The following is a 239967-nucleotide window of genomic DNA, read 5'->3' on the forward strand; positions in this document are numbered from 1 at the left end:
ATATTGTTTGGAAACTTCAAAAATCTTCTTGAGATTAAAACAACTATTTATTAAAACTAGTGATTCATTTTCCTAACTCTAATTTAAAAAGTGAATTTAATATTTAGAAACTTGTGGAAATGTTCTAAAAGCTCTCGAAAATGTTCCACACTATTTAAGGGTTTCTCCAAGTTTTTTACATATTTTTTAATTTTTAGAAATTACTTGAAACACTCAAGAAACTTCTACGGTCTAGAACAGAGGAGCAAATTACAAAATTCATAACTATTGAAAATTTTCTATAGTTTACTTAACAATTTATCTTAATTTTAATATCCCTCAGAATAACTAAAAAATGTCTATAAATCACACAGATTGTTGAAAATTGTATATCATTTTTTAAAGTATTGCTCGTGTACAATATTTGTCCTTATTCACATAGTTCTCGGAAAACTCTCAAAATTTCTGTGAATTTCTCAAATCATCCAAGTTTACTGCATTTTTTCACCTTTTTCCTAGTAGTTATTTGTAAACATCTCTGGAGATTAAAAGCTTATTGACGATGTTCGTGAGCCTCTCTAAATTACTGGAACTATCCAGAATCATTTACAAAATTTAACAACTTGTCCGAGTTTCGTATTTAGAGTTTTTTTTATAAACTTCTAGAAATTTTTTAAATTGTTAAGAAGCTTCTATAGATTTCTGGAACTGCCCACATATCATTAGAATTTTTTAAACATTTTATGTAGGTGGTATTTATAAATCTCTCTTGGTTTTAGAACATTTAAAAGATGTTCAAAAATCAAGAAAGTTCTCTGAATATCAGGTAAGGTATAGACTTTTAGAGTATTTCGAGAAATATGTAAACTTTTTGCTTTAGTTTTTGAAAGCTTCACTAAAGTTTCAATTCAATAAATATTCAAAGATTTGTTGATGTGCTTTAGAAACTTCACAATTATTCGCACTAGTTGCACATTTTTAATAAAGTTGAAAAAGCATATTTACTTTTATACTACACACAATCTCCTATGCTGTCGAACAAAAAAAAAAAATAACATTCTAGACTTATGATTTTAATAAGCTCCCTATATCAAGGGGGTATTAACATCCGAAATTATGAAGCCTTAACTGTTTTTTCCAGGCGGTTTAGTCGAAAACGTGTTTATATTTAATCAAAGCCATTTTGGCTTTGAAAGCAACCGTTTAGAGGTTTATTTGGGGAATTATCCTCAAAGGATTTTACACTTAGGCAGTCAGCTGTGTATGCAATAAATGCATACTCCTCACAAAGGAGCTTTTTAGTGCTTCGCATTATACTTTAAAGGGTAATTAACATCCAGTTTTAAGCCTGCACCTTAATGCGGCTTTCTCGAAGGTAAAGCTGGATGAGTTCGAGTTTGGCTGGAGGATGAGTTTTTAATAGGGTTGATGAAATAAAGTTACGTCTTCAGATACTTGCTATTAAAATACAAGGCAATTCGAAAATGTGGTACCAAACTCGAGTATGTTATAGACAACATGACAGTAGAAAAATTTTGCATATAAACCTCTAGTCGAAAATTAACCGTTTTATCTCCGAAACAATTTTTATCCAAAAATGTAATGTTTTCTCGTTGACACTAGAAGTCATCAATATTTAAGTAAATTTTATTCAAGGCAATGCAAAAATAATAAATTTATAATAATGACTCAAAATGGCGACCCCTCATCTCGTTACATAAATTTGCCTGTTGAATCATGGAATCGCGCACCCTTTGTAGCATATGCGAATTTTACTGCACGAAAAGACAGGCTACCATCACTCCCCCTAACAGTTCCTCGTGGATGGCTACAGGGGTTTTGTAGGCCACGAAGTTGATGTAACCCCAGACGAAAAAATCCAACGGAGTTAAATCGGGACTTCGCGTAGGCCAACTGATAAGTTCTCCTTTTCCGATCCATGACCCGAGAAATTGTAGGTTTAGGTAATCCTGCACATGACGGGCAAAATGTGCTGGTGCTCCGTCATGATGGAACGACATTTTATACTGTATCTCGATAAAAACGTTTTAATAAACGTCTTTAATAAAAATCACATAAATATCGATGTCTTAGTGTCAACGAGAAAATATTACATATTTTGACAAAAATTGTTCCAAAGTTAAAATGGCTCATTTTCAACTAGGAATTTATATACGCAAATTTTCTATCGCAATGTCTTCTATAATCTCCTCAATTTTGGCACCACTTTTATGAAACACTCTGTATATCTCGAAGATACCATTTCAATTTCTTTTCCATTGAACTATGGAAAGCAGTATATTTTGCACAAGAGCTTTGGAAATGGGGCGACACACTTTTGCCAGGAATAAATTAATTTTGACAGAGGGTTTAAAGTGGGAAAAACGCAATGCTCAGGGAAAATTTTATTATGGGCTTGCAAATATTTGGCAAAATTTGAATTCGGCATCCGACGTTGAATAAATATGATTGATGGGGCATTTCTCGATTATTACCGATAAATAATGTTCTGTATTCGCCTGGCAAATATGGTGAAATTGCTTCTTGCGGCAATTAATTGTGAAAGAATTATCCAGAATATTGAAATGAACTCGCGTGCAGCAGAGCGATCCATTTCCAGCTTATTTGCAAAGTAGCCGCTTTATGCCGAGCTTTATTATAAACTTCATGGCTAACAATACAATTCGAAACCCGCCTTTCAGCTTCGGATTTAATCATGAATTGAAATCTGTAAATTAGATAAATTTTTACTGCTGAAAGTGCAATTAAACTCTTGTGCCGCCGTTGCCAAACAATGGCAATAATTTACCCGCATGCTTACACTGGATTTTATGGAAGCGGTAATCTACAATTCAAAATGGAAATGCTCACAAAAGTACTGTAACGTTATTTTTAATTACTCATTTAGATTGGATTTAAAATTTTCAATATTAAAGTTAAAGGGTTTTTACCACGTGAAAAATATCTCTGAGAAATCTGTCGGATCTAAAAAAGGAACCCCATATTAATTCTCTAGATCACAAAAATTTTATAGCTTTTCCAGTTTAACTGCAGTTATGTCGTCCCAAAACTTATCAAACTTTAATCCCTTACTATTATTTGTTCCGGCTATTAAACGTTAAGTAATGTGGGAGTTTTAAGTTTCAGTTATTCCGCTGAGTCCAAGAAACGAGATTCAACAGCACCTCCATTACACTCTCATTTTCAGATATCATCCCATATTTGGATTTCATGACAATCTCATCTCGCTTGCAATTAATTAGGCCCCAAAAACTAAATTAATATGGCTCGAAACTAATTAAACAATAAAGCCGGTGCGCTGGTGTGACCCGACCGCAACTTCATATAGATGACCGCTTTATAAATTATTACAATCCAATTATCCCTATACATAACGAGAGCATAGTAACGTTGATTCCCTTTTCGTCTAGACGCCCTCAAGGGACTTAAAAATCTACAGTTTTATTATAGCAAAAGAGACTAGTATTTTGCCATTCCCTGTATTATATTATTTTGCCCTAGACCTGTATCTATGTAGCATATTTGCACTGCGATCTTTCTCATATAGGGTGTGCTAATTTAATCCTTAATTAATAGGCACCTGGTCCGACTTGGACCTGAGAGTAATAAAATTACATATTCACGCTAATGAGCATCCCGTATGAATAGGAAAACTGGAAGTTGAAATTTTAATTTATTAGGATCAATTACAAGTGGATGGAACATTTCGTATAATTGAGTTTTGCACCCCATTATCGCCAACAAAACTGTTCATTTCGACTGTGCTTTCAGCACTGATTTAATATTAATGGAGCCATACTTACACAAAGGTAATAATCAGAAATGTAATTCCGTTGTTAATTAATATTTGCATAATTATGTTTGGGAGAATTAGGTAACTTTATAAGGCGAGATAAAAATGGTATCGTAGTATGAGGCCCTTGTTTTATTTTAACAACATTTTCATTTCAATCCCTTAATTTTTCCTCACTTGAGCCAACATTTCTTCTGAAAAACAAAAAGCAACTAAAATATGTATGATAAGATTAGAAAAAATCAGAATCTTCAGAACTTCTTTGAAAATTATCGATTCTCCTTAAACATCCCTAGTCGAATTCCATTTTCGATAATAGAAATCGATGTCAGAATGCCAAAATACGTTCTGTGCTCAGAACTGGACCCATTCAAAAACAACAAACCAATCGCTTGAAGTGCTGAACTAGAGATTCATAGTTGCAGGAGATTAAATGCGAACATTACAGAAACTTTGTTAGTAAGTCAAGGACTACTTAAATGCCTTTAATGAGAGCATAGGAGAATACATAAAGAAAATGTTCAAAAATTAGTTTTAAATAAATAGCGCTTAATCCGTTGAGTGGAATTGAACACGATTGTGTTATCCTTCGGATGTTGCCAGATTACATCATAATAATGAAATTATAGAAAATGATTTGTGGACAAAATGTAAAACAATTAAAACGAACATTAAAAATCTCAATTAAACGAGATATATAAAAATAAGATAATCGAAAACAATTATTATCTATATATTATTACCATATATTTGTCCCTCAACCTCGATCAATTTGGCACTGCGAAATCTACTTCCTAACTCAATCCGACAACATTGCTAACCTCAAAATAACTATGCGCCAATCTAACCTAAAAAATATAGAACAATAATTTTAATAAATGTTTCGCAAGAAATCCTCAATTAAAATCCCTGAAAACTCCTCTAATAATGATCGCAAACGATAAATTCACTTTATACGTATACGACGGAGACTATGGCTTGCCCTCCTTAAATGTAGAGTGCACGAAAACCCTCCTTTTCTTCTTAATTGCCAAAGTTCCAGTGCAAATCAAAACTTTGAACAACTTAAAACTGTGTATGTTTCACAGTGGCTCCTATTTTGTGCACAAAAACGTCTGCCTTAAGTCATTCCACGAGAGTGTTTTATATCTCAACACCTTGAACTATAACTTGGATATGAACCTATCGCCAAAGCAGCGAAGTGAATCTCTGGCATTGAAGACTTTAGTGCAAGCAAAACTGAGGACTGTCTTGGAGTATGTGCTTTGGCTGGAGCATAGAAACTGTGAAGAATTTACTCAATTGTGGTATGCGAAAGCCCTACCATTCCCCTTCAACAACATTCTTATTAAACGGTTGAAAGAAAATGCTTTAGATTTAATCGAAAGCCAATATTCTAGTGACTACTATTCCTTGGAAACCATAAAAGATAACATTACAATGTTAGTCACTGAATGCTTATCATCACTATCAGCCCGGTTAAGCAACTTAAACTATTTCTATGGAGACAGCCCTACATCCCTAGACATAATTGTTTATAGCTACTTAGCCCCTTTAATGAAACTTCCATTTCCTTCAAACAGTATTAACAGCCTGGTGGCTCTGTGGCCTAACTTGGTGAATTTTGTCAAGAGGATTGATGTTAAATACCTGCCTGATCTGCCTAAAGAGCCAAAATATATTAAAAATGAAGATAAAACCAAGACGAGTGATGATGAAGTTTCTTATGTTGCCATTTCGATATTGACAATTAGTGCTGTTACTCTGATGTTTGGATTTGCTATGAGCAAAGGATTTATATCAACGAAATTGTATTAGGAAGGTTTTTGATGTTCTAAATTTGTTTATTGTGTGAATGAACCAACATTTATAAAAAATATATATTAGTAAAATGTGGTTGTGTTGTTGCATTTTAACCTTTGGAAAAGAGAAAAGTTGCATTTTCATTAGTACAAGCAAATTAAGAAAATAAATTAGATAATTGAGTTTTTAGGTCAGGTGAGTTCTAGGTATTTCTAGGAATGTACACATCTTCAAAATAAAAGTGATAATTTCAGAGAAATAACTCAAGTAAGGTTGCTTTTAATGAAAAAAAGGAAATTTGCCATAAGTAACTTTAAGTCTGAATGGTCGTAAAGTAGTAATTTCCAACTGGTTTTAGGTTTGCAGTCAAAAACTATTTCTGATATTATGAATGTTTCATCTCAAAATTGTGAGAGTTAACTAGATATATACCATAATAGGGAAGTGACACTTTGCAGTACAAGTTTTTTGCCAACAAATCGGTTTTTATAAGATCCCCTATTTGTCAAAATATTTGAGAAAATTAAAAAAAATGAAATTCCATATTACATTCAATTGGTTGCTCACTGACACTTCTTCCAGTCTTTTTCCACTTATATCAACCTTAAAATCTTATCAATTTTCTTCCTTTTGAATTTTTCCTTTTTAATCAATAAGAATCCAAATTGAAACATGTACAAAAGCCACTTCGTCCCCGACCATTTTCATAATGCGATTTATTGGCCCCGCATACAAACGAGACAGTTTCTTTGTCGCTAGTAGTTGCACAGTGCAAGAGGAAATAGCCCGGAGGAGTAACGGAAACTCGAAAAGGCCAAGAAATTGTGAAACGCGTAACTTCAAAGGGCGTTTTAAGGGAGGATTTCGATTGCTCTTTCAATGACACTATTTAAGGTCCATTTTTCTCTCATCAAACTCGCCCAGTTTGCATTTACCTTCCACCTTTAACAGGATTTGCGACCTTACTAATTTGAGAGATTAAAGTCGGATTAGGGCCTCGGAAGGTGTATTAAATGGATTTGGAGCCTCATACCCGGCTCTATGATCTTTATCTGTTTACGGCCGATGGAAAATGCGACAGTTAACGGACACGTGTAATAAGATAGCTTACAAACGAATAAAGATAGAGTACATCCCTTGACATTAATGAGTCGTGTGAAAGACTGCCTGGAAGGCAGTGATATATGGCATCTGGATGGGTTAGCAATTAATCAGATTTAAGCTGAAGTTCAAATTAATATTGATTATTCAAATTAAAAAATCCAATTTTTCGGCCACTTACATATTTATTAAAAAACCGAAATATTTAATGTTGTACTCATTTTTTTATCAACCTTAACCAAAATTCCGGCTTAAATATTCCGAATTATCAGACCTCCCTCCTAAATAAATAATTTCTCCCTTCGGTGGGAAATACAATGAGGCAACCACTACAACAATTGTTGCAGAATAATAATTTATTCTATGTGAGAGTTCATTAGTTAGTAATTGTCAGTCAATAACAAATAAGTTACAGCAAAACTTCATTTATACCAATGAATTGTGTATGAGTGTAATTACGGTCGCGTGCTTCGAGGTTTTGTATATTAATAGGACATAAATGTGAAACCACATGATGCTTGAAAGGAAAACTGTATGAGAGGATATGGATTAAAATCAATAAATTTACTTCTTGTAATTGAATAGAAGATTTATTTTCAGCGAGAAATAATGTAATTTTGGAATTTGTGGCGATTACACAGAAATAAGTGCAATTACAAAGTGTAAATTTATTACAGATAGATAGAGAGTAAAACTGAGCATAAGTTGCCATAAAATTAAGCAGTAATTGGAGGACTTCAATAAAAAAATAGATTTGGTTTTGAAATGTGAATTCAAGCAACATGTGGAATGAATGAATGAAAAACTTACCTATTTTTGCATACACTAACTAAAACCCCTTTCTGCAGATAGATAAGCGCGCCTGATTCATCAGTGCCCCTTCCCTACGAAAAATTGAAGTACAATTTTAAATTACATTTAACTGTGATTCATCTTTCAGAACTATCAAAGTTCTTCAAATTCTAGGGGGTACCCATGCAGTATCATGACCATCAGAACTTTAAATAACGCAAATTCTCCGAGATTATATATGTACATACCACACAGATAGCACAGAAACTTACGCTATAACCAAAACGAAGGAAAAGTATTACTTATTACTTACTGGGTGGCAAAGACAACATTCTCGTTTTCACATCCCCACACTCAAAGAGGATACAGTTTTTCCAGAGAGGTGTTAGGACAACATGAATGCAATAAAGTTGTAATTGCGTTTTGTGGTTCTTGGATGCACGACATAACATTTCTGACGATCCAGTTGACTGATTAAATGGCTGGACCCGCTGAGCAACTCATTGGGGCTGATTTGGCCCCAATAATCTTTCGTATACGGAATCTTTTGTATACGGGAGGAAGATAAATTCCCGCAGGGGCTCCTAGCGGCAGAAACTAAATTAGATTGGACACTTGTGACATAACGATAGTTGTCAATTGTTTTAACAAATTCATCAGTTTTAATCCATGGGAGGCAGATGTGTTCGGCATTCCAAAACTTACGTGATAGAATTCAAAGGAAGAGGTAGTTGTGAAAGAATTATTATTAGAGAAAATTAGAATAAATAGAGGAGATTTATTGTAGTCGCTATCAATAACTGTGATAATGCCAAGAAGTAACTTAATACAGCTATTAAGACTTGTACCTTATGAAATCTAAGTCGACGTGGCAACATCGCGATGCACCGTAGATTGTTTAATTATTACTATGTTTTTGTTTTGTCTAGGTTTAACAGTAAGTATGGAGGCAGATGCCTTTTTTTAGGCATTTACCTAGCACCATCCGCCTGTCACGTGGCTCGTCGCTCGCCTCGTCTCATCATTGCTCGTTTTCCTTTACAGGGTGTTCCGGAAAACGTGGGCATGTTTTCGGATACATATACAGGGTGTCAAAATAACATGACACGTCCCTATTAAAAAAATATCTACAGACTCTCCCTACCAAGTTATAGACCCCTAAAAGACGCCCCTGAAAATCGGTTTTTATCAAGTAACTTTTAAAGTACTTGATATAATTTGATCATTTTTTAATATGATAGATACTAGTTAAGGCCCCTTAAAATAGTGTCTTTGAAACTCATTTTGTTCTTTGAGTTCGCCAGGGGCCAACCAGCTTGTACACATTAATACTCATATTTTTAACACCCTGTATAATAAAGACACAAAAAAATATGTTTGGATAACTTGAAGCTTAAATTAAAAAAAAAAGACACTCTTGTTTGTCATCGATAATATAAACCGTTTTCCAAAAAACGGCCATTATTTAAATTAATTTTTAATTAAATTAAACCTTTTCGAAATCGAAATGAAGAATTGATAATTTAACTGTTTAATTAAAAGCTTCAGAAGTAGGTTCAACATGGACTCCTCGTAGTCTAATACATTCTCGTGCACGACGAATTGACGATTGTTATACCCGCCACAAAATCCCAGCATTGTTTCTTATTTGATCGGGATGAAACATAATTCTTTGCAACAATTCCTCCCTAGCCTATATCTTGGTAGGGAGGGTCTATAGAATTTTTTTTAAATAGGAACTTGTCATGTTATTTTGACACCCTGTATATATATCCGAAAGCATGCCCACATTTTCTGGGACACCCTGTATATTGTTGTAACACGTATTATTATTCAACACCAAGAGACCTTAACTATAGTTAGAAAGCTTGTTGGTTATTTCTTATAGGAAACAATGCTTCTGAGACTGCGAACTCGGGATGGTCGGAACGTAATTGTCCAGTCTATAGCTAGTTTGGCGGCCATTTTGTAAATTCCGGAATTCCGGTAGGGTCCTCGAAATACAATAATTTTGGCCTTTCGAGCCGAAACTACCTCATTTTTGGTCCTACGAGACGAATCTTACAGGGATGGTCATTTCGAACTGGATGTACAACAGCAACTTTATTTAAATTTAAACCAGATGAACGAGAATAGTGCAAGAAACGAGATTGAAACGGCTTTTGCAAGGTATAACATACCATCACGGAGATATTCAGAGTGCGATAGCTCTCAACGAAGTAATAAAAAAATGTTGATAGATCCGTGGTTGAAAATGCACCATTTTTGATATACAGGGAGGCAATATTCCGCATTTTTTAATATTTTGTATTATTCCCACGTATGCCTTAAATGAAATTTTTGGAATTTTGTACATATATTTTCTTAAGAAACTCTACAACAAAATATCAAATTAATCGGTAACCATATACAGGGTATTATGGTCTTCTGGGTCATGTATTATTTCATGCTTTGTATCTTTTTTGGAACACCCTGTATGAATTCTGACACTAAATTTAAATTCCTTCTTCAAATCTGTAGCTTTTTGGTCTGTTGTAGTATTTTCGTAGAATTTGCAAAAATATCTATCGATGCAAATTAAGAATGTAAAAAAAATAAGAAAAAAAATCATCCGCCTCAGTTATTAACTATCTGAAACAATTCGTAACATTTAATCAAATTCTTAAAAATGAACATTAATCTAAAGGAAAGCAAAATTATAAAAACTAAAGACCCAAAATATGAGAAAAAATGTGAAACTTCGTCACCCTGTATATCGATAACGGTGCGTTTTTGACCACGGGTCTATTAGCTTTTTTTATTACTTTGCAGAGGACTATCGCTTCCTGAATATATCCACGATGATATATTAAACCCTGTATATCGGAACATTTTTTGCCTCACCGTCCAGTACTGAAGACACTCAACTACAGCTCCTTGTCGGATAGTCCATCTTTAAATCAATGTTTAGAAAAAGGCTTGAATTTGATAGAATCGATGCCCGTTTTGTTGCTGAAATTTAGAGAGTACAAGCTCGGTGTAATCGCTGATATAAAGAAAGCTTTCCCTCAAATTGGATTAAACAAACACGATCGAGTTTTTTCAAATTTCCTTGGATTGGTCAAAGTGGACACGTCGTTTTTCAACATCGAAGACTAGCTACTTGCAAGTCATTTTTTGCCAGGGGCAACAATAGATTTTTACTTAGAGCGATGCTTAGAACCGACTTGATGGCCACCAGATATTCCATTGACACAATTAAAAAATGAAGAAAATGCCTTTAAATGGACAACTGGGTAGCAAGTTCACTAGATAAAGATGATTTGGAAAAATTTGTCAGAACTTCTACAGCAGAAATGGCTGATGGAAAATATGAAATTAGAGGGTGGGAGTGCAGTAATAAACCTCCGTTTGAGAATTATAACGTTGCAATTCTTGGATTAACTTAGTACCCAGAAGAAGATCAATTACAAATAAATAAAGACTTGCAGGGAGTTGAGTCAAATGAATGGACATTGCACAAAAGCTGTTTGACCCAATGAAATTTAGCTGTCCTACTACATTAATTTCAAAATCATCCCTACCACAATTCTGGAAAAAGAAAACGTCTTTAGACGAACTTGCAGGCAGTTTTCATAAGTGTATTTTTGTGCCCAACGGATGGCAGACATAAGAATTCCACGTTAGAGTGATCGTGAAAGCTTTAATGTAGAAGATCACAGCAGTCATGTGTTTCCTAATGCTTCACAAAATACGTATACATACGTGTTCTACAGAATCCTACACCTGATTTAAAGAACTGTTAACGCCGTCTATATTTTTATCCGAGCAAGATCGCCTGCCGAGAATTTACATTTTCGAAAATAGATATCAGGGACGTACTCAAAACTAATCAGATTGATAAGACTTTGTTACATAACGTTCAACATAAACTAAGAGAAGAGTTGCGTGCTCCATTTAAATGAAAATATTTAAGTTAACTTATTCCCCATTACGAATAATGCTTAAATGATGAGGTAAATGAATAAGTAACGATTACACTAAGCGCATCGATTAATACATATATGGATGGTGTAGCTGAAGTCACACAAGTGTCCAATAAAGTCTATTTGAGACAAGATTTTAGACTTGGTTAAAGAACTCTGAAGAGCCTTTGGACGCTACTGAGCACTATAAGCCGGAAGATTGAGCAGAGCTTTCAGAGGTATGAGAGCCATGTTTGGCTTTTACCAACCTTTACAGCTGTATCTTCGACAACTGAAAAGCGTGGATCGATAGATGAAACTGTTGTTTCGGAAGTGGGTCGCTACAGTGAATGTAGCTAAAGTTATCTCAGGTAAAGATGGTCAGGTTAAGTTAGTTCGCATAAAGTCTGTACGACGCAAACTTTTAAACCTGTTCAGACAACTCCAGAGGACCTTTGGTAAGTATTGAGCAGCATGAACTAGAAGATGCAGCAGTCTCCAGAGGTGCCATTAGAGAATCATGTTCGTCCTTTGCCCCTCTCTACAACTGTATTTCCGACCACTGAAGACTGGATCGATAGGTGAAACTAGTTGTTCGGGAGTAGGTCATTATATCCAAACAAAGCACAAGTTCAATCTAAACAGTTAATTACACATAGTAATCGTAATGATCGCATATCAAAAAGACATTTTTAAATATTATAATTTCATTGGCGTATTTTAATTTAGTAAATTGTCTCGAGCAATTCCTACTTTTGTTTATAAGAACTGCCTATCGCAGATTAACCTTCAGGTGGGAGCATGTTAGATAGAATATAATAATTAGCCTATGCCAGGAACAATGAATAAAGGTTTTCGCTACCTTTAATTGGGGACGTTCCTGACGAGTTTACGCATTAATACGCCCATAGCAGGGCTTTCTTTATCCAACAATCAGAAAGGACAGATTGGGATTCCGAAAAATTCGACTTTCATTAATGAGTTTGGCATGAGAGTTGAAGATAGGTCTAATTAGGGATTTCTACATTTTACAACGAGTTCGACTTGAGACTTGGAGAAGAAACAGAAAAGCGAGGAAATTGTCTCATTAAGACTTGGGAATTTGCCACAAAACACTTCGTAGCAATTTCAATTACCAGAAGTCACCATTTTGATGTGCTTCATTATCTTCCTTTTCAATCGATCGACGGGCAAAAAGTTCGCTTCATTCTCACGAATTTATACGTCGCTGCTTAAATGTAACGGAAAATTAGAGTCAGTTCAGTTTTTGTGCGCCAATAATTTGTCGAGGAACCAGTAGGCATGATAAGCCAATTTTAAGTCCTTTCGAGAAAAATTTCGAATTAATTTCTTTTGCCATGGAGCTTAACAAAACGAGAATTTATATTTTAGATAATAAATATCAGGGCCGTACTCAAGACTTGCAGATTTGCTTTGTCATTTTTACAAGACGCTTGAGTCGCAGGAGAGCCTTAATGAAATTTTACAGAATATAGTTCCCTAAAAACGCAAAATGCATAATTAATTCTGTACGTTTATAAACTGTAAAAAATGTGTCGCGCAAAATTAATCTGTCTGCTGATAATTATATGCCGTTTAAATGTGGTCGCAATCTTTCCTTATCAATGTCTTATATATAATTAAAATAACTTTTTTGTAATGATAAGTAATAAACAATGGTTCGTGAAAATTATGTATGAGCTTTTAGCATCATCCCTGCAAAACCTCTCGAATGCTCTTCTCTATTCCCCATCAGGTGAGATGACCAAAAGCGACCTCCTAATGGTCAGAATTCTCACCATCTCCCATTCAAATATCCAACAAAATACCTTTTACAAACTAGTTTAGTGAAGACCGTGTTAACGGAAGATTCAATTCAATAATAAAGTAAATTAAGAACATTTTTTTGCTTCTGGTTTGGCTAAAGATAACCGCATTATTCACTTTACTTTCGCCTCGACGCCTAAAGCGAGACGAACTAAAGTTCTTGCTCATCAAAGTCCATCAAATTGGTAGAACTATTAAAGGTTTTGAAATGTGTGAGTATTCGAGTGTTTTGGACGCGTGTGCTAATTTTTACGCCCGAGGCCTACTACAGATAGCAGATGGAAAAATGGGGCCTCAATAGAAGGAGTTCTAGTTATAGAGTAAGTAGAGACAATTTGGTCTTTATAGAGGTGCTTTTAGTTTATTAGGGGCAGATTAGGAATACCCACACAAGACAGATTCGAAAATGTTTAGTGACTCAACATTCTCAACGAAAACTATTAATTTACTTCCTTAAGTATCGTCATTCTATGATTATTGCTTTTCTAATTCAGTAGTTCTTTTCTTAATATAATGCATCGCTCGATGGACATGTGTGCCGGTTCTAAGCAATGTTGTTAATAAGCCTACACCATGGTTAAGCATTTACAGTGAAATGAGTACTTAAGTCAATAATTTCTTCGAATAACGATGTGCCGATTTAGTTACTAAACCGAAAGAAAATCACGATGAGAGAAAGTATCTTTGAAAGAATCTCTAATTATTGACGTTCAGTTAAATCGAGATTTCAGATTAATTTCTATTTTGATTAATTTCTTTTTAATATGGCATAATTTACATACAAATTTTAGACTATTGTTAAATAAAGATTTTGAAAGGCAACAATAGCGTCTATCTGTTCACGATGATGAGGATCATAATTTTTATGATTTTATGGAGTTAAAGCTTATTATTAGTTACATCCTACAAGGGGTTGCTTTGTTTCCATGCTAACTCAAAGGGCTTATTGGACATTCGTCCTAAACATTTCCTTCACCATTGAATCAAGATTCTATAAGCATACAAGATTTTAAATATGTTTAATATTTTAAAAGTATCATTTGATTAAAACTGTGCATAAAAACAATTACTTTTTCAAGAGACGATAGATTTCTATGAATTGATAAAACCCACCGTAGATATTCCTGATTTAGAGTCTCCTTATGTAGAGAAAGCAGCCTTTGTATCCCATTCTAGTAGTACTGCAGGCTTACCTAAAGGTATAAGGCTGACACATGGCAATACCGTTACAAATCTTACTCCAAAGTTCCTATTCTAGTATAGAATTTTTCTTACTAATAACTAGAACTTACTAATGCAAATTTTCAAGAAGTAACCCAGAGGGTGTTTTCCCAATGTCCCACATCTGTGGCTTCATAGCCATTACAATTAAATGAATGATCAAAGGGTGGAAACCAGAGACAATTTCGATTTCGTTATGGAACTTTCATGGAAGTTCTAAAGAACTACCCATTAGTTAGCATTATGTTTGTTGCCCCCCTAATGAATCTATTCCCAACTTATCATACAGCTTTAACATGAGTTATGTAGCCATCTGTATCATCATGGAGCCATCTGCCTCATCATATGGTCGTCGTCATGCCATCTCATTTTACTATCTCGTCTTACTTATTATTTTATGAAAAAACGCCTAGCATCACAGATAAGTGAATCCCATTAAAACTTGGGGATAAGAAAAGCATAAAACAGCCCTTAACTAGTGAATTGTATCATTCTTGTTCGCAACTTTCCGTGAGCACTTATACCGTGAGGCTCATCGTTTGTGCATTAATTCTAAAGTGAAATAAACGCTTCCTTGAAGGCTTCAGCTGAAGAGAAGTTCAAAGAGAAAGCTGAGTATCTTTCAAGGGTATAATTGGGAGTTTACGACTGCTGGTATAACTGACTCATGAATGATTGTAAGTGGTCCATAGGTAAGATAAGAACAATTTGATAATTGAACTCGTAATTTCAGCTACTCAATTTTTCAAAACACAAGTTTAAATTATTTAGTACCATAAATATTTTGGACCTTCACCAATAAGCATCCAAAAAAACGTGGTGATGTTATCCTCCATAAAATTAGTTTAATTGCTGAAGATCTCAACCACTGAGCTTAGTGAAGGCCTAATAATTGTAATCCTAAAATATTGAAAATTTGTTTAAAATTATTCAATATTTTCATGTGTGAAAAATTATTCCGTTTTTGTACGTATGAAAAATTATTCAGTATTTCTACATGTAAAAAATTATTCAACGTTTGTGTGGTCTGATTTACTTTTGTTTTTTTTGAAGGATTTCTATTTTTTGCTACGGTGCCTCATGTTTTTAAATGGAGATACGGAACAGCGGCCTTCATTTTCTTGCCTTAGTTTCACCAAAAATACAAAAGTTGAAAGAATATTTGAAATTTTCAAAAATGATTTTAATTAATATAACAAAAAATCCAAAAAATTGCATCTTCAACTTACAATTACAAGAACAGAACATTTCAATCTACAATAATTGTAGGTTTAATCTTGTATCCCAGTTCCTCTTCTAACATCATTCTTTTTTCCAGATTAGCCAGGATGCATCTTATATTACGACTAATAGTAATAATGAGCTTCTTGGTGGAACTAATGAAAAAATGCTATAGCCTCACATGCACTGAAATAAACTCTTACAACAGCTGTACCCGCATCGACTCTTCCACTATATTACTATATAGCCCCAACCAATATAACAAGAAAATCGCCCTTTCGATATTCGAGAAAACTGGAGAAATAATCATAAGATGCCTGAACCAATCTGATTTGCAATACGTAGAAGATGTTCCAGATTTAAATTTGTCCAGATACATAAAAATTTCAATTGAAGATTGTGGCTTTAAGGATAGTCCTAAAGGGGCTATTGAGAAGTTGCATATGAGAGAATTGAAACATTTAATTTTAACTGCGACAGATTACATAGAGTTCTCTCAAATGAATGTTTTCGATGAGTACCAGATAGGTAGTCAACCGAGTCTGGAGACCTTAGAGATCTCCTCGATACCTTTGATTTTTAAAAGGAATTTTTTAAGAAGAACCCCTAATTTGAGGAATCTGAGTCTGAATTCTGTGGATTTTAACGAAACTACCATGCATTTTGATGACGTCCCCAATTTAGAGAAATTGGCTCTGATGGACAACTCTATAAATCTTATCCCTGAAGGATGCTTCAGAAACCTCTCATCTCTTTCTAGGTTGTATATACAAAATAACAAAATTACTTTACTGAATAGAGCAACATTTGAAGGATTAAAATCTCTCAAAACGTTAAATCTGGATAACAATTATGTTGAAAAAGTGGCAAGTGACTCATTCTTAGAGCTTAAGGTTTTGACTGCGATTGGATTGGCTTGGAACAAGATCACCTTCCTCGATAAGGATTTATTTAACCAAAACTCCGCCCTTACATTCATCGGGCTTAACGGTAACCCTTTAAAAACCATCCCTGAAACTTTATTCTGGAGTTCCCCGCAATTGAAAGGCTTAAATTTGCAACACCTCAAGTTGACCTCATTTCCAGAAGATCTGTTTAAGCACTCAAAACTCCTGAGTGAACTTAATATGTCTGGAGCTGGTAATTTCTCTTCCAAAGGCCTTCCAGAGGGCACGTTCTCACATCTGCCCAAGCTGAGAGTTATCAACTTGAGCTGGAATGGTCTAAGGACCGTTAACATGAGCTTATTCCAGAATCTCTCGAATGAAACTAACCTGGACCTCAGTAACAATGGAATAACTGAGTTTCCAGATATATTATGTTTGGAAATTCGCAAGCTGACTTTGTCAAGCAACAGCATCAAAACTTTAAAAGTAAACTGTTGATAGTTGTGTTGATTTTAAGGTAATTAAGTATTTTTAGCTGGAATCCATTGTTGATTCGAGAATACTAGAGATTGATTTAAGCCATAATAAGATAGAGAGAATTGATTTCTCAGGAATCTCTGAAGATTCTCTAAATAAAGTGTATGTAAACTTGAAGAGTAATCCAATTGCAAACGACTGCTATAATATGGACTTATATCGCTACGTTAATAAAACAATACATTCAGTTATTTTAAGTAACATAGATCCAGAGTTTAAAGATGCGATTGATTGTCCCGTATGGGAAAATTGCCCCAAAGCCTGCAATTGCTCTTATAGTGAGCAGAAAGGAGAGCTCTCGGTAGATTGTTCCTCAAGAAATCTAACTTCGTTTTCTATGAAAGATGACACGTTTTTGAAGCTGATAGATTCAAAATTGCTGAGTAAATCTCTGGAGCAGTCTTACAAAGCGAATTTCTGGAGTTTCGTGAAGAAAGAGTTTGGGGTGAAACTGAACTTGTCGGGGAATCGATTGACTGAAATTGATTCGATTTCTCCTAACATAAAGGTAAGTTTTTAAGACTTTAAAATCGTTATTAGTTTATAATTTCCACAATATAGTTTTGGTTTTCTTACAACTCTCTAACAATCACATACTTGAGATTCTAAACTACAGTTGAATGGTAGCAAACTGATCTCGAATTAACATCTCAAGAATCAAAAAGATGTACATTATGTTGTTCCTTCGAGGAAATATTCAGAATAGAACCGTCTGGGTCTTTCCAGATTATCATTCGCTCAGAAAAAAAGTTCTTTCTAACGAAAATTTGAATTTCTTAGCCATGATTTTATATTTGCATGGTGATCATAGTTGAGAACTTCAGTCCCCTCAAAAACAGTATCGAGGAATTCAGTAAAGATTTTCCATTATAAAAATTCAGTGACATGAAATAATTTCTTAATTATTTTTTCATTTCATCATCATTCTTTGTACGCCACTGTCTTGTTACTTAGTTCAAATGATCTAAATTGAGAGATTCACTTAAAGATATTCTCTTATAAAAATTCAGTGGTATAGCACGTTTTTTTTTCGAGCTGCTGTTCTTGAAAGGGTTTCCTAAAGAGTTCCTGATTTGTGTTTCAATTCGTTCTATTCCAGTTTATGTGTTTCGAGACGTTTGCCGGAATTCGGGATTTATAAAATGGTCCGCTAAACTAACCATGAACTGGATATTCACGTTCGGACTACTCTGAGTTTGCAGTCTTAGAGACACTATTTCGTGCAAAAAAAAGTAACAACGTCTCTTACCATAGTTTTTATTAGAATCGATGAATAATGTACGTGGTAAAAAAACAATATTGATGAAATCGAATAATTCACGTAAATGAAGAAACAAAACGAGTGTGGTGCATTTAATGTGGATGGAGCTGTTGTACTCATCAGGTTGTACTTAGTACAAGTTACTTGTCTTTTTATTTTAATTGCCGACGGATGGATTATAATATTTCTACGTATAATGTAATCCAGGGTGTTTTCACCATAGGAAAGCAAACCACCATTCGTATTTATTCATATTACTATTTTTTAGAGTAGTAATATTTTGTCAGTAATTTGTTTTTGATTATCGATATAAAATTAATATCCATTTTTTTATCACTTAAAAATAATTATTTAAATTCATTATAATAAAAAAAATACAAATACAACCTCCGAACCATTTTGGACATGAGTAAAGGGCAACCTTCGAGTTTAGTGGCGCTAGCTAAAAATATCCCTCATACCCAAAAAGACTCAAAATTGAACATTTGGGCAGGGATTTTAAGTGATCACCTCGTTGAACCATTTTTCATTCCTGGAAACTTAAATGGAGAAAACTATCTACAAATTCTACAAGACGCCGTATCTCCCAAGATAATTGTAATACTTGAACAAAATTCCCACCTCTTAGAACAAGAATTAGTCTTTCAACAGGATAGAGCGCCTCCACACTACACTTCTGCTCTCCGACAATTTCTAGATGAGGAATTACCTGGAAGATGGACTGGCAGAAGAAGTCTAGTGGAGTGGCCCGCGAGATTCCCACACCTTAATCTCGTGGATTTTTTTTAGAGATATATGAAGATCAAAATCTATGAAACATAATTTGATTCCCTCAAGCAGTTACGTGTTCGAATCATCAAAAATTGCAGATTAATAATACCAAAAATGTTAGATAATGTTGGAAACGTGCGACAATGTTTTGAAGATCAGCTATATATGTGCATGGAAGTCAATGGAGGTCACTTTCAACATTTCTTATGATCAAATAAATAAAATATTAATAAAATTGGTTAAAATCCAGTTATTTGGTTTTTGTTAAATTTCTACAAGACTGACACGCAAAAATAAAGAATAAAATCTTGACCATGTAGAGAATAAAATTACCTTTCAAACGAAGTATAACATAACCCCTCTTTCAATTTGAAAATTTCAAAGGGGGGTTTCCAAGGGTAGAGGGATAACATTTCAATAATACCTTTTTCATCAAATGATGTCTCCCTTCCTATCAAAGTTGAATTGTTTAAGCGGTTTTCTTTTAACAAACGACAGAAAAGATATTCAAGGTGGACACCCTGTATAAGATTCTTATTATCGTCTCTGTTTATTAGTTACCACTGTATACTATAATACGAAACTAATTTAAATTTTAGTTTAGAAACAATCATTTGATAAATTCCCAACCAATAATAAATATTTATTTCATATTTAAATAGAGCCTGGACCTCAGCAATAACCAAATAAGACTCCTACACTCTTCCAGCCTCATTCAATCTCTCGTCCACTCTAAAACTTTGGACCAACTCTATCTTGGACGCAACCCTTGGGAGTGCAACTGCATCTCTGCGGAACTGCGAGAGTTTTTATTTGAGAACCATAAAACGGTACATAAATCTTATTCTTTAAGACTTCAAAGTAAATTTCTCCCTAAAATTTCCAGGTAAATACCAGCGAAATCGTCTGCAAGGGCAGTAATGATATCCAACTGATCTCTATAGCTGTCTGTGAGTTACCACATAATTTGAGCTTAATGCTACCACCCTTCCTGGGGGTAATTCTTTGTTTAACCTCAATTTTCGCCTTCTATTACCGCTATCACGAGAACATTAAAACCTACCTCTTCAGTAGAAACATGTGCCTCTCTTGGATCACTGAAGAAGAACTAGATAGAGACAAAGATTATGATGTTTTCATCAGCTACTGTCAGAAAGATGAGGAATTCGTCAAAGATCATTTACTGCCAGGGTTGGAAAGTGGAGAAAAGACTTACAAAGTGTGCATCCATGAGAGGGATTGGGCTCCTGGAGAATTTATTTCCAGGCAAATATTCAAAAGTGTGAGACAATCCAGGAGGACTTTGGTGGTGCTTACAGACAGCTTTTTGGATAGCCATTGGGGGAAAATGGAATTTCTCACTGCTTACAGTGAGGCTCTGCGTGAGGGCAGAACTAGAGTGATTGTAGTCATTTATGGGGAATTGAATATGGACAATATGGGGAACGAGTTCAAAAGTTACTTGATGACCAATACCTATATCAGCTGGGGGGAAAAACACTTTTGGAGGAAGCTCAGATATGCCTTGCCACATTCTAATAAAAAAGCTAGAAAATTAGAGTGCTTGGAAGATGTGGCAATAAATGAACATCTCAGGACACCTTCTCTTATATTGGACCCTTCTTTGCTAAAGAGCGAATTTTGCACAGTTGATATTGGGGAGACTGGACCAAATCATGAAGCGTAAGGTTTTTCTAACGAAAAGTGACAATCAATGCAGGAGCAACACTGCTTTGCAGCGAACTGATGGAGTGATTTCAACAAGTCTATTCCTATTTTGCAGTATTATTGCTGAAATTAAGTAATTTTCAATGAAATTATTCTGATATAATATATTTACGAATTACCCTAACCACCCTTTTTTACAATTAACTATTAATTAAAAAATTAATTATAATGTGTAGTTTTTAAGTATTTTTGTTTTGCCAAGATATTAAGAAATATTAGTTATATGTTCTATAATTAATATACAGGGTATTTCAGAATTCCACAGGACTATTTGAGATATATGTTTTCTAGTACAAAATAAAGAAAAAACTTTATATAAGTATATGTCCGATCTCGATGTAGATAGCAGTCGAGAGAGTCGATAGCAAAGTTACAGGGTGTTAAAAGTTCAGAAAAAATTAGGTTTTTATTGTATTATGCCTGTGTTACTACAGATAGAGCTTTCGAATTCTATATGCATATTGGGTAATAGGTGTTGCTTAATATGAAAGTAGATTGCCTCCAAATACGATATAGAGTAGTGTGTTTTCTGAGGTCATGGTCCATAAAACCCTTTAGAAAAGTTTGTTCATACGTTACTGGTGAATTTTAATATTTTTCTTAAGTTCTTTAATCTATTACCTAAATTTTATCTCTCTTGATTTTTGATTGAATTCTATTCAGTTTTCTCATAAATGAATTAGTTTATAACTACAATAAAATCTACAAAGTATAGGGTTATCGGTTTTTTTCGAAATTTCATAATTTTTTTACAGCATTTTTTAAAAACCAAACGAATTTCACAATATTATACGGTTAGTCGATCTTTCATATTCGACAAATTACGTATTTGTAGGACCATATACTGTGAAATGCATTTAGTTTTTAAAAAATTATGTAAATAAATCAAAGAATCATGAAATTCTAACAAAAAATCCGATAACCCCGGGATTCGTGGATTTGATTACATGTATTTATAAATTAATTAATAAGAAAACCAAACAGAATTCAACCAAAAATCAAGAGAGATCAAATTTAGGTAATACATTAAAGAACTTAAGAAAAATATTAAAATTCACCAGTGGCGTATAAGCAATTTTTTCTAAAGGATTTTATGAACCAAGACCTCAGAAAATTCACTATCTTGTACAAAAGTTGGAGGCAATCTATTCTCGTGTTAAGCAGCATCTACTGCCTAATATGCATACAAAATTTGAAAGCTCTATCTGTAGTAGATCAAGCATAATAAAATAAAAATGTAATTTTTTCTTAACTTTTAACACACTGTAACTCCAGTACCGATCGAGATCGGATATATGCTTATATGATCTTTTTTCTTTATTTTGTATTAGAAGAAACATACATCAACTAGTGCCGTGCCATTGAAAAACATCCTGTATAAATGATATAGTAGTATAGTTAACAAAGTTATTAATATAAAAATATTCAAATTAGACACTGAAATGTGCTATTGCGAATGGTTCAAGATCCAAATGAGGTAGGTAAGAAGTTTTTGAGATATAACGGGGAAAATGTGCTTTTTTGTGGACGGATCTGCTAGATGATACGCTATTAATTCATATAAATTTCTAGAAAAAATGGGACAAAAATATGCTGTTTCGAATAATTCAGGAAGTACTAATGTATGAAGATGAGAAAAGAGCGATTGTGTTTAGAATCCGCATAGGCAAAAGTAATCCATTTTCGTTTTATCGGGTAAAGAAATATATGTATATACAGGGTATCCCAGGATATGTGAGCAATCTATCTGATTCATAGAGAATGCATCAAAATAATATGACAAGTTCTTATAAAAGTTTTTTTTACAGACTCTTTCTACGAAGATGCAAACTCCTAGAGGATAATTCTGGAAATCAGATTTTCTTGAGTTTTAAAGTACCTTTAGGGGGTACATATGCTTATTTTTTGATTGAACTTTTTTGTAATATAAAAATTTAACACCAAAATCTACAAATATCCGATTAGTCTTGATTTATTCCTATATCTAGTTTATTAGACCTCGTATTGTGCAACAATACCTAAATAACACATTCAAATAAAACTCAATTGGCATTAATGGGACTGTGCAGTGACCAGCAAAGTCCCCTGACTTAACTCCCATGGACTTCTTCTTTTATATTACGAGGGCCGTTTGATAAGTCAGTAACTTTTTGAATAAAAGATATTTTTTTCGGCCAAAAAACGTTTTATTTCTCAACATAGTTTCCTTTTAACTCAATACATTTAGCTCAGCGTTTTTCCAATTTTTTCCCTTCCAAATAATAGGTTTTATCAAAGTCCTCAAAATAGGCGTTTGTTTCAGTGATGACCTGTTCATTCGACCCAAATCTTTTACCGCCCAGCCATTTCTTCAGGTTTGGATACAGGAAATAGTCGCAGGGAGTTAAATCTGGATAATATGCTGGGTGGGATAGCAGTTCGTAGCCTAATTTACGAATTTTTGCCATGGCGACTAGACATGTGTGCACCCATGTATTGTTTTGATGGAAGAGCACTTTTTTTTCGCCAAATGAAATCGTTTTTGCTTCAATTCGATATCGAATCTGTCCAAAAGCTCTGAATAATATTCACCAGTGATCGTTTTACCATTTTCAAGGTAATCGATATGAATAACACTGCGTGCATCCAAAAAAACTGTGGCCATCACCTTATTGGCCGACAGACCCATCTTGGCCTTCTTTGATGCACGTTCACCTGGAAAAACCCATTGTTTCGATTGTTCCTTGATCTCTGGTGTGTTGTGATGGATCCACGTTTCGTCAACAGTTACGAAACGACGCAAAAACTCGATCGAATTGCGGCTGAACATCGCTAAACACTCTTTTGAAATGGTCACACGGTAGCGCTTATGGTCGAGTGTGAGCAATCGCGGCACCCATCGCGCGGATAGCTTTTTCATATCCAAATATTCATATAAAATATGATGTATCCGCTCAGTTGAAATATCTACAGCCTCAGCTACCTCACGCGCTTTCATTCTCCGATCGTCCAATATCGTTCCATGGATTTTATCGACAATTCCTGGCGTGAGGACCTCTTTTGGACGACCTGAACGTTCTGCGTCACTTGTGCTGATATGACCACAACAAAACTTAGTAAACTAGTTCTGATTGAAATTGATGGTGCAGAGTCCTCATAGTATTTATCAAACCTTTCCTTGGTTTCGGTGATGGTTTTTTTACGTAAAAAATAATACTTGATCAGTACACGAAATTCACTTTTTTCCATTTTCGTCGAAATTCACGAGGTCGTTTGCTTTCAATGGCTGTTAAACACAAACTAAATGAAGTAGCTTGTTCAAAATTTGACAGTAATCTACTAACAGATGACAGTTGACGGGAGTGATGTTGCACAGAAATTCAACAAGTCACTGTCCTATCAAACAGCCCTCGTACTTTCCATTTTCATAAAATAGGTATAGGGGCGTTAAGATTGAGACACCTTGTACATATATTCTTTACAAGATTGCTCTTTAGAGGATACGGCATTAACTTCTTTGAATGTCGAGAAAAATAGAGCAAATCCTGATCTTTTCTTTGGTATAAAGAACAGTGGCGTAATATGATTAGTTTTGAAGACGTATTTTTTCAATATAAGTGTGTGTAAATTTTCAAACATTTATTAAATTTTATCGCATTGATTTCCTAAAGCTTATGGAGAAAAATAAAGTGAAACTTACTCTTTTTAGTGTTTATAAAGGCAATAAAGAAGAAGGAATCATTGACGAGATACAGTGTTTTAAACGAACCTTGTGTTTGTTTTTAGATTATTTAAACGACTATAAATATTTTCTTTGCAAGTCTGTCAATCAGAGGCTAAAGCACTGATTTCTTTGAATTTCGAGAGAAAAATAGAGCAAATCCCAGTCTTTATCCTGGTATAAGTGCAGTGTCGTACGATAACCCATTTTGAAAATACCATTAGCAAAATCGAGTACGATATGTGTTACAAAGTGTTTTAAACATACTTTATTTGACAAGTTGTCCATTAAGGGATAAGTCGATGGCCTCTATGAGTTTTTAGTCAAAGAGTAGTGACGTAGAACAAAATATCTTATTGTCAAACGCGGGAAGGTGCGCCTGCACAATCATTTTTTCAAAAATTAACAGAAAAAAAGGACTCTATATGCTGATGGAAAATCATCATCTAGACTTTCACCAACACGAAGTTATCACGCTATCATAGATAAAGAGAAAAACATGAAATTACACCACACAAAAACCTGAGCACCAAATACAGATCTGACATCATGACGCACCGATACAAAGTTTAGCAGGAAAGCTCGCATTACACAGTATCTGCTAGTACCGAGAGAGACAGCTTTAATCTCTCTCGCTTTAATTAGACAGAGAAGGGCTGACACCAGGTACTGCCTAGATAGTTCCAAATAGAAAACAACGAATTCCTGCGAGGCCAAACCGGACTATAATGGTTTAATACACGATGTTTGCTATGCCTTTAACGCTGTTTTTCTCGGTTTGCAATTATTTTCGGATCGTGGTTTTTTAGCAGCTGTGAATCGCGTTAGTGAATATTGTGAGTTGTGAAGGATGAGGAGATGGGCAGTTTGAGTACTATGCTGCATAAGGGAAAAATTAACAATATGGTCCATTTTTCAATGTAAACAGTAGTGGAAGTTAAAAAGAGAGATGGTATGGAAATTTATGTTTAGCATAAGGCGTTTTTTGGGTGTTGGGATGGCCTGGTGGTTCTGATTTTAAGGCGAATGAACGCATTTTATTTACTGCTTTAGCAGTTTTATTGTGCTTGATAACTCAACTTCAATAAAATTATCTGCAGCACAACAGGTCATATATTGACCTCTTTGAACACCCGATGATGATTCCAGAATTAATTCAGATCCACAAAGAATGGATTTTTCGCCCTCTGGAATTCGTTGAAATTACCACAAGAGCAAAGTTTGGGCTTTAACGCTTTACTGATTAAGATTGATCGAATTATTTGGTTATTTGTACAGTAAGGAAGTTTGTTAGCTCATCGTAATTATTTGATTAATCACGTGTAAAAATGTGTTTACGGTGATAATACTAATACAGGTTCTGCCTTGTTTTATCAGTTATATGCGTCATTGCTTCATGTATCCTTGAAAATGATAAATTCTGACGCTTTTGATCGTAATGTAATATTCTCACATTACACCACAGAGATTTAAATTTTAATAAAAACTATACTGATAAAAAAATATCTTTGATAAGGCAGTTGAGAAAAGAAAAGTACCCGATAGCTGGAAACGTTTCAGATTCACAGCTGTGTTCCCCAAAATAATTTCTGCCAACAAAAATCACCACTTTTAAGACGAGTTTGTTATAACGCAGTGACTGCACGTGTGCTATTCTATACTTACAGAAGATCAACAATTTACGCGAACGTCTTAAAATCGATAAAAATTATCCAGATTTTCAGGCAAAAGATCCAAAAAAGCCTTCTTCAAAATCCATTCAAGTCTGTCCAGGAATAATCCACTGCCTTCAGGACCGTCAGGATCTGTGCTCATATAAGTTCTTCTTTGGAAACATCTTTTCCCAGCAATGAGGTTAATATCGGGCGGTACAGGCGATTTTTGTGCCGACCCGAACAACTTCGGGATATTTGAAGAATGTTTAAATCTATCCAGATTCTATGTTTTTTCAAAGTCACTTCAAGAAGCAATTCTCGTTTGCTCCCTGGAAATTTTATACGATGTTTATTTCTCCCCTGATTTCCGTTGACACGGTAATTAGTAGGCATCTGGTACCTCAAATTGGTAAATTCTTTCTTTGTTTCACACTCGGGACTGAAAACAATAAATTGGACTAATTGAGGGTACCAAACACATTCCACCCATTCATCGAAATAGCCTTATCTAATTTGTTTAACAGCTGGATGTTCTGTTGGTCAGATACTTTACATACATTTTCACATGCACCTTTTCAAAGTCTGCTTGATACGGTCCTGGTTTCTGCAAAATCTCAGATTTTCAAACGTTCTTCTAAAGCGGCGTAGCCTCTATACTGCAACACTTTTTTAGGAGCATTGAGGATATTTTGGTCTCTCTGCAAGCCTTGTTCAGGACGCCACTGGTGCTTACATGATTACTTGTAAATCACCTAAAAATAATAGAGAACATTTACGGTTGTATATTGTGTAAAGGGTAGTTACGTCTTCCAAGAATTTGTAAAAAATATGTTTAAAATGTTGTTGGGTTATTTTGCATTTTTACTCCTTTTTAAACTCTGCTCGGTTCGATCCTAATTTCTACGAAATATCAGATTTATTCCTAGAGTTAAAAAAAATTCACATGTTGCACCCTCTCTTTTAAAGTCAGTGGCGCAGTTTCTTGTATGTGGGACTGGATATTTTTATAAAAATAATAAATAATATTCACGAAAACCAGTGGTGGTGCATTGTCTATTAAAACTTTAAAACTGTGACAAATTTGTTATTTAAAAAAATAAAAAATAATTTAAGTTTTAGGTTCCTTGGGGGGCTTTACATGGGTTTTTTATTCCTTTTTAAACGCGATTAGAGATTTAGAGAAACCATCGTAATATGATTTTACCTTGCTGAAGAACTGATTCCAGGACCTAGAATAGCATCAGAGTCTTGTCAATAGTAGTAAAAATTCAAAAATGGGAACACAGCGTTACTTGTAATACTCGTATGAGAATACGTATGACAGATATACTTTTGTTACGTCATATATCATCAATACAACGTTGCCTATACGACTGTTATTTTCCGAGCTATGTCCTAGAATAGGAGTCAATGTTCCAAAGGGTGGAGGTAAAAACGGATTTTGTCAATTATGCAGACTTCGAGAACTTAATTGACTCTCATGACTAAAAATATACTGAATCAAGACTATATTCTTGAGATTGTCGGTCAAATTGTCAAGTATTTACTTGTTTGCCTAGACATTTGTGTGATTGCGAACAAGCAATTTAAATCCTGTTATAATGGGCCCATTTACAGTTCCATCTGGTTCTTATTATTCCAAAGATATTCTTACCATGACCATTTTTATGTGCACTCTACGTGATCAACAATACAATTCAAAAATTATTAGCAATGGTAAGTTTCGTGTTCTTGATTAATACCACAATTGGTATGCATAATACCTTAGTTCGACCATGCTTGAGTGTTTTAACAGTACCTGGCGAAGAAAAAATTTTACCATTGTAACTGTATCTGTTATAGAAAGCCACCAAATTAGTCAGTTGATGAAACTGCTTTCCATGAGGAAAAAAAGCAGCATAGAAATCGGGGTAAAGCTTAAAACAATGAAATTTCAATCGCTGTCCGTGTATATCTAATCAAACCAACCGGGACGAATTGGAGTAATCCAAGCGAATAATCAGCGGAATTAGGTTTTCTATAAACAGATAGGTACGTTTACCTTTATGTTGTTTCATCGAATTTACATTATGTTATAAGCTTATCAATACCGAGCTGATACCATTACAGAATGATCATAAACATTTTTAAAACCTTCTAAAGACTAGAAGCTTTGAACGCGCCCACAATCAAATTTTTTCAAATACGCACCTAAAAATCCGAAATAAATAGTAAGTCTGCCAACGTTTAATTACGAGGCTCGACTAATGCAATACAGGGTCTGCGATTGGAAACGAAAACGAAATTCGGCGTTGTCGAACTTACTTGCAAATCATCCATATTACCGGAACTACGCGTGGTTTTGATTGGGCCAAGACTGGAGACAAAAGAGAAACTAGACTTTTTGCGAAAATTTACATAGTTGCCAAATTTCCTAAAATGAACTGAATTTCATTTTTTTGGTTGTTCGAAGTTATGGCTTGAGGGTATTTGTGGACGAACCTGAACTTTAAAGTGGGAATTACTGATGGCATTTTTAACTGCGAATAGAAATTATTTTGCAGAAGCATTCTGAGGGGGATCTAAACAGGATCCTTCAATACGAAACACATTATCCACGTCGCAATTTCCCTCTCAAAAAATAAAGAACGAAGTACCAGCGATTTGAACTTGGATGAACCTGAACTAAGCTGATATAACTGAAGTGGCACAATCTAACGTTTTACACTCAAAACCGATAAACTCCTTCAATGAAGCTACTGAAATAACACGTTTATTAAGCGTTAAATTCCCATTCTTGTGGTCGCAGTAATGAGCAGTCGTAAATTTACAATTATCACTATACTATATCCCTAATGCCACTATGTTGTCGACCGGCTTTTAAGAAGGGGTTTCCCCATAGCGTAATTAATAAGAACATTAACCTTTGGCAATTACATTGTTTGTTTTCTCAATAAGGCTGTTCTCACTTATTTGCAGTTATGCATTTCACAGGCAGAAACTAGCAGATGAACCTCCAGTTTTTTCGTGATAATGGGGCTCACTTATTACCTCTTTAACACGTGAAATTCTGTGTAAGGTCTGAACTTAAGATTGCCATAGTCGAACGAAAACAACAATAGTAAGATACTTATTCTTTTTTACATATAGACTCTCCAATGACCTCTAAACAAGATTTTAACGTTATAAATTGATGGGAATTTCCAAGACCTGCACCTATCGTAGCCGGAGATTAAGGGTCCCAAAACACCTGGGGCTTTGCAAAAAAGTAGAATAAGTGCATTAAAATTGGGGTACTGACCGTGGACAGTTATGCCTGAAACGTGCCATAACAAAGGAACATTTTCATTTAAATTTGACCTCCTGGAGAAAAGTGTAGACAGAAGACCCTTATTAGTACCTGCAGACCGGAGCCCTTTAAAGAGCGTCTGAGATGCGTTTCTTAGCTTTTCTCTATCAGTTTCCAAAGAAACTGCAAGCTCCTTCTTGCTGAGTTCTCAGTAGCGCGTTTAACAGTGTTGTGTCCTGAAGTGAGTGTTGGGAATAGGTAATTCACAGTCTATAATTTAATTATTGAACGTCATAATGGTTATTTTTAATTATTGCATGCAAAGTAACGGTTTTTCTCAAGCCTCAGAGGCCATCAGTACAATCAATAGCTAATTGAAGATATTTCCTTGAATTTCTTTCAGATAGTTATTTATTGCTCTTATGTATGCATCGTGCATTAATAATTAGCTTAAACTAATCGAGTACTTCCTTAGTCGTTTCTCTTAAATTATTTTAGCTACTTAAGAGTTGGAATCGCACTGGTGCGCATAACTTCTAGCCTTTACCTAGTTATGTTAGACGCACAGCATGATTGTTGTTTATTATGTTTATTAACGTGTCCGGACCTAAAACTTGTTCCACCAGTTTGGAATTGAATCGACAAACATGTGTTTTAATATTCGTTTACTAAAGCGGTTGAATGTGATGTAAGATCTATTTTTTCAAGCAAGTTTATTCACATTGTATGCTACAAACCATTTTTTGCACCTACCTGTGCTCTTACAATAAGCAGTTTGTCCCCGGATGTTGTTGCAGAGAGGAGAAAGTTTCTTATTTTTCATTTTACGAGAAAAACGTATTCTTCGTATGAAGGTTTTTGCCCGCTTCAAAATCAGTTCTCACTGTTTCAATTTCCCCTTTCACTGCAAAGAAATATCGAAAAATATTGAATCGGAATTTTTTCTAAGTCCTAAACATCGAATCTCGTTTTCACGGCAATCGTAAACAAGACTAAAATTAAATGACAATTTTGCGGAAAGAGCGACGAATTTGGTGCTATGGCAAAGGAGATAAAGCAATTCGTCGAGTTATGAAGGAATTTAATCAAAAGTTTCCGCATATTTACAACTCAAACTGTGATGTATAAATGTTGATCAATGTTAATTACTTTGAGTAATTAAAGATTAAAAAAAACTGCGGACATGAAACTTTTTAAGAGAACTTCATTCTCTATTAACATTCCGTGGACTACCGGCCACGTCGCTCTCTCAGCGTTATTACTTGATCTGAATCGGTTACGCCAACCTCAATTTGGATCTTCTTTCTTCATCTGTCTATTCAGCATATCGCGTCAACGTTATATTGCTTATGTTGAAATGCGACGTTATCACGCTAAATATCCAACCAGGCACACCTACACAAGAAGTGTCAATAACTATTATTTAAACTACAAAACAATCAATAAATTCTTAACTACTGGCTCCGTATTATACGAAAAGAAGGGTCCACAGTACATAATGGACATTTTTAGTTTTAGAGATTTTTGAAAAATTCAGAAACAAGGCTCTTATTAAATTTTGAAACTACCTAGATGAAGAATGTTGGATTTCTGGTATAAATCCTATTATTAAATTTCTAATTTTTCTCGAAGAATGGTTCCTCACTCCTCATGCAAACAATTTCGCAATTCCTCTGTTTGTGGTTGTTGTATTCTCACCCGTCTTCCAAGCATGTCCCACAAGTGTTCTAGTGGATTCATGCCAGGACTTCTTGCAGGCCAGTTCACAGTTCCAATTTCAGCTTCATGCAGGTACTCTTGAGCAACTCCGGCAACGTGAGGTCGTGCATTAATAGAAACTGAGGGTCCACAAATGGGGCAAAACGCGTCAAAAGCCGGTTAAGGATATCTATAATAAACCTGATAGCAGTTAGAGAACCACGACCGTTCGTCGCTAGTTCCGTAGAGGCGTTTAGGGTCATGCCATCTCAAACCATCACGAAACCTCTACCGAAATTTATTCTTGATGAGAAATTGTAGGGTGCAAACCGTTTACCTATCCTCCTCCATATCTTTTCACGTCCATCTGGAGATCTTAGTCCAATTTAAATGTTCTCGAGTAAATCTTTACCTTTGAACGCGATGTTTCCTGGTGAGTAAGGGTATATTAGCGGAAGGGGAGTTATCAATCCATAATCATTGAGTCTTCTTCTTATTGTACACTCAGAAACTCAAATGTTTCTGAAGTTTTTTAGAAAAAAATTCAAATTAGGACCAGTAGCGTACCAATTCCGAAAAAGACGTAACCACAAAAAACGGTTATCTCTTGCAGAAGTTGCTCTCGGGCAGCCTTATTCTCTCCTGCAGGAATAACTACCAATCTCTTGGTTGCAATTTCTCTTTAGCCAAACCTTTCTTCCATCACAGCTATTACTTTAATTGCTTCTTCATCACTTAACTGTCTTCTCTGAGCCATGATATAATAATAAAATATTTGTGGAAATTGTCACAATACCTTGTTACTGACAGAAATAAATTCCACATTTTTGTAATAAAATAATTCGCTATTATTTGAAATGCAAATAAACAGCAATCTGTTTTCACGTTAATATATTCTTTTTTATTCCAATTTAAAAAGCGAAAATTATAATTAACAGCAATTTTTAATCTTTTCAATCAATGTCATAAACAACAATATAACTTTTTTCGATTTTCGATATAACAGAGGGAAAAAATTGGAAATATCAAATGATCTTTTAAATTTGTCCGATGTATGTTACAACATTTTCTAAATGAAAGTTTGGACAATCTACCAATTAATTATCGCGCGATGTATTACTTTCAACAAGATGGTTTTCCTGCCCGTTATACGCGAAAAGTTGTGAAATGGTTGTATCAGCAATTTGAAGAAAATTGGATCGGTCGAAATGGTCGTTTTATGGCCGTCGAGAAGCCCTGATTTGACTATTGCAGATTTTTACGTTTGGGGAGGTTTAAAACAAATAGTTTTATGCGAATGATCTTTCTCCAAATTGATAACATTTGAAGGAGGGGATTAGAGATGCTGTGGCGTCTCGAAGAAATCTGAAGAAATTATAATAAACTGCGTCTAAGACTTGAGTTGTGCTTTCAAAAAGGTGGTGAATGAAATGTTTATTTGTTCTTCTGTTTTTTGTTGAATTATTATATTAAAAACTTAATAAACAAAATTCTTGATTACAGTTGCCATAAAAACGAGAATTAATTTTTGGGACTTAGAAAAATTTTCAATTAAATGGGCTTATTTTCCTGAATTTATTTAAAGAGATATTCAAAAACAAATGTCACTTGATTATTACCATTTTATTTAAATAAATTTATTTCATATATTAAAATTGATTGGAAACAACTATTACGTGAGCAGAAGAAACTGCAACGAAGACAAACCTATGTTAAAAACGATACATGGGAGAGAGATATATGCACTTTTTAAGAGGGTATTTTCGTCATATCTACTACTTTTTTTGGTGGTTGTTATACGTCATTGTCCTTATAAGAGCAAAAAGTAATAAAAGACAAGATAAAAAATCCAGGGCTGCATAAAAAATTAAGTTGATGATGGAGGCTCAAAGACGAAACGTCGGATTTCAAACTTCACAATACCATTTTGTAAGGGAAAAAAGTGGTAATGTGACATTTCTTTAGAAATATCTCTTCAAATAAAGTCAGAAAATAATAAAAATAATATAGCAAAATGTCGGTTTTTTTTCTGTATATCTCCGGAAGTAATTGAAATGTTTCCGGGTTCGAAATGATATTTTCTTAGGCACTAAATTGTGCAACCCCAAATTAAGCACCCTCGTATCTTTCATACTTTCCGAGATCCCAATGGTACGCCTCGAATTTGAACCACCCTGTACATATACAATGCAACTAAAATACGACTTGATCGTTGCATTTCTGTATGGGGATCTCTAATTGACACTCAAATAAGCGTGAATCTAGTTAAATCAATTCAATCATATTAGCGGTACGGTATAATCTGACGGAAATCGATTTAAATCACTTTGAGTCCTACATTAAGTCTCTATAGCTCCAATTAACTGATGAAAATCTGTTTAATTTCCTCTAGGAAAATAGAAGAATTCTAAAATTATATCCCCTACACCATTAATCAAATCGAGATTTCCTCCAGATTTCACAGTTCTTGGTTTAAAAGTGTTTATGTCAAATCTCATGATTAATTTCATCTGAATTTTAACAGTTTTGCGATCATCGTCTATTTCTTCCTTTAAAAGTATTGTTTCAAGTAATAAATTACTTCCATTGGAGGTCTTTCAAGACCTTTCATATATATCTTGAAGTGTGGTTTCTTTACACTTCAAAAGTCTGTAATTCGGGGTTAGACTGGGCCCAATTGGTTCAGATTGGCCCAGGTTTTTGTCCATTGCTCAATACTTCAACAGATTCAAGATAAGAAATTCCGACAGGTGTTGTATTGCGAAGAAAGTGATAGTGCAGATCATACATTCTGTGAAGGTGAAAAATGGACGGGAAATCGGCAATTAACGAAAAATGCGATGGAGAAAGCCGTGACACCCGAAAACATCGTAAATATAATGTTGGAAAGCAGGTAGCACTAGGAAATAGTAGAAAAATGGATTAGAGACGTGCATAATCAGAAAGAAAGAGAATAAAAGACCGTAGGAAAAAGCGTCTTACGACAGAGAATGACCAACTGCAGAAGGATGAAAATGACCCCCCCCCCCCCCCCCCTCTCGGCCCCAAGGTAGTTCTATTCAGCAGTTTCGGATGGAGTCCAGGGGGAGAGTGAGAAGGGTAGTTTAGTGGGTACTGGAAACCAGAAATCCCACTTTCGGAGGCTGATTAACGTTGAACTATCAGGAAGTACGCAACATATTCCACCAACCCGCTATATACATACAAAAAAAAGGTTTTTCTCCTTTATTCTCTACCTTCAAGGATATTATCCTAGACATCATGGGAACAGATTTTTTTAGAATCACTCAATATTTTCATCCAAATCTTGACGAATGTTTCCATAAACTTAAAAAATTCTTTTCGTTTCTTCAGCAGGTTTCAGTTTTTTTTTTGTGTAGACCTTCAGTAGGGACAGTTATGTTTTTCATTGATATATTCCATATTTCATGTTGGTGTGGTCCATTATGGCTTTGATATGTCCTGTGAAGTATGTGGATCTCTCTAAATAGGTTTGGTATTGCCGATATAATACTTGCGTAGGACGTCGGAGCCCGAAAAGCTTCACTGCCTGTATCAAACATCTTACTTTGCAAATTTGGATTTTCTTTTCTTAATGACCCGTTTGGAGACATTAGTCGTGTTAGAAACAATATTAAGACTTACTTGAATATACCCTGATCTTCTGTTTAACAATAAGGAGTATTAAGTGAAATGTTAATTCCCTGAAGAAATAGAATAATAAATGAAGACCTGGGCTAATCTGACCTAATTGGACCTAACTTAGGCCCTTGTTGAAAACTTGGAATGTGAAGAAATCACATTCGAAAATATACATAAAAGACATAGAACGAGTTCTAATGGAAGTAATTTGTTACATGAAACAGTACTCCTGAAGAAAGAACTAGAAGATGACTGTAAAACTGCTAATATTCGGATGAAATGAATCTTGAAATTTGACTAAAACATTTTTATACCAAGAACTGTGAATTGAGGAAGTCGATGGTTAATTGATGGTGTAGGGGGATATGATTTCAGAATTCTTGTTTTGCCCAAGAAGAAACTTCATCAATCAATGGGAGCTTTGGAGATTTAACGCAAGACTTAAAGTGATTTAACTTGACTTCCATTACGTTATGTCGTACTACTAATGCGATTTAATTGACTTAACTCGATTTAAGCTTATTAAAGTGCTGATTCAAGATTTCCATTCAGAAATGCAGCTATCGAGTTATATTTTGGTCGCGTTGTATACAGGGTGTTTCAGAATTCCACTGCACTATTCGAGGGATGTATTCTTTAGTACGAAACAAAGAAAAAAATTAATATAAGCATGTGCCCGATTTCCATGTTTAATGAAGTTACAGGGTGTTAAAAGTCAAGAAAAAATTAGGTTATTATTTTATTGTGCTTTATCTATTGCAAATAGAGCTTTCAAATTTTAACATATTCGCATATTATGCAACAGATCCTGCTTAATACAAAAGTATATTGTCTCTAACTACCATACTGAGTACTATATTTTTTGAGGTCTTGGTTCATATAATCTTTTAGAAAAGTTTACTCATACGCCATTGGTGAATTGTAACACTTATCTTAAGTTCTCTATTAACCTAAATTTTATCTTTCTTAATTTTTGGTCGAATTTTGTTCAGTTTCCTCATATATTAATTAATTTATAAATTCAATCAAATCTACAAATCCCGGGGTTTTCGGATTTTTTTTTCAAAGTTTCGAAATTCCATAATTCTTTGATTCTTTTTACACCAGTTTTTAAAAAACAAACGAATTTCACAGTATTATACGGTGATCATTGATGTTAAACAAATTATATGTATATTCATGCAACAGGATACTGTGAAATCCGTTCAGATTTAAAAAAATAGTGCAAAAGAAATCAAAGAATCATGGAATTCCGCAAAAAAAACAAAAACATTGGGGTGCGTACATTTCATTGAACTTATAAATTAATTAGTTTATGAGAAAATTAAATAGAATTCAACCAAAAATCAAGAGACATCAAAATCAGGTAATAAATTGAAGAACTTAAGAAAAATATTAAAATTGATCAGAGGCATACGAGAAAACTTTTCTAAAGGATTTTATGGATTAAGAAGTCAGATAAATATCCTGTTTGGTAATTAAAGATAATCTACTCTAGTATTAAGCAGCACATATTAATTAATACGTAGATAAAATTTTAAAGCTCTATCTGCAGTAGATCAAGCACAATAAAATAAAAATCTAATTTTTTCTTAATTTTTAACATCCTGTAACTCTGCTGCCCATCAAAATTGAACACATGCTTATATGATCTTTTTTCTGTTTCGTATTAGAATATAATATAATACATACCTCAAATAGTGTCGTGCAATTCTGACACATACTATACAGGGTGTTACTAAATTATTGTGCCAAATTGATATGGAAGGTAGATTACATCATTTTATTCCAGAAATTCTATATAAATATGTGTCCAAAAATGCTTAATAAAAAAGATACAGGGCGTTTTATGATAGTTTGGAAAAACATATTTCTATTATTTTTTTCCAAAGGGCTTTTGTGATTTTATTGAAAGTTGGTACACAAGATGTGGCCGATGGGTGCAACAACTATTGATGAGTACATTATTTTTAGTTGTTATGGTAACCAAAGAACAGAGGTGGCCTAGAAATAAAATGAGCAGATTACAGTGTCTCATACTTAATCATTTTTCTCGAAAACAGAGTACGTTATCGGTTTTAAACCAGAGTACCTTTTTTGTGTATTTTTAAACAAACTTTAAGAAAAACTGACCAAATATGCATTTTGTCCACGCGCAAAAAAAAATATCGAAAACATTTCAAGGCCACCCCTGTTATTTGGTTACCATAGCAACTAAAAATAATGTACTCATCAATAGTTGTTGCACCCATCGGCCACATCTTGTGTACCAACTTTCAATAAAATCACAAAAGCCCTTTGGAAAAAAATAATAGAAATATGTTTTTCCAAACTATCATAAAACGCCCTGTATCTTTTTTATTAAGCATTTTTGGACACACATTTATATAGAATTTCTGGCATAAAATGATGTAATCTACCTTCCATATCAATTTGGCACCATAATTTAGAAACACCCTGTATATTGCACTAGCAAGGGTAGATTTAAAAAAATACAGCACACGATGTGAACAACTTTGTTTGAAAAAATATTTTCCATCACATTTACAGGCTTAAAACGCGAATCTTAAAAGACACACATGTAACTTATTAAGGATTCAAATAATTTCATTTTTAGAGAGAGGCGTTAGGCCGTGATAATTACCTTCATTAACATAATCACTTACCTTTCCCAAAACATGTATTTTTTGCTTGATTCATAATTACCTGAACCTATTACCTTTCGATCATTCGCTTTAGTTTTATCCGGTCACTTGTGCAACAGTTGTAATCAGCCTTGATCGTCTTCAAATGTAATTAATTTCCCTACATTAATCATTTTTAAAGGTTTAAAATTTACGGAGAAATTTCATGCTTTCACGTTAGTAGTTCCCTGGACCATCGGTCTTCTTTTCTTAACCTCCTTTCTCTCAGCTCCTCTCCTCCAACTCTACTCTCTTTCAACTTTAATGTTCGATAATGCTGTGCTTATAAAATTCACAGAAAAAATCGACAAAGTGTAGAGCAATCTCAAGTGTCATTGATCGAGTGTGTGGATCTTTAATAAATTAATCGTAAAGTGTAATGAAATTCTGGAAATCGTACACAAAAAACAGCATTCGCCTCAAAGCAGATGTCCTCGAACACCTTTGAGTTCCAAGGCGCGTGAGGGTTCCGAGTAACAACAAAGCAGATCGTTTGCCGAAACTGATTATAGAACAGGACCCTACAGGCCTGAACTACAATTGTCCTAGATTTATTCAAAAGCCGAAGAAACGGCGCTTTTTTTCAGAGACTTGGTTCAAATTCAAGCACTTACATTCCTCTTCAATCACTTAAACCTAAACCTACTACTAGCAAATACAGCACTTCCTGAAATCCTAAAACTTACCAATACTTTCCTTCATTTCCAGAGAAGCACCAAGATGGCTCTCAACATGATTTGGGCAATTCTCTTCATCATTGCCTGCCTGTGCCAGACAACCTTCACCATTGATTGCAAAGATGTGGACACCACTAAATGTGATTGTTTCGAGTATGACACAACTGATGTTCAGTGTCCTAAAACATCTTCCAGAATAACCATATCCATTAGCAAGTCACACCACGTTACCATACAATGCGATGATGAATCAGGCTCATACTTGGATGTAAATTTGCTTCCAGATATGAACTTATCTGACTCCAAATATTTCAAAATCGACTACTGCTATCTGAACACGAGTTTCCATGACATTTTGAAGAAATTTCATATTCAGAATTTGAGTGTTTTGACCTTTGAGGGTTTATATAATAGCGACAATAATTTTACTGTCACCAAAGAAAGTTTGGAGTCTCTGCAAAGCTTGGAACGACTCACTTTATCTCACCGCAACCTCCACCTGGAGAAAGATTTTTTGGCTAACACTCCTAATTTATTGGTCCTGTCTATACCCAGAAACTCCACGGGGGAAATGGATAGATATTTCGACTATGTGCCCAAATTGAGACTACTGGATATGACCTCGAACTATATCACTTCAATACCAAACAGAGTTTTCCAGGAGTTGTCGAACTTGACTAAGCTAATGCTGTTTGGAAACAACATCAGCAGCATATCCCGAAGCAAGCTCTCAGGACTCACTAACCTGATGCTTCTGGAATTGAGCTGGAATCAATTAGAGGAAGTTCCTGAGGATACTTTCGCAGATCTCGGAAGTTTGGTCAATATAAGTTTGAGGGGAAATCACATTAGAAGACTTTACAGTAACACATTTATCAATAATAGTTTGCTGCAAAACATCAGACTGGGAAATAACAGTGGCGTTGTGATGGAAGACGGTATATTTGCCAATCTAACAGCTCTTGTTACCGTGGAATTAAGTGGAAATAAACTGGAAGCAATTCCAGAAAGTTTGTTTGAGGATTGTGGGGATCTGAGGGAAGTTGACTTGAGTGGAAACTCGCTCTCAACTTTGCCAGGGGGGGTATTTAGAAACTTAAAGAAAATGATCAAGCTGAACCTGTCGCAAAACAAATTGGCGTATCTTCCAGACGATATTTTTGGAAATCTGGAAAATTTGAAAGAGTTAAAGATGTACGGAAACCAACTGAACACAATCAGCGATAATCTCTTGGGAAACCTGGATAGATTGGAGAGTTTATATTTGCAAAAGAACGAGATCTCAGAAATTCGTTTAAATGCATTTTCAGCCTTGAAACGCTTAAAATATTTGGATATGTCAAGAAACAAGTGGAACAACTCTTACTTCCTTCCAATAACTCCATTGGGATCTCTCATTAACGTGGAAATAATGCTCTTAAACCATAATCGACTGACTGATGTCCCACAACTTCTTACTGCATTGTACTTAACCACCTTAAATATCAGCCACAATTTGATTACTAACATTTCGGTAAGTCTCTCTCAACTCCCTTTGAAAACGTTTGCAGTGAAATGTATCTTTTAGATTCGTGATTTTGCCCATTCTAATGGAATTGAACAAACAATAGATGTCAGCCACAATAAAATCCAAGAAATAGACTTCCGATGGGCAGAGTACTTGTTGCGTGAAAATCTGCATGATACCAAACAACAAAGTATTGTTTTGGATATACGAAACAATCCCATTTTGTGCGATTGTTCCAACTACGACCTCATCGTCTACAACAACGAAACAGAGCTTAAGACCTTCATCGACATTAAGCAAGATGGGCTTGTTTGTTTCAATGATAAAAAGACCAAAGTCTTAGATTTAGCTCCTAACGATGTGGAATGTTCTGTAACGGATGGGTGTCCTAAATCGTGCAAATGTTCTTATAAATCTATGATGAAAGCTGTGGTTGTGGATTGCTCTTTCAGAAACTTCACCACATATCCAGAGCTAAATTTTCTCACTCCCTACAAGCAAACTTATCTACTCTTAAGTGGAAACAAGCTCACTCAAAGCCCTTCCGGAAATGAAGGGAACTACCACAATATAACCTTGTTGGATTTATCCGGGAATACTATCGCGGAGTTGAAGTGGATTCCTCCTCACATAAAAGTGAGTTTAACTGGTTTCTTATTAACAATAGATGTTAAAGGATGATTTTTAGGAGTTGAATTTGGATGGAAATTCTTTTAAAAACTTCAACAAGGAGATAGTAACGAGGCTGAAGAACGCCACTACGCTTGAAAAGCTGCATATCAAAGGGAATCCATGGGTGTGCAACTGCAAGTCTCAGTATTTGCAAGAATACCTCAGGAATAATTTCCGAAAGGTAAGAAGGAATTAATAAGTTTCTCCGGTTTTTAGATGGAAATCAATTCTACAGGGTCCTTCAGAATTACTATAAGAACATTTCAAAAATTCTTCGTTATTAACAAAATCTTCTTTTATACAATTCCAGGTTAACCCATCAGACGTGACCTGCACCAACGTAAAAAGCGAACTCCTCAAACTCTCAGATCTCTGCAAAGTCTCCCTCTACCTCTCAATCCTCCTCCCTGCGATCCTGTCGTGTCTCCTCTTGCTCTCAGTCAGTCTCCTTCTCTACTACCGCTACCAAACCGAAATCAAGGTCTACCTCTACGCCAAAAATCTATGCCTTTGGTTTGTTACCGAAGAGGAACTGGACAAAGGCAAAACTTATGATGTGTTCATTAGCTATGCTCATCAAGACGAGAAGTTCGTTGAAGAACACCTTCTTCCAGAGCTAGAACGCAAGGACCATCCATACAAAGTCTGCATCCACATTAGGGACTGGATACCTGGACAATTTATCGCGGAACAAGTGGTCAATAGTGTCCGAGATTCTCGTAGAACATTGGTGGTGCTTTCGAACAATTTTGTAGATAGTGTTTGGGGTAAATTAGAATTTAGGACTGCGCATACTGAAGCTATTGCTGAAGGTAGAGCCAGAGTGGTAGTGGTGTTGTTCGGGGATTTAGATGAGGGTAAATTAGATAATGAGTTGAAGAGCTACTTGAAGACGAATACTTATGTGAAATGGGGAGACAAGTATTTCTGGAATAAGCTGAAGTATGCCTTGCCTCACTCCAGAGGAAATTTTTATGAGGCCAACAAAAAGCATGCTAAAGTCATGCTTAAGATTGATGACAAGTTCGATTTGATCAAGACCCCTCCTAGTCCTAGCAATACCAGCACTCCAGTTATTCTAGATCCAGCGTTTCTGGAATCGAAGGAGTTAACAATTAACCTAGGAAAACAAATTGAAGGCGAATACCCATTGCTTGTTAAGGCAGTTTAGGTTGTTCCTTTTTTATATAATTTTTGAGTGCCAAATCTGTGATGTTCAAATTTATAATTTAAAGATGAAAACGTCTCTGATGGAACGCACAATCTGGAAACAGTTGTGAGACTACTCTTTTTCGATTAAGAGACAATAAGTTTTCTGCTCAATTATGCTTTTGCTTTGCGCAATTCCATTGGTTTTAAAGGTGCCATATTGGCATTTTTTACTAATGGCGATGTTAGTAGTCATCCGTGCCGTTTGAATTTTTCTAGCGATTGTAATAAGTTGAAGAGCGCATGACTGTGTTAAGAACAAAATAACTTAAGGTAGTTTTAGCTAAGATTTTTATTAAATATTTTTAAAAATCTAAGACTTCACATCGTGTGGCAACGCTATTTGTGTACACGGCAATTCCAGGTGTAACTTTAAAGTAAAAGTTAAGCGTGAAATGATCATTTTCTTAGATGATGAATTTGAGTGAGTAATTTGAATTTCCAGTTTGTTTCAGCCTAAGTACTTTAACTTATACATCTTAGCCCGAGGTACGGTATCGAACCCTTTTTGATGACTCAATGCCCGATATCTTAATTGATTTGACAATGCCAGATATCGCCGGATTTCGGATAACTATGACGCTGTTCTTAAAAAAATAAATAATCGCCAATTACAATTTCATGTTTTCCTAATTCGCTAAATTTCTTTGATTTTTTAGATTATTTGTAAATAAGCTATAGTGTGGCCCAAAGTTTCTTCGTTGCTGAGTATTTTCAAAAAACTGAAAACTTTCGTTATTGACTTATTTTCGGTATTATACCCAAGAATGGACGTTTTCGGTTTTACATGTACGCCCAATTTGAGCCACATGTAAACTATTTATAGTTCCATCCAGCAACGTTGTCTACTCATTCCTATTTTTAAGTCTTTCTGGCAAATACAACGATCATTTTAAAAAAAAACCTAGATGCGAGGTTGCATTTTTTTAATTCCACACTTTCTAGATTTTCGTAGGCAATAAAATTTGTTTAATATCTGAAGATTTATACTCCGAAAATGACGGATATGTCTGGTTGCGTCTGACAACGTTGTATACCTACATAACCACGCCTTTTTGTCAAGTATGACTGTCATTTTAAAAACAATTGGTAGACGCGACGTTGCAATTGTTGCAATTTCTAGATATTTAAAAACTAAAAACATTTAAACTTCCATAGGCACTTTGAAAGTAAAAGATACTTGTATCTAGTTTCACATATCGTTCATTAAAAAAAACAAAAAAAACAGAAGACGTTGCAATTTTTCCAATTCTTCAGATTTTTGTTTTCTATCAATATTAAGACTTCCTTAATATCTGAAGGTTCATTCTCTCACAGACATATCTAATGATGTTCAGTTTAAAGAACTAACGAAAGACGCGATATCTTATTAATATAAATTATCTTATTTTTCTCTTCAAGCTTAAATATACAAGAAAACAAAGATAGGCGCAAATTTTTATAAACATTAAAACTTACATTACTTAACTGAAAATGAAGGACATATCTGGTCCCATCTGGGAAAGTTGTTTACATAAATGTTTAAGCATTTATATCGATTATGACGTTCATTTTAAGAAACAAATGATAGGCGCTGTGTTGCCATTTCATGTTTGTCTAACCATTTTAATTATTACAGTTCCTATGGATTATTCGCAGAGTCAGGCACTGAAGGAGTTTCAGGAACACAAAAAGTCTCCTACTTAAATGTCTCTGCATTTTCTGTCAAGTGTTTGACATTTATCTTCAACATTAAAAACAAATGATAGATGCAACATTATCATTTTTAATTACAATCGTACAATTTTGCTACTTTTAAATGGGCTTCAAGGAGTTGCTCAATAAAACAGAACAAACCTCGAACATTTAATAATTGATAAGAAAATACATTAATATTAAACACATTAATATCTACATCAGTCTTAAAGAAATATACAAGATCTGTAGATGTACTGAATTGTGATTATTGCAAGTTGATGTTCTTTTAGAGTCAAATTATGAACGTTGTGCTAAATTTATCAGGGGGTTATATTTTGACACGTTCCTGATAAAATTTGCTGTTTTAGTTTAAGTTTCTTCATAACAATTATTGTAAATTTTGCATATTATTGTGTATATTGTCTGTTTGTAAATAATTTATAAAGAATCTTTATAAAACAAATTTTTGCGTAAATTACGGTTTTTTATTTTCCTTATTTTAGCTTTCGAGACCATATGAATTGTGGCATAGACAAATCCTAGATATTTCCTTCCAGGTTTGTCCCATGATAACTAACCCTCAACACTGGGCGGCGTTTCCATAGGAACGTAGCGCCAGAAAATCGACAGATTTTCCACTATGGAGGGCAGGCGTCAACTTCAGCGTCGGCGCTTCAGTTAGTCGAAAGAAAATTCATCCAAGAGAAATGCTAAATTATTTACCTTGCTATTGAATCAGTTTATAAAGATTTAATTTTAAACGAAGGTCCCAAATGAGCATGAATGAAGACTAATTGTGCTAATTTTCCGGTAAGATTAGATTATGAAATTGTTAATGTGGAAATGTTGATTTTGTCATGTTTGGGCATGTTTATTGGCTTTTGTAATAAGTAAGGAATTTGACGCACTGTTGGGATATAGAGAATCTCTATTATATTGAACATTAGTATCTAAAGGGGTGCAGTTCACAGTTAAAAATATCTTTAATTTTCTGCATGGAAAATTCTAATTAAACATACCTTCTATATTTCAATTCCCGAAAACTTCAAGAAAATTAAAAAATTTCACATAAAAAAATCCCTAAATGCATTTCACTTCTACAATGAGGTAAAACATAATATGACATATGTATGAAGCATAGAATCCATTATTCACATTAATAAAAATGCTAAAATCACCCAATCAAAGTGAAGTTGATGCCACCTTACTTATTGATAATGACTTTCTTCACGCACTTATAATGAAATGTATCACTTTTAAGGCGGTTGAAATGAATAATTTTTAGATAACTATAGCACTATTGATGCTCTCATTCATCCCATGGCCAGGACCGACCATATTCAAGATTCCATGTCGAAAAGACAACGCCAGATTAGTGAGAAAGATAGTGCAAAGTAAATGGATTCCAGTTCTGAATAAGTACAAGGTAAATATTGGTTGATTTTTGCCGATATTCAATACCTATTATAAGTCAAGGGGAAATAAAGGTTTTTTGTATTTTAAATCAAATGCTTAGTGTTGTGTCGTTTTTAAACAATGCAATTCGATACTATTCAGAATCGTCAATTTTTTTAAGGTAATTTTGCCTTTGGACTGTCCATTTCACCCCAAAAGAGACATATTTGGCCCTCAAGAGGCGATGAAGAAGCAGCACCGGCCATCTCAGTGGACTTGTGGCATATGTGGGAAATCGTTTTTCGAAGAAAAATTCCTAGACTTACATTTTGATAATCGTCATAAAGATCATATAAACATGGTAGATAAACATGACTAGATACTACGTCATTTTGAACAGAACGAGCTGCGAACTGAATTACATAGACATAGCCAAGCTGGGGGGTTGGGGGGGCTCTAACCCTTCTTCCATTTATCCCAAATACTTAATTTTTCCTTAATTTGATATTGTATTGAATAAGTTAAATTTTTTTATTAAGGCCAGTAATTTTTTATCTGTTAAACCACTGGCACCCTCTCCCCCTTCATACTTCTAGCTTTGCTTATGTTATAAAGCCGTTCAGTCGCAGTTCTACATGATGTAGTCAAAACGACGTGAATACTAATTTTGCCCAAGTTTCTCTATAAGGAAACAACTTACATCATCTAATTTTCAGGCTGAAGACGCTGTATGTTTAGCGGACTATTGCGATATTATGAGATGCGACGTTATCAATATAGTAGAATTAAAAAGTATGAGTTCCAATCAGAAAAATACAGACATAGAGGTTTGGAGGGAGGCTTCTTCTTACTCCAAAGCTTTAACTGCGCCTGGCCTCAGAGGTGTCACTAAATATACTATGAAAAATGGGAATTTTGCCAAATTTCGCAGAGGCAAAGAGCAAAGCGAAGAATGGTGTGAATCTGCAGTTGCCCCCAAGGCTGCGAAAACAAAAGGTAGGAAAAAATGTCACACGTTCAAATCATCAATCATCAAAACTTTAATAATTAAAAAGACAGCAGTGCATCAGCCAAAGATTTGCACCAACAAAACAGTAGCTCGAACAACGTTTGCCAAACCGATCTTGTGGATTCAGCCTTTCCATCACACAACGAACTCCAGCAGAGACTAAACAATATCAGGAAATTAAAGGCCAATTGCAAGCCTGAAGAACTGCAGAAGATTAAAACTAAATGTGAAATTCTAGTTAGAGATTGCATTGCCGGGTTGTTAGTGCAGCTGAGCGATAATGATTTCAAAGATATTGAAGGTAAAATACCTAGGCTTAATAATAAAGAAAAATATTGAAAATATTCCCAGATGAGTTAAACCGATCTGTATGTTGGTATTTGACATGCGATCGCTACTGGGAAGATTCCCAATCCGATTTGAGGTCATTCCCATGGGGTCTTTTATGCATGATTGTAATGGTCCTTTCCTTGGGGGTGTGCCTTTGCTACTATATCGTTTGGGTGGTATTTGAGTGAGTACTTTAACATAAAAAACTATTTTGTTACTAAATATGAATTAGATTATTTTGCACTACAAAATATCACAATAGTGTTTTTAGTGCCGACGATATGAGCGTGACAAGTGCCAGTATAACTGATCGATCTACCCCATCTCCAGCACGCCTATTGCGATCAGATGCGTCTACCGATGGCCATCAGCTGTATTCAGAAGACTACATTGGGGTAGAGAAGGACAGTGACTACATTTATGTTACCTATCCACCTGATCTAAAGAGAAGACTTTTAGAAAGGTATAAACTTAGTTTAAAAACCATTATATATTGTTCATTGTTCTACTTTGCAGTTGCTATAATCGGACGACTCGGTTATGAGGGCAGTAGCATTCCAGAAATTGATGTATTATGATTTCATGAGGAGATTGTCAATAGAATTTCTCTTAATATTTTCACTGCATTTTCATTAGATGCATAAATTAATCTCGTTGATTTACACGAAATATTCGGAATGTTTGATACACTTTCGTTTTTGTTAAGGGTAAACAAGTTTAATGGAATTTTATAGGCGTAACCAGTTTTCAAAGAGCCTTCATTGAAGGTAGATTACCATTAAAAAATTGGTCATGACTCCATAACTTTAACGTGCGTCAATAAATAAACGATAATCATAAAAAATCCTTGCAACAGGTGATAGACCGAAAACGTAAAGCATTAATAAGTCATTTGGTGATTACCATCAGATATCTACCTGACAAAGAGGTAAATACCTCTGATATTTCAACGATTACTTGAGGTTTTTTAACGATCACCTTTTACAATCATCGTACCATCAGTATCGTCATAATATGAAATTTAAATAAATCTCTTGACATATTTCTGAACTGCGGTAAGTTTGACTGATTTTAGTATATTTGCTTTCAACGTAAACACTATATCATTACAGTAACATATAAACGCTACCACAATTTGCCAATTAATAGTCCACCACAAAGTCGCCACACGATTCCATAATTTTCTTAGAAACATAAGAATATTAACATAAACAAATATGATAAATTTACAACATACATAAAAAGAAGCAGTAAATCATACGTTGCGCCAGTGCCGAGATAGACCCTGTTTCCTGTTTTACTGAGCGTCTTCACTACTGGCCAAAACATTAACAAATCACTTAAATCGCCAATTTTCATTTTAAGTACTTATTTTTCAAAATGATTATTACTTTCTTTCGGAATCAGAATAAAACATATCTTTTTGGTCACAGTGCCGTCTATCGCAAATCGAAAAAGTTCCCGACAAACCCCACGTGATTTTCGTCGTAGAATCTGATTCTTCAATAAAAAATAGGGATTGCCATTTAAGATTTCCAAGTTACCCCCGCCCCATCCCCAGGTGATACGATTGGGAAGTCGTGTTTGGTGTCATTCAATGGGTCCCTTCGAGACATACAAATCTCATTTGGAACTTTTTTCAATACGATGCATAATTTTCGAGACATTCCGATTTGTCAAATTAAAGGGACCACCTAGTATACTATAGATATTGTCACGGAATTTCTGAAAATTAAGAATATTGCTCAAACTTACCGGAATCCGCCTCAAAACTCTCCCAAGAACTCCAAATTTTACTGAGCCATCCAATACTATATAGTACAGCAACACACTGTCCGTTAATCTGAAAATAAAATTGATGAAATGGGGACAATGCTCGACACAATATTTCGAGTCTGGATTACACGAAAATGGACACTTCTGAATATTTAATTCTTTTAGAAAATTTCCATTCATAGATGTTTTCGAAAACGATAACTTGGATCGGATTGATCAATTGGTTAACTATCAATTCGAGGTCTATTTGATTGGTTGAAAATTAGCTGATAGGAATGAATCCGATCCAAACAACGTTTCTAAATGGGCTTATTTTAATTGAAATACATTGTGTGTTGTACAGAAAAATTCAGGTTTTATGACAAAGCTGAGCTTCTTATGATATCTGTAATAGGAAAGTTATAAAATTGCCTAAGTGAAATTTTGAAAATTGAACTTTTAAAATTAGCCACTTCTTTGCAAAAGATATTAGTCATATGTAAATTAGGTATTTTTGGGAATATTTTCAGGTTTTTCACTTTTCATTTTCCGGAGATAGAGGACGGAACATTACGAACTGTACGAAAGTTAACAGAACACCAATAACTTAGCTCGATCTGTAAAATATAAAATGGATTATTAAACTATTCCTCTCGACGAACTGTGCTAACTATCCAACTAATTTTGACATTAAAATTTATCAAAAATGTTGTAATTTTTTCTTACCTTGATTCGGGGAATTGGTCACAATTTTATGCTACAAATAACCTATATGATTCACTTAAATACACGAAACATAATCCAAGATATTATGCTCTTTTCATAAACATTTCCCCAATATTCTACCCTTTCAAACAACGGAACTTTTCGCGTCTATAACGGTTTTTAGATACACAAAGTTCCAAACCTTGAGAGTTTTTAATAAAACAGGATCTGGCCAAATATTGGTTTGTGTTAATATAGAATTGAAGTTTGGTCCTAATTTTATTGGACCAATTACTCTAGATTTCTTCTGCAAAAACGATTTTCCTACCGTTATATAGCTTCGATTCTGGAAAAAATTCATGTATAAAAAAAGGAACTTTCAAAGATAAAATGTGTTAGGAGTATTAGAAAGTACAAATAACCAAAGTTATATTAGAACCAACAGTGAGGAAAACACAGCCAAGCAAATGGTGTAGAGAAACTTAGACAGGTTAAAAAATTATTATGAAAAAAGTTAAAAAGCAACAGGAGCATAAACAGGTATTAAAAATAAAAACCTCATTTCACTATTATACTTCTATTACATCCATTTTATTACTATTTGAATCAAAAGGCAATGAGGGAGCAATTTCAATATGTATAAAATATGTATCGCCTATATAGGGCACAGTGTGTCCCATTTGTATAAATTAGTCTGATTACATCTAAACGAATAGAAATAGACGAAAAATGCATGTCACCTTAATTTTTTAGGTACATCTCACGTTTTCAAACGTACAAGGCATCTCAAGATAGTATGGTAGTCCAAAATTATATTTTTTAAATGACATGACATCTAAATTGTTTTTGCCTTGTATTCTATATGGCTGATTCTGAGCAGTTCCTATAATATTCCTAAATAACGAACCATAAAGCCATCAGGACCCGATGACTACAACATTCAGTTACAGGTCAATCACCGACTTTAATGTATGTACAGTTCGGGATTGACTTGAACAGATCTTTAAAACATTTTTCGCTTTTCGTTTTCTTTAATCGTTCAAACGAAATTAAACTATTTCTTACAATGGAACATCTGTATAACACCAACGTGTACAACCCAGTACAATTCGCGAATTGTAAATAATAAATCAGTAAATTGAGCATGGTTCACACCTGCGTGAATCATCAGAGTCAGTTGACTAGCGCCAATGCTTTTGCGTATGTAAACACGTAAATGTGTAAACCTTGTTGCTCAACTCTAAAAATTGTAAATTAAATTAATTTTAGATTATCAAATTTCTTATACAAGACAATGAATACTCGAAATACGTCGAAATTCTTGTATTAAGCCTGGTTTATGAATTCATGTAAGGTATTGTTAACGTATCGTTAAGAAGCTAAACACATTGATATGCATGGTGCGTATGAATAGTGCCGTATGTTTTCTAAACATACGGTACAAACTTGAAGGGATATTCCTTAGGTTACAATCGAAAAAAATCGTATAAATATAGTGTTGAAGTTTAAAAAAAAAAATATTTTTTGAAATAAATATCTTTTTTAATGCTTAGGACAATTTAAAGAAAATGTTTACCGTTAAATAACAATCTCATGGTATGTCTTTTAAATATACGAGTATCAGAGATCATCCAGCAATTTCAAGGGCGTGGTCACGAAACTGGTCTGTCAAAATTTTATACAAAATTGGTAAATCCCAGTAGATGTTTGCACTCCTCATAATTATTTCGACCAAAGCACCTTAAAATGCAACTTTTCGATTCCTTAATATTCTTCCTATCTCATTTCGTTTTTAAGAGTAAATACGATACGATACACTTAAAGCCTGGTTTATAGATTTACGTATAAGGTATATAGGGTTTGGTTGTTAGCTTGGAATGTTGGGATAGCCTGCTTTCCCAATCCTCGATTTTCGGGCAAGTGGGACACGTTCAGGAAGAAGAAAGAAGTACAAAAAAAATTAAACCAGGCTTACACTGCAAGTTGTGTAAAAAATTGCAATAGGTACAAAATACTGAACAAGAAATTCGGTAATCCAAAACTAGCTTTACCCAACATTCATACCGAAAATTACACCGTTTAAAATTACTTCAGTCAGCGACAAATAAGCGCAGAAATAACTACGTTATAGCCTACGAAATATTTATTGGCCATGACGTCACAGGTTTTCATCTTTGTTAACCTATTCAAAGACTTCAAGTGAGACGCAATGTGTCACCTCATGGGCAATGCTTATTTCCTAGACTACAGTACTCCTGTTCGTCGTTAAACGACATAAATGGCCACAACAAAACATTAACGGCCGTGTCTCAGCTCAGATGGGAGCTGTGGTTGAAGATGTCTTGATCTCGATCTCGTCTAATTACCACCTACAAAATGAGAGGGTTAATAAAATAACATAACATAACATAAAAGAAAAATGAATAACCAAACCAAAAGTTTGCAATCTGGAATTTTCAGGTTATGTGATTTATGTGGTTTTGTTTTATTTTCAAGGTAGTTGTAGAAAAATAGATTTTCTCTTATGGGCGCGATATTCAATTTCTAAATTTTTCTTCTTAACCTTGCAGTAAAGAGTCATCTAGTTTTAATCATTGTGAATTCTGTCTGTTAAAAACGATATATGGACTGCTTTATACATCTTCATCTTGGACACCCGGTATTCGTTGGTAAAAATAACCTCAAAACCATGGAAACACTGCTCTATCCAGATAACGTCAATTGTAGGCAACAACAAAAAAATCACACCTGTTGGGAGGAGGCAGAATGGGTGGAGCTGGGCCTCTCATAGAGAGGATACGGCTGTTGGCGACTGGGGGTAGATCGAGCCCCTGTGTCTGCGCATTGGCGCAGCAGCCCGTTATTCGAGTAGGCCACTGCTGGAGAGTTTCTACATAATAAAGTACACAGATATAGACGAATTCCTAAAATCCTCGTATGCACTTAATTTAATTTTCGTTAACTAAAATAAAACATTTGCGAATATAAAAAATTTGCGTAGAAAGATTGTTTCTTTTTGTATTGAAAAACAAACACCCTGTATATAGAGGAAGTTTTTCTATAAAAAAAATCCAACATATAGAATTTTACATGTCAGTTTTTAACCTCACGTTCCTCCCTAGGTTTTATCCCCCTAACCCTTATATTGACTGAATATCAATGCTAAAACAAGGAATTAACACTAATAAACTCAATATGAGTCCATAATTCATGGCTACTTCAATTCATTAAATTGCAGGCCCAAGTCAGCATACATTTCTTTATCTACAAAATATTTATAATATTTAGGCCCAAATTATCAATGTACTGTCAACTTCAATCAAATTTCCAGAGGAACGTTGGAATAAAACCCGAGTATTATGGCAACTACTTTAATGCGAAAGTTAACGGCAAAATGTCGTTATATTTTACTGACATTCAGTAAACAGAAAGAAAACCAATTCTTATTTGAACAAGTTTTCCCAATTGAAAATATTCAATTTTATTATGTAAAATTTAATGTCAAATATACTCAAACTTTTAACTTCTTACCTCACATTAGGACTGGGTTGCCCGCTTCCCATGGTGTCCCGATGCGGATTATTCGCGTAAGCATCTTGCGGCAATCCATTCTCAACAGGTACTGAAAGTGAACCCTGAGGGTATCGGTCGTAAGACCCACCACTGTGTCTAGACGACCTAGACATACCTTCCGAATGGCCCATTGACACATTGGGATGAATATTATTTACTGAAAAAGGTGTCAGTACTATTTTGGCGCTCAAGAGAATTTGAGATTTCATCTTATGCAAAACTGCCATGGCAAACACCAATTTAACAACATCGAAACGCATTTTTTTTTGTTTTTTTAGGCACCAAATTAGAAGCCCACACACGCAGCACTTTTCTACTGCTTTGGAAGAGACATGAAGCAAATTTTCCTTGCCATAAATTAATAGTGCTGGTACCAAATCCACAATAAAGTGGAAATTGTAATACGCAAACGGATTTTTCGCGTATTTCAGGAGCGTTCACGAAGTGTCATAAATATTAAGAACACTGCTACCAGATCTGAAACTAAGTTGAAAAGATACAAACATTTTCCTATTTTGTGTAGGACATAGGGACAAAAATGTCCCGATGCCATCAATTTGAAAATATATAAAATCAGCTTTTTAAATTTTTTTTACAAGAATATTTTTAAGGTAAAACGACCTTTTGAATTAATTTAATGCAGTTTTAATAATGTTAGATTATTGTATCGTCAGATAAAGGTTGAAGAGAACGAAAGTTTAAAGTTCGTTTTAGATTATCCCACTTCTTGCATACTATCTTATACACAAATTTAAAAATCTACAACAAGCATTAGACATTTACCAGTGTGTGACGAATGCGTCGCCGAAGTCGCCGAAGCACCTGTCAGTGAAACGGTCAATCTAGCATTGATAGCCATTAATTGATCTCTCCTTTGAATCAGCGAACTAAGATGTTCTTCTAGGCGGAGATTCTCTCCGCGAAGTTCATGGAGACAACTGAGAAGGGACGCAACTGAAAAGCAAAGAGTGTTGTGAGATTATATATATTCTTAAGACAGATCCAGATTTCTCCAATTAAATCTGTTTTGTTCAATATTATACGCATAAATCTCACTGGAACTTACTATCAAAATGTTGAGCTTGCTCCATAAGGAATTGTGATCCATGATCCCATTGTCTCTCCAAGAGCTGATCAAAAGTAGCTGGTATTGAAATGCCACCTAACACTGAAGACAAACCACTGCCCACGGAGGCGGTGCTTGAGCCCGAACTACTAGCCCTCACCTAAAATATTCAGTTTCTAAACAAGTGATTCACAAGAAATTACCAAAAAATACAACTTTTTGGATTAAAGTTGACCAACAATTTTTTGGCAACAACAAAATTGAAAATAACCAAAAATGTCTCAGTATGCATGGGCCAAGTCTTTCATATAAAAAAAACCTCTTACCGACAGTAGAACCCTTCTATGTAGCTGGGGTCCAACCAAATTATTGGGAGCCGAATCACAGGAATAAATGCTGTGAGCTTCCAATTCATTACTCAAATGGTCAGTCATTTTTTGATGCATATTTGAGGTAGGATTTAATTGATTTCCTAACATGTGCGGAGCTGACGCAATTCCGTTCTGAAATCTAAATACAACATGATAAGACAATGAAATAAATTAGAAGAGGATTAATTCTCACATTTTTATTTCTTTTTTCTCGTCTTTGGACAGACCCTGAATGACGTTAATGCCCGCAGGCGCACTTTTTCGATTTTTGGTGCGACTTCGTCCAGTGTCATTTGAGGCTCCTTGGCCTTCTGAACTTGGACTACTAGGGGGTGAATCTTTCATTTTATCCTATAAGGAAAATATCATACATACATTTATGTACCACACTTTTCTTGACGTTTTTTTGAAAAAAAAATCCACAATTTTACCAACATTAACACAAACTAAAACACTTTTTGGCTGCAATTTTCTTGCTTCTCAATGTAATGCATATAAATTCTTACTTGTGATACAGCAGCAAAAGCACCAGGTTGCTGCAACTGTATAGTGGTAACGAGCGGAGGAGGAGGAGAGTGTTGAGAGCGATTAGACCTTTTGGGCATCGTGGCGGGGAGGGATACGCTACTTTGTACTTGCGGAAGCCCGTTTCCGATGCTATTCCGCTTTTTGGCACGACTACTACGTTCCGCCTTTTCGTTCGATTGAGATCTACAAATTTTAGTTTGTGTTAACTTAAAATCAGCTATATTATCTAAAAAAATATCCAAAATTACGAAAAGAAATATGCAATAAATCTTAGTTAAGAAAGACGGACGATTGTGAATATAGTACAGGGCTAAGAAGGGAAGACTTTTTCATTCGTTGTTAAATTAGCATTTTGCAACATAGCATTTTTAGAATTAACGTTTTGCTGTTGAAACAAACATGTAAATATATAAAGTTATTCAGTAGTGATATACAGGGTATAACATTTAATCACCCCCCGTGTGGGCGGGATTGAACATTTCTTTATAGGATGCATAGTATTTCAGATATTTCCATATTCCAGGTTAATTCAAGTTGTTGTTTATTTTAATTTATATAATATTACACACTGTATATGTATGTGTGTGTGTGTGTGGTTACCTGGTTCTCTTAACAGGTACTTGTTGAATTGATGGTGGTGTATCCACCTCCAACTCCATATCGACTTCCGTGTTGATGGAGTCGAGCTGATTTTCATAAGTAATCTTCAATCCGCCATCTCTATCGGGGCCGGCAAGGCTCTGATTACTACTACTCGAAGGCATTGTAGAATAATCTTTCAAAATGTAAACAATAGTTACTATTGGTAGTGACAAAACTAATATCGATCAATGAAATCGTTAATGGATCGCAAGAACTAATTGGAACTGACAGTAATTAAGTCTAAACGGGTATTAGAAACAACGAAATGTGACTGAATGTCAGATTTCGATGTTATCGAAAATATTCGGTTATATAAAATGATATCTTTTATTCGCTAGTAACGTTTACGATCAACTATACGGGAGATTTAGATATTCAACATCTTTCGTGCGGTTTAGGTCGGCATCGCTTCAAATCGAAGCTTTGACAAGCTGTGTCATCAACGAAGGATGGAGATACAATTTCCGACGAATATTGGGAACAATGGAGCTCGTCTTGTTTAACCGTTGGTGTGACATATTCCGAATGCAACAGATTGTAGTGATTCTTTTAATTTTGTCGCTATTTTACATTTATATTTATATGCATAGATAAGGTTTAATGGTTTGGTTATAGCAAATTATTTGCCTATTTTACTAACATGTGCAAAATGGAAATCCGCACAGAGAAAAAAAAATTCAAAGTGTACCAATTCACTGTTAAGTAACACAAAAGTGATAATAGGTTTCTCTTACCAGGTGGCAATGCAGCTGGTGTGGATCTTCCTGCAACAGTCGATACTCCAGATTTCTTCTCGGTTGCCGCTACAACAAACGGGGTTCCCACCAAAGAATTGGCAGCATTAACGCCCAAATGTTGGCTCGGAGTAATGCTGGTACTAGCTAGAGGTACCGAAACCACCAGAGAAGGGTGAGGTGTGTGGTGTTGCAGTGATTGCGCCTATAAGTGAGTAAGTTCGGTAATAGCATCCCGAACGCTCTGGTTATCAGTAGATATATCACTTTAACTTATTAAAAATGATGACGAAAAGAAAAACAAAGGCGTACTTAGTATGCTATAAACCATTTACCATGTGAGCAGGAACACCATAAAAACTACCACTGGTTTTCAGAAATGACTAACGATACCTACCGTTTCAAAGAAATTAAATAATACTACGACATTCATTGTCCTTCATTTCATTCTTCCCAATTTAATCAATTTCGTAACTCGGTAATTTTGTGTTATGTGTTAATTTCCACAACCCTGTATATACGAATATTACATTATTTTTAGAAAATCAAATGTTTCTACATTTCATCCATCTTCACTGGGTGGCCCATATAAGATGATCCTCTATTATCTATCTCAAAAAGAAAGAGATTTAAAAAAAACGGAAATTCAAAAGAAAACGGTTTTCAAAATACCATACTTAATTTTAATGAAACCAATATTGATTGTAACAGAAAAGTCGTAGTCTTGTTGGTTTCATAGATGCAGTGTTTTTTGAAACTTCTGCATTTTAGGACACCCCTTCTTTTTTCTTTATCCAACATCTCAGAAAGGTAAAAATTGGTTTGCAATAGATTTTGTGTTGAATCACTAATTGGTTACATTTTATTCTACAAGGACCACATTTACTACACTTATGATTTTTCCAGAATTTTTTTTACATTTTTTAAAAACCAAACATATTCATAACAAAAAAATACTGAATCACATTATGGGTCAACCTGTATATACAAAAATAATCTTACCTGGCTAGTAGACTGTATAATAGATGAGGTTGGCACACCCACTGATACTGCTTCAGTTTGAATCGTAGAGGCAGTTGAAGATGTAGTAGTAGTTGAGGTAGTGGGGGAAGAAGTAATCCTTGTAGTTGATATGGAGGTTAGGGCGACTACTGGCTGATTTGAAATGATCAACTGCGTATTTTCCAGCTTGGCCTGACAAAAGTGAAAAGTTCAAATGTTAAAAACAGCTTAAATGGCTGAAGAGCGCTTAAAATGCACACGCTTTATACACAACAAAGCAATGAAAATGATATTTAAATAAACTGCAACAGTCGTGTCAAAACGGTACACGCGTTAAAAATGGACTTGGAAAAGAACACAGACAAACTGCATAGTCAATGGGATGTAGGCAAGCCGAGAATACTTTTGTCCACCTTGACGAATCCAAAGCATCATGTTTACTAAGACAAAATATATTAGACACTTAGCAGAAGTCCTCACTGATGAAATATCTGAAGACAACAAAAGTGGCTTTTGCCCAACTCAAAACATGATATCGTTCTGTGTTTGAACAAATTTTGAAATTTCATCAAATACTACAGAAAGTTAAGAAAAAGATAAAAATAAGTTCGAAATTTTTTTTCAAAAACGACACTTACCTTTTTCAGTTTATCAATTGAATTATCACCGACACTAACACAGTTCTTTCTGTCCGTCTGCGCAACAGTATTCACCACGTTACTAGCACCCAACAAATCAGATCCGGGCAACGCACTAACCACTACACTAATTTCAGTCTGAATGGGCGTAGCTGTCCTACTTGAGCTTCCCTTCCGTTTCTTACCAATTTTCGGGTCTTTGTCTTTCGATTCCTTGTCAGATTCAGACACTGAATCGCCACTCCTAATATCCTTTTTGTCGGATTTATTATCCGGAGACGGAGACGGGGAAGGTTGAATATCGTCGGATTTGGTTTTTGCAAGTCGTCTTTCACTGGGGCTGCAAAGAATGATTTTAAAAATAAGTATTATGCTAAATGCCTTAGAGAAAGTTTCCATACCCTTTATTATTGCTATGCCCACTTTTCGGTTGTGACACCGATGATTTATTGGGAATTGGCGGTTTCACAAGATTAGGCTTTACTCCTTGCGCAGATCTCCTCTTTCCCACTGCCTGTGAAGGACTACCCTTCAATGGACTACCACTCTCTGACTCTTTCTCGGAATTAGAGTCAGAATTGTGAGTGTCGCTTATCGGTTTATAAGGCGGGATGGTTTTCACGTTACCCCCCTTTTTCTAAAATTGAACTTGAAAACCGCTATGAATTTACTGGCTAGGAGTCATACCAATTTACTATAATGATGCTGACAATATCCACAATACTTGACGTTATCTAAATAGTTGCCTGCTTCTTCACACAGAAGACCCAAACTCTGAGCACAAGTTACGTGGAACTGCTGCCTACATCCAACTCTGTTGCATTGCATACATGCACCAACAGTCGCATTGGCGGGTTTACCTTTCTCTTCGCAAATATAGCATAACTAAGAACAAAGTTTAAAAAATGCTTATGTAGGGCAGATTAAACTTTAGACTGATTTACTGCAATATTTTTTTACTCTAATTTTTTTAAACTCTAAAGCCTTCAAAAAATATTTACTTTAAACAAATCACAAACTTAGTAAAACTGTAAGTCACAAATTTCAATCAGAGAAAATTTTTAATTTAGAAAAACAGTAACTTGCTTACTTTTGAAGATGAACTAAAAAACAGGAATATTTACCCCATGTAACTCAATTTCATTCAAGGACAATTACTACACAAAGTACTTAAATAAATACACAAAAATGAAATACATTTTATACACAGAACAACTTACCTTATTAAACCTCTCTGGAGGAATCAAATGCAATTGAATTGGTTCCATTGTGGAAACATTTCCAAATCGCACCTCAGGGATGTACAATGCACAGACCACATGGGCCCATCCTTGATTATCAGTACGCTTGAGGGCGCCATATCTACTAGGACACAATTCACACTTCTGTAAAAAATAAAAAGAAGTGCATACATACAATCCTTTCTTGTCAGGTATGATGGGAAAATATAGATTGAAACATTTTGAGACTGAAAAATGGCTTTCACTTCTTATTTTTTCTTCAAAAACAGGTTCATGCACTAAATTTTATTTTACATTTTGCCACCTTGTTTCTCATTTGGAGTTTTTGATGTAAACTTGAAAAATCTCATAAAAAACAAAACATAAATCAAATGAGACTAAATTTAAATTAACATTTTTAATTAAAAAATCAAACTTACTACTTTAGTGGGTCTTTCCTGACTCTCACATTTGCAGCAATACCATGGACCTGTCGGAACTGTCACTATTCCATAACAAGCTTGAAACAAAATTAGTGCATTATTTAATAAATATTTAATGATGAAAATGATAGAAATTTAATATTTAAAAAAAGAGTATTTGACTTAATATCAAGAATAAGCTAGAGATGTAATTAGTAAAAAGATAAATCCAATATAAATCACAATGGTTAAGAAAAGAAGTAATTCTTATTATATTACATCCTCAATAATGCCTAAATAACAGATATATATAAGTACATTCAATATTCCTTTGGTAGAAATTGCCTATTTAACTTTTTAAAAATGTTCAAGACCAATGAAATGGCTTGCGTTTACTTAAAACAATAATACACTATAATTCTTATGCTCATGGGGATGCATCATTAACAATAATGGTCAAAATCAACAATGGGTTTTAAAACATTATAAATTACGATGTTACCTTGATGCACAGCAACATTACAAGATTGTCCGTCACAATACACTAAGGGATTCTCTGGCCAGCCTCTATCATCAGAACAAACACAACACCCTCCTACCATTTCCCTCATACTGCAGTACACACTGATTTGCTGAACTAGCGATTAGCGATGCACTGCCAATCCTTCCCCGGACCACCATCCCAGGTCTTCCTTCATAGCTTCAGCATATAAATTTTAAAGCACTGAAAAAAAACTTGAAGTTGTTCTTCATATTCTTGAAGTGTGTGCATGTAGAACATCGATTGGAAAATTGATAAAAAGAAATTTCAATATTTAAATAAATAACAAGTAGAGTTTTTTTAAGATAGTTTTATGATTTTATTTGTATGGCGACAAGCAAGTATCTGAATCACTTGAGGAATTTAAAGTTCTGAGCCCTCAATGCACTCAATGCATAAGACCCCAAAAGTGTGCTTATCCTTGAAGAATGTATGGGGTCGACCCCACACCATATTAGATCATCTAAATATACCACAGAAATTAATTAATACTTTATTTGTAAATAACGCTTAAATGCTAATAAAACAGGCAGTAATATACTCACTGCAATACAACAATTTATTACATTTATAAAGAAAACAAGAAACCATTTTGTTTTGCCTCTTGCCTTGCCTGCGCAAAACGCTTTGAAGTTGTGCGTGCGCACTTTGTGCAACATGCTTTTGACATTTGAGCGGGATTTGAACAGTGTTGCCTCATTACCTCGGAGTGGAGTGTGGTTCTTCGTCACGTAGCAGACGAACATATATTAGAGATTCATCAAGAACATACTGTAACTACGTATTGATATTTATCATTTATTTTAAAATTAAAAGCATTTATTCACTCTAACTCTCTAACAAGTTTATCAAAATTTAAAAAAATTAAAAAGTAGATACACAACATTACCTAGGGAGTTATTTTAGAGTATTTTGAATCCTTCCCATGTATCAATTGTCAAAGTCAAATTGTAAACTGTCATGGCGAAAATTCTTCATGGCATCTTCAATGTGGAGTGATTATTTGTGATTGTGATTGTGAATTTCAATTTTCTCTTCATTATTAATTATTGTTGATTGCAGTGTTTTTTGAAGCCCCAAATCACAATTACTTCAGAATAATTCATAATTTTTAGTATTTTAACTGATAGGAATATTTAAACATTTGTATCATCCGAAATATCACCACTTTGTTGGACCCCAAAACGCGATTTTCTGTGGTTTGAGTTTGAAGGGCAAAGTGAGCCGGAAAAGGTAAGAAACAAATCCAAACATTACGCTATTTTGAGCATACAGTAGTGTAAAAAATAGGGCGTGAGTGAAACATTTGGGAGTCTTAGCATATTTTCATATTTATTTAATTTGCAGTCATTTTTTGTGCCCAATTTATTTCAGTCAATGAGCTTATCAGAATGACATCACTTGATAGGTACAGGATATCGAGAGGCATTAGCTTAAAGTATAGGGTTCTCAGATAAAAAGCAAGGTGCTTTCGTTACAAAATCTTTATTTAAACTTAGAGAATCAAAAATCTTATGTGATAGTTTTAATAAGTACCTAAAAAAAGTCATTTGAATTTACAGTAAACCTGTAAGGTATGTCACAATGTATAATAAGCCCTCATAACACTGCATTTTTGAGTCCATTTATTATCCAAAAGTAGGTCTAAAGTTATTAATGATTCAATTTGAACCTAAAAGTTGCTGAATGATTTTCAAAGCTTTCCAGCGAGTCCAAAAAAATGGAGATTTACTAAAATTTTAGTAATTTAACCAGGGTGGTATTATTTTACAGGATGACCATTTTTCATGTGTTTTACATGGTATAGAGCATGTAAAAAATATGATATATGATAGAAAAAAAGTAACATAAATATTATGACCCCAATTTTTGAGCTTAATTTATTTATCTAAAAAGAATCAGTTGAATATGTCACTGGGTTCTACATAAAGAACTGTATAAGGATCATTTCCAGTTTCTTGTTAACATACCTAATACTTGAAATCAAGGAAGCACAGAAAATAGACAATTTTCAAAAATCTCCCATGTATCAGTAACAAATGAAAATAGGCCAACTCTATTTTGATCAATAGACTAAGCTCATAAATAGAAATTTTTACACCTATCTTCTTTTTTTTATCTCTCATCATTTACCCTATATCCATAGACCAATAAAACATGGCAACTCCATATAATTGCCATCAAATGTTTGCTAAGTACAATAAATTTCAGGTAAGAGTGTGAAATGGTAGACAAATGCATTAAGTGTTGCAAATGTAAAGGATACTTGCTAACATACATATATTAGTTCAACATATTCATAGAATGAACATGTTACTGAGTAAATGTCGACTAAAAGTATTAAATATTTTAAATTGTTTAAAATGAATGTTTGAATCACAAATCTTGGTGTGCATAGTATATATTCGGCCAGTGGTTACACCTTTGCCTTTATGAAATCAATACCTAGGTCATCACAGATCAAAACTCTTCAATTTTACTGCTTCCATTATGCTTTTTTTATGAAGTTTTATCACTTATTTTCTCTTTAGAGTTAAGTAAAACTGAAACACCATTAAAAAAGTTTCCAAAAACTCCCATATATCTGTATTTCTGTGGGGTAATTTTGAGTAATTTATAGTAAGTAACAAATAAGTAATGGTATAATAAAAAAATAAGTAATAAATAAGTAAAAAAAAATTTATAGTAAAATTAGAAATAGGGTGTTTGGTATTCAGGGATCTTTGGAAAGAAAAGGAATTATCTCGTGATAAAAATACAGTGTATGTAATTCTTTTAAGAGAATATAGTAAAATTTTCCTGCATTATAATACTCGTTTTTAGTTAATATTTAATTAAATTTTGTTAGCTTTCAGACAAGATAAGTATCATACTTGGATACCCCTTACAAAATTTGCATTTTATTTCCAGATGGTTCGTAAAACAACACGGGCAGCAGCTTTGAAAGCCAGCGAGAAAACGCGAAGAGAATTACCTAGAAGATCACGTAGAAGAAAAAGCAGTTCAAAGAGCCAAAGCTCAGACGACGAAGTCGTGGCTGCACTAATTGAAAAGAAGGTAACTGAATTAAAACAAGCCTCATCGGATTCCGAATTCGACAAAGAGTCAAAAAAACCTCTGAAAAAACGTACGAGGTCTAGTGCCGCAACCAACGCCAAGCGGAAAAAAGCTGACACTGCACTTTCCGGCAAGAAATCGGAAGTTAAGCTACCAGATGCGGATGAGGTAAAAGATGGTAACAATGCGGAAGGTAAGTCTAAGTGTGTAGATAGGGCCCATAGCGACAACACCTGTACAGAAAGTGAGAATCGAAATATACAGGTGACAGATGAGTCACCAAACCATGTCAATCCTACTGATGAACTGTCGAAAAATGGGACGGAAATTAAAGAGATTGAAGTTGAGGAGTCTGAAAACATTGTTGCGGAAGTGTCATGCGATAGCCAATCAGAAGTAACTATTGAGGTAGTGCCTGTGTCGGAAACGATTGTTGAAGCAATTTCTGAAGAAACGATAATTCCTGCAAACGCAATAGATGTCGCCAGTACTTCCACAAGTGAAACTCGGTCACTGGAGGAAAATACAGAATCTATGGATACACTACAATCTTCTGAACAACCCAAGAAAGAAAGCAAATCAAAGAAAATCAGACTCAATAGATTGACACGTGCAAGTGTCAGAGAAAGTTTGAATGAAGCCGAGAAAGAAGCAGAAGAGATTGCAAAGAAAGTCTCGCTAAAAAGACCTGAAGTTGTTAAAGTTGAGGAACCAGCTCAAAAAGAAGAAAACCATGATTCCTCCCCAATCAAAAAGGAAACAGAGAAAGACGAAGAAGAACAACGGAGTTCCAGCTATGAGTCAAAAAATAATAGGATCGTTGATGATTCTAAACAAACTAGGAAAAAAATTACGTTAAAGCGACGTACTACTGACGAGGAGCCTGCGAAAGAGACCATAATTGCCTCCGCGGGAATTACTCCATCGGTAGAACGGGAGGAATTGGTTAAAGAAGACTATGTGGTCATTGATAAACGAATTAGAAGGTCAACTGAGAACTCGGAAAGGGAAAATGAGGGTAAGTGTCAAATATGAGTTTGAAACTAAAATACTAAAAATATATTTGGGCCACTCGGTATTGACGTCATTGGTTCCAATTAAGGGCAACTTTAAGAGATTCCCCTTTTCATTATGGCGTAAAATAGACGGAGGTAATTGAGAATTTCATACCTATAGTTGGATAGCTCTAAAGACCGGCTTAATTAGTAATTTTTTGGTATTTTCAATTTAAGACAAAAATAAAATTTGAGGAAATAGAGGTAGAATAATTCTAAAAACTTATTTTGTGTCTTTTATACTCCTATATCTTTTTTGAAATGACAAGATTTTTTAAATCTATTATGCCGGATATGACACTAATCTTCTGCTTTATGAAATCAAGAGTGTTTCTACTCCAATCACTTGAATCAGGTTTCTGGTTTTTCTTTTAATATAAGTACCCTAAAAATGACCATCGCTCTCACTCTTACCACAGTTGCATGTATTTCAGAAAAACCGAAAAAGCCCACAAAACCAGTAAAACTGAAGAGGCGCCTTTCTCAAACAACCGAGGAACCTTCACCTCCAATCAGTGAAGATGGATCAAAAAAGTGTAGATGGAAACGTTCAGAATGCTTATTTCTCGACACTGTCCAGTTCCATGACATCAAAGAAATTTGCCCCTCTGTGGAATTCTTAGAAGAAACCGAAGTTGATTTAGAAATCACTGTTAAAGAAAAGAGGTCAGACAAATCCAGACGTCTAACATTTAAAGAATTAGAAGATGAGGAAATGGAAAATATTGAGGCGGAATTAAATGCAGAGCAAGAACTGGAAGTCGACCAAAACCAAAGCAACCAGAATGTTATTGCCATTAATCGGAAGATCAGTATCGTTGAAGATACTGGGAATAAATTGAACCCACCACCGAGCCCTGCTAAGAACCCTGTTTCTGCAGTTTTATTTATAACTAACTTGGTGAGGCCTTTTACGGTAAAACAGCTGAAGGAGCTTTTGGAAAGGACAGGGAAGATTGAAGAGGATGGATTTTGGACGGACAAGATCAAGTCGAAATGTTTTGTTTGCTATGAAACAGTTGGGTAAGTGCTTGTTTAGTAATTATTTGCTTTTACTTGATTATCCCTGATCTCCAACTCATTCCCAGACTTCATTCAACTTCTCCTTTGAGTCTTGTTTGTCTGCTTTAAATTATTAGGACGGTTTTGATTTGGATTCTTTAGTGTGTACACTGCAGTAGGATAATTTTACATTTATAGTTTTCGAGGGAACATTATCAGTTTGAGATTGAGAAAGTTTGAGGGTTTCTGACTTATATATTTTAATGTATTCACTTCTTTACTTTACAGAAATTTTAGAATTTGTTACATCTACGGATCTTTACAAACCTTTCATTTCGTCGCTTTCCGGGTAATTCCCAAACTTGATAATTATTCGAGAAAATTCTATGACTTCTTGTGTTCTTTAGCCCTCCAACTTCTCTAAATGTTTTCGTGCAGCATCGCCTCGTAAGGAGTTTGTCTTCTTTATACGTTTTCAATATTCGCATTTTATATTGTATTTTTCTGTTTCCAGAGAAGCGGAATCAACGAGGAACGCCCTTCACGGAGTGCACTGGCCCGTTGGCAACGGGAAGAAGCTGATCATCGATTACGCCACGCGGGAGGACATGGAGAAAGCAAGAAACCCGCCGGTTGCGATTCTGCAGAGCGAGAAATCACCAGAGAAGGAGAATAAGGTACCAAATTAATTCGTGATCTCATCGGACTTGCGAATTTACAATCATAAACTTTATTGTTACAGAGACCCAGTCAGGATGTAAAAGAAGGGGGGAGGAGAGACTCAGTTAGTATGAAACGAGAATGGAACTTGGGAAAAGAGGAGGAGAGGCGCAAAGTGTCAGAATCAACGAGTGTTGATAGAGAGGGACGGAAACACAGATCCTATACCCCAGAAGGTAAGTCAAATGTTGAAGCATCCGCTTTGTTTTAGTTTGATTTTTTTCCAGCCCAGAATACGCGATTTAAAGTAGAAGAACCGGTGGAGCAGAAAGCGATGGATGATTTGTTTCTCAAAACCAAAGCAACTCCAAGCATCTATTGGCAGCCTCTCTCTCCCGAAGAAGTAAAATCTCAACATTAACATAACTTGACATATAAAAATGACCCATTTCATGCTAGATATCTCGTAAACAACAACAACGCCAAGCTCGCCTAGAAGAAAACAAACGTCGCCTCGAAGAAATTCGCTCATCTCGACCCTCAATTCGAGACCGCAGAGATCGAACCTTCCGAAGACGTTAATTTTCCCCAGGGTGTGACTAATTCGTATTCATTTTTTCTCTTGCAGATCCTTTTCGAGAGGGTTTCGTTTGAATGCGGCGCGAAAGAGCATGATTGTGTTTATTTTATGTTTATTGGACTTTTGTTTGAATTGTATAGCAGTTGGTTTCGGGAACTCAAAAATCGAGAGAGAAATTATAATTTTTTGGGTATTTTCTGTTATTTTCATTTTCAAAATTTTAACGGTATTCGAGGAAACACTGTGAGTAGTCAACAACGGTGCCACATTAGCAAATGCATAAAAATGTTTTCCAGTCACTTTATTACTATTCTCTCTTTCTCTCTCTCTTTCTCTATCTCTCTCTGTCTCTCTTCACTTTCGTTGTAGAAGACATTTTTCAATTATAGTAGCTGTTTTTCAGACGTTTCAGGTCCTACAAGAAAGTTACTATCAAAACTGACTATTGCCGTCACTTGGACATCTTTGATATGACAATATAGTGGTGAAGACAGAGAATGGCAATGCCAAAGTTTGCCACAGGTTGGACAAATACACAAATGTGGCATTGTATGATTATTTCATTCCAAATTATCAATATAACCTTGCGATTGCGCCCTTTATTAATATATTATACTCCGTTGAACTTTTGATTCAAAACAATTAAGTATGAGAAGATCTAGTAAAATTTCCTCTGGACGATTTTTTTCGGTTGTGACGTGAATGAATGCGGATGAGTATAAGTGATGTAATCCAGCTTTTTATAGGATTTCCAGTAATCATCTGATCCGAGCATTTTCGCCGAAGGGATTTATGGGCCGATCTAGACGGAGCAACACTTTTGGGTGTATTTTAACATGTACTTTGGTCCACTGTGCGCAATTTGCATAGTTGTATTTCTGAAACTAATGCGTTTCAGTACGCTGTTCGATAGAAAGTAGTAAAATGTATTATCGGAGCACTAAATAAATTATTGGTTAGAAAGTAAAGGGAATTTTTATATAACAATGTGAGCTCTAGGGATTTTAGCGAAGAAGATTCGATTGATAAATACGACAATAATTGTCGGTTATTAACGCTTAAGGCGAAATTACACCTGTTAAATAACTAAAGCATACTTCTAATAGTAATGATAAATCGTAGGAAAGGGGTGAAGGAACATTTAGTTACCTATTCATTCCCCGATTGATTCTCTTCCAGTCCATACATGACCTATCCGCAAAACGGCACATAATCTTTACAAAGCAGTGTTCATAACTTTTTCAGAAAAAATATTAAAAGTACCACCTGTATTCTGAAAATTGCTTGTCTGATGTCTAGAAAACTACGAATTTGACTACACTGCGGTAGATGAACATGTCTATAGTTGCGTCCGGATTTTTTTGCTGATCTCTACTATATCTGATAAATTTATTTTTATCAATCAAATATATCGAATCTTGATTTACTTAAATGAAAGCTAAATTTTTTTTAGCAGATTATTCTGCGCTGTGGAAGGATATTTGAATTGTGGTCAGACAATAGTGTTACTGGGGTTCTTTTTTAATTTAATCCCAGCGGCAGCTTTATTTAAATTTCACTTTATGTTTTAATGACATATTATTATACACTACATTTTATTAAGTGATGTGTATGGTAATCATTTTAAATTTATAATCACTATCTAGAATATTTTTTTGTCATCAATTATTATAATTTAAAATTTGACTTGAATTGATATGTTTATGTGTAAAATTTTATCCTAATTTTGAGACACCCTGTATAGGCATTTTTTCAATTATTAAAACAAATTAGTCAATAAAGTATTTAATAAATAATAAAATAGTATTTTAACATTAGCACAAGGTCCACAGTTCCATAAGGGTAAGAAAAAATGTGCACCAACAATCGGCCTCACTGTACTCCAAATATGACAGCAACTGGAAATTAACTTATAGCTTATGTATTATATTACTTCAACATCTTACTATTACAGAACTATGAATTGATCATAACTAAACTCCTATATGAAAGCATTACTGGAATCTGAAAGACCGAGGGAACTAATGGTACCCAAATATGTTATAAATTTAAAGCTTGATAAGTTCTCCTCACTCTGTAGGGTTTTGCACGACTATTAATATAAACTCTTTGTCCGGGGCTACCATGATTTCATGCTTCTTAGACCGAATCCTCAAAAACATAAGGTCATTGGATGGATCCAAGTCTCGAACTACACTTCTTGCTTTATCTGCCAGAGAACTAATCAGGCCCGCATATTGCACTGTGGTGGTATTGTCAAGGGTTGTTTTGATGGGAATGCCTTCGGAATTTACCACGATGGTCCCTACCACACCTTTATGGGACTGGATCCTTTTCATAGTTTCCTCTACTTCATTAGACATGATTGCAGAAAAGTGGAGGGATTACTGTAGACTTCAGTATTGGGGCAATTTTCTTTAATGGCGAAATCTTTTGAATAAACTCAAATCAATTTGTTTACAATTTTTTTTTTTTCAAAAAGTAAATTACAAATTGAGGGACTACAATTTGACAGGTGATTCGATTTGTCAAAAAAATTTGACTCACGTTCTATGATTTGACACAATAGAAGAAGTGCGAGTATATTATGTAAGTGACTGTTCAATAAGGCCTCAGGTGCATGGTGTGTCACAATTTCAAGTTCTTACGCCTCAACGCCTTGCGCCTCTGTGAAATTGTGATATGATGGGTTTTCATGTTACTATATACATCCATTAGTAAAAACGTATCTTTTACTCACCCCCACGTACTAGCAGGTACACGGCATAGTACACACAACTCGTAAATTTCTGAACTGCCGTAGATGTAGATTATGTCGACTAAAAATATGTCTTGCACGTTTGAAGCGAATTGAATATTTTTCCCTTTGAATCAAAGAAAAACTATAATTTTATTATCGATCAACTCGATATTTACAAACTTATCTTAAATTTTCCTATCATCCAATCTCGATATCGATGCTCACTGGAACCAACCCGACGACCTGATTTCAATCACACTTGCACAGTTGAATTGGCAGAATTTTCGGATTAAATACTGGCGAAGTTTGTGATGTTTCGTGATTACTATGATTGATTCATTATTGATTGTAAAATTCAGTCACCGAATGTGTCTGTCGTAGTTCGCACAACATTCGTTTATGTAGTCGATTGTCTAATAAGTGCTGATTTAAAACTTCCTATTCCTAGAATAACCCACATCTAATCTCCAGCAGAAAGTTCTTTGTATCCAATCTGCGCCTGAGAAAATCAGAATCATGGTAGAAGTAGTAGAAGACATTATCATGGACTCTGATGAAAACGAAGACATTCTTCCCAAAAGCACTGAAGAGTAAGTTTTAGTCCCTAAAGCGAATTTCATTGCCTTGGCCTTATGGTGTACCCCTCGCATCTAAAATGATCATTTCAAGTGAACTGTAGTGCATTTGCTCCATTATGGGACAATGGGTACGTGGAGAATATATTTTGGAAGATAATTAAGCACTGAGAGGTATTGTCAGAATCTGCAAGCTTTCTAGCGAAAGCAGTAGCAGTAGTGCAGTGCAGAAAAATTCAACTATGATCACTATCAGCTTAATGCCCCTTAGTAAGGATTATAGCTCTTTTCGACTTACATTTCTTGATTTTATATACAATTGCTCCATAAATACTCTGTAAAGTCAGATATTAGAGTTCAATCAACTGCACTTGTATCTCAAACCCACCCTCACTGCATCAGGTTTAATGCACCTTTTCTTTTGATGGTCGTCTCAACGAACAATAAGTCAATAGGGTAGTAAATAGATTTATTGCAACAATTTCCTGATCATAAGACATGTTTGAACAGAAAAGTCTTAGTTTCAGCATTATCAAAACAATAATAGGAAAAATTAATTTAAAATGATTAAAGATGCTTAGCTTGATAACACAACAGTCAAATGCAACAAATGAGGTACCAAAATGAAGAGAATGAAAAGCCCTTTAAAATGATGTAACACTTAATCTCTTTTACCATTTAAGATATTTGAGAGGGTGGCGCTGGAGTGTAAAGGGTTGAAAGAGGCACAGTGAATTCTACATAAAAATTGTTTGCCCTCAATAACAAAATCGACGTGTTCCGGCGATTTAAAAAAAATTTATCCCATTTCGAGATGACAGGGGTGAAAAATTTTCAAATTGACATTCTGCATAGTGTTAGAAGTATTCAGCCAACATGGTCTCATGGGGCACGCCAATTTTAACATTAAGTGTATTGTCTAGCATATTTACAAGTTTTAATTTTAAAGCCTACTGTTTAAATAGTTCTCAAAGACACACTATACAACGCACCATATCAAATTCCTTCGTCAAATTGAAACTATATTTTAATATGCTCCTAATATCTTAAGCCAGCAAAATGTGTCCTAGGCACATCTTATTTTTTTTAATGTAGATTCAAGAATTTTAAGATTATCATATAACATTCATACCATGTAGTTAACTTATTGATCTCTTTTTTTTCCTTTTTCCTATTTCAAACCGAGAAAATCTTTTTTTCAACTCAGAACTGCAGATTTGAAAAAAGAAAATGGCAACCAACTCTTCAAAATCAAACAGTACCGCTCCGCACTTCCCCTTTACACTGAGGCCATCAATTTATGTCCTAATACACCTGCATATTACGGCAACCGAGCCGCCTGTTACATGATGCTAAACCGATATCAGGAGGCCCTTGAAGATGCCCGTAAAAGCATTCAATTGGATCCCACTTTCATCAAGGGGTAAGATAAATTAGTTTTAGGCGAGATTTTAAAATCATTGGTGGTTTTTAAGGAAATATCAATTATGCCCTGATTGTTGATGTTCCATCAAGTTTAGCAGGAATTTTATGTGATTTTTCAAATACACTCCGTTCAAAAATTGTACAGGGTTAGCCACACAACCTGTTCATTAGAAAATTTTTGACTTTCCACTATCATAGCTCAGTGAAAATTGATTTCAGGCTAGAATCGACCATTTTGAATTCAAATGTATTTTCAAAATAGCGGCACTTCCGGTTATATCGGAAATAGCCTCCAACTTTATTAGTTTAGATGGAACCCCGTAATTTGTTTATTGTTTTCGGATTTCCTAACGTTCCCGAAAAGCCACAAATTCAACCTCTATACCTGTATACAGTGCCACCAAAATATCCCTTGCTCCCCTATTGCAGTTATACTCGCATTGCTAAATGTGGCATCGCCCTTGGGGATGTAGTAACAGCCAAAAATGCCACCATACAGGCGGAACAACTGCAAGCTGGCTGTGTCTCCAATGAAATTAAGTCAATTGAGAAAATAAAACAATTTGAGGCGGATGCCAATAAAGCGTATGCAGGAAAAGATTTCCGGAAAGTAGTTTACTGCATGGATAGATGTCTGGACGAAGCGACAGCTTGTGAAAAATTTAAACTAAAAAAGGCGGAAGCTTTGGCATTTTTGGGCAGGTAGGTTATTTGGTTAAATAACGTTTTACAATCTCTAAAAAACGTTTAAATTATGATGAGTTGCCTCCGTAATAAAAAAAAGTGTGATGACGTTATAAGCAGCTACGACTGTGATTGGGCAGCACCTACAAGAGGTGTGTGTAAGAGTTACAATGATATATATGTCAGTTGTGTCATGTCATCATTGTCCTTTTAGTTAGCAATCCGCGTTAATGTGTTTATCTCCCATTTTCTCACACACATATAGTATCATTACACTCAACAGCTATATTGTTTCATTTATCTTTGATCAACTAATGTAAAAAGTAGGCTGTTTCGTTTTACACAATGTCATTACCGACCGCAGTCACATTGAATAATTATTAACATAATAATATTTCCAATTTTGCTACATAGATTGTTTTTAATGATCGCGGGAATTTCATAATTGTCAGATTAGCAGTATTTTTTAACAAATAATTCAGAAAATATTTATATTGCTTGGAATGGGATATTCTCAGCGATTTTCTTAAGCTCTATTTCAATGCATCGAGGCTCATTTCCCGCATTTCACACGCCATGTGTATGTAGAGAAACTATTCAAAAGCGTCACTTTTAGGTACCAGGAATCACAAGAAATTGCCAATGACATTTTACACTTCAAGAAGGGCAGCGCTGATGCCATTTACGTCCGTGGTTTATGTCTCTATTACGAAGACAACATTGATAAAGCTTTCAGTCATTTTCAGCAGGTAAGTAAGTCTATGCAATAGAGTATTATAGTCCTGGTGTTGTCGAGTCGTGTGTCAAATATTATTCAAGGTGGATGTAAAACTCAAAGCGAGTAAAAAATCATAACCTAAAATGCATTTTTTTTTGTTAAAGTTAATGACAGAATTCTTTGTTTCATATTTTGTCCACTAGACGTCGTAATCACTTTTGAAATTTTGAAAATAACAACGGCTGAGGAAAAATGTCACTGTCACTGCTTCGTGATGTATAATAATGTTTCCTGTCGCCACTATTATGAATAAATATCATTTTTCCTACGTGTTTGCAGGGTTATTAAAAGGTTTGCAAATAGCTTAATGCCTCAAGAAATATCAGAGCCAAATTTACAAAATTGCCTGTACTAGGAAAAGGAATAAATTGAATGGTGGTGTGGGAGATACTGCGTAGACACTAAAACTTTTTTGTTTAAAATTTGATGATACCCTGGTTTTTATTAAATTTTAGTTCCCTCAACCCTCTTGATGTTTTAATTTTTTAGTATCTTATTTACATTCTTTATTAATATGAATAAAAATAGAAAAAGTTGCCTTAGTATTTTAACATAAAAATAGCACTAAAATTGCCCACTCAGGTCCTCCGACTTGCTCCCGACCACGACAAAGCCATGGAACAATACAAGAGAGCCAAACATCTAAAGAAGATGAAAGAACAGGGCAACGAAGCTTTTAAGAACTGCAAATTCGCGGAATCGATCAATCTCTATACAGAAGCACTGCAAATCGATCCATTAAACCGGAAAACAAATTCAAAGCTATATTTTAACCGGTAAATGTTAATAAAATCTGACTATTCAGGTAGTAATGTGACGTCATTTTTTTCCACTTTTCTGGAGAAATGACATGGTAATGGCACATTAATGACGGTCCAATGTCACAGACCAATCACCCAATTATGTCGTAAGTTTACTTGAGTATAATGTCACATATTTAATTATTGCCGAGTAAAATCAGGGGTGAATTACCTCTTCCAAAAGTTACTTATACAGCGAAATTGCAATAGCAAACTCTTGCCTCACGCACTTCAAAATCATTTTAAAAAGTTAACGATAATGCCAATGATAGTTATTTTTAAAAATCCCGCAGTAAATGATACAGGCGATTTCTTATGATCTTTTTTAATCTATTGTATAAAAAATTAGGTTAATGTCATACGCCTTAATATCTAAGTATATGGTGTCAACACTTTTTGGTCAAATGACGTCTAGTTACCAAAAAGACTTATAAATGACGTAATTAAAACGTCAACTTGCTGCCTGGGTACTAACACAGTACACTGTTAAGCAATGAAAATGGTAAAAAAATACTGTCGGAGCTTTTAATTAAAAGTTTATATTCACTCTCCTCAATAGGAATTTTAACTTAACTCATATTTCAGAGCTACCGCTTATTCGAGACTAATTAAAATAAAGGAAGCTATAGCGGACTGCTCATCTGCTTTAATATTAGATGAGACATACCTAAAGGCCCTTTTAAGAAGAGCAAAGTGTTACTCAGATATTGGAGAGTTCGAAGAAGCGGTTAAGTATGTGATCTCTATGTTTTTTAATATTTTTTACCATGAAGTATCTTCTTTATTTTCAATCAAGAGAATTGTTTCAGGGACTACGAAAAAGCATGCAAATTGGATAAAAGTCGAGAGAACAAAAGACTTTTACAAGAGGCTAAATTGGCGCTCAAGAAGAGCAAAAGGAAGGATTACTACAAGATTCTTGGCATTGAAAAGAACGCCAGTGACGACGAAATTAAGAAAGCTTACAGGTATTTGTGAATGTTAATTTTGCAAATGTATATCTGATGTTTATCGTTTTTAGGAAGCGAGCCCTAGTCCATCATCCCGATCGACACGTAAACGCCACTGAATCAGAAAGAAAAGATCAGGAGAAGAAATTCAAAGAGCTCGGCGAGGCCTACGGTATCCTTTCAGATCCAAAGAAAAAGGCTCGGTACGACAGTGGACAGGATATGGATGATATGGATGGCGGCATGTCCGGTATTAATCGTTAACCCCCGTTAAATTTATTTTTCTTTGCAATATATTTTTTTTAGATGTAGATCCCACGCAGGTTTTCCAAACGTTCTTTGGCCGCGGAGGTAGTTATGGTGCGGAATTCCCGTTCGGTGGAGGATCTCCGGGATCATTTTCTTTCCAATTTAGTTAAGCAAACATAGATCCTTTCGATGCACACTATATATCTCTTTAGTTGTTTCGCACATTCCACCTGTTCCCATTTAGCTTTGACCTAGATAATTATACAAGTAGTTTTCCACTTTGACTCATTAATTAACTATTATATTATTAAAGAATATAGAAATATATAAAAAATTCGTAGCATATTATTAGATTTATATTTGCGTTTACCTAAACCCTCAAATTTTCTGGAAGTAACAACACTAAACCACAATGCATGAGTTTGAAATGTCTTCCCAGATATACGATAGTCTTGGATGATTTAAATAGCGTCAGATTGGATAGACTGGCGGGCATCTTCCGACACTAGTGAAAGAAATAATCGTTCTAGAGATGTGTTTCGGTGTTCCAGTATTGACTGATTCGCTACGATACCGCAAAATCAATATGTTCCAATAGCAAGGCTGCTATATTAACTATTGGTGCTGATGAGGTACACTCCAAACTAGAGTTTGATTAGTATTACAAGCATTAACTGAATCAATCCTTGATCAATATAGCAACAAGAAGGTTTTAAGATGAAGGGAGGATAAATCAATGTTGTTTGACTAAATCGCATCCACAATATTGTCAATACTGGCCCATATGTTCGAATTACTACACGAAAAAAAGCACTTTTCAGTTGACTAGTTTTCTTTGACGTGATTTCATTTTATAATAAATGTCATGACCTTTCTAATAAAGAAAATTCAATTTTTTTCAAAGTCATTTAGTTTTCTGTAATCGTGGGAAAACTGCATCTCTGAATCCCAACAAAGTTCCAAAAATATAACTTTGTAGCTGACCAGGTTTCTTCCACAAGGTCTAATTTGATAGAAAATCGCATGGTAGTTATGAAACCTTAAAAAAAGGTAACACTATGTGAAAATTGATATTTCCGTAAAATTTTATGTATTTTTACAATCCGAATGTATCGCTAGTGAAACTCACCCTATATTTGGTGAAAAGCGTTGGTGGATTTTTCGCCTATATCAGAAAATTTCGGTTACATTATTATTATTACTATTACATTACTTCGTTATACTAACTAGATTCTTACTGTTCTTGCTAAATTGTTGTTTATTACCATTCTTGTTAAACTAGATTTTTATGATCCCTGAAGGTGTAATCGTTGCGGTAAGAAATATTGTTAAAATAATTCTCTGGTTTTCATCAGTTTTCCTTAAGGAATGCCAAATTTCATTGGTCCTTCATATACACCCTCATTACAGCCTTGTTTACCTCCTATATGGTCATTTCCACTGAAGTAATAACGCCTCGAATTCAAAACATTACCAAGTCTGCAGAAGAAGATAAAAATTATGGAAAAATTTCAAAGCTTTCGAGTTCTTAAGCTAAGCCTAAAATCTACTCAAATACAACTCTATTTTACAGGTGCTTATAGAGTCCAGATAGCGACCCCTCTATGCCATCATATACAGGCTGTTCCACAATAATCGACAATACTTAAAATATGTATTCTCCAATACAAAATAAAGAAAAAAAATCATATAAGCATATGTCTGATCTCCATCAGTAACGGAATTATAGAATGTTTAAAAGTTAAGAAATAAATAAGTTTTTATTTTATTGTGCTTGATCTACTGAAGATAGAGTCTAATTTTTCTTAACTTTTAGCACCCTGTAACTCCACTACTAATCGAGATTGGACACACGCTTATATGAACTTTCTTCTTATAGTGCCATGCAATTCTGAAACACCCTGTAGAGTATTTGTTTCTTTGAGAACAGGCGAAAAAATTCTGAGCACAGAAAAAGGTGTAGAAGTTACTGTCGAATTAAAATTTTGATGAATTTGAAGTCCGTTCCTGTAGTAGAAATTCGATTCCCCAGATAGACTTTCACCTGAAATTCTATATAAGTAGGTTCAGTTAACAAGAAGCCGAATAGCTGCAGTTTCAAGTATCTTTTGAGACATGCAGACGAATGAATCAACTCCCCTTTTATCTAGACATGAGGTCAGAAAAGGGCTCTCGGTGTTTTTTTCCATTATTTGTGTGGTCGATGTCTTTGGAGTGTTCCCAGTGGTGACATTACCAAAGCCAATCCTAGATTGCGGTAAATTTGCTTAAATTTGCCTTGCAAATCGATCTTTTATATTATTTTAAGGTTATTACGGTATTGCGATAATAAGCCTGGTTTGTGTAACTCAAATCTACACAGCAGGATTGCTGGGAAAATGCTGGAATTTGGCAGAAGAAATGGATTCGAGCATAACCAGGAAAAACCGCTACCCTTATTCTGCTCTGGCAGAAATTACTTTTGGGAAATCTTGGTCTTGGTTTGTGAATTTTCTGGTTGATATCACAGTTTTTGGGGCAGGTATCCCGAATTTGATTGTGGGTAAGTAAAATGGGTGCAGAAAAGGGATAAAAGTACCGGTGAATGCACGAAACAAGGATGATTTTAAGAGTATTCGAGGAGTTTTGAATTTAGGCGCTCTAAAAATTTGTGAGATGTTGGAAACTACCATTGAAACGTTCCTGAGACTGCTGAGATGATCGCTCGAGGCTCTGCAAACATGGATTAGAAGTTTGAGACAACCTTATGTCTCCTGAAATGCTCTTAAAGTTTAATTCAAGTTCTCATAGATTTTTCATATTTTGTAAATCCTTGAAATTGTCTCTATTTAAGTTTATGAGAAATTGAAATAACGCTTGAGACACTATTAAAGCGTTCACAAGATTGCTGAAGCCAACAGGAGGTTTCTAGATGTCGATTGAGGTGATCTGAAGAGTTTTGAAGTCCTCTTAAGATTCTTAAAGATTTGAAAAACTGGGATGCTCTCATACGTTTTAAGATTGTCAGCTTTCTTGATATCCACTTTTCTAAAGCGCACCCAAAGAGCTTTGTGACATTATTGAAGCTTCTGAGCCACTTCGAGGCTTCAGACATGCGGGATGACTGAGAAATTCTTAACATTTTTGAGAGACCTTTGAGTGTCTCAAAACTCTTGTCGGATATTATCGAAACCATTTCAAAGCCGCGAGAGATATTCTCGTGACTCCTCTAGCTCAAACTTTTGTAAAGAAGCTCACAGAGAGTACTCTGAATTCTACTGAAGTTGTGAAATTCGTTACCTTAGCACTTGTCGAATTCTAAAAATATTTTATGAATAACTGAAGCTCCTGAGGTCATTTCCTCAGTTACGTTTTAAAACAAGTCGGTTTTAAGTGTTATTTGAGGAGCAAGCTGTAAGGCACCTAAACCGTTCTGATGCCTTACTTGAAGATGTTGCTTAGCCAACTTGTGATTTAGTCTTAAACGTTTAGAAACGCTACTTAATGATTTTGAAACTCTTTGGGGGTTCTTCAAAATGATTGACTTGAGGTTATTAAAAAAGCTTGAAAACCTTAAACATGACACGAACCTACATTTAATGAATGAGCAAAAAATTTTTCTAATTTTTGAAAAATTGTTACTGACCCAAAGGAATCAAAATTTGGTTGCTCTTTTATTCCAAGAGATGGCCCTGCATGTCCTGAATAACCTGTCAAATTGGAGATTTAGTTCCACTCAGCCCAGAGGCGTACGTGACTTGACCCTGAATCTTATGAATAAACAGGAATATTAGGTTTAAATATTGCTAAATTTAGAAAAATTGTAAAAGGAATTTAAATTTAGTTACAGTGTTATTCTCAAAGGTGGGTCTGTATGTCTTTAATAAGTAGTCAAATTTATGCTTTAACTAAACTCGGCCCAGGGGAGTACGTGAATTTAGAAATGTCTACGTTAGAACTCTCATAAGATGCTTCATCGGATCTCTAAAGACATTTCCTCCATTTTCGATTTGAGAAAAATTGCAGTTTTCTCTCACATTATGACAATAACATATTATATGGAAGTTTTCAGCCGCTCAGAACCTCCAGTTACTCGGACTAAGAATCAGCGACGGCACCTTCAACATTTCTTTCTGCTATTGGATCATTATTTTGGGGGTCTTACTGTGCCCAGTCTTATGGCTTGGCAGTCCAAAAGATATGAAGTTTGTCATGTGGGAACCAGAAAAATTCACGTTAACCTTAAAATCCATTTCCAGGCTTCTTTGCACCATTTCCGTCTTTATAGTAACCTCGGTGTATGTCCTGACATGCGCATGTCTTCTGTTTACCACTAGCACGGAAACTGCAGAAGAACCGGAGGAGAACTTCGATAGCAATTTAGAATTGTGGAAACTTGTCATGGGGGCTTACGGAATTGTCGCGTTTCAATTCGATATTCACCCTATAATTCTGACCATTCAAATGGACATGGAAGACCGAACAAAGCTCTCATCGGTCATTTTTGGGGGATTTTTAAGTAATGTTAAAACTCACTTTATTACACAGAAATGCCAAAAGCTTTTTTTAGCAACTTTATTTATGTCTGGCACTACAACCCTTATAGCAGCCCTTAAGTATGGAAGTTCGATAAAACCAAGTTTACTGGAAACCCTACCTACTTCGACGCCTCTACACTTCGCAGCTGCTCTTGTAGCCATTCAGCTATGCCTCACTTCAGCAGTCAGTAACAGCACTCTTTACCAACATATGGAGGATTGTCTCAATATTTCCAGAGGTGACTGACTTGTTGCGAATGAGGCAATTTGAGAATCGAAACAATTTCAGAATTCAATCACAAGCGCTGCATTCTGAGGACAATTTTAACAGTGCTGGCGATAGTGATAGCCGAGTCAGTTCCCAGGTTCGACCTTGTGATGTCGATGATTGGTGGAACTCTCACTGGGCCTTTGGTGTTCATTTTACCTCCGATTTTCTACATGAGAATCAGCTATATGCATCGGAGTTTCAGTGAAAGATTGCAAAGAGAGGAGTTTTCGAATGCCATTTTGAATAACCACGAGGAGGAATATTCTAGGTAGAAAGGGGGGTTGCTTTAGTGGGGAGTCTTAATTTTTTTTTTAGAGATTTGGCTAAATATTATGAACAAAGATTCAAAGAAGAACTGGAAGACCGGAGGTGGGACTGGTTGTGTTGGGTCTGCAGTAAAAAGATCGAATTGTTGTTGTGCGGAGCTATAGTTGTTTTTAGTTTCATGGCGACTTTAGTCACCACTTATTTGAACATGACCGATGCCATTCTGTCTTATTCGAATTTTTCAAAGCCATGCATCTACAACGTCTCAAATGCCTTGCTGTATTTGTGAGTAACATGCAAGAACAATCACTCAGGAATATGTTTATTGCGAAAACATCCCCTATTACTACATAATAAAAACAATAAATAATAATCTAAAAGTAAAATTAATCATTAACCGATCATCACATCACCGATCTTTACGATCAACATTCTTATAATTTAAACCACAACACCTCAGTTTATAAGTCAAAGAACAGAATTCCGCCCCCCATGGCCGTTACAGGCCGCTTTCTTGGGGCTAAAACTCTATTAATCGTGTGCAGAACCCCATTAACGGCCATGGTGTCACAGCTCGTGATTGCAGCTCTATTGACTCGAATTTGGTTTCCTAGTCTACCGATTTCCACTTTTTGGTCGCCCAAGGTGGGGACGAAGCTGTTGAAGCCCCATGTGTGGGGTCCAACTCCCGAGCAGCAGAGAACCTCTGAAAGTAGATCGTGCAGTTCGGATTCTGTGCTTTGATCGAAGTTTTCAGTTTTAGAGTTTGATCTGAAGTTAGTTTTGGTTGATTCAACACGTTGAAAAAATGAAATCAAAAAACGAAAGTAAAAAAATTTGGGTGATTTCTATGCAGATTTGAATAAGGATCCATGAGGAATGGCGTACAAAACAATAACCAACAAGCTTAAGGTTGCTTAAAATCTTAAAATGAAGAAGAACCAATGAAACAAATAGAAATACTCTTTCCACAGCATAGCGTTGTAAAGTGGCCTAAAACCATTGTAGACACTAAAGATCTCCAGGAAGAGAAAGTAATCCAGGCGACTTAGAGATTCATACCAAAGAAGGCACCAGGCCCGGATGTTTCAACGTCAGAGATCATCAAGCTTATTAGAAAACTTTGAGCATGGGACAAAACTTGTAAATTGGTACGTCAAAATTGGGACATTCCCAAAAATCTGGAAAGTCGCTAAATCTTAATCCCGAAACCAAAGAACAATAGAGAAGAAATTGGAAGAAAAACAAGAAACAAGCCTAAAATAGCAGTGATTTTGATGGGGACGATCCAGCCATTAAAATATGTGAATCACACGAAACTATGCTGACTAGTAATTCTTGAGTCCAGAACATGTTTACTTTTGCCTTGCGGAGGAAATCCTGCAAGCAGAAATCGAAAAGAAACTTCGCCTGCACCTACGAGGGCACTCCCAGCAGTACTGATCTAACACTTAAAGAAAAAAAAAAAGGAAAATATTACGTTATTTCTCAATATAGTCTTTTTTGAAATTAACACACTTTTTCCAGCGATGTTCTATGACTTCTATATCCTATTTATAGTAAAAAACTTCAAATGTTTCAAAATAGGCATCAACCTCAGACTCCACTCCTTCATTATTGGCAAATATTTTTCCATCGAGCCAGTTTTTCAAGTTTGGAAATAGAAAATAATCTGAGGGGGCTAAATCTGGCGAATAACGGGGGGAGGGGGGGAAAGTAGGAAAAAGTTTGAAACCAAATTGATTGCTTCTAGCCATCGCGATGACGGTGATGAAGTGTAGACTGGTGCGCTGCCTTGGTGAAACAAGACTGTTTTTCGCCAAATACGGTTGCTTTTTCCTAATATCTTCGCTCAAACGCTGCAATCAATTTGCATAATATTCAAGAGCAAGAGAATGTGAGAAACAGATTGACCGGGTTGAAAAATGGGAGGAAAAAAATAGAGAATGAATGGGTTGCAATGAATCAAGCTGAAGAATTTCATTAAAAGGGTCTTCAAATCTCGAAAATGAAAGTTGATTGCAACCTCACTAACAATTTTGATTTTTAACTCTGAACTTACCACTCAAAACATGATTCTTCAAAATCTCATTCGCCTTCTCCTTGTTCTCCTTAAGCATCGTTCTATGTTTTTCCTCTAAAGCTGCAAAGGCCTCATCACTAGGGGCCAGGAAGGTGATAGATCTGTTGTTTTCTTGCAGAATTTTTTCCACCTGAGGCGCAAGTGTGTAAAATATCTGGCTTAATAACATGAAGTTTTACCTCTGTTCCCTTCAACAAATCCCTTAAAGTGGAGTATTTCTTATCGGTTTCGATAATCTGTATAATATTGCTGCTGGGAGGCACCAAGACCTGGCTCACTTCATGCACAGTCGATCCGCAGGTTTTTTCATCAAATCCAATCAATCGGGCGCAGTTGATCGTGGCTCTGTTGATGACATTTGTGAAGAGTGGCAGCTGCAATCAACTAAGCGATATACTTCTTGTATCACAAATCTTGAGAGACTCACAGTGGAATATAAATTAACCCTTAACTCCTTTCCTTGGTCATTGGTGGGGATCATCATATTATTAGACATGTCGCTGGATTCCACTTGGTTGTCAGCCACATGATACCTCACCAACTCCTTCAGTTTCTCTTGATCAGTCCCCATTTCCTCAATCAGTTTCTTGGTGTCTGGATTATCAAAAGCAGCATCTACAGGCACGAACACCGTTGCGTTATCAAAGTTATTCAGTTCGTCAGTGAGGCCGGCTTTCTGGACCAAATCCTGGAATTTTGAGTAATTGTGGGCCTTGAGGACACTTCCGATGTACTGGCCTGAAACCAACCAAAAATCATTATGAACCAAATACTTATGGTAGTTATTTGGAGACTAACCCGATTCAGGTATAATTAAAGTATCGATTAAATGAACAACACCGTTTGTTCCGATAATGTCTGTTTGCGTGATTTTAGCTTTGCCTTCGAAAATGAGCTCGTCTTCCAGAGTCCTTTCCATGTTCAAGATAGTCCCTTCGACATTGTGAGTTGTAGCGTTTCCTATTATAGCTGAAGAGCACACTGTATGGGCCACGATGTGATGCTTCAAGATGTCTAGAAATTCATGATAAATTTATAACAAGAGGGGCGTACTGATGGGAATTCTTACTGGACGCGCAACCACCTCCATTCAAGATTTTCTGCCTCTGGATCTCATCCAATTTGCTGAAGGCCTCGTCAGTGGCAGCGAAGATGGTGTAATGACCAGTGGGTTTGAATTTTTTAGGAATGTCAGTATTGTCTAGGGCTGGAAATTATAAATTTACGTTTGTGGGACATGGCAAGATTGCGCTACTAGATCTTCTCTAAAAACCTTTTCTGAAACTGCTCAACTTGGGGTTGTTCTTAATAATATCCTCAACGCTTTCGCTTGTAACCAAAACCACTCTATCCAAAATATGGACAATTCCATTGTTAGCCAAGACATTGCCTCTTTTCACCCTTGCACAGTTAGCGGTCATCATCTTCTCATAAGTGTGTGTGGGGTAAATGTTGATCCTTATCGTAGATTTCTGATCGTCTTTACTGCAAAAGATATTTTACATTAAATTTTTCGTACATAAAAGGCCAATGTTCAAAGAACAACCTTCAGGTATTCATTAAGTGGATGGAAAATTTGGAATTTTCCCTTTTTTATTTGGCTTTCTTCATTGCTCATATTGTTTATGAGATAATTTACTCAATAAATTAATACACGTTGAAAATTGGGAATGAATGAGTGCTGATTTTCCGGGAGGTCATATTTCTATAATAAAGACAAAGTTCCGATTTACGTTCAATTCCTTCTAATATGGTAAATATTAAGGATGTGTGAGGACTACCTTTTCGTTCCTCATTAAAAATCGATTAATTTTATCCGGAAAACAGGAGACAGATGTAGATTATATCAATAATCTTATTGATAAAAAAGTGCAAAAAATATTTTTCTTAGTAATATCTCAATTTACAGACATTTTCAATGTTGACGAAAAACACATTTCTACACAGGGTTGGTCTGTATATTTAGACAACGCTTACTTTTTTTTTATAAAAAAAAGAAACATTTTAAATGCAAAAATTGTAGGATTTATCCTAAATCACCAGAAAATGTTACGTAACACAACAGATGAATATTGTGAAGTTAAAAAAGGACACAAAGCCGGTAAATTTATAATGGAAATTTCAAAATTCATAATTGCTGAATGCGCCCGCCGTTATGTTCAACATATTTTCTGTAAACTCAGGACATTCATTTAATGAATCGATACTTGTTTGGATCGTTTCTCTTAAATCCTCCAAATTTTGACTTTTCTTTATAGACTTAATCCGTTAGATAGCCCCATAGAAAATAATCTGAAGGGGTTAGATCATGGCTATTTTGAGGCTAGTTAATGGTCCCATAGGTTAGAATACACTCGTTGAAATTGTTTGTTGTGATGTAACAGCCAAGTGAATAATAATTACTAATGACGTTCTGTCCATTTGTTTATTAATGGCAACAGCGATTTGGAAAAATGATATAATCCCGATTTGGAAATGCAAATACCGTGAAAACGGCTAAACCAAGTGTCAACACGTTATGTATTTTTGAGATTGGAAAATAAAGGTCTATTCAATTTTTATAAAAATATACAGGGTATTTCATTGTAAACTTATAGGATTTGTGTCCTTTTTTAACTTTACAATATTCATTTGTTGTGTTACGTAACATATTCCGGCGATTTAGGATAAACCCTACAACCTTTACATTTAAAGTTTTTTTCTTTTCTATAATAAAAGCAGTAGGTATTGTCTAAATATACGGACCAACCCCGTACATCCAATGCCACAGTTAGGTCTGGAAAGTGCATAAGAGAAATTAATTTTATGGGTACGTTTAGACTCAGTAAAACTTCCACGACACAAAATGTACCAAAGTTTGAGTATAGTAAAATACCTTTGAAGTATTTGCTCATTTTCCAAATCAGCAAGCTCAACAAACCCATCCACAGTATGACTCAAGACCAAATCTTTCGAAGTCAAAGCATTCTTAATTGCCCTGCGTCTCCTTGCTGGATCTACAGTATTCTACAAAAACCCCACGTAAATTGACCTCAAATACTAACTAAACTTTCACATCTTCATAACTTACAATATCATTAAGCTTGTCACTATAGTCGTGAACAGCATCGTCATTAGGAGCGAAAATGGTGAAATTGCCAGATTCGAAAGTGCTGTCCAGAGATGTAGATTTAATCATCCCCCTGAAGTCATCCAGTTTCAGGTCATCTAGAGTTTGAAGGACAGGTTTAAGGTCGACCTGTGGGGTATAAAACAATATTGAAATTGGAATTATATAAGTGATTGTTATGCTTAAATGGGCGATTATTAGAGTAATTTTTTTGAATAATATTAGTTAGTACGAAGGCAGAGAAATACGTCGGAAAAGAGCTTCAGAAGAAGAAGTATAGACTTCGAATCTCTATTCGAAGGATAATTTTTTCAATAATATTTTTGTGAAATTGAAAATTGCATTAAGAAACGAGGCATACCTGTTTGGTACATCCGTCGGACGTTCTCTTGAACCCGTAGCAACACTTGTAGCGGACCGTGAAGGTTTTCACTACGCCATGGTTGTTGATTCTAAAAAAAGTAAATAGCAAGTAAGTATTTAAACGCATATTTATCCATTGATGGAAAAATTGACTTTAAGTGTTTTATATAAATATTGACTTACTTCCAGCACCTACATGACAAAGAGAAAAAAAGAGGCTGCAAATCATCACATTTTGCCATCAAATTTTGCAACGTAACGTAAGGGGTAACTAAGTTCGGCAATTGGAAAATAATGGACAGATTAAACTCCTGTTTAAGGCAATTAAAGACCACATATTGATGCTTAAAATGTCCGGAAATGAACGTTCTACATTCTTCTATTTGGGAGTTTAATTCTCAGATTTAGTCAAATCCTCGAGTTAAGTTTTAACTTCTGGATATGGCTTGAATTGAATCCAGAAAAATCCGCAGATTCAGCGCGGATGTCAAGGAGTTAAAGCTCATATGTTGGTGCTTAAAATGTCCAAAAATTCACGTTCCTAATTGTTCTATTTGAAAGTTTTATTTTCAAATTTTGTCAAATCTTCGAGTTAAATTTCAACTTCTGAAAGTGACTTGAATTGCATCTAGAAAATCTAGGAAAATCAGTAGATTCGCTTTAGATTTCAAAGTGTTAAAGCCCATTTTCCCCAAGCCCATGTTGGTGCATAAAATACCTAGAAATTAATGTTCTTTGTTGCTTTATTTAAAAATTTCAATTCTCAAACTTGAATCAAGTTGTCGAGTATTTACTTCTAGAGATAACTACAGTTTATTCAGGCCAACAATTTCAGAGAAATAGAAGGCCATGTTTTACGCAATTGGAGAACGAATATTAATACTTAAAATACTATACAGTGTGTTTCTGAGGAAATGGTAAAAATTTTAATGGGTGAATCTTGAGCCATATTCAAGACGAAAAATTCGTATAAAGATATGTCCAAAAATGCTTCGTCTTCGATCTACAGTGTTAAAAAACACTTTTTGTTTTTTTTTATCGAAACATGCCGAAAATTTGTACATATCATACGCCGAAGTGTTTCCTACAAACGGAAATTTTCAGACTTTGATTTCATATGCAGGGTGATGCAGATTGATGGGTCTTGAGCTCTCATTTATCACATTTTTTTTCTGTTAATACTTTGGTTCTTTTAGATAAATTTCTGAAATCCGCGATAAGTTTTCTCACTTTTCAGTCTCTTTCAAAATTCCGCTTTAATTGATGGTAAAGGTAATATTCGAGTTAATAGCCAAGGGTGTTCACATCAATCAATTTAAATAATAAAGTAATATGTACTTAGTAATACTTTCCATCACCTCGTATCTGAAATCAAAGTCCGAAAATTTCCGTTTGTAGGAAACACTCGGCGTATGATACGTGCAAATTTTCAGCAAGTTTCGGTTAAAAAATAAACAAGTAATTAAAAAAAAACGAAAAACTGTTTTTTAACACCCTGTAGATCGAAGACGAAGCACTTTTGGACACATCTTTACATGAATTTTTCGTCTCAAATTTGGCCCAGGATTCGCCCATTAAAATTTTTATCATCTATTTAGAAACACCCTGTATATGCATAACTTCATTTTCGAATTAATTTGAGAAGAACTTTAGTCTGTTTATAAAAATATCCTTAGACTTTTCTGATGTCCATATTTCGAAGATTGAATTTATAAATCTGATTGGGCCCTCGAACTTCTTGCTGAGCCTCAGTTCATAGGCACAGAGCATATACCGTTGGGCAACGTCAAAGAATTTAATTGCATCTTAACTCTAAATGGACGTTAAAACCCACCACGAAATATAATTTCTTTTACGTTACCAAATCTGATACTTCCCTTTCTTTTGCAACAAAATCGCCTTGATCCCCATGATCAATCACATCACCATTATTCCCATTTCGCTTCTTTTTTAATCAACATCTACAGTTAAATTTAGCAAATAATATCAATTTAAATAACGGGATTTTAAGGTTGTTAATTTGCTCTCAAAGGCCGTAACTCTGAAAGCGTGAAATTAAAATTTAATATCCGATTGATGATTAATTAGATTACTTTAAACAGCGATTTGGCCATTGCGATAGCTGTAGGCCCGAAATCTCCTTTATTTTCAACGTAGAAGTAACTGACTGTTGAAATTTATTATCACTTTTTAAGCAGTTAGGTTTCTTATGAAGCAACGTTACTCAATGTACACAAGAAGCACCGTGGCTAATGCAAAATGAACAGAATTCCGTACGTTTCTTTGCTATACCGGGTGATTCAAAAAGGTGGCTCGCCCTTATAACTTTTTCACTTTTAAACTTAGAAAGTTGAAATTTGGAGTAAGCTATATAAGCATAGAGTCAATTGATTGCCATTAATGACGTTTATCTAGCACTTCCGGTTTAATCGGAAATGAACTCTACCTTCAATTTTTAAATGTAATACCCTGTACATTTTTTCTTTTTTGGAATTTGGAGGCCATTTTTAGCCTAAAAATATGTCGTTTTAAAGAAAAAAATTGTTTGTGGTTTTTTCATGTAGAGCTGCGCCACAGAGGTATATGTATTAGGCAAAATTTTTAAGTCAGAATTATGAGGAAAAACACTAATTTGTCAATTTATTGAGTACTTTTTCTTTTATAAGCAATTTAAATGCCGAAAAACAGTTTTCCCATTTATCTTCCGTTTTTCAAATGGCAACATGCTGACTCATTGCGATTTTCTAAAAGATTATTTTTCCTTGAACTGTTTTTTTTAATTGTATTTTTTTCTAAATTAATGATTTTAATGAATTAACGGTTCATTTCTAAATGAACATACGTTGTGTTTGGCATCAAAACATTCAGGAAAAAATTATCTTTTTTATAGGGCATCCCATTTGAAAATCGAAAGTTAAGGCCATTTCCGGTTAAACCGGAAGTGCTAGATAAACGTCATTAATGTCAATCAATCGGCTCTATTCTCATATGGCTTCCCTCCAAATTTCAACTTTCTAAGTTTAAAAACAAAAACGTTATAAAAGTGATCCACCTTCTTGAATCACCCGGTAAATGGCATAATTAGGCACTTACCGGAGGTTGTAGTAAGTGAGATTTTTCTGATTTTAAATGCTTTAAAATAAAAGAGGAAAACGAATGCGAAATACACAAGTTGTTTAGCCACATACCTGGTGACGCACTCGTACTTATTCTCAGTTTCGAAACAATTTGACAGTCGGATCGAGGTAGAAAAGAAGTTGGGCTCCCTGCTGCTAACTTCGGTGCTGGTTTCGGTCTTGTTTTTGGCCTCCTCAGAATCTTGTTTGTCTTCGTCCTTTTCGTCGTCAGTGCTTTCCTCTCGCTCTATGCAGACGTTCTTACTGAAATTATCAAAGGGCATTCATGTTTATGATTTTCTAGGTTTGGAACGGCTTTTTTTTTATTAATATGTGGTATTTTTAGTAATTCATATTGCTGCAGGAACGCTTAATAGTTTTAAACGCAGTTTCAGATGAATGAAAAGCGACGGTCTGTTATGTTTTACAGACGACCTAATCACATTCAACTGAAGATTGCTCGAAGAATTGAAGACTTCTATAGGAAGAGGTTATGAAGAAACACTTCGGTCTTAATGAACGAAAGCATTTTTCTGGAACAATGACCAGTAGATTGAATTTTAACAAATCAATTGCTTTGTTACTAGAGCGAGAAAAGTGCACCATTAATATCGCTTTTATTGATTTTATGGAAATTTTCAGTAATCATAGGTAATATGTGAACATATAAGTCATATACAGGATGATTCATCAACAATGGGACGACCAAAAGCTGCAGATATTACATCTCAAATGGTGGCGGTTGGCGAAAATATGACTTATTTGAAATTTGATAGTTTCGGATATACAGGGTGTAAATGAAATAGGGGCACATATTTTAGGGACTGATTTTACATTCGAAAATCTGAAGAAACGTTGGTATAAACATGGGACTGCAAAAACCTCCTAAGAGAGCTACGGCCCTTCGAAGGTGGCTCTCAAGAAATGCGAAATAGCGTGGGGAACCAGAGAGGGAGCTACGTTTACTTAACATATTTCTGTATCCTTTAACTTGTATGCTAATTTGCCATCAGAATATGATTTTTTGTCTAAAATTACACAGAAAAGGAATTTTTAATAAATTATCGTAGGACGAACAGTTTCAGAGGCATGCTGCTTTAAAGGAAATATTGCAAGGTGGGAAAGTGAAATTGTCTAACAAAACAAAACTTATTTTCTTGATAGAAGATATGAAACGATAACAAAGATTAAAAAATCAGATTCAAAATCAATAAAAAAAATAAATTAAAAAACTACCAAATTTCACTTTTTCACTGTCGGGGATGGTTGCAACCCAACCTCTCCAAGACTCCGATGCAACTTAGTGGTATCTACTTCCGCGGCTGGTTCTAGGTTTTGTGTACCACCGAAGGACCACTCTCGTTTTTCTCAGTCCGAGAAAAACTGAATTGATTCCCTTGTAATTTGCTTTATTAAATATATTTCTTTGATAATTAGTATATAGTGTTTGTAAGAGTGGAACTTAGTTTTATTTTATGTTGTCAGTTCTTGTGTGACCGTCCGTGATGAGAGCTTGATGGAGACTGCTCTTTGTTGAGTTCCTGATGGAAAACTTCTCACGGTTTCTTTATTCCCACTGGCTCAGCTTCATCCCTCTGAGGGGGGTGGAACCGTCTTAGCCGACAAAGGAGGATGAAAGGACAATACCCCAATTGATGGTCAATCCAATCTTTTCCTTGCCGCATGGTAGATGTAATAAAGTGCGCCTAATGGGTTTATTAGATCCACACAATCTGGGAACTGACCTTTGTCGACCTTTAATTATGCTATCCGAATTCCAACATCTTGCAAACACCAGATGAGTCTTAAATTAAAGCCCAATTCCGGCAAACAATAGAGATAAAAGACCTCTTGGGAATTCCAGGTTGTAAACCATTTTGGAATGGTCGCCCCGGTTTACGATCAGCCTTCAGGCCTACTTTTTTGCTGAAATTGGGAATTCCCAAAAAGTCTGAATTGTTTTTAGACACTCACTTTGCAATGTTTCCTTTACGGCGACACGTCTCCGAAACGGTTTGTCCTACGATCATTTATCAAAAATACTTCTTCTATTTAATTTTAGACAAGAAATCATATTCTGATGTCAAATTATCATAAAAGTCAAAGGATACAGAAATATGTTAAGTAAACGTAGCTTCCTTTCTGATTCCACATGCCATTTCGCATTTCTTGGGAGCCACCCTCGAAGGGCCGTAACTCTCGTAGAAGGCACTTGCGGACCCATGTTTATACCAACGTTTGTTCATATTTTCGAATGTAAAATCAGTCCCTAAAATATATACCCCTATTTCATTTACACCCTGTATATCCGAAACTATCAATTTTCGGATAAGGCATGTTTTCTTGAACCGTCACCGTTTGATATGTAATATCTCCGGCTTCCGGTTGCCTCATTGTTAATGAATCACCCTGTGTAAATATATATGAACATATACAAGGTGTTTTGAAATAAGAGTTCAGGAATGAAGGAAGTGATTCCTTGGCCCATTCCAATACAAAAGTTCCCATTAACATGGGTGTGCAATCGCACCGTTTTCGAGATACAGGGCGTCAAAAAAAAAGAATTCCGGTGTCGCTGTCTTTGTTGTTGTTGTTACAGATTTCTGTTCATGGAAATGTAATGTTGCAAATGTTATTTAGTAACTGGTAACAACTGGTATATTCGAGGCCAATTAATAACGTAGATGAACTACAGCAGCGAATAGAAAATGAGTACCAAACATTTAGATAAAATTCAGGGTTGTTCGAAAGAATAAGAGCTTCTTTTCGGCGAAGATATGAATTCTGTGTACGAATGGCAGGTGGACATGTAGAGTCTTATTCCTTATCTCTATAGTCTATATTTAATTTAAATAAAAAGAAAAGTTAAAACTGTTTTTGATCGTGTTTTTTTTGACACCCTGTATCTAGTGCGTTTGCGAACCCATGTTAATAGGACCTTTTTTGATTAGAATGAGCCAAGGAATCACACCTTCATTCCTGAATCCTTTTTCTAAAACACCCAGTACATATGAGTATTTATAATGTCGCGACTATGGCGGCATTCGTTCGGTAAGGGCTAACATTAAAAAGTAATGAAGCAATAAAACATAGGGTGTCCGGTTTGAACGACCCGGATTAGGTCTCAAAGGACTTTGAGTGGACTCCGTAGAGCGACCGCCCCCTTCTGAATCCGTTGCTTCTCATTACATAAACATAACAATGTTTGAGTCATTCTTCAACATCCAGGCAGTGACTGAATATTTAATGAAATTAGACCGAGAGTTAATTGGTTTACGAACACTTAACAATAATAACAACCACCAAGAGCGCCTAATGACTGTGTTAATGCGCGACATTGCTCCTCATTTGCTAATTAACACACATTCACCGTCAACTACTGCCGATTAGAAATTAATCGATAATTTGTTGTAATCGGCGAAAAAGGACGAAATAATGATTCATCAAGCAGAAGTGCCATAGAAAACCCATGTGCTAATAAGTCCGTTGATCTCTGTGGGCGTTAGGGGAAAAACTCGGAAAACAGACTTTATAATGACTTATATTCACACATATAATTATCGCACACATTCTAAAAGTTAATTAGTTGCAGTGCCAGCGTAAGATGTGTGTCATTTTACACCTGGTAGTCAGCAATTGCAATTAGCACGCCTAGGCAATAGCAAACAGGCTGGTTAATGAACTTTGAGCCCGAAGTACAGTTGTGAAAGCACCTATGCACGGTTTTTATTTGCCGATTTTTGTCCGATCTTTGAAAACCCGAAGCACCCACTTTATCGGTTAATTAAGCCGGCCTAAGTCGCTTCAAATAAAATCGAAATAAAATTTCGCTACTAGGTCAAAGCCATGGGAGCAAAGCAAAAATTTGCAAGACCGTCCCCAGTGTTTTGACCGGACTATATTAATATTCAGCGCAAACAAAGCCCACATGGAATATGAAAGCAGATTTCTTCAAGTTCAATCACCTAAAAGGCCTACTTTTCCCCTATTGTAAAGTTTGTTTGTAAATAATTTCCATTTATCATAACCAGAGAAAGTCCGCCGCAGAAACAATGGCTTACCCCTTCCACCATCTGCTGCCGCTCTCCATCCCGAAGAGACCGCCGATGCCAATCCCACCTGCAGGTCTGTCCAGACCGGGAAGGCCTGGAAGAGGTGGGAAGTCGAATTCCGGTCCGAACGGGCTGGAGAAAGAGGGAAATCCTCCAGAGTTTGCATCTACGTTTATAATTCCTCCAGGAAGTAAGGGATTAATAGGAGGATGCTTGGGCACCAGGGTCTCTTTTTTGGGGTTCAATACAGGGGTGTCTGAAGGTTTTTCTGTGGACCCAGATTCCGGGGCAGCTGAAATTTCGCGTTTTTGAGCACATGCGAAATACTGTTTTCTTACTAAGTACCAGTAACAGGCTTGTCCTCAGTGCCTTGAGGACTGGGGTCTTGGAAGTCCGGAGAAAGAGGTTCGCGGTCTCTTTCCACGCTTTCGGAGGAGGACGCCGCGTTTCTTCCACTGAAAATTGAAGGTTGGTCCCATTCCAGGAACGAGAGGTCGCTGAAATTCCAAACAAGACGATTTAATACTGTTCGTTTTAAATCTACAATTATGTAAATTCGTGCACTTCATTGTCTTGCTTCCAAGAAAAATATGAGTCAGCCGCTACATCAAATACAGTCGTGCAGCTATGTTGATTATTTTCAATTGAGAGGTGTGGCTAGAGGTAAAACTATAATAGTTTTGGATAGGGGGCCATTTTGAGGCTTAAAGTGCTCCCGTATTTGACTTAAGAAACGGAGAAAAAGAGGCACTACAATTTCTTGTATGAGATGAAAATTGAAGATTCAGATTTACAATCCTCATCAAGACGTGCAGGTTAAAATGAGTATCTGTCCAAAGCCATTTTGATTTTCAAAACAATATCAGCCCCCTTTTATCTCAATTCTTCTTTTCTCTTAGAATTATAATAGAAATTTGTAACAACGGCAACGTTGCCTTATATAAGAAACAGCGGAAAGTGGAAAACAAGATGGCGATGGTCTTAAGAATTTGTCAAGGTTTCCCGGACGTTACAGTGACAAAATCAGGTTTTTGTTTTGCCATTATTACGCTTTTTAACAATGTTTTTCTGGGCCTTTTGGCACATGAAATTTCCTTATAAATGAGGTGCCATAAGTCAGGTTTAATAAGAAGAAGATCACCAGAAAATGAAGTGAAAGGCAACATGGAGACAAAATTTTCCAAATATTCCGCACCGCTACAGTCACACAATTGAAGTAATTTTTACGATAATTTTGGCGTTTTTTGACGGCGTTCCTCAAGCTAATAATAAAGGAAATGCCTGCTTAAGCGAATTACTCATAGAAAGTCCTCGAAATAATATAAACCAAACGTTATTTTCCCCCAAAATCCAATCTGAAACTACAGTTTGATAGCAAAGAAATTTAATTTTAGCTTGACATGAAATCAGTGGTTGATAATTTCTTGTGATCAGAAGGCCATAAAAACCACTAAATCCCTCTTTTTAACCACCTTAAGGCAAAAGTTCCTTGCATTACTAGCAAGGTAAAGCAGACTTTAGCAACATGCTTTCAACATCATGAGAGTTGTCGAAGTCCAATTATTTCGCATATTGGCACCGATGCAGATGTGATCCTTTGGGGCCCGTATTAGGGGTTGGAACCATTTTAATGGTACATCAGGAGGGGGAAATTATTTGATTTAGTTCAGGTTAATAAACACTCATATATCTTGAAGGCTAGTGGTTCTAGATGTTGGGGAAATACATGAAAAACATGTCCCTATGTGCTAAATTTCTTAGTTATTTATGAAGGGGGTTCACCGAGAAGATTATAAATGAGATATATGGATAGCACCACTTTTTTCTCTTAGAATCACCACATTTGATTGGCAATAATCTGGGTTTAATCTTCAGAAAAAAGTTCAAGCGATTTACATGAATAGCGATAGAGAGGTTTGGAGGAACCCAGCCAAAGAGAATACGGTGAATATATGCTGCAAAAAGCAAAAGGTAAAGGAAATTTAAGAGTGCAAAATGTCAATGAAGTCCTTAAAATAGGAATTTGTGGCTTAATAGAAACCGTCAAATCTCTGATCATTTGATAAAAACTTCTTTATACAGGGTGTTTGAGAATTGCACGGCATTATTTCAGGTATGTTTTCTGTAGCACAAAATAAAGAAAAAAAATCATATAAGCATGTGTTCGATCTCGATCGGTAACGGAGTTACAGGGTGTGAAAAACATTTTTTTAATAGGTTTTTATTTTATTGTGTTTGATCTGCTGCAAATAGAGCTTTCAAATTTTATATGCGTATTAGGTAATAGATGTTGCTTAATACGAGAGTAGGTTGTCTCCAACTACTATAGTAGGTAGTGTGTTTTCTGAGGATAAAATACTTTAACTGAGCAGAATTCGATTAAAAATCAAGAGAGAAAAAATTTAAGTAGCAGATTGAAGAACTTGAGAAAATTATTAAAATTGTCCAGTGATGTACGAACAAATTTTACTAAAGGATTTTATGGACCAAGACCTTAGAAAATACACTACCTTGTATAGTAGTTGGAGACAGTGTACTTTCGTATTAAGCAGCACTTATTACCTAATACGCATATAAAATTTGAAAGCTCTATCTGCAGTAGATCAAACACAATAAAATAAAAACTTAATTTTATCTTAATTGGAAACACCGTGGAACTCCATTAACGATCGAGATTAAACATGCTTATTTGATTTTTTTTTACTTTGTACTAGAGAATACATACCTCAGAGTGCCAAGCAATTCTGAAACAACCTGCATAGCTTCATAACGTAATATTGCTTAACCTGTTCTGTAAAAGGAAGGAAACACTTTAGTGAAATGTAAAAGCCTATAACAGAAATTTTAGCAGAGGAATGAGAAATGTAAGAAGAAAACTGCCAAAGGTAAAACATTCTAAATTTCAACGGTAAAAATCTCGACAACGGACATCTGAACACATTAATCAAATATATAGCACGTTTCATGTTTATATCTGTATCTTCCAGCAACTGAACCATCTTTCAGAGGTTTTTATCTGAGAGGAGACTCAAGACTTACCTAAGAGATCATTGATTTCTTTTTCCAGAAACTCCGAATTTGCATTCTATAGTATAAAATCAAGTAGAATCGATACGATGAGAAGGACCAATATTAACTACAATCCTGATGATATCCCTATGTCTTTCTCTGGTGATTAGTAGAAAGAGACATATAGGAAAATTCCATGGAACAAAACAATTATAAATTCCTGGAAAAAACACATTTGAGCATCGAATCTTCCAAAATTTCTGGAAGAGGAACATCTGAACAGCAACAATGAGTTTATGAAAGTTCTATATTTTGACCTTTCTCTTCAGTCGGAGCACAGAAAAATTTCCAGATTTCAGTTCCAGGTGATGTAGGGCTGGATAAAAGAGCCATAGTTTTCTAACACATGAATCTTCAAATTTTCGGTCTATCTGTGAGTTAAAACCAAAACCCTTAATGATGAGCATCCGAAAACCTATGGCGAAATCCACATTATGACTTTTTTCAGCTGCATTTAGTTTTGTCTACCCTGTTTGACAAAATGGAGGAAATGACGTCTCCATGATTTTGTATGTCGCATAGGCATTGATTGCACTGGTCCATAACGCATCTCTAGCGTTAAAGTTACATCAGAAAGACACTAATACATAGAGATCTTCCGCCAAAAAAATGGGACCAATTTTAAGGGAATACCTACAATTGTTTTTTTTACGTCTAGTTCTTTTAGATCATAGATCTAGATTCTTTTTCATAATAATTGAAAATTTTTAAGATTATTTTTGGTTCAAAATAAGTGACAAGTAAAGATTACTTAATTAATGGTTTGGCAAACATCTTTTTTATTTCAAAATGTCCCCCCTACAAACAGGTAAGGTATAATATTCAAGACAAAATGGCACCAGATTTAATCGTTCCAATAATTGATCTCTCCAAAATAGTATTAAAAAAATATGAGTTTTTTAGTATTTTAAATAACATTTTCTAGCACTGTTTCTTTCAGCATTATTGCTGGCTTTTTCGGTCTGAAAATTTCTTCAAAATGAATTTTCATAAATTGGTTTAAAGAATATTGAAGATAAAAGCACTCTTTTTTAAACATTATGCTGATATTTTCAAGTTTGAAATTTAATCCAAAAACCTAGATCTGGAAAGTCGATCTGTTTCTTCTCTCCAAAATATTAAAAAACGCTAAATTTTTGTGGAAAATAAGCAGTTTGTGGCATTGTTCTGTCGACCACGATGATGTTTCCGGGATTAAACTTTCTTTCAAAACTAGATATGTGAAAAATCAACATTGTAAAGTTCTAAGAACAAAATGGCGTTTTGCTTTTTTTGGAAAATTGGTCATTTTGATTATTGCCTGATATTCGCTTTTCTTATTATGGCATTTGTTCTAAAATTAATCTACAATAGATATAAATAATTCCATAGTAATGATGAAACAAAGTTTTCATTATGCACCCCTTTGTTTTCATTTATGTGCTTCATTTTGTAAGAAATCTTGTCTGTTCTTCCATTTAATCCATTTTTTATGTTTTTAAATATTTAGATCGTAAACTTAAACCATTTCACGAATCCTTCTATGGACGAATTTTCCAAAGCGGTAACCGTTGGGTCTTGGTAGACAACACGTTACGATGTGATGCTTGATGGCATTCTTCTTAAGATTCAACTGACCAGTGTTTTGTACGTTGAGTAAAGGTTTTTTGTAAGATATTATCAGACACAGTAAAAAAAACGTAAGTAAATAAAACGAACAGTGACTACTTTACTGGACTCCATTAAAACTATCTTTCAGGCGAAATTGCCGGTATTTTGATTTTTCCAACACAGTCAATCAAACAAAAACCTTTTTTTTGTAATCATAATAAAACAAAAAAAATTGATATGCTTATCTATAGTACATTTTCTTTAAAATCGATGTATTGTTTTAGGCAGAAAAGGATTTTGTCCGGCAAAATGACAATTTCCTTCCACCACGTGAATATCATAATAGAGGTGATCCACAGGTATTAGTATTAAACTTCGACAGTATAATTTTTTTGAAAAAATAACTTAGACAATTAGCGAAGTCTCAAAAGGCAGGCTCAGTAAAGACACCTTTTCAAAAATATCTAAAGTCCTGATCGCTTGAATTTAACATAGGTATGAGGCGGAAGGCTGCAATTGGATAATTTAACAGTGGTTTATTGTTTTTTTAAGATAATAAACCGCAATTTTTATTTTTTGGTCCATTAGCCAAACAAAAATAAAACAATCTTTTTGCCGTCCTGCAGTTAGTTGGAATCTTGAAGAGAAGCTTTAAAGCAATTTTACCTAAAATAAGATACTGAGCAATCTCGATCGTTTCTATCAGTTGACATACAATTCTGCTATTCAGAACCGAGAAGGAACCTCTTATCGCACGTTTATATAAAGGGGATCCATTTATGTTTTGAGCGGTTTACTTTCTGAATAATAGAGCCAATTTTTCTCAACCCAAATGCAGTTTGTATATCCATTACAGTGGAGATGATAGGTATCTTTGTACTGTCCCAATTCATAAAAGATAATAACTTCTAAATGTCCACAGCAAAGATAAAAACTGTCCCTGTATAATAAGATTTAACTTGAACTTATTTGTTTGCGTTGTTCCGGTCAATGATAATGGCGTTCTAGAAGCGGCCACGGAGGATTTGTGACAATTTCCATGTTGCAATGACTAATGATAATTAACATAAATTAACTAACTTACGAACAATTTTCCATTATCAACTATTTCACGGTCGAATAGCTTTAATTGATGATGAATTAGTGGAAAAAAAACAATTATTGTTGGCGGAATACTCTTTGTGGGCGCTATTTCTTTGGTTGCACTAAAGTATAGATAAAAAGAGAAGAGAATTTTCGAAAACAGCAAAGATAAGTGAAGGGTAAAGGATTTGTTTGGTTTACTCACTTGAAATAATCACCCCTAATGCCCAAGACTAAAATACACAATACAAATGCTTGCCGGAGCATTTTGAACTTGAACGTCTCGGTATGCTTTCTGGCTCACTGTGTACGCTCGCTTTCACAGAACTAACTATAGAAGAATCGCAGAAGGTTCCGCAATTTATAAACGTACGACACTGGGTCGTGGGGGGAGATTGTGTTTCTTTACAGTGGCGTATAGCCAAGCAGTTGTTTACAATCCAGAACTCTGCGTGATATTTTATTTAAATTTTTGATATGCATTTTTTTTATATGGAAACTAAAAACGATTCGTTCACGCAGCGATATTCACGCATTCGTTTTCGCGTTATCAGAAATTAATATTTCTAAAGTGTAAAAATCACGATAATAGAACGGCAACATGTCAGAATATCATGTTTTGCCATGCAATGCCCTTCGAAAGAACTTCTCTATTCAGTATGCCCGACAAGCTGAAGGTGAAGAAATGTTCATCAACTTAGTAAATTGGAGAAGCTGGTTTATTATATAGAGTGCCCGAAAATAGCGTCAAAATATTTTGGAAAGTGATTCTAAAGATTAAAATAATTAAAAAAGTTCTTCTAAACATACCCCAAAGGTTGTTTCTTAAAAGGACTAAAACCCCTTCAAGAGGCAACTCTGAAGATGATATTTATGCAATATTTTCGAAAAGGTTTGGGCTAAAGTCGTGAAATTTGGTACACTTTAATATATTGGAATGGAAGAACTTTGTTTATGTTAATAATTGCAAATTTAAGTCAAAGGCATCACATACAGGAGATCTCCTACGTAAATGTAGCCCTAACTTTCTTGTTTGTTACACATCTTTATTTTTGGAATCAAATTACCGAATCGCGAATATTTTTAAGTAAAAAAGCTCTTCTTATTTCATCTCGTTAGGTTAGACCGTTCTCCAGAAAAATGAATTTTTATAAACCGATGCATGATTACATGGACATCGAAATGCATCTTAATAAATATAGTAGGCATCCTTGTAATAAAAATATTTTTTTATTAGCCAGCAATAACAAAACTAATAATATTATTAAGGATTTATCATTTATTCACAACAAACAAAAAAGTTAGGGAAATATTTACATAGAAGACCTCCTGCATGTGACACACCTGACTAAAATCTGCAATTATTAACACAAAACAGTTTTCCCATTCGGACTTATTAAAGTATACGGAATTTCATAATTGTGTCGCAAACCGTTTCGAAAATATTGCGAAAAACCATCTTCAGAATTCCCCCTTTAAGAAGCAATTTTTGGAATATGTTTATAAGAACTTTTTTATTATTTTAATCTCTCGAATCACCTCCCAAAATATTTCGACGTTATTTCCGATCACCCTGTGTAGGAAAATTCCTTCTTGGATGCCTCGATTAGTTCTCTTGATGTCTAGACCGCTTAAGTACGGTAATGAGTTTTTTTGGGGCGTGGTTCCAGGCTCAATACAAAGAAGCAGAGCCACAAAACGTCGCCAAAACCCACAGAGCATCAAAATCACCGTCTTCGATCTTTGGTTTAAGGGTTTTGGTTAAGCCTTTATATCGACGAAAGCGCTTGCAGACCACTGGTCTACGGAAAACTCACCACCTTATCCGGTAAGTAGTAAGTGTCCGGTAAGTTTTCCATAACTTCTTTTGAATTTTTTTAGATTGATTTCTCATATCGACCAAATCTTGTGCTACTTCTCATCCCTCAGCATCGACGAAATCGACTGAATTGGTGCAGGGAATGTTTAGATTCTGTTTGGGATGCATGACGATCAAGCAAGAGTGAGAAAGCAAAGGGGTGGAAGACACGATCTCCAATTTTCAATAGAGACACGTGTGCACCAGACCTTTGTATTCATAGTAGCACGTCCCCTTTTATCTTCATAAGAGACAATATGACCGTCCAACGATATATACAAGAAGCATTACAACATCTTCTACTCTATGTCAGGACCCTTCTTAATCCAATTTTCCACCAAGACAACGTATATGTGATCAGACTTGCGTTGGACTACTTTCAAACAAAATGAGATCATTGTGTTACCTTGATCACCCAGATCTCCAGTTGTTTCGCCCATCGAAGACGTCTGGGACATTGCAGGTAAAAAAATGTACTATTTACCCCATCCCGCACATACAATTGCCGCCCTTTATGATCCTGATACCCAATTACATTAAGTGGAATTTCCCTCTGATCTCGATAAGAAATGTTAATTTCAAGAAATGATTTTGTAAAAGTGAAAGATGAAGACGAATACGGAAACATCCTTAATCTAGCGATGTTATCGAAAATAAAACGAATATGATGAGGAACTTTCTCGATAACGTTTATGTACCTACGCGGTGCCGGTCATCAGAACTTTCAAGACCGGTACCATTTCAACAATAAAATAAATTGTAAAAATCCCATTGAAATTCTACAGGTGAACCCCAAATCAAATCAATCATTAATTCAATCTTCTACCGCGTCTCTTAAATATGGAATAATTATTTTAAATTATCAAATTATCATTTTTATCATAACAGAAGGAAATTATCATTTCTCTTCAAAGATGAGAATTGACAACGCTACGATCGTTTTTTGTCAAGCTGATGTTTTTGTATAGTCAAACACTACTAGAGGCATTGTCAACTTTTGAAGCCATGTTGCCAGAAGCTCAAAACCAAACTTAGTATACGTAAAGATTATAAGTTTGTTGGTGATTCGTTGCTTTGCTATTTTCGTATGAAAGCAGCAACGATTCGATAAGGATAATTATTAAATAACAATCTGATTTGCAATTGTCCCAATTTTTATTGAAACTCGAGAAATGACAACACTGCCAACTTATTTCTGTAAACTGTCTCGAGCGTTTTGCATAGCCAAACGCCACTCAAGGTGCTGTCAATTGCTGAAGCCATGTTGCCAAACTTAGAATTTTACCCTTAAATACTAGAAATTTACCTACAAAAATTTTATACAAAATTCAAAAAATTATCCATATTAAGCCTGCATAACATCCCCATGAGATTCGGAGTTTTGGGATTAGCTTGATGCCTACTTTCCCGATAAGATCCAACAAAACAACGTTCTAGAATAGTAATAATGTTTATCGCTACGACTCTAAATAACAATGGCTATCAACAAAGTGTGTTGTGTCGCGATTATTTAATTTAAAAACATTGGCTAAAATTGACCCAGAGGTGGTACTGCCAGCCATATTGTGAAACGTTCGGGAAAATAACAATTATTATCGTCGTTCAACACAGAAACAGTTAAAGCTTTACTCAGAATGCGATGATTCATGACAACTCATTATATTTACTCCAGTAGTTTCCTGCAAAGATAATTTTTAAACAACAATATAACGTCTTAGCTGCAACCTCACGCTGGATTGCGGATTCATTTGGAATCCTCGTGAATTTTTCAGCTAAAGTGTGGTGAATTCGTGTAATAGTCACTAAGGTGTTTATAGTTAAGTTGCACTTTACCGCAGCAGAAAATTCTTGTACAATTTTCCAAGTTTGGAGCCCAATAAAGTAAATCTTCTTCTATCCCCTCCTCATGGAAATTACTTTCACGTAATAATTAGACACATCTTCTATTGTTACGAAACATTCCGTGGGTTTATAGAAACTGTGGCAAACTTATGTTTTCTTATGGTAAGACGATGTTTTCTTCACTCCAACACACCATGTAATGAGTTTCTCTTCATTGACTCTTACAAAGCCATACTCTAATAATACAAATACAGGATGTTCCACATCGTCATTAGATGTTTTGACAAAACCGAATAGTAAAGTTACAAAAATTTAGTGATTTGGTAGGGACCTTGGGGCGACCTCATATAATATATTTCGACTAATGTTACACTTCCGGTTGTACCGGAAGTCGATACCGATTAATTATTTTAAATGGAACACCCTGTATATTATTGAATTTTTTTAATTATGCGTTCAATTTTAATACAAGTTTATTAATACGTTGGCTTTCTTAGAATTGATCGTTTTCAAGTAATAAGCAATTAAATATTGAAAGTGACTGATGCAGATGTCTGCAGAGTTGCAAATTGTTAACAAACGGATCGATATTGTGTAACTTTTTTGCCACAATTCTGTAGAAAATCCATGTTTTAGTATCTTGTCAAGTTTTGCCTCATATTTTCTATAGGGTGTCCATAAAAATAGAGCCAATTTGGATATTAAAAAGTGGCAAAAATTTTAAATGGAACCCTATTACTATTTTGGCGTATTATGAAATTATGTCGAAAAAGAACCTATATTCACTTTTAATTACCCATAGTAAAGTTACATAGTTTTTAAGTAATTTCGTTTTATAAGTTAACGCAAGGATAGTATATTCCCAATTCTAAGCTGTAATGCTAATATAATAAGACATATGTGACCATAGGTAATATTTATACATTTGAACATACACGTTAATTGATATATAAAATTTGAATAAACAGTTCAGAAATAAAAGGTCACATTTGAAAAACTAAAGTTGAACTTCTTTGGTATGTTATAGGGTAAGAAATAAAAGTTCAAGGTCGCCAAAAAGTGACAACAACTTACCCATGAAACTTTTACTTGTAACGTTTTTTGATTAAAAAAATTCTTTAAAAAGTTACTGCCATTATTCCATATACACTAACGCACCCTGTATATGTCAGACATTGACCAAATGGTGGAGGTGCAATGAAGTTGTTAAAACTCAAATTCTTTCATCATATAAATTTTAGTGGTTCGTATTGTCGATGTCTCCAGCTACATAGAAATAACTAAACTAACCCTACGCCTTCAAAACCTTCATTTATGCAATATTGTGACCTGTTCATCACAGATAACGCCATGATCTCACATATTCCAAATTTCTTTGGCCATCAATTTCTAGGATTATTATGCAGGATATTTGAATAAAGCAGAGCTTCATTTTTTTTTTGAGATCATGGAAACGATGATAAATACAGGGTAGCTCAAATTAAAAAAATATGCACGTTGGTCTGGACTATTAAAATCTCGTCTTTCAAATAATCATTGGTTTGAATTAACTTTGACTGATCTAAAAGGCAATAATTACCTACAGTTAAGGTTCTTCTAAACTATGTTGATTAGTTATGCATATTTTAAGGGAGATTTTGGATACATTATCAACTGAGAATTAACGGATTGTTGTAGAGTCTGTCCCAGGTAAGGATGAACAGCACGGGGATCTGGGAAAGGGTAATAGATAGAAAACTGCGTAAATTAGGAAAAAGTTGCGCAATTTAAAGCAAATTAATATTTTGTTTTTATATTCGCTAAATTCCGAATGGTTGCGAAGATATCCGGAAAAAACGAATTTGGCAGTTTTGATTTTTTGTAAATAACTCTTATACCATTGCTATAAGTCAAAATCATAGTCGATTTATCAAAAAACGTTTTAATGGCCACAACTCATAAAGTTTCTGAGAAAAGTTCCAAATGTAATACATGGCTGAAAACGAAATTTTATGGCAATTTTAAAAATGTAAATATTCGATATTGCATCTATGTGAAAGTGGAAAGTTTAACAATTTGTCTCTGATAGTAAGGACTTAACAATGCAACTGGCAAAACTTTCATTCCTCTAACTGTAATCGTCTAATAGTTATTTGCAAAAAATTAAAACCTCCAAATTCGTTTTTTTCCGGATATCTTCGTAACCATTCGGAATTTAGCCAGTATAAAAACAGATTGTTAATTTGCTTTAAATTGCGCAACTTTTTCCTAATCTAAGCGATTTTGTATCTATTAGCGTTTCCTAGATCCCCATGTGATTCATTCTTATCCGGGACAGACTGTAGAAGCTTTATCAATTTTATAGGTGTTTTATAGGTTCGATTGCTGTTTATCAGCCTTTTAGGAATTAAACGGCTTTACTAGGTTATTTTGGGTTTACGGCTATCTTCCAGGGGTTCTTCAAGGATAAAGCACAACTTTTCTTAGGTGTGTAATTTGCTCAATTAAGTCAATTAAAACACATAGGGAATTTCTACAAATTAATAAAAGAACATTTTAAACCTACGTAAAACTGAAAATAATACTACTTTTGGTAACATAAAACCACCATTCAGCACGGCTGTCCTAAACCGGACAAGGCCTTTTCCTGACAGTTAATAGGATATGATGTCATTTTAATGTACTTAGGAACTTCCATGTCTCCATCAGTAATTTTTTCTCTGCAAATACCCACATGGTTCCCATAAGAGCAGCTCCATTTACACACACTCACGCACACACAAGCACACATATTTCGAATCCAGCCATTACCTAACAATGAACTATTTTACTCCTCCACCATGTTAGGCACCGACCACACATATCTCGTCCTTGGACCCTTTGCCAGATTAAACTTCTCTATCGCATCCAAAACATAGACCATCACAGCTATGAATCCTAATATCTATAAAACATAGTGCAATCCATTAAAACTAGTTATCAGATACGAGATAAGAATACTGACTCCAGTGACGATGCATCCCTTTGTTAGCTCAGCTGCAAGCAGCGATGAGGCAATGAGAAGCAGCATTGCCATTAATGAGCTGTTGATGAATTCCACCCAAAACCATGGAAATTCGGATTTTTCCACCACGCCTCGAAGATGGAAGGCTACGAGTACTACCACGCTTAGGAAGCCGTAGATGGAACAACCGCAGAGAAATTGGGGTTGGAAAGTTTGGCCTAGGAGGGCGGTGAATACGATCAGAACCACGTTGAGGCACTTGATGAATTTACTTTAGTTTTTCGATTGATTATCGTGTTCATAACTTACTGCTTCTAGGATTTTAACCAATCCTGAGTAGGAATTAAGGAATACCAAACCTCCTTGATAAGCCACGGGAACCTGTAAAAAAACATTACGAGTTATGCAATGGACCCTTGCCATAGAGGTAACAATAACACTAATTATAAATGAAAATCCAGGAAATATGCTAAATTTTCAGTAAAATTACACCACTTACGTTCATTTTTCACGTAGTTTTAAGCATTTGCACTGTCGAAACACAACTTAATTTCTCCGGTATTATTTCAATAACAAACGATATGTAGCTAATCTTATCTAGGTATGATAAGGGGACGATTATGCTATGAGCACTCGAAATGAGTATTTTTTAACGTGCAGCTATTTACGGTAATTTGGCGCGTTTCTGTGCTTTAACGATTTCACAATTAATCTTAGCGAAGATTTAATATTTTTATGTAACATTCAACCGAATTTGTCTATAAAAACGTTCACTAGATTGCAAGAAGGTTGACTTATGCCCAACCCTTTATTTAAGTCCTAACTAAGATTAAACCAACCCACATGGGGCAAAGCTCCTTCAGAGAGTGTATTATGGCTAAACCCGTATAATGATGATCTGAAAAAAGAAACCGCTTATCAGTGATCTTTTATTGGGTCAGAGAGAAGGGTGTCTTTATCCAGGGAGCTGAGGGGATCAAAAGAAACCACTCCATGTCTGGACTTATCCGCCCTTATTCCCAGGGGGACACTGCTACAGAAATAGTATTTAAATTTTAACTGTGCCTTTATCAAAAGGAAAATCACTGTGCCATTTCAGCATAAACGCGTCTTGAGTATTGCATGGATTCTTGATATTATGGAAATTTTAGCTCACTGTGGACAATTTTTTTTACAATATTTTGTAGCCCCAGAATTCTGCTTGAAATGGCCTTATTAGATGTTCGTTCGAAAATTTTAAATTTGGGAGATATGGGCGACTGAAAAGGGAAAAATTGAAATTATTTTCAATTCTTGCTCTGTTCTGGATTATTAAATTTTTTAGCTGACTATGAAAAATTTACCCGAAATTCCTTTATATCGTATTGTTGCATCAGATTTTTGCTTCAGTTCACCTCATCAGACGCCTGTACAAAAATTCACAATAGAGACGAATGAGTAACCAAAAAAGACAAACTTAAATTTTTGGATTTAGCCTTCTTGATTGTAAAATCTTTTAGCTTAGTTTCTGCACTCCATTTTTTAGCTCTAGATTTATCTTTTAAACTGCCCTATTAAGCGGTTCGAAAAGTTCAAACAGACGAGTGACGGATATTTAAAGAAGGAAAAATTTTAATTTTTTAAATATTTTTGCCTTTATTATTGATTTTAAAATCTTTTAATGCACTCTCAACAATTTCTTCCAAGTTTCTCTAGATCATTATGTATTCCAAAGTTTTTGCTTCAAATCAGCTTAGCAGACTAACTCAAATAAACCAAAATTATTAAGTTCTTTGACATTTTTGGGCTCTTTAACAATTTGTCACTGCAACATAGAGTAATTGAAACCTACGCTAGCTGACGTCACCCAGATATGAACTCTATGTCTAGACGGTGTTATTTATAGTTGAATGTTTATAATATCAGCGCCATCTTTTATTTACTTTTTATTACGTTCCAATTAAAAAATGTTTATAGAATTCAATTTTTCGCTGTTACAAATTTCATTTTCCTACAAATGTGCAGCAAAGAGTGACTTATCCGCACAAATTTCTGAGCTGGAAAAGCAACTCGATAGCACATGTGCTGCATCAGCAAGCGATTTACCAACCAAAAGGCTTTGAAGTCCTAGGAATTTTTATTACCCTTCTGTTTCTGCTAGGGGCATGTTTAACCTTCATGTTACGAGGGCTGTAAGGGCCAAAAGAGCGAAGGCAGTTTTCTAGGAATGTTCCAAACAATAATTAATGAGAGGATTCAGCTGACTTTTAGCACTTTAAGCCTGTTTCTTTAGCAGCTAGATGCCAAAATATCAAGCATCGGTTGTGCTTTAAAAATCTTTTATAGATAGTGTCGATGTTGGCATTTTGCGAGTGTGGCATTAAGCAAGAAAGCAGGTGAATTTCACTTCTACCTTTACGTAACACAGAATAATTCTATTAGCAATGACCCTCCTGTGGACTTAATACATACTGAGTAAGGTACTGTTACTTATACATTTTTCTAGTTTCCTTATGACTTAGCAACGACCCTGCAGTGCAGTTAATATGTGCTCAGTAAAGTACTGTTACTTATTACACATTTTTGGTGTTTCCTTCCAAGATGGCTTAGCAACAGTCGCTCTTTACCGCCTTAAGGGTTTTAGTATGACAAGGCTTGCGCAAGGAGCAGACCAACCGGACCTGAGATCGAAATTTCTCCTTTACATCTAAGTGTGCTCGATACTGATTTAGAAATCTTTAGTTTTCTGCGAGATATTAACTAAAACAGTGCGGTTTCGGGAAATTTTCATTAAAATAAAAATGTTTTACTTGAGCAAACCTGCTTTTTTGCTCTGTCTTCTTATTGCTTTAGTAAGGAACTCTTACTGCTCACCAACGCCAGAGTCTCGGGAGCATCAAGGAGGCAGTAACAATAAGTATTTCGGCACTTTGACTGGGTAAGATTCATTATTAAGAAATGGATAGAGTAACCAAACAAAATTAAATTTCTGGTCAAAATGGTGGCGGTGTACTAGATCACCACAAAGAAGATTGCCCAATTTGAAAAAGGCAGAAGGATTTTGGTGACATCACTATTGCTAGTACTCTTTAAATGTAGAAGATCGTCATGATAACATTTTAATAATTTTAACAATACGTTCACCATATTGATCAGAGTTGTATAAAGCAATTTTCCATCAGTTTTATAGCAAGATAATTTTGTTGCACGAGCATTTTTGTTTAGTTTCGGAGGTGGTAGTAGCCACCATCACCACGGAGGAGGTGGTCCAAGACCCATCCAATCGCTAATTTTAAGCTACATTATCCGGCAAGCGTTGAACTACTATTCGGGACAAGTGGGTGGAGGTTGCAGTGGCAAAAAGTGCTAAAATTCTTTTGGTTATTTTTATAGGCCTTAGGGAATGCCAGCGCGGGCTTCAGTAATACTAATATGTTAGTCTAGGTGAATATATCAATGTGTTTTATAGTGAAACCCGAAAAACTCATGTCAGAGCTTAGGCGCCGATATTTAATTTATTAATAAGGGCGGAGTGTAATCTGCGATGACCTGAAATATATAATGTAAATTAGAATTATTGCTTTAATAATATTGATGCATTTGTTGCGTACTTATATGAAGTTTGATGAGATTGTTGGAAAAAATGAAGATTTTTTTGCCTTACAATTTTTTTTCTATGGTAAACACCTGTTAGCAAGGTCTAACATTGCTTTAAAAACCTACGATAATTTCTTATTAATTCTCCTCAATGTAATGACATCATACCACGTCGATAAGGCCCTTATGCTTTCTTCTTGTTTGATAGATACAGCAGACAAATTCAAAATATATCTGCGCATGCGTACAGTTATTACCCGCTATTGGTGCGACACCAACAAGAAGCCTCATTTTGAGTACAAGTTAATTGTGAAAATTAGGTTCAAAACATGCTTTTCAAAAGATTGAAATTTAGAAAGTTAAAGCTGAAATATACTAATATTCCAATTTGTTAATAATCGGGTAATGCCAAGGAAATGAATTGTTTTACTCCTATATAAAGAAACAGACGGTGATACCAGCCGAATTTGACATATGAGGGAGGTTAGAAACCTAACATATGTCAAACTCGACTACTGAAGCCGTCCGTTAATTTTACAGGGTGATCCATTAACAGAGGTCACTGACTATATCTCTGAAACTACAGGAGGTAGAGTTCTGAAAAATAATTCGTGGTAAAAGTGGCCAAAGGAAAATACTAGAAATAGTTTTTAGGTTCCTATCTTCGCCACCAGGTGGCGTGGCTCATATAAACTCCGATAAAACGTAAAATAACTGAGGATAATTCAGTATACGGAGTTTTGTGTTATAAACTCCCTCAGTTTTAACGATATTGTTTTTCAATTAAAAGAGGTAGAGCACCTTAAGGATTGAACGTAACATATCTGCACTATACAGAGTGGTCCAAGACAACATGGCGTGGTCCGCACAAACTGTCAGAAATGGCAAATTTTTTTATTAAAGTGGAGAATTAAGACTCTTTACCGACACATGCAAAATCCCCAGTCGAACTACTATTCTTGGAATTAATTAATATCGAATATAATAAACACTAATTAGAAGATATTACAATAATCCTTGTGTTCGAACGTAAGCGAGACAACATAATAAAAAAAAACCGTGACATATAGACGAATAATATTCTTATTGATATTTGATGTTGTGGATAATCTCGCCTTTAAAAGGGAACGGGGGCCATCCGCCTGGGTTTTTTTGACATTCACTGCTCAGGTGACCCTGATCGTCAAACCGAAATTTTGCTCGTATAAATAAAACTGAGCTTCACCCCGTTCCTATAGTCGATTTGTGAAGTCTTCAAATAGAAGAAGTGATTGGAGGATTCAATTGTTTTAGAACGAAATTGTGCCAATATTCAAAATGTACAGTAAAACAATTGCAGTAAGTATTCAATTGTTTACACTTGGTAGTAGTTTATACTGTTGTACAGGACGTTCCAACTTTAAGAGGTCGAACTTTAACCGCGATTTCTCCATAGAAAAACAATCGTAGTCTGCTATATAGGTCACATGCCGAAAATGCCAATAAATGTATCAAAAATACAGTGTGTTAAATTTTTCGGAGAAAACTACAAATTTATTTATTTCTCCTAAACCTCTTGATATGTTTTGTTGCAATTTTGCAGGCGTTACTCATATCAAACAACTTTTTTTTAAACTAAATTTTAATATTTCATCTTACACAGCAACATGTGCACGAGCACTACCATAAATATCTTTAATGAAAACAAATGTACGGCACTGGTTTTTCTCAAAATGAAAATCACATTTGTCGTCTACACTAATTTTTGAATAAAAAAATACCACATTTTTTTTGAAAAACACACCATTTTAGAGCAAAAAAATTAAAATCGTCTTAATACATCAGCAATCCAGTTTTTTCATTGTTATCTTAAAAATAATGTTGAAGCAATTAACTTTTTTTTTACATAAAATAAATTAAGTGATTAATGATTAGCAAGTTGTTAAATATTATTATATTTCATAACGTTTTTTCCCCAGCGCCAACTCTTATTCACTTGTTAATTATGAATTTTTTAATTTATTTTCTTTCAAAAAAAGAAAAATTGCCTCAACATTACTTTTAAGATAACAATAAAAAAAATACTGCTGATGCATTAAGACGATATCATTTTTTTTAACTCTAAAACGGTGTGTTTAAAAAAAATTAGATATATCTTTTATTCCAAAAAGAAGACAAATTACAAATGTGATTTTTATTTCGAGAAAAACCAGTGCCATACATTCGTTTTCTTGAAATATGTTCAAAGTAGTGCTCATGTGCGCCCTAATGTTGAAAAAAAAATTTATATTTTACTTCAAAAAATTAATTGTTTGATATGAGTAACGCCTGCAAAATTGCAATGAAATATATTGAGAGGTTTATGAGAATTGAATAAATTTATAATATTCTGCAAAAACTTTAACGCGTTTCTATTACGAATCGTTGTTGGGATATAACCTATTTAGTAAACAACTACATATTTTTCTATGTAGAAATCGTAGTTAGAGTTTGACCTCTAAAAGTTGGGACACCCGTATATTTATTTTTTTCTGTATTTTGTATTTTAGTATTAAAAAAATTGTAAAATTTCGGTTTGTTTTAATATCTTTATAAATGGGATTTATTTTACCTCTTTAGTTTTCTTTATTTCAATTTAATAATTTCTATAAATTTTTAAAAGCTCCGGAAAAAGGCGACTATTTAAGTGTAAATTGTTTATAGTTATTGTAGAACACATAAAGCTTTTAATACACATATCAAATAAAGTCGGAAGTCCGTAGAGTTGGATCCAGGAAAGAGGTCTTTTTGCCTTAATTTACTTTTATTTTTTAATTAATTTCCTTAATATATTTTTTTAAGATTAACTCTCAATCACATTCTTTTGATGATGCTAAAAATACAATAATACACAGGGGAGTTCCCTCAGCATAACCATGCATATTGACCAGAATACCTCGATAATATAATATTTGATGTCGTTTTATTTTTTTGTACAATTGTTTCAATGTTTATGCAATTTTTAGGTATTTTTCGTGATCATTTTCTCAATTGCGATGTACGTTAGTGCCACGCCAGTTCCGGTGGCTGTGGCCGATCCTCAGTATTATGGAGGGTTCGGTGGATATGGACGTCCAGGAGGTTTTAGAGGTGGATATGGCGGTAAATTTGTTCCAATTCTTCTAGCCTATATTTTAAATCAATTTATTTTTGAATTAAATAATATACGAAGATAGTCCCAGAAGTACCCGGCCTGATACATAGATGGCGATTTTTTTTCGAAAATTTCTCTATATTACAAACCTTAAAAAGATTATGTCTAAAGTTTGCTTGTTTGGAACCGTTTTTGTGAACGTTTTTAGAGATTTTGTTAACATGAAAAAAATTGGTTATTGATACATAATTCAATACTTTCAATTGAAAGGTCTTAATGCATCCAACATCGAAGCGGAGTTAGGCTGGATGTCTTTTGAAGATTTTTCCTCGATAAAAAAAAAGATTCTACTCTGGGAGAATCTGGTCTGTCGTTAACAGCTATAAAATATTCGATGGCAGAGTTTAATTACGATAGTACGAACTGCCAAGACAAACTCCGCACTGGTTGACCCTTTAAGGTGACCACTCCAGAAATTGTGGTGAAAATTTGCAAAATTGTACTGTAACTGTCTGTTTCAGGACCAAAGAACTTTTAAAAGAAATCAAAAGTTTTAGTTTTTGATATGTTCAATCGTAAATTCGAAGTTTTTTACGATAAACAAGATATAGAAGCCATAGAACATCACTGGGATAAGTGGGTCAATCTCAAAGGAGACTATGTTGAGAAATAATGTAATATTTTCTAATTTTTTTTTCTCTAGGTGTTAGATCAGGTACTTCTGGGACTATCCTCATATTTATTTACACTACCGTGATTAAATATGTTTTTAACATTTTTTTTTACTTGCAATTTACCATTCGGAATTACACCGAACATTTAATTGAAATTTAAACTTTAGGTAAAGATATTAGTCGTCAGCAGTGAAAAAGAAACTTTAAGGAAATCTAAAATTTGGTTGCCAGCACCAATATGTAGTTTACTCAATAATCTGTAAGTTAGCATATTGCACTAAAGTGCCGTTCGCTCACTTAATCGTGCACCATCTGTTGTGATTTCGATTAGTTAGGTTATAATACTCATGTGGCACCATCTGTTGGAGAACCTAAGAAAGATCTGATGTTTAAGGTTTGTTCCCGACTCGTAAGAGGGCGCCATAAAAAGAATATTTAATGTGAGATAGGCAAAGATGTGAGCATTTCCGCGATGTTTCCATCGTTGTCCTGCGGCTCTTTTTTCTCTTGAAATGATCTCATTCGCACCAGCTGACTTTAACTTTTTATTAAATTTACGCAGATATTCAATCGAATATTTTTTATGGCAATTTTTAAATTTACGAGAACTCTTTAAAAATTATTTATATTTATTCCAGGCTACGGTAACAGAGGTTTCGGTGGCTACAGAGGTTTCGGAGGTGGTTACGGAGGTTTCAGAGGCGGGTACGGAGGCTACGGAGGACACTATGGTGGCCACTTCGGATAATTGACCGCGATCAAAAGAGCTCCTGACGAGCTCCTTCTCTTGCCAAAAACAATATTAACTAAATTTTTTACATTTTAATAAATAAAAAGGAGTAATAAAAAATTATTTTAAGTTTGGAAAATGTTTGATTTATTTATTTTTGGTCACAGAAGATGTTTATCCCCATAGGCGTACCCCGTAATACCCCTGGTATGCAGGACGATAGGGATAGTAACTGCGGCCTAAACCAACATTCAAATAGACCGACCTGAATAATGGATTAGTGCTGGTTTCGGAAACCAACATTGTCATCATCAGGGCGATTAGAACTGGCCACATGAATATCTATCCATATAATTTAAAAAAAAGCCATTGTTGATACATAGTATTTAAAAAAATCATAAAAATATACAGTGTCCCAAAAAATATTAATTAATTGTTATTATAAAAATAGCTAGTTTTAATTTTACAGAGTGTATAAGTATTTTTTTAAGTTTTATAAATCAACAATATGTTTCACTATTTTGAGAAAATAATCATGGTGAAATATGGCAAAGGAAAAATTTAACTCTACTTCAAAATATAGAATTTTTTGAAGAACGAACATAAGAGATCTAGGCGAAATAACGCGTTCTTCTCTTTTGCCATATTTCTGGAACACTCTTTGTATAACACATCTATATTTTAAAAGATCTTCTTACCTTTGAGAAATACATGGTTTTCTTGTATGTCTATCGACTGCTCTTTAACTGGTGGAGAAGCGATTGAATTTGATAGATTTTAGCATATTTACGGTGCTTTATATTAGGGTAAAAGCCATCGTGCGTCAGCAAAAATCAGTCATCGAAGACGATGAGCTTTGAAAAGTGTGGGAAAGGTTCTCTAGTTCTTAATGACAGTTTCATTAGGTGTACGTGAAGAACTGCTGTGATTAAGCAGATGGTTAACATGCACTTCGAGCAAATTACCACTTTTCAAAATTTATTTTCGCTCATATATTTTTTGTTCAAAAAAATTGCAATGAATGGCAAAAATTTTGTGCTTCCAGTGCCGTTTTTTTACTCGTTTTTTCCAGATTCTGAAGAAGGTAACAGATTTGTTACCAAAACGTTAATAGAGATTTTTGTCCGAGCCTTTAATGAAGAGTAAATTTATTCTCAATTAGTTTAAATAGAGAATAGTGTACAAATCCACCATTCCAACTAGCCCTACTGGTGTGTGAGGCGCTATTGCCAAGAAATTAAAGGAAGGATGAATAAGGCGCCTCAAACGTATGGAACGTATTTACGAGAAAATTCTATACATAAAAAAAATATATATACAATTTCACTCACTTCATTCAAATAAAAAAGGTAAGGGGCGGCGTACTTCCTCACATGGAGACCTCGCATCTACGGTGCATGAACAAAAGTAGCTAAAACAAGTTACATAATGTAAGTATGCGGCCTAAGTAACATATAATCAGGTATTAGATTAAATAGATTAAGTACCTCGATTTAATTTATTAATTGTTTTAATTATTAGACCTGTTGAGGGTGGAAATGAGGGTTTTTCTAGGTAAATAAAACATGAAATCAAAGCAAATTAGCATGTTTGTTACTTTCACAAATAATCACAACTTTTCTTCATATCTATCACAAAAAATTTCTCATTCGCTACTGCTAATGGATGCCAACACCTACGTGACTAAGTACCGCATGTTGTAATTTCCCACGATTACCTAAAACAATTTTTAAAATTCACAATAATTAAAAAAAAAACCTTAAATCCTACCTCCGTGATTAGGAGACCCGCCACTCCCATAATGTTGATTTCCGTGATAACCTCCATGTTTGCTTTCATAGCCACCGTGTTGGTGTCCCTGATAACCCGCATATTGGTTTCCTTGATAGCCGCCATGTTCGTTTCCCTGATAGTCGCCATGTTGGTTTCCTTGAAAGCCGCCATGTTCGTTTCCCTGATAGTCGCCATGTTGGTTTCCTTGAAAGCCGCCATGTTGGTTTCCCTGAAAGCCGCCATGTTGGTTTCCCTGAAAGCCGCCATGTTGGTTTCCTTGATAGCCGCCAAGTTGGTTTCCTTGGTGATCGCCATGTTGATTACCGTGGAGGCCTCCGTAAGTATTGTATCCGCTATTATGGTTTTGATGAGGATTTTGACCGCTATATTGATTTCGGTGCGGTTCAATATTGATATTACTACTGCGTTGATTTTTAACAGTTGACCTCATTTTGTCATATGCCTGTTGAGAATTTGCCACAGTTATTGAGGCAATGAAGATCATCTAAAAAATAGTTTATCTTAATTCGTTTGAAATTTTGAACTGCTTGAATAAATATTTTGCTGAAGGTATATAGTATATGAATGTAAATTTTCTTCAAATTTTGTTTCTGCTAACTTACCGCTAAAACGCTTGGATTTGCCATGGTGGTTTTAAGGTACTGTACTGCAGAATTCCCAGACGAAGTGACCGCATTTATATCCCAGTGGTGCATTGACTATAAACGTTATCAATGACCCCTTAATCGAGCAGGTTCTTTAGCTTTGAAGAAGTTCCCGAGATGTAGACTCGTTTTTGCACAGGAAATTATAATTCTTTAAATAATTGCTTGATGTATTTATTTAGACATAATTTTTTTTTAGTGTATAAAACACAAATAAAAACAAATTTTGTAGCAAAAGATTTATATTTAATTTAAAGTAAAGGAAAAAAATATTTAAATATATCAGTATCTGGAGTTCAAAGCTAATGCGACTGTAGTTAACGTAGTATTCATGTCTAATATGACCCACAATATGTTGATTTCTTTCAACGTTAACGTTAAATCTGCCATTTTGTTTATCTTGAGAGCCGCCGCAATTTTGGTCTCCATTTTGGTTATCACCACCATATTGTCCCTGTCCTCCATGATTGAGTTGATGAGGCATATTGCCTAAATTATGTGAAAATACATAGTGAAACAAAAATAGTGGAAAAATTCAGCCATTTGGTCTAATTTGGGGGGTACCTTCCATTCTCCACTAAATGTATGCACTTTATCTTTTTTGCATTGGAACTTTTAACACAGATTTTTCCATTAAAAAAATTACACTGAACGCTACTTAATGGCCGAGATGCGGCTAATGGCTTATAAATTGCGCCTTCATTCTTCGCGTAAAACAGGTTCTGGTTTAATTAAGGGGAACTCTTACGATAAAAGTCGATATGCAGGTAAGCAAAAATGTGACTCGCTTCTGCATATTATTTATATCCGATATATGTTTAGTTGCGATTAAATCAGCGGCAGTTAAGAAAAAGTTGTTTCAGGTGTTAATAAAACATATATGTTATGTTAAAACTTTAAACGAATACGTTTTAACATAACATATGTAACACAAACGATTTTTTTTGCGTCATCGAGTATGCTCTCCATTCTTGTTTAGCACTCTTTCAACAATCATCACAGCTACATTTTCATTTACAACCGCTCGATAGAATTGCTTCCATGGAAACACCTCCTTTCAAACTGAAACTTGAATACACACAACCAGTTATTTCTCGTTTACATATTCCGTTCCATGAAGCAAAATAATGGAAAATTACAAAATCACAGGAAAAGCTGGGGAAGGGGCCCATGGATACGTGTTCCGGGGCATCGATTTGCAAACTGGTCAATCGGTAGCTTTGAAGAAAATCAGCGTTAATCTGGCACATGGAATCTCGAAGAACACATTGAGAGAAATCTGCGCTTTGCGCGTATTGAAAGCCAAAAATGTAAGTACGACTTTTATAAATACATTCAACTTCGAAGGACATCGGCAGCTGTAGCTCTTATTAAGCAACAAGGAACACCAATGCCCGCTTAGTAATATGATTTCTCTAATTTGGAACGGTTAGGGACACATAACCGCACTATTAATTGTTTGATTGTGAGTTCTATAACTATAGAGTTATGGTTATATCTTCTCTGATGTGTTGGCCACGACTCATTTATATAGCTTAAATAGAAAATATTAAAAAAAGCACCCGAAAACGTTAAACATTTTTCAGTAATACCTTTTTTGTAAATTTCTTTGAATCTTCAAGTTACTAAATACTTCCAATTTCTGATAATTTTTATGTTTTAATAATTGTCAGAGAACTCAAAAGGAAAAATAATATAAGCTAAAAGGCTTCATAGGGCCATTGGCGTACTCTTCCATTGTAAACTCGTCATTTTTTGCAATTAACCATTCATCCACAAATATCCTAAAATTGAAGAAGTTTTAGTAATGATTCACTATATCACGAATTTTCTCATTTAATACAGTACCGACCTTCACCATCTGGTCAAGATTTACTTTGAATTAATGTCTCCCATTTTGTACGTTTTCATCATTTTGTAAACGACATTAAAATTTAATTCAAACTTCACGCTTTCGGTGCTTGCCAAAAGAATAATTTTGATTAGCCCACGTTGAAGCAACTTGATCGCGCATTCACCATTTCATCATAAAAATTCTTCAAAATCAGATAGTGAAGCTAATCGACATCACCAATATGGGCAGTTCTGTGGTGCTCGTCATGGAATTCCTCCCCTGCAGCCTCCAAGATATCTTGAAGAAAACTCAGCTAAACTTGGCGCAAATAAAGCGTTACGCTAAAATGATGCTCAAAGGGATCGCGTTCATGCATCGCAATCACATAATGCATAGGGTAAATTTCTGTTTTACCTTGAATCCCAAAACTTGAATTTTTGTTGAATGATAGGATATTAAACCGGCAAATCTGCTCATTTCCCCTAAAAGGCAGCTGAAAATCGCAGATCTTGGTTTGGCCAGAATTTACAATGAACAAGAAAAGGATAGGCAGTACTCGCATCAGGTGGCAACAAGGTGGTACCGAGCTCCGGAACTGCTTTACGGCTCCAGGACGTACACGCCCTCGGTAGACATGTGGGCGGTGGGCTGCATTATAGGAGAGATGATCAATAGAGAACCGCTGTTTCCTGTGAGTATACTGGGTGGGAAAATAGACTGGAAACAGCCGAACATTTCCTTGGATGTAAATAATAAGTGTTGCTGTATTTATGTCTTTCAAAATCATATTTCACTAATTTTTTCGAGTATCAAATTTCGAAGTTTCAGGTACCTAACGTAATTAATAGCACACCTAAAGAAATCACTTAGCTTTTTTTAGGGCGAAACTGACATTGAGCAACTGGCTATAGTGCTGAACACGTTGGGAATTCCCACAAAAGAGACGTGGCCTGATTTAACAGATCTGCCCGACTACAATAAGATTTCCTTCATTTCGAGCTCAGGCAAGAGGTGGGGAGTAATTTTACCTACTGCCGACAACCTCACGATAGATCTTATGAAGCAAATTATCATGTACGATGGAAAAAGGAGACTTAGTGCACAGCTGGTTAGTTGTCATTTTATATAGACATTAATTACCAGTTTCCACGCAAATGTGAATACAATGCGATGTATGTTTATTTTTAGGTTTATCATTTCATCATAATTTAAACGTAATTTTTGTCGTTTTGAAGAAAATTTATAGAGCGTCTTCACCATTTCCAGGCACTGGAACATTCCTTGTTCATCGTAGACCCCTTGCCGGCAAAATTACAAAACATGCCCGATTGCCAAGATTACTACAACAACGACACCTCCTTTGCCTCCAAGGAGTTTGACACTGTATTTGCCGATTTCGATTCCCAGGCAACTTTCAATTAATTTAAAACTAGTTTTGCAATTTCGAAACCATATATTTTTTTTTGTATTAATGTACACAGTACAATACAAGTGCTATCTATCGCTAGTGACCGCCGAAAGTCAGTAGATATATTTAAGCCTGACATTAACTTACGCCTACTCACTTAACCTACGCTCTCCATTTAAGTGGTACCACCATTAGAAAAAGGACAATATATTACATTAATTTATTTTACATGCAACTTCAGTCATATAAAAAAAACACTCTTCAAAGGAACGATTAGGGTAGCGGGACAACTCTGAATCTGTCCACAGTTTTATACCGTGTTCGTCGTTTAACCATCGCCCTATTTACACACTATAGAAACTTATGAGGAAACCGAAAAAGAAGTTGATGCACGTTAAAGGGCAAGAAAATGAGTACCGTTATAACAACTTAATTAAAAAGAACGGTTAAGGCTGAGGTTAAGAATTTTATGCAGCGCCTTTCGAGTAATTTCGTAGATTTATGTTAAAAAAATTTTAGTTGAGAAATTTAAAGAACACCACTACCATTTCATTAAAATTGACTTATTACAGCTTCATTATTACTTGAAAATTTCGATATCACTGTTACGTGTCGCTTAAAAGAAAATTTTTCCCGCGCCTTAACCATTATATCGGATTTCAATAGTACTTTTTTACTGAAAATACCTTAAACTAACCAACTCGTGTGTATGTTACCGAAAAAATCAACTCTTCAAAATGGACGTTTGACAGTTCATTGCTAAACGCCATCTTGAAGGAAAACCTATTGCAAGCTATGGCACCATCACAACTTATGTATTTCAAAACGTTTCGATCGGTCGCAGTGCTATATACGAAACTTTCGTAAAGTACAAAAAAACACCACTTAAAGAGGGTACAAAAACTATTTACAAAATTACATTTATACCAATCGACAGCTCTTCAATTGTGTAACCGAGACTGCGATACTGGCTTAAAAATCGAATAGTGACATCACCATTATCACCCCGTTTTTTAACGACATCATTAAAGCTATATCTCAATCTGTAGGTTTGAAATTATCGTTTGTTCTTAATATTTTGATTTGAGGAGGTTCTATAAAAATGTTTTTAAATGCCCAGATTATAGACAGCTATTTTGGTGATCAGTTTAAAGACACAAGGTCGTTTTGCGTAAACTGTCTATAAGGTACTTGATTGACAACAATAATGTCCAAATAAAGATAAATAAATTAAAATACACAAATAACAATAATTAGCTAAACAATAATGATAGAGAGTATAAACTTAAAAAGAAATTTCTAACGATTACTGTACAAGAATTACTCGTAACTTATGCGTACGTTCTACGTAGTGTAAAGCTAGAAAAATGTACAGAGTTGGATGGGTGATGTCGCGAAAGCCGCGATTTTAACTTTTTTTTTGGTGGCAAAATTTAAAGCCTTCTGGCCCTTAACAGAGAGCGGAAAATCTGGATTTAGTTTTGAGAAATATTTCTGAAACTATAGAAATAATTTGTTTCTTGACAAAATAACGTATTTATCTTTTGTCTTGTATAATTTAGTACCCAAACGACGCCATATAAAAATTGGCAGCTGAAGTCCACGTTTTTGTTCTTGACAAACTGCTGAAAATACGACTTAATTTGTGTTTTTAGCCCTTAGAGTCATCTTCGGCTAATTTTATCAAATTTATATGTGCCATTTTGTCACAAAACGACACAAATAAATTTTTTAATAAGCTTGAAGTATTTTCTCAATTTTAATAACAACTTACCTACCTTTACCTACAACACTGAACTTTCGCGACGACTTACCCTTTTTCCCACCCCATCGTTCTTCCTCCTTTTATTCTCTCAAAGACAATAACTCCAACAGGACTATAAATATCACCCGAGGCACACTCAAACAAACACGCTTTCCAAACAAGAAAAAAGTCCCATTTACACAACACCAACGGAAAATTAAGTAGTCCGCATTATTGATATAACAAAGTTGCCAATCTAATTCACCATTAACGTATGCGATTCCATTGGTGCCGCCGAATCGTACAGGGTATCCGTGTCTTGGGTGGGTTCACCTTGCAACTGACATTGGTTCGTTAAGGTGCCGGCGCCGCAGTCGCAGAAGAACCTATGAACGGAGATATGTGAAAACGTTGGAATTAGTGCCAACAAGCGACTGCCTACCTGTCATGACGTATAAATTCGACGTCATGTCCAGCGTGGCACGTCTTGATGCAATTCACGCAAATGGCGTTACGGTCGGTGGTGTTGCACGTTTGACAGCGGTAAAAGTCGTGCATAGGGAACGAGGTATAAGATGATATCTTATACAGACACTGTCCGTTCGAGACTGCCTTTTCCACCGCATCTTGATTGTTGAAAATCTGTAATTTTTATAGCATTTTGTATTGAGTTAGTTAATTTAATCATTTTTCCATTTTTTTAAGTTTATAATGTATAAAATATAGTTTTATTGTAATGAATATTTCCTTTTTACAATAGTTTGGTATCTTAACTGACCTTATTGCCCCTGATGATGGGTTGTACGCCACTCGCTAAACACAAACCCCCAAATCTGTTATTAAAGATTTGATTGAATTCTAAGGTAGCAGTGGCATTGTTCGTGATCTCGACCCCGGCTGCCAAACCGTCGAAAATGCGATTTCTTCGCAGGATTGGATGTGATTGGGTAGAGATCAGGACGCCGGCCTGTGCGTTGCGGAATATGTCATTTTCTTCTAGAATGCCCTGAAACGTAAAACCAACAAATCGTTAAAAATGTTTCCAGGAACAGGATCTCATTTTATGACACAATATCGAAAAAGTTGTCCGTTAATAACGTCATATCAAAGAAAATAGTGGAATTTTGACACTCCGCTTTACTACTTCTACTAAGGATATAAGGCTCAGGTTTGGTTTGATCACAGTTCAGGTTAGTCAAGGGTGTTAAAGTTCTAACCTATACTAACCTCAACTAACCTCAAGGTAGCTACGATTAAACTCCTAGTTAAGATTAGAACAAAGGCTCAAATAATTTCGTGGATAAAGATCGGGTTAGTAGTATTTTTATGCAATTGAATCGAAGTGCTTGCAGTCGGAAATTGCTCACCTTTCCGCCGTTGAAGATGCAAATACCTCCATCTCGCCCGTCGAATATTTTGTTGCGTTTAAGCGTCGGATTTGAATCGGTTTTGATCCAGACACCTGCCATCGCATTGTCAAAGATTTCGTTCTGCTCTAGCAGTCCTAGTCCACCATTATAAACCAACACACCACCATTTTGTCCTCCCCAGATTTTATTGCCACGAATCACCGGATTACTACCCGTCCTAGAAAATATAAAAACTGTAATAGTACACCTGTATCGAAATCAAAGCTTTTGTGCCTCATTCGCTGTCAATTTTCAAGAAACTTGTGTCGCTGCATTTGCATCGCAAGTTGGGAGATTGCCACAGGAAAAATTAGTTATACACCTCTGGAAAAAAATGTCTTTTTCTCCCTCGGATGTTTCAAAATTATTCGTGGGGGTAAAAACAGCACTTTCCTCCCATATTATGTAAATAAATATAGAGAACAGAACACTTATATTTACCTAATCTGAACACCGGAATACAGATGATTAAAGATGTCGTTGTCCTCCAGCTTCCCGTGTCCATTATCGTAAAAATAGACGCCCACTTGTTTACCCGAATGGATTCGATTACGCCGCAACACCGGCGTACTACCCGTGGTAATCCATACCCCGGCCAATGTATTTGCATAGACCTAGAGAAACCACACAATTAGACGGCCTCAAAAACAATAATTTTACAGGAGAATATCACCTCGTTCTCTTCGATAAGACCCTGGCCCTTTTCGTGCACGTAAATGCCTCCATGTTGTCCATGATGGATCTTGTTGTGTCGCACAATCGGATCGCTATTAGTGCGGATCTGAATACCGGCTAACGCGTTGCCGTAGATGTTGTTGTGCTCGATAAGACCTCGACCTTCGCCGAATATGTACACTCCACCCTACCGGTTAAAAATGCAGTCAAATAGATTACAATATGTTATACAAACGAATCTGGAAATACTCATTAAGAATTCAAAATATTGGGTATGGACTACACTCTCTCTAAGTCAAGAAATACATATTTACTACGATTTTTGTCTTCAATTCTCTTTACCTGATGACCGTTATAGATCTCGTTCCTCCTAATCGTCGGATTGCTGTTTGATGTGATCCACACCCCAGCGAAATTATTCGAATGTATCTTGTTGTCTATAAATTGCCCCAGTCCATTTTCATGCACGTATATCCCCCCAGTCTGGCCGTGGTGGATCTCGCACTGGACCACCGTTGGATTGGCGCCCGCTTTTACCTCAAATCCGGCAATGCGATTGTTGTGAATGTCGTTAGCTTCAAAGTAACCCTGCGACACCGACCAATCACGACCAAATTCGCACCAAAGATAGGTTAAACTCACCAATCCATTATCGAAAGTGAATATCCCCACGTCGCGACCATGGTGAATGTGATTCCTACGCATTATCGGATTGGCGTAGTTTTTAACCCAAATGCCCGCCAATGCATTCCGGCTTATCTCGTTGTCCTCGTAAGTGCCTTGTGCGTAGTCCGTCACGTAGAGACCAACATTTTCGCAGTCGCTGATGTCGCAGTGGCGGATAGCTGGATTGGCGCCCACTCCGCTTACGCACACTGCAGCTCCAACTAAAGAGGTTTTTAATAAAATACAAACGATATACAAATCAAATACGAATTAGTGAAAGCGCTGTGTAAATTTCGGTAATCATTAGAAACGAAAAAGAAAGTTTCCAAACCACTGATTCATCAAATCTTGGACGAAAGACTTGTATGTCAATGAATTTACTAAATGAGCACACAATAAAACTTACCCACGGAAGTGCTACGAATAATGCAATGGTCCACGGTGGGGCTGCAATTCTCGCCCACTTCCAGGCAATAGTGCTTGTGATGGGGTACCGTAGAAGTGACGTCAGGCGAGAATTTCAGTGTTAAATGACCGGCGTATGCATATTTAGCACCTTCAACGAACATTACGGTTGATTCCGACTCGCGTTCTAGTATTACCGACTCGGCAACGTTGCCCGGGGCGGCCCCTAAAGAGATAAGAAACTAATTAATCTTTAAAGCCGCAAAAATAATACCAAAATTATCAATTTATGGTCTGTATAAAAGTAAAAATATTCGACGCCTATGATTTTTTTGTTGTTTATTTTCAATTTTTCTTTAATTTTCATGACAACCTGAAAACACCATGGGTTTTCTGTCTGTGACATGCAATGTTTTTAATTTTGTCGGGTATGACAATCGAACATCCACAGATACTCAAAAATTTGAAGAATTATGTTATATATATCAGCTTGATTAACTTCACTTTATGAACTTGTCAAAAATTACGGAAAACATCAACGTTTTCTGCATTCGTAGACCAATTTATCCTGGTGAACCCATCATTTATTTTTTGAGTTTTGAAGACTTACCTAGTAAAGCGATATCGGAATCGATAACCAAAAACTCGCCTCTGTAGGTACCCGTGTGGAGGAATATCAATGCCCCCTGTTGAGCGTCGCTACCAGCTTCTGAAGAATGGCTACTCGCGCAGGAACCAGTCACAGCACCTGTTGTGCTGTTGCTGCTACTACGTTCGTCTGCGTAGTCCAACGCACCCTGAGGAAACCCAATCAAAGAGTAAAATCAGTAGTGTCAAACTGCCAAGTTCATCCGAAAACATAAGATGAAAGTTTGAGTTAAAGTTTAGATAAAATTTCTTAAAAGATTCCACGAGTAGGATAAAGAAAAGTATATTTTTTATTCAAATTTGGATAAAAATAAGTGGAGAAGTGTTCTTACCTGAACTGTATTGAAATAAACCAAATTCCTGCCCTTGAAACTCAACTCTTGATAGCCATGTCGCACGTGGATGCCGCGGTATAGCTGCCGAAAGGACTCTTTCCACGGATTGGCCAATTCGGATTCTTCGGGACTGATAAATTCAAAACGACACGGTGCTGGATTGAACAAAGGAAGATCGTACTCGTACACGCTTTGATATAATCGCTTCCTGAAAAGGAGAAAGTCGTCCAAAATTAAAGTTTTTAAAAAAATATCTTTATCCTACCAACACATCCTTCAACCAACTGATCATTCTGAATTTAGGAAAATGTGTTCTATACATATTGCCTCTGGAATTTATAGGGGCTCTCACTTAACCAGTTCAGTTTCTAGATTTAGTACTTAGCGAAATGAAGGAAATCAACCGAAATAAAATAAAAAATATATCAGCCAGTATATCCCTGGATGGCTGGAGTAATGTATACAATAAACCAGTTATTTGCTGCAGTATTGTTATATTAAAAATAACGTTAACTCCTCATATCGCAAAGTACGCAGTTTTGTGACTGATAATGCAGCAAATGTTTAAAAAATGCCGAGTGACTTTTCACCAAAGACACACATTCTTCAATATGGATGATCTGCACATTTTCTAACTTTACTAACTCGCGATATCAAGCTCCTTAAAGCTACTTCAGCAGTACTAAGCATTATTAGTGTTGAAATACATTCCTACTACCTTATATAAAAATGTTCAAGGAAAAAACTATACTTAAAAAAAAACATTTTTCTGTTGACTACCTGCGCTGCAACAACAGCTGAATTAGAAAGGCATTTTTTATCATTTGGCATGGTACAGTCAAAGCTTCGAAACCGATTAGGAACCGAAAAAGCTGCAAAACTTTTTAAAATTTTATTTAAATACTTAAATCAAAATGCAAAAGGTAGCAAATACAAATTGTAACTGTCGGAAGAATCGGCGAGAGTAGTACATTTCAGTTCCTATTCGAATGATAAAACCCTAATTAATTTTTCAAAATAAACATCGATTTAATTAATTTTATAGTTATAGTTATAGATAACGATTTGTTTTCATTTAATTCAATTTTGAAATAAATAAAAAAACACAGGAAGTGTTAGTCTATTACTAGTAATAAATTAGTTCATTATTATTATTTTTTAATATATTGATATATATCCGAAACCTCCAATTAATTAGCTTATTTGTTAATCTGGCATTGCACTGACAATTTCCTCATGGAGGTCTATTAGTTTTACACTGACATAAAGATTCATGAAGTGGACTTCCAAATAATTTATTGTTAGTTTTACCAACAATTGTTTATAAAAACATGTTTATATTATTTGTTAGCATTATATTATTTCGCACACATTCTTGCGACCAAGTTATAGACCAAAAGTACAAAAATTAAAAGATAGTAAGTAACATAAGAGAACATTTTCGTTACAACTGGGAATTTTTAAAGTATTGGCAGCCCCGAATTCACGGAAAGATTGACGAAAATTAGAACACGCTTTAATCCGTGAATAACTTCATATAAAGGTCTTCGTGAATTAATACGTGAACCGAACTTCATGACGAAATTCATGAACAAATTGTTGTTGGTGTAATATCGGCTATATATTAAATTGTTGATTATATTTTCAACTTACCACAACTCGGTATCGTTCGCGATGACATTGAATCGCTTGCAAACCTGGCTGACTCTACACAAGTCCTGCTCTAGAAGATAGTTGAAAATGGTGAGCAATACTTCGTCCGGCAACTCGTACTGGAGGTAGTGAGCTGCTGTATTTGTACATGCTAAAGGAACATGGAGGCATAAGTTTTATTTAACTCTCTTTAGCGCGTTTTATCATCCGTTTTAACTTGAGTTGGGCACTTGGAAAGTCAGTGTTAAAGATGGAAAACTTTCTGAGAAAGGAAAGAGAGACACCTTTTAAGGAACGTCAACGTTATTGTAACGTACTGAAGGTGGACAATGCTAAATTGAAAATTCAGTAAACAAATATATTATATATTCTTGTATATTCAATCATGAGTCTCGTTTTCCTTGGAAATTTAACTTTGGTATTTTCACTATTTTAGAGTATCCTCTCTCTCTCCCTCTCGCCCAACCCTGTAGTTTAATCTTCACTCTAGCAAATCCTAAAGCCTCAAATGCATCTACTTACTCTCATAAGAAGCGGAACACGTCCGCCTAGGCCTTTTCCGGGCTGGCAACATGGCCGAGCTGTACCCGCTCCCACTGGCGCCACCGCTGGAGCACGAGGGGCTAGCGGGGGCCCCGCAAGCTGTAGCGGCACTAGTGCTAGGGCCGGGCACGCCGGCGCCGTCTGCGCCTCCATGATGTTGGGGCGACTTCCTTCTCAGATCATAGGGCGACTGGTGAGCGGCCAGCGGCCCACCCAAAGAGGACCCTCCAGAGCCCCCTTGAGCTGGTGGCGCAGCCTGGTTCGGCGTCGAGGAACTTCCTGGTATTGGTGGCGCTGGGGCGATTTGGACGGGGCAGGTGGATTCACATGGTTCTGTATGAATAAGAGACAGTTAGCTTCAATATAACAAATATCTGTAGGAAAATTGAAGTTTTGTGGCATTAGGATAGGATTTTTTGAAAGTGAGTTTTCTGTCGACGTCTCGGCTTCTATATTTTAAGCCATTATTAAGACAACTAGAAATATAATATAACTATTTGAAGGATTGTTAGACTATGTTTGGAGGAAGAGGAGAAGGAGAAGGAGGAGTAAAGGAGAAGGAAGTTGTAGGGGTAAATGGCAAAATATAACCAAGAAATCCAAATAATGGGAGACAAAGGAAAACTCACAATTAGACTGTGATCTCATTCAACTCACTAGAAGACAAACTATTTCTTTGTTATACATAATTAAAATTATTAGTTACCAACAAAAAATACAATGAAAACTGTATGAAAAGATTACAAATATGTAGGTAGTACTCAACTGTGGGAAACATACACTATATTAAATTTAACAAATAGATAAGGAATCTAATTAATATTAAGTATCCAAATAAATCAAGAAAACATCACATAGAGACCAAGAAGATTTAGTTGTTTTATTTAATATGTATTTGACATTATTATTGTTATAATTGACAGAATTAAAGTTATCCTTATCTTGTTTCTTATTAACTTTGTTTCTTTCTACTTTTATGTTGACCAATTTGTGGAAAATTCTTTTCTTGTATTTTTTTTTATATTCTAACTATGGTAAAAATCAAAATTGTGGATGAGCTGGTAAGAATGATTTGCCAAAGTAATTTTGTTTGCCCCACCTGCCTCTGTCATCCCCAAGATGTGCCAATTGACATATCTCAGTGGTACTCACAGAAAGCACAATTAATAGCACTGCTCTCATTTTTCACACAAAATAATGGAAGTGCTTTTGTACACTGGCATACCAATAAATTTGTCAATTCTTGGAACAGCTCATTGGCAAACAATACAAAGAGGTGTGGACCTGGTATCGATCCTGGGGTAACACCTTGTTGAATTGCCGGCATTTAAAAATAAGATAATTCATTATTATAAATGACACAAGTTATTTGATGGTTACCCTTCAAATATGATACAATCAATGAGGAATACTTTTCCCTCAAACCATATAACTCCAACTTATAGATGAACTAAGGTATAGAAGATCTTCAAAAAAATGAAAAAAAGTGTTATTTCACTTGATTTTTGGGGAATGAAACAAAATCAATACTGTATCAGTGTTTTGTAATTTGTACAAGTAATTTTTATGACCATAAGGACTGAAGAACTCCTGAATATTAATGCAAGATAAATAACTATCAATTTATTTCAAAATACTAGGTATTCCTAATGCCCTCTTTTGATGTGATGGAAAGTTGAAATACTTGTATGCATACCATGAGTAACAATCAAGGCCTGTTAAAAAGCTTTTGCTATGTTTGATGGTAAATAACAAATGGCTTAATCAGCGTCCTACTTTTGATAATTCTTTACAGCCACTTAAGTAAGCAATAGATTTACAATCAGCTGAGAATAATCATTGGAAAACCTCCTTCCTTATCTTTATTGATTTTGTTCATAATAATAAGAAACTTAGAAAAAGTTTGTAATGGTTTGAAATCTTAAGTGCCTGCAAAAGATAGAAAGGTTTAGGACTGTGAATAGTGAAACTGAAAACAATGATTGGTGTGAGGTTTACAAACTCACAGGGGTGAAATATTCAGAAATAACATATTATGATTTTTTTATTTTCTGGGCCATGTATACATATATTTTAAAAAGTAAAAAAGCTTAAATCTACACTCAGTAATAGTATCTTTAGCTCTTAGTTAGGGTAAATCTGAGGCACTGGTTTTCCTGTCCATATGCTCTTTTCATGTACAGGTTTAAGTGTTACCTAAGCCTTAAAAATCTACTTAATATTCCTATGTCTTTACATTAAAAACATAGCTCAAACTGCACAATTTTGCCACCTTGACATTACTATACAGCTTGGTTACAACAAAAACTGAATGAAACATTTATAGGTACTTTCAATTGAACACATAACACACCATTTCCTGTGACCTTAACTTTTTTACCAAGTAAAGCAGATTTTTGAAAAAGCTTCCAATGGAATCCTTAAAACAAGTGGTTGAATCTGGAAGGACTTCGAACAAGGTCTGGAAAGGTGAGATTCACCTCCCTCTAAAAGAACAAAGAAGGCCCAAACTGAGGTCAGACCTTGGGTTAAACAGACCAATGGTCAAATAAATGAGAAGTTTGCTAGTAATATTTTTACTAGAGAGAACAAGTAGCTACCACAAGCTGAGGGAGGATTGAGGCTGAATCTATCTGCAGGAATGTTTTATTTATAAAACCGTTCACTGACATTTCCACTTTTGACAAATAAACTAGGCAGGTCCTTTGTGGCACAACACCCACAAAAAAACCGAAAATCAATGAAATCGAGGCGAAATGGGGCTCTGCGGTGGAATGTCGCATCAAAGCCAGTTTTCAACAGGAAAATCCGGGTCGAGTTCAATATTGAAATTACGGTGTAGAACGTCTACGACTCACCATTTGTGGTTCTGGAAGGCGTAGGAATCCTGTTGGCGCCGGTTTTCCTGCGGGATCGACGCACGTACGACCTGGAGGCCGTGAAGGAAGCGCTCGGCATGATGTCCCGGCGGCTCGAGCCCTTTTTCGAAGCAATTTTCCACTCCTAAACAAAGGAAACACTGGCACTAGCACTGGCAGCCATTTTCCGCTGGTGATTTTCGGAACGGCGAAGGGAGCGCGTGCGCCGATCTTCGGCCAATCGTCGCTCCTAGTTTGCGTCCCGTGACCCGCGAGGAAATGTCAAAATGGAACACGATTTCAAGGCGATTTTCAATTGTTTTGTTTCGGTGGGGATTTGCTTTTTATTATCGGTGACTTATCTGGCGAGTTTGCACGTCTGGAACAGCCCGTACAATAGGTGAGTGTGGATATTCCTACAGAAATTCAACAGAATCACTTCGCGAAAGCGAACGCCTGCCACAGAAACCTACAATAGCCGCCTCTCGCCCCCCAAACCGCGCACCCGTCCCAAGTCTGACAACTGCCTGCGTACTCAACGTTGCCACGATGCACAAAAGGGGTTATTACTAAGGAGTTTTTTGGAAAAAAATCACCTTACCGAGGTGACTAATAAGCATTTTCTCTTTAAAACTTTAAATTAAATTGTTACCATGGGCTATTTTTTTAATATTCACTTTTCTGGTTAAAAAAACTGAATTATTTTGTAAATAATTGTCAAGCTTGAGGTACTGGATTGCTGAACTCATGCCTTGGCAATAGCGCCTGAGACATTGCCAAGAGGATCAAATTTTCAAAGAACATATATCAGTTTCTAATCACAAAAACTTCATCGCTTTGATGATTGTTAATTCAAATTTAAATTTGTAATTATTGCTGTTTTGCCAAAACACTAGCCCAATTTTTCTATTAATTTAATTCTTCCACTACTGTGTAAACGTTTAATATCAACTGTATTGAATTCATCGATTGCTGCGCATGACAACACTGTAGGGTCAGAGCGAGCCCGTGGGAACCCAAGGGAGCGATATGGAAAAATTCCGAATATTTTAATATTTAATTTACCGGGCTGCTGGGACTTGGGAAGCGCCCCAAAACGGGGCTTTCTCTCTCCTGGGTTTAGGCTAAACGCCGACTTTCCCTTTTATTTATGCATATTGTTTAAATAACGGTTATTTATAATTTATGCTTGGTCTTGAAATGGGGCGCTTAATGATGGTACAGGGGTTTTAAACGTAGGTAATGTTAGTTATCACCCCAGATGAGGTTAAACGCTTTGTATAAGTGTAAATAGGTGTCTAACGTTAAACATGTTCTTGCATCGTTTCATACGTATATATCAATGTGCCCCTGTATTTCTTGACGTTTAGGAGCAGATTAAAATCCAACCGGCTTGGTCTCTCAACTTCTATGGTTATTGCCATTATCGCTTATCTGCGAAAATTCTCTCCTCCTTTTGAAACATCTTAATTTTTCCATTAAAGGAAGGTGGAACGCCAGTTCCCACAACCTGTGCGTTTCTATAAAAAGCTTTACTGAAATTATTTTTAAACCCTTGCGGTTGAACTGTACTGCTGGACCGGTCCTGCTGGCCCCGTTTCTCTAAAAATACTGCACAATTCCGGCTGGCAGCGTCGATTATTCGGTAAATAGGAAATGAGAGTTTCCTGTTTATTTTGCCTATTTTCGGACGCTCTAACAATTAAATTTCATACGACACATTTTCAAATAGAACACTTTCCATGTCACTCCAACGAAGAATATCCAACGGAGGGGATTTGAGCATATAATGTATGTCATAGATTTTGTAGATTTATAATTTTAGTTTAATGGTATTAGAGTTAATAATACGGTAATGATGGACGAACTGACAGATCCATCTAGGAGTGAAGTACTGTCGAACGAGGTCACTGCTACCGTCGCTACTAGATGGCCTAGTTTCAAGGAATCCTATATCGAACAGTTGTATTTACCAGGAACTGAGAAAAAAGGCAAAAACGAAAAAATAGAAAATTGGGGTATGGAAAGGTAGAGATGTGACCGAGTAGCAGTAAATTCATTAGTTTGTCTTTCTATATTTTGATAAACATTAGCATTTCTCAACCATGGAAAACGTTCATAATGTTATTCCAACATATACAAGACATTCTATGTAAAAAAGTAGTTTTAGCCTCTCAAACTTATCGAAAATGGTTTCTACCATTAGGTGCATACATAACTGAAAGCCGACAAACATGGAAATAGGAAAATGTTAAGGGATTTTTCCGTTCCTTGTCATCGTAGGTTCACAATATTCATTAATATACCGGGTCTCCAATTTGAGAAAACTGTGTTTTCGGCCTTATAATAATAGAAAAACTTGTTTTAGTTATGTATCTTCATAAACCCTCAGATCTCTTAAAAACGAAAAGAGATTGATATAGCGATATGCGTTAACGAATTCTTAAGAATAGTAAAATTCAAAAATATAAAAATATACAGGATGACACGTTTGGAAAGATTCTCTTCACGGCCACTTGTCTTCTTTTCCCTTAAATATCGCGGAAACTGAAACAGCATCGCATTCCTTTAGAATAGTATCTACTATACAGGTTGTTCTATGACGAGAGGACGCTATTTCGAAGGATGATTATATAGCTCATTTCCAACAATTCATGTCATATAGCTAATGGTTCCATTTTCAATTATTTTAGAGATATTCGAAAATCATACTAAATGTTCTTGGTTTGCAGACAATTTATTGATTACTAAAACTTTAACGAGATACACTTTAAACGTAAATAACATAAATAGAGTTTATCTAATTGATACATTTAATGCAAAAACGGTTTAAACTGTCACTCCTTTTCGAATACATAATCTACTTCGTTGAGAAATTGATTTCTCTCAACCAATTTCTCGCGGATTTCCGTGCATTGATTCGCACGTTTCTTGTATTCGTCTTATCAATTCTCTCCTAGAGTTGATCGATTGCGAATACACTTGAAATTTTATGTGACTAAACGTAAAAATTTAGAGGTGTGAGATCTGGGCTTCGCGGGGGACAGGACACGAAGAAAATGGCCAGTTTCCTTTAACGCTTGATAAACTCTTACAAATATTCTATGATTGGGAATTTCTCGTTCTGATTAATGCGACCTAACCACTTCAAGCGCATTATCGTTAGCAAAACCATGTCTGCATATTCTTCGTTAGTAAACGTTATTCTAAATAAAAACATGTTTACTTTACTACTGTCACTGTTTTAATTTGATGAATTAGAAATAATGTACGTTGACTTTACTTTTTTCTGTAGATATGCGATGATGTCGTTAAAAATCAATAATATCGTAAATTGTAAATGTCTCTAAAACACCCTGTATAATTTAAGACATATTGTCCCTACAGAGAAACTTCAAAAACGCTTTTTCTGCTTCTAGGGATCATCCATCCACCATAACAAGACGCTTCATAAGTGTGTTTATCATGCTTTTTGTGGCACCCTGCTTCCTCTATCTGGGCCTCAACAAAGCGTTACTCAAAGAGGTGCCTCCTTACTATTCTGAAGCTCAACTCGGCATTAATTAAGCAATTTCCTCAGGTGTCTTTTTTCGAGGTTTTAGGCCTAAAAACCAAGGGACTGACGCCAGCTTTCTTCATGCCACTTTTCTTGACGATGATCCTTTTTCTGGGGCCAATTTCCATGGAGCTTTTCAGCGGTTTATCTAAAATTTATACAGGTAATTTTCTTAAGCAATTCTGTGTAAGTTATTTACCAAGTTTTTTCAGAGGAGACCTATTGGCTCTCTAATTTGACAAATCTAATGTGGATGAGAAACCATATCGTAGCACCGTTGTCTGAAGAATTTACATATAGAAGTTGTATGTTACCGTTGCTTTTGCAATGTTTTCCGCCATTGGCAGCTATTCTGATCAATCCCTTGTTATTTGGAGTAGGTAAGTATGTGGAATTCATCAACAAAACAAAGATAACTTATTAAATAAATGCTTATAGCCCATTTCCACCACATGCAGGAACGACTAAAGTTCGGTATGAACTTCAGTACTGCGTTGAAGATTTCTTGTACGTTTCGTAGTCTAGACAGTCTCTGCATAAATATAACAAATTTCTCAGGTTTTCAGTTTCTGTACACGACAATATTTGGAGCATATTCAGCCTATTTGTTCTACAGGACTGGCCATTTCCTATCCATCTTTGTAGTACATGCCTTTTGCAACCACATGGGTTTTCCCGATATAGTGGAAGTCACCACTTACAAACAACCCAAGAAAATCGTAGTTTGGTGTTTGTTTGTAGTGGGTTTTATAGCGTGGTGCTACTTGCTCAAGCCCATGACGGAGCCCAGTTGGTATTCCAATGAGCCTGTTTGGTATGCCCTTTAGAGTGCCATATAGAGCTGTGTTTCTCCTGCAGAGGAGCCGTGATGAAATAATGTTGTTAATTGCAGTATCAATAAGAGAAGACTGAACTAATTATTGTATTTCCAATTTTTGTTTTATGTGAGTGATGTTATGTAATAAAAACAGTCTTTAATAAATATTGTCGCAAGTAGATACGTAATTCAAATTTAAATTTGTCGCCAACTGCGCCGATCTTCAACCAGCTTTTTTCTAGTTCTAATTACAGGTCACGAACTAGAGCGCAAAATAGCAACAGCGGTCTGTGACGTCTTCAGTATTATTGATGAAAAATTCCCTTTGTTTTTTTTAAATTAATTTAGAAATTTTATTTGAGATCTATTTAAGTCCTCAGCAAATTTTTGTAGATATCCGTCGATCTTAACGAAGTTACCGGTAGCTTCTTCGAATTTTTATTGTCCTCTTTTTCCTTAGTGAAATTGATTTAATAATTTTGAAAACAATCTATATTATTTTTTATTTTTAAGAATTTATTTGAAATTCACATTATTTTCAGAGATTTGATGTAATTTTAGTGTATTTGTAGTTTTTTAACAATTTTGGGATTAACAAGGAACAGTCTAATTTCACGATGAGACCAAATTTTTAAGAAAGAAATTCGAATTTGTGTTCACAAGTTAAGTTGTAAAGAATTATTCCAGGAACAAAATCCATTTGAGAAGAAAATTTTAAATTTTTTTTCGAATCGTAATGCACAGACGCCCTATATATGGCATTGCCAGTTCAGCGACCTTAATTCAGTTGACAGAGACAGCAGTATGACAACAGTCAGTATTAACACAACAAACATGGCGACACCAAGATTATTGGGTTATTTATTTATTTTCTCTGTGATTTTCATAGCTACTTATGGTAAAAATCAGCAATAATTTCTCTATTATTTTTATTTAAGTTTATTGTTTTAATTTAATAATTATTAGCATGTATAAGAGTACAGTGGTAGCGTTTATTTACGGGGGCATTTGCCCCCCCAAGATGCCATTTTAGGCATTTCCAGGATTGGATTTTATTGTAATTAATCAAGACAAATTGTGCTCTAAGTTCTAATAAAAAAAACCTTTAAAGAAAATACTTTGCTCTAATTTTTATGAGTGCCTCATATTCAACAAAAATCAATGTTTCATGCCCTTATTCCCATCTATAACCGTATTTTTCTGCGCTTTTTTCCCTTCATTTACACTTATTTTACTATCTTTTAGCCAACCAACAGAAACCGTCCCTAAAAGAATCCACAGAATCAGAAGAAGACTACCAAGAAACTGCAGATGCATCTTCCGATGATTTATTATATTACAAACAAAATGAACTTTATCATCACTCCCCCAAACATTATCAATGTCACTCTTGTGACCCCCCACATTGTATTAACCCAGCTACATGTCACAATGCAGTTCAGTGTTGGAAGTCTCGGGTGCGGGAAAGCTCGGGACTTGAGAGTGTTTCAAGGGGCTGTACTGTGAAATCAGAACAGCTGCTGTTTCTGTGTAAAACACCCTCATTTGGGGCGCAGCATAAACGACATGCTAGTGGTCAATATAGAGTAGAGTGTTGTGAGGGTGAGTGCAATGTGTTTTTAAACCTAAGAATTAAGGTATATAATTGGTTTTTTTTATTTTCAGGTGATTTCTGCAATAATGGGACTTTTCCTGAGCTTGCCCCAGTATTGGTGGAAACATTTGGGCAGGAATCAGATAATTTCCTGTATGGTGTTAAAATGGTGGGTGCTATTGTAGGACCTATAATCATTTTGGCACTTGTTGGCACAATGGTGATGTTTTGTATGAAGAAAATACACCGCAACAGATTGTGCAATGAAGCTCGGTGAGGTTTTAATATTTGATGTTTTGATAGTTTGGTTTTCAACATATTTTTTTATTGATTAGGTTGGATACTGAACAATACTATGTCACAGACGAATTGCTGAGAGCTACAGCAGCAGGTGACAGTACTCTCAGAGAGTATTTGGAGCATACAATGACATCAGGTAGTGGATCAGGATTTCCATTGTTGGTGCAACGCACTATGGCCAAACAGATTGCATTAATGGAATGCATTGGTAAGGGAAGATATGGAGAAGTATGGAGGGGACAATGGCATGGGGAGAATATCGCTGTGAAGATTTTCTATTCCAAGGATGAGGCTAGCTGGACAAGGGAGACTGAGATTTACAGGTGAATTGGAATATTATAATTGACTTAAGGCTCTTTGTGTAAATTTAAACTAAGTTATAGTAAGTTTAAGTTTGACTTAAATTGACAGTTTTACATGTAAAAGTGCCCATTTAAGTTGTAGAATGTAGAACAATTAATACTTAGATTTATGCTTGGTTTGTGAAATTACAGTAAATCTGAAAAATATAATAAAAACAGGTGACCTAGCATTTTTTGGGTGATGAGTGACATACATGCTTCTTTGGAAAATTTTCTATAAAGTTTTCCAGAAAAATATTCTTTTTCTTTTTGAAAAATTTGAACTTCTATGGTAATATTACATCACCATAAAAAAATATATATTTTAGCACAGTCCTACTTCGGCATGAGAACATCCTTGGATATATAGGCTCAGACATCGCCTCACGCAACTCCATCACTCACATGTGGCTCATCACCCACTACCATCAATTTGGAAGCTTGTATGACTACCTCAACCACACCACTCTGAATTACCCACAGCTGATGCTAATCTGTCTCTCAATTGTCAATGGAATTGTGCATTTACACACTGAAATATTTGGTACCCAGGTATGTATTTTCTAATCATTTCTACTGTATGATTGTCATGAATACCAATAAAATAACTGATCAGGACATGCATATTTTGAAAATTTTAATATATTGAATTATATAGGGTAAAAAACCGGCAATAGCGCACCGTGACATCAAGACTAAAAACATTTTAGTGAAACTAGATGGGACCTGTAGTATCGCGGATTTCGGATTGGCTGTTATGCATACCCAAGCCACGGACTTGTTGGACATTGCATCTAATCCCAGGGTAGGAACCAAGCGATATATGCCTCCGGAAGTGCTGGATGAATCGTAAGTATCTCACTTGTCAAAGATACAGGAGTATTCAAAATTTTGGAAACAGCAATTAGTTTAAATAATATTTAATAATTAGTTAAGAAAATAAATTGTTTCACTGTTCTAATTTTAACTATGCAATATATTTACTTCTAACCGTTTTTGAAATAATTGTATTCTAAATTTTAAGGATGCGTATGACACAATTCGATTCATTCCGACGCGCAGACATCTACTCTTTGGGCTTGGTCTTCTGGGAAGTCTGTAGACGTGTGGTGAGCAACGGCATCGTTGAGGACTACAAGCCACCCTTCCATGATGTAGTGCCCAGTGACCCCAGTTTCGAGGACATGCGCAAGGTGGTGTGTATCGACCAACAACGACCTAACATACCCAACAGATGGGCCAGTGACCTGGTAGGTTTAAAGTCGAATGTTCTTAATTCGAATTTCTCACAATTTATAGTTTTCAAAGCAGGTTTTAATATGAACTTCTTGCGCAGATATTAAGCGGTATGGCGAAGCTGATAAAAGAGAGTTGGCACCAGAACGCGACAGTGCGTTTGCCCGCGTTGAGGCTCAAGAAAACCCTTATGAAACTAGCCACCATCGACAACCTGATCTCCGTGGAAGATTACGAGATGTGCGTTTGATGCCTGAATTTACGAGGTGAGTGGAGGTGGTTCACGATTAATAATCTGCTATTTGAACGCACATGTGTTTACTGTCTAAGCTGGGTTCAATATTACAACTTTAACACTGTTGGTTTTTGTCGTGTATACTATCTGAGATTTTAAGTCTGGCTTAGCTAAGCGAAGCTTATGTTGCCGTAATGCATAGCAAATGGCAGATAGAATTCATAATAGAATGGAAAACCTGTGAAAACTCCAAAAGGAGTAGCTGAACCTAAAAAAAAGAGACGGTGGAAGGAAAGGTATTGAAGAAAGACACTGCGAACTATTAAGAACCGTAACGAGCAATTAATGATTGATCCCATAAAAACAGAATTTTATGTTTCTAAACTAAATTGAAAAACCCTGCAGTACAACATAAGAGTTTGATTGTTTTTCTTTTTGATCAGGTACAGACAACCGTCGCCTTAAGAGTGCCATCACCATTATATTATTATTACTATTATTAAGTGTAACTGAAGGTAGGGAATCTATTTTCAGTAAATTGTTTCATTGGTTAAGTGTCTCAGTAGGGTTAAAGTGTACATATAGGGAATTTTAGGAGCAACACAGCTGTGTTTAGTTATACACTTAATACGAGTTTAAACCTATTCTTCACGCCGCAAATATTATTTTTAAAAAGGCGACTATAGAAAGGCTGATTTTATGCTATTAACGTTGAAATCTGATCTTATCTGAGGGTGTGAATTATGTAACTTTATTTCAATAAAAAAAGACATCAATTTTATTGTCCACATTATCGCGGCAAAGAAACTCTTTGCACACATTGACATGCGTGCTATAATAGTTATTTACCTAACAAGTTCATATATAATATTTTATTACCATACATTTGCGTGCGATAATTTTCACACAGACACTTACATTGATGCATGAAAATTTGACAATTTTTCACTACAATGATATGCGTGCTGTAAATTTTCTTATCACACATGTCTATACTTTTTAGAGCATATATGCGTATAGATATTTTTGCACAGACACTGACGTTGAGTCGGAAAAATGTGATACTTTTTCATTAAAGTAATGTGGTTCTTGTATATATTCTTCTCAAACACAACAAACAACAACAACAAAATTGTGCGTGTTGTGTTTACCTAATACGTTTGATAAAGTTTTCTGATTTTTAATGTTAAATTTAATGCATATTATCAAAACTATAAAATCAAATATTCTCTTCTGATAAGCTTTGTTTTGACTACCAAACGGCAAGTATATTTTTAATAATTATGACTCATTACACTCTCCTGCCCTGCAATCTAATTTTATAGCAACATGTGAGAGTGAGAATGGAATTTTTCGAAACGTTGATTGGTCAATAAATTGAACAAAAATTTTCATTCTCACATGTTTCGGTAGAATCAGGACCTTGGGCTCGAATTCGCCTCGAGTAAGGACTAGACGAATAAATCTTCCTTAATTTTTCTCTTTTCCTGATGAGTGCTACAAAGTTTTTAATTTCGGTAAATGTGACAGGTTTCATAGATGAAACATGGTAAATTTCCAGTGACGAGATCTTCACAATTTCCCATTTGGTAACTATTGGAAATAAAGCTTGATTATCCGTCTCATTTAAGGAAAAGCTTGGTAGTCACTGATGGCACTGGCAGCGTGACATAAAGCATGAACGTTCATCCTATTGCTGGTCATGGGTGTTACGTGCTTCATCGCAAGGCTATTTTTCGTATACAGGGTGTTCCAAAAAAGTTGCGCCAAACTCAAAGAGATTATAGGAGACATTGCGCTGACCGATTTTTACATACAAACCCTTATTCAAAAACGTAACGGTAGCTTGTTGATACCAAAATACTTCAATGTTTAATTAATTTTTATTACATATAACGCAAACTAAATTATTATAAAGATTCAAAATAACGATCCCCAACTTGGTTAAATAAATTTGTTCTTTGAATCATTGAATTGCGTACTCGTAAGATGTGCACATTTTGCTGCCTGAAAAGGGAGGCTGCCATCACTCTTCTCAACAGCTTCTTTTGGGTGGCTACAAGAGTTTCACACACTAACAACTTGATGTAACCTCAGAGGAAAAAATCCAACAAGCTTAAATTAGAACTTTGCGTTGGCCATCTGATACGTCCGCCTCTTCCGATCCATCGCCTACAAAAATATTAGTTTAGATGATTCTGCACAGTGCGGGCAAAATGTGCAGGTGCATCGTCAACAACATCGAGTTTAGGAATGCAAGTCATAAACTTGTATCAGGAGGCAAAAAAATACACATTTTGTTTGTTTTTATTCTATTTACTTAAGTTGAATGTCGAAGTCTTTTGAACAAAAATGATTCTGGAACCAGAACGGCTCATTTTTGACTAAAGGTTTCTATGCAAAAATTGTTCATCACATGTCCCCTATAACTTCCTTAAGTTTCGCACATCCTTTTTGGAACACCCTGTATATTCCAGTGGAACAAGTCTTACAGTATATCCAGCATTGCTGGTTCAGAAACTGTTCCGGTCGAAGCGTTGCAAAAATAGGCCAAGCTTTACAAACTAAAGTATCAATAGAAGGCTTAATGTCCCACTCAGTGGCAAACAATACGCGACAGGCGGCTTTTTGGGCCCAAATGTAATTAAAAAGTCGTGAAACCATGTAGTTATAAAACACTCCACAAGTATTGGAAGGTCTTTGAGAGCATGAAGGCAGTTTTTAAAATGTGTCCAGAGTCTATAAAAACATTGACGTCGAAGCTTTTCCCACCATCAAACCGAGAAGAACAATTAAGAAAGTTTCCATGGGAAACAATAAATTTTGAGTTCCTTGAGTTTCCAATTTCGTTGTGGTCTCAAATTATATCGATTTGCAGGTTGCAGGTTTTGTGTTCGATGAGGAACCACATCTGGACAACGCTAAACTTCACAAAGTCTAAAATTATAAAAAATCGCATACAACCCTGTTGTAATTTAACAACAGTCAATAATGGACTTATCTATTTAACGTTTTCTATTTTGTTGACCAAATTGCCGTCTTTAACAATTAAACGCATTTTTCTTCCTATTACATTCCATGACTGGCCCAACGCTTTTCGAAGAACTACTGAAAACTGAAAGATAAGAATTTGCTGAAATTTCGGTGGAATCTGGGAACTGCAACGCTTGCAAACTTTCCTAAAAACTAAGCCACTGAAAGATCTCATGAAATCTGAATTATTGAAATCTACGAATTATATAACAGCGTTGATTTTGTAATGCAATCATCGTGCTGTACAGCACCACTTTCGCACTTGTTAGGTAAATTGAAACGTGCCAAATTAGCTTTTAATGTTCCAAATTAGGTTAATTGCAAAAGGGAAATGTTATTTTAACTCCATACTATACTGACAATCATTTGTAAATATTTTTAAGTAAAAGTTGTCCTTGTTGATGCCCAAACGTATTGATTTTTGTAGACAGATTTAGGGCCAATAGATCAAATAGGTAGATAAAGTTACCTGGGCATTGATTTTTATAGTACTAAAATGAGGACCTTACTCACATAAATGAGCGCTTTGAGTGTTTTACATACAGTGTTAAAACCGCTACTTTCTGATTAGAGTTTAAACCAAAAGGAGCGAATCAAAAGAAGTAATAAGTGTTTATACATATGATTATTATCAACGTGTACGAGTTGCATATAAGTAATGTATGTTTATAATATCAAGACTCATATCTGTTTAATTAGTTATTAATTAGTAATTATAGGCCAGAGAAGTTTGAAGGCAGTTTGCTCAGTCCTATTAAGTTTCCATTTGTGAATGAAAACTTTTTTTGCTATTTATTTGTGTAACTGATCATATCAATATATTCATCAAATCAATATCACAAATTTCGTTAATCATTTCATTATTATTGTGCAGGTACAGGTGTCTCAAATTCGAAGCTCGCCATTGAGATCTAAGAAACCGTAGGAGACAGGTTTAAACGGTGGCCAAATTGGGTAGTTCTCATAGTTTTAAACATTCCGAAATTCCTAATGGAACAAGCTGGAAATGATTAAATTCATAGTTGTCTTTCGCTATTAATAATTTGGGTTGGAGATGTGTATTTTGGATCAAAACGTCGTAATTTGAATATTGCGTAGCTAGTGAGGGCATTCAGAGATCCCAGAAAAGGGTTTACAAAAAGTAGGTTTTGGGACTTTCTGGAAATTTTCCATTTTTCTCAGAATTTTTTTAAAAGTTTCCAAAAATCCAGTTGAAATCTTATCACCATGCAATAAGGTTTTTTGCGAGAGCAGGTACGTTCTTATCAAACTGTTTAGTCACTTAGAGATTTTTTACAGGTTTTCGAATAAATTAGGAGACAGTAATGAGTGTATCCAGTGCAAGCTTATGAGAATCTTTGAATCCCTGCTGGGATTTGGACTTGGATAATATGATAGACAAAAATTTATCAACCGAGCACCTATCTAATTACAATTTTTCAGTCTTTTTCAAAAGTTTTTTAGTTCTGTCCAAAATTTTAGACCTTATAGATATTGCAAACGATCAGAACCAAACAATATGTGTATGCAATCGCAAATCCAGATCCGCACTAAAAAAAATTAGTGAGGGGTTTGGAGGAACGAAAGATCACATTTGAAAAATATTGTTAGTCCGTTAAAGCCTGTCCAAACGTGTCTTAAAAAAGTAATCTCCTTCACGAATGAAAGCAAGAAAAAATGGCCACGAACATTTTTCGGATATGACAGAAACTATACGAAATTTGAAAAAATTTAAACTGATATTAGTTAACCGCCCGAATAAGGCTCTTTTAAGCGAGATCATGCCTCGAATTTGGGATACCCTGTATATTCATTTGGTCAAAAACGATTGTTGTATACAATCACGTTACACCCCTGAATTGTTTGTTATTTCATAATTATAATTAAGCAATATACACTTTAATTTGAAAATTACGAAGTATCGTTTTATTTCTTAAAGTAATACCATGGCCGCATGGCATTATTCCAATGGGAGATCCGGGGGCGCCACTACCACCGGCGCTTTTATCACTGAAAATAATTTAAGTGGAAATTATTTCTAAAAAACAGCACCTCTTCTGCATTATAAACCGTCGGTTTATTCTTTTGGTATAAAATAAAATAAAATAAAATAAAATCAGAAATTAAAATCAATGGCTACAATGTCCGCCTAGTCCATTCTTTCTCCATGGCTGGTATTGCTTCCGTGCTATGTTCCAAATCCTCCTGTAAAGCAAATATACACACTTCGTTGTGAAGTTCACTTTACTTATTTCCAGAATTTTTAAGATTGGTTTTAAATTAAGAATACATGCCTCCGAATCCACCGCGGAAACCTCCTGGTGGTCCCCCAAATCCTCTTTGAGGTCCTCCTCCGAAACCTCTTTGAGGTCCTTCCTCAAATCCTCCGAAGCCCCTTTGAGGTCTTTCCCCAAATCTTCCTCTGAAGCCTGTTTGAGGGCGTCCCCCAAATCCGCCTCTGAAACCTCCTTCGGATCCCCCGAATCCGCCTCTGAAGCCTCCTTCGGGTCCCCCGAATCCTCCAAAACCACGATGGGATTGCGCTTCTGGTTCTGCTAAGGGAGCAGCTTGGACATATATCTTAGAAATATGGAAAAGCACGAAGATAAACTGGAAAAGAAGCATTTTCGGCAAAACCAAATAGGAACAGCTTGAAAGATAAATTTTAAGATCGTGGTTTTTAATATTTTGTACGTTGAACTTACCAACAACTTCTTGATAAAGAACATTATTTTTTATTATAAAAAAACACCTTTTGTATACAATAACAAACAAAATATAGGCACTTTGCCAGACTACGATCAACAGCGTTCTAAATGGTTTAAAAGAGACTTTTGGGTATAAATAATGCGTAGCTATATACTGTTCCAACTTATTAAAAATCGAATGGTGCCATGGAAGCAATTTTTTTGTCTCCATAAGTGATGAGCAATAAAAGCAGCAGAATTTAATACATAAGAGTTGTTAGAAATCTAATAAATGTCCAATTTTAGTTCACATGTGCTGAATTTTTGTTCCAAAATTAGATTTAGTGATGTTATAGTTACCCCATATCTGTAAAATTTAACATTTTTTAAATTTCTAACTTTTTTCATATGTCAAATTCAGCAGCATTTTTGGCTGTCATTTACATAGGGACAAAATAATAAATTTCAATAGCATCACTCGATTTTTTATAAATTGGCAAAGAATATAAAAGATGAAAAAAATTCGGGATAGCAATAAAAACGATTCAGCTTAAATAGCAGGTATTAATTTATTGCAAAGAGACCTAAATTTTGTTAGATAGATTAGAATTAGTTAGATTTTAATCGATTTTTAGCGTTAAACTCATGGATTTTTCAACCAACGGCTCATTTACTCTTATTATTCAAAAACTATTAAAAACTGATCTCTGAAACCGAAAAAAAATACACCTTAACTGAGTAAAAATTCGCCCAAAATTTGGTTTATTATTAGAGAAATTTACATACAAACATAAGGGCAATAAATACGTTGAAATGCTTCTTTCCTTCAAAAAATTTCGAAAATTTTCGCATCTAGATGACGTCATTATGATAAGAAAGTTTTTTTATATTTTGTATAGTATTTTGAGCCACGAACCAAAATTGTCTTTCTTATTTAATAAACATTGTCTAATGACATCTTTCACATTCTCCAAAAAATAAACTGAAAATAATAATAATTGATGTCAAATTAATCGCCTCTGTAACATCCTGCTTCCCTAGGCAAAATGTTTATGCTCATAATACTTAAATTTATCAAGTAATAACAGGTATATTTTGCTATAAAAAACTAAGCAATTTCCTACACATTTTCCATTTTTCTTCTACAGAATCATGCCTTTATCAGCCTTTCAGTCCATTTTACTCACTTTCGCTATAGTGGGAAGTGTGCAGTTGATAGTGACTCTCCTCTCATCTTTGGAGAACAATAATGTGGATTATAGGGATGTGATGAGGGAACTGGCAAAGCAAAAATTCCTGCACGGATACCGGATTAATGTCAAAAGACCGCATACTTTTTACCATTAGATAAGGCACGTCAGCATCAATCATTAATATGAAATGAGGAAAAAAATGTATATTTTTTCGTTAGTTGAAAATGGGCATCTGAGTGACATCATTTCGAGGGGATCGCAAAAATTTATATAAGAAACCTGCGAATATCAAAATTAAGGTGATGAATTTAGTAAAGGAATTTTCTCTAACGTTATGTCCAACTATGATGAATGTGTTCATTCGAATTAAGTTGATTAATGAACCATGAATGCACGGCGTGATAAAACTATTCAGTATTTACCATCAAACATCTTCCAACAAGAGTTTAACGGATCAAGTTATCCATAACAGGCCTCTAATATTTCGACATTCACTTGAGGTTTTTTATCACCCTGGTTAATAATTACCTTGTATAAGGCGCTCCCTCTAGCGGATCTAACGGCGTAAATGCAACTTTTTTGTCATGATTCGGCAACCAATCATACAACAATATGACTGATTCTTCCACACCACTAGTTGGTATGGGAGGAATCAGCAAACTCAAGCTGGGTAACAATTACCACTGAATTTGACCATAATCTCTTTCGTATGTTTTGAAAAGAACGAGTAGCGCCGCTGATTTTTATGTTATATTGTGGTTTCAGGTGTCGGTTCTATGATTAAAGTGATGACTTGATTACTCGCAAACCAGAGGCGTATCAGCCAAAGGTTTTTGTTAAGTAATAACGTTTATTTTTGAACTTGACTTTGTGCCGTTAACGAAGTTTTTCAACAATTAAAAAAACAGGAATGGAATATTTTAAAAGTAAAACTGGGATAAGTGTAAAAACGAGGCATCAACCACGCCAAAAAATTCACTTTAAAAGTTTACGTTTTTTCCGAAATTGTTGATAAGCAAATATTTCGGGTCGGGATTCAGACCAACGCGTTACGCCACTGCTTTTTAAGTGGAATTGCAGCTCCAAGTAACAATTTTGTCTTAAAACATTACTCTTTCCATAAGGAGAGGAGACATGTTTGAAAGTCATCACATGTTGCATCGTTGGACTGCAAGGAATGGCATTTAAAGAGTTTGTGGGTACTGAGATTAGTACTCGCCACTGCGAAATGGAAACAAAAAAATGTAATCTCAAATATATCTCAAAATTATTCGCTTTTTTTGCATTTTGCCTATCCCAGGTCGCGTCCGTTTTTGGCGTTTGAATACAATTAAAACAACATTGAAAAAATTGAACCTTCGCTGTATTTTTACTACTTTTTATCAATAACATGGGTTTGATTGAATGAAAGCTACGAAAAATCTACACTCAACGAAAAAGTAGTAATAAGTCACACGTACATAACACAGCGAAAAGTGATGATACATAACTATATAAAATCACATCCATATTTACACGACCTTCTTATAGCAACAATATACATACAAATCTAAAACAGTATTAATAGTTTCATTTACATATTTTTTTTATCATAGGGCCGATATCGTAATTAATATTAAATATTACAAACGAGCCAGTGGCGCACGAATGTTACATTATACATTTTTGGTCCCGTCTTATTATTTAAGTGCAAAAACAATTCACACGTTCAAGTCCTAGATGGCGACACTTGCTGCGAATATGAATTGTCTTTGTTTTCTTGACATGGCAGTTGGTTAAACAAATGACTGCACTAACTACGAATGCCAGTGCCGTAGTGAGCCCCCGCAGCTCTGTCCAAAACCGCCTCGAAATTGGGCAAGTTAATGTCCCCGATGTTCTCGGTTTGGAGTTCCACTGCAAAGTTCTGAAAAAAGAAACAAGTGTGTGGATGAGCGGCTCGTCTACCTGATGACTGTGGGGATTTTTAGGAAATTTTGTCCGTTTGAAAAGAGCGGAATGCGGGGAGACCATCTGGCGGCCATCGCGGATCATCAGGACGATGGCAGAGCTGGTCGAGCTGGTTTTGTTTTGGGCACATGCTCGCTGGGTTTATGCAAATGGTTAATGCAGCAAGTTTAATAAAATTTCAATTTTTTTCGACTCGCACAATAGCTTTGCTCCAGCAGAGAAGCGTCGGGAACACCGGACATGTGCGCTAATCTTTGGACGGCTACACTGCGGAACGAAGCTAATATTAAGTACGTCTCAAAAAGCTTTTAAATGCAGCTCCAAACCGACTTCCTTCCTATCGCGATATGCATGTAGGCCCTGACGAGTCATCACACAAATGTTACATTTCTTGTGCAATCAAATAATAAGGCATTGTTTTTATGATCCAAGGGTATGAGTAAAGTTATAAAACATGCATCCTTGACACTACGACTTTGTGTAGAATTGCATATTGATTTCAAGTCTCGGAATTGGACCTACAGGGTGTCTCATTGCGTAAGCAGCCACCCTGGATTTGTTTGCTTTATATTCATAATTTAGTAGAATATATGGATGAGACGCCTTGAAAGTCCCGACACTGTGGATGCTTCTAATGGCGACTTTTGCAATTTCATTCGTTATCAGTTAATCCTGGTAAACACATTTTATTTGCCTTGTAATAATGCATTATACGTAGCAAATAAATAAACAGTACGACACGTTTAAAGCATGCTCAGAACCGAAAAGAATATACTTACAGAAAGAATGTCCTTAATTAGGGCCTTGTCGGTGGACATCTTGGCCCTTTTAAGCACGCTGACCTGAGGTCCCACCCACGTGACCAGCAGGAACTTGGCCCTCTTGGATAGCTCGTCTCCCGTTTGCACCCGAATGTAGCCGAAGGCCCGTTCGTCGTCTCCGAACTGCGTCCGGAATTCCCCGAAGTCTGTCCCAATAGCCGAAGTGACAATCGTTGGTCCTTCGAACTTAAACACTGCCCTATTATTTAAAAAAAATGTATCAACAACTCATGACATTATAACATCATCGAAATTAGAAATATGCGGGCCTAATGAGCTATCAACAGAAAGTCATTTGTTTATTATTAATTAACACATGTGGTAATTAATGGTGTAATAATGTGGGAAAGTGCTGATTGTGCATACCACTGGGTCTCAGATCCGTCGTGTCGGACGTCTTGGTAGGCCTGCTTGACGCTCCGCTCGTCCAAGTTGGTGGAAAGGGCCCCCTAAAAAAAGAAAATCATTATCTTGCAGTCTTGTAGTATAATATGTTTTTGTTCCGAGATATATGTTAAGTAGGTTGCAAACATGGCGGTGATGGCGATAAGGGCGAGAAGAATAATGGCGTGTCAGATAGGAGACAGTAACATTGATGGCGACGGCCTCGATGGGCTAAAAATAGGGTGATAAATGCCAGATGAATAAACAGTTAAAGCCAGGTTTTTCAAACTTCTGGTAACTAAACCTGGAAATTGACCAACGCTATGCCCTGAGTCCGGTGTTCTGTTATCTCGCAACGAGACCTAAACAGTATAGTTTTTATGGCTAAATCTGCCTGAAAATCGACCTTTGGAAAATCCCATAAAATCAGGTATATTTTGATTATGGGTACATATCAAATGTACCTGGCATAAGAAAAGTACATGAAGATGTATTGTGGGTTGCCACAAATATTTTTAGTAACATTGAAGGGGGACAACGTTTACGCAGATTCAATGTCTGCGACAAAGAAAAAAGTCCTGTGAAGATTACTTGAAGCTGCTCAACAATTAATTTAAGTTTTGAAATTTCACATTTCGGGTTGGGTCCAACCTGTCCAAATAAAGTACTGCGGCTCCTGAGTTGTCCCAAAAAATTCTTAAAATTACCATAAAAACATACAATCATTCTATTCAATATTGAACTTTTATTTTAATGCTGAACATACAAGTTTAATAATTATATAAACCCAGTTAGAAATTCTTAAATACACGAGAAATACTCTAATTTTTTTTCACTTACTACTTAATCGATGCAAATGCTCTAGAAAAGGATAGATTTGCGTAATGTCACAATGAGTAACAAAGAAAGAAAATCATGTGGGCGGAAGAGGGGATGTTCTGAAGAAAATGATAAAATTTTGAATTTTATTTTGTAACAAGAAGGATGAGATTTATTGTTGATATTACAACAGTCTTAAACCTGAAATGCCTAAAATATTCATCCAACAAGCAGGGAGGCCTATGGCTAGTTCATTGGATTTAATGTAGATTAGCGTCAAAACCTGGAACTTTATCCGCATATTTCAGATAGAGCAGATTATGAATAAAACAAGAACACGGCACAAAAAAGCGTTAACAAGGGGAATTGTTTTAAATTTTAAATAATTGGGTACGGGTATGCAACACTGGTTGCAGATTTGGCTTGTTCTTTATTAATGAGTGGCAATGGTTGTATATTGCGGGTTGCCGACCAAAATGCTCTCCTGCTGAAGCACTGTTTTACCACACACTCTCACAAGGGCGGAGCGTGGAAAAAAGGGTGGGAACAAGGGAGGGAAAGAAAGAGAGAGAAAGATAGTAAGAGAGAGAGAGATAGTCTTATGTAACCTTAATGTGAGAAGATGAACAAAAGCTTTTAAAAAAATTCTTAATTAGCGTGTAATCAGCTAATAAATTAAGTTTTTGTGAGCACTTTAATATCCTCATAGCATGGGCCAGTTTGGATTTTCCCGTGGTTATCTGTCTAAGTTGTTAAATTAGCAGTAGATTCAGGTTAAATGAACCTAGACGGCAAGTGCGCTTTACTGTATTGTGAAGTATTAAAATATATTGCATCTTGCCGTGCAGATTTTTCCCGGCTGAATCCTTGTGATTCTCTCCCAAGAAGGAGAGAGAGCTATACGATCTTGACGTGTAAGAAAAAGAGGGATGCACGACACATAACAATTTAGTCATTTTGGTAATAGAATTTAACGTCTTAGCATGGCCATGCTCGAAGCACCTGGTGTTCCTGCCCCATCACATTTACGTGTATTTCAGCCCACTTTTCAAAAGATTTAAAACATAATTCAGAACTAAATCAAACACCCAGTTTCGCAGCACAAATCGCCATTGCATGCAGTATCTAAACCTGCAAATTGGGCCCCATTAGCACGCCATTGAAAATATAAGGCTTTCAATTAAACGGTAGCAAATAGCAGTTTCTATTTGTCTTTCCCATATATCAAAGATGACGGTTTAAAATCGCATTAGAGAGATATGAATTCGCCGTTAAAACATCGTCTAATGATGGGTCCTTGAGAAATTAAGCTGTTTCGCAAAACTCTTGACCTCCAACGCCGTTGGAACTGTTTCTCTTTGGAATGTTGAATGAATGGTGTAGGCATAGTGTTATATTCAGGAATATGGAGGGTACCCCGTGCGAAAAAGTAGAGTTTTAGCATCTCGAACCAAGCGAATATAAGTTTCCCAAAATTTTCAAGTCATCTCTCGAAAACTGGTAGATGTTTTTCATGCATACATAGGATTTTTCTGACAAGATGATACGGGACAATTTCGCTTTTATGGCCTTACAAAGTGTGTTTGCCCAGAACTAAAAATAAATTTATCTTAATCTCTGTCGACAACGTCAGAGGACGAGGTTTGCTGCATGAAATCCCCATTGTAAATAATTTAACATTAACGGTATGACGCTGATAAGACACATACCAAACTTAACAATAAAAGCATACAAAATCGCCTTTTCTGGACCTTTTCCAAGTGACTCATAAATGGGAATAAACGCGTATTATAATTAACTTCCAGCTGGAATTCCTAAGAGGCTGATGGAGGCGGGTATTTTTAGCCAGAACCATAACACAAGGCCCTCCACAAGGTCCGTTAAACTTGAGAGTATAAAGCATTAAAATTAGAAAAATTATTTTCTCACCACAAAATGGCCGGGACAAACGCGCATCTCAATTACATCACAGCTGCCAATTAATAAATCCAATTGCAATCTGTAGTATGAAAGTTGTCAATCCCTGGATAATCCAATATGGCGGCATGGGCAGTCAACTTACAAAATTATGTAATGCATCTATGGGCTGCAGATTAACATTTCAGAATTAATATTTATTTCGCTAATTATGTGAATAATAGGATTAACCAGGCATTTAATTTGAATTACCCGATACGTGATCTGTTATCTAGGTTGTTAATATGTTACGGTGCTCATTCGCAAATAGCTCAAAGCCGCATTAGCGCATTATTGTCTCGAAAACAGCAATCACGCGATATTTAACTTTGACAAAAAAATGCTTTCTCGTTTTAATTACCATCAGCAGAAGACTCATGAATAATTTATGACGTTTTACTTTTTTTAAATCGTTAAATCTGGTTAATTATGTGATTTTGGACGAGTTATTAAGGTCTTAATTTCGATAGAAGCTGATGAAATCCCGCCAGGCACTTGTAGAGCAGGGTAATGAGGAATTTGCATGATTAACGAACTGAAAGGAAAAATTCGGTTTTTGGCACTAACAGGTGTTTTTCTCTCAAAAACACATACTATAGTAATAAAAGTAGATTAATAGAAGATTATCAAAATAGATGATAAAGGATGGATATTCCTCAATCGGAACAGGCACGTTTATTTCTCCAAATCTTTACAACTAATAACAACAATTATTACCGCCAAAAATAACTAGATTCCTCAACGTTTTATACATCAGCGGAAACGATTACCGGAACACAGGAAACCACCTATTAACCGATAAAGCCCGAATTAACCCCAGAGATATGTACAATACATAAATTTCCTTATATGGGCTGCAAAACGCCGATTTGTTTATCTGCTGAGATTCCGTGAAATACAAAATAATGTATCAATAAGGAATTACCATTGGAAATGTAGATATCTCGTAAATAACTTTCTTTTTATTCCGAGCACGCACCTGATATGGTTGTGCATCTCTCGGCATAATTAGACCTTTTTTTTCAAACGAAGAGGAGTAAAAGCTGTCTTCTCAGTTTTCTCCGGCAGCCTCATATCTGGCCGTTCCGGAGGCCGCAGTATGTGGGTTTCTTGCACTAGGCATGTTTCAACGATTCGAGCCAAGGTCAATATGGGGGCAAAATACATAAATGTATTCAAATCAGGTGTAGTTTTAAAGGATGAAATGAAATGTGGTACCAAAATAGTACCAACAAGGTTGCAGCAATAAAAAAAAATGATGGCCGTGACTCTGAAATCATCGTATCGGAGGTTGCACATAGCCACATTTATTTGATGTGTCTGAAATTAGTTCTACGTTTTTACAGTCAGAGATACGTAGATTTGTAAGCAATTTTTAGTACGCCAATAAGCTTTCAATATAATTCTACATAAGTCGATAATTAGTAAAAAATCACTCGACATGATTAGATGAAAAGGATCAGTGATGTCTCGTCCGCTAAATACCGACATTTACGAAAAATCAAGAAGGACTTTTGGGACATTTTTAAGACCTCCAACGCTCATGTGAAGTACGCCAATGAGTTTCTAACAGGGAGTAGTTTTTTATGTGGCCAATTAGCTGAAAAATTCTCGATTTGATGAAATGAAAAGCAGACATGTCCTAGGATTAGTCACTCGCGTTTTCCATGATTTTTGGGACACTTAAATTCCACTTTTTCATACAGGATACCCTGTACATTATGTGATTTTTTGGCTTCATTATTCAATAATGTTAATATACCTATAGAAATTCCTATGCTAATAACCGTATTTAAGACTTTATAATTCAATTTTCATATACTTAAAATATCCGGTTTATGATTCGTATTTTTCCAATGAAACTCGCCCAAATTCGGGCACCCTGTGTAGTGTGCATCTACATATATCGATTGGATGGGACATGATTCAACCACAATAATAATTCGCAGAACTTTTCAATGACTAAGCAATCATCGACTTACCTTCCTAGGCGGAGCGCTGACGGCGTTCTGAGCCAGAGGTTCAGAAATTTCGAAATTCTTCTTTACTTCCACCACATCGGGCAGCTTATAGTCCTCAGCTACCAGCTCACTAGCAATCGTGCCGTTCAGCGCCTTATTCACATTATTCTGAGGCGGTTCCAGTTCAGCTTCGATGTGGCTATTGCCGTTTCTGACAGGCTTCTCTTGCTCAACGGCATGGCCATTGCTCAGTTCCTTCGCCGGCTCAGAAGAGTCAACCTCCATTGATTCAGAATACAGGGAAACTTCCACCACTTGCGGTGGAGCTACTTCTGATGTTTGTTCATTTTCATCAGGTTGATTGTTGACTTTGAAAGTTGAATCTGGCTCCGAGGCGGGGACTGTTTGCAAGACAACTTCAGGAGCTTGCTCAGATTCATATGCTGCTTTCTCGTTCTCAAGAAAGCTCTCAGTGGCCTCACTTACGGGGCTTTTTGGCGACTTTAAGATGCATGCATCTTCCTGCACGATTGGTTGGTCGCTGGATGAGCTCACCTGATGCTCTTCTGAACCCCGTTTCTGAGCCTCTTCGGGCTGCGGCGTCTCAGGAGCTCCATTGACCGTTTCGGTTTCTTGAGACATGATGATGATGATGATCGAGCAGCCGTGATGGGAACAAATGAACGTCGCGCGCGCCGGCTCGAACGAAATAAAATCAGGAGAACGCGCGTGCACAAAAAACAAAAGAGTGTTGCCGTCTGGCCGGTCGCAAGAGGCAGGAGACTCGCAGTGTAGACGTAGACCTGATATGATGAATAAAAGTTTGTAGATTACGCTGTTGTCACGTTGATTTTTTGGCTTAGATCTGAGAGTTGCACTGTGCAAACTCGGGCAAAATGGCCGACTTCTTTCTCTGATATTCGATTTTCTTATAACATTTTGTTAAATGTTAGATTGACGCAAATGGCTTTAAGCGACCATTTTGTCGGACTTTATAGATCTTCAACACTATGAAAATCGTTTTAGGCCACCATTAATTACAGCGGAAAATACCTCAAGTGAAATGAAACACGAAGTTAAAGTCCATTTTAAGCCAATCAAAGCAGAGCATTAGATGTTTGACATTTCCAAAATGATCTGCTATATGCGACGACGGTCTTAGTTCAGGACTAAGGGGCACGGTGTTTGGCAACGTCGCCCGGCACGCATTCTCCTCCGTCTGGGTGCCGACCTCGGGTGTGCGATTAAGCTTCTTTTATTTCTTTTCTTTTTTTCTCCATTCTTGTGACCTATGCTGATTCACGGGGAGGGAAAGTTTGCGTCATCAATCTGAATTTCGCCGGTCATACCAGCACCGCGCGCGCTTTTAATTCTAAGCCTACTTCCCATGAACGAATTTAGTTATTGCCGCAATTTATATTAACATCAACTTAAAACATGAGAAAGCAAACAAGGCAGGAATACCTAAATGTGTTCGCAAAACTACTAGAAATTCTGCAAAAAATCGTACTAAATGTTAACGTTAGATAGTATAGATAAAATGTGTTTAACCTTCATAAAGTAATTTTCATATTCTTCGTTGATTCTCTAAAAAAATAGCTGCATGAATCACTACGTTTAATGCAACTTCGTTGACGGAAACGCAGATAGCGACTGGCGGTAAAATCTGTGAATTTTACTGAGAGCGCAGAAACGCAGATGCAACCAGTAATACTTTGAGTTAAACATATCATGTGCAATCAAAGAGCGTTTTATCAATTTTTGTTGTTTTCATTTTCTGACCTTTTGTCCTCGCTAAACATTCTATGGCCAAGAGTTAAAGAGACAATAATTTGAACTCTTGTTTTCATAGGAAAGTGTGAAAGTTCCTCCTACATGAATGTATGTTGGGTTGCCTAAAATCTTTGAATATCAAATTCTCTTGTCTATGAAGAGAAAGTGAATTCACACACGTGGAAATGTTATCAAGTTAGGATTTTATTATGTTTTTGGTTTCAACAAAAACAGTAGCATTATTTGTTCATAAAATTTTGACGAAATTTATTGAAATATGAACAGTTTGTGGTGTGTTTCGTGTTTAGGTTTCAGAACGGAAAACAGAACCTATGTGTTTGTTTCGCCGAGAGAGTTCGATCCAGAGGGAAAGAGAAAGAGAGTAAGATTTCAATGGTGATTGCTAAATTTGTTTACGCACAGGAATACAAATTGATTTTGCACTTTATTACACCCTCCGCGATGTTTCAGTTATCTAATAACGTCATTCTGATATTTTTAAATAAAGGTGCTCAAAAGGTTTGAAACTTATTGATATTAAATTCAGATTATTTTAGAAGCCCTGAGAACACAGTTTAGTTCACTTATTTTAGTTTCATGTAAAAGTAACGCATCCGTTCGTCAAATGTCAGTCAGTCAGCTGGCAGCCATTTTCATACGTGGAGTTTTCAAGTTGCCTAAAAGTAAGTGTCCGGGTCTAACTTAGGCTGTAATAGATCATAGGTTATGTTTTAGGTAGTTTTTAAGACTGATTACGTTTATTATCAGTATTTTAAATCTTATTCAGGTAATACATCTGTTAAATAAATTAGCTTCTACGTGCCCAATTAACCGTATACTTGGGTAAGTTTTAAAAGACCAATTGGTAACATTACACTAAGATAATTCATTTCTAGAGTAATATCAATCCGTACAAAAACATATTGAGTTTCACCTACTTGACGATCACAGCTGTTTGAACAATGAATTCTACCATATTGCAATCAGGCCAACTATGTCCTGTTTGTGATATATGCAATGCAAAATTACCTGGCCCTGCGCAAGCTGAATCCCATTATGCATCACGAAGACATATGAACAACTTGCGGTTGCTTCAAAAAGAATTAACACAATCAACTTCAAGTTCCAGCATTCAGGAACCTTTAGATCCAAGAGCTACGATGAGTGATTTCGAAATTCCACCAGTATTTCAAAAGTAAAGGATTCATGTAACGATTTTTTACATAAAAACATTGTATTGCATTTTTAAGACCAATCAATGCTTCCGATGGGCCTTTTGAAATTTTTGATTGTGATTTATGTAACCTCCAAATGACAAAGATGGAACTTTCCAAACATGTAAAAGAATTTCCCCATTGCAATTTAATTGCATTGAAAACAAATTTGTTAAACAAAGGTAGATTGTTTTAACATCTCAAACATCCTCAATTTTACACATTTTCTTAGGAATAGATAAGCCATTTTATAGCTTAAACAACATCAAGAAGAGTATTCATTGTACTCTGTGCAAGATTGATATGTTTAGTGATCAAGACTGCCAAATGCACTTCAATGGAAAGAATCACTTGAAAAATTTCAATACTTGGTGTCATGCTCAGGTAATTTTATCAAAAAAGTGGGTTTGTATTTTTTATGCAGTTGGAATATTCTTTAGAATTCACTCAAGCCAGCAGTGAGTCAGTTGGATCTTAAAAATTCCAATTGTGGATTGAACAGCATCAATGCTGACAATAAGTATTATACTAGGGCTGAGCATAAGAGGTAAGAATAAAGAGTTTATAGATTTTATTTTTACAGGAATTACAGGTAAATATCTCAAAATTAAAATATCTAATATTTTAATAATTGTAGACCAGAAAATGTTTCTTCTGTTCCATCCAGTGAAAATTTTAAATGTTACTTATGCAAAATGTCCATTGTTAGATCCAAGAAGAATGAACATGTGAAAAATTTTCCTCATGCTGATTTATCAGTCATAAGAACTCAATTGATCAAAATGGGTAATTTAAAAATATTGCAAAAAAAAATCACAGTTTCAGATTTTCTCTATAGGTATTAATAAACAATTTTGTTATTATTTCCAAGAGAAAAACGCCATTAAGTGCAATTTGTGCAATGCCATAATGCAAACCTCTCAGGTTGTAAAATCGCATTTTGAGGGGAAAGGTCATGTAAAGAATTTTAACTCCTGGTATGCTCAGCAGCCTGTAGAGGTAAAATCATTATTCCTAGAAGGAATCTTTTTTTTATTTAATTGTTTAGGATTTATGCTCACGCTCTAAAAATAAATGGTATTATTGCCAGGTTTGCAGTCTTAACTTGGATGGCACCAGTGATGCTGCAAACCATTATGAAGGAAGATCACACTTAAAGTAGTACTAGCAAAGTATATTAATTTAACTTTACATAATAATTTTCTTTAGGAGGGTCGCCGAAACTAACCCCAATTTTGATAATCTGAAACTTGAAGGCTTCGTGGCTAATTTAACACAAGGCAACGTAGTTCAAAATGACTTAAATTTAGAAGAAACTGCGAAAGTCAAACCTCCGGAACTTTTTTTGAGAACCCAAATATTCAATGAAATTGAAAAACTTGTGCAAACACTCTATTTCTCAAAAAAAGTGCCTTATGAAGTGTCTTTACATCATCTCAAAAAAATTAACAGAGATGTTGAAGATATTGTTAAGAAGCATCAAAAAACAAACATTCATTCAAGCTCTGAAATATCTGATGATAAATTTGTTTCTTCAGAAGGAAATGATTCAACTGTAGAAAATGGATTCTTTGTAATAGAATCACAGGACAAAAGCGTCGAAACTGCTGATAATAATGAGGAAACATCTCTAAACGAGAGAAATCCAGAAGTCATTATTGACGATCCCGAAACCGTCCCTGAAATGCTAAAAATTGTAAATAAAGAAGAGTCTTGTGATAAATCTATTTCTTCAGAAGTAAATGATGCAACTGTAGAAGACGAATTCCTTTTGTTAGAATTAAGAAAGCAAAGCTCTGAAACTGCCAATAATAGTGAGAAAGTACCTCTAGATGAAAAACAAACAAAAGCCATCATTGACGATCTTGAAACCGTTCCTGAAATCCAAAGAATCGTAGAAATAGAAAAGTCTCGGTTTAAAGAAGATACCTGTAACTTAGAAGTTGAGATATTAGTTGAGGTTGAGGAACTACTGAGGCAAATAGAGGATCCACAGGCTCCCTTTAGAGAGATTTTAAAGTACCTAAAATCTTTCAATGAAGTGTTGGAAGATCTTTCGGTTTTGGAAAGAGAGATACTTTGAGGGTAAAAATGACGCATTATAGTACATGTACACATACCTTACTTTTTCTTAACAGAGACGTTGTTTTTTTTTTTTAAGAAATATCTTTATTTTTTCAAACGAAATTTATATTTTAATTGTTTAATATATTAATATTTAAGAGACGTTGTTAGACTTAATGGACAATGGTTATAATTAAATATTATCTATAAATTTGAGATGAATTGTTCATACTTTTTTTTATTTTTAGAAATAACACCTCACACACCAGTAAGGATTGTTATCGCGGTGTAATCATACACTATTCTCGGGTAAAACTAAGAATGATATTCGCTCTTTACCAAGAGCGTTACTCTTTATAAGGTTCATCCTAGCTCAGGACCCAAGAAAAACGCGTATAATTAATGTGAAAACTTAAATATGAAAATTATAGATTGTAAATCAGAAGAGGAAGACAGTAAAAAAATGCATCGTAAAACGGCAGAAGCTGTCTAATAACTTACGATGTATGAATTATATTTTTCTTTCTCTAAGTGAAGAATATGTTATGAATTTTCTTAAAAAATTCAATTTCTTTTAACTGACGTTTTTCACTGAAGATTCTGCATTTTGAGCCTCCAAAAGCGGATTACCTGCAGCTTTTTCTTCTAAATGCTTCCAATACGTCTGTAAATCTTCGGGATTAATATACCGGAAGGCCGGATCCCCTTGGAACGGCTCTCCAGATTGCAGTTCTTTTTCGATCATTTCCTCAATCAGTTTCTCCTCTTTTAGCGCCTAAAATTCCATAATAACTTGTAACAAACAAAGCTAGGAAAGTTTCAATTTACCTCTTCTTTTAATTGGAGTAGCATTTGGTGCTCCTTTCTTTCAAAGAAGCCCGCCTGGTCAGAAAATAGAGATGCGGAAACGATTCTTGTAGGTTTATGATTCCATACGTACCTTGCTCAATGCTACAGCAACGCATACTAAAATTAGGAAACCAACCACAGCGGATCCAATGAGAATCCACAAAGAAATTTCAACTTCCTTATAGAGTAACACTACGTTTGAGAGCTCAGCCACATCGGACCTAAGAAAATCTTCAGCAATTCTCAAAATCTTAATACTCAAAAGTCTCACCTATTGCCGGTTTGCTCGAAGCTCTTCAAGGAAACTGCACCGCTGCTCATATAGAGTATCTGCTCAAAACTCGCTAACCAATCTATAAAACAAACCAAAACTTTCCATTTTTATATAATACCTTCAATTCAATTCAACCTTTCCCTAGGGCTTTCCTAATCATATCGAAGCTCACTTCCACGTTTACAGGGACTTCAGCGTTGTTTTGTGCTCCTTCGAGAGGACCTACCGCGCAGTCCAAAAGGGCGCAAGCAATGTTTTCCATCGCGCAGCTGATGCTATAAGCTTTTGACTGTGTCTTAAGCGGTGCATGAAGGATTTTACCCTTGTATGTTGTGATGTGATCGCTGCAGCTCACTAGAGAATTATCGCTTTTGTTATAAGGAAGGATTTTTGCGAATTGCGCGAAAGAGCCGTCTTTGAGGCTCCGCAGTTTGTAAGGGACGATGATTTCCAACCTTAAGGGTTGAATAGGGCTGGGGCCGAATTTTTCTATCTAAAACATGCAGTTTCAAAGTTTCATGTTTGATTTTAATGATTTTTTACCTTAAAAATGTTTTGTATTTGAGTTAAAGGAGACTGTTCGTTGAGGAGATAACTGGACTCTTTGGAATATCTATTAAAGGGCAGTTTTACTGTATTTACCTAAGGGTTTCTACTTCATCGTTATACCCGCTGATGTAAAAATCCGCTTCTTTGACCAGCATCAAGGTCAGGTTAATATTACTTTTGTCGCTGATGTTCTCAGTAATGGTAGTAGAGTTCAAGAAAAAGGACAAATTTGTCAAGGCCTCTTCAGGGTTCAGATTAAACCGCAACTGGTAACTCACCTGTAATAAATGGTTCTTGAGACCCATTAGAGCCTTTGGAGACAACGATTGTGAAAAGCTTACTTGGTCCTCAAGTACTTCCCCGGCATCACATTTTATAACATTCATGTCTATAATTAAACAGGCCGCAGGAACGGATTCCAAAATTGTCCCGTTCGGCATGTAGATATGTAAAATGGGGGAATAAGCCGGGTCCCCCTTGTTGCTGACTTCGATGTCCATGTTCAAAGGCTCCTTAGAGCCTAGAACAAAGACGTTCTTTTTTCTGAAAAAAATATATGAATCAGCGAGCCCAAACCGACACTTTTAGAGTAACAAATGTATATTTTCACTAAGTTCTAAATGGTCGACTTGGTGTCCGAACTTAAGTAAGCTGAGTAACACACTGAGTCGGTTCAATGTGGACAGACATGCGACTCAATAGCGGACAGAAACAATGCGTATCCATTATTAAAATAGTTGTTCTGTTAGCCAGAAATTTTCTACAAATTGTTGTCAGCAAGATCGACCATCAAAAAGAACTCTTTATTGGTTACTTAGGAAATTTGAATATTGTGGCTCAATTGCAGATAAGTCAGCATTCGAATGTCACGGAGGGCAGATCAATATTGCCACGGTAAGCCGCAGCATAAACTGCGAAAAGTCGCAGCATACGCTGTGTTAAACCAAAGCATTAGCTGCGTTTAGCCGTAGCATTAACTGTGTTTAGTCGTAACATAAACTCTATTTAGTTATAGTATAAGCTGCGTTTAGCCGTAGTAAAAACTGCATTTAGCCGTAGTAAAAGCTGCCGTAGCGTAACGGATAATCCAAATCTCTCAACTTCGCGAACATCTCGTTGTGTCTTAGATGACTATGCGAAGAATCTTGCGTGAAAATCTTCATCTAATGGCTTATCTTGGCGAATTTTAAGGAAAATTAGAAGAGAAAAGCATCCTTTCTAATGGACACATACTTACCCCATATTGCTAAATCTGGCCCCAACCTCCAGCCGAGCTTTGCAGGGCTCCTTCCTGCCGTAGTGCTCGCAATTATGATCCCAAATAACCAAACGATGCTGCCTGATTACAGATTTTCTGCTCAAAATCGGACAATCACTGCAAAAAGTGTCATTAGACGCCTCTTTTCTTATCATCACCACATCTTTCACGTCCTGCCGAGGATTTCGTGGCAACTTATAAGTCAACTCGATCGTAATCGAATCGTTGTAGTTCACAGTCCCTTTCTGCTTGACCAGCTGGACATCTTCACAGAATTGTAGCTCAGGCTTGATTTGCAGGAGTTTCTCTTCGAAATACTGACGGCGCACGTGATTTCGGATGTAGAACCGGTAAAATTCCCGATCTACTGTTACGTTTCGTATTATTGCTGAAAATAATTGAAGAATTTGAGCCGCAGAAGTGGATCGAGAATGAGAAGTACCCACTGAGGTTGCTCAGGGGAGACCCGGTGACGAAGTAGTAGCAGCAAATAAAGCTGAACGTGTTCTGTGACTTGCTGAAGCTATTGTTGACTCGAATGTCTGTGTAAACTGTGACTGTAGGGATTGCCCGAAGCAGCACTGCGTGGCCTGATAAAGGGGCGCCCACGGCGAAATCTAAAAAAGCAGCTAAATTGCTAGTGACCCTTAAAGGAAACTGAAATGGACCAACCAAGGAAACCGTTAGAGTCAATATCAACTCCCCTAGAGAAACTGCTACCGAAACCTCTTAGATTTCCAGAAATGTCTTTGCCCGATATTCTCTGCGACAGCCTTAAAGCTTTCGCCATAAGATCGAAGCTGTAGATGTAAACTGCGCCGGAGCCCTCTTCATTGGGGGCTGAAATCGCTAGCTCTACAATAATTCCGAGTCAGCAATAAACGTTTCTACAAAAGCCAAAAAGCACCTTTAAAACCGTTCATATCCAGGTCCCCTAAAACCATGATTGAAGCCCCGAAGAGCCCTCCCGATTTAACCCCATCCAACCGAATTTTTCGAAAATTATCTAGTGATTTCTAATAAAGCTCTCAGATAAAGATCAAGAAATTAATTACAAGGGAAACACATACGTGGTTTCCAAAGAAGACGTAAACACTCCCGTGGTTGTAGCCGCGTTCATCGTTGCAGTGAAACGGGGCTCCCACCACGAGGTCGTCAAGTCCGTCCCTGTCCAAGTCTCCGGATGTTAGGGCGGAGCCGAAATACTCCCCAAATTGGTCCCCATAGATGATTTCTTTTGCTCTAATTTTTACCTGGTTTTCATACTTCTTTTCGTTGATATATTGAGATGTAAAGGAAAATACGAAGACCTGCAAGAAGATTCTTAGTTTTCCTTTGTTGGTGCTGTTATCAAATTTTTACAGCTCCTGTAGGAACCCTTGTAGATTTGCCATCATTCATGCTGTTCTCATAGCCCTTGGGGAGGCCCGAAACATAGCTTAAGTCGGACCTCCTGTAGAAACGGCCTGAGGTCACTGCATATCCTGCAAGAAGCATGATTTACAGCATTTTGATTAGGGTGGTTGATGTGAACGAACCTGAATACTCGTTAAATTGCCCATTAGGACTCACAATTTGGTACCTCCAGTTTTCAACAGGTTTATCGAGGTTTTCTATACGAAATACTGTGCCTAAGAAGTTGTATACCGCGGGTGCCCCCACGAAGACTTCGTTTTTGTTCTGCAAAAAATGAAAGAGTCAGAATGTGCGTTTTAACCCAAAATACCTGGATTGGGACGAAACTCCGTCAGGATTCCACGATTCGGTTGACTTTGCTACAAAGGCAGACCAATTGATTTGTCCAGTTCGGATGGACATGTATTTTTTGCAACAGGTGCCTAAAAAGTCTAGTCAAACTGGGTCAACTGCAAAAAGGCTATGGGGGACCGGTTCAGCGACGTCATTTGTGTCACAGTCAAAGAAAAAGAAAGACGAGAACGCTTAGAAACTTAAACCTTCCAACAGAGCAAATTTAAAAGAGATATAAATAGAACACCGAAGTACGCCTCCCCTATTCCTACGCTTTTAGCCCCCAGGGACAGTCCCAGGTCGTGGTAAGCAGGAAATAACAATCCCGAGGTTTTTAGGCGCTGCGGTGAATCTCACACTACCCAGCCGCCATAGCATCAGACTGGTTGTCTTTTTAAGATTTTCTTCGTGAAAAAAAAAGATCAGTTCCGTTAGCTTTAATAAGAAGAAAATGGAAAAATGGTGGAGAAAAAAAGGAGGAAGTGCTGTAGTTCTACGTCTACAACAAGTTTTGTTCGATTTTCTTACCTCTGGGAAATGTACGGCAAATCCGGCCATGCTTCTGGCATAATAGGGCATCATCTGTTCATACTGGGGTTCTACAATTGACAAAACATTAAATAGGCTCAAAAGTATGTAACAACGACAAACTTTTGAGTGGACAGTAAATCTTTTCGACCCTCTCTGTACTCAAATTCCGAAAGAAAGATCCTCCAGGTATCACAGGAGTATTTTGGTGCGAATCCTGCCAACGACTAGCAGAAACCTAAAAGATTTTCTAGGGTTCATCTTTGAATTTAGGAAGCATCAACTTTTACCCATAAAGTTTTGTATTGCATGCTCACATCCATGACCCCGCCAACCCAGGCGTTATCTAGATTCCTAGCTAAACGCAAGAAAATACCAACTTTTTGTGTGAATTGAAATTATACTTACAAGAGTAGTTAAATGCTTCATCCACTTCACAAGGTTTCATGAAAGGGCAATGGTGCACCACGCCTGAATTTTTTTGCTTAGGAGCTCCGATCTTGAGCCTGCTTGGTCCCAAATTAAAACGTATAAGCTTTAAAATCAACATGTCAAAGTATACATCCAAGAAGATAATATCCATGAAAATTTTGAAATAAAGCGTTACCGGCAGATATATGGCAGGGGGCAGGTTGGTATTTTGCCCGAAGGCCTGGTTACCTCTAGATCTACTTCTCAATGATCAAAATTAAAAGAGAATTTTGAGTGACCATAAAATTTCGTTCACCATAATATCAAGAAATTCATCATTCATCAAGAAAATGTTAAAAATTGTTGCGAATGTGTGTAATTTTGAAAAATGTATAATTAAATTAATAAATTAAAAAATAATACACAGGGAAAATCTACATTGTTAGAGAGTTGTTGAATCCTAAAACGCGCAAAATACTGACCAGTTTGCGTGATCTCCATGGAAAATATCTTCCAGGTAAAGTTGCTAGAACATTAAACTAATAGCCCACAAATACCTTACTATTCTACATAGGTGGCAATTTTTAAAATACCCTGTATCTACGAAACCACAATCGCGACGACTTTCTCGTCAGTATCAATTTTCATTTAATAAAAATCAAACACAAGAGTGTAAAAACTGTATCGCTCTAACCGCAGGAATGGCTGAATATAAAATATTAATAACCCGTAGTATCATTTAAATTGAGACACCCTCTGTGTCAATCTAGTAGCCTGCAAGGAACTTACCATCTTGTAGAGTAATTTTTTGAATCTCTGTAGAGCACTACAGAATATCCAAAATAGTCGTCGGGGCTTTGTAATGTGTAGGGTTGCACTATGATGGCATGATTCACGTCTATGTTGTAAGGACGCACAAAACTAATAAGGGACACAATAAGCACTATCAATGAAATGTTCATCGTTCTGAACAGTGATGACCTCTGAACATTTCATCACCATCAAGAAATACTTTGAAGAAATGGAAATTCTACTGAAATTTTGACCTCAAATTCGGAAACAATTCGCGGTTTTATTAAACGTCTTTTCACTTAAAGCGACTGATAACAAAACCGCACTTGGAATGGCGTAAAGTCTATTGTTAATGCAAGAAACGTATTATGGCTTATTATTAGCATCGGGCGATTTATTTTAATGTGATGTCTTCGATTGATAAACGCTCAAGAGGAGCGATTACAGTGGCGTCAGTGTGGTTTAAAAGCCGGCACAGGCCGATTAGGAATTCAAGTAATGTGCCTTTTCCTTCCGCTTGCCGCTTTAGATTTGATTACACCTGCGTTACTAGACACAATGAAATTCTATGAAATTCTAGTGTGATAAAGGTAGGACAAACGACGTCTAGTAATATCAGATTGACGTGGTTTTTATGTCGCAATCGGTTTATGTTCAGAGTTGGTGTTCCGTCAGTTTTTATCTCATCATTTACTGCCATTTTGAGGGGAAAAGTTAGGTTTTTTAAGTTCCATCGTTACCTGGGACACCATATGAGGAGCAATAAAAGTCTAATTATAGCAGCAACAATTGCTATTGTTGTTATTATTATTAATCGAATACCATTAGCAGAAAAACGTTATAAAATTAGAGGTTACAATCATTTAAATTGCAAAAGTATGAAAGAGACATAAATGAAAGAAAAACAAAAAATGCAGTGACTCTCTTTCTTAATCTGGATTTAATCCTGAATTCCGGCTGCCTCCTCCCTAGCTGCTTGACCTGGGGTGGGAATGCCTTCCTTGTCCCTCTTTTTAGACCCGGACACTATATCATCAATGCGCAGTAGCAAAATGGCGGTTTCAATCGCCGTTTTGTATGTCTGCAATTTAACAGCCAGAGGCTCCCACAAGCCCTTTTCCTTCTGCTCCACTAACTCCCCACTTTCCCCGTCAATTCCCCAAGTGCAGGGCGCGTTTGCATCTGCGTGGTTGGCGTGCTTTGCCCGCAAAGCGGTCAAAGTTTTAATAGTGTTAGCTCCGCAATTTTGAGCTAAAGTACGAGGGATGATTTCTAGAGCATGAGCCAACGCTCTGTATGGCCCATGAGTGGCCTTTTGGAGGAGTTTTTGGGCTACTGCCATTTCAATGGCGCCCCCTCCCGGGACAAGCCGCGGCGAGAGAATGATGTTTCGGGCCACTTGCAGGGCGTCTTGTAGGTTTCTTTCGGTTTCGTTGAGGATGTCTTTGCTGGCGCCGCGCAAAAGGATCGTACAGGCCTGTGCAATGAACAATAATAACAATAATAAAAAGAAATAACCTAGAAATTAGGGACGCACTTTTGGATTTTTGCACTTGGTGACGTAACAGAAGTAGTCGTCTCCCAATTTTTTGATTTCAAATAAACCGGCCCCGGTCCCCACGTCGGATTCTTGCAGCTCCTCGGTTCGATTGACTACAGTAGCGCCACACGCCCGGGCGATTCTATTGTTGTCTGATTTACGCACTCGGCGAACGGCGGTAATTCCTGGAATGATAACGTGAATAATAAAAAGAAAAAAAATTACACAGACGAGAATGTAATAACTTTTAGATTTGTCATTTGTCAGTAGTCGGTATAGTATTGATCATTACAGAATTTAAATATCTATTTAGGTAAAATGACCAAACACCATCCTTGGGTACAAATGAGACTTCGCGGTGCACAAAAATGGGGTACCAACTAGTTATTTTTTTAATTAAGTATGTAACTATTAGAAAAAGAAGGGAAAAAACTACGCTGACTTTTTTACCTGCTTTCAGCAAGAAATGTTGCGCTAGGTCAGAAACTCCCTTTTCCGTGAAAATTACATCCGGTTTTAGAGCTATAACATCCTCACACTGCTTCCTCACATGCTCCTCCTCAAGCTCCAACATCCTTGTAAAGTCCTAACGTACAATCCTCTTTAATTCTCTCATTTCCACACCAAAAAAAAAACTTACCCCTTTAGAAGTAATTTCCACATTAGTTTGAGATTCACCTTTTTTATATTCCAGAGAACAGTCCAGTAATATTATCCTTGGGTTTTCAATGTACCTGCGCATCTTTGGATGCGTCACATCTTTATTAAGCATCACACCACTCAAAATCTGAGAATCCTCAATAGTCCCTCCAGGAATTTTTTCCACTTTGGCATATCTTTTAATGTCCACCTCAGTCCTACCATTCTCTTCCAGCATAACAGTCTGTACAGCGTCCAAGGCAATATTCACAGCCAAATCTGACCATTTGCCAATGAATTTAGTACCAATGCACCCTTTTACAACATTGCTTAAGGCGGCTTTGTCATTTTTGTCTATGGGAATGCTTAAAGGTCCTTCAAGAAGAGCAACAATGTCCTCTAAAGCTTGCCGATACTGTCTAATAATCACTGTAGGATGTATTTGTTGTTCAAGAAATTGTTCAGCTGATGCCAACATTTCTCCTGCCAGGACAATAACTGAAGTGGTACCATCACCCACCTTAATGATAATTGAAATTAACAATCAATGTGCAGAGTAAAAATTTATATATTTTTTATTATGTTTTAAACATGTTGCAACTGGGAGTTCAGAGTGAAATTTTTGCACATTTTGAAACTAAGTTCTTTCTCAATGAGGAATCATGATTTGACATTTCAACTCAAAATAACAGCGCCAATGGTATCTTTTTCAAAAACCAAATGACATTACATTTACAAAACAATTACTGTACACTCAAAATCTGCTGGAGCCTTTATCTTATTTTAACTACCTCTAGAGATCATCTTGTCCCATTTTGAATATAATTAATATCTGTAAATGAGCAGTGTAAAAAAAACTTATAATACCTACCTCTTCATCTTGAGTTCGGGCAATTTCAATCATACTCTTGGCAGCTGGATGTTGAACAGTAATTTCCCGGAGGATAGCATTGCCGTCGTTGGTCATAACGATACCCCCCATGGGGTCCATCAGCATTTTGAGCATCGCTTGTGGCCCCAAGCATGTTCGGATAACATCAGCAATTTGCTGCACAAGAGCTTGAGGTTAGTTAGTGAATTACATACAATCATAAAGAAGAAAGAATATTTTTTCCCCTATTGTCCTAGTTATTTTTCTCCTTTGTATGATTCAGTTGATCCGCGATTCTTTCTTAAATTATAACCAATACAAAGGAGGTTAAAGGGTTTTCTACTGGCAACAATTCCCCAATAAAGCGAGTACTAATAATATGGGTAGTAATTGGAGTACTAACTTATGGGCTCTATCATGAGGAGTTAGCCAAGTAATTTGGATATCAGGGATAAAATTCAAAAACGTGGAAAACACGTGAAATGTCCTACCTTTCCGGCGTTTATGTTTTCCAGCTGAACTTTCCGCCCGGATTCCCGCTTGGTATTCGAACCTGTAACGAAGGGGGTGAATAGAAAATAATGCCCCGAAGGGTAAATTACATGCCCACTCACTTAAAACTAAAATCGGTTGCCGGCCACCACCAAACATTTTAAAAATATTTCGGAAATCACAAGTTTCTCAGTTTGGAAAGAAAAAGGAGATTTCGATGTGTCAGACGTCTTGTGCTTTGCCTTTACCACTCTGACATTTATCTGACAGTTACCTGCTTTAGTGCCATTTCATCATACCAAACGCTGACAATTTTACCTGGAAGTTAATACCCAAGGAAATCACAAAACTGACCAATACTTCGTTATTATTTTAATGTTTCCATGAATATTATCTTGATAGAATTATCAAGACTTGGATCCACTCATCATAATGAAACCTAATTGGCTAATATTCGTTATGACATCACAAAGCAGCTTCTTTTATCTCTATCTGATAAACCCATTCTAATAAAGACAGACTTAAGCTGCTGTTGCAACATTATCTGACTTTTTACAATAAATAAATAGTGGGGTTAGGAATAAGATGACGTGTTTTGTATACTTCGGTTTTAATTAAAATTTAAGAATAATTTAATGGCAAAATAAGACTTAATTGGCACCGATAATGAATTACAACGCCAACACAGGTCTTCGGCAAGGTACCGCTACTGCTCTCTCTCAAATACATTAACTCCCTATCCCGATTTCAGCCACTTTTGGTAAAAAAGTTAAAAGGGTGAGCGATGTCAACGCCATGGGCTATGATCCCTTCAACAGTCCCCCGCAGCAAAACCTTTACCCGAATTTGTCCCCGAGCCCTGTTCCTGAGGTCCCGGCTGAAGGCGGAAATTTTCAGCAGCAAGGTACTTTATTGTAAATTGAAGAACCCAAATAAAACATCTGTTTCTTAAGGATTTGGACTACAAGCGTCATTTACGAACATCCCTCCTCAAGCGGGGACTAACTTTAACACTCCAGGTCCACAACAGTTTCAAAACCCATTTCCTATGGCTGCGAATTTAGGAGTGCTGGGGCAGCCTGTAGTGCAAGATATGGCTATGCAATATGGACAACAGGTCTGTGCTTCTCAATTAGTAGCATTTAATCAAAAGTTGATTTTTAGCTGGCAGGAGCAGGGAAAAATATAATAAAACAGGAGATGGAAAAGTATGTCCCATTAAGCAGCTTAAAGTATTATTTTGCTGTGGACACCAAGTATGTAATTTCCAAACTAGCCCTTCTGTTCTTTCCATTTACCCACTCAGTAAGTTTCTGCAAAGTATAAACGATTCTAGACTTCAGGTGAGTGATTTATTTCCAGGATTGGTCAGTTAAATATGAGCAGGACAGCCCAGTGCAGCCAAGATTTGAAATTAATGCTCCTGATCTTTACATCCCCACCATGGCCTATGTGACGTACATTTTAGTTGCAGGACTGGTCCTGGGAATGCAGGACAAGTTTAGCCCAGAACAAATTGGAATAACTGCTTCCTCAGCTTTAGCCTGGTGCATCATAGAACTGGCCATCTACTGCACCACTTTGTATATATTACAAGTAAAAACGAACCTCAAAACCTTAGACCTATTAGCTTACTCAGGATACAAATTTGTGGCCATTATAACTAGTATTTTGCTGAGTCTAGTAGGAGGCAAAACTGGGTTTTATGTTTGCCTTATTTACACTAATTTAGCTTTGGCCTTTTTCTTGGTGCGAAGCCTGAAGGTACAAGTGTTGTCTGAACAAACCAGCAAAGAGCAGAACTATTATGGTTCTCAAAATACCATAGGGCACAAGAGGAGGTTATATTTCTTATTATTTGTAGCTGGGGCGCAAACAGTTTTGTCATGGTGGTTATCCTTTCATTTAGTCCCCTCTGCTGCTGTTACTACAATTCAATCTTCAACTACTTAATAAGCTTTTGTGTTAACTACTAAGAAGTTATTTTGAAATTTGATATTTATTGGAAATAGTTCTGATGCTTTTTTAGTTGTTTTCAATGAACTCTAACTTGGAAATTTTTAATATAATATAAAGTGTTATATATTTGTATAAATTGTGTTTTATTGCTGCTGACCTTTTGAAGAGTTTAAAGTTAAAAATGCCTGTAGCAAAATAATGAAAAAATGAATCTAAAAATAAGCAGTGAGAAAAAGGTATTATGAAATTGTATTTGATTAGCGATTACGATTCTAGCATTAATTTTTATCAATGAAAATTTATGTGTTGAATTGTTGGTTGCCTCAATCATTTCCATCTGACGGTTTGTTTTTAAATACTCGTTTTAACTGCAAGTGCAGTGATGACCCAGTGAGAAAATAAACACAAAAACATACAAATATAGAGTTGACTTGCATTATTTTAAATTGTTAATTGATACATAGTAAAAATCAAATTTGGATTTTAATTTAAATGTATTGTTGGTTGCCCCAAATTGCCGCATTTTCTTTCATAAATTTTTATGTCAATTAGTTTGACATTGACAGTGACGTAATAATCGAAGGTGCAAAAAAAATGGTGGCGGAAGAGATGTCTTGACCACACAAATATTTTTACAAACCCTTTTCCGCTCGTAAATTTAAGCGAAACCCCACTGGAAACCCTATAATGGCATCACAAGACGCCCTGTTGAAGGGCGAAATCGAAAGACTGACCAGAGAGCTTGACCAGGCCAGCAGCGAAAAGGTTCAATCTGCCCAGTATGGCCTGGTCCTTTTGGAGGAAAAGAAGGAATTGCAGCAAAAATGTGAAGAATTCGAATCTCTGTATGAGAACACCAAGCACGAGCTTCAAATCACTCAAGAAGTAACGGGTTATTTGGCAAAAAATTTCAATTACAAATAATAGCATTTCTTATAGGCATTGGCCAAATTTCAATCTAGTCATAAGGTAACCACTAAAACTGGTATAGAAACTGAGGAGTCTCTGTTACATGAATCGGCAGCTAGAGAAACATCACTCTATTCGCAAATTATCGATCTTGAAAATGATAATAAGCAGTTGCGGCATGAGCTTGACAGAGTCACCACAGAGAGGGATCGGATGCTTCAGGAAAATAATGACATGGGCAAGGATAAGGAGGATCGCAGCATGGAATGCAAGAGGCTACGTACTGAGCTTAGAGAAATCAAGTTTAGGGAAAATAGGCTCATTTCTGATTATTCCGAGTTGGAGGAGGAGAATATTGCTTTGCAGAAACAGGTGGCTTCATTGAAGAGTTCGCAGGTAGGTGAGGGCTTTAATTATTTTTGTTTTAACTATTTCTTTCAATTAATTAGATCAGGTCAGATTACTTGAAAAGTAAGTAGGAAAAGATCAGGTTAGTTTTGTTTGCTTGAAAATGAACGGGTAAGTCAGGTCAGTTTAAATTATTTTATAAACACAATGTGAAAAGTGATGTCAGTTTAGGTTACTTGAACAAAAGATAAAAAAAATGTTTTCCCAATTTAAAGCATCAATCAATCAAACATATATGGTGAGTTGTGAGAATTTCAATCGGATTCTTGGATTGAGTCAATATGAGTTTAAATCAATTGTACCTATTTATTCACATTAAGAATATGCTTTACAATAATTCACACTCAAAGAAGGACTCAATGTTGGTTAGAAAGGGCTAAATTTATAACCAAGCAGAATCAGCCCAATAAAATTAGCTTCGTTCATATGTCATTTCATCTTGATCTCACTATCATGTTAAATGTGGCCTTCAATTCACTTCATTCTCTCTAACCCATTTCCATTTTCAATAAACCAGACATGATTGATAATATTGTTTTCAATTTCCATTTAACTGTCCATATATATCTTATCGTTTTTAAGATTGCATATGCATTACCAATTTGAAGCACACCATGTACATAAATTTGATATATTAAATAATAAACCAAAAGACATTTTGAAAGTAATTTTTTTGAGACACAACACAACATGTATAGTAATCTGATAACAGAACATTCCTTTAGCTTAAACTATTTAATTTTGTTGCGATGCGTCCTTATTAGTTTCAAAATATTCAAAACTCCAATCTTGATCAGGTTGAGTTTGAAAGCCTAAAACATGAAATCCGTCACCTGCATGAGGAAATGGACCTCCTCAACCTGCAAGTTGAGGAACTGACTAACTTGAAAAAAATCGCCGAAAAGCACATGGAGGAAGCTTTGGAGTCATTGCAAAGTGAGCGCGAAGCCAAATATGCTCTGAAAAAGGAGCTTGATCAACAAATCAACAGGGAATCGTTTTATAACATCAATAATTTGGCGTACAGTATACGAGGCATGACTGAAGAGACGGTTTTGGGCAGTGATGGAGAGGAGGATGGCAAGTTACATTAGTCAGTGTAAATTAGGTGTCAATGAATTGGTTGTACAGGTTTGAAGCATATTGAGGCGTCCTTGTCGAGCGGAACTGGGTCAGAATTGATGTCGCCAGATGACAAACATGTTGACTTGTTTTCCGAAGTTCATTTAAATGAACTTAAGAAACTGGAAAAGCAACTGGAACTGTTAGAAAAGGAGAAAGGGAGTCTCAATCAGAACCTGAGAGATAGTCAGGGATTGGTTGAGAAGAGCCAGGGAGAACTTCAAGTGTTTGTAGCCAGGTATTTTTTGCTCACTCGGCGAGAAATATGATTTTTATAGCATTAATTTAGGCTGACGCAGCTGGCCGCCCACGTGGACTCTTTACAGCACCTTTCACACAATTATGACAGAACGCTGCAGAAACCTTCAGAGGAGGTCAACAGATTACTAGGACAGTACCAGCAGTGGTTTAAATTATCATCAAGGGAGGTGGATCAGCTCAAGGAGGATATTAAGCAAATGGAGAGGCTCACGAACATTTCAGATGCCACTTTAACGCTGCGCAACGAGGTTACCAACTTGAAGAACAAGCTGTTGGACACCGAGCAGAAGCAGATGGACTTGGACGCTGACTTTAAGCTACTCAAGGACTTTGCGTGTCAAGCCGGAGCTTCTTTGGACGAGTCCCAGAATAATCTGCAAAGCGTGACAGAGGAGTTGGCACAGTTGTACCATCACGTATGCACGGTCAATGGACAGACGCCCACAAGGGTGGTTCTAGATCATGAGAAGGAGGGCATGACTCCCAGTGAGTTTATTTTTAGGCTTCAATTGGGTATTTTATGATTAAAAAAAAGATTAATTCTCTATGTGCAGCAGCATATAACATGTATTACACAAAACTTTCAAATCTTTCCTTGCCATTTTTTTGAACTGAATACTCTTCAGTGCAGTTGTAAAGCTGGAAATTTATTTTCTTTGGAATGATTACAGTGACTGAAACTGCCCCTATGATGATTGGAGAAATGAGCAAATTGGAGCTACTCCGAAGCAGGCTTAAGAGCGACGTGCCTCTACATGATTTGGAGAGCCTCAACGACACTGCAATTTTAGCTCGCAATGTGTGCACTATCATGGATCAGATCAAGCACCTTCGTGGAGCCATTGAAAGCACCATCGAAAAGTCCAAGAGGGAGAAGACTGCCGGAAACAGCTCATTTGAATGTAAGTTTTCTTATTATGCACGAAGGAGGCGTACATATAAGTATCTGTAGCTAACGAGGAGAGTAACCAGGAGATTCAAGAGCTGCAAGAGCAGGTGATTCGACTAAAGAGTTTGTTGTCCACGAAGAGAGAACAAATAGCCACCCTACGCACCGTCCTCAAGTCTAATAAGAACACTGCAGAGGTGGCGCTGACCAACCTCAAGGGTAAATACGAGAACGAGAAAACGATCGTTTCCGAGACCATGATGAAGCTGCGTAACGAGCTGCGATTACTTAAGGAGGATGCCGCTACCTTCTCAAGTAGGTTTCCTGTTTGTGCTATTAACAATATTGTGTCCACGCCTAGAGAAAGTGAACTTTGATAATAACTGCGCGTCAAAACGTCGAAATTTGTTTGTGCATACTTTCAAAATTAGAATCGATTCGTGTTAGATAAACAAAAATTTGGGTCAATAATCAGTCTGAATTGAAGAAAAAAAACAGATTGAAAATGGCAATAATGAAGATTTATGGTTTTTAGAATAATCGCGGAAATTAAAAAAAAATCTATCCTAAAGTTAAAAAAATAGTAATATCTGAATGTTTTATGAGTTCTGTGTTTTTTAGGTTTACGAGCAATGTTCGCAGCCAGATGTGAGGAATACGTCACGCAAGTAGACGAATTGCGGCAGCAGCTGAACGCCGCTGAAGACGAAAAGAAGACGTTAAACCAACTTCTCAGACTGGCCGTCCAACAGAAGTTGTCGCTTACGCAGCGGTTGGAAGATCTGGAGGTTGACAGGGAGATGCGAAACGCGCGTAGGCCTACCAACCGCAATTTCCAAAGGCCGGGTAGGTCCGGCAGGGACAATATGTTCTAGCCCAGACCTATTCTGTACGCTGTAGCGTTTATTACCTCGTTTTTCAAGGTATAATGGTGAAGGGTTGTTTTGGGTGTACGCGGTGTTGCCTGGATTATCTACGGAAAAAAAATTGGTGTGAAATTCAGCAATTATTACAGAAGTAATTGCAAGAGGAATTTTACTTCCAGGTTCCTTTCTAGCGTTAAATCTTTTTTTGGCGTATGCATGGTTGTCTAATCCGAAGAGGGTAAGTGGTAACGATATGAAGAGGTAAATTGACACGTAGTAGGAGGAAATATCAATCTTCTAAATAGAAATAAACGCAGAAATATTATTTCGTATTTCCCTGATGATTGAAATCTTAGAAACTACTTTATGACAATATCAGATAAATTTAGTTGCAACACTGTGTAAGCTGTATTTACAGGTGTTATAATTAAAGTTGATAACTGTGTTTTCCTCCTCATAACAGAGTATTGCGCTCATTAAATTTCCACACGTACTCCATTCGACTATTTTCAGCCCCAAAAGAAATTAATGTGATATTAAATAAAAAAAAAATCATATTTCGGCCAAAGTAGAAACAGTAATTCAGTTCGTCTCTAGCCAATAAGGAATAAATAATAACAATTAACGTGTTTTATTGTGAGTTTATAACAATTTTTTTATATGAAAATGTTCATATACATATAGTGATACACACTATAATAGGCAGGTTGCAATAGTATATTATTACCCATATTTTAGTGATTATTTATTTATAATTTTTGTATTTTATTATTTATTGTTATAGTAAATGTTTTTGATTATTAGGTCCTTACTGAAGATAAGCTGGAATGTAGGTTGAAATAATTATTAACTTATTTATAATCGTCTAAAACGTGGTGTTAGTTCTAATAAGTGTTAAGCATTTCTTTACTATTATTGTCGTCCCATGTGAAGCTCTTCGTGACATCGAAGGTTTCACTAAGCTCATCTCAAAGGCCATACGTATATTTTCCGTCGGTTCCGAGTCCACACGTGTAGTCGTTTTTGTCCTTTCTCTGTCCATTGAACCGCGGAAATATTCCCGTCCCTTTTCAACAATTGAAACCAAGAAAAAACACTCACTTGAACGTAATCATCCATCCATTTTTTATCATTGTCGTTCACCGATTTTGAGGCATTTTAGAAATCTGCGTTTCTCATGATAATAGTTATATTTAATATTATTGTTATGACTATTACTTCCACAGTAAGCTTAACTTGTGGTTAATGTTACTTAATTGTACCTAATATTTTTAATAAAATTGATATTAGCCCAATATTCCACCTTATTTGCCCAAACATCATGAACGTATACCCACATCGCATCCGATTAAATCGACGACTTGAAGCATTTGCTGCTCTAAAAACCCATTGTGAAAAATATGTAACAGGCTTTGAAGCACATATAAATTTGCAGATTTGATTATTGAAAAACTAGTAGCGTACATAACAATTTTGCACAAAAAAAATTAAATAAAAATTACAGGAGTTAAGACCACTCAAAAAGCTTTTTGATAATTATCCGTTTATAAAGGTAAAAAATGTTGACAAACATTACGGAGTTTTGACACGATCGCCAAATAAAATTCTTAAGAAAATTATTTGTAATAAATCCGTTATCCGAGGTAAAAAAATATCTAAAAATCACTGATTTATCAGATTTATAATAAATTTATTATCGTAAAAATTTTCATTAAATCGTTGACAATTAACGCGTTAACTAAGTTAAAAATTATATTTATTTGTCATATTTATTAAAATTAAAATCTGAAAAGTACTCACAATAGATTTGTTAAGAAAGGCAAAAATTGATTGACCCGTCATTCCCGGAAAAAAATCACAGATTTTTACCACAGTTATTGTGGTTAAAAACATCGCAAAAACGTTGTTAATTGTAATTAACTTACTGTTAGCAAAGAAGTAAGTTAGGGGGACATCCTATATATGTATTCGTATAGAAACACTCTGTTAAAATATTTAAGTGACACAAAATATTAACAAAGAATATACATTAATTTGAAAAAAACTTATCCATCACTTGAATCCTAAAATATGGCGACAATATTGTCGGGATTTTAATCCCATTATAGTCAATCTCCAAAAAATTTTGACTCTTAGTCGCCTTTCTCTTTCTCATGATTAAGAGAATCGATTAAGACGTTTTCGTTTCGCAATAAATTTTTCATTTCCGGAGAGATGTTTGAGTGGGTATCTGGAGAGAGCGGCTCCTTTAAGCTCTCATGGGAAGTCCTACGTCTTTCATCTGGAAATTAGAAAGCAACAATAACCTTAAAATGAAAAAAAAAACTTTAATTACCCTCATGAAGAATAAACTTTTGTTGATCTAAAGATTTATTAAATGTTTTGAGGTACTTGAGAATCTTTTCTGCAATTCGTTTAGGCTGATTAATTTGCTTCAACAAATTCTCAATTTCACTGAGAACATTGATCTCCAATGCGAAGGGATTAGTTTCCATGAGTTTGGATTTTTCACTCTCAACTTTCAACAGCATTTCTACCATAGTTTTAGGCTTTTCATTGACTAATTCAGACTCAACATTGTAATCAAATTGTCTCGGTAAAATTGCTTCTTGTTCTGCAGTTTGGCAGTTCTTTGAAAGAAAATTGTTTCCTTTATTTGTGCAATCAATAGTTTCTGCTGTTTCTGAAACAAATTTAATATTTTCTACAGCTTCATTTTCTTGACTTATCTCATCTTTATGTTCGACATCATCTTCACTTTTAACATCATCACTTTCTTGCATTTGATAGTTTTTAACAAGTTCCTTCACATCTTCATTAACTTTCTTTACATACTGCAAAGACACCTCGAGGGGCAATGTCTTTGAATAATAAATAGTTTGCACAAGCTTATTTATTTCGCTAAACAGCTGGTCTTTTACAGAAACACACTCGCTACTTTCGCCATTTGTTTTATTTGAGGCTAAAATTGAAATGAAATCGCTGAGCTGAATATCTTTGAAATTAGGCATAGTTTTTGGAGATTTCTGGCATACTGTAACGGGTTTGGGAGCTGTTTCTAAAATTGAGAAGAATAATAGAGATGTAAATATATGGATTTAGAATGGGCAAAACTACCAGATGCGGGTGATTCATGTAGAAAATTGACACAATTAGATGACGGTAGCGTGAGGTTGGACGGCCGCTGAGTTTGGGCTAGTCTCCTAGATTAAATGGTTAGATGAAGCAGTCATAGAGATTGAGTTTTGAATGAACACAACTATCAAAAGCATTGACACTAGACATATTTTTTTTAAATCTTAAAGTAACAATTGACGCATAATCCAAACCATTTAGTATTCACTTACAATCTATGTGGTTCCTCTTTATAATGCTGATTGGCATCACTGGTTCCATCCAAGAACACATTGCAAATCTTACAATAGTAGTATCGAGTCACTTCCAATGGTAAATCCTATATGTATGAAAAATATACAAATATCACGAATTCAAGTGGAAACATAGGGATTGTGCAAGTGATTGACATCATCCACTTTGTTGGTCTTTCTTGGGGTTATATTAAACCTTGTGTGGTCCTTATCATATGTGCACAATCCTTATGTTTCCACATGAACTGGTGAAACTTGTATATGTGTAAATGTTGAAATTAAAGTAACAGTAGCATGCCTGTGTTTTCAGAAGTATAATGTTTTAAATACAGTGAAAGCTCTCACAAACAGACACTGATGGTGTTGATATATTACTTGCTTAAGGAAGGTGTTTTTTGTTAAAAAAATATGAATAAATAATGAAATAGGCATGGGGATTATTGGAGTTAAATCTTAAAGACTCTGTGACATGACTCTATTACTTAAATTATAAAACTGTAATCGAAATCTGCATATAAGAGATGTCCACTCAACAGATCTCTCTTTTACAAGAGTTTCCACTGTACATATAATATCATATCTACCCGCATAACAAATTTTGCACACCAATTATTCAAAGTTTGTATGTGAGATTCTTCATTCAAATGTTTAGAAGCTGTTTGAATATTAAGCATTTTCACTTTACACAGAATGCAGGTTAAAGTTTTCTTTCTCCTTGAATAGGTTAAAAACTCCACTTCCAATCCTAAAGGAAAATATAAATTGGGTTTGAAACTGACGATATCGAGAGTTAAAAATCACCTCTCTTTATCATTTCTGACTTCATTGGTGCCATAATGCAATGAGGAAACTCTTTTACATGTGCCTCTTTGTGAGACTGCATCTGAAATCCTAAGTTGCATACATAACAGTTAGACAATTTCAACTGCTCCACAGCAGGCAGGTTAATTGCTCTGTAAAAAAAATCTAATGAACTAATTAATCTTAAAAAAACAATATTCACCTTTGAACCAATGGAGGAAATGGACTCGCACTGCCCAAATTGTTATAAACAGTGGGTGTATGGATTAAATTTACACCTATAAATCTGGAGTTAATAATATTCTGCGCTACTAGACGTCCCTTCATCCATGTAACTATGTTTTGATAGTGTTTTATTGAGCTGTAATGGTTTTCATTATGGGAAGCGCCCAACAGACTTTCATAGCAAATATAACAAAACGAATCGGTCATTAAGCCTCTTACGAGTGTATTCATGTTACATAAGATTTGTGAGACTGTTTACTGTTGGTTTTAGAATATTTTATTGGTCAGTAGTAACAGAAATTGAGGACGAGACGTGGTTTAAGACGATATGGAGCTTTCTTTAAACTGTCCTTATGGAAGTATTTAAAACAGAAATGCAGTACAACCAAATAATAATACAGGACATAACAATTATAAAAAGAAAACAATCTAAAATAAACTACAAGAACTTAACCTAAAATTTTTACGTCATGATTAGGTACAATTGACAGAAGATGGGTGAAATTAAAAACAAATTAAAAAATTTTTATATGGCAACACTTCAAATAGAACGCTTAAACATACTTTTTTATTGTTTTTTTAAATGGAATTGTTATTTTGAGTTTAAATGAGTTAAATCTCTCACAATCTCCAAGATATTACAAACCTATCAGTCATAGGGAACAACTCTTTAATATACTTTGCAATTGCTAAGTATGTTATCGTGTTTAGTTTGAAAATCATAACGATTATGTAAATATGTAAAACGAATATGGTCACGTTAAATGTTTGATGGTAAATAATAAATCGTTTAATCAACGTCTTATGTTCACGGTTCACTATTTACTGCGAGGTGATATATTTCTTTTATATATATATAGTGTTTCTAAATATCATGTATACACTGAATGGAGCGATTCTTTAACTTGCTTATTGCCTAAAAGCTCATATGAACATAGGTCTGCAAACGCTTCGTTATCTATCTAGAGGGTGTTTAAATTTCAGACATTTTTCAGTTTTTTCTTTATAGCGGTTTTTGAGATATTTAGCTAAAATTTGGAATATAGTTTACCCTGTATGGACTTACGTCATTGAGCATATCAAATGGTTTTGATAATCTACAAGGTAATATTTTTTCAGGGGCCATGCCTTCTTTCCTCGCCCTGAACTTTTTCGCGGTACGCCGCTAATAGATTTTAAAGTACAAAATTACTTGCTCATTTTGTTTATAAACTTTTTAGTCTCTTGTAATTTTTTCGTATCTGCGTCAGTTATTGAGAAAAAAAACGTTTTTCTGTAATCCACCAGATGAAATTAAAAATTATGATGGGCTAGCAATAATTTATTAAAGGTAATCTTCTATTTTTAAGAATTTTTAAAGTTTATTTGGAAGTACCTGTTAAAAGTTAAAACTAGGAATATAAAAACGGGAAAAATTCTAAAATTTGAACACCCCGTAGATAGGTAACGAAGCATTTACAGACCTATGTTTATATAAACCCTTAGGCATAAAGTAAGCTAAAGAACCACTCCTTTCCAATGTACTTGATATTTAGGAACACCCTGTATATGTATAATGTATTGCTGACGCAAAATGGCCGATACAAGACATGATTACAATTGCGACGTTGCCAAATATCGAAATAATCCTTGATCAGCTGTTTTTAGCGGTATTGACAATCAACTGTCAAACCAATGGATTTTTGAAAAAAATAATAATTTACAAATGAATTAGAAGAAAAAACAGTTAAAACATCCCCGAACCTCTATGAATTTCATACATTTTTACATCGAAGGGTCGTAGTAGAGATGGAACAGGTTCGCCTCTTGGTGCAGGAACAAGGTCGGGAAGCCAGAAATTTGGTTGCATTCAATATATCCGCAGGCAACAACTTCCCTGGTAAGATGACTTTGTTACCTTCATCATACTCGATTCATATAGCAAAATAACGTTAGACATACTAGAGGAGTTATTTATTAAACAAGCAAGATATTCTTAATTTTTTATAAACACAAGTTTCCAACAGGAAAAATATCAAAAAAGCCTCCCTGCCCCCCTCGCGTCTCTGACAGCATGCAAACTCCCAAGGGAGCCATGAGGGGGCGTACAGGGGCCCGGGTTCGATCAGCTTCGACGGGAAGAGACAAAAACTCAGAACTCCGAGCTCGCTATTGGGCCTTATTATTTGGAAATTTGCAAAGATCTGTAAGCAAGCTAATTGCTCTTTATAATATATCTTCAATTGGTAATGATATTATATAGATTGGGGAGATTTATAACACTGTGGAGTCTCATGAAAGTCTGACTGAGTGCCAAGAGGTGGTTTTAGTGCTAGAGAACTATTTAAGGGATTTTTCTGCCTTGGCTGATTGGTTCAGGTTGAAGTGGGACTATGAGAATACTCCAGCACCACAGAGGCCCACTTCAGTTGGTAAGCAAGTTAAATTTTTCAAATTTAAGTTTATTTTCAATGAGGTGAAAATTACAAATTTCAATTCCTATTTAGACTTTCATTTTTTACAGTATATTTTACATGGATCATTATATTACTTATATGGTCTACATGCACATATTGAGGGTGCGAATGGAAAAGTAATCACAACAAAGTGCCTCTAGTTTTGCATTTATGAGGAAAATATATTTACACTTAAGAATAATTTTGAATGTCAATCAGTTTTGTGATTTACTCAATTCCTGGTTATTTAGCTAAACAATAATTTTTATTTGTAGTTTTTGGAGTCATAGTAAATTTTAAGGAATTCAGTATAATTTTTTTTTTATTCTCTATGGCTACACAGTTATTCACTAATGATTTCTTCAAGTTTTCATGACCAAATTTTTATCCATAATGTAGTTGTTTTCAAACCTTGTGTATGTGTTTTTTTTAATTTTCTTTCCTTTCATCTAGCATGGGATGTCTCGAAAACCAACCTATCAAAATCTAGCCCTAATACAGCCAGCGGGCGCAACAGTCCTATTACCACACTATCAGGCAAAATCAGCCCTAGAGTAATACCAAACAAATGTAATAGATCCCACATTTTTTCCTTTATTTAAATTAATTATTATTATTGACAGGTAAAAACTGTAGCTGCTCGTCATGTCCTTCGAGCCCTTTACCCCCAGTAAATGTAGCAACATCTGATGATAAAATGACAATTGGGAGTGATAATTTGAAAGTTGTGGAAAACCGAGTGGAAAGTGCCGAAACTGTTCAAGAGGAAGCACTGAAAACTCCCTCAAAAGTACTTTCCAAAATTGATACAAATCTCAAGAGGAAAGCTGAGGTGAAGTCTTTGGAGGGTTCAAAAGTGAAAACAAATCTGGTAAAACCTAAACCTAAGGTGGAGAGCAAGGGTGTGAAGAAGGAGAAGGCTACCAAGATAGATGTTGGGGGCAACAAAAAGTGTAATTTGAAAAACAACAACGATAATCTGAAAGCTACAGAAAAGGAGGAGAAAAGCTCTAAGACAAATGTTTCTGCTTTAGAAGAGGTGGAGTCTCAAAATAATCAGTCAAATAGGCAGAAATTTGAACTGAATCTCACGGAAAATGTAGCAAATTTCTTTCAGAGCTGTGCTATAAAAAACATAGACTCTCCTAGTGAAGATCAGCGAACTTATGATACTTTGAGAAAAGTGGGAGTTGAGAGTGCTGAGAAAAGTACCAGTACTGAAGATTTTCCTAGGTAAGAACATTATTAGGATAAGTATCAACATAGTGCAGTTTATTTGAGTTAAAACCATGTAAACTCACCAAATTTAGATGCAGTGTTGAAAAATGTATACTAGATTATTTTCTGTATAATTCAAAGTTTTGATAAACCACTTAATTGCCACCACTATTTTAAACTACTCAGATTGCCAGCTAAGAAATCGCCAAAAATTAACCAGGAGTGTCAGACTGATTCTGAGAAATACGAACCAACCAAAAAGTCTCTCCCTCTATCTATGCGACCTTCTACTCCAGGAAAAAGTGGCGTGTCTAGTGATGGAAAACAGACTCTACCGAAATCTGTTACTACTTCTAGGTGCGCTTTAGCTGCAGTTTTAATGTGATTTTCATGGTTTTTAAGAATAATAAATTAAGAATGCAACGTTCTAGACCTGCTTATTCCATGGCGTTAACCAAAAGTGCTTCAGCTAAAGTGGTGCCTTCAAGACCAAAAGTTGAAGTGAAGACTTCTAATGCTAAAGGGTGTCCAAATCAAAGAGGACAGGGTTTGACTAGGAGCAGGACCGTAAGTTTATTTTTTATGGGATCGTTTTATTCTTTGTGCCAGTCAGTATCTTTGTTTTTTTATATATATTTTGGGCTAGTGTCCTCAATAACCCATCCCCGCAGAAACCATTTTTCCCCTCTCTTTTATCTCTATGATCAATTACAATGAGTAAAATTAGGTTCACTCTAACCTTTTACAAACCTTTCAGTTATAAGGCCTTTATTTTCCTCTATACTTTCTTAAGTAAAACATTTCAATTAATTTTAGGTCAGTGACATGAAATTACCCTCTTCCCAAACCAGACCCAAAACTTGTCAACCCCCAAGACCAGCAGTCAAGCCTAATAAAATGGATAAACCGTCCACAAACAGACGACCTTTCGTTTCGATGCCAAAGAGTAAAACTACCCTTACAAAGGAACATCTAAGTAAGAGTTTATCGTTCGATGAGTATGCTAGCTCGGTGGAGACATTGGTGCCACAGGGGCAGAGCAGGGAAAATGTGAACAATATCCTTAATTCGAGCAGCAGCATTGCTAGCTCATCAGAAACTTTGAATAACGATGGTGCGAGGGGGGAGCAATTGGATGGGTGGCTCACAGTGAAGGGCAGGAGGTTCAAGAATAATAAGCCCAGAAGGTGAGTTAAGTTGCGCTAATTTTCTGGTACATTTGCAATTTCATCAGAATGCAGGCATAGTTTTGGTAGTTTCGAATATTTGAACTTTGTAATCTATTTGATAATTACCTTAAAATTTAAACACAGCTTTTATCTAGACGAAAATTGAAAATACACTGCGCCTTCGCCATTTTGGCAAGTTTCATTTACTGTTAAAAAAACATGTCATGCTTTAACATCTTAGCAAAGGTTTCACGTTATTTTTATGTCATTTGGAACAATTTTGTTAAATATTATATGCCTTCTTCATCATTTTATTAAGGATCAAATGTAAATTTTGTATGTAAACGATTTATTTTCCAGAAAAAATGTTGTTAAGAGATTTACACAGCTCGTTCGGTATTTTAATCCAGCTCATAATGTACAATTCACCTGCATCATTTGGTTAGAGTTTAGGCGTAACTTTTTTGTTTAGAAGAATTTTCAGTACTTTTTCATAAATTTAAAGTTAGCACTGCGCATTCTCTGTGTTCTATTTCATTACAGCACACATTATTGACGCAGTTTAGAAAATGGGAATTACATTCTGCGCTTCCATAATTATTTTATAAAAATGAAGGTTCACTTTTTAGCTTATTTGAGTCGCTATTTCACGAGAATTATACGTAGTTTTCTCGTGAAAATTTTTTTTATCCACCTTTTAAGTTTTTATATTTTTAATGTAAGATCGGATACTGGCTTGTCATGGGCGACTCGATTCCATCAAGTGAGCGCCACCGCCAGTCTACCTGCTTTGGCACTATTACCAGAATCTTCCGATTCGGGCAAAGCTCAAAAACCTATCGACAAGAGTGTCAAAGACAATCTCAACAACTTGAAGAGTTTGAAAAGTAGTGTAGCGAGCAGGAATCCACAACAAGGTTCAGCCGAAAACTCCAAAGAAAAGCCCGCTTCAGCCGGCCTGAAAAGATCGCATTCGACAATGAGCAAAAGCAGTTTCTCTCAGAATTCTATGATGGAGAAGAATAAAGCAAATTTGAGTATTAAGAAGAGTGTGGAGCGCGATCAAATACAGCAACAGAGAAAGAACAAAGTAAGAACTTGTTTGAAGAAGGAAATCTTTATTGTGTTTTTCTTTTTTGATACTTCAGGAAATTGACGTAGATTCTGAAACGGATGACGAACAGTCCAAGCTGAAAGAAATGCAAGAGGAAATGGCAACTGAGGAGGAACATCGTAAGAAAACCAGGGAGCTTAATGAAGAAGAAGACAGACTTCATAAGGAAATTGAGAAGCTTAAGGTGGGTATTAAGCATATTTCCCAATTCTCAGGTTTTTATTAATGATCTCACAGCACTTGGACATTGAAGTGGACACTGAAACTGATGGGACAGAGACCGGGGACGAGCTTCAAGGAGATGGTCCCATTGGAATGCTTGATGATGATCACATCTCCTTGGAGGCTCGATATGAGCCAATGCTTGCGGGTATTATATCTTTTTGCCTAATTTTATGGATTTTTAATCAAATGTCAATTACAGAAATGTCTTGGAGTGAGCGAATGGACACTTTGGCTGCTTTGGAAGCGATAAACGCGCGACATCCAGGAAGAGCGTTAGAATTACACCAAAAACTCTCGAATCCACAGAGGAAAATCGGTCTTGCTGAGGCCTTGAAGCGATACCAAGCAAAGCAGGCCAAAGCGCAGCAGAGGAGGGAATATTTGCAATTGGAGCGCGCGCAAAAGTTGCAAGCTTTGTCATCCAGAGTGGAGGATGTTAAAGCTGCCAAGGGGCTTTTAATTGAGGAGAAGAGGAAGAGGATGGAGTTGAGGTATGAAATTGATTAAAAAAACAAATTTTGGTAATTTGTTTTGTGTCTAAAGGTTGCAAAAAGCCGCTCAAAACCGTAAACGCCACATACGAGGTATAGTGAAGAAAGCTCACGACGAGGAAGAGAAATTGAAGGAAATTGCTTTTATCAATGAGTTAGAAGCGCAAAACAAGAGGTGAGTTATTCTCACTTTTTATTGTAATTTTTTTAAACGCTTAGAGGGGGTTTTTTAGGCTCGATTTCCAGCAGTCTTGCCGGGAGCGTCGTGGCCGCATTCAAGGCATCCATGAAGATCGGAAGAAGCGGCAGGAAGAGAAGGCTGCGAAGGAGGCAGCCGTGGAAGAGCGGCGCAAGGCCTTGGAGAGGGAACGTTTGGAGAGGTTGGATAGGCTGCAAGATGAGCGGCGGCAAAGGGATGAGAGAATAGGTACGTTTCGCTTGATCCTCAGTAATAGGGACTCGGTGACGCTACGTAATGTTTTAGAACAATTCTTTCTGAAATTTGTACTACTTCTTTACTTATTTTAAAACTTGGAAGCCCTTTTTCAGTACCTTTAAATGGCGCGATGCAATCCGAACTTACTTAAAGGATCTCCTGACATCTCACTTCAATTTAATCCTCTCTTTCAGGTCAGCAACAGCAGCAACGCGAGCGAGAACGCCAAGAATTGGCAAGAGAGAAGGCGAGAGACCGAGAGGAACGTCTCTCCGCGCTGCACGAGAAGCAGTTGGCCTCGACTCAAGAGTTACAAAAGCGCATTGAGCAAAAGCAAGAGGATTCGAAGAGACGACATGAGGAGAACATGGAGCAGATCAGACAGAAGGCGTTTGAGTTGTCCATTTTGCGGTGTCACCAAGACGACAATCAGGCACCGAACATGGTACCGTATCCGCAGGCCAAGTTGTGTACGGTGTGCAATGTGCTTGTAAGTAACCCCAATCATTATTTCACTTACTAACTATATTTTAGCCGAGGAAGCAGTGTTAGAACGCAAGTATTTTGTTCATTTTAACGTCATAATGTTTTTGCGCTAGATCATCTCTTTGGTGTGCTGTTGTTGCTTCTATATAATGTCGATAAACTTAGTTTTCATATGGGGAAAATGATTTGTAATTAGTGTGCCTTCGTCATTACGTCAAAGTTAAATTTGAAAAATCTACGCCTTGTTTTTTTTTGTAATTCAGCTGTAATTTGATCTTCACCATTTGATAACAGTTTACAACTAATTTTTGGCTTACGTCATTAATTAAATATTTTTGTGATAAAACAAAATGTTTCAAATTAAGATATTGGTAATTTTTAATGGTATCAAGTTTTCTTGTTATAAATCATGGTTTGGTTTTGATGTTGTGACTTCTATATAACTCCAATAAAATTGCTTTTTACCCACGGTTTTTTCTGGTGCTAAACTTCTATCGATTTCTCGTAGATTAAATCGGAAGTGTACTTAATGAGTCACCTGCGCGGGAGGCTGCATCAGGAAGCGGTGAGACTAGCTGATCCAGGTAATTTTTCTATTTTTTGTTTGAAATTATACATTTTTAATTGAATATGTAGGATTATCGGCAAATGAGCTGGAGCAATATAATCTGAAACAGATAGTAGATGCTCCGGATGGGAAGGAAGATCCCACAATTCTGGCTGCCAAAGAGAGAGGAAAGTCATATAGGAAGAGATGTAAGAAGATCAGGCAGAGGATGACCATTAAAGGTAAACCATTGTCGGGTTTTTGTTTCTTTACAAAGTAAACTTTTCTGTATTTCCATTCTCTAGGGGCTGAATTCGAGAGTTCCTATAAACCACCAATCACTGATGGTAGTAACAAACGCAGTTTGAACAGAAGCATCAACACCATTGGCAGCATCACCAATCAGGCCTCCCAAGGTCTGTCCCCAGCGTCTCTAAGCCAGCTAGACCGGATCCTCAATGAGCTCTCCCGGCTGCTAACCAAAGGCCATTCTAATGACGTCCTCATGTTCCAGAGCGTGGGTGGATTCGCGGTTTTGGGCAAATTGCTCGCGTTGGGATTAGACGGAAATCAATCCATATCTTCCAAGTAAGTTTTAGTTACGCTTGTTTTAGATTATTCAATTTTTTGGATACAAAAATGTTAGGGGTTCCTGGAAAGACATTGGATTTATTTATATCAATTCCTATTCTATAATTTTCGACCGATCGAATAGGTTGGTCATCATAGATCCTGATTGGTTAAATCAGCCAATAAGGATAAATTCGATCTAGATTGTGGTATCCGAAATGGGCTATTGTGTACTATGAAAAACCTGCTTTTACCATTTTATTACTAGCCAAATACAATTATTTTGATCAAAATTAATAACACGCATTCATCATTTCTCCGAGTCATTAAGTAGGGTAGTTTCCAAATTATATCCCGGCCTTTTATTTCATCACAGCCCCGTGAAAATTTTTTGTCAAGAAACATGTTGCATTCTCCCTTTCATTTGAGTTGAAATGTAATTTTTAACAAGGAAATTAGATAGACTGCGCCTCCATAATTTTTTCAGTTTAAATTTTTATTGGAATGTCAAAAGCAATCGGATACCGAAGTTGACTGAAGAGTTCGGTTCATATCTAGTTTTGGTTAAATTTTGATGTGGTTGACCATGTTTTATTGAAGCTAAAATTATCAATTTTAAAATACATGTTATTTTTTTATTATTTCAATATTTGCAGGACGTTGATAATTTGCTGTAACCTCTGGCAAATTTCGTGCAAAGGGCTGGACGGTTCAAAAAACAGCGAATACGTGATTTTGTCCAACAAACTAACGCCCGCTGTAGATCTGCTGAACAACAGATTGCAAGTGAGTATAAAAATGAGGGCATTAGTGTGGAAAAACGCTCGTCTATTTCGAGTTGCGCCCATATTGATCCTTTTTTTTTTCATGTGTAGGGTTAGCGAATTATTGCAAGTCATTTCGGGCCGGTTCGAATCGGAAACGCAATTGCGCGTATCAAAGCTAAAACTAGGAAAAAGCGCCGGAATCGAATGAAATTTCGAGGGTCCGAGAGATAGGTTTTAGTCGGGTCATTTGGCGATTTTTTTAAATTGGCAAATACCCTTTTTTAGGTTGTAAACGAGAGTTTTGGGCCATAATTTTCGTTTTCATTTAGGAAATGTATTTGAGATAATTTTATGTAAAAAGAAAAACAGAGAGGGTAAAATGCTTCGTCAATTTTAAGACGAGGCATTGTCGGAATAAACCAGTAGAGTTTTTGTAAACTAAAAGTTCGTTTTAGACTTTTTGCGTTTTCCCAGGATTTAGATGACTGCGAAGAAAACCTCCCATCAGATCCTCTCAGCACCGCTCTCATGCAGTTTCTAGCCGCAGTCTTGCACAATACTCCCAAAACCACCCCCTCGGGCAGGGTCCACGACATAGTCAGGTCAGTGTTAATGTTAAAACAACTTTCCCATCGATATTTATAAAGCAGGATGAATAGAAGGCTGGATTAAAAGGATGAATTTATAAACACAAACACCAAAAACCTTTAAGTGCACCACAGTAAGTCTCATAATAAAATGCAACATTAATGTGTGGGAACTGCTTATAGGGACAGTCATCAAGACATTCCCCGACACTTACTTATCAAAACAAACTAAATTATTCCTTAATTGTGATTATTGATCTAAAAGCTTGATTTATCCAGGAACTTCTATATTATTAATGAGACTGTTAATACAAGTTATTAACCCCATTTCGATCACTTCTTAAATTTAATCGTTTAAAAATTCCTGCCCCATTCGTTAATGTTGCGGTGGCGGACAGTGAAACCATACTGGCTTTAAGGAGTTGATATAAACGTAACCTATAAATGGTACATGAGATAATTTTGCCCGTAAATACCCTTGTATGAGCTATTTTGCAATTATTTCGATTTTTGAATTTGCCGCCAATCCATTGAACATTCCATGGAAAATATTCGAGCGGTGTGATCTACGGTATGTGCCCCTTTTTCTATCATAGGCGTCTAAAAAGGACAGAAATATCTGGAAAGCTGGACAAGATGCCATGACTTTCAATTGTTTTTCATTTTTCTTGTCTTGTCAGTTTGTTCCAGTATACTGTCGCGATATGCTTTTTCCCCATATTTCTTTAATATTTTTTAAGTGTAATTTATGTTCATTTGAGACTACAATGCGTGGAAACATTGTCAAAATTCTGCCTACATCTTTCAATACCAACACTTTATAACCTTCCAGGTGGCCGAAACCCCCCCGAGAAACTTGTTTCAACGTAAGTCACCGTAACGTTGCCAATTTCTCTATTTTTTTTTTGCTCCAGAACTCGTAAAAAGACTGAAAAAATCAAATCGAAACGTTCTTACCTGTACCTACCTTGAACGGGGAGAGGAAAAATTTTAATAGACCCGATACCTACAAGCCGATTTCGATGTTAATGCAACGAGTTCGCCGATAAGGGGTCGCTACTCGGACTATCTTTATTGCGGTGTGGTTTTAAAAGCGAACGCATAAAGTTTTGTTCTTGTCGTTCCGCTTGTTCGTGATTCCGCGGAATTAAGATTTCCGATCGATCGCATCAAGGACGCAAGTCCGTGAGAAAATCAAGAAATATCTATTATTAGCTGCAATAGTACCACCATCTATTGTCCACGTTCGATCGCAAACTAGAATATCGTTTAATTTTCACGTAAAGGAGATAAACAAAGAGAGAAAGGAAGAGTAATCACCAACAAAGAAAATTTAATTTAAAAAAAAAAGGTTTACTCTTAGGTACAATGATTAAACTCCAATCACTTATCTGAAATTAACCTTTTGGAACGATTATATGTCCAGGTCAAACAGAACTGGCATTTTTCAACGATCGAGTAGAGGACTATCAGAGTGTTCCACACAATTTAGACACATTTCTATGAAATTTAACTTCAAATTCGTATAGCTTTTCCGAGTTTTGTTCACTTTTTCGCTCGAAATTTGATATTTGCCGCGAGCCAAACGGGAGGAACTCGAGGACGCTATTAATATCGACAACCAAAGCGTTATTGTTTTGTTTCCAAAGCCTTCTTGACTAAAAGTGTCGCTTCCGTGTAGTGAATTTTTGTAACACCATGTGTCGTCACACACAATGATCACACATAAACAGTTAAACGCTAACAAATACCATTTAGGAGAATAATTAACAAAAACAAATTAATTTAAAAAAAAGACCAATTAAATTCGGTAAAATAATTACACGCCTATCACTTACCTCAGATCAACATTTTGGAATGGTCGCATAACAAAAAACGCATTCCTCAGCGATTGAAAAACTGAATTTCAGAGCATTTCACACATTTTACATGTTTATCTTCTATATATTTTAGTTAACTGTTGAAATTTTCGTTTTTCCACTCATTTTTCTTAGGTTCTGAAGACGGTGCCAGATTTGTTACCAAAACGATGAGAAAGGTTTTCTCTTAGCTTTTAGTATAGGGTGAATATTATTCTCACTTAGTTTTAACCGAGAATAGTGTGCAGTACCATCCCTATTTGTGGGTGAGGCTTTATATCCAAAGAGAATAAATGAAAAAATTATCAATCTCGATCAACTCTCAATCTATCTCAAACGTCTAAAACACACTTACAACCTAAGTTTATCTTTAAAAAACTTCCTTTGCAATCTCATGCTACGCAGTGCCCACAATCTTTATCCAAAATGTCTGCATTTGACTCTCGAAAATGGTTGTAACTTTGTGCAAAATTCAGTCGTTCCTAACCATCTAGAGGTGTAAAAATAATAACCAAATTAGCCGTTTTTCCATATCGAGGACTGCAGTAATTAATTCGGCATCATTTATGCATACATCTTTTCCAAGCATTTTTCATGGGGTCCAAATTACCATAGAAAAATTTCTTCATTATACTTTTCTTCTTTGTTGGAAATTTTAACTACAATGACACCTACATCAAAATGATTTTTGAAAACGTTATTGAGTGTTTTTATCAGGCACCAGTGTTAGAACCAAAAACGAATAGTACACCACTGGGGCTCATACTGAAATATTAATTATAGTGAGATCCCGAAACTTTTTAATATTCAATATAGCTCATTAGTGGCGGTCTTATTTATTTAAATTATATTACATAAGTGATTTATCAAACAAATTGATGCTTTTCCAACATTCATGCGAAAGATCAAAAAACACTTTTGCTGAATTAAATGATTAGAGGGAGCAGCGGCTCGTCTCGCATGCAAAATGAAGACAAACCACGAGGTATTTTATTAGGTCAGAGGGGCGAGGCACTGCCCTATTACCGAACTAAAAGTAATACGATTGTTTGCATATATTAATGAATCAAAAATTTAATTTTTAAACAAGGATCGAAGAGAGTTCTAGAAAATCCCTGTGTATATGTTTTCCTATATGCCTAATGGGGCGCCTCTAAAAGCAGCGCTAAGCCCCCAAACACCCACTAATAAATATTTTATAGCCCTAATAATCCGACGATGATCATTTCATTCGAGATTTATACGAGTTTAATTCGATCGCGCTCTTTTGTTCGCTCTCGTCCGGGGCTGTTTTCGGGGGCCCCCGGGGTCGACAGATGTGCTTGCCGAACAGATAAGGGCTCGTCCTCATGTCTGTCTATCATGTGCCGCCTTATCGGATACGGCTACTTAACCGTCGGTTTTTTTGTGATGTCAGGATACACGTTTTGATCCCTAGACGAGCCGAGGATTGGGAATTGTTGCAACTAAACTATACGGCTAGAATCGACAACTTTAAAACATATAAACAAGAAATTGAGTGGTTGTATTTTCCACCCTGTATTTTAGAATTAAAGTTCCTGCGAATCAATATTTACACATTGATCTACCAGAGGAGAAAACTGTTCCGTCAAATTTTGTACGACACATGCGCAATTTGCGAATTGTTCTTGGTTTAAAGAGACAGCCATGGTTTTCTACAGGGTGAAATTCCCAGGTGTCTCCTTTTGATTATTGACAAAATTAGCGACTTTTCAACAAAACCTTCAGCATTGCGCAAGGGGAATCGATTTCGATTTGAGAAAAATTATAATTTTTGATGAGTTAAGAACGTTGTTTCTCATCTCAATAAACAATAATCCGATTGTTAGCACATGTCGTCCCCCTTCGCCATTTCGAAACACTGGGGGTTGCTCATTTCGTGGCCATACGGTCAAGTTCGCATCGTGGGCGACATGTGCCACTGTAGCGTCCCCCGTCGTCACCGAAACCCGGACGTAGGGCGCGATTGAACGGCTTTATTTGCCCCGACTCATGTTACTGTCAAATCACTTCAAAATATCCATTATTAATGGATGAGGGGACAAGAGCAAAACGAAAAAGTCTCAACGAGTACGGATCTGCGCGTCCTTGGAAACTTGGGAAAAGGGGTATCTCGATGTTGCTCCCCCTTGGACGCAATCAGCTAATGGCCAAGGGGGGTCATTCACTCAAATACACAGTGGGCGCCCTGACAACCGAAATATCGAATTCCTGCGGCATTGTGCCGTCCATCATCGGATCATTAGCCCGAATTCCAGGCCGGTACCTAATCAGTAAGAACGTATATTTTAACGTGCAACAAGTCGTCGTCGGACTTCTAGGAACCATCGGCCCGATTAGATATGGCGGAAATCTCGCGGCCCATTCGCCCGCGACTGGTTTTCGGCCGTGGGGCCCCCATTATCGGCCACCTTTTTGTCCTTTTGCTCGTAAATAAGATTGGGCAATGGCGGACCACTAGACGGGTTCACTAATTGTACCCAAACAACCCTCTTATCTCACTCTCTCTCTCTGTCTTAAGTACATTTCAGTTTCTATCAAAATTAGAAGAAACCCCCATGCAGCAACGCTACATTAGATGCTAAACTATAGGGCTGGATGTATCTAATTTCTACCATGCACTTTGCGCCTCTGTCGTATGTTTCTTAGCGTTTTATCTGCAATAATACTGAAAAGCTAAACATTAGGCTTTGAATTTGTACAAAACGAACCCTCCGGAGAATCGATACGTATGTGCATAAAAGAAAAGAGATCCCTCCGGTTGTCACATCCACCTACGACAATATTTGGAGAGTCGTCTCTATTGACGAGGACGTCATCGGCGAAATTGCGCCCCCCAGAGGATTCATTCGAGACAGAAGTGTACGCTCGCGTATATCCCGTGACAAACACATTTTTAACATACTTCCCTATCATCTTGGCATATTCAAAAGGGAGGTAAAAAAAATGAAGATTCCTATAGCCTGCCCAGACTCATTTAATTTGCGAATAGCAAATGCCTACTCTCGCTATTAGATAGTTTCACAACAACCCCAAAATCGGAATTATCTGGCCCTCTCTATTATTATTATTTTTTAATCAGCGCATGACAAATCCGCCACCCCATTTATATGCACCTACATGCCGTATTGTCATCGCAGCTGACGCCGATGCGTTTGTTTTATTTCGAATCAATTGAATCAGTCCCCTCTCCTCCCACCCAAGGGGAGATCACATTAATCGGGTTGAACGTCAATTGTTTATTAATTCCAAACAAAAACTTTGCAGTATATAAACCCTTTGATCAACATATTTATTGGGAAGTGAAACGACCGATGAGGGCGCTGCAAAAAGTAAACAAAGCGGTTGACAATTGATAATCTCAAATGTCATCATATTACGTCAAAACTTAATATAGGAATTATGCGTTCCATTTGTTTTGAATTTTGTCCAATTTTTAGAGGTTTGAGTGGGAATTAAAGTTACCTTTGACGGCGGTACGACGTGTAAAAAATCGAGGAAGGCGAATAAGAAATAATCGTTTTATAAAATTTCAAATTTAACGTTGAAGCTTCGCCATGCATTTCGACTATCAAAAGGCGCATTCGTTTTTAACAGTTCCCAATCGTTTTAAAAATACTTTGTTGGTCCATCTAGTAAAGCTATAAAGTATCAACTTTATCGTGTATCAATAACGGATGGCACTGATTATTAGCTTTAGTTACACCTCAGCTCCACATTGAGCGCTCTCTGTTTCACTGGATTTGACTTAATGCTAATCTACAATCCAATTTCAGACCGACCGCATTTAAACAACAATATTTGATCGCGCACTGATGTTTATTTGCTTTTATGATTGGAACATTAATATTAAATAAGCAGGCTGCTATATAGTTTACTGGCAAATTTTCGATTGAAACAAATTTAATCGCGGATAACAACAACGAATTACTTTAAGGGTGCACCCCTCGGGGTGGGAAAGAAACACTTTCAATCACTCGCAAATCACTTAATACCCCGACGATTATTTAAGGGAGGATGGTGCATGTGCCCTCGTTTTGCATATAATTTCCACCCTGGTGGGCCGCAAGAATGGATTTAATTTCAGTGTAGTTTATAGATTTCAGAGCGACAGGTTGGGGGGGTAAGTTGCCCTGAGGGACTAAAAAATGCTTGATTACGTTAAGAAAAGAACTGAAGTAGTTCTCATGACAAAAATTTCGTTTTGAATTTTGCTCAAGTTAGGCAACTTTACCTGCGCGAATGTGTGACGGGGAGTTGACGCGTCCTATCAGCTGTCAACAAATTTCAATTATTAGCATTGACATATTAGGTGTACAACTTTGCTTCCGCCGTTTTTGAATAGATGTATGTAGCGGTAAGTAATGATCGAAATAAATAACCCCATGTGGGCATGCAGGAGCCTTGGGCACCTGTTAACATAACCTCATAAAAATATTAGTCTATTTGTGTCTTCATCATAAAGTTATTCGCAATTGAAAATGTCAGTGTACGAGCCAAATTCTCGTCATTTGCGGGAGGTTTTACTTTTCTGCTTCAATATGAAGAAATCTGCTGCTGAGGCTCATCGAATGCTCTCAGATACTTATGGGGAAGCCACTATTAGTGAAAGGACATGTCGTGAGTGGTTTCAGCGCTTCAAGAACGGTGATTTTCACGTCGAAGACCAACATAGCGGTGGAAGAAAGAAGGTTTTCCAAGATGCGAACTTGGAAGCATTACTTGACGAAGACTCGTGTCAAAGTCAACAAGAATTGGCACAATCATTGGGAGTGACTCAACAAACAATCTCAAAACGCCTCAAAGACATGGGAATGATTCAGAAGCAAGGATATTGGGTGCCGTACGAGTTGAAACCAAGAGATATTGACAGGCGTCTTCGCTTGTGAACAGTTGCTTGCAAGGCAAAGACGGAAGGGATTTCTGCATCGTATTGTGACTGGGGACGAGAAATGGGTTCATTACGATAATCCCAAACGCAAAAAGACTTGGGGATATCCCGGCCATGCTTCCACGTCGACGGCCAAACCGTCTATTCATGGTTCCAAAATCATGCTCTGTATTTGGTGGGATCAACTCGGCGTAATATATTATGAGCTGTTACAACCAACTGAAACAATCACAGGTGCTCTTTATCGAACCCAATTAATGCGTTTGAGCCGAGCATTGAAAAAGAAACGGCTGCAATACAACGAGAGACATGATAAAGTGATTTTGCAGCACGATAATGCTCGACCCCATGTTGCGCAAGTGGTCAAGAAATACTTGGAAACATTGAAATGGGAAGTCCTACCCCACCCGCCATATTCTCCTGACCTAGCTCCTTCTGATTATCACTTGTTTCGATCCATGGCACATGGGCTAGCTGACCAACACTTCCGGTCTTATGAAGAAGTAAGAAATTGGATAGAATCGTGGATCGCTTCAAAAGATGTCCAATTTTTTCAACACGGGATTCGTATGCTGCCCGAAAGATGGGAGAAAGTAGTGGCCAGCGATGGACAATACTTTGGATCCTAAAGGTATAATTAGTTTTTTACAATAAAATCGCGAAATTCGGAAAAAAAACGGCGGAAGCAAAGTTGTACACCTAATATTAGACGTAATATTCCATTTAAATGTCAGTGGGACCGGCTTTATCACCGGTGCTTAATCGTTTTTTGCCAATTTTTTATTTTAGTTAACGAAATATGCGTAAGAATCCTAAAACCGTTAGGCATAAAATCACAGAACTACTGCCTCAAAGAGGGGTAATTTTCATATATTTGAAGGCCCAGATGTCGCGATTTGCAACCTATGTAAGTTACAAAGTAATGAACTGGTAACGCCCATTCAAAATCCACTTGATTGATTAATGAAAGGCCTCCGCAACATAAAAAGGTCTCCTTTAAATGGATTTCGCGATAAAAGCCCACCCCGAATGTGTCTCAATTACCCTCGCGAGTTCACCTTCCTCCCCTTTGGTCCGCACACAATGGAATATGCAAAATGTATTTAAATTTCGGACATATGGAGGAGGCTGCAGATGGCCCGGAAAATTCTAAATCCGATCGGGCATAATCGGTCGTGACGCGAATTAGATGTAGGACTTATTTGAGCAAATCCGACGCACTTCGCGCCCCCCTTTGGGGATGCTTTCAAAGCCGGAATATTTAATTATGGGGTTCGGCGAAGGAAGGAGAAAAAGTGTCTGGAATTTCGCGAACACACACGTCTTCATCATAAGTGACTTGCACGTCATAAATCAACCCCTAATCCGGTTAGGACAAGGGTTTTCGTCGCGCCAGACCACTGTAACACAACTGAGACTAATGTTGATTGGGGATTGCTCCATTAGGAAATTGGAAAAAATATATCGTGGTGCGGTTTCGGTGCAGTTGGCAAAGTTAGACAAATAGACTATTTTCGGTATACAGGGTATAGGATGCCGAAACAATAGCTGTAACAGCTCAAGTACTAATTTATTAAAAATACATACCAGTATTAACGATTTTAGGCATTGTCTACATTGTTTGCAAACGGCATTTCACCACTTGTTGACGACCCATATACGGCGACAGATTTTGGATGTTGACTGGCACGTATTTTCGGACTCGAAATGGGTTTGTTTGGGAGAACCGAATGTGAGCGAATTAGAGAAATAATAAACTTAAATTGAAATATTTAAAATGAGATAACAACGTTCATGGTCGAGGTAAACAATTCCAACTGGTGCCATCTACGAGAGGTAACTGGAACTTGCCAAAATTTTAAATAACTAGATTTAACGAATTTAACTATCCAGGAAGGAACTGTCTATTAAATTAGCTGAAAAGAAACGATTTTTGTATAGGGTGTTCCAACTAAGATGAGTTCCATAATTCCTTAATATTTTCCTTATTTCAGATCAGTTCAACTCCATTCATTTCTTGAAGATTTCCCATCACAACCCCCTTTCCTAATCGCACAAACGCATCATTAATTAGCTACCAGGCGATGGTTGTTCAAACCACCCCTGGCAACAATAATACAACCCCGTGAAGATAAAATTACACGGTACGAACCAGAAAAAATCCACGCACAAAGGCCGTGTTTGATCCGCCTTGGGTAGATGTACACCTAGATAATATAGATGGGGAATGATAGATAGACGGATTGATGGACGGACCGATAATCTCTTCGTAATGTGCCGTGTCGGGGGAGGGTGCTCCGCTGACGGTTTTCCGGGCCCGTTTCGCCCCATGAATAAGTAATGGCGCCGGTGCCGAGGGATTGTTGGGTTTTAGTAGTGTAGCAGCGATAGTGAATGCAAGTTGCAGGGCCATTGGTATGTGTAAGACTTAAAAGGATGTTAAGGGACAAGAAGAACGGTATTTGTTCGGTTTTGTGACAAAATTGACAAAACAGTCGAAGAGGGCAGGACAGACAAAAATGAGCTTCAAAACGGAGACCCTCCTATTCATGAACTGAAAGCTGGATTTTTTCAAATCAAATCGTATTTTCCTACTTTAGAGGAATATTTTACCAATGCACAGCCCTATTTTAATCTCGGTTTTCGAGATATTCGAAAGTAAATGAACTTGAACATGGACTTCTTCCTATTTAAAGACCGAAAACTCGAGCTTTTCAAATGAAACACCCTGCATATTATTACATCTTTAGATTATTTTGCCCTCAAGGAACAATTTTCCAATGCACAATCATATGTCAGTCTCTCTGGGTTTTCGAGATATCCGATAATAAATGGAGGTATGAAGTTAATGAACTTGAAAATGGACTGCCTTCCATTCAGAGACCGGAAAATTACAGTTTTCAGATGGGACACCCCGTGTATTATTATATCTTTAAACTGCCCTACTCTATACAGTTTTATACCCATCTTTTTCAGTTTTCGGGATGTTCGAAAGTAAATAGAGATGAAATTGTGTTTTTGTTATTATTTTACAAGGTTAATCAGGCAACCCGTTCATTAAAAAATGTTTGACTTCCTACTATCGTAGCTCATTGAAATTTGGCTTTAGGCCAGAATCGACCGTTTTGAATCCAAGTAAACTATTTTCAAAATGGTGGTATTTCCGGTTATACCGAAAGTAACTATCAACGTCGTTATTCTAAATAAATCTCCCCTAATTTTTTTGTCATTTTCGGATTTTACGTTTAATTTTAAGGTCAGTTCATGTAAGAAATCTTATGTCTAAAATTTACCAATTTCGAGTTATATCGGAAAAATAAAAAATTTCGACAGCTGAAAGATCCCACAAAAATCGGTATTGTGCTCTATCCTCTGCGAATTTTGGAATCGGTGTTCTGAGGCTTAAAGAAGACCTAATAAGTTACATTTTGACGTATTTCGATTCAAGAAAAATCTTCCATAACCACCGAAACGTACGTGCCTCTGAAGTTGTATGACTCCAAATCTCAATAACTTGCTTATTTCAAATGGGACATCCGGTCCATAATCGGGCAAGGAAACCTTAATAATATTTGACACAGAATTAAATTCTAGATTAGAAAATGCTTTAAGGTATAGAGTGTCCAATTTGGAATAAGTAAGGTATTAGCGATTTGAAGTCATGCAACTTCCGACGTATGTTTCGGAGATTGTGGAAGATTTTGATCAAATTCAAATACATCAAAACGTGGCTTATTAGGTGCCCTTTGAGCCTCAGAAGACCGATTTTAAAATTCGCAACGATTAGCGCGCAATACCGATTTCAGTGGGATCTTGTTGCTGTCAAAATTGTGAAATTTTGGCAAATTTTTTCAAAAAAGTTTTCAAATTTTCCGGTATAACTCGGAAACGGTAAATTTTAGACGTGAGACACTTTACATAAACTGGACATAAAATGTATTGAGAAATCCGAAAGTGTCGAAAAAAGTATAGGGTTTCATTTAAAATGTCGAAGTTGATAGCTACTTCCGGTATAACCGGAAGTGCCGCCATTTTGCAAATACTGTGCTTGAATTCAAAATGGTCGATTCTAGCCTGAAACCAAATTCCATCGGGCTACGATAGTGGGAAGTTAAATATTTTTCCAATGAGCGGGTTGCGTGGCTCTATAAGAGGACATTTTTGGCAAGAGTATGTGGAATAATATCTGGAACAAACCTGTTTTTACACGTGAATAGGTACAACTATGAGCGGGAAGTACAAGTTTCCGCTCACAATTATCTGGTAGAACGAAGCTATTATCAACTCTCTCCTAGAAAGTATATTAGTTATCTTTTGTTTTGGAATGAGCCTGATTGCCACTCGACTCAATATACACCATCTCTGTCGGGTGCTCAAACGGCAGGTCAGGCGTGAAGACCCAAGGGGGCTCAGTTTGCCCTAGTTTAGAATGCGATTGTTTCATCAAACCGAATGTTTGTTGTACTCTTGACGGCATCCAATATACGGGCCTCTCGACTCGAAAATTGGCTGGTACGTTTGTTTAAAACATCACCCATCGCTCCCGCGGAGCTCGAGAGCCTCCCCCTCGATGGGGCGGCGCATTAATCACGATTTAGTTTACCTGATTTTGCATCTCATTCATATTTCGCCGATATTGCACAGAGTAAAAATGCGAGTGGAAAGAGCGAAGCGAGGCCGGGAAGCCTATTACGATTCGGCAAATATAATATTGTTTATGGAAGAGGCGGAGGCGCATCTGGAACGGCGGCGAGAGCGGAATCCAAATATAATTAGGGGCCGCTCCAGGAAAGTCGGGCAAACAGAAGTCTGTTTGCCTCCGATGAAATGAAATTAAAATACCAAATAGTGTGTACTCCGGGTTATAATATTTTTTCGCGTCGCCAAAGCGTAATGCTCTTCAAACAGAAAACCCATCTCGCGGAATTCCTCACGCTTCGACGGAGCTCCGTAATTGAATCGGGGGCCTCGTTATTAATGCCCCTTTCGTTTCTGAAAATGAGAAGTCTTATTGAGTTTTCTTTAGTTGACCTCAGAGTGTCACAAAGAACTAACAAAACATAAATTGAGAGAAAAAAAACAGCATAATCTATTCCCTCCATTATTTTTTCCCCATTTTACTTAGCGGAAAAGATGAAAGAAAGAGGGAGAGGGGGGAATGGGAAATCTTGTACAAAGCTTTTTGAAAAAAGTATTTCTATCATAATAATAAATAAAATCAGCTCATGCTTGAAGTCTCCATATTTAACAAAAACTAAAGAACATTGAACATTTAAACAGCGAACAACTTGGGAACAGTGCTTTCATTTGTGTCTTGGCAGCACACTTCATGTTCTTTAGGTCTCTTCGGAAACGACGATCTGGTTCAGGTTTCCGTGCAATAACGCAGTTTTCAACCAATTAGACTGATTGACCATCATCAGAGATTAATGCGATTGATTGAAAATCAATTGATAGGTATCTGTCTGATCTAGACTTCCCAAGAAGGTCTTTTGTGGCAAGTTCCCCGTTAGGAGCAGACACCATCTGGACAACATACACACATTCACAGTCACGTGCCTTGAACAACATAACCCCAAAAAAATTCGCCAATATTTATTTTTATAGTAACAATTTATTATACGTTTTTATAATTATGTTTGTCCTTTGAAGAAATCGAGATCACTCTTATGATATTTTATATTTCCGCTAGAGCTGGTACATTTTTGTTCGTAAGACAGAATGCTTTAAGAGTCCTTTAGTAAAGATTTTACTTAAAGAACCTTAAACACCTTCATTTCAGGTCAGGTTTAGTGCTTGAATAGGTTGTGTAAGAAATAGTGGGAGCTTTTACTCATTGAAGGTTTTAAGGAAACTACGAATTGATCTCCACTCTAATCCCGACGTTGTCACATTTCACACTTTGTGACGTGCGTTTAGTGACACTTAGCGTAAAAGTACCTACTTGACAACTGTGACCTAAGGAAAGCTAAGATTATTATGACCATTACTATATCAATTTTTCCTTTACATGATTGTGATTCTCATGATTTTAATAGAGAAATAAAGGTGAATTTCCCCACTAAATATCTTAACAAAATTACGAGTTGATCCCTACTCTAATTCTGACGTTGCCACATTTCGCACTTTATTACTTGCTTTAATGTGACTTTTTGTGTGAAAACACGGATTTGAAGCTGTGAACAAAAGAAGGTTGCGATGTTGCCAGGCCACGAAGTTTGGAGGCTTTTAATATTTCGTCGGAACATTCTTTCCATCATTTTTTTACACGATTTTGGCCCTCATTGTTCACGAAACAGTGGTGAATTTTCCCGCGGAACGTTTTAACAAAATTACGAGTTGATTTGTCGCCTTATGGTTATTGTGCTCGGGCTTCGCAATCAGTACTGGGAAGTTAACTAGGCATATCTGTCCCCTCCTAATCGAATAAGGTACTCGACATGTGTGGGACCCAAGACACATGATGCACTACTACCCTCTAATCGCGTTAAGTGCTTTTCTGGCGCGGCGCCCCCTCAGACAACCGCCCTTTTATCTCGCCTAAGAGAGGTGAGCGCGACTATAGCTATTATATTCCTTTTTTTTTTCGAGGAAAGGAAGTAATAATTAGAAAGCAATCGCTAACGAAGAAGAGGTCCCTTATTAGCATCCCGAGAGACGGTCTGTTTGCTTTGCGCGAAGTCGCCGGGAAATCCAATTAGGAAAGACAGAAAGAAAAACTCTTTACTGCGAAGTTAAATTAATTACCAGGCCGACTTTCTGCTCTTGATAATTTTTTGAGGCGCGTCTTTCGATTTTCCCCCTTTAAATATTTCAAACGTTTACTTTTAATCAAAGGGAATGAATAACATTAAAACGTCGAAGTCTTCTCGGCCAATAATGCTCTCCTCATCTCGTCTAATCTGATTACTTTCTAATAAGGGCGAATCAGTGCACAGGCCATTTGGCCTCACGAAGTCGACGACTGCCACAATGAGGGGACGATAAACGTCACGTATAATAAATGGGCCCGAGTGGAAAACAATCATCGTGTATGATGATGTTTCAATTCGCATTAGAGTGAAAGAAACGGTGCTTGACGGACCGTGAGGGGAAGGGGGAGAGGAGACTTTCACCCATTTCTCGATGGGGGGATTATCCGCCTTGCAAAGCACTCACGGATTTTCACTCATTCCCAATAAAATAGCCGTATGTATTAATGCTTGTCTGAAATTAAAATGTAGCTGAATTATAGTTTTCTTTTGTTCCCGTTGTCAGCAAATTTGTCAGTGTAACCAATGTCAAAGAGAATACGTGCGTTGATTGACGCTAGCGTGGTTGGTATACTTCATTATTTTTATGTATGTGATATTTCAACCTTCTTTGAAGCATCTGCTTTTATGTCCACTATGCGAGTTTCGTTTGCCATAATAATATGGCGGACATACTTAATTATTATTAAAAAAAAAATGTTGCACTCATATCGCCGGTATGCCCGGTATACAAATTGACAAGTTTTTTGTCATATTTTCCTTTTTTTAACCTGTTTTTTTTTGATCCGACAACATAGCATCTTTCATTTCTTCTGTCAACAAAATACCTTTCGCATCTTTATTGACAACTGTCAACAAAATACCTTTCGCATCTTCATTGACAACTGTCAACAAAGACAGCATTGCCTAAACTCGTACTACCAGACTTTTTCTTTATGCGACACCTTTTGCTGCTTCTCAAACCCATTCAATTTCTCAAAATTAAAAAATAGTCCTTATGTGACAACAATGTGATTTTCGCTTGTTTCGGTGACATGATCGAGATATCATATGAGGGCGACAAGGAGAAAATTGACATGTATAAGTAAATGTGATTCCAAATTGAAGAGTCCTTTCGAAGGTGTTTCTGTCATTCCTTCTGGTTAAGGTTAATTCCAGAACTTTCTGATTTTTAAAGTTTATTTTTACGGTGTCTACTGTCTCTTGACCCCTTCTCTTAAATTTACCATTTTCGGATTCACTTTACATGTTAAAACGTCCTTAATTCTACCAACCGACAACATCGCAGTCAGGTTGATCTGTGTTTTCTGTTGAGGTGCTTATACGTCATTGTGATAGCTGTCAGAAAATACATGACGTTGGCAATAAGCACTGTTGCCTTACTTGTTCTGTTATCGCTTAGGTTAAGCGAATGAAACTTTAAAAGAGACACTATTTTGTCTTCCTGATTGTTAAATTCAGCTAATATCACTGTTGTTGCTAAACGTTGAGATTCATTTCTTCTATAAATATGGCTGAAAAATGTCCTTTCCAAAGTATTACCTTGCATAGCACCTGTAATATAAATGACAACAATGCGCTTTTTGCTTGTTACTTATAGTTGTCAGAGCTTTATGTCACATGGGTATGTTCACGTACGACTGCTACACTGACAAACTGAAATTTTTTTTTCACAATTTTAATTTCGTTAATTATTCTGTTTCTTGTAGGACATTTTTTGCGTAATTTTGGCATCTGTCAAAAAATAGATGGCGCTGCAAATGGAGCATAGCTATCAGACTTGTCCGGTGTCTATATTTCAAACGGATTAAAATGAGTTTCTTCTGTTTATGTCATACTTATTTTTTGTTTATACTGGACGTGTTTTCTTTATATGATAATAAAAAACGTGGTCCTCTCAAAACATTATCGCGGATGGCACCTGTAATTATAACGATGTTTACCGATCGTGCCGAGTGGCAAGACGGAAGAAGACGAACTTAATGAATTCGTTAACTAACTCGCGGCGGCTAATCCAAAGGCCCCGCTCGCAAAAGTTTGCCAGAGATTTCCGCGTTAATTGAATTGTGCAAGGAGGAAACCGCGAGCTGTACTATCCGGGAAATTAATCCAGTTATTTCCAGGAAGAAAAAGGCGAATTTGAAGAGAACCCGACAGCTGTAAAAGATATCCTATATGTCGGGTAAAACGGGGCCCCCTTTCGGTCGGCGGGGCCCACTTATCCGCCCCTGTTCAAACACAAATTGTGTTTGAGATGCACTCCGCCGGGAAACCGAAGGCCTTTTTGCCTTTTGTCGGTCGGGTGTAGTGTTACACGGCCTTCCTACATAAATATATTTCTACTGTACAGGGCTAGAGGTTACCGCCGGCAACGTCGCTAATGGACTTCTTTATTATGTGTCGTGTCCTTGTGTTATTGTAATGCTCCCTCTGTGTAAACACCGCGGGACTCCCCAGGTCTCGAGACGCAAAGAAGACCTCTCGCTGGAACGAGGGACGATAATGATGACACGCGAAATGAGGTTATTGTACTCTCGATTTTTTCTGTCATTCAAAAATTTGACAACATCACCTTTAATCTTTGACAGTATTTGTGTCATACGTCAAATCTTACTGAGCAATTGTGCATTGCGTAGTTGCCAATTTACAAAATTTCGTAAAGGAAATTTTAACTAACCGCTCATCAAGGGGTCGTAAACTACGCACCGGGTTTCGCAGATGATGTCCGTTCAGATGACCCTTATTAGGGTTCGCGCGTGCCAAAAGCTAATAAAACAAAACAAGGAGCGGCCCTCCTCCCTCAACTGGCGAGTACGTCATAAGATTCACCCTTATCGATCGGCCAATCTGGTGTTTGTTTTTGTTTCGGCAAATATTGTGTATCAGCGACGCTACTTATTTTCGCAAGTCTCGTTTTACCCCTTTTGTGTTTGCCTCTCCGGAAACTTATTATAACTTGTAATTGAGTTAGCGACGAGGCGCCGGTGTATGCTGCTGTGATTGTGTTTGTCTTCAACTTACGGATTTGTTTACGGATTTGTTTCAGTTTCTGCGTTTGCATTGGCATTGTCGAGCATCTGGCGCGCTGTTGCCTTGCTGTCCGAGGACCTGTTCATGACGTGCCTCCCGCTTGCGCCTTCCTCCTGGCCGCCTTGGAGTTCTTAGCTGCGTTGGCTTATCATTGTCCTGAGGACAGTGACCCCACCCATCTGGTAAGAAGTTGAAGTCGAATCTTAAAATCCATAAATTTTCGGCCTCTTACAAGAAACCTATGTATTAATGCTGTGAGTCCCATATTTGATATTGAGGTATATTTGACATTGACATATCATATTGTTTTGTCAGAGGGATTACTTTTACGCCACTGATGTTTGATATTTTGATATTTACATTTTCACATAATGGGAGAAAAAAGTATGAAATATTTTTTTATTGATTATTAATTAACAATTAATACCGTTCTAAATGAATAATTATTATATATTTTGTAAAGGAAAAAACAAATTTACATGAAAAAAGTATAAGAGATTTTTCTTTACTTCATAAAAGAATAATAAAACCTTAAATAATTAAATATTTTATGTTAATATTAAAACCTTTATAACAGCTGGACATCTAGACATAGAATCCACTAGCTTCTGTGAAGTGTCCATGAGAATTTGATGCCACTCCTGCTGAATGATTCGAAGAAGTTCTGTTTAATTTTTTAAAATCTAATTCTTCGGTCCAATATTTCCCATAGATGCTCAATAGGATTGAGGTCGGGAGACTGCGGGGGTCATTCAAGTACAGTTGCATTTTTCGTCAAAACTATTCCTTTACAATTGTTGATGTATGCTTCGGACCGTTATCTTGTTGTAAGATTCAATGAAATCACATCTCCTCGGCAAATAATGACACATTATTCTCTGAAATTTGCCCGGTATTTATAACGATCCGTTTTCCCTTCTGTATGAACCAACGGTCCAGTTTTGCATCGAGAAAGACATCACCAGACCATTATTCTCCCACCATCATATTTCACAGTAAGAATTTGGTACTTAGTATTCAATCTTTGGCCCACTGGGCATTACATAAATTTTACCATCAGAACCAATTAAGTTAAATTTGTTCTTGTCATTCCACAGAGCGGTGTTCTATTTTTCCGTAGTTCATGACAAGTGAGACTTTGTAAATTTCAGACGGGCCATTATGTTCTTCTTCGAAAGCAGTGGCTTTTTAACAACTATCATGAAGTCTTGCATCAATTAGGCGGTTTCTTACGATTCTACTAGTAACTTTAGGATTAAATTGTGTGGAGATTTCATCTATGATTTGTCTTGATGTCTTTCAGGGATCTTTAAGAGAGATTTGTCTAATGGCTTTGCCTATGTTGAGTGTTGTTTTTCTGGAACGTCCCGACTTACGACGATTTTGAACATCACCCTGACTACGAAATTTATTCACAATCTTAGAAACGGCACTCTGAGTAATATTTAAAGCTCCTGCCACATTACTTTGCGTTCAACCACTTTGATAAAGCTCAACTACTTTTTGTCCAAACTTAATTGAAAAATAAACGCGTTTAGCCATAATTGTATTTTAATACATTTAAATTATAGCAGCAACCTTTTCAGACCTGCAGCGAACTGAAGCCAAATAAATCAAAACCAACCAAAAATTCAATTTTTTTTTCAAGCAAAAAATTTCAATATATTATACAAAACAAATTAAGACATTGATAGCGGCCACATCGGAACAGTGTGTATTTGACACAAATAAACTAAAAGAATATTTTAAGCTGTAATTCAGAAATTGTAAATATTTATAAAGCAAACAAAGGTTAGAAAATGTTTCATACTTTTTTCCACCACTGTATTACAGGTTTCTACCTTGCATGGCACCGAGCTCTTAGGCTGTGTGTCTATGCTCTACGGGTCTCTGCTGCCTCCAAACGCGACCTCCCGAGTTGAGGGGCAACCCCCCCCTCTCATTCCTGCCCCATGTCTGAGCTTGGCAACCGCTACTTTCAGGCTTTTGCGCCAAGTTGCCGAGGTTGATTTGACCAAATTCCAGGTGAGTTCCTTCTCAAATTCTCACGGTTCCAGAGGAGGAAGACGGGACGAAACCACCCCATCTGTCGCCCGACTGCCGGGTATCCGTATCCCGTAATTAGCGGCACGCTTTCGAATCCCCGGGGAGGCGGGGTCGTTAAGTACGGCAGTGAGATGTTCCCTGAGGAATTCGGGGTTAACACACACAACGTTACTTACACGAAACCGCCGACTCGGGGGGTTTCTTTCCTTTGCGGGATTAAATTAAAAAGGGATTTTTTTGGTTTCCGAGAAGTTTATTTACAGATTCAATATGGCTGCTGCCGAGGGCGATGTCACTGTATATTATTCTGCACATTGACATTTGTGTCAACAGTCATTTTAAGGCATAAATTAGACATTCGTTGACAGTAGTTTGACACAATTAACATCTAACAACGGTTCAATACGGTGAATGGCCAGTAATGGTATTTCCGTCAGCGGCCATTTTTAAGTGGAATTTTAGCATGCTCATCATCATCACTGATTCTTCTTGGGCGGATGCTTTCCCTCTAGTAATTACGTCCCTCCAACCAAATTAGCTTTAGATACACACTCAGCGTGTAGATGTTGGAAAACACAAACCAATTCGAAGAACAAACAGTTAGGCGGGTCCCGTGGGATTTACGCAAAACCAATTCGGGCCCGGATCATCGTTTGATGATTCAATTAAAAGGCCGCCGAAGCAAACATCGGACCGGATTTGGCTTTTCGATCATAGACGAAATTGACTTCGGCTTCTGCGTTTATTGTTTGATTTGAGGTCGGAGTTGTGTTTGCGCTTCGCAAGAGATAATTGGACACTCGAAACGCGAAAGTAGCGCTTGTGAAGTAATTGTTAAGCTGTATTCGTTTGAGAGAAACGGAATGAATGGGCGTGTTTTCTACATAATCTACATGGAAGGAAAGAGTTACATTTTGTGTGTTCGTTGTCTACGTTGTGACTTTACTTATTTGTTTGTGGTGGTGTTTCAAGCGGATTCAAATATTTTACATGTATTCATGGTATCGGTGTGCTGCACTGAATTGGGTATTCAAGTTAAAAAATGGTTCAAAATTTCACTTTTTATGATTTTTTTTCGAACTAAGTGACAGTTCAAAACTGAGAGTGGCAATCGCTTTTCTGAGAAAAATTTGGTGAAAACTGGTACCGGTACATATCAAGGGGCCTATCCTTAAAAATAAGGAAATTGCAATTTTTTCAAATTTCCATTTTTCCAAACTGAGTGACAGCTACGTCAAAACTGTCTATGACAATTCGAGCGTTGTTTGCACTCGAATAGTTTTATTTGTTACCTCTGAACTCGTTTAGATTTAACCAGTTTCAAAAAGAACAATTCTGATTTCAGGCTATTGAAACCGAGTTGAGTTCAGGTATTGCACACCCGGTGCACGTGCCCCGTTAGTATGTTACACCTGGTGTCGTGTGTGAATTTGTAATGCGTTGTTGACATTTGGCGATTTCGCGTTCCTTTCTGTTTCCAGGAAGTGTTGGGAGCCGAAGGCATCTCCCTACAGTTCCGCCATATCAGCAGCCATTTGTTGTGGTGCTGCGCCTCCCCCGCCATCCCCAAACTCAACGGTAAAGAAGACGTGGCCTCATCCACCGCCTACCAGAGCCTGCTGCACGAAGTGATCGCGGTAACCGGGTTCTTCGCCGTCGGGAACAACGAGAACCAGGTAAAAGAGGCACATTTTAATTAAGGCATATGGGGAATGCGGCAATCTCAGGCGCAGAACGTTTTCCCAGAACCGCGGCAAGACAAGAGCGGTCCGAAAATAATAAATTTGATATAAAACACGCTCTCGGCGGGGCCCGTGAGTTATGCGGGGCCCCATTTAGATAAAGAGGGCGCCAACAGGGCCTCCGCTTATCGTCTTTTTTCGGCCGGTCCGGGACATGGTTCGGTGTGCTGTTACGTGTTACGACACCAGACAACCGGCAGGGAAAGGGTTCGTTTGGGACTCTTAAAATTGTCAAAGTCTAATGGTTTTTTGTGTCATCTCTATAATGAACACAGGCTTGTGAAATTCCCGAAAGTGCGAGAGATATTTAAGCTAGATGGAATTCGGAATCGTCAAAAAACGTTCCGAAATATGAATTCCTCCTTTGGTCTTTGTACTTTTTATTTAGAATTACTATTCCAGTTTCGGTGATTATCGCTGCCAAACACGTTTCCGACACCTGAATTCGCCATTAATCTCATTATTTCTTATAACAAAATTGTCACCTGTTATCGCCATTTAAAACAGGCTGTAGATTATTGCCCACTATTACCATTTATGGCTGACAAATTTTTCGATATTAATTCACATTTAGGCGAATTAGGTCTCTCAAAAACAGTCGTAAATTCCCCGAAACTTTTTGCTTTTAAGTCGTTTGTCTAAGTACCTATTTGTCCGGCTAAGTACTCAAGGAAAAAAAACAAACAGGATTAATGGAAGCGGGAAGTAGGTAAATATCAGTAAATTACAACCCCCTCGTACCACGATCAACTTATTTCTGAATAATTTATGTGCAAGTGTGCATTTACAATAGAACGCGTGTCATTTTTGGAAAGGAGTTTTCGCATTTCTGTTTCATAAATTCTTGACCTTCTTTGAATAACTTGTAACTTACAATGTTAAGTCTGCCAATTAAAAATAAAAAAAAACCTAATTTTCACAGACCTAATTTGTCATTCCTTACATAAGGAAAAAACCAATAATAATTGATAAAAATAACGATCTTCGCGAAAACTCCTCACCCGAAACATCCGAGCATCGTTAATCCTTGGTGGCGCTAATGGAAAAATGACATTAGCTTAATCATAGGTTCCGAGACGGTCTGTGTACCGTTTGTTTTGACAGGTCCACGCATTTCGAATGGAATTTCTTTTGGGGCCGTTTGAGTAATGGAATTCCGGTCGGAATGGGTTGTTTATGGATGCGATATCTCGGAAAATGGTTAAAAGATCGAGGCAGAAAAAAGGACTATTTTTTGTGAGATCGTAAGGGGCAATTTGACAGTTTTTTATTAAAAGAAAAATAGGCAATTTTCCAAATTACATCCTGCACTGTACAATTTTCAAATTTTTTTATTGATTTTTCAGCCTGTTGTAAATATCTTCTATACATTAGAGTGAATTGTTCAATCTTTTTTACTTTTGAGAACAATGCATCACACACCAATAGGGGTTGTTGTTGCGGTTGAATTTCACATTATTCTCAGTTAAAAACGAGAATAACATTCACTTTTCATTAAGGGCTTGAACGGAACCCTTTTTTGACGTTTTAGTGACAAAGTTGTCGCCGTCTTCAGAACCAAGAAAAACGAGTAGAAAAACGAAAATTTCAACAATTACCTAAAAGGTGTGGCAGGCGAATATGTAAAATTTATGAAATGTTCTGAAATTCCTTTTAATCAATCGCTGAGGAATGACAGTTTTATGAGTCTTGCAATCATTCCAAGTGATTGGTGATTAATCATTGTACCTACTTTAACTGTTTTTTTTTGTTTAATTTTTTGTGATGGTTATTCTTCTAAGTAGTATTTGTTAGTGTTTAATCGTTCATGTGTGATCATTATCAGTACAAACAATTCAACTCGTAGTTTTACAAAAATTCGTTACACAGAAACGACGCTTTTAGTCGAGAACACTTTGGAAACGCAACAATAACGCTTCGGTTGTCAGTATTAATGGTGTCCTCGAGTTTCCTCCTGTTTCGCTCGCGACAAATATCAAATTTCGAATAAAAATGTGGACAAAATTTGGAAAAGTTTGTATGCAGTGAAAAATTAATTTCAGAGACACCTAATGAGTATTCCTGAGAGATTGTATCCGACTGAGAACAGGTTAAAATCGCACTTTTAAAATTCGATTTAATTTTATCATCCAGGAATATCGTGTCTTTTACATTCGGATCTCCGAAGTTGTACGATGACCGAGCAGCCAACGAGCTCAAATTGAATTAGGCAAAGAGTTTAAACGGTGCCAAATATCAATTTATTATTAAACTCTAATTTATCTTAATTCTAAAAGTTTTTGATTCTTTCGTACACCAGTAGCGGTTGTTGCAGCGGTTTAATTGCGCATTATTCTCAGTTAAAACTAACTAAGAATAATATTCACCGTTTACAAAGGGATCAGACGAACATTTAAAACCAAAAATCTTCAAAATCAAAGAAAATATAGTAAAAAACCGAAAATAAATGGTAAACTAAAATGTATGAGGGACAAATATTTAAATTGTATACACACTTTAAAATTATTCTTTTTAATCTCTAAGGGATGATAGTTTCTTTGACATGAGTCATATCATTATTCCAAAAAGTTGATTTAAGGTAGTTCTGTCAAGTTTTGTCCATAAATTATGGGCAACCTGTATTTAAAGTGTACGAACCTTCAATAAGTGTGTCAATATCAATAATCTACAGTTTCGAATACACTATTTAAATTGAGCATCCCAATGTAGTCCAAAAAAGATTTACCTACCTAAGAGAATATAAATTACTTTAAAACGCCCAATCTCCATTAAATCCAGTGTTTCTAAATTCTTGCTTTTGCACTCTTTCGCACGTATGCAGAAATTGTAAACGTAATGGTATTTTTTAAATGTATTTTTATGTGGAAAAAATATTTCATTTCATAAAAATAAACACCCTAAACGCACTTTTCTTCGTTCGTTTAACTGCTATGAAACAGCACAATTTCGCGTCAGGAGTTCGTTTGTAGAATAAGAAATTTTGAATTTTCGACTTTGTTCACACAATTTCCAACCTGTAATTCAATTATCTACATTGTTTACAGTATCTAGACTTACTTCATCATCAACATTAGACACGAGCTAGTTTCCGAGAAGGTGGATCCCTCCTGCGTTTTACATTTCCGCCTTTTTCCATTTTTGCAGATGTTACTGGTCAGCGGCCAAGCGCCTTCAGTGCTGCAACAACTGTGCAATTTGCCATTCCCCTATTTCTCCGTGGAAGAACTCTCCAGGGTGCTCTACCCCACTCTCTTGGCCTGCTGCGTGGACAACCAACACACGACCGCCATCCTCAAGCAGGAGCTCTCCTATGACGTAAGTTGCTCCATTGAATTAACAGATATTTGAACCGTAGAATCAGCTTTTAGAGAACTTTCGCAACTCGGAGATGGGTAAAAATCACCGACTGATTCAACTACTTAATGTGAGATGCGCGAAAGGCATTTGAATAGTCTCTATCCGGGAGTGCAATGTTTTTTAGTTGAAGCAGGATTTCACTTCACGGTTTAATTCTTGTTAAGTTGTTTTTCTCTCAAATTAAAAAGTAGCTTAGTAAATATGCGTTAAATACGTGTGTATAAATAATGTGTTTTAGTTAGGTTTCTGTCTTAATTATTGAACTTTGGCTGGCAAAAAATTCTAAAACCCCCAAGTTCCTTTAATTACTCTAAAAAAAACACAACAAAACAACCCAAAATGTGCGGTTCTTCTGCACTTCAATGCAAGTGAGTTCATTTGTGATTCCAATTTAGGTTTTATATTATTATTTAATCTCAGTGTCCAGAATGTCTGTTTTACGAGCTCCATTGCTGCGATCTCACTGATCTTAAGAGGTACTGGTTAGTTTAGTTAACTAATATTTAGAAAAGTATTTGCACCACTGCCGGCTTAAAAACCCTTGTAAACCCTAAATTGCGTAACTTTGCCGCAATTTAACCGCTCTCGTATCTCTTAAGATAACTAAGATCCCAATGGCGGGTCTCATAAAACAGGCACCCTGTATATTTCTGAAAGTCTTTATTACATTAAGATATTTTTACATACTAAAAAATGATAATATAACTCGTGATTTATATATAAAAGTGTTTTTGTAAACGCTAAAGGCACGAAGTCGTTGTGCTCGTCCCCAAATTCGATACCGGTAGCGCAATTTGCGTTTGCAGGATACACCCCGACCCGAACGGGCGGACAAAAGTCCCATTGTTAGGCCCGGCACTCTTTTTCCTATTCACTGCGTATTTCAATCAACCCGATTCCCTGTTTTGCCATGAAAGTGTAATTCCTGTAAAGCATTCTCATTGAAAATGGGCAGAGACCGACAGCACCCTAAAGGCCAGAATTCGTACGTTTAAATATATAACTTAATTTTTTTAATGCAATGACTCATCTCTGCTAATTACCAGTTTTGTGCTCTTTATCCGTAAAAATGACAGCAACTATTATTTTATAGAATTTTCGTTTGGCCTAGAAACATGAATGATTCTCAAAAATTTATGATTGAGAAACTGATTTCAAAGCAAATAATGGAGGAACATGTTCCTGCTCCCTCGCTTCATATCCTTTAAAAAGTTTGTAGCAAATCAATTTTCTCTCTCAGTGAACTTCACTAATATTCCGAACACTACTCCTAGAAATTTCACTCTTACTCTTTCCTTGAGCAATTGACGAAGAAAACTACAACAAAAATTCACTTGGTGTAATTGGAGATTCGATCCACATGGATCTAAAAACATTTGGCAAGTCATGTCAGATGTCATTTGACAGTCAACAGTGTCAACGGCTAACAACGAATAACGTGAACAGAGGAAGCAAAGTATCTTAGATTGTCAGTAATGCAATTAACATTAGCAGATTCCGGTATACAGGGTCAGAACTTCAATCACATCTTTTACACCAAAAAATATTGACTGCTATATAAACTGTATTCGAAAAACGCTGCATTGCCAAAATACAGGGTGTCACATTTCAGACTTTTTAAAAATTTTAACTAACAGCTAGCTCAGTTTTTGAGTTATTAAGTTAAAATTTTGTGCTTACCCTACTCTCTAGAATTTATATAATTGCAAATTACAAATTGTTGACAGCATATACAGGGTGATACTTTGTTGGGAGAGCGCAACATTAATTTTGCCAATAGGAAACACCATAAAATTCTTGTTTTAGGAGTTGCCTGTATGAAAATTCTGGGAGATTCTGAAGATTAATTTGAGGATTCGTGTCAAAATCAAAAAAGCCACAGGAATGTATACCCATACACAAAACGAAGTTCCGTTAATGTACTCATCAAGGTGAAAGGAAAAGAAAAGTTGATGAGAATCCGATCAGTATGTGGTAGCAGCAGAAGAGTGACAACGGTGGGGTTCGCGTCCGGCGTGCGAGCGTAAGCCCTCCAATTATTCATTAACATGATTTAAACTGATCCTTGCGATCCTCTAGCGACAGTAATATAGCTACATTTCGAAGTAGCTATATCTCCCTAGTATCATACAAACAAATAACCTTCAAAATGTTGATATTTGTGGTAAAAGCGCGATAAAACATTGTCGGAGAGCAAAAAACATATCGCATAATGTATATTACCGCATATGCCATTCAGAAAACACAATACAATATCTCCATATAGAATTCAAGCGTGTTTCATGGCACATCCTCAGCAATTTACTATTTACGGCACCACCGTATCAACGTGCCATTATAACATTCTCAGGCATATTTGATAATATTTCGTTCTCAGTAAGGTTGAATTTAGGTCCTGTGATATGAAATTATGAAATTTGTCCTTTTTACCAATCCGAATTTTTTTCGGACACCGCTGATAGTTTAGAATATTTCGTAAATTGAAATGCGAGATTCGTTCCTTCTATTTTGGATAATGAACTTTACAAATCAACACATTGCCGCCCATTATCGAGAATCACATGACGAATTTGAAAGAACGCGAACTTTTGCTGCCTTTAAGCAATACACACATTCAATACCTTCATCGTAATTGATAAAAAATCGACTTAGTTCCATTTTCCATTAATTTGTGGCTTCTCCGTGGCTTAAACCGAGACTTTTCTGCTTCAATGCTTTAGTTTGTCAATTATTTCCACTCAATTATTTAAAAATAATAAAAAATAATATAAACAATAGTAAACACATATGATATTAAAAAAATAAAATTAATAAATATAAAGTGTTAAAAGGCTGATACCTTGTCCCGGCGGGTACTTCTCATAAAGAATCAATTGAGGAGTATTTTCGAAACCGTCAATTAGATCCCTGGAACTGCGGCTTCAAAAAGGGCACACCTTCGGCTTATTTTAAACTAGACCGTAAACAGGGGGATGTCACTGCCTAAAAGGTCTCATCTGTCTTAGGCGTAGGTTAAAGGTTTTTTAGGTGAAGTAAACATGAAACCCGAGACCCCACCCCCTAACGGGAACTTACTTAAAACTCGTATTTTCCTTGTAATTCGAGGTGTTTCAATAAAAAAAAAATTGGCCATCGCAATTGTCCATTAGGATGCGTCCGCGATTATATATTTTTCTTGCTCTGCTGGTTATATTATGTGTTTGTGTGTGCGGAGAAGTAAATTGACAGTTTAATGCACCGATCGTTGATGGATGTTTGTGTGGAAGTTAAAAGGGAGCGAGACTTAAATGAAAATAAACTACGCCTTTAAAATTAAACTCCGCGATTGTTTATTTTTTTGTTTATTAACGCTGCAATTTGCAGTTATTGCATTGCTGTGTCGCTTCAGCATAAACAAGACGTTTCCCTGATGTGTAGGCAGGTGGCTCAATAATTAAGACAGGAAGAACAATTCCAATAAGTCCGGACAAAGCGCCCTCATGTACCTGTTTCCTTTTCTTGTTCTAGGCAAATTGAGTGCACCTGACCGTGGGAAACGTCGTTAGATACATAAGTAAGAAAAAAGTCGTTAGACACTTATATCTAAGACACGCCGCAGACACTTAAGTTTACAAGTCTAGTGTCGTTTTTTAATTACCATTAGTCTTTGTTAAAAGAAAATGACAGGTTTTCCATCGCAATCAATGCCGGGATTCCTCCGCCCATTTTAATAACGCGAATTGCCAATTCCCGGGCCCAGTCACGCATAAAGGGACAAATCGCGGCTGTTAACCTTTGTGTTTGGGTTTTAATCTGGGCCTCCCCCCCGCGACCACCCCGATTGCTCCGACGACAAGTGTAATCAGCCTATTCTATTCGAACGCACAGAACAATTCGACGGCTCGAAAAACGAAAATTGCACTAAGATGACAGTCGGGCGACAGAAAGGACACAGACTGACAACACCAAGGATTCCCGTTAGTTGGCAACGCTGTGCTCGTTCGTTGTCATGTCAGTTGGCAGATCACAGACAGATTTTCCGAAATTTTCATTATAGTAGATAGTGCAGCCACCTATCTGCACCCGATTTTCGAAAATTTTTCAAGTAAATTTGTTTTTTATATTTTCCGGATACTGGCGGATCGCACTCCTTGTTCTTTCAACCAAAAGTTGTCTGACCCTATACAGGGTGAAGCGACGTGTGTCACATCATTAGCGTGGGCCTGGGAGTATCGCCAATGAACTCTCGTTGCAAATTTATTTGTAATTTACTTTATTCAGCAGTGCTGACTGGAGCTTCCTTAGCGAGGAAGATTAAAATTATTAAAATTGCAACGATTTATTGCAAAATGATTTTTGGCGTGGGAGGGTTGGGTATGTCCTTGACATTGTTGACAGTCATGTGACGTGACATATTATTCGGAATACACGAGTCACGCTTTGAGTTCCACGTTTTCCCTCTTCTTTACACCCTTTTCTTGGCCCATCTTCAAACACTCGTTTTTTTGACACTCCATAGGCGCCTGTCTTCCCTTTTCTCAAGGACCTTTTTCCTTCCTTCCAAATGCGGATAACTTGGGAGCACTTGAGCCGCTAAAAACGGGCATAAATTTAATTGCCATCGTGTTTATGTATTTTACCACTCGGTCGGTACTTGAGCCTGACGCGAGAGATTAAAACAGTCTCCAGAATAAGAGAAGTGTAAAGTAGTGCCATAAATCACACCCGTTTGAACCCCGAATGGGAAATGTCGCGACAATCGTGTTTGTTTTCTATTTTTGATATAAAATTGTTCAACAGCTTCGCTCTCAATTAAGCTTCACACTTAATAATCACCTATAACTGCAAACGCGATTATCACTGTTTTTAGTTGCACGTGCTCAATTAATCAATTCAATCGCTTCTTCTCGGCTATGAGGAAATCCCGTTCAGAGTTAAACTGGGCGCAAACATAGTCCATTTCCCTGCTTCACTAGTTAACTGGCCGCGGAAACGTCTTAATGGGAATTTCTTTTTTTTCCTGTATTAGGTGGCCAGTTATCTTGTCTATTTGGGTCGGGGAAGTTATTTGTTTCACACACAAACACCGGCACAGGTGCTTCTATTTGCACACCTGAACTGCGATGGGAATTTCAACGTGCATGGACAAGAGTTTGAAGAATAGAAATATGGGTCAAAGAAATGCCAATATTATTTAAAAGTCGCAGAAACTTTTCCCGGCGAATTAAAATTTCCTCGTTTTCTTGCTTAGTGTAATGTAAATATGTAGCGCCACCTAGGGGAAACGTGGTGAAAATCCAATAATTTAGTAAACTTTTTAGTTTTGTCTCTTTATTCTGCGTGTATCATCTGTGGTATCGAAGAACACGAAATTTAACGGTTATCCCATACAACCGATGATGCAGAAAAGGCGCCAATATTGAGGTTAGAGCGGAAGTCGGCCATTTTGTACATATGTTTTTGTCGATCGGACATTAAAATTTGGGCCGAAATTGAAAAAACGCAAAGGAAATAGATACTTACATATCACTGCCCCAACGCTATTCATTTTTTGCCCGTTACCATAATACACAAACATCAACACCCCGCGGTGGAAATATACCAAAAACAAACGCACAAAATGGCCGACCAACGCTCTATCCCCCACGTTGCCATATTTTCTTTTACATTGCTTGCTTATCAATATCAAATTTGTGCGAAAACTTTACGATTTCGTCTGCTAACTCCAATGGGAAATCACCATAAAAGCCATGGATTTGCGTCCATATTTCACTCCTTTATTAATCGTGACTCGTTTTCTTACCTGTCGAATCGTCGCCGTTGCGTAAGGGGGTGCGTCGCCCCGATCGATGCCACAGGAAAGGGTGAAATTGAGCGGAAATTGCCTGGAGGCCAGCATTTTCTCCTTTTTCCCGATACTAATGCACTTCCTGCCTTAATAGTTCCACCGCTAATTGACGGTTTTGTCCTCCTTCTCCCTATAATGCTGCTGTTCAAGCGGTGTATAGTCCATCATCCACTTCAGCATTGTGTTTTATAAGAACCCATTTGTACTTTTCAACGACATAACGCTTCGATAACGAATTTGTTGCATTTCCTAGTTTTCTAACGAAATCAACAATGCGCATATCCAGCTACATCATAATTAATACTGCCACACATTGAATGAAACGAAGCTGTCATCTAAAATATGCACTGACTTCTCCACTTTATTTTATTTTATAATATGCCAGACAAGAAGTGACAGATTTTGATTGTCATTTTGTTGCATTTATTATAGCATGAAGTCGTAAAAACCTGATTTCAAAAATACACTTGCGTTCTAGTGAAAAAAATATGAAGAGGAATTTGATAGAACAACTCGTTATCCTCATATTTGTTTCTGTCTCGGAGCACCTTCCCTGTTTATTAATCGAACTCAATCATGTATTTGGTCGAAATAATTCTAGAGCGCATGTCTGTTTAGCATCATGTGATGTTTAAAAAATTACATTATTATACTGACTTTCACATACTGTGAGGTTATGTGACCTATGATATTAAAATTGGCCAATATTTGACACACCTGACAAATGACATATTGAATAGTTGATACACATTAATCGTCACCAACCATAGTAAATAGAACCAGTCCGACTGCAACAGAAAAACTACGCAATAATAATTACTAATTTCTCATTTCAATTTTATTTCAGAATTACTCGCTTACTTAAGTTTATTTTGTCCCACCAGGTGTCGCAGGATCTCTTGTGGTTTACAAACTACTCGATTCTGCAACACTGCTTAAACAGGGGCGGACGTGGCCCAAACTGACCACTTTTCAAAGCGTCATTTTCCACTTTAAAACTTTCCAGGAAAGTTCACACGGGACGCGCCAATCAAGCGCGCGAATATTCCGACTCATTCCCCCTGAACAATGGCCCAATATGTTGCCGAGCGAGCGCGAAAATCGCCGAACCGGGACGTCGGCACGTGCGCGACGTACCTTCACCGCCACGTGCCGACGCCCCCTTGCCCGCAAATTGAGCCCACGTCCTTCAGGACGTGACCGCCGCCCCCTATCGAATCGCCGCCGAGATCACAGTCTCCTGTTTGTTATTGATAGTTTCTTTTCGGTTCATTATCCGGTCACGTGACTGCGCGACGGCCGTCGATTGTCAAATTAGACGCGGGGGAAATGGCCAGCGGTGGTGACTTTTTGGGAGCGACAAGTGTGTGTATGCGTTCCCGTTGATTGGACGATTGTTTTTGTACTTTATATGATGATGAGAACCGAAATCGGTTAGTTTGGACATGAAGTTTCGTAAAGGTTGGCATCTTACACATGGTAAGTCAATTAATCTAACACTTGACAGGTCAGTTAGTTCGAAAGATGACAAGTTAGTTAATCTGACAGATGACAAGTCAAGCAAAAAATGATTGACAACTATAGGGCTCTTCGAGCGAAGAGATGGGTTTGATAGCAGGTATGTAAGTGCCGCTGTTATGTTTTCGTCATTTTTATATTTCGGAGTTTACTTTAGATGTACGCACATGGTGCGCTCTTATTTACCTAGAAGAGAAGCGATATCGCGCGTTATTAGTGCTAAATCGTACTGATTACATGTCAAATTGTCAATACAACATCGAATCGCATAGGGGAAGACACCTATCTCTCGCTTTTGTATCTAATTCGTATTCGAATATTAATGCGACGGATACTTTTTCTAATGAATTTCAAATCACTTACAGGGAGTTCTTAAAACTCTCGATAACTAGATAAATGACACAAAAATTCCCATGAGTATCCGAAAACTTCTTTTTGAAACAGGGTGCCGTAAATTGTAGAAAGGTAAGCGTAAAATTTAATTCTAGCAAGTGGCGCACGAATATTTCTTTTATAAGGCATTTAGCCTTCATTTTCTTTTCACATCTCCCTTTTTGATATTCGTTGTACTAAACTTCTCAGTTTTTTATTATCATTTCCAGGAATCAATTTTTGGAATATCTTAATTTCATAGATAGCTCAGCAGAGTTTAGTATTATAACCGTTCGCTTAGCTACATTCAACAGACAGTAGATGGCGCTACTACAAAAAACATCTGTCTAAATGCGTTTCTTTCACGTTATCTTCGGTCTTCGATTCCCCTTAAATGGAGTGTCATTTCACAGACCCATCAGGCAGAAATCCCGATAAGCTAAAGGCTAGTTAATCTTGTCAAGACTGTCCGCCGGCTTCGCGAACAAAAACCCACTGCTTTCTTCATCTGTCACTTCTGTCAACCTCGAAGGTCGAATTGCTCACCTATCGATCCTCCTTTGTTTGGTTAATCCGTCACTTATTGGCAAGATGCGAGACACCGATAACGTCTCATTACCGACCGAGACGTTGTCAATGGGGTTTAGGCACGGGATATGGGCAGGCTCGAATTAAACATTTTTTTATAAGTGTCCACTATTTACTTCAAAGTAAGCACCTATTTTAATTGTTTCTGTTCAAAAAAAAATGGTGCTATGAGATTCTAGTTAATATAGCCACTAGAAAAGATTGTGATTATATGTAAAATTAGATACCGAGTCCAGCCCTGGGTGGCTGAAGATTTGTGTCAGGTCTGCGAGGGAATCCGTGTCACGATGGTATCAGCCTCGAATTAGTACGGCGACTGTGGAACTGGCCTTATCGGCGTGTCATCTACCTATCTGCGCACCTATCTACTAATCCGCAGGCAGCCGGGCACCTTCTTTACGTCTCCTTTATGTTGGCTTCTTTATTTGATAAACTGGACCTTTTTTCATTAAACTCACGCCCAAAAGGACGGTCGTTACTTCCAAACTTTACGTCAGCACATAAACTGCCAACTAAGTACAGATCCTCATTTTTGGCTCTCGCATTATCGTAAATTTTTGACTGCGCCCCCTTGAATGCATAACATTAATGGGAACTAAAGTCTGAAAGGTGACGGAATCGCATCAAAGAGAGATGTGTGACTTTTCCAGAGTGACGGGCGAGTGTCACTAGTCGAGGAGCGAGTCGAACCCCTACAGATTCCCGTATTTATAGGTAGTAAATTGGGGAGCAGGCTCTCCCCTCGAAAGGGGCGCTAAAAGCATATTCCTGTTTTCGGCCCTTAGGATTTTAACCACCACACAGGGACGGCATGTTTTTAAGAAGGGTACGTACTTGAGTTTTTCTTCGGTTGGTCCGGATAACCATTAACTAGGCTTAAGTTACACATGCCACATTCTTCCATCATCATATCTCACACATCAATATTTTAAAATGGGAAAGGTGCGTTGTGTGAACTGGTATTTACATTGAGTATTTAGGCATCAAAATTAGTGTTCTAGAGGCCACAAAATGGCCGACATTTTCCATTATCTTTTGTTTCATAATGACATATAACCTGTCAGCCAGTTTGAAGCCGCCATTTTGTAGCACTTTTCAATTTAAGATCTTTTTTTCTATTCTGAAGCAAATAAAAATCCCAAAAATATGTCCAGTGGCTCTTTCAAACAGAAAGTGTTGATATCTATATTCGCTTGAAAAGAAAATGTCACCGCATTGAAAACTTTCTGACTTTCAACTGTTACAGTTTATTTATTAGTTTAGTTAATATTTCAACTGTTACATTATTTATATTATTATTACTATACAAATTGATAAATTCACAATAGCGAGTGTCAAAAAAAATGATCACATTTCGTTTATTTTAGGTAACGTATAGGTATCTTGAAAATTTTCTGGCTGTCACCTGTCACATTCTGACATTACCATTTAGCGAAGCTTAAGTCAAACATCACCGATTTACGTTCATTGACACAGACATTTGTTGACGTCTAAAAAAGTTACCATATTTCGTTCGTTTTAGTTTATATTATGTAAGTTTTATGTCCAATTGCGTAATTCTTTTTTGGTTCCTATCTTCCCTGCGGGGTCCCTTCGTTTATTAACGCTAAGTGCCAGGGACGACAGGCACATCCAAGCCCGGGGCCCTTAAAAGGGTTCACTGTAATGATAATAAATACACTTCCACCTGAAGGCGCAATCATAAAGACGCATCACCGTGTTACCCCATCAGTTTATTACTCGCGAGTTGCCATTTGTAGAGCCACCGAAGTGGTCATACATTTTGAAACTTCTTCCATGAAAACATTTCGTAGATTTAAGTATAGTTATACTTTTTTGCAGCACAAATACCTATTTCGCTATTATTAACTAAAAAAAGAATAATAATGCGACACCTGGTGGGCACATTACGAACATAAAAAGTACCTAAGTATTCTGCCAATAAATTGGAGTTGGCTTGAGTTTATGATTTGTTGCTAGCGTTGTTTGCATTCCGCGGCACTCTTATCAGTAACAAGATTCCCTAGCCAAATCTTCAGCTCCGCTAATAAAATACTCCGAATGTCTGTTTTTACTCCAACTTGTTAAAAATTATGTCAAAATGTAAAACACTCTTCGTGCTCCGAACCAAATACCAATTGCTTCCCATAGATGGAACACTCGCATATGACAATTTCAGTAACATATTCTTCAACTGACAAGTGACAAAACAAGGCACCAATTCCCCAATTATATATCTTGTTGTTGGAACTTGTTAGCTCCGGACGAAACGTGATTAGGTATCAGCATCGCGACAGAGGCGCGGCACTCAACTTGTATCAGTTACCTAATGATGAGTCCAAATTAGGTTAGCCTTAGGGGATGGAAGGGTTGTCACGGCCCCCTTGTGTGTATGCGCCTTTGCTGTGGCTTTACCCAGGGCTGAGAAGATTTGAAAGCCGGATTAGTTTCATTTTCATGGTGGCAACACTGCAATAACCTTCACAATATGTCATGTCAATATGTGTACTTTGAGATTCAATTTTTGACAACGTCACATTCCTATATTTTCATCCATTAATAACTCACTTGACAACATAACTCCGGTTTTTGTCTCGCTGATCTTCGACTTATTGGCCGAACTGGTTAGGTTATTTACAGAAGTAAAATCGGCTCTGTTTGCTGGAGGAACTGTTAAGTGTGGATTTTTCATCGATTCGCGTCGGCTCTTCCCTCGGTCACGGACCGTGCTCCGGGGCCCAACTCGTCCATTAGCGAGATTAAAACGGTTCCGCTCCCGCGAACATTATCTCGCACCGATTTCCTTTTCTGTTGCTCACTGCCACCGTTTAAGGCCCTTTTTGATACCCGTATGTGGGTATTTGACTCAACAATGACCATTGAATATTGAAATTGGAAATCTCTGATGAGGCTACAAATATCATCTCAAGTTCCGATATCATGATTGTAACATTATTTTCGAGCCTACGTTGGCGGTAATTTTATTCGACTTTGCTTGTCTAACTGACACACCTTTCTGACACTGTCAAGTATGACATTTATAAAACAAATGTTAAAAGCCGCGCTTCACTTTCGATTTTCTTCAACCAGTTAGCTTAGACTATAACCTTACGGTTGTTTAACTCGTTAATATAGCGCTTTTTATTGTTAGGAACTATCCAATAAAAACGATTTTTCTTCGACAAGGGGGTGATTTATGCGCGACATATGCACCGACGGCAATTAAAACTAGTAAGCCGTGAGTAATTCGGAAAGAATCAGCCCTAAGCCGAAAATAACCGGTAATAAAAAGAGCGATGACGCGGAAGAATTCACCACATGTTTCGGCACTTCCCTAGTAATAATCCCTTGAAATCACAGAGTATTACATGCACATAGAATGCCAAAACAACGAGACAAAACAAAAGACAGTGACGTCACTAAGATTACCGTTTTAAAACACCTGGTAATCGAGGCTTCTGTCAATGACGTTACAGATTGGATTTTGTTTTATCGGAGCATATGGCGCATCCCCGGCCTGCCGCGATTCTTATCGCCCATGCGGAAGTGATAAGGCCACTTGGATTATGGGATGCGCTGCTGTCTGGCCGTGTCGGTGTCTGTTTACGAGAGGCACGTGCAACCAAAAAACTGCGTTTTTCCTGTTATCAAAGAAATTTATCATCATGCTTGAATAAAAGAGAGACATGCGCAGTATTACTGACAGTTGGCAATTAAGTTAAATTTAACGTCATTTTTTGTAATTGAACGCTAATCGTGCCATCTGGCTCAAACTGATTTCCGACAGACAAACAACTTGAAGCGGCCTAATTTTTCGCACTATAGCAGAGCTTTAATACTATAGTAGAGCCATATGACTGTATTAAATCTGACAATTAGCAGGCAAGTTCTTAGAGCACCAGTGGCGCCACATCAGTGACACTGACCATTGAGCGTCAAATAACCTAAACCCATTTAATTATTTTTAATCAAGAGGATGGTAACTCACAAATGCTACAACTGACACCAACCTGAACTTGACGACACCGAGCCGAATCTGAGAGCTAACATTCAAGCTTTACTATTTCTTTTAGCACTTGTGACGTCACCTACACTGCTTGGATGAAACAATTTTTTTTATGTCAGTAAACTTGACAACTGACAGACCATTTGTTATTCAAATTCCGGCCACGCTGTAAACAATTTTATGAAACAAGAACTTTGACAAGTTGATGATGAGACAAATGACTGGCGCTATGTTTCCAGTTTCCGCGCCATTTTTTTTAGTCTTAATTTACAATTCGGTGAGGCACAACTGAACAATCTTGATCGTTGCCACAAAGTGTGTTATCTGTCACAGAGAAATGTAATGTGATATGATAGAGTGTCCCTAAACAGACATGTGCACAACGTTTCGAACAATGCCCGGATTAGGATTGCGGACGCGGTTTAATAGTTTTTCCATATTCATGGTTGTTTTTCGGGATTACGAGCGAATAAGTCAGGAATATAATCCCTATATAAGCTTATTGCATGACGTATCGTTCGCGCATATGCCATTCTATAGGGAGCCGTAAGGCGGTTATCCGATTAGAGCCTGTTTATTAGACAAATTGAAAAAAGCAAAATTGTTTTCTACACATTTCTTTTGCTTCGAGTTATTAAGCCCACGTGCCAAAGCATGAAGTCCCTATCGGGGACTATAACCGTAAAGACTAATTTACCGTAACGGTAACGAGGCCCGGTAAATTGGCGCACAAACCCAATTACGTGATGGGCCTGTCCTGCGCTACACCTGAGCCCTTTGTGAATATTTCACGAAATGTGTTTGTTTCCCTCCTAAAGATTGCTTTTATTAACGGAACACCGTAATAAGTGTTATTACGGGAAGTTGGGAAGAGGAGGGTGAAAGCCATGGACCATTGCAAAAGCGGAATATGGCGATATCCTGATTTTTAATGCCCGGAAATGCTTTATTGAATTTGTTAATTGCATTGATAGCCTTAAATGGCCCGACCATATTATTTGTCCTTTTTATTCTAGAAATTTTATTTATGGTCTTCAAACACGAAACGGTTCGACTCCTGTCGATCACTAAACGATATTTACCTAACTTGTCCCCTACAATAAACTTAACAACTAATAAATTACCAGTTCCTCCTACGGAACTCATAAAAAATTGTCACGGTAGATAAATGATCGCGTAAAATATTCATGTCCTCCACGAATGTCATGGCAGACGTTTTATTTTTCTCTGAAATATGCTTTTAGTCAGAAAATGCCTCTCAAAATTGATGAATGGTGAATATTTTCCGACGATACTGGGTAGAATTGGCAACAGGGTGTTATTCATTTGTTAGCAGATCTTCTAAATTGCTGCGACAGATCTAATTGTGTCATTTGTCAGACGCTTTGTGTGGCCTTGCTAGCGGTTCACTCATAATGTTTTGCTTAGAAAGCTTAGTTGAAACATATGCTGCCATCGAAATTTCCATTTCATAGTACTAAATTATATAATATAAAAGATATTATTTTGTCAGTGTGATAGCAAGGCACTATTCATTCGTTGCGAAATCTTTATAAATAGTTGCGACAGATCAAATTGTATCATGTGTCAAAACTTTATGAGACGTTGCAAAATGCTGTTAATTTGTTGCTAAGTCTTATAAATTGTTGCGACATCGAATGTTGCCGTGTGTCAAAACCTAGAACGATGTTTCTAGTAGGTCAGTCATAACAACGTCAGATGAGCGCCAGCAATTCAAACATACTTTTATCTAAATGTGTTTGCTTTAATTCTGAAGAATTATAATACTTGTTGGTATCCTGACAGCTACAGAATTGCTACAAAATACCACCATTCATGCCCTCAAAGAAATGGCGACAATTAGGACATAGATCAAATTTTGTCGCTCATCAAATATTTCTGCGGTGTTTTTAGTGGAACTCAAATTTAAAAAATTGACATTAAGGATTTTTCATTTGTTGCAAAATCTTTTCGTCTGCTGTTGCAGCCGTAGTCCATTTGTTACTAAGAGTTTATGGCAACATCTCGAATTGCATCATATTTCAATACTCCATGCAACGTTGCCAGCGGTTCATAATATTCCCTCGAGAAAGCGCAATTCAGACTCCTTTTAATCGGCAATTTTGCGGTAATGGCAACACCAACAAATGAACCAAATATTTTGTCGAACTTACCAAAATGCTTCATGACGTCAAAGTCCAAGAAAAACTGTCATCGTTGGTCATGCCAACGATGACAGTTTTGACACGTTGGTCATGCCAACGATGACAGTTGTAATACTTTGGTCACGTGCCGTGTTGTTCAGTTGTTCTATGAGGGTTTACCACATTTGACGTAACTTCTACTAATCACTTTCGCAATTCTCATTTCGAATAAAGAATCGAAAACGTGCGATATGATCTAGATAGCGCACGGCAGCAGCAACAGATGTTAAGTCGATCTTTGGCACGCATTTCAAACTTGATAAAACGGTCGAAAATATGATGTCATGCTTCATTCCTTGCTATTAATTTCCTGTCACGTCATCATCCTACGTCAGATTCACTTACACATCTCATAATCTGCGCCAAAAATCAAAGCATACGGTCCAAAGAAGCTACAGCTAGATTTCCATCCCCGGCGCTAATTGTTTTAAGGGGCCCTCGCGGAAGTGTCGCTTTCAATCAGCCCCATCTGGGGGGCCCCCGGGGCTCTTAATCGCGTTTCTGGCCCGTTCGTTCGGTTACATGCTCATTCGATTATCCTATTAAGTGCTCGGCCGCTCTGTGTTTATGTGTCCTCTAATTTCCGACTGACGTATGGACCGAGAGGAGTTCGATTTCTAAAACGTGATTCAGTGTACTCGCATTAAAACAATTATAAGTAAAGGTATTGGAAACTTCATCGAGTATGCTAAAGCATACTTTGCCTACAAATTATCACTACTTTTGAACGCCCTCGATCAAGCTCAATCTCTTCGAATTGTCAACACCAAAGAAATCAGTATACCGAGATTATTTGCTCGGAGGCATAATCCGCAAATAAATTACGCAACGAGTGAGGGTCACGCAATAATTTCGGCTAAGACAGTGCGTGACTGGCAATCCGGGTTTCCACTTGGATTACGCTCCGGAGCCGTTCCGGAATTAATATTTGCGATTGCCAGTTCACGGCCGAACGACTCTGCCGGATAAGCTCCTTTCCCATACCAAATCGGCATTGAATCAAAGCCAAAATAACTATGCCAAAATCGAATAGTTCAACAAATACTATGAGATCATTTAAATTTCATATCTAGCCGGCGGTGGGATTTTACACAAGAGAAATAGAAGATAAAAAGCAGGTCGTAGCTTGATCACGTGCCGCAAAATGACGTTAAAATTCATTTTTGACAAAGTAGCCGAGTGAGGTTATGTTGCTTTATTTGCTTTTATCGACATACGTTCTTTTCTTCGACAAACTCCACAGACTGGATATGACTAAATATGAAATTGAAATGATCTCTCTGTATTCACTTAGTGTTACACAGGTGACGGCACAATTGCCCAGAGAAACGAAGTAAAATTTGAATGTAAATTGTCAGACTCAGTCGGGGGGTGGCTAATTCAAGTTGGTGCCAATAACTAAATCGGGCATATTTTGCCCCCTGATTAGAAATGGCCACAGAACGTTAGTTATTTGCTGGGGAAGCACCTGTCCGGAACCAATCTCTAATGGTGTTATCTGCCATGCTGTACCATCAGCATTCCCAAATATCTCGATAACTTTTTGCAGATTTTGGCGAGCAACACATAAAAATTAATAAGTGAGAATGGGATGTCTGGCAGAAAAGCACGATTTATCCAAAAGTCATGTGATTTATTCTCCAAATAATTGTACAATGTCGCCAATTCGTTTATTATCAAATGTACGTAACTGAGATTGCATGAAAGCTATTTGTCAAGTAACATGCGGTGTTGTCAGAACTTTACTTTAAAAACAATAGTAAATGCCAAATGTATATTAAATTTTGATCATGGATATGTCGATTTAAATCGCGTTAAATAAAAATAGCTACAGCGTAGCTGTCAAAAAGGTCAACCTTTCGCAAAGGCCTATTTGCGCACATGCGCAAAGCAATTTTTCTTAGGCCGCATTCGATGCGGTTTCAGGAGAACTTTGAAGTCTTTTTGAAAGTCACAATCAAATTCTTCTTTATTCGGACACTATCTGTATACCGGACACAAACAGGTGCCTTAACCAACATAAACTAGCGAAATCCATTTAGAGACGCTTTGTCTGAGGCAAAGGTTTGCTCTATATATAGGTGAAGAGCATTAGCGGCTCTATTTTACGTTTTTTTCGAGTGCAAAGAAAGGGGCGCTTTCAGGAGTAATGCGCCCGACCCATTAGGGTGTCATGTCGGCGCCTTGTACCCACTTGTCATCCGCGGCCTTTTACAACTTATATTACCCCCCCAACCGCCGCCTCCTTGAAAGCCCTATTTTTAGTCGATTTATGGTTGGAGAGCGTCGCGATGACACTCGTGACAGCGCCTGTCTGTCTACGAATCGTTTTACATTTTTTAGCGCCCCGGCCCAAATGGGCTCCTTATTCTTGTTAACTCGCGTATATATCCAGGACATAAATTATTATCCTGAAACGACAACAATGGTCCGGCCTGGGAGAAAAATCGGAATGGGAAGAGCCGCACATCTTTTCCTACTGAATGAAGATCCGGCTCCGGTTTCCGGAATCAGGACACGCGGCCGAAACAAATGACTCTCGACAAATCATTCCCGGACAGAGGAGGGAATCGCAAGATCCCTCCAGGGCCGTACCGCACTTTATGCTCTAATGCGAAGCGGCGTTCCTCCCCCCCTGCAAGTCCATCTCTGCGGGTGATCTTTCAAAGCTCATCCGACACAGATTTATAGCTCAAATCCGGACGTTTTATTTATTTAATTGTTTGTTTGTCGAAGGGGGGTCGGTTTTTTTGGTGCGGTCGGAAGCATTAGCATAAGTGGTTGGCGCATCATCGTGCGGAAAATGACACGTGTCAAAATATGGATGAAAAATGGAAAGTTTCCAGCGTCATCGGGTCGGAGGCAAATTTGTGCTAATCTCGGGCAAACGTTCGCCTAACTGGATATACGACACGATAACGATTCGTCGAGATGTGTGCAAACAGTGGATGAAGCCAAAATCAACCGATAAGGGTCCATAAAACACTGCTGGCCATATGGTACGGCACTTGTCAACTTAATCGTCTGTAAATAAGCGCGATCCGAACGTTTGTTTTGTGTCGAAACGAGCATAATTGATTGAATATTCGAGAATCTAATGAAGCATAATGTCAAATTACTCGAAACTTTCTGAGGTTCACTTAAGCTTAAATTCCCTTGAGCTCTGCAATAACTTTAACAGCTGAAGCTATTGTGTCACAAGGTTTCTCAGCGAAAAACTATAGCGCTGTGTTGTCGTTTTCAGTCCAAAGCTAAGAACGTCAAAATTATCGTCAGACTTTGACAGCGCGGCAATCGATTTGCTACACGACACTGTTCAGATCTCTTTGTAAGTCACATGGTTTCACAATACAATACTTATAAAGCCGTAGTTCAAAATCGAAACATCATATTATGAAACCTAATTGATAACAATATTATAACAAAACCCTGGCAACACTGCAGTCAATTTGACTGATGACACTCATGTGATCTCGCGACAAATGACTAAGGCCTAATTCAATTTTTCACATATTTCATGTTTTCCATCGCTATTCTCCATGCGTTGCCCGGATTGCACACACCTATTTCAAACTTAATTCCCAATAAAACACTGAAAAGATGAGACTAATAAGAAACTAATTGTAAGACATTGAGATTTTTAGTAAGTTGAAATAGCTTAGTCTTCGAAATCATTCGTAGTAATTTTTGCAATTTTTCGGTTTGTCATTACTTTTTATTATTCGTCTAATTTTTCTGTTTGTTGTTAACATTATAAAAGTGAAACAGCTTATTTTTTAACTAAATATCGACAAACATAATTTTTAATATAGCCCCGCAAAAAAAATCCAACGGGGTCATATCTGGAAAATGGGCAGGCCAATAATGTTCCAAGCGAGTGTCTATGGATCTTGCAAGAAATCTGTGTAATAGATATTCATGCAGAACTCTCGCATTATGTGCAGTTTCACCTATTAGAACCAACAAGTTCCGTATTAAAACCAACAAGAGATAATCTATAGCTCGCTCCAAACCGAATATTAAATTAATTAATAAATTTAAATATTAAATAAAAAGCTATAGACATATTTTTTCCCTCTATTCGAAGGTCTACATGTGGATCGAAATATGGTCTATTTTTCATAACCGCCGGCGTGAAAAACGAATTTTCCGGAGGCGTAAAGATTGATGTTCCGGTTATGGCATCATCCCCGCGTCATTTATTTCAATCAGCCAATGACAGGACACGTGAGGCGGGGGTGCAGCGCTATCTATCCGTCGATCCACCTCGGTGCGGCCAGATTGTCAATTGTTTCACCTCCACCTTTGCTGAATCATCCCCGATCAACTGCGGAGTCGCAAAGAATATTTCGGTGCTAGCTCGCATGATTCCAAAGGTCAAAAGCAGATGGTCTAATCTGATATATGGTAGCGGTAATTAGGCGCAGCATATACGGGAGAGGTCGTAAAAATAGAAATAAACATCTGGCCCCGGTTAGTTCATGATGACTATTATTATAGAGATTGGCAAAAAGTTCAAGGCATACAGCAGCATTGCGATTTACTTTTGTTTTTGCGGAAACACCTCAGCATCGTCTTTTGAGGCGCCCGACAGTCTTGCCACATGAGGGAGAAAAACAGTAGAACCAATCCTTTATTCAAAAATTACTTAGATCTGCAATGTTTCATTAATTAAATAGAAATTCATCATCCTTGGTGGGTTGGGTTAAGATGCCAACACCGCGTTTGACTTTTACTTTCCAAGATGGTCTTCGATTTTTAAGAGCAACGGGGGTTGTTTCTTAGAAATGGTACGTTGCCAACGGAAATTAATCTTATTTAATAGTTCCAACAATAGCTAATCTCATTCATTGATTTTTTTCTGGATTGTTAATATGTATGCATTTCCCATATGAATGTAGATGGCAACACTTGATGCCGCCGTATTTTGACAGAAACGATATGACTCGTGAAAGCCAATATTGCCAACCTGGGGTCAAAATATTTGAAGGTTAATGACGTTGATTCTGAACTTTCTTACAGTACCTATTGATATTCTAAGAAATATAGTTTTTGTTATTGCATGTAGATGGAAATATCGCGACTTTCGTGTTTGTTTTCAATAAACCTGATCATTGAACTTTTGACAGAAAGAAAATACTTGAAATTCCATATGGTTTGCACTAAGTTATGGAGATGGCAACACTGTTCTTAGAGCTTTTTTCCAAAGATGGTGGTTGAATTTTGACAGAAACGAATTCCATCTTAGGAATTCAATGTTGACAAGTGAGGTAAAAGTATTGAGAGTTTAATGAAGTTCTGTCAGAACTGTCTGAAAATCCCAAAGTTGTGTGGTTTTTATTGACACATAAAGATGGCAACCCTAAGATTTGTGTTTGTTTTCAGCAGTCATTAAATTTTTAGTTGCGTTTTAAAGATTTTAACTAAATCGCCTATTTCCCGTGTCATGCAACATTGCCATATAATGCAAAAATCTGCTATTTACGAGATAATTACATTAAGGAATATGAAAAAAGGCATGCAGGCTGAAATTGGGATATTTAATAATTCTGACTAATTCTATACATTTTCCAGTTGTAAGACACAAAATTGGCTTCTACTGTAAAAGGAATTTCAAGCCAAAAAATCCCATCTAGAAACTTTTCTCTATAAAATCCAATGTAACGATGTTCGGGCAGATGGACGCGTACATCGCGTGTCCTCCATCCCCTCGAGGGAAGATCCGGTCACGCGACCGGCCGATTATCTCCCCTGCTGACGTCACGAAGTTAAACATTTCGCGTGATGGTCACTTCGGATTTTCGCGTTATTTCCACAAAATTTTCTACAAGCCAAAAGTGGATGATAATTCAATAAGTTACGAGAAAAACAACGATTCCGACAAACAGCCGAATCGCTATCTTTGAAGAGGGCCTCTCGAGACGTTGTTATCGTAGAGAACGCACTCTCAAACGTGTCGGTTTCTTTGAATCTTGTTTTTGATCGTGCCGATGGTGCGTTTGATATTCTATTCCTTCTCGACTATTATTGTGCCAAGATTAGATTAGGACTTTTCCCTTTAAGTGGAACACAAGGGCGATCATTGCATATGAGGCGATACTTGGGGAAAAGAAAGAATTATTAGCAGAAGTCTGCTAATGGAATTTAATCTGTTGATGAGCACACTGTGAAACGTAAATCAAGTGAGTAACAAATCATAACCTTAAATAACATTATTTACATTAAATTTAATGTTAGAATTCATTCTATTTCTCAAACTCAAGAACCGGATTCCTAGTTGATTTCTTACTATTGGAAACTAAATCCGGTGAGGGCGCTACAAACCATAACCTCAAACTTCAAATTTTATGACAGAATTACTCGCTTCATGTCTTGTCCACGAGAGGTCGCATTCATTTTTTAATTGGCCCATTGTTTAAAAGATAAAACGTGATGGGCTCGGCGTTCGTGATCGCGATGGTCATTATCGGGATGTGGGTGACAAAAGAGCGTCGCGCGGTAATTGACAGGTGGCGTGCAGCCTTCGGCGGTCACGTGACCGGTCGTGGCGTCTTTTTTGTTCCTTTCCCGTGTTGCTGGAAAAGTCAACTGATTATTATCAGTGGCCGCAATTTACTTATTGGGTAATTACAGGGGGGAAATTGACTTTCCATGGGAAACGTGGCGGATACAATAATTTATTGGAAGGGTGGTTTTTTTTTTTAATGTAACGACACCGACGCCTTATGCTTTATCAGGTTTTTTTTGGATAAATGTCAATATACATTGCTTCATTTACTTACTTCGACATTGACAGCAAAAAGTCATTGCTTAAGCCTACCTAACTTCACTTTTAAAAACTGACAGGGCATCATATGTCGCGCGAAAAAGTAAAGCAAACCATACTCGATATTTTTTACATGTCTGTTTTGGCATTTTCTCCTGCGGATCTGCGGAATTCTTTGATAGATCCCGTGGCTGACAACAATTTATACGAGAAAAAAAGGCGAGAACCAACACTATGATCTTGGCATTACATTTTCGTGTTCGGCTAATGTAGCGTGTAAAATCCCCGGCTACCGAAAGGTAAACACGACCTAAGTGGACAGAGTCGCATAAAGGCCGATGGTTCACGCCCGTTTGCGCCCGCAGTGTTGACGGCCTTTTGTCCTCGCGACCGTGGGACCAAACCATTGTCACCAACGGGATTTTTTAAACGCCAAAGCTGCCTTTCCGCCCTGAAGAGGATCAATCCGCTTAAGTCGCACACAACGGTTGCGACTGGGCGTGAAATCGCGAAAGTGACACTTGTGAAGCTCCTGTATCGACGAGGAACGATGTCCTTTTGCAACGAAGAATACAATGTTTAGCCTATATGCGTCCATCATCCGACCAGCGCTGAGGCAATTTTAAGTTCTGTCCGATCGTCATACACAGGGCGTTCCATGAACATACATTGGTGCACATGAGTATAGCAATTCAGCTGGACTTGAGATTGGAATATTTTGTTAATCGATCAATTTCATTTCAACGCTTTAGGAACATCTAAGAGTGAATATGAACATTTTATCTCATCAATCACTTCATTCTTACTCTCATGCCTTACTACAGTATCAGGCCTGTAGTCGCACTGTTCTGCACTGCCATTGACAGTTAAATGACACCTGTCAGGGCGTGCGTCACGTTATTAGGCGCGACGGTGCGATTTATTCCCAATTTACAAAAAAAGTCTTTGCCACCCTGCAAAATGAAAGCAGGCCACTTTCGCATGGGGCAAGTTTAGCTATCGCCCCTCTCGCCCCCAATACTCACTTGCACCGTTGTTTCTAGGACATCCTGTATAGTCGGATGACGGATGCACGGGGCAGTAGCTTCACCTGCAATATTTATCATTCCGATGTCTATGAGACATAATTTTCTCTGTGCGGAAGCCACGTGTGACCGGATCATTCAGGGGCAGTTCAGTTCGGTCTCTGGCACAGCAAATTAACTTTGCATGTTTCGGAAATGGTCGACAACTTCACCGTGACGTTTTACAAGACAAATCGTGGATGGTCCCGCATGCCCCCTACAAGAAACGAGACAAGATGTACCGCTACTTGTGCATTGTTTGCTCGGGGAGCCGATTGCCAAGGCCGCTCATGCATCAATCGCAATCGCTTCATGAATACATAGATGTAATTTGGTAAAGTGCCTACGCTGGGTGCATATTTTACGACCACCATTGTTAGGATTTCGCTGAAACGCTGTTTTCGAATGTTGATTTAGAGCAATTTGTTATTGTGCGCCGCTGATTGGCTCTGGAAACTTGCTCCGGTTATTCTGATGATGATTAACTCTCTGCGGTATTACTGCGATGACGAATCGTGAATAACCAGATTTAATTTCGGTAAATGTAGACGACGTTTGGTGACTTCACCGTGACAGGTTTTCCCGCACCTTGCTACAGGGTGGAGGCACCTTTACATGGATTAAGCAAACCTGCCAGGTCTTAACTCACCCGGCGGCACTGGACGCGAATCAAAGCGAGCAAACATGTTATCGATTTCGAGACATCCGAGATTTGTTTCGTGTATGTCTGTTCATGTTTGCTCGCCCGACACATTGCCACACATATTTACCTTCAGATAAGCCCGCAATGCTCGCGTTATCATTGTCTTTGAAGGTACTCCAAGATAAAAGTATTTTGCGAAACACCCTTTCCGTAAGACGGAAACCGACGTTCAACACGAATTTTCTATAGGGATTAGTATGATGTTCTAGTGTGCCCTACACACAAGCGAACAGAAAAGCCGTTCTTCGGTTTAATGGAGTAATACGGATCCTCTATTGACCCTGGCTATCTCGATTAGGATCTTGTAGCCTGGGAAAATCATTTTTTGGGACCTTCATTTCACAGCACCTTCGCAATCGCAAAGAATGGGTACTAATCTTACTCTGTACCTCAGAAACGAAAGCAGGTTTTACAAACCCGTCATTGCAGGGTTGTAGAGCGCATCGAAACAATTAATCTGAGCTACTTCTCTAGAGCGATCGCTCCACGCGTTCCCGAGATATCGACACTTTTTTTTTTTTAACTGGCGAAAACCTCCCCCTCCCCTTGTGAATTTTCAGAAAAATGTTGAAATTTTCGATGTGCCGATTTGAAATTCCCAAATAGCCGTATCACATGCGATGAGTTAGCCGCGACTAACCCGCGGTAACTTCTTTGCTCTCAGCAGCAAATCTAAATTCCGAGAAGCTGAGTTGCTGAAGAAAGTAGAGAAGGATGAGCTGAAGCTCAATATCCCATGTAGTACAAAAATCCAGTATAAAAAACGTATGGGAATTCGAAATATACATAAATGAGACGTCTGTTAGACGAAATGTAAAGGCATTATGAGGGGAGTCATTCTGACACTAATTTAACATAAAAAGTCATTGAAGATTATGATTTGGTACTCGCTTTGTTCACATTTACCAATGTTCTTATCGGGAACAGTGATAATGCGTAGCGTCTCAAAAGGTCATGAAATAATACTGCTTCATACAATTTTTATGCGGAAAGACAAAGAAAAGCGTGCTATTTCAGTGGTAAAATACGTAGTGGAATAGGAAGATTCACCTTGGAGATATAATTTTCCGAATCTATTCATGAGTAAATCTTCAGACTACTCTAAACTTTAAATTCATTCAAACTCACCTGTGCTGATAATTGACCAATTACTAATTAGCACAATTTTTATACTCAATAATAGAAAAAAACCGACTCTGTCGACTAGTGAAAAGTGCAGTGGCGGAGAGAGATTAGTTTCGAAGGTACGGATTTTCTAATTTGCATGTATCTGCGAACTCTATAAGACTTTAAACTCACTTTTTGCCTATTTATCATTTATATCAGCGATCACTGATTCGCACAATTCTTTTACTGAAAAATAGAGAAAAGTGTGCTCTTTCGATTGTAAAATAAACGGTGGCGAAGGAAGGCCGGGTTTGGGGATATAATTTTTTAAGTCATGTCTGAGTCTTCAGACTACTTCAAACTTAACAATCGTTTAAACTTACCTTCTTTCCCAAACTACCAATTATGTAAAAGCCACCGTTTTTTATTACTAATTAAAAATTACTACTAAAAAAAATAAAAAAAATAAAAATTTAAATTACTAATTAAATGAGCAGGGGCGTAGAGAAATTATACACGGTGTTCTACCGGGAACTGTCATTAGACGTTTTGGGAAAATTGTGAATAGCAAAGTTACGAAAGTTTAGTGGTTTGATAAGAGCCATGGAGCAACCTTATCTAAAATATTTTCGATGACGTCACTGCCGGTTGTACCGGAAGTCGGTATTTGCTTGCTGATTTGAAATGGAACACCCTATATATTATTGCATTTTTGAATTTTACGTTAAATTTTAATACAAGTTTATTAACACGTTGACTTTCTTAGGATTAATAGGCTTCAAGATATATGCAATTGAATGTTGAAAGTGACAGACCCAGATGTCTGCAGAATTGCAAGTTGGTAACAAACGGAAAGGTATTTTGTAACTCTTTTTTGCCACAATACTGTAGAAGGTCCATACTTTAAAATGTTGCCAAGCTTTGCCTAATATTTTCTATAGAGTGTTCAGAAAAATAGAGCCAACTTGAACGTAAAAAAACATAAAAAAATGATCAAAACTTAAAAATTTTAAATGGAACCTTACTATTATTTTGATGTATTATGAAACTATGTCCAAAAAAAACATCTGTTCATATTTAATTACTTATAGTAAAATTGCATAGTTTTTGCGTAATTTCGTTTTATAAGTTGATGCAGGGATAGCACCTTCTAAGCTATAATACTATAATTAAATTAGATTTATATAACTAACTTTTTATTTAAGTGTGTATAACTTATGTCATATAACAATAGAATTTTTCTGGTATTTCTGTTTTCCATAGATATGTCTATCATATTCGCATTATAGCTTGGAATTAGGAATGTACTATACTTTCATTAACTTATAAAACGAAATTACTTAAAAACCATGCAACTTTACTATAGTTAATTAAACGTAATTAAATGAAAACATCGTTTTTTTTCGACGCAATTTCATAACACATCAAAATAATAGTAAGGTTCCATTTAAAATTTTAAAGTTTTGACCATGTTTTGATGTCCAAGCTGGTTCTATTTTTGCAGAAACTCTATAGAAAATATTAGGCAAAGCTTACCAACATACTTAAAATATGGACCTTTTACAGTATTGTGACAAAAAAGAGTTACAAAATACCTTTCCGTTTGTTAACAATTTGCAATTCAGCAGACGTCTGCATTTGTTACTTTCAACACTTCATTGCATATATCTTGAAAACTATTCATTCTAAAATAGCCTACGTATTAATAAACTTGTATTAAAATTGAAGGCAAAATCCAAAAATGCAATAATGTATAGTGTGTTCCATTTCAAATAGGCAAGCAAGTATCGATTTCCGGTACAACCGAAAGTGTGACATCACTGAAAAGATTTAAAATGAGATCGTGCCAAGACGCTGATCAAACCATTAAATTTCCGTAACTTTGATATTCATAGTTTTCCCAAAACGTGTAATGGCGATTTCCGGCGGGACACCCTGTATTTACGTATCTAATTTTTCAAATTTAGTATAACTCTGGGAACTAAAAAAAGATAAAAGGAAATAGAGAAAATTTGTTCGAGGCTTTATGTTGAAGCTTCCCAGCATTTTAAGTCTCCCCGATATCCTGCATGCTTATCAGAAGGAACTTATATTTTCGCATTTTCGAACTCTCCACTATTCCATATGGAGCTTCCGCAGAATAGAGAAGTCTTCCAAGTTGTGCGTAAGTGAAACAACAAATTTCTGATTGCACAACTACGTGATTTTACCAGGCAAATAATTGTTTTGGAGCCTTCAACTTCTTGAATCCATCTGAATGCCCGTCATGGATAATGGCAATAATGCTCATTTGACAAATTGACCAGGACGTTGCTAATTTGGTGGATAAAATCGACTTCTGTCCATGGAAATGATCGCGCGTTGATCACTGCAATACTCCAGCGGACCTTGAAGCCTACTGGTCACCATAAACCGCCAGTAATGTTTTAAACAAATAACAAGTCACCATCACTCTACCTGCTACTCAGTCGCGTTCACCTGCAACATGGCGGCCTTCACTCACATTATACCTTCAAGAAACGTGTCTTTATCTCTTTGATCTTGGTGAGCAAAAGCGTCCTATCGCCTAGTGCACATCTTGAGTGCGGACGTCCCAAATTGGCCTTAACAACTCGTTTTGATGTTAAGAAAAAAATTGGTACACATTCTAAATATTGGAGACGGTTTCCATGGATTTTAAGGAGGCTTAGAATGGGTGGCTTTCAGCCGCGGCAGCCATAGAAGCGATTTCAATCAGAGCGACATGTAAAATAAAAGAGCGCGGTGTTCTAGTGCATTAAGGGGGGCGGATCGGCTTAAAAGGGGCAGTGACTTGCGATTTTTGACTGTAATTTATTCATCTTTCTCGGCCGCTTTTGTCTTTGATAAATGCATTGCCACGCAGTGACGTGCCCGTCTCCGCAAGACGGAGAGCCCTCACGCGAATCGGCTGGGGGGGGGGGTACGCCCCTGCTTTTGACAGAGGTTGGTAATGTGGGTCATAATAACAATAATAAAGGCACTAAAGGCGGCATTTCATTCGTCGATTTCCCTATAATCACAAATTTTATACTTTATTTTTGTTATCGCATTTCGGGATCGGCCAGAGTGGGCTGATGGGTTTTATGGAATAATAATGGCTTTATTATTGATTTCGGTAGAAGAGTGACGTTGCTTTGTCGCTGGGAGTAACAGAAAATGTGAATGATGGTTTTTAGCAAATTTCCCCGGATTTTCATTAAATGTGTCTTAATTTTCACTACTGTTTAAATCGTGCATTCTTGATGCAAGAAACTCATACGGGAGTGTCATGTTTTTAAAGTGCGCATGTCTGAATATGTCATTTTAAGATAGTCATGACAACCGTATATTCGAGATTAAGTTGTTTTGGTTGCGACGTTTTAAAAAAGATCTACTAGAACTGCGTGACTGTAGACTCTGGGCAGTAGAATATTCGATTGTGAACTATTTTAAAACTCTCGATGTTAATAGAACGTTTTAGAATGTTTAGGTTCTGCATATGGCGGATTGTTTGTAAACTCAGACATGAATTTCATGAAATAGTTCCAAAACGGAGCATGAAACCACTGTTGCTTAAACTAGTCGAAACAGCAGAGCTTATTTTCCCTTTGCTGACGAATTCACATGAATCGGTGGCGTTCTATAAGGGAGACAAATTGCCAATCAAAACAAACTCAAAACCTTTTATAGAAATTTGAAAGCTCAGACGTAAATAAATTTGAAAAAAAAAACATGTCTCAAAAGTTAATATCTCTACGTCGGTGCACATTTGGCCAACCGAGTGAGCAGACATTTCTGTATCTTACAATATACCAATTCTATCAACCAGAGGCAGTTAACGTAATTGGTAAATTGACAAAGAAAATAAGAAAGAAATTTAAAGTTTAAAGCAGCTTGCAAACTCAGACATCGATAGATTTGAAAAATTATACATCGAAAAAGGACCTTCCTATGCTCTTGTGGACTTCAACATCGAATGAGCACATTTTTTCTATCTTTCAGTGGCGTAGCAGGTAATTAGTAAATTAACAAAAAGATGAGTTTAAAATATTATATAAACGCTTGCAAATATGTAGCTGCAAAGCTTGAATTTTGCATTTTGACTACCAGGCGTCGCATTTATCAACTCCTGTCAGAATTATAAAGTATTATTAAATTTCTATTCGTCCCGTCATATTTTCAAAACGTTCCTTGGTACATTTCCGTTTTTGATTGATGTGTCTTTTTAATTTCATGCTTAATGTGTAATTTAATCGGATCTCCTCAGACTCTCAGAGGGCTGTTTTTAATAAAACAAACCCCAAAATTTTCCAAAATCGAAGGACTCATTCACCATAACTCCAAAAATTCCTTTCTCGCCCTCACCATCATGCGTCATATTTGACAGATGTCAACGTAAGTCATCATATTTCACAGATGTCAACGTGATGCAATTAAAAGGCGAGCAATTCCAAATAGTCTCGTGAAAATGTATTTTTTTTCTGTTTAATACCTTCTCCTTCCTTACTTCTTTTCTTTCATCATTCACTTCCATCTCTATCTTCAATTATTATAGCGATAGACAACAGTAGATGACACAACGTCCCTACAATATTTACATATCACCCCATTTTTTCCTCGCCCAAAACAAGACACTCAAATAACAAAATTATCAAAGTAACAAGGGTAGGAGCTTCGCCTGTAAAGCCAATCCTGCAAAAATT

At 36.5% G+C, this 239967-nt stretch overlaps 24 protein-coding genes and 1 long non-coding RNA gene across 33 annotated transcripts; 15 read left to right on the forward strand and 10 right to left on the reverse strand.

The window, feature by feature from the left end:
* Positions 1–4659: 4659 nt before the first annotated feature.
* On the forward strand, positions 4660–5675 carry LOC136408144 (metaxin-1). The gene has a single exon (XM_066388982.1). It carries the CDS (start codon positions 4721–4723, stop codon positions 5609–5611), a length of 891 nt encoding a protein of 296 aa, XP_066245079.1. The 5' UTR covers positions 4660–4720; the 3' UTR covers positions 5612–5675.
* A 7529-nt stretch (positions 5676–13204) lies between these two features.
* LOC136408439 (protein toll-like) lies at positions 13205–20870 on the forward strand. The gene is made up of 5 exons (XM_066389397.1): positions 13205–13580; positions 15800–17075; positions 17125–17634; positions 19821–19988; positions 20045–20870. The coding sequence occupies exons 2-5, from the start codon at positions 15810–15812 to the stop codon at positions 20843–20845; spliced, it is 2745 nt and encodes a 914-aa protein (XP_066245494.1). The 5' UTR covers positions 13205–13580; positions 15800–15809; the 3' UTR covers positions 20846–20870.
* Positions 20871–25216: 4346 nt separating this feature from the next.
* Positions 25217–43742, forward strand: Tl (toll like receptor). The gene is made up of 5 exons (XM_066389782.1): positions 25217–25538; positions 38242–39723; positions 39778–40353; positions 40406–40570; positions 40700–43742. The coding sequence occupies exons 1-5, from the start codon at positions 25536–25538 to the stop codon at positions 41558–41560; spliced, it is 3087 nt and encodes a 1028-aa protein (XP_066245879.1). The 5' UTR covers positions 25217–25535; the 3' UTR covers positions 41561–43742.
* Positions 43743–43837: 95 nt separating this feature from the next.
* LOC136408496 (uncharacterized) lies at positions 43838–46626 on the forward strand. 3 transcript variants are annotated; one of them, XR_010752084.1, is made up of 8 exons: positions 43838–44085; positions 44561–44701; positions 44852–45031; positions 45387–45666; positions 45726–45980; positions 46031–46193; positions 46340–46472; positions 46526–46626. XR_010752084.1 is itself a non-coding variant. In XM_066389490.1 (8 exons), exons 1-8 carry the CDS (start codon positions 44059–44061, stop codon positions 46551–46553), a joined length of 1266 nt encoding a protein of 421 aa, XP_066245587.1. In that variant the 5' UTR covers positions 43838–44058; the 3' UTR covers positions 46554–46626. The 3 variants fall into 3 exon arrangements, 2 of the variants coding, with proteins under 2 accessions (XP_066245587.1, XP_066245586.1); XM_066389490.1 differs by having other exon boundaries at positions 46281–46472; XM_066389489.1 differs by having other exon boundaries at positions 43840–44085; positions 46272–46472.
* A 2404-nt stretch (positions 46627–49030) lies between these two features.
* Positions 49031–105899, reverse strand: LOC136408666 (protein AF-10-like). 2 transcript variants are annotated; one of them, XM_066389784.1, is made up of 18 exons: positions 105887–105899; positions 59168–59400; positions 58684–58763; positions 58244–58408; positions 57711–57908; positions 57425–57660; positions 57024–57363; positions 56386–56577; positions 55384–55588; positions 54608–54782; positions 53986–54190; positions 53673–53830; positions 53435–53618; positions 53109–53268; positions 52826–52996; positions 52001–52199; positions 51218–51359; positions 49031–50838 (listed from the first exon to the last, which is right to left on the reverse strand). In XM_066389784.1, the coding sequence occupies exons 2-18, from the start codon at positions 59274–59276 to the stop codon at positions 50779–50781; spliced, it is 2979 nt and encodes a 992-aa protein (XP_066245881.1). In that variant the 5' UTR covers positions 59277–59400; positions 105887–105899; the 3' UTR covers positions 49031–50778. The 2 variants fall into 2 exon arrangements, with proteins under 2 accessions (XP_066245881.1, XP_066245880.1); XM_066389783.1 differs by lacking the exon at positions 105887–105899 and adding an exon at positions 59752–59876 and having other exon boundaries at positions 59168–59389.
* Positions 60171–66528, forward strand: LOC136408769 (apoptotic chromatin condensation inducer in the nucleus-like). Its single transcript, XM_066389918.1, has 7 exons — positions 60171–60439; positions 62117–63281; positions 63753–64341; positions 64835–64997; positions 65063–65216; positions 65268–65383; positions 65440–66528. The coding sequence occupies exons 2-7, from the start codon at positions 62117–62119 to the stop codon at positions 65560–65562; spliced, it is 2310 nt and encodes a 769-aa protein (XP_066246015.1). The 5' UTR covers positions 60171–60439; the 3' UTR covers positions 65563–66528.
* robl (roadblock) lies at positions 67406–68024 on the reverse strand. Its single transcript, XM_066389814.1, has one exon. The coding sequence runs from the start codon at positions 67921–67923 to the stop codon at positions 67630–67632; it is 294 nt and encodes a 97-aa protein (XP_066245911.1). The 5' UTR covers positions 67924–68024; the 3' UTR covers positions 67406–67629.
* On the forward strand, positions 68589–74102 carry Tpr2 (Tetratricopeptide repeat protein 2). Its single transcript, XM_066389801.1, has 9 exons — positions 68589–68890; positions 70083–70298; positions 70730–71002; positions 71601–71733; positions 72345–72538; positions 73148–73294; positions 73372–73530; positions 73584–73762; positions 73819–74102. Exons 1-9 carry the CDS (start codon positions 68817–68819, stop codon positions 73929–73931), a joined length of 1488 nt encoding a protein of 495 aa, XP_066245898.1. The 5' UTR covers positions 68589–68816; the 3' UTR covers positions 73932–74102.
* mah (mahogany) lies at positions 75762–79506 on the forward strand. The gene is made up of 7 exons (XM_066389802.1): positions 75762–76018; positions 76070–76303; positions 77813–77945; positions 78000–78259; positions 78311–78517; positions 78568–78817; positions 78865–79506. Exons 1-7 carry the CDS (start codon positions 75877–75879, stop codon positions 79103–79105), a joined length of 1467 nt encoding a protein of 488 aa, XP_066245899.1. The 5' UTR covers positions 75762–75876; the 3' UTR covers positions 79106–79506.
* On the reverse strand, positions 79123–97634 carry mfas (midline fasciclin). Its single transcript, XM_066389789.1, has 14 exons — positions 97487–97634; positions 91885–92036; positions 91549–91831; positions 87560–87751; positions 84370–84460; positions 83970–84137; positions 83775–83905; positions 82173–82384; positions 81969–82106; positions 81698–81913; positions 81327–81637; positions 81079–81273; positions 80879–81029; positions 79123–79522 (listed from the first exon to the last, which is right to left on the reverse strand). The coding sequence occupies exons 1-14, from the start codon at positions 97546–97548 to the stop codon at positions 79278–79280; spliced, it is 2547 nt and encodes an 848-aa protein (XP_066245886.1). The 5' UTR covers positions 97549–97634; the 3' UTR covers positions 79123–79277.
* Positions 103450–104577, reverse strand: LOC136408684 (uncharacterized). 2 transcript variants are annotated; one of them, XM_066389812.1, is made up of 5 exons: positions 104464–104577; positions 104274–104345; positions 103965–104222; positions 103772–103904; positions 103450–103680 (listed from the first exon to the last, which is right to left on the reverse strand). In XM_066389812.1, the coding sequence occupies exons 1-4, from the start codon at positions 104467–104469 to the stop codon at positions 103788–103790; spliced, it is 453 nt and encodes a 150-aa protein (XP_066245909.1). In that variant the 5' UTR covers positions 104470–104577; the 3' UTR covers positions 103450–103680; positions 103772–103787. The 2 variants fall into 2 exon arrangements, with proteins under 2 accessions (XP_066245909.1, XP_066245908.1); XM_066389811.1 differs by having other exon boundaries at positions 103450–103904.
* Positions 105900–115567: 9668 nt separating the features above from the next.
* On the forward strand, positions 115568–117768 carry LOC136408680 (cyclin-dependent kinase 20). The gene is made up of 5 exons (XM_066389805.1): positions 115568–115804; positions 116543–116725; positions 116780–117019; positions 117209–117436; positions 117595–117768. Exons 1-5 carry the CDS (start codon positions 115622–115624, stop codon positions 117748–117750), a joined length of 990 nt encoding a protein of 329 aa, XP_066245902.1. The 5' UTR covers positions 115568–115621; the 3' UTR covers positions 117751–117768.
* FBXO11 (F-box protein 11) lies at positions 117762–128808 on the reverse strand. Its single transcript, XM_066389788.1, has 14 exons — positions 128673–128808; positions 125794–126147; positions 125272–125422; positions 123616–123826; positions 123246–123432; positions 122637–122861; positions 122207–122451; positions 121907–122152; positions 121563–121751; positions 121331–121503; positions 120848–121067; positions 120259–120486; positions 119923–120122; positions 117762–119866 (listed from the first exon to the last, which is right to left on the reverse strand). Exons 1-14 carry the CDS (start codon positions 128770–128772, stop codon positions 119737–119739), a joined length of 2859 nt encoding a protein of 952 aa, XP_066245885.1. The 5' UTR covers positions 128773–128808; the 3' UTR covers positions 117762–119736.
* A 129-nt stretch (positions 128809–128937) lies between these two features.
* On the forward strand, positions 128938–133224 carry Sras (Ras converting CAAX endopeptidase Sras). Its single transcript, XM_066389808.1, has 6 exons — positions 128938–129072; positions 132092–132197; positions 132253–132391; positions 132441–132608; positions 132667–132735; positions 132787–133224. The coding sequence occupies exons 1-6, from the start codon at positions 128960–128962 to the stop codon at positions 133053–133055; spliced, it is 864 nt and encodes a 287-aa protein (XP_066245905.1). The 5' UTR covers positions 128938–128959; the 3' UTR covers positions 133056–133224.
* Positions 133225–133870: 646 nt separating this feature from the next.
* On the forward strand, positions 133871–141698 carry sax (saxophone). The gene is made up of 9 exons (XM_066389793.1): positions 133871–133943; positions 134291–134647; positions 134711–134912; positions 134975–135262; positions 135610–135832; positions 135939–136129; positions 136305–136530; positions 136617–136782; positions 137195–141698. The coding sequence occupies exons 1-8, from the start codon at positions 133880–133882 to the stop codon at positions 136764–136766; spliced, it is 1701 nt and encodes a 566-aa protein (XP_066245890.1). The 5' UTR covers positions 133871–133879; the 3' UTR covers positions 136767–136782; positions 137195–141698.
* A 149-nt stretch (positions 141699–141847) lies between these two features.
* On the reverse strand, positions 141848–142693 carry LOC136408397 (rRNA 2'-O-methyltransferase fibrillarin-like). The gene is made up of 3 exons (XM_066389342.1): positions 142490–142693; positions 142079–142394; positions 141848–141989 (listed from the first exon to the last, which is right to left on the reverse strand). The coding sequence occupies exons 1-3, from the start codon at positions 142511–142513 to the stop codon at positions 141973–141975; spliced, it is 357 nt and encodes a 118-aa protein (XP_066245439.1). The 5' UTR covers positions 142514–142693; the 3' UTR covers positions 141848–141972.
* A 734-nt stretch (positions 142694–143427) lies between these two features.
* LOC136408511 (uncharacterized) lies at positions 143428–143832 on the forward strand. The gene is made up of 2 exons (XR_010752092.1): positions 143428–143559; positions 143620–143832. It is a non-coding gene; the product is annotated as an uncharacterized lncRNA (long non-coding RNA).
* A 1177-nt stretch (positions 143833–145009) lies between these two features.
* Positions 145010–152355, reverse strand: LOC136408181 (uncharacterized). The gene is made up of 4 exons (XM_066389038.1): positions 151577–152355; positions 146802–146884; positions 146394–146634; positions 145010–145570 (listed from the first exon to the last, which is right to left on the reverse strand). The coding sequence occupies exons 1-4, from the start codon at positions 152195–152197 to the stop codon at positions 145457–145459; spliced, it is 1059 nt and encodes a 352-aa protein (XP_066245135.1). The 5' UTR covers positions 152198–152355; the 3' UTR covers positions 145010–145456.
* A 1556-nt stretch (positions 152356–153911) lies between these two features.
* On the forward strand, positions 153912–156813 carry LOC136408303 (zinc finger protein 385B-like). 4 transcript variants are annotated; one of them, XM_066389201.1, is made up of 10 exons: positions 153912–154011; positions 154064–154171; positions 154225–154523; positions 154579–154724; positions 154775–154926; positions 154983–155089; positions 155180–155328; positions 155381–155541; positions 155591–155700; positions 155752–156813. In XM_066389201.1, exons 3-10 carry the CDS (start codon positions 154291–154293, stop codon positions 156623–156625), a joined length of 1932 nt encoding a protein of 643 aa, XP_066245298.1. In that variant the 5' UTR covers positions 153912–154011; positions 154064–154171; positions 154225–154290; the 3' UTR covers positions 156626–156813. The 4 variants fall into 4 exon arrangements, with proteins under 4 accessions (XP_066245298.1, XP_066245302.1, XP_066245300.1 ...); XM_066389205.1 differs by having other exon boundaries at positions 155633–155700; XM_066389203.1 differs by having other exon boundaries at positions 155414–155541.
* A 12-nt stretch (positions 156814–156825) lies between these two features.
* LOC136408302 (integrin alpha-PS4-like) lies at positions 156826–163650 on the reverse strand. Its single transcript, XM_066389200.1, has 20 exons — positions 163014–163650; positions 162222–162319; positions 162104–162171; positions 161937–162051; positions 161814–161884; positions 161075–161216; positions 160899–161020; positions 160607–160846; positions 160444–160552; positions 160209–160391; positions 159983–160153; positions 159516–159924; positions 158620–158821; positions 158399–158556; positions 158273–158342; positions 157865–158222; positions 157727–157808; positions 157547–157676; positions 157435–157488; positions 156826–157381 (listed from the first exon to the last, which is right to left on the reverse strand). Exons 1-20 carry the CDS (start codon positions 163184–163186, stop codon positions 157181–157183), a joined length of 3156 nt encoding a protein of 1051 aa, XP_066245297.1. The 5' UTR covers positions 163187–163650; the 3' UTR covers positions 156826–157180.
* A 169-nt stretch (positions 163651–163819) lies between these two features.
* On the reverse strand, positions 163820–186550 carry CCT3 (chaperonin containing TCP1 subunit 3). The gene is made up of 8 exons (XM_066389800.1): positions 186537–186550; positions 166681–166743; positions 166558–166619; positions 166067–166243; positions 165197–165715; positions 165007–165142; positions 164554–164741; positions 163820–164493 (listed from the first exon to the last, which is right to left on the reverse strand). Exons 2-8 carry the CDS (start codon positions 166715–166717, stop codon positions 163957–163959), a joined length of 1656 nt encoding a protein of 551 aa, XP_066245897.1. The 5' UTR covers positions 166718–166743; positions 186537–186550; the 3' UTR covers positions 163820–163956.
* Yif1 (Yip1d-interacting factor 1) lies at positions 167107–168601 on the forward strand. The gene is made up of 5 exons (XM_066389325.1): positions 167107–167258; positions 167310–167462; positions 167512–167675; positions 167723–167863; positions 167921–168601. Exons 1-5 carry the CDS (start codon positions 167225–167227, stop codon positions 168509–168511), a joined length of 1083 nt encoding a protein of 360 aa, XP_066245422.1. The 5' UTR covers positions 167107–167224; the 3' UTR covers positions 168512–168601.
* Positions 169090–174265, forward strand: BicD (protein bicaudal D). Its single transcript, XM_066388854.1, has 8 exons — positions 169090–169402; positions 169457–169822; positions 170632–170914; positions 170966–171194; positions 171246–171703; positions 171889–172119; positions 172170–172421; positions 172728–174265. Exons 1-8 carry the CDS (start codon positions 169205–169207, stop codon positions 172979–172981), a joined length of 2271 nt encoding a protein of 756 aa, XP_066244951.1. The 5' UTR covers positions 169090–169204; the 3' UTR covers positions 172982–174265.
* LOC136408184 (uncharacterized) lies at positions 174681–177790 on the reverse strand. 2 transcript variants are annotated; one of them, XM_066389042.1, is made up of 7 exons: positions 177344–177790; positions 177142–177293; positions 176925–177085; positions 176320–176426; positions 176090–176175; positions 175308–176024; positions 174681–175253 (listed from the first exon to the last, which is right to left on the reverse strand). In XM_066389042.1, exons 1-7 carry the CDS (start codon positions 177595–177597, stop codon positions 175105–175107), a joined length of 1626 nt encoding a protein of 541 aa, XP_066245139.1. In that variant the 5' UTR covers positions 177598–177790; the 3' UTR covers positions 174681–175104. The 2 variants fall into 2 exon arrangements, with proteins under 2 accessions (XP_066245139.1, XP_066245138.1); XM_066389041.1 differs by having other exon boundaries at positions 175308–176030; positions 177344–177789.
* ssp3 (short spindle 3) lies at positions 179069–211832 on the forward strand. The gene is made up of 25 exons (XM_066389780.1): positions 179069–179245; positions 179373–179551; positions 179609–179777; positions 180255–180371; positions 180425–181034; positions 181206–181376; positions 181451–181586; positions 181836–182206; positions 182912–183278; positions 183337–183486; positions 183540–183672; positions 183727–184018; positions 184071–184193; positions 184252–184445; positions 184649–184944; positions 185449–185524; positions 185577–185729; positions 185793–186075; positions 186714–186843; positions 187299–187426; positions 203981–204146; positions 205798–205989; positions 207492–207686; positions 210897–211067; positions 211114–211832. Exons 1-25 carry the CDS (start codon positions 179155–179157, stop codon positions 211198–211200), a joined length of 4980 nt encoding a protein of 1659 aa, XP_066245877.1. The 5' UTR covers positions 179069–179154; the 3' UTR covers positions 211201–211832.
* Positions 211833–239967: the final 28135 nt, after the last annotated feature.

This window comes from Euwallacea similis, chromosome 4, assembly GCF_039881205.1.
Source record: "Euwallacea similis isolate ESF13 chromosome 4, ESF131.1, whole genome shotgun sequence".
In the NCBI taxonomy this organism is placed as follows: domain Eukaryota; kingdom Metazoa; phylum Arthropoda; class Insecta; order Coleoptera; family Curculionidae; genus Euwallacea; species Euwallacea similis.

Coding starts and splice junctions, on each gene's coding strand:
- Yif1 (XM_066389325.1), top strand. CDS start 167,225: ATGAATTACAACGCCAACACAGGTCTTCGGCAAG. Junction 167,259..167,309: donor CAACACAGGTCTTCGGCAAG/GTACCGCTACTG, acceptor TCCCGATTTCAG/CCACTTTTGGTAAAAAAGTT. Junction 167,676..167,722: donor CTATGCAATATGGACAACAG/GTCTGTGCTTCT, acceptor GTTGATTTTTAG/CTGGCAGGAGCAGGGAAAAA.
- CCT3 (XM_066389800.1), bottom strand. CDS start 166,717: ATGTTTGGTGGTGGCCGGCAACCGATTTTAGTTTTAA. Junction 166,244..166,557: donor AAAACATAAACGCCGGAAAG/GTAGGACATTTC, acceptor GCTCTTGTGCAG/CAAATTGCTGATGTTATCCG. Junction 164,742..165,006: donor ACATTTCTTGCTGAAAGCAG/GTAAAAAAGTCA, acceptor TTATCATTCCAG/GAATTACCGCCGTTCGCCGA.
- mfas (XM_066389789.1), bottom strand. CDS start 97,548: ATGCTCCGGCAAGCATTTGTATTGTGTATTTTAGTCTTGGGCATTAGG. Junction 82,385..83,774: donor AATGAGCAAATACTTCAAAG/GTATTTTACTAT, acceptor TATCTTTTGCAG/TAAAGACGATCAGAAATCTA. Junction 81,638..81,697: donor TTTAATTATACCTGAATCGG/GTTAGTCTCCAA, acceptor GGTTGGTTTCAG/GCCAGTACATCGGAAGTGTC.
- LOC136408181 (XM_066389038.1), bottom strand. CDS start 152,197: ATGTCTCAAGAAACCGAAACGGTCAATGGAGCTCCTGAGACGCCGCAG. Junction 146,885..151,576: donor TCAGCGCTCCGCCTAGGAAG/GTAAGTCGATGA, acceptor TTCTTTTTTTAG/GGGGCCCTTTCCACCAACTT. Junction 145,571..146,393: donor TAATTAAGGACATTCTTTCT/GTAAGTATATTC, acceptor TTCTTTTTTCAG/AACTTTGCAGTGGAACTCCA.
- mah (XM_066389802.1), top strand. CDS start 75,877: ATGCAGACGAATGAATCAACTCCCCTTTTATCTAGACATGAGGTCAGA. Junction 78,518..78,567: donor TTGTCTCAATATTTCCAGAG/GTGACTGACTTG, acceptor AAACAATTTCAG/AATTCAATCACAAGCGCTGC. Junction 78,818..78,864: donor CACGAGGAGGAATATTCTAG/GTAGAAAGGGGG, acceptor TTTTTTTTTTAG/AGATTTGGCTAAATATTATG.
- LOC136408684 (XM_066389812.1), bottom strand. Junction 104,223..104,273: donor TGGTTAAAATCCTAGAAGCA/GTAAGTTATGAA, acceptor AAATTCATCAAG/TGCCTCAACGTGGTTCTGAT. Junction 103,905..103,964: donor AGGGATGCATCGTCACTGGA/GTCAGTATTCTT, acceptor TATGTTTTATAG/ATATTAGGATTCATAGCTGT.
- LOC136408439 (XM_066389397.1), top strand. CDS start 15,810: ATGCATCTTATATTACGACTAATAGTAATAATGAGCTTCTTGGTGGAA. Junction 17,635..19,820: donor CGATTTCTCCTAACATAAAG/GTAAGTTTTTAA, acceptor ATATTTAAATAG/AGCCTGGACCTCAGCAATAA. Junction 19,989..20,044: donor TATTTGAGAACCATAAAACG/GTACATAAATCT, acceptor TAAAATTTCCAG/GTAAATACCAGCGAAATCGT.
- sax (XM_066389793.1), top strand. CDS start 133,880: ATGGCGACACCAAGATTATTGGGTTATTTATTTATTTTCTCTGTGATT. Junction 134,648..134,710: donor TAGAGTAGAGTGTTGTGAGG/GTGAGTGCAATG, acceptor TTTTATTTTCAG/GTGATTTCTGCAATAATGGG. Junction 136,531..136,616: donor ACAGATGGGCCAGTGACCTG/GTAGGTTTAAAG, acceptor CTTCTTGCGCAG/ATATTAAGCGGTATGGCGAA.
- ssp3 (XM_066389780.1), top strand. CDS start 179,155: ATGGAACAGGTTCGCCTCTTGGTGCAGGAACAAGGTCGGGAAGCCAGA. Junction 180,372..180,424: donor TAGAGTAATACCAAACAAAT/GTAATAGATCCC, acceptor TATTATTGACAG/GTAAAAACTGTAGCTGCTCG. Junction 185,525..185,576: donor GGTGAGACTAGCTGATCCAG/GTAATTTTTCTA, acceptor TTGAATATGTAG/GATTATCGGCAAATGAGCTG.
- LOC136408144 (XM_066388982.1), top strand. CDS start 4,721: ATGATCGCAAACGATAAATTCACTTTATACGTATACGACGGAGACTAT.
- LOC136408496 (XM_066389489.1), top strand. CDS start 44,059: ATGAAGACTAATTGTGCTAATTTTCCG. Junction 45,667..45,725: donor CAAGGCTGCGAAAACAAAAG/GTAGGAAAAAAT, acceptor ATAATTAAAAAG/ACAGCAGTGCATCAGCCAAA. Junction 45,981..46,030: donor TGATTTCAAAGATATTGAAG/GTAAAATACCTA, acceptor AAATATTCCCAG/ATGAGTTAAACCGATCTGTA.
- robl (XM_066389814.1), bottom strand. CDS start 67,923: ATGTCTAATGAAGTAGAGGAAACTATGAAAAGGATCCAGTCCCATAAA.
- LOC136408680 (XM_066389805.1), top strand. CDS start 115,622: ATGGAAAATTACAAAATCACAGGAAAAGCTGGGGAAGGGGCCCATGGA. Junction 116,726..116,779: donor GCAATCACATAATGCATAGG/GTAAATTTCTGT, acceptor GTTGAATGATAG/GATATTAAACCGGCAAATCT. Junction 117,437..117,594: donor GGAGACTTAGTGCACAGCTG/GTTAGTTGTCAT, acceptor CACCATTTCCAG/GCACTGGAACATTCCTTGTT.
- LOC136408184 (XM_066389041.1), bottom strand. CDS start 177,597: ATGAATACACTCGTAAGAGGCTTAATGACCGATTCGTTTTGTTATATT. Junction 177,086..177,141: donor GTCAGAAATGATAAAGAGAG/GTGATTTTTAAC, acceptor ATTTTCCTTTAG/GATTGGAAGTGGAGTTTTTA. Junction 176,427..176,924: donor GTGCAAAATTTGTTATGCGG/GTAGATATGATA, acceptor TCATACATATAG/GATTTACCATTGGAAGTGAC.
- BicD (XM_066388854.1), top strand. CDS start 169,205: ATGGCATCACAAGACGCCCTGTTGAAGGGCGAAATCGAAAGACTGACC. Junction 171,195..171,245: donor CTTCAAGTGTTTGTAGCCAG/GTATTTTTTGCT, acceptor GCATTAATTTAG/GCTGACGCAGCTGGCCGCCC. Junction 172,120..172,169: donor CGGAAACAGCTCATTTGAAT/GTAAGTTTTCTT, acceptor AAGTATCTGTAG/CTAACGAGGAGAGTAACCAG.
- Sras (XM_066389808.1), top strand. CDS start 128,960: ATGGAACACGATTTCAAGGCGATTTTCAATTGTTTTGTTTCGGTGGGG. Junction 129,073..132,091: donor TGGAACAGCCCGTACAATAG/GTGAGTGTGGAT, acceptor TTCTGCTTCTAG/GGATCATCCATCCACCATAA. Junction 132,609..132,666: donor TCCCTTGTTATTTGGAGTAG/GTAAGTATGTGG, acceptor AAATGCTTATAG/CCCATTTCCACCACATGCAG.
- LOC136408303 (XM_066389201.1), top strand. CDS start 154,291: ATGAATTCTACCATATTGCAATCAGGCCAACTATGTCCTGTTTGTGAT. Junction 154,725..154,774: donor AACAAATTTGTTAAACAAAG/GTAGATTGTTTT, acceptor ACATTTTCTTAG/GAATAGATAAGCCATTTTAT. Junction 155,090..155,179: donor ACTAGGGCTGAGCATAAGAG/GTAAGAATAAAG, acceptor TAATAATTGTAG/ACCAGAAAATGTTTCTTCTG.
- Tl (XM_066389782.1), top strand. Junction 39,724..39,777: donor ATTTGATTACTAACATTTCG/GTAAGTCTCTCT, acceptor TGTATCTTTTAG/ATTCGTGATTTTGCCCATTC. Junction 40,571..40,699: donor TCAGGAATAATTTCCGAAAG/GTAAGAAGGAAT, acceptor ATACAATTCCAG/GTTAACCCATCAGACGTGAC.
- LOC136408302 (XM_066389200.1), bottom strand. CDS start 163,186: ATGAACATTTCATTGATAGTGCTTATTGTGTCCCTTATTAGTTTTGTG. Junction 162,172..162,221: donor TGAAGCATTTAACTACTCTT/GTAAGTATAATT, acceptor TCTTGCGTTTAG/CTAGGAATCTAGATAACGCC. Junction 160,553..160,606: donor ACGTCTTCTTTGGAAACCAC/GTATGTGTTTCC, acceptor GAGCTTTATTAG/AAATCACTAGATAATTTTCG.
- Tpr2 (XM_066389801.1), top strand. CDS start 68,817: ATGGTAGAAGTAGTAGAAGACATTATCATGGACTCTGATGAAAACGAA. Junction 70,299..70,729: donor GATCCCACTTTCATCAAGGG/GTAAGATAAATT, acceptor CCCCTATTGCAG/TTATACTCGCATTGCTAAAT. Junction 73,763..73,818: donor TATGGATGGCGGCATGTCCG/GTATTAATCGTT, acceptor TATTTTTTTTAG/ATGTAGATCCCACGCAGGTT.
- LOC136408769 (XM_066389918.1), top strand. CDS start 62,117: ATGGTTCGTAAAACAACACGGGCAGCAGCTTTGAAAGCCAGCGAGAAA. Junction 65,217..65,267: donor CAGATCCTATACCCCAGAAG/GTAAGTCAAATG, acceptor ATTTTTTTCCAG/CCCAGAATACGCGATTTAAA. Junction 65,384..65,439: donor AGCCTCTCTCTCCCGAAGAA/GTAAAATCTCAA, acceptor ATTTCATGCTAG/ATATCTCGTAAACAACAACA.
- FBXO11 (XM_066389788.1), bottom strand. CDS start 128,772: ATGCCGAGCGCTTCCTTCACGGCCTCCAGGTCGTACGTGCGTCGATCC. Junction 121,504..121,562: donor GTCTTATCGAAGAGAACGAG/GTGATATTCTCC, acceptor TGGTTTCTCTAG/GTCTATGCAAATACATTGGC. Junction 121,068..121,330: donor TATTCCGGTGTTCAGATTAG/GTAAATATAAGT, acceptor TATATTTTCTAG/GACGGGTAGTAATCCGGTGA.
- LOC136408666 (XM_066389784.1), bottom strand. CDS start 59,276: ATGAGGGAAATGGTAGGAGGGTGTTGTGTTTGTTCTGATGATAGAGGC. Junction 55,589..56,385: donor TTATACAGTCTACTAGCCAG/GTAAGATTATTT, acceptor ACTCACTTATAG/GCGCAATCACTGCAACACCA. Junction 51,360..52,000: donor CAACCCAGTCCTAATGTGAG/GTAAGAAGTTAA, acceptor TTTATTATGTAG/AAACTCTCCAGCAGTGGCCT.
- LOC136408397 (XM_066389342.1), bottom strand. CDS start 142,513: ATGTTCTTTATCAAGAAGTTGTTG. Junction 142,395..142,489: donor TCTTTATCAAGAAGTTGTTG/GTAAGTTCAACG, acceptor CTTCTTTTCCAG/TTTATCTTCGTGCTTTTCCA.